The sequence below is a fragment of the Eupeodes corollae genome, chromosome 3 (genome assembly GCF_945859685.1).
Source record: "Eupeodes corollae chromosome 3, idEupCoro1.1, whole genome shotgun sequence".
Classification (NCBI taxonomy): Eukaryota; Metazoa; Arthropoda; class Insecta; order Diptera; family Syrphidae; genus Eupeodes; species Eupeodes corollae.
Window position 1 is genome coordinate 23,600,720 of NC_079149.1, and position 229,234 is coordinate 23,829,953.

At 31.5% G+C, this 229,234-nt stretch overlaps 7 protein-coding genes, 2 long non-coding RNA genes, 1 other non-coding gene and 1 pseudogene across 12 annotated transcripts; 5 read left to right on the forward strand and 6 right to left on the reverse strand.

Annotated features, from left to right (window-relative positions):
• Positions 1-3,996: 3,996 nt before the first annotated feature.
• On the reverse strand, positions 3,997-18,074 carry LOC129952653 (ejaculatory bulb-specific protein 3-like). The gene is made up of 3 exons (XM_056065398.1): positions 17,824-18,074; positions 9,132-9,338; positions 3,997-4,270 (listed from the first exon to the last, which is right to left on the reverse strand). The coding sequence occupies exons 2-3, from the start codon at positions 9,319-9,321 to the stop codon at positions 4,101-4,103; spliced, it is 360 nt and encodes a 119-aa protein (XP_055921373.1). The 5' UTR covers positions 9,322-9,338; positions 17,824-18,074; the 3' UTR covers positions 3,997-4,100.
• A 12,381-nt stretch (positions 18,075-30,455) lies between these two features.
• On the reverse strand, positions 30,456-30,969 carry LOC129952651 (60S ribosomal protein L35a-like; annotated as a pseudogene).
• A 14,046-nt stretch (positions 30,970-45,015) lies between these two features.
• LOC129952650 (rho GTPase-activating protein 17-like) lies at positions 45,016-121,863 on the reverse strand. 3 transcript variants are annotated; one of them, XM_056065396.1, is made up of 9 exons: positions 121,294-121,848; positions 68,359-68,566; positions 59,832-59,944; positions 54,358-54,579; positions 54,246-54,259; positions 53,328-53,504; positions 53,108-53,272; positions 50,377-50,667; positions 45,016-45,292 (listed from the first exon to the last, which is right to left on the reverse strand). In XM_056065396.1, the coding sequence occupies exons 2-9, from the start codon at positions 68,451-68,453 to the stop codon at positions 45,284-45,286; spliced, it is 1,086 nt and encodes a 361-aa protein (XP_055921371.1). In that variant the 5' UTR covers positions 68,454-68,566; positions 121,294-121,848; the 3' UTR covers positions 45,016-45,283. The 3 variants fall into 3 exon arrangements, with proteins under 3 accessions (XP_055921371.1, XP_055921369.1, XP_055921370.1); XM_056065394.1 differs by lacking the exon at positions 45,016-45,292 and adding an exon at positions 45,519-45,675 and having other exon boundaries at positions 121,294-121,863; XM_056065395.1 differs by lacking the exon at positions 45,016-45,292 and adding an exon at positions 45,520-45,675 and having other exon boundaries at positions 53,328-53,474; positions 121,294-121,853.
• On the forward strand, positions 90,837-91,576 carry LOC129952652 (diptericin A-like). Its single transcript, XM_056065397.1, has 2 exons — positions 90,837-91,031; positions 91,112-91,576. The coding sequence occupies exons 1-2, from the start codon at positions 90,921-90,923 to the stop codon at positions 91,367-91,369; spliced, it is 369 nt and encodes a 122-aa protein (XP_055921372.1). The 5' UTR covers positions 90,837-90,920; the 3' UTR covers positions 91,370-91,576.
• Positions 121,864-154,689: 32,826 nt separating the features above from the next.
• LOC129950376 (uncharacterized) lies at positions 154,690-163,574 on the reverse strand. The gene is made up of 5 exons (XM_056062318.1): positions 163,415-163,574; positions 161,862-162,249; positions 155,153-155,479; positions 154,857-155,104; positions 154,690-154,795 (listed from the first exon to the last, which is right to left on the reverse strand). Exons 2-5 carry the CDS (start codon positions 162,241-162,243, stop codon positions 154,781-154,783), a joined length of 972 nt encoding a protein of 323 aa, XP_055918293.1. The 5' UTR covers positions 162,244-162,249; positions 163,415-163,574; the 3' UTR covers positions 154,690-154,780.
• Positions 155,723-155,794, reverse strand: Trnah-gug (transfer RNA histidin (anticodon GUG)). Its single transcript has one exon. It is a non-coding gene; the product is annotated as a tRNA-His (tRNA).
• Positions 163,575-163,996: 422 nt separating the features above from the next.
• LOC129951265 (uncharacterized) lies at positions 163,997-171,210 on the forward strand. Its single transcript, XR_008782161.1, has 2 exons — positions 163,997-164,298; positions 171,018-171,210. It is a non-coding gene; the product is annotated as an uncharacterized LOC129951265 (long non-coding RNA).
• Positions 171,211-194,833: 23,623 nt separating this feature from the next.
• Positions 194,834-200,947, forward strand: LOC129951264 (uncharacterized). The gene is made up of 2 exons (XR_008782160.1): positions 194,834-195,592; positions 200,194-200,947. It is a non-coding gene; the product is annotated as an uncharacterized LOC129951264 (long non-coding RNA).
• Positions 200,948-205,122: 4,175 nt separating this feature from the next.
• On the reverse strand, positions 205,123-211,893 carry LOC129948834 (integrator complex subunit 1). The gene is made up of 3 exons (XM_056059920.1): positions 210,423-211,893; positions 209,382-210,361; positions 205,123-209,317 (listed from the first exon to the last, which is right to left on the reverse strand). The coding sequence occupies exons 1-3, from the start codon at positions 211,741-211,743 to the stop codon at positions 205,286-205,288; spliced, it is 6,333 nt and encodes a 2,110-aa protein (XP_055915895.1). The 5' UTR covers positions 211,744-211,893; the 3' UTR covers positions 205,123-205,285.
• A 3,779-nt stretch (positions 211,894-215,672) lies between these two features.
• On the forward strand, positions 215,673-218,238 carry LOC129951041 (glucose 1,6-bisphosphate synthase). Its single transcript, XM_056063033.1, has 2 exons — positions 215,673-215,898; positions 216,059-218,238. The coding sequence occupies exon 2, from the start codon at positions 216,075-216,077 to the stop codon at positions 217,902-217,904; it is 1,830 nt and encodes a 609-aa protein (XP_055919008.1). The 5' UTR covers positions 215,673-215,898; positions 216,059-216,074; the 3' UTR covers positions 217,905-218,238.
• Positions 218,239-222,629: 4,391 nt separating this feature from the next.
• On the forward strand, positions 222,630-224,711 carry LOC129949736 (phosphorylated adapter RNA export protein). Its single transcript, XM_056061364.1, has 5 exons — positions 222,630-222,779; positions 222,846-223,563; positions 223,632-223,723; positions 223,788-224,058; positions 224,130-224,711. The coding sequence occupies exons 1-5, from the start codon at positions 222,726-222,728 to the stop codon at positions 224,321-224,323; spliced, it is 1,329 nt and encodes a 442-aa protein (XP_055917339.1). The 5' UTR covers positions 222,630-222,725; the 3' UTR covers positions 224,324-224,711.
• Positions 224,712-229,234: the final 4,523 nt, after the last annotated feature.

Genomic DNA, 229,234 nt, shown 5'->3' on the forward strand with positions numbered 1-229,234 from the left:
AAGTTAACTGTGTATACACTGACTTTTCTAAAGCTTTTGACCAACTTAGCCACGGAATTATTTTATTTAAACAAAAAAGCTCTTGGTTTTCCACCAATTTTCTTAGATTGGATCAAATCATACCTTGAAAACAGATCCTACGAGGTAAAATTTAGAAATTGTCATTCAGAACCTTTTGTTGCTCAATCTGGTGTACCCCAAGGAAGCCATCTAGGCCCTTTTCTATTCATCATTTCTATTAACGACGTATCGTCATGTCTACGCTCAAGTGAACTTCTAATTTTTGCTGACGATATGAAGATTTTCAAAATAATAAAGTCCACCCATGATCGTATTCTTTTACAAGCCGACATTGATAGTTTCACATTTTGGTGTTGCAAAAATAGCCTTTTACTCAACCCTTTAAAATGCCAGACTATAACTTTCACTAAAAAACTAATCAGTAACGTATTTGACTACTGTATATCACAGCAAAAACTCTGTCGCTTCTCCACATTTAAAGATTTAGCTGTTTATTTCTGTTCGAACTTAGAGTTTACACATCACATTAATTTTATTGTTAATAAAGCAAGTTCTATGCTTGGTTTTATAAAACGCTGGGGAAAGGAGTTCAATGATTCCTATGTTACTCTTTCTTTGTACAATTGCCATTTTCGTCTTCATCTTTAATATGCTTTGCAGGTATGGTCTACCTATTACAAAATTCACAAAAAACGTATTGAATCAATTCAACATAATTTTATTCCCTTTGCCCTAAGAGTCTTCCTTGGGATGATCCTTGTGATCTGCCTCCCTATTAACATCGTATTCTGCTTCTTCAAATGCAATGATTTTTATTTACGACATTTTTTGTCATATGACCGTTTGACAAGAAATATAGCATCTAGAAACTGAGTAAGGTTCCTAACATAGCTATAATATCGGCACTCTTTGATTCCGTCCAACATATGCCCTAAGTTTTATTTTGCAACTTCTACATGCAGTCCTACACATTAAATACTTAGTATCGTAAAGAGCGCTAGGACTAAAAGAATCAGTGTTGATTTTCAAGACCCAGCTGATATTTTTGCGGCAAATACCGACTTCTGAAATATTTCCTTGAAACTTTCTAAAGTTTTAAAGTCATCTTTCATGCCAGAATGGATTGAGAAGATGGCATTTGAAAGACTTTGATACCACTATCTTTACTGACGGGTCAAAGATGTAGTTTGGAGTTGGGTCGGGAATGTTACCGCAGGTGGAACAGTGTGCCGGAATATATGGCCTACCTATATCAAAAACCGTTCTATCGAACTTTTGTGCAGACAAGGAAGGAAAAACAAAGACGAATTTTCATTTCTCAACGCGATGTGTTGTCAATATAAATGCGTCATCTCTTCATCCGCAAAATGCAAAATAATTACACAAAATTTGTGTGTAAAATAAGAACAATTTCAAGTCAATTGTTTTGAAGATACTCAGCCCTATTTTGAGATTCGTTTTCGATCGAAAGTTATTGGAATTCGAGAAGATTTTATTTTGAGATTCGATCCATTCGAAAGTTTGCTGATTCAATCGAAAGTTCGTTTTTAAACAAAAAAAAACTAAGCAAACTTTGACTTTCGAATGATTCGAATCAAATGTCATTTTTGTGTTGTTCAGATATTTTCTGGTGAATAGCTAAAGAAACATGTAAGTTTTAACCATTTTTATACGATATTTAAACAAAATTGGTTATTTTGACGACTTTTATTTTATAAGGGGCACAGTCACATTCTAACTGTACCAATAGGAAGCAAAAAGAAGTCCTGATAAGGTTGATATAGGAGAACCTGGAGGTAGCAAAGGGTTTTTCTGTAAACCGTGTAGATGCTGACCGGTTGTGGAAAGATGCTGCCGTAAAGCTCCATAGCCATGGGCCTTTGTCTAACGACGGTGCTACATGGAAAAAGGTTTGTAAATAAAATAAGTGAAGTAAAGGTAATAAATGATTTCAAAAATAAAACCAAAAAGAAGTTGGTTGAAAACGAAACAAAAAGCAAGCAGTCCGTTTTCAGCGATAATAATTTATTTCTATTATCAGAATTTGAAGAAGCTATCGTTAGAATTACCTCGCTAACTCAGTCTGTGAGTGGAATCAAGGCCAAGTTATTTAGACTTAATTAAACTCGTATTGAGGAGTCAAATGTGGCAGAAGCGACATCAAAATCAATCAATAACATATCAACGAGCTCTATTAATAAAAATGAAGAACATTTGGTGGAGAAACAGCGATTTATACAAACAAAGAAGGACACTCCGGTTCAACTGCTTCAAAAGCAAAACGAAGTCTTTGAAAAGTTTTTTGCTGATAGGTGTTCTAAGCTGGACAACATAAAATACGAGTTCCATCTTATGAATGAAAATCTGCAGAAGACCCAAGATAGACAAAAACAAATAAGCGAATTAAATCGTCGACACAATCTCGCCTTGGAAAACATAATGCTGCAGAAATTATATTTGAAAAAAAACTTATAGAGATGAAACTTGTGAAGGTCTCTGAAAAACTCTAAGTTGCATATTTCTTTTTTTTGAAATTTACACAAACAAAGAAGTACCGATTGCTGTTATTAGTGATTTAATTTTATTTATTAATTTTTGTAACCATTAACTGTAATACAAAATACAGAAATCGAAATCGAAATTCTTCCACGAACGTTTCGAGTTCCATTGATGTAACTATTTTCATTTTCTGTGTCCACGTTACCGACTGCATTAGAGCGATCTTCAAGAACTAAATTTTCGGCATTATCAACAACTTTTAAATGAATGCAGATGTTGTGCAACGTTGACTATTTGAGCAACCTTTTCGAAGATTAATGTAAGTGCCTTGCCTTGAGACAACACCTGAATCGGTTTTTCAGTAAGCTGATCGCTTTTTCATTAATATTTTGTGCCCTGAAATGTTGAATGTTGTATTTTCTTTCGCAAATCCACTATCAGGTAAACAATATGGCTTCATCACCGACGGTTATAACGGGTATCCTGCGTCGCCTGTGTTTCTTTACTATGAAAGTTTTTCCAAAAATATATCATCGCTCGCACCCAGCAGCCAGGAATTGGTTTGTCCGCCTCCGGTATACTGTCACATGAGATAGCTTCGTGCGCAAGATACTTTCTACGCTAAGGAATCATGTGTTGCACCAGGGTGAATTGCATCTATATACCTTATCGTCATTGCATGGTCGCAGAATTTACGAAATGCAAATCAAATTGATGTGTATCCAAATAAACTTAATTAAAAGCCCTACAATTAAAACATTCAAACTATAAAATCCCTTCCTGTTATAGAATAGATGCCTTATTTCTAGTGGAGGGGCTTTTATGGCAACATGCGTTCCATCAACGCAATCGATTACTCCTAGAAATCCAAATTTTTGGTAAAAATGATCCCGCATTATTTTCTTTTCTTCTCCGTTGAGTTCAAAATGTATGCATTTTGAGCAAAGTTTAGCTTCTAATGCAGATAAAACTTTTTGAATGGGACAGTTTTATACTTGAATCATTCCAATACCAAAATTGGTAGCCACCTCCGGCTTTTAGCAAAATATTATTTTGCTTTATGCTTTTGAAATATGTAGGATTCATTTTCCGAACATTTTTATCAAAAAATAAATAGTCTGCAAAAGAAGTCAGGTTGATCACACTAAATCAAATCAAAATGTCAAATCATTTCTGTTCATTTTCTGCAATGAATATTTTTCATTCGAAATTCAAAATAAACAAAATTCATTCGAACGAATAGACCACTCGAATCAACGTTTCGTTCGAATCTCAAAATAAGCCTGACTTATTTAAGCGTGTTATGTTGCTTTTTTATTAAAAGCTGTTTATTACTTGTCAATATATACAAAATATGACAGATTCAAAAATGACAACTGTCTAGGCATCGGTGTGTTAAGAATAAGGCTTCTTACTAATACTCAATTTTCTTTTCATAATTCTTAATACACTCCTTTTTCATTAAATAAAAACAACTTCTTTTTATGATCAAGATCTAAACAAAAAACAATTTATTTATATTTTTTTTACAAAATTTACAAACAGAATTTGTATACAAATTTGAAGCTTTAATTAATTATTTACAAATGGTGCTTTGCCCTGTAGACACCCTTTGGGTCGTATTTCTTCAACAAACTATCAAAGTCAGCTGGAAGATTCTTACGGAAATGTGAAACTACCTTATCGGCATTCTTCTTTTGGGTTTCAGTACACTTGGAGCAATCACTAGCCAAAGCATCAGGAAGAAGTTCTAGAAAAATGAAATAAATACAAAAATTGAAATTAATATCATTATTTATACAATTATTTTCAACACAAATAATACATTTACACAAAATAGTTCATTAATATGAATTTCTGTCAAACTCCCTTAAAACATCCTCATTCATCATGATGAGCAAATAATATGATTTAAAAAAGCCACATACGAAAATTTTAATTGAAAAATATGTTTTCATATCACAAAAAGTCCTTGATATTATTTTTATGTTTGTTTTAACAGAGATAAATAAATAAACATGCAACTTCAATTAGTATTTATTATAGGTCTGTATTAAAATAAATTAAGTTCTTTTTTAAATGAAAAGAATATCGTAAAACCTAAAATTTAATACTCGAAAGTAATTTATACAAAAAATATCAGTAAATAAATTTTAAAAAATACATAAAATAAAAAAAAATACATAACACCACAAGAGCGCCGAAATGTAGATTTATATAAAAATGTAAATAAATATGCTTTCGACCGGACGCAATAAATTATTAGTTTTTTCTCGTTAATAGCTTTGAGTCTTTTAATATTTATTTTTATTTTTGGATTTTTATATATTTGCCTTGGGAAGTTGGATTTTAAACTAAAAAAAAGACATACAAATATTAAGAAATATATGTGTTCATATAAAAGCCGAGTGTTATCAATTTTTTTAATAAACCAAACAGTACTATCTACTTTAACTTTAAGGATTATTTTACATAGTTTTTTTATGTTGAATGGAATGTTAATCAATTGATGTGGAAAATCAAAGGGTTTCGGAAATTGAGAGAAGTAAAGTCCAAAAAATCCAATCGAACTTTAAACAATAAAGTGTGTAATGTAATTTGAGGATTCTGAATCAGTTAAGTTGACTTGAGATGATTTGTTTTAATGGACTTTGTTGCTATTTCAAAATAAATACTTCTTATTTTCTGCTTTGCTAAGTCCTGGCAGGGGAAAAAATTATATCTTATGCCTCAATTGTCAAAAAAAGGATATCTTAAGTCAACATGAGATATTCTAGATTGAGTTTTGAGTAATTAAAAAATAGTTTAAGCGAATTGAAGATAATTTTTCTTTAAGACTTTGTTAGAATTATGAAACAAATCCGACGAATGGTTTTTGAATCTATTTGGAGCGAAGCGGAAATATCAAAATTGACATTTGACTTACTTTGCAGCCTAATTGTTGGATTCTATAATCAGTTGTAATCATCAGTTGACTTCCGATATTTTCTCACTTAAAAACTGAAGTATCAATTTTTAGTCGAATTAAGATGAAATTTCTCATGAAAATATTGAAACGTTAGTAAACATCTTGTGTTGAGATAAGATATTCGAATGATTTGTAATTTTTTTTGTTAAAAGTAAAGGGTTTTTGAGGCTACGAAAGCAATGTTTTTGAACGAAGAAATAATTTACTACAAATCACTTTAGATTAATTTAATCGCTGAGCTCTGATTAGAAAAAAAACCTTAATCTGAAGCTAAGTTGATAAGATGATCTTACAATGTTTGTTCTGACTGTCAAAAATCTTCAAATAGCATCTTAGTTTTTGAAAATTGCCAATTTTCTATGAAGTTAAATAATGTCTGTTTAAACAGTTGGTTGATTTCGTCCAAATATTAGTCAATTTTTGTATCCTCCAATTTTTAATTGTCTGTTTACACGGATGGAAGACTTTAGAAAACAAAAGAATTGGTAGACTTTTTGGAAGACAATTTTCTTGACAGATGACAGAGAAAATGAGGGTTATATTTTATTTAACTTCCCATCCCGTCTGTAGATCTGTCTTGCTTAAAAGTTTGTAAGTTTTCGTGTTGGGTTAAAAAAGTTGAATTATTTTTAAAAATGCCCAACAAGTTTTTCATATTATTATTCGAAAACAATTTTTACCAATGGATAGATGAATTAAATTAATTTGAGAGATATCAAGAACCGAACATTTCTGTAGATTTTATTTTTGTACGAAAAAAGGTCTTTTGGATTTTTATAAAATAACTATGGAATATCAAAAACAATATTTTCTGTAAAATAAAAAAGTTTGAAGAAAATATTTCTAAATTTTGGAAAGCTATTTAAGTCGAAAGTAAATTTTTACCAGGTTAGGTTTTTATTGTTTGTAAAAAAACTGTCAATTAGATTTTTCTTAAAATTTTACTGAATGTTGACAACAAAATTTTTTAAAAGATGAAAGTAATTTAAAGCCAATATTTGAAAGTTTTGAAAAGATATTTGAGTCGAAATTCAATTTTTACCAACTTTTGTTAAATTTGCTGTAGGTTTTTAGTTTATTGTGAAAAAAATATCAATTTGTTTTTTCTCAAAATTGTTCCCAATGTTCAAAACAATAGTTCTTAAAATATAATACTAGTTTGAAGTCATAACCTCAAATTTTTGTAAAGATATTTGTTTCGAATACAAATTCTACCAGATGTTAAAAACATTATTTTTCGGTGCACAAAATTATTTTGGAGATGAAATCATTTTTATTCGTAAAATTTTCGAGGTGACAACATTTTTTTTCAATTATTTTGATTATAAAAAAACCGTTAATTGAATTTTTTCGAAAAATATATTAGTTTCGTATCACATTACAATACATAATATTAAATTTAATTCAAGTCTCTTGCATCATTGGTTCGTGAGATATTTAGGGTCAACTTAAATGCTATGGTAAAAAAACCACCCACTCAGTTTTCTTGAAAGCCTTGTTTGCATCTTTCTGCAATCTTATCTGTATAAGAAAATTTATTTGAAGTCGAAATCTTTACTGGTTCTTAAGCTTTGGACGACGAAAATAACGTTGCGAATGTACGTACACACTCACGAACAGACATCTTTCTAAAAATCTTTTATTTCGACTCTAGGGACCTTAAAACGTCGAGAAATGTCAACATTTTCAATTCGACAAATTGGAACTATTACAATAGCTTTCTATGGGTAGTTCAAACAAATTTGTTAGCAGAATCCTTCTTCTACGTTCTTTAAAGAACTTTTCAATGTTGGAAAGAAAAAGTTGTTTTTTATCGATATATTCAACAAGTTAACACAACTCATTAGCTCTTAAAAGTTTGAACAATAGTCTTTCAATGGAATTATACAAAATTAAAGTCAATACATTAATTTCTTCTCAAAACATTCAAAAATAAACTTATGTAATCATTTTTAAAGGTGTTTTATGTAAAAACAATCAATTGATTTTTTGAAACCCTTACAAACATCAAAAACAAATATTTTTTACAAATTGAAATAAATATGATCAGTATCCATATTTTTTCAGAAGACTTTTTCATTACATTTTAATTATTTTTCTTTTTTTTTTGTGATTTTTTTCTTAAAAATATAACAGATGTCAAAAACGTCCCCATATGTATAAAATTAGACTTAAGGCACAGATAATAAATAAATAAATAAATAAATTTATTATCTGTGCTTAAGGTATTAACATTTATTTTCTTAAAGTGTTTGAGCTGACAAATTATTTCATAGAAAAAAACTGTCAAATAATATGGTTTTAAACGTCGATAACATTAGTTGTTCATAAGATTGTTTTTTTTTGTTAAGAACTATTATGATAAACAAAGTGTGTACCGAATTTGTTTGAAAGCCTTTTCTACACATTGCGTTGTTAATATTTTGAAAACAAGATTTGTCTGAAGTCGATATCTCTACTGTTTTTTAAGATATGTTGAACTATAAAGGTATTAGATTCTAGAGACTTTAAATCGTCGATAAATCTCAAAGTTCTTAATTCGACAGAAAGTCAAAACTATTAAAACAAGTCCTACGTTTCCTTCGTTTTTGATTGGTCGTTTCTGCATTTAAAACCGAATCTCAAATATTCATTTTTTTTAAATAAGCAAATTCGTATAAAATTGATTGAGCCACTTAAAAATATAAGGTCAATTATTGCGTCAACACAATTGTTTAAATACCAATATGCGGTTTTGAAATTACTTGCAAATATCACAAGTACCTTATTCGAAATACTTATACTCGTAAGTATCACTATCACAAAAATGTTCTTATTTTTTTAAATTTATCTCAATAATTTTAATCTTTCCTATTTTTTTAAACCTACATAAAAGCTGCCCCAAAGGCAAGAAGGAAATAATAAATTTAAGCAGATAATTTATGCAGTCACTGAAAATTGTTTTTTCTGTCCGTAAGCATTTTAAACAAAAGACATTCTTTTGTGATATAACTTTTGCATTTTATCAATTTGGCTGGCGTACCATTTTGCAGAGCGCCATCGGGCGCATTGTTTTATTTTCTTCAACTTATATGAATATTAAAATCATAATAAATCACAATAAGTATGTCCAATGAAATTTTCATGCATCTACAATCTACACACAACACACAACCGAAGAATTGTCCTTGACAAACACGAACGAATTAATTATTTTACTCTGTTGCAGTTGCAAAATGTCCTCCAATATTTTTATGTCCTCATCCTACATACCTATACGAGTATGTTTGTATATTGTTTCGAAAGGATAAGAAAATATAAAACATGACGTATCTATATTAAATTTATTTCAACCTCATAAATATTCATTATGTAGGCATAGGTCGAGTCCAATAAATTTTGTATATTATCCTTCCTTATTAAATATTTTAACTTTTGGTCATTCCAGGAAAGAAAAACAATTAATATCGATCTTGATGTGACTTCCCTGCAGCAAAAATTATATAAGAAGAGATGGAGAAACCCTTTTGAAAAGCCATAACAAGGCGAAGTAAAATTTCCACTTGAAAATATCGGTCGAACCAAAAATTTAAAATCACATTTTTAATATAAAATTTAAGATCTGATCTAATATTAATTTCTAAAATGCAAGTTTTTAACTTACTTTTCAATTCACGTCCTTCGTTTGTGCATGGTCCCTTGTCGTTCAAACATTTAATGTAGTTGGCCAGGACTCGTTTGTTATTCAAAACCATGTCCAAATCAAAGTTATCGAACTTGGTAGTGTAAGTACTTGCAGCTGAGGCAATTGCTAGGGCACAAGCCAAAATGCACAATCCAAGGGTGAATTTCATTTTTGAGCTTTAAGTTTCTGAAAGAAAATAAAACAAAAGATGTAAAAATTAATTCAAAATTCTTAGTTTTTGAAATAAAAAATAAGTATTTATATTAAAATTAGTCAAAACCAAAGAGTGTGCTTATTTTTAGTTAATATGCAAGGTGTGCCATCTAGTGGTTTAGTTTTAAGTGAAATTTAATCTTGACACTGACAGCTGTTTTCTGTTCGAAATTTGAGAGAATGTCAGCGGAATTAAATAAGTCACTACGCTATTATAAATTGAAATATTTGCGAAGGCTAAGCATTGGAGTTTTTGACAAGAAATTTTAGCTGCCAAAACCATATTGCTCAAATAAAAAATTTCATAGCGCCCAAAATAATTTTATTAACATTTTGTTGTTATACGATTTGGGAAATATTAGCAAACCTTTGGACGTTGAACCTTTATTGGGTCTTATGAAATTGCAAATAAAAACTTTCCAATAAAATATCGACAAGATATCAAAAATGTCATATCGCCCAAAAAAAATGTTTCAGAAAAAAACGCCAAAATGCCAATGTCCAAAATCAATGTCATATTGCTCAAATCGATTTTTTAATTATCATAACGCCCAAATTACTCATTGACATATCGTCTAAAAGATGTTATGTGGTTATCAAAATTTGGGCATTCTGACAAAATTATCGCTCAAAGGCAAAAATGAAACGAAAGTCAGATCGCCCAAATCTTCGAAACCTCAAGAAAGCGAGAGAAATATGTTTGGCTTTATTTCACTATCGAAAAGCTAAGGTTAATTTTCAAAGTGAAATAAAAAGAAATTGTTTGTTTACAGTATGACGTAAAAACAGACAAATATTTATGGAGGTATGCTGCCCCCCTGCAACCCGTTGCTGAGGTTAACTATATGATTTGGGAAAGTGCGAAATTTTGTGCATGCAGGGTTTCTTTGAATACGAATTCTTTAAATGCAAAGTAAATTTGTTTACACCCAACTTCGCGCCTAATTTAAACACTATAGTGAGCCCAAGCAGGGGGGTAGCAGCCCCTCGCATACATACCTCACTGCTTATACGCGTCTCAAAACCCAACCACATTGGCAGTATAACTGAGCTTTGTGACTTTTTCTTAGTTATATTTTTAATGACTTTTCTCTTTTTAGACTTTATGTCATTTCATTGGGTGATGAGACATAAGAAACATGCCCAACCCTTACGTCATAAGACCCAAATTCAAAATTAAAAATTATTTTGGGCAAAATAACAACTAACAATTTGGCCGTTCTTTTATTTAAAACTTATTTGGGCCATTTGTCATTTGTTTTGTGTGTTTTTGGGTTATTTTTTAAACTTTTTGGGTTTTGTGACCAAATTTGCGCTTTTTGACATTAAAAAATGGGCGTAATGGTTTTGTGTGAAATTTACAAAAGTTTATTTAAACAAGTTCAGAAAAATGTTGCGAATTTAGGCATCATCAAGATTCCCAATGTCATAGGTTGCACACAGTCCTAAATGTGGCTGTTGTAGCCAAGAGTGTGAGACTCAATTCATTTTGAAGTTTGTATTTTACCTTAATTGACAACGATTTGGAAACGTTAGCAAACAAAATTTCCACACTCAGGGGTTCGAAAAACATGCACGTAGAGTGGTGACTTCATTGGAATAAAGGCTGGCAATAACATTTCTGTCAAGCGTGCCAAACTAACCGTTTGATGTTTTGCACACCAAATTCCTCAATAGTGTTATTAGAAATCTTAGAAATGTCAATTGACTGCCTCGGACCTGAGATTTGACTACTTTGTGACTAGCCGGTAAATGCTAATATAATGAGAACAATTTAATAACAATTCAAGCACTTGAGGCCAATATCATCCAAGAAGTATGTGAACTAAAGCCTGAAACTATCAAAAAGTTCATGGACAATTAATGTTAAAGAATGCGCTACTGTGAAAAAAATCTTTGGTAGCCACTTAAACACTTTTGTGTTCCATTAGTAACTTACAACTCTCAACTATTTCTGTGTTCGAGTAATGTTGTCAGAGATGGAAGGGACCTACAGTTTATATGCCGAATCCGAACGGCTAATTTGAGAGAGCACTTTTTCATGACAAGAGTTACTCTTGGAGGATTTGTCAATTCCTCACAAGAGGCAGTACCCGTGAAAAAAGTAAGTGTCACAGGCAGGGATTGAACCCAAGACCCCTTGTATGACTAACCATCACGCTACGGGTACTACATTGCTGGAAAATATATAAAGCCTTAGACAGTTACACAAATTAATTTAATTCTACTAAAATGTTTAAAATAAACTTGTATTTGGCCCACCCTTTCAGCACCTTCACTCTCCAATGTTTCTTTGGTTGCTCTATTTTCTTGTTTTGTAAATTTAAAGTTGCATAATAAATATGAACACTAACAAATTCAAAAAACAAGAAACAGGTCATTTTGTACGAAGCAAGTTGTTTTCATTTTTTATTTCAAAACTTGTTTCCACACGATTGGACAGAGAGTTCCATCCAGAGAGCTCCATCAAGCCCCATCAAACAGCCGGCTGTATAAAGTATTATGGTGGTACCATGTCGTCCTCTATAAAGTTATAATTACTTTCAGACTTTCTGATTGAATTTTGATACTTTGTCTTTTGTTTTTCATATTCAGCTGATGCTGGTGCTTATTGCTCGTTATTTTCAAGGAGCCGAATAAGAAACAACATGAGAGTTAGCTATTTTTACTGGCCTAGGAAATTTCTTGCAAAATGCGAGAAACATGAAATTTTGCAAGTCATTAGATCCGCGTTATAATACAACTTTTGATGAGTTTCTGACGAGGACTCTTAAGTGAAATAAATTTATTGTGAAACAATAAATTTTTAATTTAAAAATTAGAATAGCAATTTTATTTCTTGGAGGTGATTTATTAATAAAGAAAAGTAATTTTTAAATAGATTGAAAAATGAGTCAATGTGACTGAGATGTTTTAATATTTCCGTCATAGTCATCATCTATGTTCTTAACTACACTTAAATTTATAACTTTTTCGTCGATAAAAGAACTGTATAAAGTATTGACTGATTGTTAATTAAAGTTGCTAGGCTTTCTTGAAATCCATCAGCTAAAAGGTGGTAATTGTCAGTTACGTAACAAAATATCCATGCACAGCTTTTTAATGTATATGTTATAAAACCAACATTTCTGTCAAATTGCTCAACATTCCCTTTCAATATAAAATCTAGTTAACATTTTAATGCATTTGTGTCACTCCAGTAACATGTTTTAATTGTAAGACTTAAACTTAGTTCATTCTATCAAAAAAGGTTTTACATGCTTAGAGTTGGGTAATATCTTAAGGAAATCGCGTCTACATGGGAATCAGAAGTATGGAAAAGACAATAGAGCTTATATACATTTGTTCAATTCAAAGTCAAGTAACAAGTGACACAATTCTTTCTAAAAAAAAGACAAGTTGTGTGAGAAATGACACCACTCATATTTGTAATCATTTTTCATTTCAATATCCCTCAAGTTCGGTGTTTCTATGTGTTAAAATCATACTTAGTCACTTACGTAACGAAAACCTGTCACATTTTCCTTACAATTTTCAAACTTAAAATTTGACATAGTTTAAAATCATGCAACACATCCCACTTTACCCACAAGTAAAATACCCAAAGGCTCTCAGGTATAAATCATGGTGTTGTAAACCAAATATCCTGAGATAAATTTACCACCATGGTGATGATGTTTAAGAGACTTGAATGTACTTATATGGTGTTTTTGGAGTGTATATGGGTTATAGTCTGGGTATATGGCAGAAAATGAACTGAAACAATGAATACAAGTCAGTATACCCATTGCGGATATGCTGATGCATTATACTTTACTGAAGCATCAGCATGAGAAATTTCAGACTACATAACATAATCAGTAAGAGCGATACGGACGAAGGCTTATCCTTCACTTAAATCAAGGCATTGCAAAATTCTCTATGGAAAGTGTTGCAAAAGGGAACTTTCATTAGATTTACCAAAAAGGGAATTAGAGCTGGAAAATGCATTGCAAGTCTTTGTGTGGAAGAGATCCTGATTTGTTCGTTTTAACCATCAACAATGCGGAATTTTTGATTTGAATCTTAATGATGACATTTCATTTCTTGATGTTCTCTGGTCTATAAGACAAAAGACACATTTGGAATGGTTTTCAAAACCAAAACTGTATTCGTGTTCACGTTCGCATTAAGACGTGTTAAAATCAAATGAGCTCTAAAGAAAATTTTTGACATATTTTGAAGAGATGGCATTTTCATTAAAAAGAAAGAAATAAGTGGAGATTCGATGAAATCTTTGAATTTGAATATGATATGATAATAGAGCAGTGAAGCCTCGTCTTCTGTTGACATTTTTCAACTGATAAATCAAAAATAATTGACAAACCTAAGTCAAAACTAAGGGAATCAAAATATTTTCGAATTTTGCAGTTATTTTTAAAAATGGTCGTATCTAACAAAAGACATTTTCAAGCTTAGAATTTCTTCTTTTGAGATCTTTTTATAAAAAGATTTAGAAATTCGTCAAACTTAACGCTTTTTTAGGAAAAAGCATGAAAGTAAAATTTTGTAATACTATCATTTGTAATTCACCTTCCTACAAAACCGAATTTTGGTGTAGAGCTACAATTGGATGTCCGAGACACTTCCTAAAAAGCCTTCTTAAATTTTATGGCAATTAAAATTTTAAGGGGGTTAAAGTTAAATTGAGTTAAGTTAACTTTTTGGCAACTTCCATGAAACTGCAACTGAAACATGAAAAAATGTGGGAGAGTAGAAAGATCTAGGATTTACACAATTGTAATAAACATAAATTGGATATGGTATTTGAGATACCAAAGCAAATATCCAAGTCTTCCTGCCCTGTGTTGACGAAAAAATACAGTTTGGACCGTTATAACTAAAAAACTAATTGACTTTAAAAACACTTTGGGATTTATTAAACGAAATGCAAATAACATTTAGGGATGGTGGTATTTCCCTGATGTCAGCAATTTTTGCGTTATTTACAAAATAGTTAACTGAATCCCTTACAACACCCCCCAACCCCACTGTGACAGGACTTTTTAGAGTGTGCTAAAGATATAAATTTAGTTCTTACCCAAAATTTAAATTTTAGACTTTTTACTATGTAACTATCTAATTTTACGGGCTCCCGGTATAATGTGTGTGAAAATCAACTATCGTACATAAAGTTTGGTTTAATTTTACGGGACGGCATTGAATGTGGACCACACCTAGACGTCAAGTTTTTTTCTGCATTTCATTTGACATTTTTCAAATTTAACCATGGAAGGATTCACAATCGAACAATGATTTAAAGTTATTCAAGCTTCCAAATCCAAATGCATATCGTGCACTTTGTGATTTTTCCGGTCAATTTAATCGTTCAAATGTACGTATAATCGAAAAAATCGTGCAAAAATTTGATCAAACCGGGTCTGTAGGAGATGTGAAAATATCAATGCATGCTCGAACTGCTCGGAATGCAGAAAATATTGCTACTATTCGCCTAAAGAACCGTCCACCTCAACTCGTCGTAGCGGTCATGCCTTACAATTTCACCTGCCACGCTTGTCATATGCACAAAGACTTGCATTTACACAATTACAATGTGTTATTATTGACTCAAGAACTAAAACCTCTTGACCATTTCAAGATTTGTCAATGGTCATAATATTTGCAAGAAATGGCAACAGTGGAAAATCAATTTTCGAAAAATATCATCTTCAGTGATAAGGCACATTTGCAATTCTGTGAATTTGTCAATACGCAGAATTGCCGCATTGGGATGAATGGTAGTCAAAGAGTGATTGTCAAAAAACCAATGCACCCACGAAAAGTGACTGTTTGCGTTGGGTGCTATATGGGCTTGCAGCATCATCGGTTCGTATATTTTCCAAAATGAGGCCTGTCGGGCCATTGAATGGTGTTCGCTATCGTACGATGAAAATACACTTTGTATGGCCCAAATTGTAAGATATGGATGTGTACGATACGTGGTTTCAACAGAACGGTGCCACTTGCGACACAGGAAACGAAAAAATGGCTCTTTTGTGCGACAAATTAAATTCCCGTGTTATCCCATCGGTGACGATATCAATTAGCCGCCAAGATCATATGATTTAACATCGTTGGACTTTTTTTAAGTTTATTTGACAAAAAAATATGTTAGTTCCCAACAATTTAAGAGCTAAAGGATAAGATAATTCGACATATTAACGATACAGAACCTCAAATATTCCTCAGCGTCATCAAAAATTTGGACCATCTGATGGATTTGAGCCTTCGAGGTCACTTCAGTTCCATACAAAATTGAGCACTACCAATATTATCGAAAAAAAAATAAATGATAATATTTTCCTAAAAGATTTGTTTTTTATTAAAAATCAAAATCGGCCCTTAAAATTTAATCACCCTTTATTTCTAAGAATGATTCTATCATTTTAGTTTTTTGGTTGGATTTATGATTAAAAAAGTGTATCTCTTAACTTGACAGTTCAAAAAATAAAAAAAAAATTTAAGCTTACTTCGAATGTGTTATTAAAAGTTTCTATGAATTTTAGTTTAAAGTCTATAATTGTTTCTACAAAGAATTCTTATTTCCTTCCGCAGATGGTCACCTTATGTGAAAGTGTCAACAATTCAAAAAGATTTTAATACTTGTGAAGAAACGAACAATAATATCACTATTATTCTTAACCCATGTCACGAATATAGTTTTCACAGTAAAAAGACCAAAAAAAAAAGGCAGGGCACTACAAGTTAAAGTAAGAAAAAGAACTTCTCTTCTTAAAAGATAAAAGAAAAGAAAACCTTTATTCTATGTTCAAATTGTCAGAAACCAAGCTGCAAGGTTTGAATATACAAAGTGAATAGAAAAACAAGTTCCAGAAGTGAGTGTGGTTTTATAACCTTGAACTTGATCACATTATCTAGGTTACGTATTCGTATATAGATTTAAAAAAATACATACAAATTGAGGAATTTAAAGTTCTTCTACGATCTTTAAGATTTTGTTTTTGTTTCTCATTAGTATAAAATGTATACAAGGCAATCTTTTACTTATTATTTTAAAATTATACTTTCACTCAAATCCATACTTTCCATTAGGAAATTGAAGTTAATAAATTTTTGCTGAAAAACTCAATTTTCTCAAAATTTTCAGATCTAAGCAAGTAAGCATCTTGAATAATTTGTTCATCTTTGGTTTCAAGAATATTTAATAACTTTTTCTCTTGAATTTCTTATTTCTTAAATCTGACGGAAGTCTTAAAAGTGAACCTTTTTTCTAAGAAATCGAAAGGTTAAAAGAGGAAGAATAAAACATAAACACACATAAATAAAACCCCAAAATAAATAAAAAATAAGATGAAGGACATTCCAAGAAGTATCACAAGCTCATAATCTATCACTAAGTTTATAAATCACTTTTCTTCATTTTTAATCTGACAAGTACAAGGTTATTTAAGGTTAAATGTTCAATTTCAATTTAAAAGACAACAACAACAAAAAACTCAACCCACAAGTTATTAACATATTTATATACCAAACTCAACTCAACTAAAGTCTATTTTAAACCATAAACAAATTGATATAGTTAACTATTCTATTTTTTTTTTCATTTTGTCCGGTCATCTGCCTGAGAATTTTGAATTTTGGATTCAATTCATTATCATAATTATGTCGATTAACTTTAAGCAAGTATGCTTATTTTATTGAAATCGATTTATCAGAAACAGTTATGGAAAATAAGCGTGAATTCCCAAAAACAAATTATAATCAAAACATTATCTCTTGGTTAAATGTTAAATTTATACAAATTAGTTCAAAATATATTCTTGTTTTAATTTTTTAAATCTTTTAGGTAGTCAAACTTATTCGAAACAATTTGTTTATCGGGGGAAATTTCCAAACTGTCCCCAACAACGGCTTGACCACTGACGACATTTGTATATGTAGGTACAAAATATTAAAGTTAGCCAATCGATGTTAACCTTGAAACACTAATTTATTATTGTTTAACTTTAACTGTGGAAAGCGGTCTCCATCGCCATAGTGAAAATAATATGAATTTAGTTCACTTACACTTTATAAAGAGTCACAAATTTTGTAATAAATAAATTCAAATCACATAAACACGAGTTGGATTTTCCGTTTCATATATATATGAAAACCGCCTTATTTGAAATGAAGAAGTATTGAGGAAAGGTTCAATAACCGCCAACCTTAATCAATTCTACGTGATACACAAGTTCGAAGAAAGTACCTATTTAAAACCTAACCTTAACTAAAATCGAATTGAAAATGACAAATCAAATAATTGATATCCAAATATTTGACAAAGACACAATTGTTAACACAACAACAACAACAAAAGACACAAAATTTCTTAACACCACCGAAGAAAAAGAAAAAAGTTAAATAAAACTTTTCTTAAAAAAATTACATCGAAAACGAAAAAATCACAACAACTTACTTGAGTTTCGGCTTAAAAGGCGAATAAGATGTTCCTGATGCGAAAGCAACAACAACTATAATTAAATTCTGGTCACGTTAAAGTGAAGATACGAGTATTTCTGGAATCTGGACGTAGCGTACGTAGGAACAACGTAATCCAAAGTTAGCGAAAACAGAAACTTAAAAAACGAGAGGAAGATTTATATTCTACCACTCTGGTGCTGCTGCCGGTTTGTACGACGGTGGATAGTTGGACAATGACAATATCACTTAACACCCTCGAGACTTTATATAGATTGGTTAAGAGTGTCTCGTAATTTGTTGTTGTAGCTTTGTGGTTAAAGTAAAGTTGTTTGGTGATGATTATGAGCAGCAGCAACAACACCAGTAGCTACTTCTAGTTAAGGCTTGTGGTTGGATCAAGACAACATGCATTAAGTTAGGTCTCAAAAACTCTCTATAGTTTAGGTAGTGATGTTGGTAAAATTAGAGACCAATAGTTGAGATCATTTTTTTTTTCATTTTTTGGGACTTTGATATTTAACAATATCAATTTGGTTTGATTAAATTATTAGCATGACGTTTAAAAAATTATAAATTTCTGAGAATATTTTTAGTCAATTTGACAGAACAGGAACATTTATTGTAAACAAAATTCTTGACCAAAATTCAATTCAATTTTGATTTCACTTTTTTTTGTATTTGAATAGTTCGACAGAAAATACTTCATTAAGAAGTCGAACCATACTGATTCTAATCTCAGGGTTTGGAAAGTAAATATAAGTAATTTGTGTAAGAAATATTGGTTATGTTTTTAAGCATACTGAGTAAAGGTATCATAGATCTTAAAACTTCATACTTCAGATATTTGTTAGTTATTATTGACACCACTTAAAAATATAGAAAAAGACTAAAAGCGTACAAGAAGTTAATGGGTCTATCTTTCAATACTTGAAACTTACCTACACACAAAAATAATAATAAACAAACTTGAACTTTTTTGAGATATTATGAGACAAGATATTGTTTTCCAAATTTTCATTATTTTGATAAGTGATTTTGATCGTTGATCATAAATATCTCCAAAAAAAATTAGTATACAAAATTTTAAGAAAAGATTTTAAAACTTGATACAATTCCTTGCAAGGATAGTTCAAAACTTTTATGTTATCATTTTTTTAAGATTCAATCTGGTCAAAAAATAAGTAGAAGAATTGTTATTGTCCTAAAAGCTGATATCAAAAGCAAACTTTATATTTGCATAATGTATTTTATCAAACAATTTTTGCATTAGACATCAAAAAAATAAAACGAATTTCAATATTTCTGAAAGATCTTTGGCTTTCATCAAAATCAAGAAAATGTTATCTAACTTTAATTACAATTCCTGCGAAGTTTCTCCTGATGTGAATTCGGCTAAAATAATTTTAAGTAAATGACAATTAAAATGGACGAATTTGATAGGTTTCACAGGTGTAGTGAAATTGATAGCTTAAAAGCTATCATAACAAAAATGTGATGTGTAGTTACAAGACGATTTTACAAACGACTGGATCATTTTCTCAGTTACGTTTTATCGATAAAAAAACATTCTGGTGACCGACAAAGGTTTGAAAATAAACCATAAAAAATTAAGAATGGTATTGAAAAAAAAACTTTTTTGATACTTTTATTTAGAATTTTTATAGGCATCACTTCAACCATTTCAACAATTAATTTTAAAAATTCTAATCTGAAATTACACAGACAGAAAGCTCGGTGATAGTCAATTTGATTATGGAATATGTGATAGTCACTTATCACTTTACCAGATTCTTATTCTTTTTCTAAAACTTCATATGAAACAAAAAAATCTTAAAACTCATTTTATTTGCTTTTTTCAATCATTCAAAATCTAAACTTGAGGAGTAATATTTATCAAGGTAAAAACTATCATCCATAAAATTTGGCTATTTATTGTTTCAAAATTAAAAAAAAAATAGAATTTTCTGTTACGTCTTCTAAGCTTTTAGTGCAATTGTTTTAAATTAGTAGTTTTTGGACTATTGTTGGCTTATTACAAAAAAAAATAATACATTAACGTCGAAATTAAAAAAATGATTCAAAGAAACCATTTAAAGAATTTTCATTACCTTTGACGAAGGCAACATAATTTCACCGACTATTAATACGCAAGTAATTTCTTTTGTTTTACAATAATTATTAAAAATAGTTCAATCCAGACTATAGTGCTCTCTTAAATCCCGTTTTTTCTTGTTGTTGTTGTTGTTGTTATTATTTTTTTGTTTTGTTTTACTGTTGATGATGATTTTTTGATTTGCGGTGATGTTTTTGGATTACGTGTTAATTTTTGTAGTATAAAAGTATTAAATTCGAATCAGGTTGTTTATGTTAAAGTTGACAATTTTACTATGTAGATGAACTTTAACATAACATAAAATGGCTTAATTAAAAAAATAAATAAGTACCTAGTTTTGAGAATATAATTTAATATGGGAGCAATAAAAAAAGGTTATAAAGACTAATTAACTAGACAATCGCTTTGAAAACAATAAAACAACAATTATAGTCAATTCGTTAATTCCAATTTTAGACAGACTATAGATTTTATCGAAATCTAAGTTTTGGGAATATTTTGGAGAAATTTATTTGCATCGAAGTACAATTTTATTTTCCAATAACACATTTTATTTCAACAATGGAATCTAAAATGAATTTTCGAACGAGATACAAGAACTACAAAAGGGGATTGCTCATTTTATAAGGGACATCCGGCCCATAGTGTACACCAATGAATTTGGTATCAAATTAAAGGTTGTTCTTAGCCGGATATATCTGCAAAAATATTTTGTCGATAACTCATGGGAGATCCGAAATATTTGAGATTGAAGTTCGAAATGTCCAACCATTAAAAATCAGCACTTTTTTGACATAAATGCTAATATCTTTGGATATAGAAAAGGTAGGAAAATCAAAAAGGTATTCAAATAAAGGTGTCAAAAATATCTTTCAAACAAAACTAAAATTACATTTCTATGATTTATATATTTTGAGTTATTTTTAATCAAACCTTTGAATAACAGCATTTTTTAGGCAATCTTTTGTACAATAATACCTTTTAAAATTCAATGATGATATTATTTGTTTTGGCATCAATAAGTGGATTAGTTCACAACCTTTATTTTCATATATAATTGTTTAGGGTTTCTTCAACAATTTATTCATTTTGCCAATAATAATTCAAAAATATGCTCCCGAAATACAAACAAAATCCTATACCTAACACTATAATGTTAGAAGAGTAGCATGTGAGCGGTATAAGCTTAACATACAGGAAAGAGTTAACCACTCAGGCTATTAAATATCTGCCAATAAGTTTTTTTCCGTTATATTTTTTGGTTTGATGCAGTTGATATTTGGTTTTTTGATGTGATTTCTTCTTAAAATATGTTTTTTCACAAAAATGGATTACGATTCAACTTTTAATGAAAATCCAAGTAACGTAAATAGTTCCCAAGTGCAAAGAATCGAACCTAGCTCAGGTGTGGGAAATCGAAGACAGGTATGCGTTAATTGCCAAAGGTCAATTCTACGTTTTAGATCGCATATGCTTTCATCAAATAATGAGAGACAAGTTGGAATAAGGAACATCGTAATTGAATGGGTAAAATTAATAAAAATAGAAGACTCGTTATTTTGTAAAATAGCTTTTATTTTTATGCATTTTCTTAAAGGTGCATAATTCAGATCGAATTGGCCATAGATGTTGGGTGCGCGTTGACAGAATTTCTGGTCATGCTCCAATGATTGTAAATGCAGCGCAACCCGAATGCTCGATCACCTTACCACATCTCACAGGGGCTTCAGACTCACAAAATCATTGCTTTGTACCTGACTGTTCTTCCTCCGAGAGACTGATGGTTCCAACATGGCTTAGAATTAAGTTATTTATTGATTTTAATTATTATGTTCCCAAAAATTGCAGAATATGCAGATTTTATTTACAAAATGATTTATGGCATGAGATTTTGTCAAATAATTCTATCAACCAAGCCTTCACGTCTGACCATATTGAGGATTTTGCTACTTTTGTTAAAGAAAAACACAGCTTGTTTAACTTTAACAATATTGAAGCAATGTCGGATGACTTTGTTCATTTTTGGCTTGGGCTGTCTTAACACCAATTTTTCAATCTTGACACCTTTATTTAAATACCTTTTTGATTTTCCTAGCTTTTCCTTATACAAAGATATTAGCATTTATGTCGAAAAAGTGCTGATTTTTAATGGTTGGACGTTTCGAACTTCAATCTCAAATATCTTGGATCTCCCATAAGTTATCGACAAAATATTTTTGCAGATATATCCGGCTTAGAACAACCTTTAATTTGATACTAAATTCATTGGTGTACACTCCGGGCCGAAAATGAGCATACCCCTTTAGCTATTTTTGTGTTTGATTTTTTTAAGTTCAATAAATGGATATCCACCTTTATTGAAAAAATGATAAACAAATACTAAAAAATAGTCAATTTATTTTAGTTTCCTTAGTTTTTACATTTGTCACTTTAAAAACATTTCGGGCTTAACATCGTCCCTAACTTTTTAATATGTTCTTCTATTTATTGAAAGCAGTTCTAATCTTCCAACAGAATGTTTCTATGTTTTTTAAAATCGCAAACTTCGATAACCCGTGCTCTTAGCTTTTATTAGTGCCTGTCATACTTAAAGTCTTGTATTCAATCTCTAGACCCTAATTTATAAAAAATGACAGATGAAAATTCTAAAAATTTGCCACACTTGTCTGACAAATCCGTATTCTACAACAAACTGACAAGTGACAAATCTGTCAGAAAATACTATGACAAATATATCATAGCCATTTTGTTATTGTCATATATTTTTGTAGTGACAATGTCAAAATGCAATCTTGAAATGTGTCATTATCGAAAAACGATAAAATATAGAACAAAACTTTTGCATTTTGTTTCAATTTCATAGTTTCTAGATCAATTTGTTCGATGTTAAAAGTAACAGAACGCTAGTCCTCTTTCAATTTTAAAATGTGTTTTTTTTTTTTAAACCGTGTTTTATTATTAAAAAGTGTAGTGGACGATGTTGTAAAGCTTCTCATCTATTTTTGCCGTGCAAACATGCCCTGCCATTTATTAACATTTGACTCCATAATTGATTGATAAACTTCATGGAAATGGGCTATTTCATTCCATTTTTTGAATGGAGAGCTTTTTGTTTCCAAAAGTCTGACCATTTTTGTAAAGACTTATTTTACATCTTTTCATCACCAATTGCAAATAATCATAGTTGGCTTTCAGATTTTGTATGTATATACCAGATTCCAAATACTTTGACGAAAAATCTCTGTAACGTTTCAAACAAATTAAAAAACACATATTCAAAAGTATCGAAAACAACGCCATCGTAGTTATTGGGTGCACCCAATTAATAAGAGAAGAGATGAAGTGGGAACATTCGCCTCTTTAATGAAAGAATTACGGGCAGACGAAAAAAAATTCTTTAATTACTTTCGAATTTCAATTTCATCCTTTGACGAGATTCATAACCTATAAAAACAGTATTCAACGACAAAACACTAAAATGAAAAAGAGGCTATGATAAGACCCACGCTTAAAAGGTTTCGTGTTAAGTTAACAGTTGAATTATTCTTTAATATTTTAAAATTACCAACAATATTTTTCATATAAATAAATAGTTTAGTTTGAAAATCTTGTGTTGTTAAAAAGACTTTTAGTCGAAAACAAATTGTTATCAATTTTGGTCACATTTCTTAATTTTTTATAAATTGGATAAATGCAATGAATTTGGGAGATATCAAGAACCGAACATCAATTTTAACACAATTTGCGTACAATTATTTGAAGATCTTATTTTTTTTATGAAAAAACGGTCTGTTGGATTAAAAAGAAAATACTTCTGAATATCAAAAACAATATTTTCTGTGAAACAGAAAAAAAGCTTAAAGATAATATTTTTAATTTTTGAAAAGATATTACAGTCGAAAATTTATTTATGTCAACTTTTGTTAATTTTTAGGAAGTTATTGTAATGGGTACGATTTGTCAAATTGAAAATTTTGACATTTCTCGACGTTTCAAGGTTCCTAGAGTTGAAATAAAAGATTTTTAGAAAGATGTCTGTGCGTGCGTGTGTACGTACGTTTGTACGTCCGTACGTCCGTACGTTCGCGACGTTTTTTTCGTCGTCCATAGCTCAAGAACCAGAAGAGATATCGATTTCAAATAAATTTTGTTATACAGATAACAGGGCAGAAAGGGCTCTCAAGAAAATTGCGTTGGTGGTTTTTTTTACAATAGCAGTTTGAAAAAAGGTGAAAATTTTGGTTAACCCTAAATATCTTACGAACCAAAAACGCTAGAAACTTGAATTAAATTTTATATAATATATAGTAACGTGATTTCAAAGAAGTATATTTTTTGAAAAAATTCCATTTAACGGTTTTTTATTAATCAAAAAACTGAAAAAAAATTTGTCACCTCCAAAATTTTACGACTCAAATATGATTTCATCTCCAAAATAATTTTGTGCAACGAAGAATAATGTTTTTTGACATCTGATGAAATTTTGAAAAACATCGAATGACAGTTTTTGTACAAAAAATTAAAAACCTTAACAAAATAAACATACAAATTGGTAAAAATTGATTTCGACTCAAATATCTTTTCAAATATTTGAAATATTGGCTTCAAACTACATTCAACATTCGATAAAATTTTGAAAAAAAATCGAATTGACAGTAAAATTTTCGAAGCGACAAATTTTTTCCAGTTTTTTTTTATTTATAAAAAAATCGTTAATTGGATTTTTTCCAAAAATATAATTATATTGTATCACGTTACAATATATTATATAAAATTTAATTCAAGTCTCTACCAAATCCTTCAGAAACAATTGGATTTTGAAAAAAATGCTAATTTTCGCCATAGCATAGGAGTGGTATGTAGTAATTAAATTAATGCGTACATTTTATTTAAATTACTCAAACCATTAAAATTAACAGAAATGACACTCATTAACTGATAGTTCTGAAGTGCTTAATTTTTTCGTTGGAGATGAAGCTTTTGATCAACGTAAACACCTTCTACGACCATTTGGAGGGTCAAACCTATCAATCGAAAAATGAATTTTCATTTCATTTTTTTAATTGGAATTTCAAATAATAAGTGGCATATTTTTCACCGACCAATTAACGTTAAACCAGATTTTGCTATCGGTATTGTTAAAGCTTGTGTTGTATTGCATAATTTTAAAAAAAACAGGGATGAAATATTATTGGACGATACTACAACAATTACAGTATTGGGTGACTTATAACCAGAACAATCATAACGTGGAGGTTTATTGGCAAACAATATTCGACAGAAATTATGCAACTATTTTGTAGGCGTTGGAAAGGTCCCATGGCAAATGTCAAAAGTGTATTAGAAAAATTGTGTTTTTTTTGTTTACTTAAATACTCAATTATAATACTAGTAAGCAAATAAACCCAAATTACTTATATTTATACTTTATAATATAAATACTCACCAAATGCATTTTTGTCTTTATTTTGTAATTAATTGAAATGAGACTTCAATTTAATGCAAACTTCTTCTAACCCGTTTCTTGTATCATTCCTATCTTTATAAAGTTCTAGTGATTTATCCCATAGCACAGGTCGACAAGAGAAATAAATTATTCTGTGTCAATATCATCAGTCATTAATAAAATATAATATTATGCTCAAGGTATTCACCCTTTTTATTTCACCTTAAAGTAGAACTTTCAATTGTATCTCGGCAAAAGGTCCAAGTATTCTCCCATGGAAGTACTTTACAAATATCATCAATAAATAAAGCAAAAAGTAATGGACTTAAAATTCAGCCTTGGGGAACACCTTTCGATGTTTACTGCTGCATTTTATAAAATAAGAAAGTTAAAGTACATCATCAAGAATTTCTGGGAGACTCCTAGCGTTGAGAGCTTGTATATCAGAGCTAGTCTATTTATCTCTGTCGAATGCTGCTTTAATGTCGACAAAGCAAGGGTATATTTTTTCTTTTTTCAATTGACTTTCTAGCAATACTTGTAAACGTAAAAATACGGTGCGTTGAAAACACGCCCAAAAACCGGCTTGAAACTTGCTTAGAAGGTTTCTGTCTTCGATCTACTCGTATTTTGTAAGACTTCCATAGAATATTGAAGTAAGAATCTTTCTTAAACTGTTTATAACAGAAACTCCTGTGTAATTTCCTGCTAGATTTTTATTTCAGCTTGTGTAAATTGGAAACGTAACTGCTTTGTTTATATTTTGTGTACAATTGCCTGTCGCAAAAGTATTGAACTTTGAAGCCCTACACACAGACTTATATACCTATTACTGCTGAATCACAAGTATCATGCCATCCACCTTTAAGCGATTTGAGGATACACCCTTTCCGATTATGTTATAACTTTTCCAAAAAACAGATTGTCTTAAATATGCGTTTATAAAAGCATTCGAACAAAAATTAAAGTAACAGAAAAAGGACTTGTTGACAGTTTAATGTGAATTAAACACAATTTTTACGAGGACATTATTTTTATTTTCAGTCTACTGGAACTAATGTCCATCTAATTTAATAGCAGACGACTATGGCATCAGCAAAAAGAAGAAATAGAAACAAAGATAACAAAAAAAGGTTAAAACGACATTTTTTTGGCCCAAAAACCAGAAGTCCAAGATATTTAACAATGATTGTCCTTATATCCGATATATATTTGTACTAATGCCTTAATGGCTCTTAGACTAATTGAAATATATGTAGTTACACAATGTAAACATATCTGTGTTTGTGTATATGACCAGCTTTTATTATTGTTGGTAAATTGTTTTATATCAAGAATAGAGCCATTTATGTATCTTTAGGTTTCATAATCCAATTCCATAATGTTTAATGTTCAACTCTGTGCTACCATTGCGAGTTAATTCTTCGAAAAGCCAACAAAAAGTATTTTTATATCGCTTTATTGAACAATAATTATTATTTTGTTTTATTTATTTGAAGCGTTATATTGACTTTTTCATATTAGTTCTTTTATTCTTTCGAAGTTAATCAATATTGACATAAAAAGTTAAAATTTCGTTCAATATGTTTCCACGCACAAATTCCAATTAGAAGTAGATTGGATTCCGTTTTTATAAATTTCATATAGAATTAGTTGTAGTAGTTGAAAGTTATAGAGTTCAGGAGTGAGATATAAAAATGAATTTTTATTTTTACGAAAAAAATTGAACTGAATTGGTATTCAAATCATATTTTTTTTTAAATAAAAATAATTACATTCCTATTCCTCGAAAATAGAGAAAGTAGAGAATCGGTTGTTCAAAATAATTTTTGTTGTAGTATTAACACTTGAGTTCTTTGGAGTATTTGAATACCAAAAACTATTTTTGTTTCAAATTAAAGTATTTTTTGGTAATTTTGGGAGGCGGGTAGAAAAATGCAAAACCCCTTGAAGTTTGCATATCTATCAAATAAATTCAAATTTTATTAACAATTATATAGGTTGTATGCTTGTGTCTTCTAAATCTAAGGGATTTTCATTGACTCTCATTGCGATAGGAAAAAAATTATCTTTAATGAAAAATTAACATAAAACGCGTATACATAAGTACCTGTAAAAAAGGTATTTTGAAATTGTACTTTGTGAAAATATTATGGTAAAATATAAACTTATTAAAATTTAAAAAATAAAAGTACAAAATTAAGTTTTCAACCATATGCACTTCGTCTCACATGGATAGTGACAAACTTGTTTGGATTGGGATCATGACGAAATCTAGAATGCCAAAAATCTCGGTTGCCGAAAATCTCGAAAATAAAAAAAAAAATTATCTAGAACGCAAAAATCTGGAATCCACAAAAATCCAAAATTAACAAAAATCTCAAAAGACTCTATCTAGAAAAAAATCTCGAAAAAAATAAAAATTCGAGATTTTTTTTTTGTATTTTTAACAGTTAAAACTCAATAAAACATAAATACACATCGTGAATTTTAAACATTTTTTTTTTATATTATACGCGCACTCAAGGGGATATGAATACCCTTATCATGATAAATCACAGTGCGAGCAATTAAGAAGGGAGGATAGGATTAGAAAGGAGATACCGATGCACATTGGTTTTGAATGTCTGCATATTGTAATGAGTGGGAAACATTGAGTCTGGTAAAGCATTCCACATTCGTGTGGTGCGACTGAAGAAAGAATCTCTGTACTTTACAGTACGTCCGAAATTAGGCTCAAGGGTAAACTGATGAGCATTTCTAGAGGAACGGGTATTACGGTTGAATTGTTTGAGGGGCAACTGGCTATTTCATTAGAGCATTGTTTATGAAAGTAGCGATAAAATAATGACAGGCATGAAACCTTACGACGGTGCTCGAGAGATACAAAAGTTTCAGTTAGACAACGGTCACCTATCATCTTTAGAGCTCTCTTTTGAATTCTGTCTAGGAGACTCAAGTAGGTTATAGGAGCACCTGCCCAGATATGGGAATTGTACTCGAATTTCGGACGAATATAGGCTTTATAGATTATAGCCAGATCAGTTGGAGTAAAAAACTTCTTGTACCTTCGGAGAAAACCTAAACACTTAGCAGCATTTTTGGCGATGTCAAATATGTGATCACTCCACAACAAGTGGTTTGTAATGCACATACCTAAGACCTCGATGCAAGTACCACTCATGGATAGTGGCATAGGGAAAAGGTTACGCTTTTGTGACAGTAGACAGCATTGAGTTTTCGAAGCATTAAATTCTACACGGTTTTTGATTCCCCATTGGACAATGCTGTCAAGATCAGAATTTAATGAGCTCATCATACGCTGCCGTTGGTAGTCCACATCCGAAGAACAAGGATGAGAATCTAGAAACGAATATGAAAAGCTGAGGGTACTGTCATCAGCGAAACAATTAAGTGGGTTAGAAGTTTCTGACAAAAGATCATTTATAAAAATAAGGAAAAGTGTCGGAGACAAAACGGAGCCCTGAGGCACACCAGCGTTTATTTTGTGGATATCAGATTTGAACCCGTCCAAGACTGCTTGAATTGAACGGTCCGAAAGGTAATTTCTAACCCAACGAAGAAGGGATTCATCAAAACCAAATGCACGCATTTTCGATAAGAGAGCTTCGTGCCAAACATGCCTTTGAAATATCAATCTCAAAAATAAAAAAAAACATACATTCTGGATTTTTGCATTCGAGATTTTTTTTTCTAGATTTTGGCATTTCGAGATTTTATTTTCTAGATTTTTGTTTTCGAGATTTTTTCCATTCTAGATTTTTGTTTTCAAGATTTTCGTATTCGAGATTTTTACTTTCTAGATAATTAATTTCTAGATATCGTGGTAGACCCTTCTATAAAAACCCAATTGTGGAATGTATGATGTTTGTATTGAATTTGTATTGGAAAAAAATCTGCATTTAGTTGATGAATACAAGTTCTATGCAGGTCTTTCCGAAAAAGGTCATAAAACTTTCTGTTTTTTTTGTCACATGAATAGGGACAAGATTTAAATTTACCTGTAAGACCCTTTAAAGTAAATAAAATAACAAAGAATCGTATGGTTCAGGTAAATAATGGTTTCATTAAATGGATTTAAATAATCTGTAGTAATGTGTTCTAGTTTGAAGTCATAATTTTAAATTGATGAAAAATGCTTGAGTCGAAAATCAATTTTTACAAACTCTTAGTAATGTTTTTTTTAGGTTTTTATTTTCTATAGAACAAAAACTGTCGATTCGATTTTTCTCAATATTTTAACAGATGTCAAAAACGTTATCCTTCGTTGCAAAACATTATTAACTTCCCAGAGGATGTTATTGTAATGGGTCCGATTTGTAGAATTGAAAATTTTGACTTTTCGAAATAATAAAAGAATGTTAGACAGATGTTTGTGAGTGCGTGTATACGAACGTTCGTACGTCCACACGTTCACAAGGTTTTTTTTTCGTAGTCCATAGTTCAAGAACCAGAGAAGATATCGACTTCAAATCAATTATGTTATAAAGATAATAGGGCAGAAAGATTTAGAAAGGGTTCTCAAAAAATTGCGTGGGTGCTTTTTTTTAACATAGGAGTTTAAAAAAAGAAGGTGAACATTTTGGTTACCCCTAAATATCTCACGAACAAAAAACTAAAGAGACTTGAATTACATTTTATATAATATATTGCAACGTGGTACCAAGCAAATATATTTTTGGAAAAAAAATCAATTTAAGTTTTCTTTTATAAATCAAAAAAAACTGAAACAAAAATTTGGCACCTCGAAAATCTTACGAAATAAAAATTTGTCAATGTTGAGAAAATCAAATCGACAATTTTTTTTTATAAAAAATAAAAACCTAAACGAACATTACTCAAAGTTGGTTAAAATTGAATTTCGAATTTCTTGAGCCTCAAACTTATTATATCTTATAAAAAATATTGTTTTCGAGATTCGATAAAATTCTGAGAAAAATCGAAGGGACAATTTAAATAAAACTAAAAACCTACAAAAAAAACTTAATACTAAAACTTGCTAAAAATGTACCCAAATAGCTTTTGAAAAAATTTAAGTTTTATTTATTTATAAAATGTTTTTTTTAAGTTTAAATTACAACAACTTAAATCCTTGAAAGGTACAACATAATGCGGATACGGTGTCCCATAGCGTGACCAGGAAAAGATTTCTGTTGAAGCATGCACGAACGGAGCCAGTGTTACCGTGTAGTCGGGTAAATTTGCCCCAAATAGCGCGCAACCTGGTCTTGCTTTCAGGGTGCTGTGTTACGCACTTCTTGGTCTGTTCTTTGTATATATAAACACAACGTTTGCCAACGTAGAATTTACCGTGTTCCTTACGGCATTCTTCAATCTTGAGGATTGACTGGTTTTCGTGTTGATTCCTCAAACCACGTTTGTATCCAGTGAAGACAGCTTTGACAAAAAGACGTCCCTGTCGCTTTAGGAAACGAACATGTTTTTCATTTTTATCAGCGACCTTTTCAGCATTTGCTGGTGCTGGTTTTGGTGCCCTGGCAGGGGCTGCTGCGGGTATAGCTGCGGCGTCAACCATTGTTACCGGAAACTTGACAAATGGAGAAAAATTAAAAAAAATAGTTGGTTTCAAACTTATTTTATCTCACAAAAATATTCTTTTCGACATTCAGTAATTTTTTTATAAAAATCCAACTGTCCGTTTTTACATAGAAAAAATAAAATATTCTCGATATCTCGTGAATAATCGAAGATATTGATTGACTTCAAATTAATTTCATTCATCCAATTTGTATATCTTTATATAAAAAATAAAAACTTTAAATAAATGCTACAAAAGTTGTTGAAAATTGGTTAACGACTTAAAAATCTCAATAACAAAAATAAATTTTGAAATCAAACTATTTCATCATATGCAAAATATTGTTATTAATTTTATTTATTAGAATAATTCAATTGACAACTTTTATAACAAAACACGAAACCTACAAACCTTTTAATCATGACAAATCGACAGAAAGTGTTGGAAGTTATCAGTGCGGGTCGCATCCCAGTTTCTTTTTTGGGAGATAATATCGTATTTGGTTGGAAAAATATTCCATTTTTATCTATATTTTCCCAAAAGCTTACAAGTTTTGTATCACGTTACAATACATAATTTAAAATTGAAAATATCTTAAAATTAAGGAATTTACAGCACGTATTAGTGAAGCTCTCCACCAAAGTTCAGCTTTGGAAATTTTTTCGAAGTGAACATCTAATTTTATAATTTATTATTCGAAAATCTTTCAAGATAAAAAATATCAATAAGAGAAGAAAACACAAAAGTTTCACTGTTTTCTTATTTTTGGACATCTATCTTTCAACGCTCGAAACTCGGAAACTTTTATTATTTAGAAGGCCAATATTATAATCAATCAACTACCGGATTTAACACAATGACAAAATTACGGAACTATAAATATTTTTTAATTTTGTTTTTAATATTTATGGAAATCAGTTGTTTAATGCTTATAAATATACATTTAATATTTATTTTTAAACCGTGTTTAAGGCATCGGATTTCGAAATTAAATTCGAAAAATGTTAATAAGTTCTTATATTTTGCAAGTTAACGTGTGAAACTGAATCTTTTCACATCATTTAATTGTCCCAATATCTCAAATTTTTCCATCAGCTTTACTACTGCTTTATAACGTGCTAAAAGTTCTTAAGATTTTAAAACTATGACTGAAAAATTTTGAACATTTTTACTGTAAATGTGAACACTTTTGTTGAAGTTTTTATTTGAAAAATATAAAAATATGACACCATCAAAATAGCTAGCTTTTTCAATTAAACCTGTTATTGAACATATAGAAAATTAAATTTGTTAAATTTACTTAATTTATCGAAATACAATTCCAAACGAAATTTGTTTAAGAATTTCATATTGACATATTATTGTTATAAGAACCTCTATTTCGTTCTTAACGAATGGTTTGGTAATTAAAAATATTCCAACATTATAATCTATCCCTAACTCTTAAATCACCCGTTTAATTGCTTTGTTGTTATTGTTGACCTATAAATTGACATCTATAACTTTAACTTTTCAAACAAGGCTCAAGTATAATCACACAAAACACAAAATAAACATTTTACAACTTCCCTTTCTCGGAAATAATAAAATTATAATTCCTTCATCCATCATAAACCCCCAAAAAGCCTATACCTATAGTCCAAACCTATATACCTATGCCTATGCCTATAATATCATTACATATAACTTTTATGTCAAAGTTTGAGTTACATCAAAAGTTGATTGGAACACTTCCAACAAGTCAAGCAATTATGAAGGAGCTTGCAAATAGGTATTGGTGTAGGTATAAGCGAAGCTATTAATCTAATCTCTTAAACAAGTCTTAAAACTTATAGGTATCTATCTATCTACCCATATGCAAGAGATCAAAAGTGAGTGCTTTTGCCAAACTTTGTTTTTGTTTTTGTTTTTATTTTTATGAGCCGACAGAAGACTATAATAAAAATAAATTATGAACTCATTAAGGCACTTTTGCTCTTACATAGTGAGTTTTTGTCATGGCTCTGTTTACATAAGCTACCTACGTATCTACATATCTTTGCAATTAACTTATAGCCTCTTGTTTAATTACTTATTGTCTTCTACATGGGTACCTATATATTTCACCAACAAATTGGCAAGAAGATGTAATTATAATAAATCTACGTGAATCATCACATCGACTTAGTTTGCTTAAAATTAAATTTCCATAAAATATCAATTTGTTTCTCATCAAAATTGAATTTAAAAATAAACAATAAATTGGTTATAAAAATAAAACTGAAAATTTCCACCTCGCTGTTACAAAAGATAGAAGATGGATATTATAGAAGGACAAAAACTTAAAGACAACTTGTCTGGTTTATCCAACTTCATAGAAGAAAAAGAAGAAGACGAAAAAACCTGTCTCTGGTCTGGTTTGGTCAATATTAATGACACCGACCAACTGACATTATGAAGTCAATTTTATTCGTTGTGGCATTTACATGGCCGTAGTTGGTTGGATTGTCTCTTCCAGAAATTCTAAATAAATAAACTTGCCCTATTTGGATAGCCAAAGGTCCCTACAGCCAGGAAGGTAGGTACTTTGCCAAAACGGGATTTATTCATCCTCAAGGTCCATTTTTTTCTTTCAGCAAACCAAGATGACGATGAACGATGACTAAAAGTTAACAACCTTTGAGTGTTCAACCTTTGTATATAGCGTCGAATATACTCGGTGTAAATACCTGCAGGGTTTTCCCATCCCATCGGAGCTTTATTGACAGCCACATAAACTAAGTTAGCATTCATTGATAGCTCGAAGCTAGCAATAACATCATGTTATATGTTTGTACAATTACGACTTTAGTTGCTATTTCACCAAAAATGGTCTTCTGGGGTTTAACATTTCAGATGGTGTACATTTTGTTTGCTGTAGGTATTGTAGAGGTCCTTTTCGGAAATTGTGGAATTACGAGTATATGCTTTTTCAGGAAAAACACTAAAACACTCCAGAGGGAATTTTGTATTACTATACGTGTTGTATAGAGAAGTCCACATAAACCTCTCAACCGAATTTCGCAAATTAATTGCTGTTCCGCTCTATTCAAGCATTTAAAACGCATTTCATTCTGATATAATGTCACAGTCACAGAGTAGATTATGAGGCTTTTGTCGTTTTCCAACAGGACAGAATTTTTAAAGGCATATCAATGGGTTTTTTTTTTTGTTTGCAGTAATTCTTTGTAATAGATTAAGATTTGTCTGAGAACAAATTTACGTTAACACAACGTGTAATAAATAAAATTGGACATTTTCTTTAACGTGTTTATAAAACGTAAGATTTACTTTTTCAATAAATATGTAAAAAGAACTCATATAGTGCACACAAATATTTACAGAGCACAAAATCAGAATTCAAAACGTTGTATAGTAGTAGTATAAAATAGAAATAGTAAAAAGAACTTTGTAAAAAGTACAAAACACTCAACACAAAGTTAACATAACTAATTAAAATGCTAAAACACTTTGAGTACAAAGTACAGAATGTTAAAAGAAAAGTACAGAATAGCACAAAGTATGTACGAATAACACAGAAGAAAGTACAAAGAACCAAATAAAAGGTTAAAGGTGTATAGAGTTAAAAGCCCTGAATGTATAATGTATACAAAATACTTAGCGCAACAAACAAATTATAAGGTTCAAAGTAATCCGTACAAAACACAAAATTTTCAGCTTAGAGTACAAAGTATAAATTACAAGTACAGGGTGTTTCAATGAGATGTAATATTTTGATGTTTATTAAGGCAAGTCATTTTTAAAGAGAAATCACGGGATGTTTACTGTGGTGCCGTGAAATAAAGCCAAGTGAAATAAGGCCGAGTTTCAAGAATTGGCCTTGTTTCACTTTTGTAAAGTGCAATAAAGTAATTTTTTAATGTTGGTCTTATATTCCTTTAACAATGGATAACGATATCAAAATAACTGTCACGGCTTGGTTGCATAATATTTTAAATAACCAATTTACTCGTTTTTTGGCTGTAGAACGTTCGATTACTTTACGATTTCTCTTCTTGAATCCATTGTAGAGTATTTGGGTAGACACAATATTTCATTAGTCCCAACAAAATGAAGGTATATAAGATATTCGATTGTTTTGTTGATTGTGTACAGGGCTGGCCCCAGCCAATCGTGCGCCCTGAACTATATTTCTGGTCAAAATGCAATTGGTAGTATTTGTTTCCACAAAATATGCCCCTAGCAATGCGCCCCCAGAAATATATGACCTGTGCATGTGCCTATTTGTCCACATTAATTACTTTTAATTCTGGCCATAAAAATCGTTTATACTAATTAGGTAGCTTAATCCATTGATAAGTTAATCAGAAAAATATTTTGTTTCTATAAAAGTTTGCTTTTGTAGAACTGGTTTGAATTTTCCATTGCATAATGATCATTAAAAAAATACAGAACCATGTGTTAATTTCGAACGAACTCAAAATTTTCTCAAAGGATTTGTATTATTCTTTTGCTGAGAAAAAAGTATGAACAAATTTAAGGAGAAGTCAAGAAATCTATGGGTCATGAACATTTTGCTTGGAACATTAGTTGAAAAATACTTTCAACAAATCAGGAAATAAAACCTTCCTGAAAACTTTACTCAAAGTAGTCAATAAAACCCTTAATCATTATGAGTCAAAAATTAAGAGATAAACTTCTCTCAAATTATAAGTGAAACTGCACTCGATCAATGTGGAACTAGAGAACTAAAAAAAATAAGTGTCACCACGAATATTTTACGAACAAAATTTTAATTTTGTGCAACAAAAAAAAAAAAACGTTTTTGACATCTAATAAGATTTTGAGACAAATTGAATTGACAGTTTTCTTACAAAAAAATAAAACCTAAACAAAAAAATTAATACAAGTTGGTAAAAATTGATTTTCGACTCAAATATCTTTTTAAAAATTTGAAATTTCGTTTCCAGCTAATTTCTTCTTATAAGAAATATTGTTTTCAACACTCTAAACAATTTTGAGAAAAATCGAATTGACAGTATTCTTACAAAAAAAAAATAAACCAAAAACAAAAATTAATAAATGTTGGTAAAAATTTACTTTCGACTCAAATAGCTTTTCAAAATTAAACAAAAAAAAAACTCTTCAAACTTTTTTATTGCATACAAATAATTATTTTCGACGTTCAGTAGTTTTTTTTATAAAAATCCAACAGTCCGTTTTTCCATACAAAAAATAAATTCTACAAGAAATAGCACGCAAATTTGGTAAAAATTGATGTTCGGTTCTTTATATCTCTCAAATAAATTTCATTCATCCAATTTGTTAAAATTTAAGAAATGCTACTAAAATTGGTAAAAAATTGTTTTCGACTAAAAACTTATGTATGTAACACAACTAGATTTTCAAACTAAACTATTTCTTTATACAAAAAATATTGTTGGAAATTCTGAAATTTTTGAGAATAATTTAACTAACAACTTTCTTAAACCAACCCTACAAACTTTTAAACAAGAGAAATCCGAGCCACTTTTTCATTATTTATATACAAATTAAATTTGTGTATTAGTGTTTTCCAATTTCCACATACAAAAGTATTACTCTAAGCTGAAAACTGTAGCAAGATCAATATTTGAATCAGAAATCAAGCCCTATTCTCCAAAGTGCTGCACAAATTCATCAACTTTTACCCAATAGAGGATGCAGAGAGGGTCATTTGAGTCATAAAGCTTATACATTTAAGTTGTATAGAAGTTAAGATTAGTAATTTAACGATATTCACAAAGAAACGGTTTGCTTCTAAAAATAAACTAACGTTTTTACAAAATTCAAAATTTGGAAAAACTTTAGCAATGCCTTAAATAATTTTCATAAAAATACTTTAAAAAAAGCCAGAAAATTCTTCATGTCAGATTCTGTTGCTTTCCAACGAAAAACTATCACATTTTTTTGTAAACTTTCTCATTATCTGGGGTTTTGCATACATATTTTTGTAGCGTTCTTCGCTTTTATAGAAACGTTAACAATAATAGGATATATTAATTTTTGTAAAATATACGTTTCATCCAAGGGTTATAGGTTGCGGGGAAGGGGAACAATTTAAAAGGGTAAATATTATTTTATCAAAAAGATTAGAAAAACCAAATGGAAACAGTGATATATGCTCATGCTACTATTTCTCATTACATTTTTTTATTCCTAAATGCTTAGTTTAGAAATGCAATGAGAAAATGTGAAATTCATATTTTATTTGACCGAATGAAATTAATTCTTAAAAATATTGGCCATTATTTTTTTTTTCAAAACAATATTTAAACAGTTTTTCAAGTATTTTCAAAATTGATTTAACCAATGATAAATATCTTGATGATTTAAAAATATTTATTTGAGGCCTCAATTAGCTTTGTGTCTTTTTGATAAAGAAGAAAAACTTAGTTTAAAAAAAAAAATTGAAGAACATTTTCAACAAAACAAAGGTTAAATTTAGGTTAATTTATTGACATTTTATGAAAATCGTAGAAATAAACCCAAACACATTTGTCTAAATTTTGTTTGGTTATTCTGAAAGAACAAAGTTCTAATCACATCACCAGCCAAAAAATCACCCCAAACGGTGAAACATTGTGGATGGAAAGACTATTCATCAATCATCCTTGGATTTTCAGAGCCCGAAATATAATCGTTCTGTAAGAAAAAGATTCAGAAAATTTGAATGCGTAATTTTCAACAATTTTGAATTGAATTTTAAGAATTTTTATTTTTATTTTTTTTTATTGAATGCTACATTCCATTTTTAGTAATGGTGTAGTTTTTATTTATCAAATGTCAAATGATGAAAGCTTCAAAAGTGACAGCTGCCAAAATAGTGGTCTTTTGACTGTAGGTGTTTTCTTCTTATTTCAATGATACAAAATCACACTGACATGAATTTAATTTTGTATAGTGTCGTTAAAATCCATATACCTACCATAAAAGTTAATGACAGTGATTTGCTTTAAAATTAAAATCTATTTAAAAATAATAGAAACTCATGACATCAGTCGTAGATAATAAAAAATAAAATAACTGTAAATAAAAGAAAGAAACTTAAATGCTTCTATAATTTTAACAATAGGAATGACCTTTTAGTTTAATTGTTTTTTCTCATTTTTTATTGGTACTGGAAGAATTAATTTAGCTAAGTATTTTATTGTGTATCTGAAATAAAAGCATCAATGCAATGGTGGGATTTCGTTTCGGAACACTTGTTAATTGTGTCTCTAAAATGCGACTCTAAAGTATAAACACCCTCAACATTAATCGAGTGGTCTTACTTGAATATAGTGTGAGAAAGTACAACCAAGAAAATCCTCACTATGTTTTTAATGTGAGAATATCCAGCTGGATTTTATCCTTTTTAATAATTTCCTTACTCATTTAGTAAAGAACACTTTAAGTTTCATCATTTCAACGTTTTATTATAATATTAATGAATTATTAAAATCCCAAAAACCTGAGATGTTTATTCATAGCTTTTTTTGATTTATTATTTGATTGACAAGTGTATCGGTATGATTATTATTCTTACTTTGATCAATGACTCGAAGTTTATTATAAACTTACACTTCATTGATGAATATTGTATAATTTGCAATTAATTAAAACAAACACTTTGATTTTCTCAACTGAAATGATATTTAATGGTTTTTTGGTGTGTAAACACAATTCACAGGTTGTTGTTCGTTTATTTCATCAAATCGAAGGATGTTCAAACTAATTACAGATTTGTATTTGTTTATTCAAAAAGGCTGAAGTTAATAAAACACATTTCAGACAGGTAGGAGTAACTATGGAGATATTGTTTCACTAATTAATGGCCAACCATCAGCGCGTAGTCGTCAATATTGGCCTTTTGATTTCGTGTTATTAGGATGAGTAATTTTTAATATATATTTTTTTTTAAATACAATAAATTAGTTAACAGTACGATGAAAGACAAAGCACAAAGAACAATTATAATTGCACAATTACAGCTTTTTTGTGAATCAACTTTACATTATATACATTTTGGTATTTTAAAAAAATGAAAATTACAGTGAATGAGGAGTTCGTCATATGTACGCAAGAACATAATATTTGTATTACTTGATGTTATACCATGTGACAATGGCTTCATCTAATTTTCAGAAAAAACCATACGTTTCATAGGTAATTCATTACAGAAAATTTAAAAAATGACATCAATATTCATTTTTAATGCGACAAATAGAAACTGTATGTCAAGTATTGCATTCGTAAAAACTTTCTAACTCCAGATTTTAACACTTGTAAAGAAGTCGAAGAAGTGGATCCCCAGATTCCGTCCATCCGTCTGTCTGTCCACGTCCCTACAGCCAAGCCATTGGTTCAATTGAGTTCAAACTTGGTTAGGTTAGGTTTTTTATTTTAATTTTCAATAAATTTTTCCAAAGTACCGTTTTTTGTTTTTATTTTTTTTTCAAGAACTAATTAACCGATTTCAATAATATTTGCACTGTCTTACAATATTTCCTGATCAAAAGTGTAAACATTTTTTTTTTCAAAAATCGATGTCGCGTAAATGGGCCAAATATTTTCTAACAAAAATTAAATATAGAACGTAAAATTCATAAGCCCCAAAAAAAATACATCCTTAAAAAATTCATAAACTGAAATCGAAAAATGTTATGTGTTATGTACCTAACAACATAAATTAAGAAGAAACCCTCTAACGTTTCCCCAAAAAAAAAATAAAAAATTAATTTTTGTATAAATTAAATCCCATTTAAATTTTTGAAGACAAACTTATTTTATTATTAAATTCTTATGTTTTTAAATATAGTTTGATACTATTTGTAGAGTCCATTGCTTTAGGAGCAAGGTCGTGCGGTCTAGTCGTGAACTGTTTTTGTATAAGACATTCTAAAAACTGGTCTGGGATGTGACATATTTTTTAAGTTTTGTATTTCTTTTAAAAAACTGTCATTTGGATTTTTCAAGAAAAATTACGTTATGTTAACAACAACATTTTGCAAAGCATTAAATAATTTGAAATTCAATACCTTCATTTATTCTTGAGATATTGGTCAGTTTTTAAAAATAAATGTAGTTTTATTTCATGTACAAATAAAACGGGCAATTGGATTTTTTTAAAACTGTTACCAACAATTTTATATTTAAAATAAAATAAGGTTCGAGTAAAAGTTGTTAACTATTACCAGAATATTCGGGTCGAAAAAGCATTTTTGCAAAACTTTAATAAAATTTTGTTTAATTTTGTTATTACTTGTTAAACAAGTGTAGTGTTAGACATTCTATATAGTCTACCTACGATCAAAGTGATTGGAGTGAAAATTCTTCATTTCCAAATTCTGTTTCGTTAAAATTCTGTATTTTAAAGTTCTGTGTTTTAAAATACTGCAAAAAAAATAAATTATTAAACTAGACGAAGTACCTGAAAATTAAGCTGTGATATAAATGTCTTTCTCGTCTAGTTTAATAATTTTTTTTTTCGCTTGTTTTATTTTATATTGTATTTGTTATTTATTTTAAATTTGTGTCAGTGCTGTCGGAAGGAAGCAATACGGAGTTTTTAACAATTATAATGTGATTTAATATAAGTATTGAATAAAGAACAAAAATCCCCTGAAGAAGTAAGGAATTCTTACGAAACGTTGGGTAAAAGAATGGAATATAGTTTTTTTATTTATTCGCATTCCAAAAACAAAAAGACCAAAAGAGCCTAATAAAACATAATAAATAAGTATTAAAAAAGAATTGGTCAAACACATACAACCAAAAGTTTGTTATTTGATTTTGTTTTAGAACAAATAAATGAAACTTTGCTATAAGGTGATGGAATAAGACTTAATTATGTACAAATTTATGAATGTCTTCAAATCTCAAAATTATTCAAATCAATGTTAGATTCAAATTCAAAATTCATTCATTTTACGTTTTAAATTTCTGTGTCAGTACTACCTTATCGACTTTTCATACTCTTAGCGCCATCTTTTGAAATATTTATATATAAGGTTTGAATATTAACTTATGGATTCACTCACGTTATTTCAATTTCGAAGGGTATATCATTTTTTGATAACTAAAATTGTTGTACATACAAAGTAAATACACAACATTAAACAACTTGGACTGCAAATCAAAATAAGCCTTCCAAATCAATCGTTCCGTAACTGTTAGGTTAACTGTGGTTATCCGGGAGAACAAATAGGAACAGAACTCTTTAATTCAGGAGTCTATTTAAAAGTGTTTAACCAATTTAAAATACAACTTTGAAATTAATTTGTATTTTAAAAAGTTGCGAAGTAAATCTAAGATTGTGTTTATTAAAATCAAAAATGCATTATAATGGTACCGTCAATAGAACCACCTACATAAGGAAATCCTCCTAGGGAATACATTTTTGAGGATATGCCTGAAAATTTGTGTGTGTACGATTATATTAACCTATTTACATATTTCAATTGCTTTAATGACAACATTCCTAGATTCCAAAAGTTTTCTAAATATGCCATATTTAAGTGCTAAAACAACAGTTTATGGGGTTTTTGTTGCATTTTACACAAAAATGTAAAAAATTGTTTTAAAACGTAGCTTTTTTTTCCAAAATAAAATAAATTTTCTTGTATCCATTTCTATTTATGCTAATAACGCTAAGAAATTTAAAAATCCAGAAAATGAGAGAGGATCTGATATGAAGAAATGTGAGGCTTTATTTGACGAAGTTTTTTAGAGCTCAATTTTTTGGAAGTCTATCATTACTATCGCTATCAGTCTGCTTACTCGTATTTTGATCTTAAAGGAGTCAATAAAACTTAAACATTTTTGAGAGAAAAATGTGTGGTTCTTGAATTTAAGGAATTAGGTACATAATTTCTCTAAGAAATTAAATTGAAACAAATTAAGATAAAAAAATAAGTTGGAAAGAAACTTTTGTGTGGCACTCACAAGTTATACGTTTCAGAATCTCTTTTCACTTCAAATCTCAAGAGATTCAAAGCTTGTATATTAATAGATATGATCCGTTTATTATGTTTTTCAATAAACATTAGTTTAAAAAAAGTGAAATTTTGCTGTTTTTGGGACATTTATATTATTGAAATTCGTGTTTAAATATTAATTCTAGAGCATCCAAAACAAATTCACTTCAAAAGTAGATTTATTTAATTTTTTAAGATCTTTTTAGAGCCTTTGTAGGCAACAGAAAACTGTTAAAAAATGTTTCCTATATTTTAAGATTTAAAAATGAAATAAATTTTTCTCAAGAATTTAAATGCCATTTTATTTGTCAAAAACTCTAGATTTCCGATAATCATTTAAATTTTTTTTTATTTTTGGTAAGCACTAAATTAAGACCTTATAAATATATGTACACTTTATATTTAAATTTCGTCAAAAAATGTTGACCCCTTTAGGAGATATCAAGTTTTGTAAACAAAATTAATACCTTTTTAAAAATAAAAAAATACATTTTTGATCATAAAAAATCATCATCAATTTGATCATCAAAAAGAGCTTGCACAGAAAGAGAAGATTATTGAATTCGGCCCATTAGTTCTTGAAAAAATTTAAGAACAAAATAAAGGTTTTTGACGGGTACCCTTCTGGAGCAATACCTACCAAAATATGTTTTTCTTGTAGAAAGAAGCCAAATTAAGAACACAAAATTTAGAGAACGTTTTAGAAAAATCAAACCAACAAATTTGTATGCTGTTCTTTTTCTTATTGATAAAATGGCTGAAAACTTTACTTTCAATCAACACAATTGTTTGAGCTGTAGGAGCCAGGAAAGACAGACAGACGGCTCTAGTTCGAAATTGTTTACTAATGCAAAGTGGCCATATAGTTCCTATATGTCGCAAGTAAAAATCTCTTCAATGTTCACTACTTATGTGTCAACAAAATTTAATAATAAAATTGAAGGTTAGTTTAAAGATTTAAAGGCATCTTAATATAAAATTGATGATCTCTTATTTAAGGTTTCTCCTTAAGATCCTAAAAATTTGCTGTTTTTCTTAGAAACAATTTTTATGAAAATAATTAAAGGCATGACTAAAGCTTTTTCAAATTCTCAATCGAGTCAAAACAAAAATTTTAGTAGTTTTTGACAGCAAACCACTTTTTAGTGAATGATATTAAATAACTAATAAATCTATCGACGAAATCTTTACTTATACAACTTAACTTTATGGCTCATATGACCCCTGGATCGTCAGTTGGTCAAAAGTTGATGAATTTGTGCCGTATTTTAGGAATAGGCTGAATTTCCGATTCATATTATTTTCTTAGTCCAGTCCTCAGTTGAAAGTAGTACTTTTAGCAACAAGGTTTAAGGAAGTTAAATACAAATGTTGTTTTCATATACAACAAATAAATATGTAATTCAAAATATGCAAATGGTGTAAGAAAGAAATTCATCAATGATAATACTGTTTTGTTTATTCCGTGAATATATTCAACACCCTGATATTGGGCTCCATTCTTAGCTCAATGTAGTGTAAGCAAAAGTTGTTGAAAGAAAGCTACGATGTTATAAAATCATACATTTTTAAAACTGTGATGAATCAACTCTAAAATTCAAGTTCTTCGGCACATTCTTCTTTGTCTTTAACAACTTCTTAAAACAAACTAACTTACTTTTTAAAGTTTTTTCAAATTCTAATTTGCAAAGTTTATTGTTTGTTGAAACAAAAAGAACAAATACTGTGCAAAATAACAACTTTTTCACATTTCAGGGTCTTGGGCTCTGTTTCAGCAAACACTTTGCACTTTTAATTCGCAAAATACGTTTTACCAAACGCAACAAAATTATTGTACTGAAAAGTTTCCTCTTTTATTTTACCAAACTCAAATTTACAAAATGAAAAGTGAAAAGTTTTTTGTTGAAATAGGCCCCAGATTTAAAATCTTTTCTCATCTTTGTGAGCATGTTTTTGATTTAACAAAAAGTAAAACAAACAATTATTCAAATCCAATCAAACATTCTCACTTCTACCTTAAAGAAGAACTTTCATCTTGTGTGAATGATGGAATTCCATAACTTAGCTTACTTTTTCTTAACCTGGCTGATCATTTTCTCCATTATAAACTCATTGCTAGCTTTCTGCATTTGTTTTATTTGAGTAAAAAACCGAATACAAATATTATATAATATCTAGTATTCCAAGAATATAATTCAGGCAAGGAACAGTTGTTTTGCTCAAAGTACTTAGTGCGTCGTCGACGTGTAAAGTTCAAAAATGATATTGCCAAAAATCACAGCCAGCACGAAGCAGACACTTCTTCAAATTCTGTAAAAGAACACAAGCTTACCCAGACGTATTTATGAAAAGTTATTGTTTTAGTCAATAGACGATTTGAACTTAAAAATAAAGACTAAAATCTTAATGTTTAGAAGACTTTCCAAAACAAGACAATAAAAATGAGAGATCTTTGAGCTATTTTTGCGATCTATAACTGGTGGATTTGTTAGATTAGTTTCTGCGGCCGTCGTTTCTAGAACAAGTACTTGACACAAAGCTTGAAACACCACATGTCTTTAAAAGGAATAGATTTGTATACTCAGCTGGGGCTAGAGCTTTCATTTAGCTTAAAAAGAGTGCAAAATTTCTGCATTATTGCACTTCAGATTTTCTACTGTTGGTTGTCCAGATTTTGTTTACCTCAAAAACTTAATTGAAATTTTAAAATTATTTTTGGATGCTGAATTAAACATGATTCTCGTTTAATTCAGTATCCGTTTAAACTTTCTCAGGAACCTGTTATAGCTGCAACCATTCAAATACTCTCTAAGATCTTTTATTCATATTTGGCTTTCAAAAAACTTTAAAATAAATGACTTAAATATTGGGCAACTAAAAGAACATCGAAAAATATTAAGAAAATACATTTTCTTGCTTTATAAAATTTATTCAGTATAAATACATAGTATAATGTATTCTTAATTGTATATAATTTAAAAAAAAATAATAATAATTAAAAAAATATATAAAAATATAATATTTCCAAAAATCCAAAACATAAAAAAACATTACTAAAATAAAAATATGTTGAGATACAATGCTATGCAATTAACAACCAAAATTTAATTTATATAAAAATTAAATAGTTATAAACAATATATTTTATATCACTCAATTTGAATTCACGTATCTTTTTCTGTTTGTCATAATTTTAAATATTGATTTTTTTTTCATAACACTTAAATAATTTTTTCTTAAATTAAATCATATTTGTTTTATTTAAATTTAAATATATTATGTACATCTAATTCATTCATTGTCACAACGAACAAAATTCGTAGAATTCCCATCAACAAACCTAAAACGGTTGATGAGCTCTTAACTCCGCTGTGAATTAGAAAAAGATTGTATTTTGAATTTGTTTTATTATAATATAAATAAATATTTAAGAAAATAAATGTTTTTGCTGTGAGTGATATTTGTTTATGATGAATAATGACGATGTGTTTTTGTATGAATTAATATTTAAATTTTCTTCTTGAATTTTTGTAATATTGTGTTTCTTTCAGGCAAGAAATTATTAACTTAATATTTAACCTCCTTTACTTGTTTTGTTTTTGTTTTTTTTTTCTTTTTTTATAATTTTTGTTTTGTTAAAAACGTTGATAGTGTTTTTTCTTATTTTGATTATTATTGTTTGTGTGGACTGTAAAAGTTTTTCTCAACCTATCACAAAATTTACGTAGAATATCATCTTTTTGTATTGGGGCCTGTAATTAAAGGGATTAAAATAGTTAGCTTGGTGGTCAGACAATTTTGTAAAAAGTGTGGATTGTGGAATGTGGATTTTGTGGACTGTACTGTACATGTAAAATAAGATTGAGAAAACTTTAATCGAAGTGAGGACGAAGGCAGCTAGGAAAGTTGTGTTGTGCTCAATTATAATATCGGTGAAGGAAAAATGGAGGAGTTGAGGAAAAGTGGATTTTTGTTTTAAAGTTTTATGTATAAAAATTGAAATCTATAAAAATGTTCTTTGACATTTAATTTTTGTAAGATGAGGCGTGTGACTTGGATTTAATGAATTTAATAAAATTGATACGACACAATTTTAAAAATTAATTTAATGTTTTTGTGAGGAAATAAATAATTTAATATAAATTTGAAAGTTGTTTCAACTAAATGCATTTTTACTGTTCTCAAATAACACAAATCATAATTATAAAATCAAAAAAAAGTTAAAAACAAAAATTAAATAAAAAACTTTGTTCAAATTAAACCAATTTCTTATTACACCTGTCTCAGTGACAATTCTTGACTTTCTTTCAAAAATCCAAGTCACATTTTTATGATTTAGCAAACTTATTAGTTTTTGTTTGATTTTTTTTTTTTCAAATATATAGATGCTAAACTTTTGACTTTCATTAAACATTATTAACTATATTACACTATGGAAATACAAGATATAAAATAAATCTTTTTCTTAACATCTACTGAAAATATTAGTATGAAATGAAAGATGAAGAATTTAAGTTTTTAACATAAGTGTTTCTTATAAGTATTTACAAGTATATTAAAAATTAAGTTTCCTAATTTACATAATTCAAACCAATTTTAAAACCATTTTTAAAAAAAATTATACTAGTATTTTTTTGAAAAATATGTATATTCAAGTTGCTTAAACCTGGTAACTATAATAATGCTTATCCATTCAAAAGGCTCATAACTTAATTGCTTAAAACTATTCATATTTTCATCAATAAACGTGTGTATAGTAAATACTGATTAGTACAAAATTATCATATCCTATAACTAACTTAATCCCTGTCAGAAGTATTGCATATGAGAAAAGCCATCTAGTGAATTCTTTCAACTGTTTCCGACAAAGAAGAAATTTGCTGAAGAGCTTCATGTACACGTCCTTAACACTCCATATAAATTCTTCATATTTTGGACAGGAGCAAAAAATTTTCGGGGCTTATATACACTTTTTTTTAAATTACCCAAAAAGTAAAGTTTTTTTGTAAAATAGTTATAGTTAAGCGTAACAACACAAAATTTATTAAAACCTTTTTTTAACAGTTTTAAGTAATAACGTTTCAAATTTCGTTTTTTTCGTCAAGATGGTTTTGTATACCTTTAATATACCAGAGACGATTTATTACCTTTAGGAGTTAAAATTACTTAGTATCTCATACAATGTTAGAGAAGACCTAAAACGTGGAACAGGCGTTTCATCTGACAATTTGCTATGGTCTAGAATGAGGAGAAGTTTTGGGGATTGTCTGATATGTACTGTACTGTACTAAAGTATACATATAATTGCATTCTGATGTGCTAATAGGCAGCACTTATGGCATTTGTTGTATTACGAAGTGTACAAAATAAACGTGACTGCTGTAGCCAAGAGTATGAAACTCAATTCACGAACTCGCAATCGAGTTCAACAGATCAACATTTCGCTCAAAATCCTGACAAGAGGTCAGTACAAGGATAATGATTCGCTTTTAATGCCAGAATTCATCAGCAACTGCGCTTCATTGGTAGTAAGGTCTTTTCGACCAAAACTGCTACACCCAAATAAGTAAGTAATTCATTTATTTACATTATTTTACAAAATTGTATACAATGTTTAAATTAAGATGCTATGCCTATGCCGTCAGCCAAGTTGACAAAAAAAATTAAGAATATTTAAATTTTGTGTATGTTTTGAATTTAATAGAATTCTGTTATTAATAACAATCTATACTCCCAAATATCTTTCAAAAATGAACTCAATGTTTTGCAATCACCCTCGTTAAGGATGTTTATGGTCTCTTGATTATTTTTCCCGAAAAAGCAGCGTCTTTATGTTTTGAATATTGGATAGATACCAATGAAATGCAGACAATCTTCTTTTAATACAGAATCGGTTAAAACTACCATTATAAGAACTTTCATTTAGTTGACAACTTCAAATCTTGCTTTAAAGATAAGGGATATCTCTTCATAACTCAGTGAATACTTGAAATAATTTCTGGCACCAAGATTATAGCTGAGCTGACTGTAGATTATTCTACTGAATGAGTCTTGAGCTTCTTTTACCAGTGTCCTCATTATGTCCTCGTTTTTCTCTATGATGGTTCACATGGTTTACTTTGCTGAAATCATTATCCAATCTCACTCCACACTCATTGCCAACAAATTGCCATCTTGCAAACCACCAGTGCTTGTTTCTTTTCGAAATTCTTGTGCTCTGATGGTTGCTGCAGACTTTAATGATGTTGTCAGCTTGAGACTTCAGAGTGCTTGTAATAAGTTTTGGAGTTCTTTTTCTAAATATATGGCATAACTAGGCGTATTCAGAGGTAGGTTGAAAAGATTCTTTATAAAATTCCTATAACATTTTTCGATTTCTTCATATTCTACCGATCCCCAAACATGAGCAGCATAGAAGAGAGTAGATTTCACTACTGAATTAAATATTTTGTATTTTGTAGATAAATTAATTTGTTTGTTAGAGAAGATATTTTTCCATGTTAAATTTTGCAAACTTTGTGAGCAATCACAACGAAATGGTTTATTTGCCCACAATGATGTATGTATTGGGGGATATATGCCACTCTGCAACCCTCCAACTTGAGCTTACTTTAGAATTTGGTGTAGGTGAGAAGTTGGGCGTATGCAAATTTTCTTTACGTTTAAGGAATCTTTGTATCGCAAGAAACTATGCAATGCACACAACCTCGCACCTACCCCAAATCCTATAGTGAGTTAAAGTAGTAGTAGAGGCAAAACGCTTTCTTGACATTCAGAGCTTATGGGCAGTCTGACAAGTTTTTAGTTTATTACTTGCTTTTGGGCGCTAAATTTAAAACTCAAAATGTCGTAGTGCCCAAAATTATCAAAAATTTCATTAGAATATCAACATTTTGAAACTCACGACATCTTTTGCGCGATATATTAATTATTAATTTTGGCGTTATGATATTTCAAATTGATTTGACAACTTTGTGACAAAAGAGTCTTTTTCGGGACGATATGAGATTTTTAATATCTTGGCGTTATTATCTTCCCATAGGAAGTTATTGTGATCTGTCCGATTCGTAGAATTGAAAATGATGATTTTTAAAGAGATGTCTGTGAGTGCGAGTGTAGGTACATAGCTCAAGAACTAGTAGAGATATCGACTTAAAAGAATTGTTATTAAATTTTGAGAAATATCGAATTAACAATTACAAAAACTTGTTAAAACAAATGTTTCGACTCAAATATCTTTTTAAAAATCTTCAAACTAATATTTTTAATCACAGAAAATTATTGTTTCTAAAGCATTCAGTAGTTTTTTTACAAAGATCGAATAGTCAGTTTTTTCATAACAAATTTAAATTTACAAAAAATAGTACACAAAATTATTAAAAACTTGTGTTCGGTTCTTGATGTCTCGTAAACAATAGAAAACATTAACTACAAATTAATTTCATTCATCCTATTTGTATTTGTTTATATAAGAAATAAAAACTTTTAAAAAATGCTACTAAAATTGGTAAAAATTGGTTTTCGGCCATAATTCTCTTTAAAGAAAATAGATTTTGAAATCAAAATGTTTCATCATATGCAAAATATCGTTGGTAATTTTTGAGAATGAATGAATTGACAACTTTTTTCACAAAACACGAAAACCTACACTTTTAAACAAGACAAAGCGACAGACGGGATGGGAAGTTATCAGTGTGGGTGGCTTCCTAGTTTTATTTTAGTGTGTAGTAAAACCAAACGCTTTATTTTTTTGTTTTTCAATATCATAAGACCCAAAAATGTTTGAACTTCTAAGGATCCTGTAATGTTGCCCAAATCTTACAACAACAAAATGTTGTTTGAGTTATTTTTAGCGATAAGAAATTTAAAATTTTTCCAATTCGGTCTTGGGTGAAAAGACCTTACGCTGACTGTTTTTTTGTTTAATGTTATTAAGCACTTAAATATCGAGTTTACATTAATTTTTAAATTTGAAACAAAAATATTAATACATAAATGAATTGATAAATATTATTTTCTTATTTCTACTGCTAAAGTTGTTTTGTAAATTGAAAAAATTAACCTAATTTTTTACAAACAATTGTAAACTCTAAACCATAGTTTGTGGGACTCACTCGTTTACTTTTTAAGATATCTTATATATTTTATATGACATTTTTATTTTAAATTGTTCAGTATTGAGAAATTAAAAATGCCAGAAGATATATCGGAACCCAAGATTATTAAGGAGATTGAGAGATTTAAATATTTTCTACAATAATGAATAATATTAAGGCATTTAAAATATTTTCAAAATTAAGATTTAATTAAAATAGTTTTAAGAATTCTACAAAAAAAAACGTATTTCTATATGAACTTAAAAAGCGAATGTATGCGTTGATAATGATAAGTAGATTAAGTTTAAAGTTTAATAAAAAATTATAATAATTTCATTAAAAATTAAGCTACTATACCTGTGGCTGTGGCACTGCTCCTCTAAGCATTCCTGCAATAAATTCAGCAGTATTGGCAAATTTCATTGTAATACGATTAATAATATTCAAAACTGGATTTTGTGTATTTAAATAATATGTTGTCGTAACTGCTGGTTGTTGATGATTATTCTGATGGTTCTGGTGATTCCATGTCTGTGTCTGTGATGGCAATGGCACAGAAGCCGAACTAGATCCTGATCCAGATACATTATTGCTATGTGCTGGCTTTGATGAACTTCCAGAATTTGGTGAATTATTACCATTATTGGACTAGGAATTTTTAAAAATAATGTTTTAAAATTATATCAAGGTTTTACCTTAATATTTTAAAAATAAACACACACAAAAATACGAAACATCAAATGCAAAATTGTAAAACTTGAAGTCCAATTTTCAAGATTAAGTAGACTTTTTGATTTTTTGAAATTTTCTATATACTGAAATGGAAATGTGAAAGTTTATTTTGAAGAGTTTTCAAGGTAAACGAAAGTAATGTTTAACAATGGACTTGACAAAATATTTGTTTGAATATGAAGTTAAATAGAATCAAAAGTAAATAGAAAATGTTTTATTTTTGTTTGTGCAACACAAGAGGGTAGAAAAATTACTTAACAAATTTGCAGATGTAATGAAATGAAAGATAATGATAATTTTTACAAATAGACTTTATTTTTACAATTATTTAAATGAATATAATACTTGAAAATAGAAAAAGGTAAAGAAACAATGGCAGAATAATAACATTAATTTATTTTAAAATTTACAAAATAGAAATATATTACAAACAATATAATTTTGAAGAAAATAACCAAGAAAAATTAAATTTACAATAAAAAGAAAGAAGTTAAAGATTTTGAATGGTGTATCGAATATGAGTAAAAAATAGAAAAAAATAGAAAATATCTTTAAAATGCTAAAATGTTTACATATAAAAATAAAAATATGTTGGATCTCATTTAGAAGAAATGTTTTTAATAAACAGAATGTGCTAGAAATATCGTAAAATCTTTCGTCGCTTGAGAAGCTGAGTGACATTAGTCAAAGCTTTAGTAGTTTTTTTTATTAAAATCGCATTACGGACTCCAGAAATGATTAAAATTCCTTGCAGACAAAACTATTTTTTTTTTTTCAAGTTCAAGGCAACAAACTTATTTCTTATTTAATAAAATGAGGAACCAATTTTGAATAAGGATAAAATATTGACTTATGTCATTATGCTTTATAAGCGAATATTCTTCTTTTAAATTTTGATACCGTAGACATGGCTTTTTAGAGAAGAAATTTAACTCTAAAATTAAAGGTGAAGCAACGCTAGCCGTGTCAACTAGTAGCAATACTTGGGATAAACATTGAAAATACATAAAAAGATGAGAAATCAATACAAGTTTATGTATGGGAGTATGTATATGTAACGATACAAATAATATGAAAGATAATATAGGTCTTAACTCCTGAAAGTATGCATCATTTCAAGAAAAAATAGCTAATCAAGCATACAATCTACTACAAAATAGATATAGGCTTTAATTATGATCGTTTCCGGTTATAAAAGAAAATTGCATACAATTTGGCACTGATCATATTTTAAATTTGAATTTTTTCTCTTTTAAAACGTTAACTTTTTTGAAAAAAATAAAAAAGGGTTTTTTGGGAAAATAACATAACTTTAATAGAATAAATCGAAAACATACAAGCGTTAATATAAAATTATCAAGCCAAATTTGTTTCTTTGTGGGTATTTGTTATTTTTTTTTAAGTTTTAGGGAACCAAAATTAGGTATTTTTTGTGCTACGTATGCTTTGAAATGTTGCAATAAGATCTTAAAAACTTGTATTTAAGCGAGGAAAAGTGATTTTGAGATCGAAAGATGCGTTCAAGATACATGTTTGCAATTTCGTATAAGACGGAGAATTTTCAAAAACAAATATCTTGAATCACTTGAATATTTAATTTCGAAAATGAATTTATCAGTTTTAAAAATACAAAAATTTGAATAACAAAATTCATCAACTGTCTTTTGTAATTTAAAAATATGGTAACTCTAAAGAAAAATTGTAATAGTTTTGATTTAACTCACTAGAGATGTAAGATTTGAAGTTTAAAGCAGTTTTTTAAGAATATTTTGTCGTATTAAAGATGGAAAAATGGGAAAAATGTATTTGGCAACAGGAAGCAATCTGTCTTTGAAATAAGACATTTTGTTTGAAAACTACAACAAGAATGGTTAAAAGACTAACGAATCTCAAAATCTACAAAACTAAACTATCAATTGAAATATTTTATATTTTTTACATAAACAAAAAACTTTGCACTCAATTAATCAGGTCCAAAAATTTTTAACCAACACCGATAAATATTATTTGATATGGCAGTTCAAAAATGTGCGAGCATCCAAAAATCATTTCGTTGCTGACGCTTTACAATTATTTTAATTTCAATTTTTACGAGTACTTATTTACAAAATAAAATGTTTTCGAATTCAGTTTGATTTCTTTCAAAATGGACGGAATCGAAGTAGGAGGGGAGGAGGTGGGGAAAAGAAAACCAATTCCCTTAACCTTGAAATATTGGCTGAACAAAATGTCTAATTTTCAATTCTTTTATAGCAAAAATTGTTGGCAATATAGCTGCCCTTAAACGAGGTCTACGAATTGTTTCAACAACTTGTCTTTTGTTTGCATTTGATGTTTCATCCATTTCAATTATTACAGGTCTCCTAGATGGCGCTGAAGTCACACTTGGCAGTGCTGCTGGTTGCTGTGGCTTTTGTGTTGTTGATTGTGGCTGCTGGGATGGAGGTTTTTGTGGCTTTGAAGGTTGTAGCGCTGCTGCAACTGGTGGAGCCTGACTACTACTTGGTTTCATTTCAGGTTTCTAAAAAGAAATCAATTAGAAGATCGAAGTCGCTATTTTATATATTAGAACTTACTTCATAACCATATCCGCCTTCGTCTTCGTCATTGCCAAAACGATTTAGAATTTCTGGTAAATTCTTTTCGTCATTATTTGTGGTGGCACTTGGTTTTAGTTCATCAGCTTGAACTCCTCCTTGTCCTGCACCCTGACGTGTTGGACGCTGCGTAATATTTATGCTGTATGATGAGCCCTTTTTTTGTGAAATTCATATTTTTTGGAAAATGTTAAATACTTAGTAATTTGCCAATTGGGGAGATTAGATTTGTTAAAAATTTTGTCACATAGATAATATGTCAATGTAAATTCTATGTTTTTTCTAGAGCTACAAAATGATCTAAACTTATTCCTGTAAAAAGATTACACATGCGATACAAAAGCCACAGAAGTATTATCTATCTACAATTAAAACGATTTCTATATAGCAACAATAAAATGTGATTTATTACAAAAGAATAATGTGTAATTTATTTAAAAACTCAAGTAATAGCATAAGAATTTAAGTATTTACATAAAAATATAAAACAACGTTTAAACTAATTAACCATAGTCCAAGGAAAAAATAAAGTATTTTCATTAAAAAAGGAAATCATTTTGAAAGCTTAGCCAAAAAGCCAAAAATATCAAATATTAAATATAAATAATTTTACAAATTTACCAACGAATAAAAAAATAAGCTTTACAATTAAAAAGAAGAAAAAATAATATTAACAACAACAATAACAACAACTCATCCAAAAAATGGAATATTAGCCAAGATACGCGACAGAGGGCGCAATAGTAGAGGTCCACTATCAGGCATTGACATAAATCTCAATGATAATGGTTGATTGGAAAAATTATTATTAAAAAATGACGATGATGGTGGACGAGTCGTAGTCGTAGTCGTTGACGTAGAAGATTTTTGATTTTTCTTTTCAATTTGAGAATTTACCTGTGCTTGTTCTCCTGTGAATAAAATATAAAATTTGGAATTTTAAAATATGTCAAAACATTTAATTTAAATATTTATTAAATTAGGATTAAATTAAACAAGAACCACTAACCTGCTTCCGATTCAATTCCACCTCCAATTGCATTGAATTTTTGATCACGTAAATATTCTTCAAAACGATTGTTGTACTCTCCTGTGGGATCCCATTTCTCTCGCAGAGCTTTGTAGTATTGAGGATAGTCAAAGTATAAGGCTGTGATGACTTTAAGGGCTATTTCCTTTTGACTCGGTTGACACCGACCACATTTTGTACGAAGGGCTTCGGGCAGAATTCCTTTGGGGATTTCAAAAGGGTTAATTAGATTTTGTTTTAAATTGCTCAGGAATGTTATACTTCTATACTTAAAGGTATGTTTATATTAGTTTAAAACAAATTTTGTCTTTTATTAAAAGTTGGAAATGCTTTTCCTTCGTCAAAATAAGTACATTTATATTTTTAACATTAAGAGTCTACAATACAATCTTTATTTTTTTGTATGTTTTTTAAATGAAATCTTAATTACAACTTGACGTTGGTCTTTAAAAAATACTAACGAAAAATTTTAAGTGAAAATTACTTAATATCAGCTTAAAGATTAAAACGACTTTCAACAAGTTTTCAATCAACTTCGTCTAGGTGGTTCCCAAACTTTTTTTTAACATTTCACACTTAAAATCTGTAAGACAATAGAAGATTTCCCAAATAAGAAAATCTTGTTCGAATTCTTCTTGATGATCGATAGTTCATCATGTTTGCTAATGAATGAATCCCAGTTTTTCAGTTTTGATTGAATACAGAGTTAAAATCAGATCTAGTTACCACTGATTTCATAATTAACTCACGAACAAGTTCTTCAGTGGGGGTTTTATCAAAACCCCATGAGTGGTATTAAAATTTGGAATCACTGAGAAGTTATTGAATCAGTTGTTAAAAGAAAGTTAATAGATTTTGGCATTTTGGTTGACAGCCACACAGCTGTTGTTTTTTGTTGTTGTTTTTAAAATTATACAAAACGAATAATTGAATTAATATTGATACCAGAATCCAACTTTTTCTCGAAATAAATTAAAATAATTTTGTCACGATCAGATAACTCTTTTTCTTCTTAAAACAATTAAACTTATAATTTCGTATTAACATCCATCGCTTTAGTCTTAGACTCCTAAAAATCATTAATTTTTTAACAAAAAGAAGTATTTCAGTATCTGTCAAAATTCAGAGTTGACTCACTAAATTTGAAGGGTTTAACCTTTAACTTTGATGGTATCACACTTAAAAAACTGGACAATTCAAAATTGAAAACATTTTTTTAAAATCATAAATTTTTGTTGCGAGTATTCAAAAAGTTGAATATTGGAGCAAAGTGGTCCAAATATAAACGATAAATTTATAAATTTTTAAAATGTTACATTTCTTACTGTTTCAAAGTCCTTATAATCTAATACTTTGGAACGTTTGCACACGTTCCATAGGATATCTTTTTCAGTTTGGAATATCTCCAGAAACTAGTAAGTTCTTCGAATGAGACTTGTCTCACAAATAATTACATAAAAATGTTTAAAAATTATTTAAAAAGTAGTTAAGTTGATGTTTTTTCTTATTGTTTATAGTTCGCAAAACGGGTTCTTGGCATTTAATACAATTTTGAGAATTATCCAATTAAAACTTTCTTTCAGAAAAAAGAAATATTGGCAAAATAGCTTACACTTCAATTACACTGGTCAACAAGACAATGTAGGCAATCAAACGTTTTATGAAAATTTTGATGGCCTGAACCGACTTCTAAGATACAACCTTCAATAATTCGAAGAAAATTCATATAATGAACGAAGAATTGAAGTTCATTACCATTTTTTGACAGCATAAATTGATGGTACTCTTTGTTAATAAAAAACTTTCTTTTGTCGAAAAACATTTACGATATTGGAGTTTATTCTTAGATTCATTACTCCTAATTAACTATTATTGCCTTCTTCATTTTTTAAATATTTTTTATTTTTACAAGGATTCATTTTTTTTATAAACTATTTAACAAAAGTTTTTCAAAAGAAACGTATTTTTTGCTATAAATTGTCAAATTCTATTGAAAGATGGTTACGATGTCGAAGGATTAAAAAACCACTTCAAAATCAGGTATTTTCAAAATTGAGATGAATCAACTCGTTAACCCCAAAGTTAAATATTCAAGTTCTATGGTGAATTCGTCGAAATTAAAAAAAAAAAACATCCTATGTCCATTCTTTTGTTATCTGATATTAACTTCTTCATTCTCAAAACGGTTCATATATTTTTATATTAACTTTCGAAAACCGGTTAAAAATTATTTAAAAATTGAAAAGCTTTTCAAAATAAAATGTTTATTGTTTGGTGAAACAAAAAGAAAAACTACTTTTCAAAATAACAAAACGTTTTACTTTTCATAAAAGACTTTACACTTTGCAATTTGGGTTTGGTTAAACGTAAGTTTGAAAAAAAAATCAGCACTTGAAATTAACTCTGAAACCAAGTATTCAGAAACCTTAGGGAGATATAAGAAGGTTTCTTGAAAGCATCAGATAAATTCAAACGACGACCCATAACCCATCTCATAACTAAAAAGAAATTATAAAAACTTAGTGAGATAAATAAAAGATTTAAAAGGAAACTAGAAGCCAAAGATTTTGACCTTGTAAAATTGTCATACAATTTATTGTTAAGTGTAATGTTGAGCTTTAACTTAGCCTTAAGAACCCCGTTTTTGGTTATGATAAGCATTTTTGAAGTCATATTTTTACTAACGGTGAAATTCGAATTCTGTAAATTTCAAACCTTTAAAATTAAAGAAGCATTGTTTTGTCTTTGCAGCAAAACCAGTGAATTGATTGTCAACCGGTGTTATTGATTGTAAGGTTTTCAGAATTTCTTTTATAATGATTTGACTTATTGTGAAAAATGTTGTGATTTTTTTTATAATAAGTCGCCTTTTAATGCCATAGACTCAAGGCAAGTGTTATGAAATGAAGAAAGGTTTTAAAATTAGGTGTCGGTGCACAATTAATTGAAAATACATCAATGAAAAGGAAAGTAAAATTGTAGTAAGGCATTCCACATTCGAGAAGTACGGCTAAGAAACACATTACTTAACAGTACGACATTGTTTGAGCTTGAATTTAATCTGAAAAGCATTTTCTTATTCCCTTTTATATATTTGTTGGGAGAGTATATTTATGGAACTCTATACTATGGCGCAAAATTTTAAACAGTTCTCATTTAATCAATGAAGCCGACTCTAGTTAAAGAAGTTATTTATTTGAAGAGTCTTGTTAAAATTTATATTAATTTTAAACACTCTAGTCTGCTAACTAATTAATTATTTAACGTGACTAAGGGTATTTGTATGGTTTTTATGGGCTGTGGTAGAGGTCCCCGTTTTAAATCCTTAATTCTTTCCAATTTAGATGGCGAGTGATTTTGCGAGAGAAAATGAACTGCCGCGAAGTGATTGTCATTGTTGATTTACAAGCTCAAAATAATCTTCTCATCTTCAATCAAAAAATAGAGTACGTTATAAATGTTCAAAAAGTTGATCCTATAAGTTTAGTAAAAAAATGAACTTTACTATTTAAAAAATAATAAATAACAGTCTATAGAGTACCAGGGCCTAGTGGCTAATAGCTCTGAACCATTCTAGTATGCAAATCATGACGGGGACAGAGGAAATTTAATATCAGATATTTTCTATGCTCAAAGAAAATTTTAGTTTTAACTTAATTTTCACTTGGGAAAATTTTCAAAATTCGGAAAGAGTATTTTTCTTACTTCTATACATATTTCGAGTCTAGAAACTTTTGTTTCTTGGTAAATTTTGTATGTTATATTCAAAATACTTTATTAAAAAAATTAATATAAGTTCCTATTTTTATTTTGACTGTCAAAAGATAAATTTAGTCGAAAAAAAGACAAATAATAATATACGCAACACTTTAAAGAGTTTTTCAATACCATGCTTTATTTGAAATAACCCCCTTTTTTGTGACATACGATAAATAAAAACTACACTATTACTAAAAATGAAACTATGAATAATTCAGAAATGTGTTGAAAAAGTTAAAGTTCTTTACAAAAATGGTGAACGTTTTAAAGTAGAAGTTCGTAGCTTTGTATGAAAAGTGTCTTATTTCTGACATCGGTGATCCTAATTGTCCCCCAAGGTCATCAGACATTTTTTTTTTGTTTTTGGGCCTAGCCGCAACAGAAAAGGTCTTTTCAAATGCTTTAGCATCGCTTAAAGACACCAAGGATTTAATTCAAGAAGCCTTAAATCTTTAAATTAGTCATGGAAAACTGTATGCAAAAGATATGGTGCTGCAACGGTAGCCGTATTGGGTATTTAGTATCTCATTTGAATACTCTCTTTTATAAACACATTACTTTTATATCTAATATCAATTACATATTAATATTCAGAAAATGTAACCAATCTCTAGAGAATTATGAAAACTACATCTACATATTTACAATGTAGAATCTTCTAAGAGAATATGTACTTTTAAATTCCAGTAATAAATTTCTATAAAAATAACCATCAATCATTTGTTATTATGATCAAACGTAACTGATGCAAAATTATTCTAACTTGTTTTGTAAATTTGCTTTAAGTAAACTTACCTTGTTGTAATAATTCTATTTCTCATTACAACGGACACTTATAAGTGACAGTCAGCTTTATAATATAAACTAAATAATTTATATCTAATTGTTGATAATTATCTACAATTTATCTTTTTGAAAGATAAGCAATTCTTGTAACAGATACAATAAGTGGCGGTAGTCCCAAGACTCATCGGAGCACGGCGGAGCCCGGAAACAATTTTACTCAACTCAAGCACTCAACTTATCAAATAAACAACATGATTTTAGAGAGTTGTTTCAATATTTTATTCAATCATATTCAAAGAATTACACGTCTAGAGAGGTTTTATTTTGGAGTTGAAAGAGAATTAAGAAAACGTTCTCCTTGAATTAATCTCTCAACATTAAGACCAAAAACTTGTATAACTATCAAAAAATAACATTCCTGAGAGAACCTAAAGCCCAACTTCAAATTTTAAAGTTATCTATAACTTAGTTATCTACAACTTTCAACATTCATAAGACTTTTTCATGTTGACCCTCTGTTCACGGGGGCATGCCATCGCTCAAAACACCAGATTAAACCGCCCAAAGATACAAAACATGGCTATAATTGAAAATTAATTCCCATCATCGCGTGTTTGGCGCCTAAGAAGTTAAACCTTTAGCTTTGAATGGCATTCATCAGAATCTATATAAATTCAACAATAACAATTTGATAGAAAGCAAAAATATTAATATATCACAATTGAAAAAAAACTTTAAAATTCAGAAGGCTATTATGATGGTTAAAGGTCATTTACCTAACTTATCATCATATTTTTAATGCGTGAACTTAAATATTTTACCAAACTATTGAAAAATTGATGACAAATTTATTATTGAAAGAGGTTAAACATCATTATAAGCAGTTTTAGATAAATTATCATACTCACTTTTAAGTGCTTTGCCTTCGGGAGCACAGGGCTTCTTATTTAATAAACATTCCACGTAGTTTGTCACTAGCCTCGGACTTGCCAAAATTGTATCAATATCTAAACGTTCGTATCTAGAATAAAAAAGTAGAAAAAATACAAAAAATAATGTAAGCAAAAATGTGTTATGATTTGTGAGAAGATACATCAATCATTTTCTTTAGTATCTCGAAGATATTGTTGTTTTTTTTATGTAAAAACAAAAGTTAGACGACTTCCCGAATATTATAACGACGACGCGACGCACCGCCTTAAATTAGCATTTATGTTAATTTACAACGAAGTCTTCTTTTTATTTGTTGTGACTTCTTCTTCATGTCTTTTATTTTGATTTAATGACCCACAATCGATTTGGTCGGTTTATTTTGTAATTCCATATGTTTCAACACTACACTCGGTCAAGGTCAAGGAATAATAATAAATAAAAAGACTGTGGAACTTAGATTGGAAAAAATAAACACAAAATTAAATGAATGAAGCAAAAATATTTGAAGTTGGTTTTCTTCGATTTATTGATCATAAAAATCATTCGTGCGGCACCGGCATTATATTTAATAGTTACTATCTCAATTCAAAAATCAGATACCTATGGTGCCAATTTATCTTAGACAAGTGCGGGGAGAAGTTTATTTTTTTTTATAAAGAAGTTGTTGAGGATTATTAGAACCTTAATAATCCATTGTAGATGTTTTGTATTGAATTGATGAAGATGTTTGCTTTCAGATAGAAGAACATGAATCATTTATAAAATAAAACTTGGTAGTAAGTAATGTTGGATGTATTTTATAAAGTGAGTGGTTGTAGGTGGTTTGTGAAAATAATTAAGAAGTTAAGACCGCGTTACGCTTGAGCTGAGGCGGAAGATATGCGTGGTTTTATTTATTTTCGTTTCTTTAACCATCAATTTTTTCTTAGAATGAACCAAGTGAGAAGTAGCAACTTTACTGATGGAGGAATTAGATACACATTGACAATTGAGGAGTCGTTATTTTTATATATTTAAAAACTATTAACATGTGTTTTTAAAACATCTGCAGAGCAAGTCATTGCATATTTTTTGTCTAAAGTGCAAACAAATATTGGTTTTCGTCTTAATAGTTAAAATTTAACTTACATTTCTAGCTTCGTAAATTGTATTTAAAGTTTAAAATTAAAGTTTTAATATAAGTGTAATGGAAATTTATTAAAGCCCTCAAAAACCAGGATAGAAAAACACCCTTTTTACTTTCTTAATATAGAAACCATATTGAAAGTATTGCATTAGTAAAACATTTTAAACTTGTGATTTAATTAAAATTGACATTACGATGGTAATAAAGTCGTCTCTCTGTGTCCTTCTGTCCACGCACCTAGAGTCCAAACCATTAAGTCGATTGAGTTAAAACAATTGACATAAGGTTTCAAGTAGATTCGCGATAGGCGTATTTTTCATACATACAAAATTTTTACTCAAATATCGCAAAATTCGATTGTTTTAAAAAAAATTAAAAAACTGTTTTTTTTTTCGTTTTTTGTTTTTTCTTAGCTTGGTTCCTTTCCCATAGAACCGTTACTAACTTGCCATAGAAAGTTATTGTAATGGGTCCGATTTCTCAAATTTAAAATGTTTACATTTCTCGAAATTTCTAGGTCCCTAGAGTCGAAATAAAAGATTTATTGAAAGATGTCTGTACGTACGTTTGTACGTTCGCGACGTTTTTTTCGTCGTCCATAGCTCAAGAATCTGAAGAGATATCGACTTCAAATAAATGTTGTCATACAGATTATAATGTAGAAAGATGCAGAAAGGAATCTCAAGAAAATTGAGTGGGTGGTTTTGGTTAACCCCAAATATCTCACGAACCAATGATGCTAGAGACTTGAATTAAATTATATATTTTATATTGTAACGTGATACCAAACCAGTATATTTTTGGAAAAAATCAAACAGTTTTTTAATAAATCAAAAAAAAAATAAAAAAATGTGTCACCTCGAAAATATTACGAACAAAAACTGACTTTATTTTAAAATTATTTTGTTCAATGAAAAACAACGCTTTTGACATCTGGTAAAATTTTAAGAAAATCGAATGGGCAGTTTTTTTATAAAAATAAAAACTTAACAAAAATATTACTCAAAGTTGGTAAAATGGATTTTCGGCACAAATATCTTTTCAAAAATTTGAGATAATGGCTTCAAATTAATTTTATAAATAAAAGTTGGTAAACATTGGTAAAAATTGATTTTCGGCTCAAATATCTTTTCAAAACTTTGAGATAAGTGCTTTAAACTGCCTTTATCATTTAAAAAATATTTTTGTCAATATTCATAAAAAATTTTGAGAAGAATCTAATACAGTTTTTTTACAAAAAATAAAAACCTACAAAAAAAAACAATACCTAAACTTGGTATAAATTTACTTTCGACTTAAATAGATTTTCAAAAATTAAAAATATCGTCTTCAAACTTTTTTATTTCATTGAAAATATTGTTTTCGATATTCAGTAGTTTTTTTTATAAAAATCCAACAGTCCGTTTTTTCATAAAAAAATAAAATCGACAAGAAATCGGACGCAAATTTCGTAAAAATTATGTTCGGTTCTTGATATCTCTCAAATTAATTTCATTCATCCAATTTGTAAAAATTTAAGAAATGCTAGTAAAATTGGTAAACATTTTTTTTCGACTAAAACTAAATTTTCAAACTTAACTATTTCCTTATTTGAAAAATATTGTTGGTAATTATAAAATGTTTAAGAATAATTCAACTTTTTTAACCCAACACGAAAACCTACAAACTTTACGCAAGACAAATCAACAGACGGGATGGGAAGTTATCAGTGTGGGTCGCATTTCAGGCTCTTTTTTTCTTTCTTAAGTCTTCTCAAGAATTATTTAACTGATTCGAATATTCATTTTCTGTACAAGCTCTTAAAACGTCGCAATTATATTTCAGGATTAAAATTGTCATTGTTTTTATTTTTGATTTTTAAAAAATACTAAATTTTTGTTTGAAATTTGATATCTCGAAAATGGGTCGTTATAAATGGGAGATTATAAACAAGTTTAGAAGATGATTTTAAAATATCTGCAGGTGTATGTAGGTTTAAAAATAAAGTTGTCCTCATACAAATTTCTTGGTCGAAAAGCAAAAAATCTATATTTTTTTGAAAAGGGCCTGAAGTTTCCTTCCCTTCAAATGTATCATTACTTTTTTTTCTAATGTACCGATTGTCTTAACAATATTATTTACTTAATTATTTTTTTAATTTAAACTGTGATATCTCAGAAACGGTTCAAAATTAGTGAACGAAATTGAAATAAAGAATTGTATACCAAAAATATTAACAAATCGTAAAATGTTACATGTAAAAAATTAATTTAACAAAATTACTATTTTCGAAAAGAATTAATAAATTGTGGTTTTTTGAGATGTTATTTAAGTTTTTGAAAGTAAGTTTATTTTGCAATTAAATTTCCAAATCATAAAATAAAGATATTTTTTATAAGCAAATTCTTACTTATAGTTACTTAGTTAATATTGTAAAGTAGCTATTTTCCATAAAATTTGGCAATTTATAACTTTTTTTTTTATTTTTTAGAGTTTTCTTATTTATCAATGAAATTTAAAATTTTAATTTTAATACTTTAACAAATAATTCCATATGCACTTTCAACAATACATCTTAAATATATCATATTTTTGTGGTTTGAAAAAAATCAAAACGAAAATACTAATGAGAAAGATGATTCCTTCGTGAGTCTCCGAAAATGTCAGTCAAAAATTTTATAAAGTCTCGTCTTTGCATTGTCTTGGATGTCGCTTATATAGTTTCATCTTATTTCGCATTAGCGTCACAAAACGAGACATATATTTGTCTAGCTCCTTGTCAAGCTCTTAATCAAAATGTAGACAACTGTCCAAAAAATTACTTCTTAACAATAGAATTTTTAATAGAATTCAACTTTTGTCATTGCATTTATGTATCCAAGTAGTAAAACTTAAAGCAGTACAAAATAAAGATTTCTTATCACATAACACCTGCACCAAATGGGTTCAGGTCATATTTGTTTAACAAGGTCAAATAACATACTTTCAGTAAATTGTTTTAAATTAACTTTATAAAGCTATGCTGATACAACAACAGTTGTTAAGTTGCACTTAGTAACTCTATTAGCATCGAAAATAAAACAATTAAGTGAGTTTATGGTTGATCATATCTATGGTCTTAGGTTGAAGTTTCAGGCAAAATGTGGGAGGAACATTTTTGGTCTATAAAAATAGTATTGAATAAAAATGAAATCAAAAATTTGAGTGCATTTTGTTTTGGAATTAAATTTGTTTTAACACCTTCATTATTTGGTCTGACCATGAAAATATCAGAAATGAAACCGTGACAAAAATATTTTTTTTTGTTTTGAATCGAAATTAGCGGTGATTAGCACAAAAAAATTATGTTAAGTATTTTGTTTAGTTTTTTTAATTAACTTTTAGTACTTAAAATGCTATACATTTATACATTTCAACGAAATATTCAAATTCTCTATTTTATAATACCAGAACTTGTGATTTAAATTAACAAAAGAATCAAAACAAATTTAGAAGTAAACCTATGAAAAAATCGATATAATTGCAATTAATTAAAAGAAATGAAATTCAGAATTTGAAAATGATAAGGTGACGAGAGTTAAAAATTGGGATTTTCATAAAAACGCAAAAGCAAGCAAGACTCAATTTTTCGAAGATAAGACTGATAGGGATTTTATTATTTTGATAAAACCAAAATGTGTCGTACACTACCGGTCAAAAGTTTGAGACCACCTTCAAAGGGTTGCTTTATTTGAACCTGGCGCTTGGGTTTATGAATGAATGCAGGATTTTTTACTGCGATTATGACCCTTATTGAAGAAGGCTATTCGCAAAGAGAAATCACCACAAAACTGAGAAATTCAAAAGAGCAGTTCACAGGACCATACAGCGTAACTTTAGTACCGGCGGTCTTAAGGATAAACCGAGGTTATGACGACCTAGAGTTACGATGAAAACCGAAGATGTGCATATAATCACCATAAGCAAGTGTTCTAGGAAGAAAATGGCACCAGAAATAGACGCAAAGATCAATGAAATCCGGGAAGAACAATTATCTGTATCAACGATACAACGAAGGCTAAGGCATGCTGGCTTTTTTGGGCGTGTTGCAGTGCGGAAACCACTTCTACGACCCCAAAACAAGATCAAACGGTTGGAATGGGCCAAAACCCATAAGGATTGGACAGATAAAGACTTCAACAGAGTCTTATGGAGCGATGAGTCCAAGTTCGAGATATTTGGCTCAAATCGGAGAGTGCACGTCAGGCGCAGTGCTGAACAAAAGATGCTACTAGACTTTTTGGTCCCAACTTTAAAGCATGGAGGCGGTTCAGTATGGGAATAGATTGACTGAAATGTCCGGAATCACCACATTATATCAGAATCTGCTCTTTGGGAAACTTTACAATATTCCACAAGAAGATTTCCCAGAATTGTAAAAAAAATTATTGAATTTAAACTAGGGTTTTTTTGATAAAAACTCATTAATTGTTTCTTTAAATAAATAATTTACGTTAAGTACAAAACTACGAGTAGTTTATATTTTTCTATCATTTACAACTAGACATGCTCTTCACTTTTTTCACGTATTAACTTTTTTCTTAAATCTTCAGTTTAGGTTTCAAAACACGATATTTCTCAAATTTCAGAGGTGGTGGCAAACTTTTGACCGGTAGTGTATCTACAACTATATCAAATTGAATTTTTCATCAGAATGGATGTTAGAAGACTTGAAATTTTACTTGCGACATATACGAACTTTATGGCAAATTTGACATTCTTAAAAAAATTCTAACTCGAGATTTAAATCAAACATGACAGAGATTTGAAATTGGGTCTCCCGTCTTTTTGTCCTACCTTTTGGTCGATTGAATTTAAATTTGTAAATAAAGGTTTTAAGCCGTTTTTTTAATAACAATTCGTTGTCAAAAACCGAAAGTTCAAATTTTCATAAAAACGAACCGATAAATTTGTTGTATTGCTTTTAAGTTTTCTCAAGAACTAATAAATCGATTTCAATACTTTTTTTGATTTTAAAAAAATATTTAAATTTGTTTCGACTTTTTGGATCATGAACAAATTCGTACGACCCAGTCATACATTTTATTTATTTTATAAAACAAAAAATTGAAATTGCATAATTTATAGTCTAGGGAGCTTCGAAAGAGTTACTTACTGAATTTTTTAAAAAGGTTTGTTAATATATACGGCCTTAACTTTTTAGCAATATAATTTACTGGTGTTAAAAAATTAAGTTCTGTTCTATCCAAAATACTCGTTTTGTAGGGTTTTCAGATCTTGTAATTCTACAGAAAAAATTTAATTTCTCATACATTTAAAAGAAAATTGATGCAACAAATAGAGGGGTATTGAAAAAAATTTTATAAAATGTGTGAACATCTTTACTTTTGGAATACCAATGTAAAAAAGAAAAACAATGAGGAGTACCGATTTAGATGTATTTTGTTTTCTATTTGGTTTGATATCTATAGGCTTAATGGTTCATAAGACAAAACGTTCCAAAATTAAATTTTGTATGAAATTATGCTAAAAGAAACAGCTTTTGCGATAGCAAATTCTAGGTGGCACAGCTTACCAACATGCGCAGCCACAAAACTCATATGGCCTTTACTGGACCTAAAGCGCTCTAAAGACTTGTTATCTCAAAGCAGACTTCATATTAGCTCCCTAATAGGTGCCCTTACGGGACATTGTCTTATAGGCAGACACGCAATACGACTTGGCGTAGCCTCAAATGACTTCTGTAGGAGCTGTATGGACGAAGAAGAAGATAAAACAATCTCTCATCTCCTATGCACTTGCCCTGCTCTTTCACTCAGACGCAAATTTCATCAAAGGGACTACTCTTTTGATAATCCCAGTGAACTAGCTAAAAAGGATATCAAATATCTTCTTCGCTTTATAAAAAGCTCAAAATGGTTCGACTAGTTAGAAATAATTCTCTAGATTCATGTGGTATCACAACGGGCCTTTCTCTTGGCCTAAGTATGTGGATTTTTAATCCGCAACCACGTTAACCTAACCTAACCTATGAAATTAGAAGTTAAAAAACTTGTTTTTTTCTTTTGAATCTGATATAACACTTTTTTGATTATGCTCTAACAATTTTGTTAATGAACCTTAGATAATGATTATCGATTAAATGTATGCATAAATTATGAAATTCCTAAACTTGTAAATTAATTACATTTTATCGTAATGCAAAAATTGTATACTTGTTAGGTAAGAAATAATTCAGTTTAAATATCAAATATACATACCAACTGAATTAAAATGTTTTCATAAATAATTGCTTTTGACTTCATTCATAATTTTTTGATACCTTCAATAACAATATGGTTAAGAACTATACCCGGGAAATTCTGCTCAAAAATATAAGATTAGCCACTACTAAGCATCGGCAAATCCAACAGGCACAACAATCTAAATTGTTACATCAGGCTTTGCCACCGTTTAGGATCATCATTATAGTAAGCCTGACCGCTAGCTAACGCTTTGATAGTTAAAAAAAAACTATGTTTTATGTTGATTTAAAGCTAAATTACGTTTTCGAAATTCTTAGGGCCCGCTTAATGACACATAAATATCGTAAATTCGGTTAGAAACCAATTGAAAGCAAGATCCACCTTAAGCCTGGTTGTGGTTTAGCCATAAGCATTGTATTCCTTAAAAAGATCTATATTTTAAACCCGATTTTCTTAGGAATTTTACATAAGACTCATCATTCAAATACGATTAAGGTTAAGATCCAAGATAAATATTGTGTTTCTAAGAAAATTTGCTTGATAAATTTTCTTGTTTACGATAAAAAAATTACTTTTTGTTTATCTCTTGAAATGGATATATTATTCAAATTTAAAATCTAATAAAGTATATAATTTTATTTTCAAGTCATTGATAAATTGTTATAAATTAAGAAAACACAACACTGTTTTGTGTTCAAATTCATACTATCAATCGTGCCGATATTAAAACAAAAATTATTTATTCGCATACAAATTTTGCATAAATATAAGCAACAAAAACAAAATAGACCCTTAAATTGAATAATAATCGGACCTCCAATATATAATTATAATGACAGGAAACAAAATCAACAAATTGAATGTATTTTGTTTCCATCGCTTAAAATTTATGATCTACATAAATAAATTGTTGATTGCCTCTTCATATCTGCATGACGACAAAATTCATAAGAAAAAGTTGCAAACAAGTCAAGGATTTGTTAAAAATTGAAGACAACAAATTAATCCATGTATTTAATACAATTCAATATAAAAACTAAGCTCTTGAACTAGTTTTTTCACTTTATTCAAAAACCAATAAACAAAACTTCATTCACCACAGAAATGTTAAAAGTTATAAATAAATATAAAACAAAATAATTAAAAACTTACCTCTTTGTGTATAAAGTATTACTGATATCATCTTGTGCTTGAGTAAAGTCAACAATAACAAATAACACGCTACACGCAATTGCTACCGCCTGCATTATTTTATGTCTTTCTCTCTCTCGTCAAATTAACAAGAACCTTATAATATCCAATTTTAAACGTCCACTTAACGTCTTCTTTTGTTCATTTAAAATTAAAATCTCCCCAGAATCTGCAAAGAAATAAAGAAAGAAGATAATTTATTTAAGTATCTACGTGCGTTAAATTAAATTAAAAAATTAATTGCAAAAAAATCACTGGGGCGTATGAGTAATTTTTGTTTTCTTTGTATGAGATTTTTGTTCAGTGTCAATGCCAATTCGTGTATCTTGTTAAAGATTTAATGAATTTCAGATAAAAAAGGTAAAGTGTTTTGATAAGTTCATGGTTGGAAGAAATTATAATTATAAGGGGGTGCCCTTTAGGAAGAATTATTATTATTTTTGAAGACAAAAACACACTGAATAGTTAATGGAGCTACTCAGTCACGCCTCACACACCCAACAATTACAAATGTTCATTTAAGTTGTTATTAGCGAATGATAGACAATAATTATTATAGTTTCCATCTTAATGCCTGTTAAAATAATAACTTTGAGAATTTGAATAAACTCGACTCGTATAATTTTTAGCCGGCGTTTTGTCTCGAATGATAAATTTATTATTTCAATTTTAATAAGATTTTATCTTAATCAAACAATTTTGCATCAAGAACACATAAAGAAATATATTTTTCAAGGTTGGGGAAATCCTAGAATATGCAAGACGCAATTTAATTAAGTTAAAAAAAAAGATATGCAGATAGAAATATAGTATAAGCCATCTTCGGAATATTGATGAAGTTGATTAATGTATTTGTATTGTAAGTTTTTAAGCTTTCTTGTTTTGCCTGGATAGAAGCCTGCGATGGTTGTTGTAATATAACCTTGTGATTATCTTTATATATGTTTAATTGCAGGTGTGAAGCTTATATTATTGTAAACTTTAAATTGCATGCTGATGAATTACAACTTATTTATTATTATTTATCTAAATAAAAATACACTGTACTTCGTGAAAAATGAATGTAATTTATAAGTTGAGCCATAAATTTGACAAGCACGCCGCCGATGTTAACTCTGATTAATGTTTCTGTTAAATCACCATCAGGCTTCTGTTGGTAAGTAAGTTCGTATGCCGTCATTTATTAACAAAAACAAAATATATATGTGTAGAGGGTGGCACCTGCATTTTTATTTGAAAGCTTATTGTGATTTGGGGACTCATATCGATCAAAGTCAATGCATCGAATGCTGGAGGCATTTTTATTGCATATTTAACGCAATGCTTGAGATATACAAAAACATGCTTAAATGCCTAAAAACTGACTAATTTTTTCGGTGATTTTCCAAAATTTTTTAATATAATTAAATTAGCCTTAAATTAATGCAATTCGTTTGCCTTCTAAACTTTTTTTAGTGTCTTTCTAATTTTATGTGTGAAACTGAGTTGCTTCTTTGCCCTTGAGCATTATTTTGTTTTGAACTGTCAGTTAAATTTAAATTTCTTAAAACAAATCACACAAGGAGAAATAAAATATGTTATATATGTTATATTGAATACATGCATGTAGGGCTTTTCTCTTGCTCTGTTGGTTTTACATAAAATTATTTTTAAATAATCATATTTATGCAATGAAATTAAATAACGATGATGCAAAATTCAACTTTAATTTGCTTCTATTGTACAAAATCTTATTATTGACTCACAAAAGAACATCATAATGAGAAATTCTCAAATCATTTTGTTTGTCCAAAATCTACGAACTTAACAAGATATACCTTTATAATAGATTTACTAGCCTATTTCAAATTATACACCATGTTAAGGTCACACAACATATGCTTTCGTGGATTCCTTAGAATTTTTGTGAAAGAAATATAATATAAATAATTGACAACATTCTGCCAATAGATTTAAAATAAAATAAGTGGCGCATTTTTTGACTTCGAAACATCTCAAAAACAATTTATATGATTTTATCAGTTATGGAATAAAGGTACGAACATTTTTTGTACATAGTTGTTAAATATTTGATGTTGAAACTGAAAGGGGCTTGCATGGTAGTCACAATGAGAACTTCCCATTGTTGTTCGTAAACACTTAACAATGATTTTTTTATTATAAAACTTTTAGCTGCTTAAACCAATTTAATAGTATTTTCTTAAACAGTCTTCTGGCTTATTTTAAATATGTTACCTTTATCTAAAGTATAATTTTGCGTATTATAAAATTGTTATCATGTTTATGTTGGGAAAATATTTAAGTTAAGTTGTAAATTCTCTTGTTTTACGCATTACAAATAAATTTGGTTGAACTATAATATCTCAGAAACCAATGATCTATTGTCTCATTTAATTAAATTTTAATGGAGATACTATTTTTTTTGTTAGTATCTCAAGAACTAGTGGTATCGACTTTCAACTGTTCGTTATACACATTATAACATCGAAAGATGCAGAAAAGACTTTCAGTGGTTATTTAACCCCTATTTTACTTTATACTATATATGTAATGTGAAGAGATACTATTTTTGTACGGTTTTGAAAAATATGTAAACATAGTTTTTTTTATAAAACAAGATAACTGAAAAAACAATATTTGTCACCTCGTACATTTTACAAATGGAAAATGAATATTTATATACGATAAAATATAACGTTTGTGATATCTGGTAAAAATTTGAGAAAAATCGAAATACTTTTATTAAAATATTATTAAAAGTTATTAAAAAATTGATATAAGATCTTGCCTTCAAAAAAGTTTTATCTCACAGGAACAATTGAATTTCACATTTGATAATTTGTTTTAGAAGAATTAATCAGATTTTTCAAAAACTCATTTTTAAAAATTGATAGACTGATTCGAGAATTCTATGCAACGTAAGATAATATTCTTATACAAATCAAATTGCTATTTTTATATAAGAAGTAAAATCTTTCAAAAAAATTATGCTAATATTAAATTGATGAAATTGGCACTCCAATATAAATCTAAGCGGGAACGAAAAACAGATATTGAAATCAAATTCACAATTTTTTTAACAAAACACAAAAACAACAAAGAACTTATATGAAAAGGATTTTTAACACAGGTAAAACAAAGAAAGATATTGACTTAAAATTGTTTTATCTCAGACAAAATATTGTTGTTAATATTTTTTAAAGTTTAACGAAATCGAAAGGCGGGCATGGAAGGGCTGTTTACATCAGTGTGAGTCGCATTCCAGTCTGATTTTTACTTGTGACAAGTTTTGCATTCGTAAAAATTTTGAACTCAAATTGATATCAAACAGGACATTATGCTGGTAGATAAGTCGAAAAGGGTGGTCCGTCCGTCTGTCTGTGTGTGTGTCTGTCCATCTGCCCTGGCCCCTACAGCAAAAAGCATTGTTTCGATTAACTAAAAATTTGTTTTAAATGTTCGCTAATTTTTTTCTCAATTGTATTGCTCCAGAAGGGTACCCCCATGGAACCTTTATTTTGTTTCTGATTTTCTTAAGAACGAATCAACCGATTTCATTTAAACATTTATTTTTAAATTCCCATAGGAAGTTATTGTAATGGGTCCGATTTGTCAAATTGAAAATTTTTACATTTCTTGACGTTTCACGGTCCCTAGAGTCGAAATAAAAGATTTTTAGAAAGATATCTGTGCGTGCGTGTGTACGTACAATTGTACGTCCGTACGTTCGCGATGTTTTTTTCGTCTTCCATAGCTCAAGAACCAGAAGAGATATCAACTTCATATGAATTTTGTTATACAGATAATAAGGCAGAAAGATGCAGAAAGGGCTCTCAAGAAAATTGCGTGGGTGGTTTTTTACCATAGCAGTTTGAAAAAAAGGAATTTTGGTTAACCCTAAATATCTTACGAACCAAAAACGCCTGAGACTTGAATTAAATTTTATATAATATATTGTAACGTGATATCAAACAAGTATATTTTTTGAAAAAAATTCAAGGTTTTTTTTATAAATCAAAAAAACTGAAAAAAAATTTGTCACCTCCAAAATCTTACGACTAAATATGATTTCATTTCCAAAACAATTTTGTGCAACGAAGAATAATGTTTTTGACATCTCATAAAATTTTGAAAAAAATCGAATTGACAGTTTTTTTTTATAAAAAATAAAAATCTAAAAAAAAAACATTGCTCAAAGTTAGTAAAAATTGAATAACGACTCAAATATCTTTTCAAAAACCTGAAATTTAGGCTTAAAACTTATTTTGAATTATAAGAAATATTGTTTTTAACATTTTGAAAAATCTTGAGAAAAATTGAATTGACAGTTTTTTTACAAAAAATAAAAATCTAAAAAAAATGAATAAAAGTTGGTAAAAATTGATTTTCGACTCAAATATCTTTTCAAAACTTTGAGATATTGGCTTTAATTTACTTTTATCTTTCAAAAACTATTGTTGTCAACATTCAGTAACATTTGAAAAGAACCGAATTGACAGTTTTTTAACAAAAAATTGAAAACCGAAAAAAAATTAACAAAGTTTTTATCTTTCAAAAAATATTGTTGTTAACATTCAGTAAAATTTTGAAATAAATCTAATTGACAGTTTTTGTACAGTAAATTAAAAACCTAAAAAACATTAAACAAAAGTTTTAAAAAATATTGTTTTTAACATTCAGTAAAATTTTGAAAAAAATCGAATTGACAGTTTTTTTTACAAAAAATAAAACTCTAAAAAAAAAACAATACTAAAACTTTGGTAAAAATTTACTTCCGACTCAAATAGCTTTTAAAAAATTAAAAATATTGGCTTCAAACTTATTTTATTTCACAGAAAATATTGTTTTCGATATTCAGTAATTTTTATATAAAAATCCAACAGTCCGTTTTTTCATCAAAAAATAAATATACATAAAATAGTACGCAAATTTGGTAAAAATTTATACGATTACATATAGACAAACTTTTAAGCAAGACAAATCGACAGACGGGATGGGAAGTTATCAGTGTGGGTCACATCCCAGCCTCTTTTTTTGTATGGAATTGGATGTTTGATTAAAGATATCAAGTTATTTAATAATATTAAACAAAATTTAAAATGCAGTTGAAAACAAGTATTTTCCAAAATGGAGTAAATGAAACATATCGGCACTAGAAACTTAATCTTAAATGTACTTTTAAATCCAGGAAATCAATGAATTCAAGTTTTCTTAAGACTTAATATGGAATCAAATGAAGACTCATAACTAATGATAATTTTCAGAAATTAAAAAAGGTTTTAAAATGACTTAAGCTGTATCTAGAAAACAAAGATTTGTACGCTGTTCAATTTTTATACAACTTTTTGATAAGGTCTGTATTCAGTTTTGCCTTACTAAGCCTTAAAAACACCTTTTTTATATTTAACAATTTTTAAGAGGCATATTTTTTTATTTCACGCAACTAAATCCCTTAAAAAAGCTTAGTTTTGCCGACCACTGATGTTTAAAAAAAAACCTTCAAACATTTTGATAACTATAAAAATTAAGTTTTTGATTTATGGTAACATTAGAAAAGAAATCTAATTGACAGTTTCTTAGGTAAAATAAAAGCCTTCAAAAAATCAATTACAATTTAGTAAAACATGGTTTTTGGCTTAAACTTCTTATAAACAAAAGAAGATATTGACATAATTTATCTTACACAAAATTTGGTAGCTTAAATTTAGTAAAAGTTTCTTAAAAAAATACAGTTAACAGTGTTTTTAAATAAATTAAAGTTGCAGCATCTTTTTCAATTATTTTATTCTATGGTTTGCTACTTCCATCTCTAAAATGATGTTCAGTTCAACCTTAAAACCTTTAATTTTAAATTCTATCTCATAATTTCCCTTCCTAGGTAACAATATCGTGCACGCCTTTGCTGTAAATTAATAAAATCCAAGAATTTTAATATATCTGGCTGTGGTTTGTCAGAATGTTTTCAGTAAACAGTTTTTTGTAAAATTTATTTTTAATATTAATTAATTTTGTCTATGTTTTAGCCTCAAGCTATTAACAATATAATGTCAGACTTTATTTATTATTTTTATATTAACAACTCATTTCTTCTATTTAGCACATAAATGTTTGAATATTTAAAATATTTACCACACAAAAGTACAATAGAATATTTAAATAAAAAAACCACAAACAATAACAAAATTCTTTTATGATTGTTTTAAGTTTATGCTTTTCAAACGCACCATTAAATACAAATTTATCATTAAAAATACGTATAAATAATATATTTTATTTAAACTGGAATTATATCTATCAATATAACATATATATGTATGTATATGTCAATCAAAGAATGATTTTGTTATCTTTTATAAATGTAGATTGAATGCATTGCGGAAAAAATACTACAAGGTCAAATTTGTGACTCTAATGGAGTTGAGTTTAATTTAATCTTCACGAACCTGATAATTAAACAATGACAAGTTTTTTTTTATTTTTTTGCTCAATAGATTTTTATTATTATTATTTTATTATTGTTTTGCTAAAATCCTTTTAATTTATTCATGAATTTATTGTTAAAAACAAAATAAATAATGACAAAAAAAGAACCAAAACTCGACTATGATAATTTTCTATTTAAATTTAAAAACATAAATAAATTAACTTTCTTTATTTCAATATAATTAGAACTAATCATTCAGAATTTGAGTTTGACAAATTTAATTGATTGTTTTGAAGCATTTAGGGTTTATTCCATGGAATAAGCAAATAAAACATATAATGTCAACTTCAAATCTTATTGTGTTGTTTAATTAAATATTCAAAACGAATACACATTTTAATGCATCCTCACTAGGTGAAGGCAATGACTATAATAGTTAACTTGTCGGGGCTTATGTTTATTATTCTTTTTACACATAAACATCTAATGAGTATGCATAGGCCATAAATGAGTTCGATGGAGGTTCAAATGTAAAGTTCCTTGGAACTCATGTCATAAAATTGAGGGGGATAAACATTTATTTGTAATATTGTTAAAATATGACTTGGGTCTTGGCCGAGTTGTATTTTCATTGTTATGGCGCTGATTTAAAAACCATTTGTATGTTTGTTCTGAACACTGTTAACTTTTTATTTGAAAAAAATGGATGTAAACTTAGTAATTATTCTCGCTACAGTATCTTGTTTACTCAGGGAATAGTCCAATTCAATTTGATGTTGTTGGTTCTTTCAAATCCCATTGCTTTTCTGAAAGTATTTTTAACAAGAGGTTTCATTTTAAATAGAGCGCTTTTTGGACATCAGTCAGTTTTGACTTTTAAGAAGCAAACCTATGATATAACTTAAAATAAAACAATAAACTCTTCGAAATAGTTTAATTGGGAACATTTAGCGCTCACAGTTCACAAAACCACAGCAATTTTGTATCGTCCTGAAGTGAAACAAGTACAAGCATTTTAGTTGTTGCGAGAAATTAATTATACGAAAACAATGTTCAAGAATAATCAAGCTGATCACGAGCAATGTCGACACTTAGATAGTTGGGTGCTTAAAATTCAGGTCGAGCAGAAAACGCTCTTGACTTGCTTCTTACATCTGACCCTGAGTACACTATTAGTGTTCTATTTTTTTTAGGCACATCTAACCATTGTGTTATATCAGCAAATTTCGCATTCAAAACTTACCAGTTAAAGATAAATCTCCTAAGAGAACCGTTTGGCAATATGAGATAATTTACTGGAACGGTCTCAAAAAATGTTTTAGGATCTTTAACTGGTCACTATGGTTCTTCGATAGTAACGTTCACGTCAGCGATGATACGATCTCAAGCTTGATTCTCCTGGGAATGGGAACTTTTATATTGAATAGGGTTAAAAGCAGAACTAAAGAAAACGCATAATTCAGTGCGAGCTGTAAAGAGGTTAGTAGAGCCAAAAAAGTAAGTTTCCGTTGGAATAACTCCAATCCTACTGAGCAAAGCTGGAAAAAGTTCAAGCAAGTGAGGAAGGAATGCAATGCCCATATTCGAAGGACAACATTTTTGCATGACCAAAAATTACGGCAAAAATACAGCAATCTTCCAAAAGCATTACAAATTTTTGGTCATTCGTAAAAAACATGAGTAAATAATTCTTCCTCTTCCTCTGTGCCTCCGCTCGTTGTCAATGAGACGCCATTTGTTAGGCAGTTCGCCGCCAATGCTACACTCCCGGTGAGTGTTAAGCCTCCGCCTGTACTTGAACGAGTTAGTGATCCTACGGGACCAATCTTTTTTCGAACTCAAACTGTAGTAGTTATCCTAAAAGATCTTAGCACACATAAATCCGCTGGTCCTTGCTAATGTTCAGTCCTCTCATTCCGAGTGGATGGAAAACAGCATTTGTCCAGCACATCCTCAAAAAAGGCGAAACTACAGCACCCTTTATATAAGGACCGATTGAATTTACACCCCTTCTTTCCAAAGTCAGGGAAACGTTGATTAATTATCAGCTAAAGAAAATAAAATAGCCGACAGTACTGATATTCCAAAAGCATTTGATAGGGTTTGGTGTTAGGTGTTAGTCTCTTATCTTAAATGTGTACTTTTTCTTAATGAAAGCAATATCTTTTCGGATCGTTTAAAACAAGCATTATGTTTCGAGTTTAAAAACCATAAAACAAATTACTGTTGTGCCACAGGGTTGTGTTCTATCTCCAACACTCTTTTTGATTTGTATTAATGATATCCTGTCTAAGCCTTATTACATTCGATATTCTCATCTAGATATTCTTGGTATGTGGGTCAACATCCATCTTTTGTGGGACGATCATTTAGACGATGTTGCCAAAAATTCCAAAAAGCGATGCAAGAAATATTTCTCCCTTTTGGTCTAGCTGTTATCTATAAAACTAATGCACTTAAAAAGCTTGAGTATAACTCCCATCTCTGAGCTGTTGCTCGTGCAACTTACTTAAGCCCGTTGGACAGTATTGAGCGTAAAGCATTTAAACTGATAGGTGATAATATTATCATTGGTTCATTTACGTTGCTTCAACATCGTATTAACGTTTCTTGTCTCAACCTTATTACCGATTATTTTAACGGTTTCAGCATTTATCCCCTTAAACAGTTCAACTGTTATACTCGCACTTCTGGGATTGCTCATCAGAATACCCTCGAGCCCAATTGCGGTCATTCTGTCAAGTTCAGATATTCGTTCCTTAGCCGAACTACGCGAATGTGGATTGCTTTACCACACTTTATCTTATTTATTTATAAATGAAACTGGTATAAATGTATGTTTTCCCGAAACAGTTTTCAAGTTTTAAGTATATTTTTCATAACTTTGTATTTTACTTTTCGAAAGAGTTTTTATGTAGCTACAAGCATTTAATGTTGTATAGTATTTATTAATCCTTTTCTTTACGCCTTTTAAAAAAACTAATAGTTCAAATCAAGAGCTGCCTTTTTTAATGGAAAGTTAAGAATAAAAACTGTCAGAAACATACTTCTTCGGAGTTGTATGATATTATGACGTACAATGTTTTCTTCAATCAGTATTTTGGTAAAAAAAATTTCTAATTTTCCAATATTTTGAAATACAGAAGTAAAGGCATACATCATTCTGACCAAACACTGTCATACAGGATTTTGATCATTCAAAATTCTAAGAAATATAGTTTTGGCTCACTTCACTTCAATTTGGTTTTATTTTAACTAAATTTAATGAAAAAAGTCAGTATCTACTACAAAACTATTCGTTTCCGAAGAAGTTCTTGATACCTCCTTTCGGAAGTACGTGATGTTTATGCCAATGAGCTAACTGTATTGACGCCTTTAAACTGATTTCTTAGAATTTCTATCAGAATTTATTTATTAATGTGTCCAAAATGTTAAAAATATTTGTGACTCAAGTCTTGAAGTATATAGCCTTAAGAAAAACAAAAAAAACCGTTCCCATAAAATATCACATGACGCAAAACAAATACCAAATATTACGTAGAAGAAAACCCCATTAATGTTGATTTTGTTTAACTTTATAATATCTTGATTTAACCTTTGAAAATTCCAAATATCATAAAACAACAATAGCTTCTAGTTCTAAATTTTCATACTATAGACTGTCAAAAACAACAATAATAACAATAAACATAATATTAATGTTTTCAATCAGGAATTTTGAATAACTAAATAAATTTTATATATTTATCGTGTTGATATAGTAAAATTGTATGGTGTTCAATAAATCACAAATTTAATGAATGCCATGCGCCTAAATGATGAATTATTAAGCGCCAAGCTAGTTTTATTTTTCGGGAAGTTCGATTAAGTATTTATTTAAAAAAAAAAATATTATCCCCAGGCTTTTTTTGCAAAAACAAAATATTTTTTTAATGTTGTCAAAAACAAGTTACAAATATTTCAAATTGACGAATGGGTTGAGCTATTGCAAAAAAAAAATTATATGCATAGTTGAAGCTTCCTGATATATAACTTAGACAGATGAAAGATTAACAAGATATTGATGCTATAATTAAGTGAAGAAAACACAAATTAACCATCCATAATTTAATTTGCATAAATTCCAACTATCATTGGCTTCACATTCTGGTACATGATTTATAGTATTTTATTTTTCATAAAGTACAATAAAATATTTGAAAATAATTTTAAACTGTCATGTTGCATTATTTTCATGGTTTCTGTTTTCACAAGGAAATAAACTTAATATAACAAATAATATTTACTAAATTCTTTGGGTAAGGTCATTACAAAATTCACACGTGTTATTTGATCATATTCACACGTTTTCCGTTTATGTATTTTACATATTTTAAGTTTTCCTCAATTGACTAAAATAACATTTTAAGTTCATTGAAAATCATATCAGTTTTTAATGTTAGATTATGTTTATGGAAATTTTATTACAGCTATAAAACCTCCATTCTTTAGAATAATTCACATTTAATTTAAGGTTAATGTTAGCTCTTTATGGAATTTGAAATCAGGTCTATTATAAGGGCACCATTTGAGCGGTCGATGACTCTTAGCAAAATATTTCCGGCTCAAGATTTTCTTCCACTTTTTCGATATTATACCTTCATCGAAACAGGATTTTTGAAACCACTTGTTAGTAAGATGTGATCCATAAAGAAGGATAATGCCTTTTTCGCCAAATTATCATAAGCGCCATAAGAATATTCTAAGGCGGACAGCGACCACTCGATCTTGCTACCATAGTAATCTTGGTAAGCTAAAAATGTTGGACTTGATTTTCAATATCAGCGGAATTGTTTGAGTTCCAACATGCGGGATACAATTAACCAAATTCGTAGTTCTTAATTACATTTTTGTGATCGTATTTATATTGATAGTAATTTTAAAGCAAATTTTAAAATCTTCGAAAATAGGTTTCATCACAATGAACTTAAGATTGTATTTACCTTTTCTATTTTAAATGAATCAAAATATTCTAATATTGATGATTTTAAAAATGAGGATTACGTATCAATAAATAATTATTTAGAAACTATTACTTGGTAGCCAATTTTCAAGGACACGAATCTTCATTAAGCTTTTCCTATGCTTCGAAACATTTAAAAATTCTAAGAAGATTGTTTGGTATAACAGTGTGTTCTATGAAAAGCGTAGCATTTTTGTTTCTTTTCTTGAGCAATTTGAACAGGTAAGGATACAGCACGAATTTTCTAGATAATTTATTTATCTGAAGTCTTTTGGTCATTTTTTAATACTAAACGCAGGTCACTTGAAATTCAACTAAAATTTCATACAGAAATGTCGCCTCAGATAATTTGAGTTTCATTTGCAATAGTTTCGCTTCATTTTTCCAGTCAAATTTTAAAATTAAATTGTGGTATTTTGAAAAACTCAACTTTAGTTGTTTTTATCATTATTATCAGTAGACAACTAGCTGTTTTATCCTCTGAATTTAATGAGAATTTCCTAGATGCATAGAACAACATTTTACCAATTCTATTAAAGACTTGTAGATTAAAACTTGCGGTTCCATTATATTTTATATTTGTCTTTGAATCAAGGTGTATATTTGGAAAGGTGGAAATTATTCATTTACCCCTCTGCATAAATGCGTTTCCTAAAAGTGCTGTTGAGAACTACACACCTTATGCAAAACTTTAGTTGATCTATAAAGTTTCCGAAACAATATTGAAAAGCAAATTGTATTTTTTAGTCAAAAATTATCACGGTTTTATGATCGGATGGAACACAACTAACTTATTGCTTTTTACAAACTATTGCCTTCATCATATACAAACACATTTTTAAATCGACACCATCTACACTGATTTTTCGAAGGCTTTTGTTTTCTTTGTGTGCTTTTCAGTTGTATTAAAAAGGACAAAAAAAATATGTTAAAATCGGTAAGAAGCCATCAAAATAAATAATGAATTTTTCAGATGTACCTCAAGGTAATCACCTTTGACTATTACTGTTCATTCTTTTTATTAATGACTTGCTGGAAGAAATCGTTATCAAAAGCGGATAATGTCCAAGTCGACCTAAACTAAATTCTTCAATGGTGTTAGTTCAATGGACTTTTTTTTAACCCTTTGTGTTTTTTGAAGAATATTGGAGTGTTTTTTGACTCAAAAACATATTTTTCACTTCACATCGACCATACTCGATGTTCGGTTGTACGAGTATAGTTAGAAATGTCTTATACACTTAAAACTATTTACACGAGTATTGTAAGACCGTTGCTGGAGTATAGTAGCGTTATAAGTGAGTCAAATATCCTTCGTATTTTTTTTTTTATAATAAGCGAACACTAAAAGGGCTTTGTATACCTTTAATATGTCAAAGACACAGTGTGAGCATTAGGAAAAGAGGGAAAGGTTGGTGTACATTGGTTTTAAATTTCTGAACTTTGCAAGACAGGGAAAGATATAACGTGGCAAGGCGTTCCACATTCACGTAGTACGGCTAAAAAATTTATCTCGGTACTTCATAGTACGGCTGAAGTTGGGCTCAAGGGTAGGGTAAACTCATGGGCATTCCTAGAAGCACGGGTATTACGGTTAAATTGTTTAAGAGGAGGAATGCAACTGGCTATTTCACTAGAGCATAGCCCGTTAAAATATCGGTAAAATAAGTGAGGCAAGAAACCTTGCGTCGATGTTCGGGTGACGTAAACGAGTTCATAATGTTGATGTCACCAATCATTTTACACAGCTTTCTTTGCATACTGTCCAAGTGGCATAAGTTACTGGAGCACCAGCTCACAGATGAGAGTTATATTCAAGTTTCGGACGTATAAAGGTTTTGTAGATTGTAGCCACATCAGACGGAGAGACAAATTTCTTGCAACGTCTAAAAAAATCTAGACATCTTGCGGCATTTTTGGCAACATCGCGTATATGGTAGCTCCACAAAAGGTGGTTGCTGATGCACATTTCAAGGATGTCGGGATTTTCCATTTTGTTGATGCAAGTGCCACTCATAGATAATGGCAAAGAGGGTTTAAATTCCACACGATTTTTTATTCCCCATTGTACAATGCTGTGTAGGTCGGAATTTAATGAGCTAATCATAGCTCATTGCAGTTTCACATCCAAAGAGGAGGGTTGTGAGTCTGGAAACGAATATGAAAAGCTAAGAGTACTATCGTCAGCGAAACAATGTATTGGATTACAAGTAGAAGGCAGGAGATCATTTATAAAAATAAGGAAGAGGGTAGGAGACAAAACGGAGCCCTGGGGCACACCAGCATTTATTTTATGAGCTTCAGGCTTGAATCTGTGCAAAACAACTTGTGCTGAACGGTTCCAATGAAAATTTCTAATCCAACGAAGAAGAGATTCGTCGATACCGAAAGAACGCATTTTTGTTAAGAGAGCAAGATGCCAGACTTTATCAAATGCCTTTGAAATATCAAGTATAATAATCTTACTTTCTCTAAAACGATGTTAAGATTTGTTCCACTGTTCGGTGAGATAAACCATGAAATCACCAGTAGACCTATTGCTACGATAGCCGTATTGCCGGTCATTAACAAGCTTTCGTTTCTCAAGATATTTCTTAAGCTGATAATTAATCAGCGTTTCCATGACCTTAGAAAGAAGGGACGTTAGTGCTATCGGTCATTAATCTGTGGGGAAGAAAATTCGCTTTTTTTCGAATTGGCTAAACAAATGCAGTTTTCCAACTACTCGGAACGTGCCCAGAAGAAAAGGATAGATGGAAAAGCTTGCGCAGTGGTTTTGCTAGCGTGGAGGAACAACTTTTCAGAATAATAGCGATGATACCATCTGGGCCATCTGGATTTATGAAAGTACGAGAAAAGATTGGTCCCATAGAATCATTTACGTGTTCAAGAATTAGGGGGGTCGTGACACTATCTGGTAAGGTATAATTTTCGGCGAACTGCTTGCAAATAAGTTGGCTTTATCAAAGAGCTAACTAAAGGAGTGTCATTGACAACAAGCGTAGGAACCGAGGAAGAGGAAGAATTCCTCATGTTTTTTACAAATGACCAAAAATTCTTACTGCCTTTGGGACATTGCAGTATTTTTCGCCGTAATTTTTGGTCATGTACAAATTGGTAATTCGAATAAAGGCGTTGCAGGCCTTTCTGGTTTGCTTAAACTTTTTCCGGTTTTCATATGAAAGTAGATAAGTTCTTATTGAACTATATATGTATATATAATTTGAGAAGAAAATTAATTTCAATACTCTTTGCTTACGATGTCCCCAATTTTATTATTGATCTCAAGGCGGTCTAATCAATATTTACTTTATATACACCTGCTTACAGTTTGCAACAAAAAACTTTTGATTTTGTATATGTTCCATATCATAGTACAAGTTATTCATTATGATCTATTTTAATATGAAAACAAATTAAATCAAAACATATGTTTTAGCAAATTTCTACTAACTATGACGTTTATTTTTATCAGCGGAAAAAATCGCCGAATAACACACCAACATGAAAACTATAAAATATTTGTTCTGAATAGAGTGGTATTTTGTGAAACACACTCGGATTTTCAATTGATAAAAAAGTATCTTTACTTTTTAAGTTTCTTTATCAACTGAGAACTAAAATGTTTTTCCTTCGACCCACTGACTTAATACATTCTTTTTTTAATGTTTTGACACTGATATTTCATGTAATTGGTTCAAGCATGTATTTATAAGGAAAGTTCAAAGTTATCAAGTTCAAATTTGAAAACCCTTTATAAAATACATTGTTTTTTTATTTATTTTTGGTTCATTTAATTGATCCAAACCCTAAAGCCTTGTTTAAAAATCAAAGCTAAATTAATTATTTTTAAATTTCCAGTTGACAAGAAAAGAATTTAATTGTAACATTTTTTGGTGAGAAGGAAGGACAAATTTGTTTCAACATTGATTGACATATTCTAAGCTGACAATATTCAGATTTAATTTATGTTAATGATAACTTTCCTTTTTTTGTAAGCATTTTGGTGCGAGGTCTTTCGATATTTCATTCAAATTTGATCTATTTCGCTTTAAGGGATTTACTTAAATGTAGCATAACATTGAAATTTCATTCTTCACTTCACATTTGAGAAATATTTATAACATGACCTTAAAAGTTAATATATTTCATTGAAATTTTATTTAACAAAATAATTATTCTTTCTAGAGTGGTTTTATAGAATAATTTAATTTGAAAAATTTATCAAAAAACATCAGCTTTTCTGTAATTTTTGCAAGATTTGAGTTTAAAAATAAATTTTGAAAAACTTAGACAATGAAGCCAAGAAACATACAAAAATTATTTTTAATTTATTAAATTGAATAAAAATACAAATACTTAGTTCAAAATGTTTAATGTTTCATGAGAAAAGTGTTGAAATAAAGTGTTTGAACCGTATAATACTTAGTATTTAAAGAATTAAAAAAAAAAACTAAGTCATTCTGGGGTTAACATCTTTAAACTCAATGCTTGGTTATTTTTACTAACAACAACCTGATAGGTTGTTATCAGTGTGGCTTTACAGCAGGAAACTCTACTACCGATCAAATATTCTGCAGATCCTAGGAAAACACAATGTCTCTCTCAATCCCGATCCCTTCATCGATTTTGATACCCTATACCAAAGCATCTACAGGAATGAACTGTATAAAGCCATGTCTTGTTTTGGAATCCCTGCCAAACTCATCCGTTTGTGCAGCATAATCACGGAAAATTTGTGCTGCTCCAACTTAACAGAAACTTTCGATGCTAAAAAAGGCTTTATGCGCTCTCATGTGATATGTTTAACATCGTACTTGAAAGAATAGAGCAGAGCTCCCATGTCAACACTAGAGGCATTGTCTTTTAGAAGCCTGACCAATTACTGGCATATGTTGACGACATTGATATGATCAGAATAACTCAGCTTGATGTCAAAGAGGCTTTTATGAGTGTTGAAGCAGACATCAACAACACCAACATCTCGATCAAAACGTTATCATCGACATACGTAATTTTGAGCTAGTTAAAGAATTTGTTTACTTAGGCTCCCCTATGAATGCAGAAAATAATACTTGCCGTGAGATCAAACGAGGAATAACTCTTGCTATCCGATGTTTATTTGGACCAACAAAGCAATTTAGTAGCAAAACCCATCTCGAGCGACAAAAGTGTCGCTTAAACACAAGGATAAAATGTCTAACTACCGACATAGCTAGGTTACGTAGAGCGCATGGAAACCAATACTCCGGACCGAAAAATCTTCGAATCCACGACCACAGAACAGCGCAGTAGAGAAAAACAGCAGATCAGGTGGTGAGCACAAATTGAAAGGGTTTAGTTTACACAAGACTGTAGGGCAACCTTAAGTAAGAAAGTACGTAACGAATTGTTATAGAAAACTTTAAGGAAGGAATAAAATGGAATAACCTATAAATTTGTCGACGTCTCAAATTTCTTAGAATATTACATATTTTTTAAAAGTAAATTTACTTTCGTTTAAAACTTACAAAATTTCTTACCAAGCCAGGCGTTTAATTTAATTTCACACTAAACCAGCACCTATACTCGTACTACACCATAAATCAGATAAAGTTGCTTCCGAAAAAATTAATGAGTTCTTTTAGCATAAATTTTACTAAAATTGAATATTCATGAATAAAATGTTAGAACTTGCTTCATGTTTGTTTTCTATAGTAAGATTTAAAAGAATAAGAAATAGATTTCTTGCTTGCCAAATATTCATTACCCTTAGGAATGATTTTATTTGATTTTAAATAAGCTCTAAGACCATGAAGTTATTTTCTAATAAAAGGCCGACTAATTATGTAAATTTGTTTGTATAGTGTTCTTTGATCTTTTGATAATATGACTTAAATACCTATTTAAGTTATAGTTCTTCCTAGAACATACATTTACTATACTATTGCATTATAAGAAACATGTTCCATCAGTTTATAATTAATTGATTAATTAGCTAATTTAGAAGATAAATATAAATCAAAATTAATTTCCGTGCAAAACAAAAATGATTAACCATTCTCTTTTGATTTTGACACTTAAATTAAGTTTTTCATCGAATTATGTCAAATCAATCAAGCTTCTTAAATTAAATTTGCTGAAAACCGAAAAAAGTTGAAGTATTTGTCTACCATGAAAAAGTTCCAATAGTTCTATCATCACTTTTCCGGTCATGCAGAAAACCACTCAATCAAAATAGTCCTTAACTTGTCTTCAAGTGTCATTCTAGGCACATCACTTAATTTTTTTAATTTTTCAAATAAAACAAACCTTAAATTAAAAACAAAATAAAAATACTAAACTTCCTCATTGGTTAGCAAATGTTGTATAAGTGTTTTGAATTCATCGCAGCCCCATTAACACAATTAACCAAAAATCAAAACTGGTCAACAGCCTCTTAAAGCTCTGATCGTAACTGGTTTGGAATATTAGATTTTTTGGGTTTGACCTTGTTGTGAATTTGCGTGGAAGTCAAACAAACATTTGTACATAATACCGACAGAATTCCACCTGTCAAATGTTGACTCTTTTCTGTCCATCTCAATGACTGTTGGCAGTATTTTTTTTTTGAAACTCTACTTTTGCCCCGAACTTGAGTGGTTTTTTGAATTTTGGCAAAATTTACTTATTTATACCAATCACATATAAAAATAAGTCTTTATTTATTTTTCTCTTGGCAAAATTTTGAAAACAAAACAAAAATGGAGGTCTTTAAAAGTGTAAATAAACACTTTGGATTTTGGACTATTGCAATGGAAATTGCGTATTCTTTCGAAATAATGCATACTAAACCACCATTGAATTCCGGAAGATAGACAAGACACGAATTAAATCACCTAAATTGTAAGCCCTGGGGGGATGAGTCAATTGGAATAATATTAAATTATTTGATTTACCAGAAACGATTGTGTGAAGAAGTAGTAAAAGTTATTGACTTAGTATTGTATGCTTGGAATGACAAAAACAAAGGTGGTAAACATTTCTGCAGGTAACGAATATTATTTACACAAACAAAATATTTTTCTTGGGAATATTGTGCGCAAAAACCAAAACACAAAAGCCAACAATAACAGAAGATATTTTTTGTTGTTTTTCTTTAAGCACTCGCATGTTTTGCATAAGAATAAGAAATAAAGTTAAGGTGAAATTTTAACAACGGAATTTGATGGAAAATTTTTCAACTTTCAGGCGAATGATCCTCAAATTGTTTTTACATTCTTAAGTTTGAAATATTACCCATATCCATCACCAAGCAATAGCAATATTTAAAGGCGCAAATTTTGGTTGAACTCACACGTGTAAACTAGTATTTTGGGCTAACCGGTAGGAAATAGGTATCAACTCAGTCCTATTTTTGAGATATTACAAAACTCCATAAACCCTCACAATATCAAAGGTATCAAATTAAAATTCTCAAACACACAATTAACATCTTGGATACGAATTATAAAAGAAAGAGTCAAAAAAGCTTATAAAACTCTCTACTCCTGCGAAAAAGGCATTGTTAATAAAGGCAGCTTACAACTCCGAATTACGCATTGGTTATACACATCAGTAATCAGACCAATTTCATAGGCGATTGCTTTTAGAAAAAGCTATTAACTGCGACAAACTAAATAAACTAAATAAACACTGCCGTTCTTACTTACTTACTTAAGTTGGCGCTACAGTCCTGTGTGAACTAGGGCCTCATCCAACAAACTTCTCCATCTAACTCGGTCCCTAGCTAGATGTCTCCAGTTTCGCGCTCCAAGTTGGGTGAGGTCACCTTCCACTTGTGCGCGACACCTGATCCGCGGTCTTTCCCTACTGCGCTGTCCTGTGGGTGCGGATTCGAAGACTTTCCGGGCCGGAGCATTGGTTTACATGGGCTCTACGTGACCCAGCCATCTTAGTCGTTAGACTTTTACTCTTCTGGCTAAGTCTACTTCGCTGTACGTAGATCACACGAAAAACTTTTCTCTCGAAGCGACCCAAGGTGCTTTCATCCGCTTTTGTCATGGTCCATGCTTCTGCACCGTATAGCAGGACGGGGATGATAAGGGTCTTATAAAGCAACACTTTGGTCCCTCGAGAGAGGACTTTACCACCCAATTGCTTTCTTAGTCCAAAGAAACAGCGGTTAGCACAAGTTATTCTGCGTTTGATCTCAGTCTATCGATTGTGACGTTTTGACCAAAACGTCGGTGTTGTATGTCCTTTCTAGACGACAGCATATACTTTGTTTTGCCCTCATTTTTGCCGCCTCTGCCTCAATAGTCACAAAAGCCCCATTGACATCACGCTGAGTTCTTCCGATTATGTCAATGTCATCAGCATATGCCAGTAATTGGATACAAAACACTACCGTTCAGCTTTCCTATTTATAACCGGATCAGATCTGCTGCACTGGATACTATACTGTATCCAGCACCAATTGGTACTGTTGCCTCAAAGCTTCATAGCAGAGGGTCAAAAACAACAATGGCGATTCCGTAATCAGAATCAATTCCAAAGCCCACAGACTACACCATCCTAAAACTACAATTCGACATTAACTTCCAGATTTCTATACCTTCTAGATCTTTCTGGGAGGATAGGGCATTTCTGAAAGACGATTCAATATACTTTTATACAGATGCGTCGAAAACAAATGAAGGCGTTGGTGGTGTGGAGTCTGAACAACTGAAATTAAGTCTGTCATTCAGCCTTAGCAATTATTGTAGCGTGTTCTAGGTGGAACTTTTGGCAATAAAAAACCTCTTGTCCTGGCTTAAAGAAAACGTAATATCAATATCTGTTATCCCTATTGTCTCATATAGTCAGGCCGCTTTCAAATCTCTCAACTCTGCTCCTTCAAATTCAATAACAGGCAATAACTGCCGATCATTTTTAATGGATGTAACACAATAGTTTAACATTCACCTCTTCTGGGTGCCGGGCCATGAACAAAAAAAAAATCAAAAAATCAAATGGGGTGGCGCAACAGTCCGTTATGAACCAGGGCCTAGTGACTTACAACTCTCAACCATTCCTGTGTGCGAGTACTGTTGTCAGGAATGGAAGGGACCTACAATTTAAGGCCGAATCCGAACGGCTAATTTGAGAAAGCACTTTTTCATGACAAGAATTACTCTTGAAGGATTTGTCAATTCCTCGCAAGAGGCAGTACCCGCGAAAATTATTTTTTTTTTTTTTTTTTTTTTTTTTTTTTTTTTTTTTTAAATTAAGGTGGCACAGGCAGGGATTAAACCCAAGACCCCTTGCATGACAGTCCAACGCACTAACCATCATGCCGGGCCATGAACACATTCCAGAAAATTGTAAAGCAGATTAACTTGCCAGAAATGGTACACTACAATCCATTATATCACGTTAAGCTAATGTTGGCGTACTATTAGCAATGCAAGACGCTATAAAAAAAGGTAGAATAACAGCACCACCTTTCAGGTCACGAAAAATAGCAGATCGCAGCTCGACAATTGGTTTCATTATCGGACACTGTCTAACAGTAAAGCACACCACGTGGATAACCATATCCTTAAATGACTTTTATAGAAGCTGTATGGATGAGGGAGACAAGGAAACAGTTTTTCACCTCCTCTATGAAAACCCTGCTCTAGCTTAAAAACGGAAAACCTACCTGGGAGAATTCTTTTGTGACGATCCAAACGATCTCAATAACATAACGTTTCGTAAAGGACTTAAATCGGTTTCATTAAACTCAGAAGAAAGCTTCAAGATTTATGTGGTATGACAATGCGCTAATAAACTAAATAAACTGACCTAAGTGTGTCATCCTCCATCCCTGCCAACATTACTCGCACACAGGGATGGTTGAGAGTTTAACTCACTAGGCCCTAGTTCTCAAAGGACTGTTGCGTAACATAATTTATTTATAAGTGTGTCCTACTCCATTCCGCATAGCCAGTTTAACCTAACCTAACCACATGTGACAGTTTTTTTTTAAACAATCAAATAGTAATAAAAAAGTAAAAACAAATAAAACATTTTTCACCTCAAAAATGTACTAAAAGAAAATGGTAATTTTCTCAAATAATTGAATACTAAGAATTACGTTTTTGAAATATGGCAAAACTTTTAGAAAAATCCAGCTTAAAGTTTTTTCTCCAAATTATTAAAAACTTATAAATACAAATCTATTCAAAATTAGTAAGCAGTTGATTTTCGACCTTAAGTTCTTATGAACAAAGAACGGTATTGACTTCAAACTTTTTTCATCTAATTCAAAGTAATTTTATAAATATTAGGTAGAATTTTGAAACAAGATCGATTGACAGTGTTTTTTTTACAGAAAATAAAGCCTCAATACAAATACTTATAAATTGCGGAAAGCAGCTTAAACATTTATTTTTGATTGCATACTTTTTGAAATCCTTTGAATTACAATTTGACCTTCAAAAAAATAAATTTAAAAATGTTTAGCAACTATTTTACAAAATACTTTTCACTTTTTACTTTGCAAACAAATAATTTTCTGCAAAATAAAGTGCAAAGTGTGTTTCACAAAATTGTGCAAAGTGCAATGGCCCATTGTGGCTAAGAAGAGACGTTTGCATTATTATTATTTTTCGACAACTTTTAAAACAACCTCTTTTTTTCAAAATCCTAAAAATAATTTGCAAAGTTTATTATTTTGTGAAACAAAAAGATCAAATATTTTGCAAAATAACAAACGTTTTTAACTTTTACAAAAGGCTTTGCACTTTGCAAATTTGAGTTTTGTGAAAAGTAATTTGCAAAGTAAAAGTACAGAGTTGCAAAGTAAACAATTAAAAAAGTTTTTTTTTATGTTATTCTAAAATGGTCCAATCGTCTTTTAAAAGGGATTTACATATTATACACTTTTTTATTTCACTCTATTTAAAAAAATGTGACTTTTTCCAGCAGAAAAATCCCCAGATGCTGTATATTTTCAGATTGACATGCCTTATAAAGCTTATCAATATTTTGTAGAATTGTTTGCAGCTATAAATACAAACTGGAACATAGTCTGTCTTATCAGTTCACTTCAAAAGTACTAAGCAGAATATTATTACAGAGCAAAAATATTAAACTTCATTATCATCAATCAAAATGAGCGGACAAATTACTATTTCATTCTTCCTCTGTTTGGGTTTTGTTGTTGCATTAGCTTTGGCTTATCCAACAGAAGAATTTTCAAACTTTGACGATAATCTAAATCAAGTAATTTAGCTTAGAAATATCAGATTTTGTTATATTGGAACTTAAACTAAATTTTCTTTTTCTACAATGTTTTTGGATAGGAATTTGAAGACACTACGAGACAAACTTTGAATTTACACAGAGCAAGACGTCAATTCAATATGGATGGTACTACTATTGCTGGTTCAAGAGGTCAGGGATTTGATATAAATGCAAATACTCGTTTTCCAATTTGGAGCAGTTCAAATGGAAGGAATTCGTTCGATGGAACAGCTGGATATTCACAACATGTTGGTGGTCCATATGGAAATAGTCGTCCTGATTATCGAGGTGGTGTTATTTTCACACATCGCTTTTAAGGATGTAAATAGCTTAGTTTTAAGAGCCGATAAATTATTTATGAGATATGTATGTACATGTTTTTAATAAAAAGTAAAGTTTTAATAATTCAGTAGATTTTTACTTTCCATTGAAAAATTTATTGAAAATTTTCCTATTGTTATGTATGTTCTCGACTAACTTGACTTGAAGTTATTTTAAAGTATTAATTACCAATATTCTATCCATTTTTTAATTCACTTTTATTTGTATTTATTGATTCTCGATTTCGATCAAAACGGTTATTACTTTAAAGGTATTCCAAATTTTAGAATTTTTGATATATTTTACAATGTCTTACTCAGATCAGTTGACTTCTATCATTGAATAATTACAAATTGTAATTATTCAATGCTTCTATGATTTAGATATTTTTGTTTTTTTTTTTGTTTAATAAATAAAAAAAAAGAACTTGCTAAGAGAATTGGAAATTTTCAGTAAATTTTATAAAAAGATAATAAAACGAAAAAAATAGAAAGAAGCTTAAAAAATATATCACATCTTCAAAAAATAGACAAACAAATCTGATGATACGTTTATGTGGAAGAAGCCACATTTTTATTAAAAATAACTTCAAAATTTAAGCAATCAAAAATGGATTTTTATTGAGATATTCAAAATGTTCATTAATTTAAAAGTATTTTTGTAAGTACTTAGTTTCACCTGTATAGAGTTACTCAAATTTAATTTACTATGACTCAAGGTTGCCTTAACTTAAGATTTCATTATTTGATAATACAGCATTTTGAGACACAGTAATTTAAATTTACAGTATTTTGAAATACAGAACATTAACCATGACCTATATACCTGATTTTTATGAACAAAAGATTAGGGTAATTAAACTCAAATGTCAAAAACGTAACTTTTGTAAGTATAACAATATTCTGAAGGCTATGTTCTTATTACGAAAAGTAAATCGAACATCTGATTTCAGGTTAACGTCAGAGAAATACAATAGGAGGTTAAATTTAGATGGGTGGATTTAGTGCACATGATTATCGAAATTTGTGATTTCAAATTAGCCGTCCGGATTTTGCTTAAAACTGTAGGTTTCCTCCATCCCTGGCAACAGTACTCGCACACAGGAATGGTTGAAAGTTGTAAGTCACTAGGCCCTAGTTCTCAACGGACTGTTGCACTACCTAAATTATTTTGTTTTTAACTTAATTTGTCACGTTTTTTAACTTAATTTTAAATTCTTTAAACAAACTGCTATTGGGGATTTGTTTGAAAGTTATTTTTGCACATCTTGATGTTTTTGCCTGTGAAATAAAATGTATTTGCAGTAGATATTAAAGCTGGAGAAAAAAAGTAAAATTTCATCATACAATTTTTTGAGATAAATTTTAGGACTTAATTGCTTCAAATGTACATCTGAAAATATCTGTTATTCTTAGTTCATTTCAAAGCTTCAGCATTTAAAAAAACAATATCAAAAAAATCCTTGTTCTTTACCTTTTTTATTGATTGTTTTTTATTATTTTCTTGTTAATGACGCAGAAGTTATATACCTATGTCTTCTTATATTTTTCCACTTTTATTAGTTTCTTTTTTAAGAAACACAAAGTTTCCTATTCAGCTAAAATATACGCAATCATTTTTGATTAGTTCTTAATTAAGACGTTATTTTTTAATCAAACACCTTTTGGTCTATGTTTTCATGAATAATGAATAAGCTTAATATCAGAACACAATAGGTTTCTTGTACCTCTTTTGAACTTCTGTAATAAGATTAATCATTGAGCCATTTTCTACTCATGTTTATATCCATACATCAGTAGTTATGAAGAACATATGTACACAATTTTTGTCATGATATATAAAATTCAAAATAATTGAATACAATACTTTGGCTTTCTCACATTTTAATTAAATTTATATATAAAAAACGCAAACAAGTACAAGTACAGTATAGAACTATAGAGTATATACCTGCCTAACAACCATCATCAGAAATTGTTAAACAATTGTGCTTTAGGCCATTTCTCATATTTTATTAATGGCTTAACCGCTTTCAGTAACTTCTCAACTGTTGTAAATGAAATACAAATAAATATTAAATTCCCATAATATCAAATTCACAAGCAATTTGCGTGCTACTATTTTCTATAATAAAGCAAAAATAAAAACTTCGAGTACTTGTAAATTCAATTACAAAATTCCTTACCTTAGAATTATATCTAAATCTATTGTTATTATGTATTGATGTTATAATGTTTTTTTTTTTTGTTTATAGGAAAATAATTTAAGTTGTTTTGAATTTCAAATATATTTTTTACTGTCCAAAATTTGAAATAATGATTATTAAACCGTTTAGAATGATTTTATTTTTGTGAAGTACATTAATTAATTAAACCTTGTAGATAAAAAAAATAGGAGAACTCAAAATAAAATGCAAAATTTTGAATGCACTATGGAAGTAGAAGCCTTCCATTTATAAGAATTGAGTAATGTTTATACTATAAGTTATTTCCTTTGGTAACTTACTTTAAACAGCTAACTTACTTTAAACGGCTCAAAAAACTTAACATGATATTAAAATTGATCTCTAAATCTTACGAAACCTAAAAATTCTTCAACATTTTAAAGTGCCACAAAGTTCAAAGCGTTATGTCGTAACATAATGACGGTAAATTTGAAATATCACTAGGTAACTTCCCATAGAAAGTTATTGTAATGGGTCCGATTTGTCAAATTGAAAATTTTGACATTTCTCGACGTTTCAAGGTCCCTAGTCTGTGCGTGCGTGTGTATGTACGTTCGTACGTCAGTACGTTCGCGACGTTTTTTTCGTCGTCCATAGCTCAAAAACCAGAAGAGATATCGATTTCAAATAAATTTTGTTATACAGATAATAAGGCAGTAAGATGCAGAAAGATACGCTCTCAAGAAAATTGCGTGGGTGGTTTTTAAACCATAGCAGTTTGAAAAAAAAGGTGAAAATTTTGGTTAACCCTAAATATCTTACGAACCAAAAACGCTAGAGACTTGAATTAAATTTTATATACTATATTGTATTGTGATATCAAAGAAGTATATTTTTTGAAAAAAAAAATCAATTTAACTGTTTTTTTTATAAATCAAAAAACCTGAAAAAAAAATTTGTCAATTCAAAAATTTTCCGACTAAAATATGATTTCATCTCCAAAATAATGTTGTGCAACGAAGAATAATGTTTTCAACATTCTGAAAAATTTTGGAGAAAAATCGAATTGACAGTTTTTTTATAAAAAATAAAAATTTAAAAAAAAAACATTAATCAAAGTTGGTAAAAATTGAATATCGATTCAAATATCTTTTCAAAAACTTGAAATTATGGCTTCAAACTTATTTTTTCTATAAGAAATATTGTTTTCAATAATCTGAAAAATTTTGAAGAAAATCGAATTGACAGTTCTTTTACAAAAAATAAAAAGCTAAAAAAAATTAAAAAAATTTGGTAAAAATTGATTTTTGACTCAAATATCTTTTCAAAACTTTGAGATACTAGCTTGTAACTAATTTTACTTATAAGAAATACTGTTTTCAACATTAGAATATATTTTGAGAAAAATCGAATTGACAGTTTTTTTTATAAAAAATAAAAACCTTAAAAAAATGTATAGAAGTTGGTAAAAATTGATTTTCGACTCAAATATCTTTTTAAAAATTTGAGATATTGGCTTTAAACTACTTTTATCTTTCAAAAAACATTGTTTTCAACATTCAGTAAAATTTTGAAAAAAATCAAATTGACATTTTTTTACAAATAATTAAAAACCAAAAAAAAAATTAACAAAAGTTGGTAAAAAATGATTTTTGACTCAAATATCTTTTCAAAAATTTGAAACATTCGCTTTAAACTAATTTAATCTTATAAGAAATATTGTTTTCAACATTCGATAAAGTTTTGAAAAAAAATCGAATTCACAGTTTTCTTACAAAAAATAAAACTCTAAAAAAAAAAAAAACAATACTAAAAGCTTGGTAAAAATTTAATTTCGACTCAAATAGCTTTTCAAAAATTAAAAATATTGGCTTCAAACTAATTTTACTTTAGAGAAAATATTGTTTTCGATATTCAGTAATTTTTATATAAAAATCCAGCAGTCCGTTTTTTCATAAAAAATAAAATCAAAAATAGTACGCAAATTTGGCAAAAATTGATACGAGTACATAAAGACAAACTTTCAAGCAAGACACATCGTCAGACGGGATGGGAAGTCATCAGTGTGGGTCGCATCTCAGCCTCTTTTTCTTTTATCTTTTTGTTTACAACGCATAATTTATATATTTTATTGTTGATAAACAATTAGTTTGTATATTTTTATATTTCAATATTATGATTTGTTCAAAATGTTTCTATTCATTCTCTCAATGTTCATTAAACAATAAAGAAATCTGTCTTAAAACTTTAAACCCATCTCTTACTATAAATCGTAAATAGGAAAGAGCACACAATTCCAAAATTTTCATTCCAGAAAAACTATAATCTCAAAAGTATAAAACCAATAATCGGGTTTCCCGAAATCTAATATGGTCAAATTTGTTTTTCATTTTATGAAATGTATAGGAATAATATTTCGGAATTCTATGTTTCTGGATTCTAGATTTTTGGAATTCTGTTTTTATTTTAGGATTATGAGCTTTCGAGATTTTCGTTTTCTGGATTTCTGTTTTTGGAATTTGCACAACAACCACTTAACAAAACAATTTGTTTACTAGATATACATTTTTCGTCATTTTGCATACTTTGTATTACAAGTTTGCATGATATTTACTGTAAAAATTAAATTGTCTTATGTCACAAAAATTATAATGTATTCTTATACTTTTTTATTATTAATGTTATGGTGATTTTATCTAACAACTAGTTAGACTTTTTTCAAATCGTGTTGCCTTCATAAGTATGAAAACTTTCACGAAGTAAAAATATATTATTGCTACTACATACTATAATTAATGTCTAACACAATATTTTACGTAGAAATAAAATAAGAAAGAATCTAACTTTAACTTATTTTGTTGTGTTCTGTGTTCTTGTCGGCTGTTTTGATTTTTTCACAATAAAGAAGATTTATTATTCAGTCTAAGTTTATTGTGTGAAACATCATTTTAAAGATTTACTACAATATTCCAAGAATCAAGTTTTTTCTTAATACAATATTTTTGTTTTAATTTATTGCTATAATACCATCAAATTGATCAATTCTAAAATATTCATTAATAATCCTGAAAATGTGTTGTTGTATGAAATTATTGATTATTCTTTTAATTATTCTTCTAAAATATGATAATTATGTGGTGAGAAAACACTTTAGAATTATAACCAAAAGTCTATAAAATAACATATTAAAAACAACTTAAAGGAAACTTGTTTCAATATACGTTTTGAGTTATTATCATATTAGATATGGTTTCTTTAAAGAACCTTAACTTTTTGGAACTGTTAAGAATATTATCCATTTAAAGAAAAAGAAAATGGTAAAAATGTTTTTTAAACAACTGATTTTCAAATAAACTTAATATATATAGATTTTAAATATGTTTCGGTAGAAAAAAAATGTTCATATCATTTCAAAACTCGAATTCAACAGTTAAAACCGTAATTCTGCAGGTTATGAAGAAGAATTTGTCAACAAGTAATAAAAGTTTGATAAACATCTGTCAACAACTGAAGAAAAACTAACTGAAGATTTTGTTACACTAAGGCGTAGCGAAAGAGATCTTATTTTGAGAAAATTTCCTGATGAAATTATTGCCTACAATGTGATGTGAAACAAAATAAATATTGATGATGATGTCCCAGAAACTTTTTCTCAAATCAAGACAAACATAGATTTTAAGAATGGTAGTAAAAACATTCAATCTATGGAAACAAGTCACGATTGGAAATTGACAAAGAAACTAGCAGATATCAAACCTTTAGAATCAAAATTCATTTTTTTAATTACAAATTATGAAAATAAATACGCATAAAGCAGGTCTGGTTGTTAAAGCATTTATACAAAATTATGAGGTAAATTTCGAAGAAACTTTTGTGCCTGTTGTAAAATTTACACGACATTTTTATGTCGAAAAACTGCGAACATAAACCATTAAAATATATCGATGTGAAGCGATCATGAGAGCACTGCAAGCCAACTTGCGGATATTTTTTACAAAGTCCTTTGGATCTTTGCGATTTCAATTTCTAAGGAAACAATGAAATCTTTTGGAATGAGAGGGAGTGTTATAAGTACCGTATTAAGAAACACTCCAGTATAATTAATGTACTCGTACAAAGCTTTTAAATATATATGTTTTTGTAAAAACTGTCTTAGAATTATTTCAAACTCGAGTTCAACAAATGAAGACGTATTTTTAAAATTCATAAACATTTGGATTCAACACTCTTTTCCATTTCTTCCATAGCTCTGACCTCTTAACTTACTAAGATCCGGAACTTTCTAAGCTGTAATTCTAATTAAATTGCGTATTCTTGTTACTTCTAAAAGCTTAAAAAAACTTTTTAAAAAAAAAACGCATAAAATTTGCAAAATCTCATCGATTCTTTATTTGAAACGTTAGATTGGTCCATGACATTTACTTTTTTAAGATAATTTCATTTAAATGTTGACCAGTTGGTGGTCCATTCGGAAAGTCCAATTTTGGGTAACTTCTTCGAGCATTTCGGCCGGAATAGCCCGAATTTCTTCGGAAATGTTGTCTTCCAAAGCTGGAATAGTTACTGGCTTATTTGTGTAGACTTTAGACTTGACGTAGCCCCACAAAAAATAGTCTAAAGGCGTCAAATCGCATGATCTTGGTTGCCAACTTACCGGTCCATTCCTTGAGATGAATTGTTCTCCGAAGTTTTCCCTCAAAATGGCCTGTAGCGCCATATTGTTGAAACCACATGTCAACCAAGTTCAGTTCTTCCATTTTTGGCAACAAAAAGTTTGTTAGCATTGAACGATAGCGATCGCCATTCACCGTAACGTTGCGTCCAACAGCATCTTTGAAAAAATACGGTCCAATGATTCCACCAGCGTACAAACCACACCAAACAGTGCATTTTTCGGGATGCATGGGCAGTTCTTGAACGGCTTCTGGTTGCTCTTCACTCCAAATGCGGCAATTTTGCTTATTTATGTAGCCATTCAACCAGAAATGAGCCTCATCGCTTAACAAAATTTGTCGATAAAAAAGCGGATTTTCTGCCAACTTTTCTAGGGCCCATTCACTGAAAATTCGACATTGTGGCAGATCGTTCGGCTTCAGTTCTTGCACGATGATGAAATGTCAAAGCATACTGAGCATCTTTCTCTTTGACACCATGTCTGAAATCCCGCGTGATCTGTCAAATACTAATGCATGAAAATCCTAACCTCAAAAAAATCACCCTTTATAAGAAAATAAACCAAAAACAAACTTTTTGTAAACCAACAAATGTAATCCCATAGCAAGACGGTTTTCTTCTAAATCTGAAATCCAATTCTTAAAGCAATTTTTTAAGAAAATTTTGTCAAATCAGGACTGGCAATTCTTAACACACAGAAATTTGTCTAGATTTAAAAATAATTCGAACATTCCAATTACCATTACACGAAGCGTCATACTAGAGACGGAAGTGTGGTGTAAAAAATGGTCTATTACTCATCCAACATCAAAGTAGATATTTTGATTAAAAACCTAAATTGTTTTCACACGAAACACATTTGATCTAGTTAAGCCCTAAACAGGTTTCCCAAAACTAACTCATGTGTATATACGTTTTTCTTAAATTGTGTGTTCTTTTAAAATAGAACAACGAAGATTTTAAAAAGTGTACTCGGGCGTATACGCACTTTTCTTGTGAAAAAAATAATAAAAATTCTTTGCTTGTTGTGCCTGCACGTTCCATTGGTTTTTATTTGATGTCGTTTACATCAAGGCCAGAATAATGTGTTCCGATGATGATGTGCTCATCTCTTTACATTTCAAATACCTACTGTAAGACCACAGTATTTAATTAATTAAAATTACATCTAATTTAATTCAATACACTACCTACATTTATACCTGTTTTTTACAGTCACATTAAATTACGTCATATGTAAACTTACTTAGTTATAAAATATTAATTTTATTTGTGTTTGACATATTTTAATTTTAAATAATTAATTCACTACGCTACACTAAAAAAAAACGTGTGAATAAAAACAATGAATTTAATTCTTAAACCGACTTGCTATATGTAAGATTATTATAAATTGTAATGAACCTTTCCCAATAGAAAAAATATGCAATTATTCATTTAAATATCTTAAACTTGTTAAGTTCTTCCTTAATTACAGATGGTGTGCATGTTTTTGCTGTAGCGAAAGAAAAGGGAGATTCAAAACAGAATGCTGCATATTTAACAGCTAACAGTATCACGTAAATAAAATATTGAATATATTAAAATTAAATATTACTTATTTTATTTTATTTATGAACCTCCTACCTGCATAACCAAGTCTGTTTTATAATTTATTAATATTCTTAAAAACAAATTTTAAAGGATGTACGAGTATGATAGGGATGATGGTTAGTGCGAAAGACTGTCATACCAGAGGTCTTGGGTTCGATCACTGCCTGTGCCATCTTAAGCTTTTTTTTCGGGTACTGACTTTTGTGAAGAAACGACAAATCCTCCAAGAGTAATTCTTGTCATGAAAAAGTGATTTCTCAAGTTAGCCTCTCGGATTTGGCTTAAAACTATAGGTCCCCTCCATCCCTGACAACAGTACTCACACACAAAAATGGTTAAGGATTGTAAGTTACAAGGCGCTAGCTCTCAACGGACTGTTGCGCCACATAATTTGGTTTTTTATGATCAGAGAATTTAACCCTTACTTAAGTTTTTCAATTATTATGTATATTCTTCTTTAATCGTATCCATTGTAGAGAAACTTCTTAAGCTTGGTTTGAAACAAGTTTTAATGACAAAATTTAAGCTTAAATGTTTAAATTTAAATTTGTAATTTATTCACGAAAAAGAGATATATCTGAAACACCCTGTTAAAATAGATAAAAGTATAAACGAAAAACAACCGACCGGAAGGTATTGCGTTTATAATACTTTCCTGTCAATGGAAATTTTTATTCACGTATTACTTGGATGCTCTGAAGCGCAGAGATCAACCGGAATAACCAGAAAAAAGGTAGGATAGAGACAGGTTCTTAAAGTGTGAACTTAATGGGACTTTTGTTTTAATTGCTGAGTTACACTATTCAGGCTTCCTTGTTCCAGGTTTTCTGTGTTAATTATCAAATAACAAAAATAACAGTATGATTCTCAGGACCGTGGTTTTAAGAAAAAAGCTGTTTAAGAACTATCAATTTTTGCAGGTGTTCATATCATCAGTGATTGCACATTGCAAGTTGTAGTTGCATCGCTGGCATTCTCAATTAATCTCGTTTTTATCTCAAAAATACAAACATAAACCTTGCGAAAACTTTAAAGAAAAGAATAATAAACGCATCCAACATTATCAGAATACCAAGGTACGTTAAAGGTACGTCTAACAAGCTTGCGAAACTTGTATCTCATTATTTTTCCAACAACGCAATGGTAGATCTTTTGGCTGACACCTGATATACCTCCCAACTTTATACTACCATAAGTCTGCAATTGCAACTTTGCAGCTCTATAAGTATTTGTATGCATTTGTCGAAATATTCATGTTCAATAATAATTATTTGCATCTATGTACGGTGGTGAAAAAAGAATTGGCACAAGAAAAATGTCAACGGTATTAATTAAAAATCTGCAAGCAAAAGCTATCAATTTTCCACAGGCAATATTCTATATAGAATTCAAAGCCTCAACATGAAGTGGCCATGAAATGTGGTTTTTGTTCTGAATATTGTTGTCAAATGGACACAGTAGAACAAGTACTAAGAGTATTTCAAATAAAATTTAAATTGAAGCAATTTTATAGCAGTCATAGTTTTGTGATGCTTTTATTTATTTCTTATTTTTTTTATTTTTTAAAATAAACAAAATATTAAGCTCCTACAAAAATAAACTTAATAATATTTTTTTACTGGTATAAACTTTTACAATTTGTATAATTTGTTACTTTACATCAATGAACATTAAAAGTATTTATGTATTTATTTTATATCGACCAATACAAATTCTTTTAGTGGTGAATGTCAAGCAAATGAGTTTTAGTTTCTGTATTAAAAATATTGAGAATGGTAGTTTATACTAATAAACAGGAACAATAATAAACCGCTTTTATTTGAAGCTTTAAATGGACACATTTTATTTTACAGACCCTTTACAGGCTCCTTTAAAGATATTTTATACCAGTCAGCTTATGTACATGATATCATACGTTTTGTAATCTTTATATTTATTTCTTATAATTATGTTTTATCTATAATGATGTATGAAATACGCTTTTAAAATTGTAGGTAAAATAGGGAACTATTTGTGTATACCAGTTAAGAGGTATTCGCAAAAACATTCAATTATATCCCTATATTTAGAACCGACTTTGATAATTTTTGAGTAGTAAATGAGCCGTACATTGTACTGATTTAATACATACATATAAGTTTCTTAAAATTACTTCAAATTAAACCATTAAGCGTTAAAGTATTCAAAAAGTATTACTTTTTTGCGGATTTTTTGTTTTATTTAAAATGTTCTTTTTTATACCAATCAGGCAGAGATACAAAATATCACCAATTACAATTTCTCTCACTAGTAAATGTAATAAAAATGAACCTTACTTTCTTATAACCAATATTTAAAAAAATAAGAGAATTAGACTAATTTCTACCAATAAATAAGAGCATTTGAAGTGATTTTTTAATTTTTATACCATTCAAGTACAATTTAAAAAGTATAACCAACAAATTTAATTAATTTATGAGTATCATAAAACTTTGTCTTATTTTTTAATATTTAAACTTAAGTAAATGTTTTTAAAGTTCGACCAATTAATTTCAAAAAACCAGAACGTTTATAATCAGTATCTAGTTTTTATACCATTCAAGCTGATTTTATTAAAATTAAAGTAATTTTCTTTATTTAAAGGAAAAGAAATTAAATAACTGCATACACGGAAGTAAGTGCAACACAAAAATTGCTTAGACCATTTTCTGTATTAAATTTTGTCCTATTACTTGCAGGTACTTCCCCACTGTTAAGTCGCGGCGCCTGCTATGTTGCATATATCTAAATGCTCAGTTTAATTTAGTAGTTTCACTGAAAGTTGAATTAGTCTGATACGATGCCATGAGTAGAAATATTTTGTAAAGTGGTCTTGTTAGCCCGTGCCACTTTGCTGGAAACTTTTCAAAAGATTTTGTGGTTCTATTCTGTTAATATGGTTTTGGTTTTCTCTATGAGGTGAATATTATTTTGATGTTGGTTGGTGGAAACGCCTTTTAACCATCAGATGTTGGTGGTGCTGGTGGAATGGATAACCCAATTAGTAGTTATCTTTTTCTTTTTTTCTTTTTTTTTTATTGGAACTTAAAGCAAGTGGATGATTGAAGGTTTTTAGCCATTCATTTGGTTGGCATTTATTTATGCTGGTGCTATGGGACTCTGTGTGGTTATGTTGATGTGATGTGTCTGTTTTCCATAAATTGGTGTCATTAAATTTAGTATACAAAAGTTTCGAATGAAACAAGCGTTACACCAGCTGATCAATGTCAACAATGTATTGACAACAAAATATACATATATATAGAAATAGAAACTGTTTTATGGTTATGGTCAGATTGAATTTGAAAAAATTAAAAATTTGTTAACCTTGTAACTTGATTTTGTTTCCACGAATGGAAAAACTTGATTTTAATTATTAAAATATTTAATTAATAATAATAAAAAAAAATATATTTTTATATTTATTTTGAATTTGATTTGATTTCTCAAGAAGAAAACGAATGAACCATTTTTGTTTGGGGTGTTTTTCATTTTAATGTATTTCCTAGAATTTAGTTTAAAAGCATGTAGAATTTTAAATAAATAGATTAAGAACTTTAAACTAGTTTAAGTTTGAATGAATTCACGTTTTTGTTTTTTGATAAAACCAATTTAAACAGAAAGTAAAGTGGGTATGGTATATTTTAGGCCAAAACAATCATAAAATTTTATGTTTAAAACAAGGTAAACATTTTCTAAAATTTGTTGTTTATTTATAATATAAGAAAAACAGTAGACAGTATTATTGAATTAAAAGTAATTTATATTCTATAATAAAATAATGCAAAACAGCTACCTTTTTAGTTTAGTGATAGATAGAAACAACTATCGATATTATACACCATTTAAAAACCATCAAAGTCTTATGACCTAGAATAACCAAGCGTTCCTCCGTTTACATGCTAAAAAATTTTAAAAGGTAGGGGGTCTGAAACTTAAATATGCACAATTTTTGTATGAGAAAATTGAAAAGATACACCATGCTTAATTTTAACGAGGTAATAATCTTTAAAGTCAAGACATAAGCCATCAATCTCGACGTATCGCAGAATATCTGAATTTGTGATTTAAATTTCACTCAGGACACTTTTAGAGCTTTGGATGGCCTTTAAAAAATTAATTTAATTAAAAGATTCATTTAGGTGGCTGGAAAAACTTCGTAAAATCATTCTTTAAAATTTGGAATGCCCTTCAGAATTTTATCATTCTGCAACAGTAAAAAATGAGTAATGATATTTGTTTGCAATATTTCAATTAACTAATATTCTTCTAAATACTTTTGTCTTTGTAGCGTAGCAAGTTTGCTGGGTACAATTGTGCCCTTTTAATTGTTACAAAAATCAGTATTAGATGGTTATGTAAGCAAATTCCAATAAATGGTTTCATTCGGCATAGCCCACAATTTGGGGAACTGTCACTTTTGAAATATTGTAAAATTCGACAAGCAAAAACTACGTCATTAGCAAAAATTTGACATTACAAGTATCAACCCCACATTTAATAGGTTAAAATACACTACAGAAATTGTATACATTTTGCAGCCACAGCTTGTAGGACTTAAGAATCTTTGGGTCACCGTACAGCGGGTATTAGTGAAACTTATTTAATAATTGTCGGTTTTATGAAGACAGTAATATATGCGTTGCTCAATAAAAAATTAGCTTATAGTAACCCGGGAAACACAGGTTTCTTGATCTTTAAAATGAGTCATTATTCAAACGACATAACATCTATATATATTATATTATAATAAAAACCTAAACAAAATTATTAAAAGTTGGTAAAAATTGATTTTCGACTCAAATATCTTTTCAAAACTTTGAGATATTGGCTTTAATTTACTTTTATCTTTCAAGAAGTATTGTTGTTAACATTCAGTAAAATTTTGAAAAAAATCGAATTGACAGCTTTTCAAAAATTAAAAATATTGGCTTCAAACTTACTTTATTTCACAGAAAATATTGTTTTCGATATTCAGTAATTTTTATATAAAATTCCAACAGTCCGTTTTTTCATAAAAAATAAAATCTACAAAAAATAGTACGCAAATTTGGTACAAATTGATACGAGTGCATATAGACAAACTTTTAAGCAAGACAAATCTACAGACGGGAGGGTAAGTTATCAGTGTGGGTGGCATCCCAGCCTCTTTTTTTGCATTTAAACTAAAGTTTGAAAGGCTTCTTAAGTAAGCTAAAGCAAGAACTCAAGCCAGTTGATCCTCAGGAATGTCGTATTTTTACTAAAAGTAATTGAAATTATCTGTTAAATCACCTCGTTACGTTAATAAGCAAGGTCACATTTGGGGCTCGATAAATCTAAGAATGCTTTGTTGAAAAGCATCTCCGTCGAAAAGGTGCCACTTTTTGAGATGCAGCTTTTTGCGCTAGTGAATGAAGTGATTGGACCTTACTTATTCAATAATGAAACTGGTGAAACTATTTTGGAAAAAGATAAAGGCTACTGACCAATGATTTATGTTATTTACAGCATGAATTTGAAGATATTGAATCATTAATTCTCAATAAAACGATGCTACAGAAAACACTTACAATGAAACAACCGCAATTTACCAAGAACAATTTTTTTTTATGGTGTTATTACTCAAAAAAGTTATCAAAATTTTCCTACGAAATCTAGTGATCTAACACCTTTAGATGTTTTTCTTTTAAATCAAGTAAAAGATATTTTGAAAGCGTAAACTGGTAAGTTATTTATAATTGCAGTAATTTGAAAATGGCTCTTGCTATGTTTCGGAATGATGATGCTATTGCTAGTTTTGTTCCTTTAAAAAATTCTAAAATTCGTTAGTTTTTAAATACTAAAATAAAAACAATTGGAATTCCTTCTACTATTTCTTACAAAGGTATTTTTTCTGAAACTTAGAAGATATTTGTAATAACTTTGCTTTATTTTTCCAATTGAACTATTCTGATTTGGGTTTAGATTATAATGAAACACTTAGTTTCAATTCTAACATTAATGTTGGTGACCTTTCTTTATCGACAGTTGATATATTAAATACTTTATCGTCACTTGATAACAATATTCGGACAATATCCGACCTTTAGTTTTGAAATTTTTATAAATATAACCTATAAAACCCACATTGCTTTATTTTTAATTTGTCCTTAAAACAAGGAGTATTTTTAGATACATGAAAACATTCTCTGGTAACTCCTTTGCATAAATCAGGATCTAAAGCATCTCTAGAAAATTATTGACCTATTGCTAAGCTTCAGCTAATTCCCAATTTATTTGAAGCAATTGTTAAAATTAAACTTTATAGTTTAGTTCAAAACCATATTTCATCAGCATGACTTTATGAGTGGTAGGTTTACTGCAACAAATTCAGCAATTTTTACAAATTACTATCTTGGTTGTTTAGAAAATCGTACTCAAAAGGATGTAATCTACACCGATTTTTCCAAGGCGTTTGATGTTCCCTTAAACAAATTTGAATTGCTTGGCTTCCACTCGAATCTCCTTAAATGGATCAGAAGCTATTTGGTTGAACGAAGACAATATATTAAAATTGGCGATGTTCTTTCCAATGAAACATACAATTTTCCGGTGTACCACAAGGTAGTCATCTTGATCCACTCCTTTTCATTTTATTTATCAATGATTTACTGAATTGTATTAAAAGTTCAAGATGTCTTTTATATGCTGATGATCTCAAGATTTTTAGTTTTTCATGAGATGTTATTAAATTCAATTGGATATTTATAATATTACCAAGAGGTGTTTCATAAATGGTTTAAATTTTAATGTAAAAAAGTGTAGTATTGTTACGTTTTCTAAAATAAAAGATCCGATATGTTTTGATTACAAAATTGAGATTAAGTTCTTAATGAAGGAAACAAATCAAAAGGTTCTTGGTGTGATTTTTGACTGGAATATAAGTTTTTCTTTCCAAATTGATAATGTTATTTCAAAATTAACGCATTTTGGGATTTATTCTTATACAATCAATGCTTCACAATCATGTCAAGTTGCAATTCTTGAACTTATCATGAAAATTGGTCATAGCAATTTTCATAAAAAGAAAAGCTGCACCACATTCTTGTCGGCCATTTTGCTAATATTATTTTCCATGGTTAATTGCATATCTTCCATCTTACAAAGAAATGAAGGGGTTGGTGGAGATGTGTACTCTGAACGACTACTATTAAGTCTCTCATTCCGCCTTCTCAATCATTATAGCGGAACCTATGGCGATAAAAAAAATGTCTTGTCTTGGCTTAAAGAAAACGTGATATCAATATCTGATATCCATTATTTTTAGATAGTCAGACCCCTATTAAATCTTTAGACTTTTTCTCTACAAACTCTATAATAGTTCAAAACTATCGATCATCTCTATTGGAGATGGAAAAATAGTTTAATATTCACCTTTGCTAGATGCCAGATCATAGAGACATTCGAGAAAATTGTAAGGCAGAATAACTCGCCAGAAATGGTACAGTATAACCCATTGTAGCACTTTTGACTAATGCTGGCTTACGAATTGCTGAATGTAAACTATTGCTGATGCAAGACGCTATAAAGAAGGCAAGTATCAAGTGAAATAACATTACCACGTGGCAGGTCACGAAAAACACTAATTGGCTATCAAGGTACTAACTATCTCTAATCAGATCGCATAAATGTAAGCTCGATAATCGTTGTCATAACCGGGCACTGTCTGTATAGATCAGGAAGAGGAGGAAACGCATGACCTATGCAGGTGAATTGTTCGTTAATTGTGGTATCACAATGGATCAGTAAATTGCCTAAATATGTTCTACTTCATCACGAATAGCCACTTTAACATAACATCCATAAATTTCTCTTAAGCAAAACCTATTGTTTTCAATATTAAAATGGAATTTCTCATTTAAAAAATCCTTTATAAAAAGTGGGCCCATAAAACATGTACATGGAAGTTGAGAGGAGTAGGCTAAAATTTTGAACCGCCTAAGAACTTGCTGTGATTTCTTTGACCTTCCACATGCCTACTTATTTTTAATCAAGAATATTAAATATATGTATATAGATATTTTACAAGCACTTAAGATGGAATGTCATTAAACTTTATTATATGTACACCCTTTTGCAAAAATCTCTAGAAGCGCAAAGAGTCATGAACATAGCTATTATCTATCTCTTGTCCATAAACTTGGCAAACTAAAGTAACTCTAAACCATCAGTAGGTAGTCAGTAGGTGTCTATCTACATGTATTCAAATATTACACCTCTCTACTAATCGCGTCTTCGCGATGAATATAAAAATCGATTTACCTTAATTATAGATTCAGCTCTATACGATAGCTAGCTATACATAATAAGTTGCATAGACCATTCATTGATGCCGGTGGCATGGCAGCATGGTGCTTCGGAGGTGACCGGTGGTGGTGTGAAAGTCGGCCTGTTTGTTGTTATCTTTATAATTTTTTCTTTTTTTTTATAAATAAAAACTCAGTGCTAATGTTACGATATACTATATTTTAAATTCACATCATCATCATCATCGTCTTCGCCGTTGTCGTCGCCGTCTTGATTTCAAGGTCAGAGTTTGAGATGGTCGAATATATGAGTAGATATGTTTTTTGAGTTCAAATCAAATTATAGATTTCAGAGATTTTATATTTATTTTAGATTAAAAAGTATCTATACATCAGACTTGTATCTTTTGGTGTTAAATTTAAATGTGTGTATAAAAGTTGAATGAGGTTTGAATGGCCTTAATCATATGCCCACTAATGATAATTTAAATAATCGTTTCTTTTCTTTTCTTGTTTTATTTTTTGGTTTAAAAAATAATTTTAAAAATTGATCTTATTGTTAAAGCTACCAAATATGCACAACTACAATACCACAAGATAATACAATACTTGATTTCGTTTTATTTTTCAAATCTAAGAAACTGGGGCAAAATATAAAATTAACGAACAAATTATGTGTGTTAGTATCTGAAGATTGTTAAATTTGTTTAATGAATTTAGTCATGACCCAAGATAATTTTAGAAAATTTAAATTTTAAATTTATAAAAATGTAAAGTCAATAGATAACGTTGCTACTTAATATGCACCTCTTGACCCTTCCTTGGGAACGATAAAGAGGTATTTAAGAAAAACCTTTTATGATAATGTATCTCATATGTGCTGGGAAAGATTGTAACGATAGACATTATATTTTAGATGTTAGACAAGTTACCTATCACAAATAAAATGATTGTCGTTGACAACTATCAGAAATTCTCAAGAGCAGAACTTTCACAAACTTGAGAGCATTTTTATGTTAACTAGTTCTTCATCACCAAACAGTTCTCAGCTTATTTGTTCTTATCCATCTCAAACCATTTTATTGTGTTTTTAATTATTAAATAATGTGAGCAAATTAACATAAATTTCGAATTTCTATTTATTTAAATGATAGGATATAACTAATGTGTGTCATTGATTAAATGACAAAATGGGCTGGTTCTAGGTCGTCTTTTGGTGTCTAGACATAATTAATTTTTCAAAATAAATAAATCTTTAATAGTTGACTAAGACAAAAAAAAGCATACCTAACAAAGAATAAACCTATTTGATTTGTTAGATTTTTGTTTTTAATAATAAATAACATACATTTATTTATATTGAAATGGTTGAAATTTGAATTAACATAATTCGTGAAATGAATATAATTTAATTTTTAAATTTCAATGAAACAAACATTTTAAATCCAATGAAATATAACGTAGATAAGTAGAAAAAATATATATTAACCGCTAAACACAAAAGAAACTTTTGAATGATTGTGAGTGGCACTTTGATTAATGCATGCCTTTAGATCTAAGGTTTTTTATTTCATTCTTAGTTGACAATTCTTTATTTTTTTTCACTAACACTATCAAAGCATAGACCAAAATATTTGTTTTTCTTGATTTAAAAGACACCTGCTTGATTGTCGCCGATTAGGTTTTTCTAAATAAGCTTTGTTCTTAATGGAAGTTGAGTTAGTTTTAAGAAAAAAATGTATTTAAAATAATCTGTGAAATAAAAAACAAGATCAGGGACTGTATCCAAGAGATCGCTGATGAATATAAAAAAAGAAAGCTGGAGACCAAGTTGAACCTTGAGGTACACCAGCGTTAATTTTATATGAATATCAGTTGTTAACCTAATGTGAATTTCCTTGAACGTTTTGAAAGGTTTAAATAGCTATTCTGAATCCGAAGAATTTATTGATACCAAATGCAAACCTTTAATAAAGGGTTTTTATTTTTATAGGATATTATATAGGATATTTAAAAAAAAAACAGTGTTTTATAGGAAAACTCAATGGATGTTTATTTTATTGTAAGGAGGGAGGCATATCGTTTACCATGGAAAACGATACTAAGCAAGCTGCCACCGAGGCTTCAGTTGCAGCCCCATATCCTTTTTATGAAATTTTGCACATTTAATTTTGAATGTTCTCGATAACTAAACGAAATGCATTTTAAAGCTGGAGTATTGACATATACTTCTATCTCAATAGCAACATAGTAACATAACAACATTCAGTTTCATTCAAGCTAAAAACTAAATAACCAACTGAAAAGATAGAGTACTAGAGCTCAGCTCTCCCAGAATAAAGTCAAAAACCAGTAACAAAGAAGCCTTTCAAACAGGACTAAAAAAGTAGGGTCGAATATCAATGCAAAAATACAAACTTATGGCGGAAAACAGGAATTGGTTTGATAGCGATTGGCTCCGGACTGGAAAAAAAGCGTTCTCGTTCTTAAAGTTATTAAGAAAATTCAACACTACTTTATTCAGACAAAAGTACTGAAGAATGCATTTATTCTTTCAATCTGAATTACAAACAAAAAACAGTTTCGTGAAGAGAAAGTACACGCTATTATAGCAAGTAGGAGAAAATAGAGAGAAACGTACTATCAAAGCACACTTTCACTCTCTGTTCAACCTTGAAAGAACGGCACCTTCATTTCCATACTGAAAAAAATTGTGTAAAAGATCAAGATATAGACCAGCCCTTAACAAAAATAGAGCTTAAAACAATCCTCAATGAAATGAAGGAATTCAAAGACCCGGGGAAGATCTCATACTACATGAGTTTTATAAGTACTGCACTAAAAAGTTTGCTAACTATTTCTTACAACTTTTCGACAATCTCTATGAGAACGAAGAAATATTCCGCCAAATTTTGAGGCTGCTGTTCTTCTACCAGTTTTCAAAAAAGGTGACAGATACTTGGATGAAAACTGTAGAGAAATTTCACCGCTGAATTCTCATACATGACTCAAGCAGGATAAGCTATTTTGATATAAGCGCTGGATTTGGCAAAATATGATCAATTTTTAAAGCCAGAGGAGAGCTTTCGCCGTTAAACTATATGCATCAAACCGACCAGATCTCCAGATCTCTCATTCAATGCAATCTTTATAATATGAACGCCCGAGAAGATATAATGCACTTCATAGGAGTTTGCCCAAGACTTATGGAGCTGAGAAAACTGTATCTTGGGAAGCCATTTCTACAGAGAATGAAGTTCTTCAAATAATCTGCTTTGTATGCATTTGTAAAAGCTGAGCTAAGTTATAGAAAAGAATTTTAACTAAGATAAATACTCGATATTCTATTTATTTTATTTATTGATTTAAGACTTTCATAGTTTTCATAGGCACTTTTTTGGTCATTATAGGATGTTAAGGAATGGATTTTAAATATTAATTCAAGTCTAACTCCAGGTTAATCCTATTTAATTAAAAAATTTCTTTAGTTGAGCCTCTTTAGATTATTTACAATTTGTCTCTTTTAAAGGGACTTTCTTATATGACTGGAAGTTTTCGTTTATAAATCAGGTTAATAACTTAAAATTGAGAATTATCGTGCAATCACCAAACTTTCTGCTATACCGAAGCTTTTTGACTTGATTGTAAAAAACAAAAATAATTTCCATGTTAAAGAATTTATTTCTCCATTTCAACATGGATTTTTGAGTGGTAGATCTACTACGACTAATTTTTCGCTTTTTATTCCACATTTGTCAAATGCCTTGGGGTCTGGTTTTCAGGTTTATATAATTTATACTGATTTTCGGATAGTATTTGTATACCACTTCTTGTTCTAAAACTCAATAGATTCGGGTTTCATTCAACTTTGCTCAATTGGATTTCAAGCTATTGGGTTAATAAAACACAAGTTGTGAACATTTTAACTCCCTGTCAACAAAAACAATATATGTACCATCTGGTGTTCCACAAGGGAGCAATCTTGGTCCATTGTTGTTTTTGATTTTCATAACTAAATTACCATTATACTTGAATTTTACAAATGGTCTATTATTTTTGGATGATTTTAAAATATTTGCAGCGGTTAAAAGTATCAATGATTGTGTATTAATACAGAATGATATTGATACTATAAACAATTGGTTTAAAAGTAATCATCTTTCGCTTAACATCAATAAATGTAGTTATATGTCTTTTTCTCGATAATTATAATATTTCAAACTTGTCGTCTTATGTAGAGTTTTGGAGATAAGGGACCTCGGTGTAATATTCAATGACAAATTAAATTTCTCTGGGAATATGGATTATGTTATTGCTAAAGTGAATTCAATGTTGGGCTTTCTTAAACAAAATTATGCCGAATATTTTTGAATCCATATGCAATAAAATCAGTCTATATGTCTCTTGTACGTCCTTATTTGGAATATGCTTCAGTTGTATGGGATCTTCATTATACAGTTTCAAAAAATCGTATTGAGAAAGTTCAAAACTCTTTAACAAAATTTATAATTCGACAACTTAAATGGATATTTGGTTCAATGCCTTGTTATTCTACAAGATGTGCTTTAATTGGTCTGAACTCTTTAAAAAATCGGCGAATTGTTAACTGTGTAATGTTTGTTCATGATACATTGCCTTACCACATAAAATGCTCCGATTTACTTAATCTATTAAATCTGTATGTTCCTCAAAGATTTAACTATGGTTTAAATGAACTAATTTCAAGACGCATGCAATCATTAATGCATTTGAATTATACATTTTATTTATTTATATAAGCTTAGAAATTAATTTTATTAAACTTTATTTAAATTATAAAAGTATTAATTAAAATGTAGTTAAAAGTAATCTATAAGAGTTAACTCGATAGATAAAGCAAATGAATAAATAATTTATAAGCATCTAATGCACAATTATAATGAAGAATGTTTTCATAAAATTGTGAATCTGGCAGACAGCTTTTGCTATGTCATAAAATATTTTAAAAAACTTAAAAATGTTAACAATGTATAGGATACTAAATTGAAATAATATATTTTCTTATCTATCACATAGCAATTAAGAAGTCTCAAAGATTTTGATGGGCTATTGTGATCACTTCTTCGAAAAATAATACTTATTTCCTTTTGCAAAACTGTGAACTGTGAACAGTGATTACAAAATTGTAACAACTATGTTGAATTTAAACTACTTTAATGCCTTCAGTGCGTTAGTGAAACGTGTTTGGTTCCATTTTTAGTATGAAAATAGTTTTGACTTATAAAATGTCAAAAGATGACAGCTTCAAAAAAGAAAAGCGCCTAACATAGCTCGCTATTCAAAATGAAACCTCTTAATGGAAACATTTTCGATAACAACACACTTTCGATGAAAACCTACCTTTATCTACAATAATAGCACTGTTGGATCAAAAACTACTGTTCTTTAAGACTGAAATCTAATTTTGTCAAAAAGCTGTTATGGAGGCTTCTCTCCAAAGTAACCATATTTCAATGTTGTACACTAATGCGTATACGTACTTTTTTATTTTGAAAACTTTTTCACTGACTTGGATTTTGTCAAACGATAATAGTCCAAAGTGGTAGGCGTCTAAAAGAGGATTGATTTAATCTAAAAAACAATGTGATGGGATTTAACAAGCCTTGTATTACCTTATATTTTAAATACTTCTTTTTTAAGAAAAAAAATCAATATTTTCTTAATTTTAGCACCCAAAAAAATACTAAACACAATTAAGAAATATAAAAAACTCATCGTGCAACCTACTAAATATTATATTTGTTTTTATTAAACATTAATGCACAGATTAAATAAAGAATATTAAATAGAATTTAATCTGGTATATCTGGTTCCTGCAATGCATAAATTATATCACAGAATAGTACAAACATTAAGTTTTTAAATTGATAGTGGGAGAGGCAGTTTGGTTTAAGAAACACATTTAATGTGAAAGGCTTAATTCAGTCGTACTTATTTGATTATAAAATCTTGAAACAGCTTAGATTTTTGAAATTTAAAATAAGCTATTCACATAAACATAAAGTAGTATGGGTTTTATAATGGATTGACTTTGACTTTATGAAAATGGGATCTTCTAAGTTCTTAAAATTAAGTTTGACAACTGAGAGCACACATTTTTCAATATTGAAGATTGAATTCTTTTTCATTTTTATATCGACAAAATGAAGCGAAGAAAGTTATTTAATTATTGACGCAGTGGATTCGTAATATATTCTTTAAAAAAAAATTGATTTTCAAAATTGAGTTTTTCAGACCCAATGAAAGCCAAATAAAGGTCAGCTTATTAATTGCATACGTCAGAAAAATCACCATTAATGCGATTTCATTGAACAAATTTTGTCAAAACATCATTTTTCAATGTTAAACTGAAATTTGATACGAAATACAATCAACAGTATAGATCACAAAACACCTACGCAGTTTTTATTCTAAGCTGGTTTTATTATTTCTTTTTTTTATTTCTGTCATCTTCATAATAATAAAATGACCCTATGATTTATTGTGATCATAAAAAGGGTATTCCCCAGTTGACCATATTAAAATATATAATTTAAGTGCCGAATTTTAATTAATTTATCATCATAAAGTTAAGAGAAATATTTTTATATTTAATGATTAACGATTGGTTGGTGAGAGATTAAAAATTTAAAAAAATATATTCATCGTATAAAGAACATTTTATGATTTGATAAAGTATCCGGCAGGAAAATAAATATCCTAACCCGAAAAACTTGACTTAAGAAAACAAATTTTTTTAAAGATTAATTTTCTTAGTTTTAGTATATTTTTATAACGTCAATAATGGTGGTATAACACGTCACTGGTTTTAATAAACCACAAAAATAAAAACAATTTTTCAGTATCTAAAATTAATTAAATTTGTTTACGGTTTAATTTAATAAATATCAGCTATATAAATGATTAATGATGAATATTTTTTGGACTTTCCAAAAAATCTCTTTTTTAAACATTTTCTTACGTTGTTTCTTAAGAACCATAAATAAAAACATGTTCTTATGAATAAATAACAATGCATTTTTACTCTTTTTCGTTATTTAAAACAAAATAAAGTAAAATTTATCTAAATGTTTAGTTTACTAATTTATAATTTGAAAAACACATCATTTTTAATTATTAAACAGCGATTAGCAAATATTACTTCCATATAATTATTAAAAGACATTGAATGATTGACCGATAAATAATTGGTCTAAATTTTACCTAAGATAGTTTCGTGTTTTAAGAGGAAATATTTTTTAAATAACATGAACACGAGACGTAGGCATATTAAAGTTCTGAGTTTTTATCCAAATAAACTAATTGCGTTCAAATAATATACATTTTTTTAGAACTATATTAGATTACAACTTTTATGAATAGAAACTCAAAATCGATGATTGGATATTCAATCCCGATTAAGAGAAGAAATTACTAGGTTTATAAATTTAGAAGCAAGTTTGTATTTATTTGAGAGGAATATTTACATTGAAAATACCAACTTAAAGTAAATAACACTGCTCCTTCTTCAAAGGCTTTTACCGTGGTCAGTTTAATCGCCTAGTACAACCCATGAAATCCATCATTAGTTAAAATGACTTGTTTATAATTTCAGGGGTTCCAACACACCAGTTTTGTCTTTGTGAAGTTTAAGGAAAAGGTTAAATATATGATTTTCATTAAAGACTAATTTGAGGAAGACGATAAACACATGAGTTTCATAACCGGCTATTTAATGAAGACATCACTTTTTTCCATTGACTTCCCTCAAAAACGTCTTGATTTTACAGGCTTAAGTATCTGTTTACATATTCCATTGAAGCAGAGATAAAATCAATGTTTGCTGATGGTTTTGTTTGTTTAAGCCACGTGGGCTGTTTTCAATGTCAAAATAATGTTATGTCATGAGACATTATTTTGGCGCCATTTCTACCGCAAATAATAAATAATAAATACGACTTATTCTTGTAGTGTTCAAAGACCTTACAAAATTATCTATGAATATTAATAAGGATTTTATGAGTTCATTTCTGAAATCAAACTTTCGAATTTGTTGTTGTACATTTTGAGCCTTAAAAAACAGTAAACAATGTTCACAGTCGTTGATAAAATGTGTTGTAAATATCTCTAGAATTTGAACATCGCATTTTAAATAAAAAACAAGTTTACAGAAATATGAAAATGATGGTTGTAAGGAGTATTTGCGTTTCTCCATTTTAATAGTTTTAAATGAAATGTACTCCAATATTTGTAGTTGTTCCGTTTTAAAAATTAAATAGTCACAAAAAATTAAAAATTCAAATATAAAATAAATAGATTTCTTTATTAAATGCATTTTAAAGCGTGGTTTTATGCCCTCTTCTGCAGCACCATATCCTTTTTATGAAATTAAAAATAACCAATTCTCACATTTATATCTATATGTGCTCGATAATTTCCCGAATTTCTACTTTAAGGTCTTAAATATATTGTTGAGCAATGGCAAAGATATTATTTTTCGCATGACCTAAAGGTAAACGATCGTGGGACAAGTACGACTCACACTGATAATTTCCCATTGGTATCAGCTTAAAGTCATCAAATGGTATTTTTTAAAGATAAGCAATTCAAAACTTAAGTTTAAGCTGTTTAATGTAAAGATCTACTCGGGGAGTTATATCAGGGGTGGAACCGTCTGTGTAAGATTATTTAACTCAATTCAATTCGGTTGAACAATTTCAGATTCAAATTGTCAAAGTTCGTTGTTGCCTTGGTGAAATTTTTAAATTGATTCTTATTAAATATCTAAATAAAAGTTTCAAATTGGCTGATTTTGATTGAAATTCTTACTTTTCTTACTTTTTTCGATTAACAAAGTGAACTAAGAAAATTTTCCAGCCATTTGTGTAAGCGTCTGGTACCTCTATTTGGAATAAACATATTTGTTTGAAAACGACTATCACATTTTTTTGTGACAGGTTTTTAGGTATCAATTTTACTATCACCTTATGTAGATCAAACTCGATGATTTTTATTATCATTTATCAACAATCACCTTAGCCGATTCCATCCCAATTTGTTTTTATTTTAGAAAAACACTCCCTTTAAATATTATAAAACATCATCAACAATATTTCTATGCCATGAAACAACTTGGAAGCCTTTTATTCTCAAATTTCTTAGCTTAAAATATAATTTTTTAATACTTTTAATAGTTTTTCAAAATATTAATTACACATTTTTTATAAAATGAAGACTTAAAAAAGTTTTGGTTTTAGTTATCAGGATACTTAAGTTTAAATCATTTTTTAACAGTTGTTAGTTGTTATTTGAAGGTTTTCGTGTTTTTTACAATTTTAACCAACAATAAATAAATTGTAAATTTGTGAAAAATCAAATAATTTTGAAATAAATACAATATTTTTTGGAGATATTCAAGACGAAAATAATTTTTTTAAAAAAGTTGTATTATTTTTGGAAAGTTTTTATTTTTGTTAAGAAAACTGTCGATTGTTTTTTTAACTTCCAATTGGAAGTTATTGTAATGGGTCTGATTGGTAAAATTGAAAATTTTGACATTTCTTGAAGTTTCAAAGTCCCTATAGTCGAAATAAAAGATTAACGTTCGTACGTCCGCACGTTCGCCACGTTTTTTTCGTTTTTTCATAAGTCAAGAACCAGTAGAGATATCGACTTCAAATAAGTTTTGTTATACAGATAATATTGCAAAAAGATGCAAAAACGGCTCTCAAGAAAATTGTGCATGTGGTTTTTTTACCATAGCATTTAAAAAAAGGTGAACATTTTGGTTAACCCTAAATATCCAATGAACAAATTAGGCTAAAGACTTGAATTAAATTTTATATAATATATTGTAACGTTATACAAAACAAGTATATTTTTGAAAAAAATCCAATAAACAGTTTTTTTTTATAAATCAAAAGAACTGAGAAAATTTTACGAATAAAATATGATTTCATGTTCAAAACAATTTTGTGCAACGAAGAATGATGTTTTTGTCATCTGATAAAATTTTTAGAAATATCAAGATATATTTAAACTACTTTTATTTTTCAAAAAATATTGTTGTCAACATTCAGTAATTTTTTTTTAAAAATTGAATTGACAGTTATTTTTACAAAAAAGTATAACCCAAAAAAAAATTATTACTAAGACTTGGTAAAAATTTACTTTCGACTCAAATAAAAAATATTCGCTTCAAACTTATTTATTTCACAGAAAATATTATTTGCGATATTTAATAAAATAAAATGTACAAAAAAATGAACGCAAATTTTTTAAAAATTTATACATATACACAAACTTTTAAGCAAGACAAATTGGCTGACAGTGTGGGAAGTTATCAGTGTAGGTCGCATCTCAGTCTCTTTTTTTTATTTATCAAATAGTAGTTTTGACATCCTTTATAAGGTTAAACTACTTTGCAGCCATTATCTTTACATTCTGATAGGATATTCGAAAATTAAATTTGTACCAATTTTTGTAAAAATGTTACCAGGTATTTATTCTTTATTATAAAAAATTATTTTTAAATTAATATCATTTCTTGTTCGAAAAATATTCGTGGTGAAAAATATTTTGTTAATTTTTTTGGATTTATAAAGAAAAACGTTCCTTAATTTTTTAGTTTTATTTATTAAAGATACAATTTTGGGAAAATATAATACGTTACATAATTGAAAATACAGTAATTAATTCGTGAGATATTTGGGGTCAGCAACATTTTAAATTTTAAATTACTCTAGTAAAAAAACATCCACTTAATTTTTTGAAAGTCCTTTCTGCAATTTTCTGCTTAATTATTTGTATAACAAAGTTAAGAAGTTGGTATATTTACTAATTCTTGAGATATGAACACATGCACACACAGGCATAGCTCTGACGAAGCCGAGTGCTTTCGGTTCAGCAGGACTGTTTCCGATAGGCACCAATAAGATAGGGTGAGGCAGGTGAACCAATTTCGGTGGCTTTAAATTGAGAATGTCATTTAAAGTTTTCTAGGGCATTTGGTATTGGCCGGCTTACATAGGTTTAAGGATTAGGTTAGGGACAGTCAGGGTAGCAATAAAACTGTTCTAGTTTTTAAGCAGTTTTCAGGTAGTTTTAAGTATTTTTAAGTAGTATCATTGGTTTTGGTTAGTTTTATAATGGGTTTCGGTTTGTTTTTTTTTATTTAGTTTTAAGTTCTATATAAAATAAGAAATAATGATAAGGATACCAAGTTTTTTTTTAATTTTCTTGGTTTTAGATCAAGTTTTTGTTATTTAGTATTAAAATTGTTCTTAGGCTGAAAGGCAGTAGATATAGGATAATGGATTTACTGGATGTACGCTGGTTTTTTAAAAATATTTGTCTAACTCTAAGACAGCTCTAAGATTTTGATAAAATAAAATTAAAAAAAAAAAAACAGAAATCGCTCTTAAAATCTTGTTTGTTGATTTCAATCACCTCGCAACGTCGAGAAATGTCAACATTTTCAATTTGAAAAATCAGACCGATTACAATAACTTGGGAAGTTAAAACTATAAAACTATCGTTATTAAAAAATAGCGTACATATCTTCGTTTCATAAAATATTTTAATCAAATTAACTTCAATACTTTTTCAAAATATTTTCAAAATTAAGTAAGATCAAAAATTTAGTTATAATTTTGACTTTAAAAAAACTTCACTTTGACATCAAAAATAAAAACAATATCAGGTAATAAGGTTTGGCTACTGTTACAAATTCAACTTTTTCCATTGTTGAGTATTGACCTAATCTTTAACTTAAATCAAAAGATCTCGTATCGCACCTCTTTGAGAAATAACAAGATCAGCAAACTTTTCCTTCAAAACTGAAATACATTTTAAAGTACATTTCTTAAGTGCGTTTTTGAAGTTTGTTTTCATTACATAAGTTTTCATTAATGGCATAGTTTTTACTTGAAAAGTAATACAAAATTGAAGTTGAAAAAGTGACACTTAAACAATTAGCAGGTTAATCAAAATAAAACCTCTTATTGTAAAACCCTATATTATATAATTTTGCAAAATGGTTTACTGCTTTACATCCTGTTTCCTACTAACAGTTATACAGTTTTCAGTTTGTATCCATTTGCAATTAGAAATATATATAACTTATCATACAAAAAAGACAATGTTTCAGTTTTTTAAAATGTGAAAAATAATGATTACTAATTTTTGTATTTTAACATTTAAATTCGCTTTGAATTGAAAATGGAAATAATTCTGGTGGTCAATGGAAAATTATTAATATATGATTTTAAAGCTAAAAAAAACACAATTTATTGTTAAAAAACAGCACTAATACGTTTTCCTTACACTTTAAAGGATGCAAGCATGTTAAGCATGAAACTATGAATTAGATTAGATTTAACATAATTTTAATTCTGTTGGAAAAAGGAATCTAACAGCAGGAGGGAAGGGGGATTACATGGAATACATTCAGCCTAAGTGATCTGGAATATGTTTTCCATATTTTTCAGAATTATGATTTTGCTTAGGACCTTTTCAAATGTTACTATGTCTTATTTTATTTCTTTTCAATTCCATTCGTTTGAAAAATTTCACCGGACTATTCGCGGACAGTATAATCTGCCATATGTAACCCTTAATCATGTGAAACTGTTATTTACATATATTCTCATTTCCGGTTGAAGTATATTTTAAATTTCATTCAGGATATGACAACAATTGAATAAAGATAAATATGTTTTCTTTAATATAAATTGATATCACTTGTGTACATAAAAATACAGCAAAATCCACTTGGAATATAAATAATCAAAAAAGAACGTTATGAAATTTACAAAACCAAATCAAAAACAATAATTTCCGGTTGAGGCGCGAAAGTTTTTTTGTTTTCTTTTTTTTTTGCATTAAATCCAGATAATTTATTTGAACAATACCAATTCAAACAAAGAAAGCGAAAATTGATAAAAATATAATTTATTAAACATTTCACGTCCTAAACTGTTTTGTTTTTCAAATAGGAAGAAATATATTGTCCAGTAATAAAACGTACACAGTCCAGTTAAATAAAATACTACAACAATTTAATATTATAAATACTATCAACTCACATTACATTACTCATATCGTTTGAATGTGCCACAAAAAGAGATCTTATAAACGGTACTTGAAGTTTAATTTATTTATAATAAAATTATTATATTTTACTTACATGTGGACAATAATGACGTCTACTCTGAGCTTTTGGTGTATGATTATACTTTCTTCAAATGCAAATTGCAAAATTTTTGTCCACAGATAAATTTGTTTGTTAATCACGATTTGTTTATGTTTGATTGATTAATCAAATTGGTTGAGTATAATAAAATTGCCAAATAATAGTAATTTATATGAACATGTATCTCACACAATTATTTCTTTTTTTTTGAATATCTTTTTGACCACAGAAAAAAACAAACTTGTTTTCCACGATTTCACTTGTTTTTTTAAATTATTTTTTGAGATCGAAAATCATTGAATAAAATTACAAAATAGCAAATAACACTTTCCACAACTTCAACCGAAAATTTTATACAAAACTGAAAATAAAAATATTTCAAATTCTTCGACGAGATAAACAAATAAAAAGAGCGACGATCGTTTACTATATTTTACCACAACCGATGGTGAAATCTAACTGAAAGTTCGTCACACTTGGAAGACGTCTTTATTGGTAATACTTGTAGAGTCTAGAGTTAAGTTAAAACAGTGAATGGTAGCAGCTACGACTACGAGTGTATCTTGTGACCATCGGACTTCAGTGGAAGAAAAACAACGTCATTTGCGTTTTTGGAAGCTAAGCCAAGCTTATGGGTCTAAGCAAGTATTTCCAGACACTGAATATAGCCTTAAACAAGCTTAGTATTTTACTCTTGTATAAATTTTGATAGAAAAAATGACTAAATGAATTGTGGATGTTAATTCTCACTTTATTCATTTCAGATTTCTCTCTCAATCTCGTTTTGGACTGATGTTTTTTCTTTTTTTGAAGTTTTGTTTTGGTTCCTCGATTCGCGTGAGAGTTTGTAGCTATATTTCATGATATAGTAAATATCTGCATTAAATTATAATATATAGAGATGTAAAGTTGTAAGCTTTGAAATTCGAAAGCCGGTGGTATTTTATTTCATTATGGGCGATTGTACTATACACTTGAGACCGTAAACGATACGTGAGTAAAAGTTTTGTTTTTTATTATTTTTGTTAAGGTAAATAATAGCTTGGAGGTGACTGTAACTGTGTATTAAGATCTGAACTGTATTGTTTTTGATACAACGTGAGTTGGGCTGCTGTAGCTATAGTGATAAATCACGTGCTGGGAGATTTTTCGTGATTGATTTTAGAATGTAATAAATTATTACAATTTATTAATTGGGACTATATTTTTGAAGGTTTGAATATGGTGGACATGCGAGTTATTGGATCAAACCTTTTTTCTTTTTTGAATGTGTAACTTGAGTATGAATAAGTTCATGTATAAAATTTTGCTATATAGTCTATAGATACTAATAAATTGAAAATTTACAAGTTCAACTAAAAAAACTTTGACGCGACACGACTAGAGTTAAGAAAATGTTATTTATTAGTAACTTAATACTTGTAGCTAGAGACGAGTATCACACGATCAGTTTTCAGTCGTAGGAAGTTCTAATATATTGTTCTTTATATATTAAATACTTGTTTACACGATTTTACATAAGAAGGAGAGTTCAAACTGGTCCGTTTTTACAGAATAACTATGGAAATTTTGCACTGCTCCATACATTTTGGTAACAACTTAACCGAACCTTTCGGAATCAAAAAAGGCTTTAGACGTCACCATCGACAGACGTAACTTTGAGGTAGTTAAGGATTTCGTCTACCTAGGTTTCGCTATGAACGCAGAAAACAACACCAGCGCTAAGATCAAACGAAGAATAACTTTTTCCAACCACTGTTTGTTTGGATTAAGAAAGCAATTCATTTGCAAAGCCCTCTTTTGAGGGACCATAGTGCCGCTATATAAGACCCTCATCATCCTCGTCCTGCTATACGGTGCAGAAGCATGGACTATGAAAAAGGGGATGAAAGCACCTTGGGTTATTTTTAGAGAAAAGTTTTGTGTGATCTTCACCCCGTATGGATAGAAAGGGAGTGTAGGAGAAGATGGAACGACGGGCTGTACAGCGACGTACGTTTAGCCAGAAGAATTAAAGTCAAACGAATGAGATGGCTTGGTCATGTAGAGCGAAAGGAAACCAATACTTCGGCCCGAAAAGTCTTCCAATCAAAGCACAGCGCAATATGGAAAGACTGCGGATCAGCTGGCGTACACAAGTGGAAAGCGACCTCAACGAACTGGGAGTGCACAACTGGAGACATCTAGCTAGAGACCAATCTAGATGGAGAAGTTTGTTCACTAGTTCACACACGACTGTAGAGGAATCTTAAGTAAGTAAGTAAGGAAATTCCTACGTCTAGAAATTGACTTTAATTAATTTTTGGTCTGGATGAACATCAAGAATTAACATACTTATAGCCATTAAGCAATGCAATTTGACCAATTAACAACAAACGGTTAAGCATTTTAGAAATGAAAACAGGACACAACACACATGACAAATTTGAATGATGTTCTCGACAAGTGGTAAAATGAATACACCTTTAAGTCCTATCGAAAATACTACCCATTTGGTCTCAAATATTTCGACAGAAAACAATTCGAACTTTAAATTAATTGTATACTTGACAAAGTTTTTTTTTTTTTTAAACATATATTTTTAATTTTTTGCACGAATGGAGTTTTATCATCTTTTCAAATTTTTCCAATTCGAAGTTATTTAATGTAAGCAAAATTATCTGTACATAATTTCATAAAAAATTAAATAAACTACAAAAAAAGGTCATATTAATAACGTTTGTCAGGCGAACCTTGTCAGTTTGTGTTAAATTTGAATAAACATATTTTTTCCGATTTCAATTACTTTGGAACGCGCCAATCAAAATACAGAAAAGTGAATGTAATACTATAAAAAAGAGGCTGGAATGCGACCCACACTGAAAACTTCCCACCCCGTCCGTCGATTTGTCTTGCCTAAAAGTGTGAAGGTTTTCGTATTTTGTTAAAAAGTTATCAGTTGAATTATTCTTAAAAATTTAAAAATAAATAACAATATTTTGCATATAATGAAACAGTTTTATTTCAAAATCTAGTTTCGTTAACGAGATTTTTAGTTAAAAACCAATTTTTACCAACTTCAGTAGCATTGGAATAAACTTGAAGTCAATATCTTCTATTATTCACGAGATATCGAAAACCAATCATCAATTTTTAAAAAATTTGCGTACTATTTTGTGTAGATTTCATTTTTTGTATGAATGTTGAAAACAATATTTTCTGTGAGATAAAATTAGTTTGAAACTAATATTTTTCAGTTTTAAAAAGATATTTGAGACGAAAGTAAATTAGTATTGTTTTTTTTTCGGGTTTTTATTTTTTGTAAGAAAACTGTTAATTGAATTTTTCCCAAAATTTTACCAGATGTCAAAAACGTTATTCTTCGTTGCACGAACATATTTTGGAGATATGTAAAATCATTTTTTATTTGTTAAATATTGGAGGTAACAAATTTTCTTTTTTCTCAGTTTTTCTTTTTTTGATTCATTAAAAACAGTTAATTTGATTTTTTTCTTAAAATATGGATGACCGAAAAAACTTCGTGACGTACGGACGAACCGACTTACGAACATACGTACACAGCCATGCACCGACACGTCTCTAAAAATCGTTTATTTTGTTAATGTTAAAATTTTCAACTCGAAAAATCGGATCAATTACAATGACTTCCGATGGGAAGTTAGTAAAATGGTCTTAAAATATGTTTGAATACAATTTCTCAGGATTCTGTGAACATAAAAAATGAGCCAAAGAATTAAAAGAGACGTTTTCGTTTCGAAAATTTATTACAAATTGATTTTGTTTTCTTTAAAACTTCAGAATGATACCACGGTTTAGCAAAGAAAAGCATAACATGGGTTAATTTAAAAAACAAACTGTTTTAACATTCGATATTTTATTTTTTTATTTATTTATTTATTTATTTAAGTAGCAATATAAATTATTTCTTTTACATTTAGTAAGAACATGCTTTTTTTTAGAGATTTAGGATTAACATTTTCCTTTTCAACTATAGATTTAAAGTAACATATCATAATAATAAGTTGTAAATGAATTTTAATATTAATTATTCAAGGGAAAGCTACAATTAAAACCCTTATTCAACTCTTAAAAACTAATATTGCAAAACTCCCACGTTAAGTTTATGCATTCTACATTCTTAAATACATTTTTTTTGCAAATTCGTTTAGCCCAATTTCAAAGATTCTATCGAAAACATATAATTTAGTACAAAATACATAATATGAATATATAAATTTATGGTGGAGATAAACATTTAATCCGCTCATTATCAGAATTTGTGTGTCAAATTTTCGATAAGGGAGTCCAAAAGATTGACATTGCTTTGTTCATGAAGCCTGTAAGTTGAATAGCACCATGGTAAATCAAGCATCATTTTAAGAACTTTGTTTTGACATGATTGAAGCTTAAGTTTGTGAGTTTTGGCACAATCGCACCAAACAGGAGCACCGTATAGGAGGATAGATTGGAAAATTGATTTGTACATTAAAATTTTATTTTATTTGCTAAGTTTAGAACTTCTACATATTAATGAGTACAAAATTCTTTTATATAGATTTATCTGGTTAATAGTTGTAGATATACACTGCCAATCACTAGGATGAGGCCACATATTTTTCAACCGATTTTCGGTCCGATACCTGTTGGAATTTGTTTAACCCAGAAAATTTTACTACATGAGAGTGGGTAAATATTTTCTTAAAACAAAGTGATACAATTATAGGTTTAATTAGAAAAGACCGTTGGAATTTCCCTACAATAATAAATGAGCTACCTAAAAAGGATATAAAAAAGTGAGTCACTAGGATGGGGCCATTGCGAATATTTCGTTGTAGAAGTTCAGATCAGTAATTTTTTTCAAAATTTGGGTTACAATATCTAAGAACGTTTTACAAATAACTATTTTTATTAAATTTCAACTACAAATGGGTTCCGGAAAGACGTTGACAGTAGCAGAAAGGGGACAAATCGATGCTTTCAAGGAAGTGGGGCTCTCAAGCCGAGAAATAGCAAGGAAGCTGAACAGAAGTAAGATAGTTGTAAACAACTATCTTGCTGATCCTCAAAACTATGGAAAAAACCAAAAAGGACGCACAGCCCAAGCAACAACATCCCGAGAAAAGCGGTTAATTTTACGTATTGCTTCAAATTCTACTCAATCAGCTACTAAAATAAGGTCCAAAAGCGGAGTATCAGCCAGTATTTCGACAGTCCGAAGGATAATAAGAAAAGATGGTACTATCCAGAGAAGAAAACTCAAAAAGAAACCTGTTCTAAAGCAAGTACACAAGGAGCTGCGAATAAACTTTGCAACAGAACATGTCTCTTGGAGCAGTCAATGGAAACGCGTCGTCTTTTCGGATGAAAAAAAGTTTAGCCGCGATGGTTACAACTTTTATTTCCATGATTTAAGAAAAGAGGAACTAATTTTGGGAAGACATCACAGCCGTACATCAGGTGTTATGGTGTGGGGAGCTATCACCTACTATGACAAAATCGAATTGGAGTTTCTTTCTCTAGCAATGAACGGAAATAGCTACAAATACTTGTTGGAACGCTCATTTCCGAAGATGAAAAATATTTTTGGACCTCTGCCTTGGATTTTCCAACAAGACAATGCCCCCATCCACACTTTCAGGGTTGTCAAAAGCTGGATTTTATCAGAAAACGTAGAGCTTTTGCCATGGCCACCCTATTCACCGGACTTGAACATAATCGAAAACGTATGGGCATGGCTATCTCGAAAAGTTTATGAAGGCGGTAGACAATTTGAAGACAAGGACTCCTTAATTGAAGCTATCCGTGATGCCTGGGACGAGATTTCACTTGACTATTTAATTAAACTTTATGATTCCATTCCAAACCGTCTAATAGAGGTCATATCGAAAAATGGGGGGCATAATCATTATTATTTGAGAAAAACTTAATAAATAAATGTTTGAAAACCAAAAACTGTAAACATTTCTTTCATTTTTTTGATATTTTATAAGATTTTTCATCCAAGTGACGCACTTTTTCATACTGTTTTTAAGTAGCTCTTTAATTAATGTAGGGAAATTCCAACTGTTTTTTCTATTTAACCCCTTAATTTATTACTTTTTTTAAAGAAAATATCTACCTACTCTAATGTAGTAAATTTTTATTGGTACGAAATTTCCAGCAGGTATAAAGAACGAAAATCGGTTGAAAAATATGTGGCCTCATCCTAGTGATTGGCAGTGTATGTTTGTGAAAATTGAATTTTTTGTCTATATAACCCCAAGATATCGACAATGTTCGGACCAGTCAATATTAACAGAGCCCATTCGAAGTTGTACATTATTTGGGAGAAAACAAGATTTTCGACGCCTTGTAAACCAAACAGCTTGCGTTTTCAAAGGATATACTTTAATCTTCCATTTAAAAAAGTATTTTTCTATTGAAGAAACACTCACTCGCAACGTATTGCAGACGTCCCGAAAGTAAGTGCCCGATGTAAAAATAGCAATGTCATCAGCAAACATTGCAATACCAATATTATTTCCAAGATTTGGTAAATCGGAGACAAATATATTAAAGAGGATGGGACCAAGTACTGTGCCTTGAGGAATTCCATATGGAATATTATGTACTGAAGATAAATTGTCTTGTACTTTTACTAAAAAAATTTTCCCACTTAAAAAGCTTTGAATAATTTTTACTGTCGCCATTGGAAAGTTAAATTTAACAAGTTTGTGAATTAATGCGTCGTGCCAGACCGTATCGAATGGTGCTATGGAAGGGTCTGAAACCAAAATGATAATCAGGCAGAATATTATTCGCAATGAGATTATCAAGATTTGTATTGATTATTTTTTCAAGTAACTTGCTTATAGAGCTCAGTAAGCTTATAGGTCTATAGCTGGCAGCATCATCTCTTAGTTTACCAGGCTTTGCAACTGGTATCACCATGGCAGTTTTCCAGCAATCTGGAAAGTAACTTAATTTAAGACAAGCATTGAAAATTGAAGTTAGGTATCGTAAGCCTGAGAGGGGGACAGATTTCAAAAGGATATTGCTTATACCGTCAATGCCAGGGCACTTTTTATTTTTTAAACTTTGAATCAATTTTCTTACCTTACTAGGATAAACAGAATTCAAATCAGTTTGTTCGACATAAAATAATTGTATTTAATACATCAGTAGAAGTACTGTCGTCACTAAAACGAGCAGTTATTTCATGATTCCTTGAAAATTTTGAAGCTAATAGGTTTGCTTTATCTTTTGCCGTTATTAGCAATTCGTTATTCGATTTGAGAGGTGGAATACTTGAACCTCTTTTCTTTATAACCTTGGCAACTTTCCAAAAAGGTTTACTTGATTTTTCGAAGGAGGAAAGGAGATTATTCCAACGAGAGTTTCTGTAATTTTTAATTTCATTTGCTATTGCTGTGTTTAAAATTTTTGTACTTTTTAGGAAGCTATCATAACGATAGCGAAGCCATTTCCTTCTTTCCAAGTTTCTAAGTCTTATTAAAAGTAAAATATTGCTAGGCAGTCGAGCTGAATGATAATCTTTTACAAGGCACTTAGGTATTGCAAAGTCAGCAGCCCTATTTAACAGGGAAACAAAATTACTGCACATTGAATCAATTTGAGTTGTGCTGTTTACCGCGGTAGTAGAAATGTTATTGCAGCTTCTGTTAATAAAGGATGAAAATAAGTCCCAATTTATAGCCTAATCTGATTTGGTTAATTTGTGGTCGGAGACTCATATTCATATTTCCAGGGAGATGGTCAGACCCTAGTTTATTAAAAGTTAATGGCTTGGAACAGTAAGTTGGTATATTTGTAATAAAAAAGTCTAAAGTAGAAGGACTTTTAGATTTAGATGTAGGAACATATGTATAATTGGGTGGGTATAGTAAAGAAAAATTTGGATGTGTCTCGTTGACATCATACAATACGTTGCCCCAGCAATTTGTCCTGAGACAATTCCATAGTCGATAGCGACAGTTTAAGTCACCACCAAAAATGACTTTCTTTCGGCTTCTAAATATCATTTGTAAATTCGATATTGTTCCGCTTAAAATAAAATATATTCACATAATATAAAAGTTCAACAAGTTTACATAAGTTAGGTAAAACATGAATGTAATTGTATATGATTTTATACAGGGTGTTTCATTATGAAATTAATCTTATGTTATGTGGGTTTATAAAGTAAAATGTGCTACATTTATTCCTTCAAAAGTTATTCGAGACTGAAGAAAATACAAACATTTTGTATTTATTCTTCGTTTTTGACATAATTTGTCACATTATGTTAAATAAATTGACATTCTCATCGTCAATAAAATCACTTAGCAAGTGAAATCAATTCTTCAAAAGAACTAACTTCTGAAATCTTAAACAATTTTAAAAAAAAGTTCATGTTGTGTTAAAGTTTATTTTAAGTTTACAGAAATAAACAAGTAAGAATTGATTGAGTCTTTTTAAAAATTAGAGCGAAGTAGAACCCTCCCGTAAAGTCCTTTGGGGTGTGATAAGACGGTAAAAGACAGCTTTGAAAACCTTACCTCTTCTGGAAGCATGGCGTAGAACAGAACACCCTGAGTCTTGGGTTGAACAACTGCATATTGTCGGCCAAGAACTGGGATTGGTTGAGAAACATTTTGAAACATTTTGGCAAATATTGCAGCCAGGCCGACGAAATAAGTAAGTAAGTAAGTATTGGGTGTATTTTAACCGACAGTAAAAAGTTATTACTACACCAATTGAAAAAAAATCAAAAAATAATGCAAAGGTTTATGAAACTTGGTTACAGAAACACATTTTAAGTTATTAGATACATTAATGGCAATAAAAGAAGAAAGATAAAATAACTCGAGAAGCAGAAGCTTCAACATAACACCACAAACTTAATGAATAATTCAGTGATACCACACACCTCCCACTAGCTCCGATTGGGAGAATTTTTAAAGTTTTTTTTTTTTTGAAAACATCCAGAAAAATAATATGATGGCACCCACAAGCAATAAGCTTAAGAATTTAACACCAATGGAATAAATAGGACTAAATCAACAAAAGCTAGAATAATTTTTAAATTCTTTAACTCTTTCCCGTTTTAACTAAATTATTGTTTATTTTCAGTCATTCAATATAAAATTTGCTTGAAGTAAGAAAAGCCTTGTGTGTCTTTATAAATTCCTAAATTTTTTTTGTTTTCATATTGCCAATTTTTATTTTGTATGGTTAAATTTTTATTTCTGAAATACAAATTGTCTTACATTTAAGAAAACAACAAATAAATAAAAAATTCACGACTTTAAATCGATTCTAAAGTAAACACGATCGTTGTTTGAATAAGTGATGATATGACATGGGTGGGTGCGTTCATTATAGTCAATGTCAATTCGATGATAGAAGCTTAATAGTTTTAATTTTTCCTTTTAGAAATCAGCAAATGCAAATAGGAAAAATGTATCATCAATAACTTGTCACCGATCGTCGTTTATATGGTAAGATTGATATTAAATCACGTAAGGCTATAATATTGTTATAAGCCTTGAATTGATAATTAGTTGAAAATTAATGATACCTGTTTATAAAGAAAAAGTTTCTTCTTCACATTAAACATAAATGTTGTATTTAGAAAACATGCGTAATCTTTATGAATTATACTTTTCAGATCTAAAAAGCCGATATTTCTTATAAGGCTTGAATCTCTAAGTTGAATAACCTTTTACGATTTCGGAGGTACCAGATAAAGTGGTTTAAGTGACCGGAAAGAGGTGTTTTTGCAGAAAAGATAAACAAGAGATAAAGTGATACGAACATTTAAAAAATCGTCACAAAACTAAACTACTTGCAGAGGTATTTAATGATAAATGATATTTTGTACTAACAACTAAATGTAGCTCATTTTGTTAACATCCAAGTTAAAAATTCTCACAGAAATAATTGTCTGCACGCTTACCGTGTTAAAATTAAAGTTAAATTAGTGTATTTTTGTAATTACATTCAGTATTAATCTATATGTTTTTTTTTTGGAAATATGTAATTATATTTATTTTTAGCAATAAATTTAATATTTTGCTAATTTCTTAATGACATTTATGAGATTTTAATGTTCCTAAAAGCAATTCATTGTGATGGTTCTTAATTTGAAGGTAATTTAATGGAACTTGCTTTATGCATAGAAAAGATAAAGTTTTACATCCCAGAAGAATCTTAATGTGGTAAGTAAGTAAAATCATAAAATTAATGTTTTGTTTTTAATTTTTTGCTTGCTTTTTTTCTAACAAATTATACAAAAGTAATAAAATCTTTTTTTGAAACCACAGTTGTTGTTAAATCTTAATTATGGCTATTAAAATATTAGTTTGAAGACGCCTTATGATATTTAATTATACAAAAAAAAAATTAAAATGTGTTGGTTTAATTCTTTGAAATTTCATGTTCTATTGCAAAGAAGATGTTCTCACAATTAAAACGTTTGAAACAGGAAACATAAAATAAAATCCATAATGCTATTTCAGGTACTCGTTTTGTATTACGCAAGAACGTATTTTTGGACAAGTATGGTATCATGATAATATGATTACGACTTCATCAGCCCTCATTTTAAAATAAATTTGTTTCAAGACCAATTTGTTATTCTCATTTATTTAATGAGTGTCATAATTTTGTTGCTTTACAATTTCATTGTGCGAAGATATAAAAGGACAACGTTTTAAATGATCTCTTTTTAACTTCCCATAGGAAGTTATTGTAATGGGTCCGATTTGTCAAATTGAAAATTTTGACATTTCTCGACGTTTCAAGGTCCCTAGAGTCGAAATAAAAGATTTTTAGAAAGATGTCTGTGCGTGCGTGTGTACGTACGTTTGTACGTCCGTACGTCCGTACGTCCGTACGTTCGCGACGTTTTTTTCGTCGTCCATAGCTCAAGAACCAGAAGAGATATCGACTTCAAATAAATTTTGTTATACAGATAATAAGGCAGAAAGATGCAGAAAGGGCTCTCAAGAAAATTGCGTGGGTGGTTTTTTTACTATAGCAGTTTGAAAAAATGGTGAAAATTTTGGTTAACCCTAAATATCTTACGAACCAAAAATGCTAGAGACTTGAATTAAATTTTATAAAATAGATTGTAACGTGATACCAAACAGGTATATTTTTTGAAAAAAATCAATATAACGGTTTTTTTTTAAATCAATAAAACTGAAAAAAAAAATTTGTCACATCCAAAATTTTACGACCGAAATATGATTTTACCTCTAAAACAATTTTGTGCAACGAAGAATAATGCTTTTGACATCTGATAAAATTTTGAGAAAAATCTAATTGACAGTTTTTTTATAAAAAATAAAAATCTAAAAAAAAACATTACTCAAAGTTCGTAAAAATTGAATATCGATTCAAATATCTTTTCAAGAACTTGAAATTAAGGCTTCAATTTTATTTTATCTTATAAGAAATATTGTTTTCAACATTCTGAAAAATTTTGAGAAAAATCGAATTGACAGTTTTTTTTACAAAAAATAAAAACCTAAAAAAAAAATTTATAAAAGTTGGTAAAAATTGATTTTCAACTCAAATATCTTTTCAAAACTTTGAGATATTGGCTTTATTTTACTTTTATCTTTCAAAAAACTTTGTTGTCAACATACAATTAAAGTTTGAAAAAAATCGAATTGACAGTTTTTTTTACAAAATATAAAAACCTAAAAAAAATAATTTATAAAAGTTGGTAAAAATTGATTTTTGACTCAAATATATTTTCAAAACTTTGAGATATTGGCTTTAATTATCTTTTATCTTTCAAAAAATCTTGTTGTTAACATACAATTAAAGTTTGAAAAAAATCCAATTGACAGTTTTTTTTACAAAATATAAAAACCTAAACAAAAAATTTATAAAAGTTGGTAAAAATTGATTTTCGACTCAAATATCTTTTCAAAACTTTGAGATATTGGCTTTTATTTACTTTTATCTTTCAAAAAACTTTGTTGTCAACATACAATTAAAGTTTGAAAAAAATCGAATTGACAGTTTTTTTACAAAAAATAAAAACCTAAAAAAAATGTATAAAAGTTGGTAAAAATTGATTTTCGACTCAAATATCTTTTCAAAACATTGAGATATTGGCTTTAATTATCTTTTATCTTTCAAAAAATCTTGTTGTCAACATTCAGTTAAAGTTTGAAAAAATCGAATTGATAGTTTTTTTTACAAAAAATAAAAACCTAAAAAAAATAATTTATAAAAGTTGGTAAAAATTGATTTTCGACTCAAATATCTCTTTGAAAATTTTAAGTATTGGCTTTAAAGTAATTTTATCTCATAAGAAATATTGTTGGTAAAATTTTTTAAAAATCGAATTGACAGTTTTTTTTACAAAAAATAAAACTCTAAAATAAAAACAATACTTGGAAAAAATTTACTTTCGGCTCAAATAGCTTTTCAAAACTTAAAAATATTGGCTTGAAACTTATTTTATTTCACAGAAAATATTGTTTTCGATATTCAGTAATTTCAATATAAAAATCCAACAGTCCGTTTTTTCATATAAAAAATAAAATCTACAAAAAGAGTACGCAAATTTGGTAAAAATTGATACGAGTACATAAAGACAAACTTTTAAGCAAGACAAATCGACAGACGCGATGGGAAGTTATCAGTGTGGGTCGCATCCCAGCCTCTTTTTTATTATCAAATTAATTCAGAAAAATAATTAATTCCATTAAAAAAAGATTTTATTATTTCAATGAAAAACTTCTATACTTGGATTTAACATAATTCATCTAGTTTTTTTCCATCAATAAAAGCTCGCTTTTTGGACAGCTGTCATCTCTTTACATTTGACATTTAAAAGTTGCACACCAAATTAAATACTGAAAATATTGCAGTCATAAGTTCTCAGTTTTTTAAGAAACGTTTTCTGATTTTAATAATCATAATTTAGTAATCATAATTACTCACCGATATCTTTTGATTTAACATTTTAATAAAACCACTTGCTTGGTCTAGGTCATTGCTGAACAATCAATTAAAGACCTTAAAGCTAGATGTTATCATATAGGACATTGTATTCGTTGTCGTGGTTTGAGAATCCGAAAACTCTGCCAAGCTTAGCTCTTAGTTTTTTTACGAATCTTGGATATAATAGACAAATAGACAAAATCAACATTTATAGTATCCATAGACTTTTCGGAATAATTGTTTGAGTAATAATATTGATTTCATTGTTAAATGATCAGTACATTTTTGGTTTATTGAATTATTTACAAGTGTGTTGTACGTCTTTATTATTTGTTCAACAAATTTTTCACAATTTTTTCAAATTTTTTTATTGAAGAATATTGTAAGCAATCTTTTCGATTTCTTGAGATTGTGAATACCTCTTAAATGACATATTGGAAGAAATCAGCTGATTTTATTATTGAGTGCAATACTAGGCCTTAAGAAGATTTATTTGTAATTTTGAACTATTTTTTTAAAAAGTTTTTAAAAGTTATAAAAGTTTAAACCATAAAAAGGTACATCAACACCATTTTACCATTTTTGTCATTTTAAAATGATAAAAATAATTAATTTAGAACTGTCTAAGTGAATTAATTTGAAGTAGGTATATAATAAAATATTTAAAAATTAAATCTAAGGTCATTGGGTTTATTAAAATAATACTACCTCACATGCTTCCCACCCTTACGCTTATTTTCAATACAATCATTACGACAAGCTTTTTTCCTCATACCTGAAAAGTTGCAAAAGTAATTCCTGTGATCAAGAAACCTGCTACTCGCTTAACATCTCCCGAATACAGACCAATATCGGTTCTTCCATTTATTTCACAAGTCTTAGAAAAAAATTGTACATAGACAGATCTCGAGTTTTAAAAAAAAAATAACAATCCGGTTTAAAATAAATAATGGTTGTGTGTCTGCTATCATTAAAGTAACTGATGATCTAAGATGTGCTATTAACCATGATCAAGTATCATTTTTTTGGTTTACTTGACTTCTCAAAAACCTTTGATACCGTTAATCACAGTGGTCTTATTTTCAAAATGAAAAGGCTGTTTCAATTCAAAGATTCAGCATTCGCTTTAATGTTTTTAAACCTTTCTGGGAGAAAACAAGCTGTCGTTGTAGATAAACATGCTTTAGGGTTGATACTAGGGCCATTGGTATTTTGCATGTGTATTAATTACCTTCCAACCCAGATGCATTATTCGTCCATTGATTTGTATGTAGACGATTTCCAGATTCGTCTAAGATGTAAATTGGGCATTATTGAAAACAGTGCTTACCTACTTATTGAAGACTTATATAGAATTTATTGTTAGTCAGAGGAGAATAACTTGAGGTTGAACCCAACAAAATCTAAATGTATGGTGATTTATAAACATAAGCTCGATCTCAGTTAATTTCCACCCATAAAAATTGACAACCAGGTAGTCGAGTATGTTGATCAAGTAAAGAACCTTAGTATATGGTTTAATTCCACATTTATTTGAGATTGTAACTTACAACACATTATAGTAAAATTTACGGATGTCTTTCCTTCACACAGAAGCATACACCACAAAATATTAGACTTTACTTAGCAAAAGCTTTAATTAATTTTGCAGTCATAGCTCAGAATCTAAAAGAAACCTAAATGTTGCCTTCAACAACATAATTTGATACGTGTTAAATCTTAAGTGTTATGATCATGTTTCCGTGTATAAGAACAATTTACTTGGTTTTACCTTAACGCATATCTAAGTTACAATATTTAAAAGACTTTGAATGGCATCGTAGCAAAGAAGGAGCCATCTTATCTTTATAACAAAATTGTGTTCTCTACTTCCATCCTATCTTTTGTACCTATTCAAACAATATTCACTTGCTCTGCCTCTCATCGCCAAGTCTTTGTTTGTGCCGTCAGACTATGGAACCACCTACCCCTAATTAATCGCGTTATCTTTGAGTATTTGGCTAAAAATTCTTTACTTAATTTTTTTTTTTTGTTTATTTCCTAAAACTTTATCTTTTTAAACCTTATTAATGTTATTAAAAATTTTAAAAAGGTTGAAATGTAATTTAACTAATTCTAAAAATTGTACACGCTTGTTAAAGTTTAATTATAATATATAATAATTTTAACTTTTGCTTCTATAGACTTATTATAGTCTACTGTAAAAGTACACCACAAGGTTCTATTTTTGGTCCTCTACTTTTATGGTTTCTATACATGAACCCCTAATTTATTCTTGAACATATTTTTATGCACGATTATGGATAGAGCTCATAAGCAGGGTTGTCAATTCCAGTGGTTCTACCAACGATTTTCAATTCCATTTGACGACACCCTAACTGCTTTGTTCTGATATTTTGTATTGCAAGTTTTTAAGTACAAGAAATATGGGAACAACTTAAGATATTTATTGAATTATGAGATTTGAAATTTCGTAGTTCATGCAATTAAAAATTGTCGATTTCTTAACGATTTATGTTTTGCTTTGGGAGATTCCACCATTTTTAAGTTTAAAAATTTAACGTCCAAGGACTCATAATACGCACAAAACTTAAAACAACAAAATGTTTATAGAATTGTTTTGGGTGTTATAACATTTTCAATTTGGGCTAAATATTCATTATTTACTTCCTGTGTACTTTTGTGTGAGAATTTATTTTTTCTAAAGGGCAAAAGCAGCTTTAAGTATATTTCAAAAAACTTTGCAAGAACGTATGCATGATTAACTCACCTATAAATTGTTATTAGACATTAAAACATTTATCAAGTAAAACTTACAAAACATTACTACTAAATAATTACAGTAAAGATCCAAGCATTTTACTCTCTTTCTATTTCCCTATATCCATGTATAAAATATAAAGTCAATCATAATATTAAGAACTTTTCTAAAATTTTATAAGAAACTTACAAGAAGCTAGTGATTGTGAAAAGTTATTGTCGTACATATTGTAATTGCCTCATTAGCGATAATATTTTACACAAAGAACATTTTATACCATAGATATATACCTCGACTCTTTATCCACCTATTTTGTTATAAATTTCAAGTCTTTAATTTGTTTTGTATGCTAGAAAGTCTTCAGTAGCTTACCAAATGATTAATAGCTTTTGTTAACATACAAAAGGAAATCAAACTATGCCTATCTTAAAATTCAGATATATTGAGGCTAGTTATATTTCAATTACACTTCAAAAAAGTTCATTAAACTTCTTAAGTTCTTTAACTTCTTCTGTTCGTCTTCATCTTATTCTATTCAAAAGATTTATTCTCATTTTTATGAAACACCAAAGCACCATTGTTATCAAATTTAAGAGACAAAGTATTTTTTGACATTGTTGTAACATTTGTAAAAAAAATCATTTACCTATGTAGATTGTTCAGGAAAGTGTAAAAGTGTAAATTGTTTAAAAAAAAACAATTTGCAGTAAAAGTAACAACCACAAATTCTAACAGTGAAATTGTTTATTTAGGACATTTGCCATAAGGCATACAAATGTTCTAAAAGCGATATAATTACACTTTTCCCTAATTAAACATTTAAATTCGCTGAAGACATAAATTATACAACATTAAGGCTTTCATAGATTTTTTGTATATGAATCTTTTATATTGTTGATGTAATTGGACTTTCCACAAAGTAACTCACCAGAAAAAATGTAATGTATTCAATTTTGTTGTTTGTACAAAGAAAGAACTTTCAAGCCTAATTCCAAGAAAAGATGATTAAAAACTTTGTATTTTAGTTAATTAAAAGATAAATCAGAAAGATAGATTAGTAGATTAGAACTGAAAACTGTAATTAAGAACTTAACTATACTAGTAAAATTTGTATTTAGACACAGTTTAGTTCCTTATGAACATCGTTTTTTTTTGTATATTGGTTAGAGCTTTTTTAATTCTTTGAGGTCTTTGTTCACAAATTTCTTCAAAAAGCCGAAAAAGAGAGAGGAACACCAATTTCTCAGAATAAGAAAGAGTGAGCGTGGGAAGCAAGCGGTCGACGATGTTGAGAGTTTCAAAAGCAGAAAAGAAGTTTGGAAATTGTAAGAGCAGTTGAAACGACATTCACAAGTCCATAAACCTCGAACCTAACTGCAAATATGATAGTGGAAACATTAAAGTAGAACCGCAGTCAATTCAGAGGATATGCGGGAAAACCACTTCTGCGGATTGTATCACTGTGACGACGTACCAAATGTCGGTGTCAATCAGGATGATCAATTTAATGTAGACGACGAAAGCTAACAATCCTGTCTTCTCGACTAAGACTAAGTGAATATTGCCAGATCCAAGCTGAAGTATAACAAAGCCGGTGAAGCAGATAGCTTGGATGCCGAGTTTTTCAAAGGTTAGATTTATTTTGATTTTGAGTATGCACCAACTTATCTTTTAAATATGGTCGGAAGAAAACATGTTCGACGAATCGAACCTCAGTATTATTTTCCCGAAACTGAACAACTGCATCAACTATAGATAAATCAGTCTTCTTAATATGACTTACAAAATCTTCTCCGCTATAAGATGTAAAGCCCATTGTCAGCAAACCTGTCGTTTTAAACCAGGAAAGTCCACAATCAATCAAATATTTACATTACTTCAGAACCTGAAAAAACCGAGAGCTCACCATAGCTTGGAAGAATCTACAGAACTGTATAGAGCCAAGTCTCCGTTTGTGCAGGATGACCATTGACCATGGCTCCAAAAAGGTTGAAAACAACTTAAAAGAACCTTTCGATTTAAAAAACGCTTTGTATAAGGTAATGCACTGTCATGCGATTTCTTTAACACCTTCTTGAAAGAATAGTGCAGAGCTTCCACGTCAATACCAAATGCACTATCTTTCAAAAGTCTGTCCAATTACTAGCATATGAACTAGAACTCAATGTGATAAATGTGGGACTTTTACGAGAATTGAGGCGGAGGACGCGGCAAAATGGGTTTAGCGGTTAATGAAGACAAAGCAAAGTACATATCGTCATACAGAAAGGAGCTACAATACCCGCGACGTCAAAACGTCACCTTGGCACACGTAACTTTGAGGTAATTAAGAACTTTAACTTTTAGGCTTAAGTCAACTCGAGGGTGTGAAGAACCGTTTTGGAAAAACACTCAATCTGGAATTTTTCTATGAAACCATATGCTCTGAAATAGCTGTGATTTCTTCTGCTGTCAAAACTGTGGACGAAGATCGCCACCACCCTGCATTAGACACAGCGCTTAATTTAAACATGGCTTCACAACATATGCTATCTAATAACAACAAACTAGAATTCAACGTTAGGAAAGTGTAATTTTGAAAACCTTTTTAACTTATTGTGTACGATCAATTGGGATCGCTTATTTGTAACTTAAATATCGACGATATGTGTAACATTTTTCATTTAACTCTTTTTGACTGTTTCCACAAAACGATTTCATTTAAAAAGACTCAAAATAACTTGAGTTTTCCAATATGGTTTGATCCTCACGTTAAAAAACTTAAAAAACAAAAAATAATCCTGATAGTTTTTGAAAATTCGTTAATCCTAAGAAGAAATCATGTTTGCAAACTACTTCAAAGATGCTTTTGTAGATTATAATACTATTAGATTTCCTACCACATCTACCACTGTTATAAATTTCGCCCACTAAAATTCTATTAATTTCATTATAAGTGAAGATACTGTTCTTAACAGTATCCTAAAACTTGACGAATGTTTTAGTCCTGGTACTTTTTAAAGAAATTTGCTGCGTATTTAGCACACCCTTTATGTGTTCTTTTCAACACATCCTTAAGTGACTCGCTGTTTCCTTTTATCTGGAAGAACTCCTTCATAATACCAGTATGTTCAGATGTTTTTGAAAAACGTGAACAAGTAGATTGTATCTTTACTGATTTCAGCAAGGCCTTTGACAAATTGTGTCATAAAACATTATTTTTAAAATTATCACAGCAAGGTTTTAACGACTGTTTCATAAAATTGGATCTCCTCATATTTGCAAACATAGACGTTATAACGTTAAATTTCGAAATGAGTGTTGAAGTTCATTTATTGTGAATTCTGGTGTCCCCCAGGGTAGTCACCTTTGTCCTATTCTATTTGTTTTATTTATAAATGACTTGTTTTTGATCATACAAAACTCGTCTGTCTTAATATATGCTGATGGCATTAAAATGAAAAAAATTAACTCTCTGTTTTTAATGTTGACAAATGTAAAACCATGAGTTTTACACACAAAAAAGTTATAATCGTTTTTAGTTACATGTTTGATTCTTGTCCTTTAAGTGGAGTATATGTATTTTCTGACTTGGGTGCTGTCTTAGATCCTAAACTAAGATTTAATGAACATATTAACCTCATAGTTAAAAAAGCAAATAGAGTTCTGGGTTTTATTAAGATATTTGGGCGTGATTTCCGTTATTTCATTTGTGAGACTAGTCCTGGAATATGCTTATACAAATGGAACCTTACTTCGCCGTACACGTCACAAGACTCGAAGCTATTTAGAAAAGATTTTTTCGTTTTTGTCTAAAATCGCTTCCTTGGTTTCATGATATTCATACATTACCGCCGTATTCACAAAGCCTTTCTCTCATAAATCTTCCTTCTTTGACAAATCAGTTTTGTTTTATTGTTGGAATAATAAACTTGAAAATTTCATCACCATCAGTTCTTGGTAGTTTAAACTGTAAAAACACATTAAAGTATGGTGTACATAGCCCCTTAAATAAATTAATTGAAATCTATAATAAATTTCTCTATTATATTTATTCACCAAATGATAATATAAAAAGTATAAATTGCAAATTAATATTTTTCAACAGTCTAGTTTAAGTTTTTAGATTTTAAGTATATGTTAAGAATTGTTAACGTTATTATTTAACGAATTATAAATAAATAAAATGATAACGGTCCAACACCTGAGTTACCTGGGTGACGTAGAATGCATGGAAACCAAAGCTACGGCCCCATGTCATCATTTGCCAAACTTCATTTATTTTAAATTCAATTAAGTATAGAATTATTCAAGAGCTAATCTAGAATATAGAAACATATCATTTAATAATTATATTACTTCATAAACAAACAAACATATAATCTAATAGTAACTTGTATAGAGGAATAAATAAATTAAACCAAAATTCGTTTATAAATGCATAAATAAGGACTACTAACGACCTTTACCTTACGATGTAACATTAAACTTTTTAGGAGTTGGCATAATACTTGAAAATATCTTTATGTATTTCCTTAGAGACATAATTTTACTTATTGTTGATTTTGAAAGGCATCGACTTTCTGCACACACATTTGTTTCCATAAAAAGTAATATACATATATACAAAAATACTATACTAATTATGGTTATTTATTAGACTCAACCCAGTTATAAAAATATAAGGAGTTTAACTTAAAGATCAATTCACCGCAAATATAAATTCTATTTAGTTACCTTCAACTTAAACATATCAAAAGAGTCATTCTTTTCTTAATTTGGTAAATAAAGTAAACTTCCGCAAACCAAAAAAAGCTCATATTTGGACACTAAACTATTTAAAAATCCAGATGAGGACCAAATTAAATATCCGCTACTTGAATAATATAATATCAATAAACTCAAATTTATTTGTCACGGATTAAAATCAATTGATTACTTGTTTTTATTTTTTCCCATTGACATTGCCATAAGTGTTAATGGAAGAAATCGTAAATTTAATAATATTGTTCGATAAGTTTGTCAACACTTTGTCATTATATTTTAATTGCTATTTAAAATTAAAAAAATGAGGAAGTAAAAGTTTATACCAAGTCAAGAGTTTCATATTTCTATTAGGGTGAAAAAGTGCTTATGACACTTCCGTTGAGTTGGGTGTAGGCAATTCAGAAAAACTATTATATTATAACCTGTCATGTTATTATAATAATAATTTAATGGTTAAAAGTGAAAGTAAAAATCTGTATTTTTTTTAAATTCGAAGAGAAGTAGAGAAAGAATGAGGTGCTAAGGAATTTGAATGTGCTTTACCTAGAAACGAATCTTTCTAAAAGTGAAGCTTGAACTCAAAATATTAAGTTACCAGTCAAGGACATAATAATTCTTCTGCGTCATTTCAACCTGTTAGAATCGTTAGTTGTCTGAGCAAAATTAAGCTTACAAAAATTGCAATTTTTTGTTTTATATTGAAATTTAACTTTTAATGCGCATTTTTGTTGTTAATTAAAATTTTTGTTTAAAAATTATTATGGAAATAGCTAAACAAAATTATAATCTGAATTCTCAGTAATTATGCAGTACAAATTAACACAATAAAAACAACTACACAAAACAATAAATTAAATGAAATGTTATTTTTTTGTTAACCAACTCGTAAAGTGTACATGAATTGGTAGAATTTTATTTTTATTATTTTGTATGAAATAAATTAATTGTTAACTCTTTCGCCAATAATTATTTTGATCTTCCTAAAAACATGTTTAGTACATGTTTTGTTCGATTTGAGAACAACTTTCAAATGACATATAGACCTGATCATTGCGCCCGACGTCCGACGCGACGACGTAAACAATATAATAACAAATTAAATTCTCCAGGAGTATTTATGAAGTTTTATTAAACCTATGTTATACTTATTCAAGTTTAACTTGAATCATATATTTATGTATATTTATTTGAAAGGATATTGTACACCAATAAACCGCATTTTAAATATTCGACTTTAATTTGACCTACTAGTCTGGAAAACTTAAACAATAAAATTTAACAATTAAGGCACGAATAAATTAAAAAATAATATAATATATTTTGATTCTCATATCTTCTATAATAAACAAGCTTTTTGCTAAAAAAAAAGTAATAGTTACAGAAAAACAACGTTAAATCAATAATTAAAGTAACCACCTTCATTTAAATGCTTTTCACATCATTTTTCATCAAACCCGAACATTTTTTTAATCAATGAGGCGTTATGTTAATTAAACATTATGTTCCCAATTTATTACGAATAACTTCTTTTTTATTTTACAAATAGATTAAGGTAAATTATAAATAAATAATCTATAAAAATGATGTTATATTCAAGAAAGCCAACTTTAAAAAATTTAATTTAAAACAATTGCTTTTAAAAAATTCATTATTTATGTAAAAAGAAATCAAAAATGACAAACAAGATATTTAATTTTTTAAATTACTATTTTTAAAAGAGGCTGGTATGCGACCCACACTAATAACTTCCCATCCCGTCTGTCTATTTGTCTTGCTTAAAAATTTGTATGTTTTCGTGTTGGGTTAAAAAAGTTGTTAGTTGAATTATTCTTACAAATTTTTAAATTGCCAACCATATTTTTCATATAAAGAAATAGTTAAGTTTAAAAATCTAGTTTTGTTAAATGGATTTTAAAAAATGAAAATCTAGTTTTGTTAAATGGATTTTTAGTCGAAAACAAATTTTTACCAACTTTCATTAATTTTTTTGCTTAGTATTTTATTTTTTGTCAAGAAACTGTCAATTCGATTTTTCTCAAAATTGTTCCGATAATTAAAAACAATATTTTTTGTTAGTAAAATTAAGCTGCAAGCCATAATCTCAAGGTTTTGAAAAGATATTTGATATATTTGATCCGAAAATCAGTTTTTACCAACTTTGAGTATTGTTTTTTTAGATTTTTATTTGTTATAAAAAAAACGTCAATCCGAATTTCTCAAAATTTTACCAAATGTTAAAAACGTTTTTCTTCGTTGCGAAAAATTGTTTTGCAGATAAAATCATTTTGTATTCGTAAAATTTTCGATGTGACAAATTTTGTCAGTTTTTTTTGAGTTATAAAAAAAACTTTAATTGGATATTTTGGAAAAACATACTTATTTGGTATCACGTTACAATTTATTATATACAATTTAATTCAAATCTCTAGAGTTATTGGTTCATGAGATATTAAGTGCTAACCAAAATGTTCCCATTCTTTTGTTACGGTAAGTTTTACCGCAACAAAAAACAGCTTTTGGCTGGTCGAAAAGGCGTTGGATGAGCCGAAGAAGTATGAGGCCAGGCGGACCCTTACTTAGACAACAACAACATATTTCTATTTTAACGTTGAAGTAGTAACGTAGATTTTCTTAACCATTTTTGTTAAAAATGGGGTTTTAATGCCGCGTTTTTAATTTAATTTAACTTAATGGTTGATACGAAATTCACACCTCGAACCTCGCGCATAATTAGTGATAATAGGAAAGAGACTTCTTCTCGATTTTTGTTTTTCTTTTATTTTCCTCGAAAAATAAGAATAGTTAGGAAGGGGTCTTAACTCGTCCATTACGTTTCGGAAAGTCTTGGAAACTCATCCACCACCTTGTCGAATTCGTGATTGTGTGTGTGAAAGCAAAGTTTCGCTGAGAGTCATCAACGGTGGCTTTCCTGATGAGCGTAAAGCTTCCAGGAATCCGCGATACCGTGACCGACAGTCACGAGAACGGATGCTTGTGTTGGATGAATGTGTGTGTGACTGGAATGGACGAGGGAGGAAGAAGGTAGTTTTGAATTAGCTTGGAGGGCACTCTAGTAAGAGCCTAACAAGCGACAGGATTAAACAGAGAGAAAAAGTGTTCGAAGAATTGTGTTAAGGAAAAAGAAAAGTCAAGAAGGAGGAAGAGAAATTGGAGGTTATTGAGGAAATCCAGACAAATAAAAAGAAAATTGGAGATTCGAGAATAGAGGATCGAGGTGTGAGGATTTTATCTGGTATGATAAGAAATCCACCCACGCAATTTTCTTGAGAGCCCTTTCTGCTTCTTTCTGCATTATTATCTGTATAAAAACATTTATTTCAAGTTGATATCCTTTCTGGTTCTTGAGCTATGGGCGACGAAAAAAACGGCGAACGTACGTACACACGCACTCACAGACATCTTTCAAAAATATTTTATTTCGACTCTAGGAATCTCGAAAGAGAATTGTCAAAATTTTCAATTTGACAAATCGGACTCATTACAATAACTTCTTAGGGGAAGTTTAAAATGGAAAACAAGGTGTTTGATTTTTTTAAATTACTATTTTAAAAAATCAACTGCCAAGTGCTTCTGAATAAAGCAACCTCAACCAAAGTTCTACGACGGAGTATTATACTAGAAATGGTTAACATGTTCCTGAGTCCTATAATGTCTGCATTTTATTTTACCTTTTTGGGCTTTGTAACCAATTTTGGGATTTATGACACTTAAGAATTTGGACGTTATGGTTTTGGGTGAAAAGATCTAACGTTTTGATTTGTCTTCTTTATAAGTTTTAGTAAAATTTCATTTATTCAAAAAATTAATAGGCCACAATAACTCTTTTATCGTATCTTTAACAATCTCCACATGACAGCGGCTATAAACCCCTTGTTGACATTACCATATTCGTTGTTAATTTCGAAAATTTGTGTGACATTTTTTTTAAGTAAGGTATCCCCATGATTCGAAAACGCAGCAGCAATGGAAAAGAATTTTCTATGGGCCACTTATAGAAGACAGTTCATAAGCCTATATTTTTAATTGACAAAACATTTAAATACACTTTTTTAAAATTCAAAAAAAAGTTTGAAAATATCTCCCTTCCGTTCCCCTTGCGTTCAACAGTTAAAGACGTGTAAACATAGAGCTTACTATCGATGAAATTCGCTTTATTTTAAAGTTTTTCTTTGATAAAGGAAAATCCTATAGAGAAAGGTTCCGTGAGATTAATTGTGTTTTTGGGGACGGCACTTTATCACTTCGAACCGCAAAGAAAGGGGTTTGAAAATTCAGAGCTGGTGAAAACTACACCATTTATAAGCCGGCTGTCGGAAGGCCGGTGATGCAGAATACCGATCAAATCACGAAAAACATCAAGTAAGACCGGCATGTGGCATATCGTGACATCACCCAGGAAATGGGAGTCAGTAACCAAACCATTTTAAACCATCTGCAGAATTTTGGATACAAAAAACAAGCTTGGTGATTGGGTGCCGCATGATTGGACGCAAAAAACATTCTGGATCAAATAAATGTCTGCGATATGCTGCTGAAACTGAACGAACTCGAACCATTTTTGAAACGGGTGGTGACTGGAGACGAAAAATGGATAAAACACAACAATATCAAGCAAAGCAGAAGGGATATATTTTCCAACCTTTTATATCCACAATTACTAATTTTTAGATTTTTTTTTTCGAAAATCACCCAAATATCAAGCATATGGAGCTTTAAGTCTGCAAAACTAAAAACTTCTTACCCTAACTGTCCAGAGTCGTTAATCATAAATGCATTGGACAAATATTGAATTTAGAAAAAAAAATGAAGATTTTTATCAAACTTTACATCACAAAGAAAGGTTTTCTTTCTTATCTATCGAAAATATAAACCAATTCACTAAAAAAATCTAACATTTAATTTTTGCAATTTAAGCCTTCCTTACTTAAGTCCTAAGTTGCAAGTACCATAATTGGCATTTGTATGAAATAATATCAACAGTATTCAACATTTCGAGTGGGAAGACAATTGTTAGGAAAATCACAATTCGCAAATTGCAAGGTAAACACCCATTTTTGTAAAAAGTTTGTCAACAAAATGTTAAAGGTTTTGTATGCGGAAACTTCATCAGAAAAATAAACAAACAAACAAAAATTGTCATAGGTCAAAAATGTTAACATCACACCTATAACTAGTTACTCCATAAAAGGCTTTCTAAGAATTTGACCTACAAGCAACCATTAAAAAAGTAAAAATTTCGCACTAAATTCAATTCAAAAACGTACATTGAACTTTGCCCACACTCTTTTCCTATTTACAAACAAAAATATATAACCGACTTAAATATACATATTTATTGTGTCGCCGAAGCAGAAATTAATACCTTTATTTCAAATGAATAACAGAAAAAAACTCACCTACTTATTTTACCAAAAATTAATGCAAAATTAAAACCTAACCTTGAAAATTATACTTTGGAATCAATAAGCACAAAATATCTCAAACAAAATAACAAATCATAAAAGATTCAAAGAAAAAAACTGAAAACCTTATCATGCAAGTTTCTTTGCCACTTCTCACATCTTTTATGTTAACCCACAGCATATTAACCATTATACCGCCCTGATATGTGGCATTTATTAAAAAACAAAACAAATTATTTATTTTAATGTCAATTGAATTCAGTATGTCGGCCAATGTTAAAATGTCCATTAAACGCCACTTAAATCACCAGCCATAAACAATTAGCCAGAAGAAAATTACTTACCTGGCTCTTTCAAACCAGCCGTCCTAGCGCACAGTAGCATCATCTTTCCCCCACAAGAATAAAGATGAATAGGGTAAGGTACACAACACAGTAATTTGTTTCCAAAGTTGGAAAAGCCTCATTGTTTGTTAAACCTTGCACATTGATATTACATTTTTTGTTTTAACATTCAATAATAAAAAATGTTAATTGTTTTGACGCGTACTTGGCCAACAGGGGTCTGGTTCGTCCGGCTTTTCATAAGAAGAATTACCCTTCCAGATAGCTTATACCTGCATAAGCGAGGTGTATTCATGGTCGGAATTATTCCATCACCATCTCCATCACAATACCGGCCCTCGAAATGGTAACCTGTCAATAACAATCATCATTGCTGTTGGATCTCAAACCAGTTGACATGTTGCGAATAATAAAAGACCAGTTTATAAATATGTATGGTTATGACAATGAGGCCCCCAGAGAGAAGCGAAGCACTAAAATTGAAACCACAATGTGGTTCAGTGATCCTAGACCCAATCTATACAAAAGCTTCCAAAAGGAATACAATGCGGACATACGAGTATATCGTAGCGTCGATACCACATCAAAAGTTCATAGGTACGAGTATAACAAGTAATTTCAATTTCCATGTAAGTACACGTGGAAGGAGTACTTATTCAAGTTGACAGCTAAAAGATATACGAGAAAATTAACCTCCTTCAAAGTTTCAAGGTTCTATCATATCAACAGAATCATGAATTATGTATGTTCTGGTATAGAAAACCTACAATAACCGCATCTTAATGAGACTTAATTTGCAACTAACGATAGTGTGTGCAGACATTAATCTTGGAAATACAAGTACATAGGTCCTGGATGCTGTTTTCATTGTCAGAAATAATTCTATGTAATTTATGAAGGGTAATAAATCGATATATTGTGCTAAATGTAGTCAAGGCAAGGTGACTATTAAGACTACAACAATAGTAAACATTGTTATCCTTGTTTGTGATGAGGAACAAGGAAAGCTTAAAATAAATCAATAGGTGCAGACCTTTAATTTCTTTGATTGCTAGTAACGATTTTTGCTAATTGAATAAATGCATTGTATATGGAAACCATAGTACTCCCTTGAGCAGAAACTTTTAGCGCAACCATATTCCGCATTATTGGCGTTGGTGTCGCAAAGTGGAGAGATTTATTCATGGAAAGCGAGATGTACCTTGTTATGTGTTAGTGTTTGTGTTGAGCTGAGGGTTTTTGAAATGAAGGTAATAATAATAAATTTAAAAAGAGGCTGGGATGCGACCCACACTGATAACTTCCCATCCCGTCTGTCGATTTGTCCTGCTTAAAAGTTTGTCTATATGTACTCGTATCAATTTTTACCAAATTTGCATACTATTTTTTATAGATTTTATTTTTTATGAAAAAACACACTGTTGGATTTTTATATAAAAATTACTAAATATCGAAAACAATATTTTCTGTGAAATAAAAAAAGTTTGAAGCCAATATTATCAATTTTTGAAAAGCTATTTGAATTGAAAGTAAATTTTTACCAAGTTTTAGTATTGTTTTTTTAGAGTTTTATTTTTTGTAAAAAAACTGTCAATTCGATTTTTTTCAAAATTTTATTGAATGTTGAAAACAATATTTCTTATAAGATAAAATTAAATTGAAGCCAATATTTCAAATTTTTGAAAAGATATTTGAGTCGAAAATCATTTTTTACCGACTTTTGTTAATTTCTTTTTTCGGTTTTTAATTTTTTGTAAAAAAAACCGTCAATTCGATTTTTTTCAAAATTTAACTAAATGTTGACAACAAGATTTTTAAAAGATAAAAGTAGATTAAAGCCAATAGCTCAAAATTTTGAAAAGACATTTGAGTCAAAATTCAATTTTTACCAACTTTTATACATTTTTTTAGGTTTTTATTTTTTGTAAGAAAACTGTCAATTCGATTTTTCTCAACATTTTTCAAAATGTTGAAAACAATATTTCTTATAAAATAAAATAAGTTTGAAGCTTAAATTTCAAGTTTTTGAAAAGATATTTGAATCAATATTCAATTTTTACGAACTTTGAGTAATGTTTTTTTTAGATTTTTATTTTTTATAAAAAAAAAACTGTCAATTCGATTTTTCTCAAAATTTTATCAGATATCATTAACATTATTTTTCGTTGCACAAAATTGTTTTAGAGATGAAATAATATTTCAGTCGTAAAATTTTGGAGGTGACACATTTTTTTTTCAGTTTTATTGATTTCTAAAAAAACCGTTATATTGATTTTTTTCAAAAAATGTACTTGTTTGGTATCACGTTACAATATATTATATAAAATTTAATTCAAGTCTCTAGCGTTTTTGGTTCGTAAGATATTTAAGGTTAACCAAAATGTTTACCTTTTTTTCAAACTGCTATGGTAAAAAAACCACCCACGCAATTTTCTTGAGAGCCCTTTCTGCATCTTTCTGCCTTATTATCTGTATAACAAAATTTATTTGAAGTTGATATCTCTTTTGGTTCTTGAGCTATGGAGGACGAAAAAAACGTCGCGAACGTACGGACATACGGACGTACGGACGTACGGACATACGAACGTACGTACACACGCACGCACAGACATCTTTCTAAAAATCTTTTATTTCGACTATAGGGACCTTGAAACGTCGAGAAATGTCAAAATTTTCAATTGGACAAATCGGACTCATTACAATAACTTCCCATGGGAAGTTAAAATTGATAAAATATTTGTAGGTTTTGGTGTTTTGTTTGATTTGAAAATCTATTTTTTAAAAAGATTTTTACCAATTTTAGCAGCATTTGAGTAATATTTTTTGCAGATTTTAATTTTTATGAAAAAAATTGAATGTTTTATTTTTACAAAAAATTACTGAATATCAAAAACAATATTTTCTGTGAGATAAAATTAGTTCGAAGACAATATTTTTTAATTTTTAAAATGATATTTGAGTCTAAAGTAAATTTGAACCCTGTTTTAGTATTGTTTTTTCAAGGTTTTTACTGTCAACCAATATTTTTTAAATTTAACTGAATGTCTTAAACAATATTTCTTATAAAATAACATTATTTTGAAGCTATAATCTCAAAGTTTCGAAAAGATATTTGAATAGAAAATCAATTTTTATCAACTTTTACAAATGTTTTGTTTAGGTTTTTATTTTTTGTAAAAAAAACTTTCAATTCGATTTTTCACAAAATTTTCTCAGATGTCAAAAACGTTATTTTTAGTTGCACAATATTGTTTTGAAGATAAATATACTTGTTTGGTAGCACGTCACAATACATAATTAAAAATTTAATTCCATTCGCTTGAGTTATAGCTTCTTTTTTTTAAATAAGTTTAAAAGAACCACCCACGCATTTTTTTTGAGAGGTCCTTTTTGCATCGTTCTGCATTATTATCTGTATAACAAAGTTCATTTGAAGTCGATATCGCTACTCGTTCTTAAGCTACGACGAACTTTCCGAACACGCACTCACAGACATCTCTCTAAACATATTTTATTTTGAAACATTGAAAAGTATCAAAATTTTCAATTCTACAAATCGGGCCGATTACAATAACTAACTATAGGAAGTTAAAAACAACGGCAATACTTTAAAACGGGTGCTTGTCTGGTTGACTTGGCGAAGCCCTTCTGCACCTTATGGTTATAGGGTTGGTTTCTAAAGTTAACCAGACTTGGCATAAGTAAACCACTGTTGTATATGCTTTACGACATGCTTAATGATAGACGGTTTATTGTCAATATAACATGTACCAAAATCTTTGATATTAAAAATGGTCTTAAGCAGGGAGCGGCTAACTCGGCGATCTTGTTCAGTATTTACACCAGGGATCTTATAGCAAGTCTGACTCAGGCAAAAGCGTACGCCGACGACCTAATTGAGTACATGACGGCCCACAAAAATTGAGGTTATCAAGACCTTTTTTCATGGTGACTTCGACAAGATTCAGCAATAAATATTGCAATGAGTGGAAGTTCAAAATCAACTTTCAGAGATTCGAAGCTATTCTGTTCAGGACTCCGCTGTATGGAGCCTCAAGGGATACGAGAAAGAACTGGACAAATCTAGTGATCGTTGGACCCAATTGACAGCCACTGAAGAATAAAAGTGTAGTAAAGTACCTTGGCATCTGGTTGGATCAATACTTGTATTTCGACAGACATATGAGAGCTAGGAGAGCCTTTACCCTGACAAAAAGTTTGTTTTTTAGCAGCCGCCTTGACAGCAGGGTCAAGGTGATTTGCTGCATGGCCCTTATCCACCCGATGATTGCCTATGGGTACCCGGTCTGGTTCAACGTTGCCCAATCTCAAATGGAAAAGATTCGGATGTTTGAGAGACAATGTATGCGACGTTGCCTTGGACTACACAGAACACCAGAGTCGAAGAACAGGTTCTATACAAAAGAGCCAACATAAACAGAATAGATAATTTCTTGCTGAAGCTTGGTAGGAGTCACATTGCGAAAGAGATATCGTCGACTAACAGCTTAATTTTTGGGGCTTACTACCCCACAATGAGTACTAGGAAAGTGGACGTTTAAGTGGTATCATTCCACCCGAATCTTTGCTCTATTTAGACAATCGATGGCTGATACAGGATAGGCAGGTGGTTCCGCTAATCTACAACGTCAGCCGTGGAAATGTAGAACTCCCTTACAGTCGAGACGTCCTCGTACTGGACGGAGCCGAGCCCCTTCGGTTCAGTAGGACTGTTTCCGATAGGGACCGAATAGAAAGGTTGAGGCAGGAGTACCACATTTATGGCTTCAAATTGAGAATGTCATTTAAAGTTGTCTACGGCGTTTTGTCTTGGCTGGCTAACATAGGTTTAAGGATTAGGTGGCACCAAAAAAAACAAACAAAAATAAAAATATAAAAAAAAAAAACAAACAAAAATAAAAATATAAAAAAAAAAAACAAACAAAATAAGGGTAACTGTGGCTGTTCTAGTTTTTAAGTAGTTTTAAGTAATTTTAAATAGTATAATTGGTTTTGGTTGGTTTCAAAAGCTTAAGTACTATAATATGTTTCGTTTTTTTTATTTCGTTTTAAGTTTTATACAAAATAAAAAATAATGATAAAAATACCAAGTTTTTTTTCTAATTTTCTTGGTTTTAAATTAAGTTATTGTTACTTAGTATTAGGTTTCTAGGCCGAAAGTCAGTAGTTATTAAATAATGGATTAACTTAAATCGCCCGTTAGGGCCAGTAAGATATTTGTTAAGTTTTTGAAATTTACACTACTTTTTTGATATTTTTTGTCTAGCTTTAAAATAGTTTTAAGATTTTGATAAAATACAAAAAAAAATTAAAAGAATTCCTATACTGGTTTGAAAGCCACAAGCCCAAAATTTCAATTGAAAATATTTTGTAAATAGTTTTTGAAAAAATTGAATGCAAACTCAAAAAATAAAAATACACCAATGTTTTTCTAAATTGTAAGAGTCTACTTTCTGACGAAATTCAAAATTGCTAAAACTACTACTAAGCCTCTACAGTGCTAGCTCCCAGAGTAATGGCATCTTAATATTGAGGTATTTATGGGTGTTGAAAAGAGACAAATTTCATATTAAATTGAACTGTCTCGAAACTTAACCTAATTTTCTAATTAAACTACATGTTTATAAGTGATCTACCTACCTATCTACTTATCTTAAACCGAGTGCTAAGTTTACGGATAATATCAGTATCACTGTCCGGATACTAGTAGGAATTCCTTAAATCATTAATGCATGTTTTAGCTTTAAGCTAAGAAACCAAACTTTGCAATTGTAAGCTTTTTTTGATGGTTGATGAAAAAAATAATACTGATCGTGTCTTAAAACAGTTGAGGGAAGTTAGGCGTTTTAAATGCTGCTCAAAAATATGCAATGAAAAATAGAAAAGTTGACGAAAGAATGAAACTTACTAAGCTTTATATGCGCTTCCTTCCTTATAAGATATGTATAAATATTTTCAAATAAGTTACAGTTGGTCAATTGACACTTTAAAACTTAAAATGCCACTGTGACCACCATAGCCCATAACAATAAAAACCAAACCCATCATCGTATATATATATATTTACAACATTTTGGTTATGGTCAGGTAAAAACCATATAAGCTGGGGATCGCTAAGGAGGCGTATACAATTTCATTCCTTTGCTGTAGATATTAATGATAATGGGCTAGTGAAATCACAAGTGCTGTAGCAGGTTTAACAATAAATTGTTTTGTTCAAATCTCAGTTCAATGTCAGGAAATAGGAAAACTTTCGAAGCACACACAGACATCCCTCTTAAGACAATGGATTTCAATTCTAGAGACATTGAAATATCAACTTTTTGAATTTGACCAATCGAGCAGGAAGTTCAAATGAAAGTCTAATAATTCAATCTAAAATTTAAATAATTAAACATCATTTTTTTAAATTTGAAACCGCACATTTATAGAATATTAGCTTCATAAATAACGTGGGGCCATTAATATCGCGGTTTCAAATTGACAGGACACCTGTCCAATTAAGCTGTCATTTAAAATGTTATAATATTAGTTGAATGTTTATTATTTATGATAACGAATGACCTGACAGTCGAACAAGGCGTAAAAACTTATCAAGCAGTTGGCGAAATTGTAAGGAAATTTGAAGAAATTTGACTCGTGACTAATGTCGAAAGTCCTGTGATTATCGTAATACACGCTTAGTCGAAAATATTGGTAATGCCAAAACAGGTGTTGCTGAATATCCATATTAATCGATTTCCCGACGTACAATACCTTTTAAGCAGTAGATTGAATATCATGACTAAGAAGATAAGTGGTTTTTAACAAGATCGGACAACAAAACATAAAACACGAACAATTAGGGATTTATTGCGTCCGAAGTTTCTTGGCTGCTTAGTTGTGCGTTTTTGGGACATCGGTTGTCACTAAGATTATGTGATTTGATGCCTTTAACTGTATGTCTTTAATCCAAGAACTCAAGACTCGAAAAAGTGGTTAAAACTACCTCAATCTAATCGCTTGCTTGGAACCTTATTCTTTGTTTTTTTTTAGCAAAACTAAAATGTATGCAAATCACTGAAAAATTTGACATTCTCACTCACGATTGTCTTGCGAAATAGGCTCCACATTTTCCTTCTAAGAAAAATTTTAGAAAAATCACAGCTAATTATTTAAATGCAAAATTCTTTATTTATACACAAATTCATAAAAGTTAACTAAAAACGGTTGACACTGCTTGGAAATGGAAATTCGCTGGTTTACAAAAGACTCTCCTGTTGGCAAAATGTTAATCTTTATTCCAAAAAGAGACAAACAATTTCATTTGGTAAATACCTTTCTTACCGTAAAACTTATTTCTCTTATTCCTTTGTCCCTTCGCCCTTCTCTTCCAAATAAGCTTTGCGATAGCTTCCTTGCGGATCGTATAATTTTTCTAAGCGTTCCCAATCTTGTGGTTTGTTGTCGATCAGGTAATGTGTCACCTTCTCCGACCCCGTCTTCTGTTTCTCTGTACATTTCATGCAATCGGTTGATACCGCGTCGGGGAGTATTTCTAATATATTCAAATGGCGATGTGATCGCTTAATCAAAAAAAATATATAAAGTCCCAGCAAAGAACTTTAACCTACCTTGTAACATTTTACCATCGGTTGTACAAGGACCTTCGCGAGCTAAGCAATTGACATAGTTCTTGAGAAGACGTTCACTCCCAAGAATTTCATCAATATCAATGTTATCGAATTTTGTATCGTAAGTTTCTCGAGCCGTGGTAGCTTCGGCAGCTGGATTTGGAGTTGGATGGGCTTGAATAAGTCCTGTTAACAGGAACAGACAAAAAATTATCACTCGGTTGAACATTTCGTCGTTTTTAAAAATTGATACTTTCAGAGCAGTGATGGAATCTAAAAGCCTCTTATATACTTTTGTCATATGGGGTGGAAAGCATGCGACATTAAATTATGATAATCGCAGTTCATTGTTGGAATTATAGAAAATTGAAATATTAATTTAACTAATATGAAATGATTGTCTAATTACGTTAAATTGTGTGCAGATAAATTCTCTATTGACATGACAATCGTGATAAATGTTATGTTCAAGAAAACCTTTAAATCAAGCTTGCTACTTTCATGCGTATTTCTATTGTTAATTTGTTTCTATTGCAAGTTGTGCTTCCAAAAAAAGTGAATCCTTCTTCCTGCCGTGACCAGGATTCGAACCTGGGTTACTACGGCCACAACGTAGGGTCCTAACCACTAGACGATCACGGCTGTTGAAGGCTGTTATAATATTCACATGTTACCACAATTTGTTTCTACCAAAACTAGAGCAAGTTTTTTTTGTTGTGGTTCGGTGCGTCTAATGCAAGAAGTGCGGTCAAGAAGTTGTCGAACTAGATTTTTTGTTACTCTATTTCTTTTCTATGAAAAGATTTTAATTTTATTTGGCTGTACTCTCAGAGCATGACTTGAATTAAAGCTGTAGTTGGTAGCATGTGCGGTACATGAATAATTGAGTCATGTTGGTAAAAGTTGGCAAATCAAATGGTCCATAAACTAAAATTGACCCAAAGGTTAGTTTTTTTCTATTTCTTGTTTATCATTCGAAATTTAAATCCGGAACAATGAAAATTGTTTGATTTTTTTAAGAAGTGCTGTGTAATAAAAATACGGCAAGTAATTGAATCTGAAGCAGTGGATTCAATTATTTTTGTCAGTGGAAATAACATAAGATATTCTCGTTGTTTTCTTTTATTTTGTTTCAAACAATGATGATTAATGTATATTTTCAAAAAAGAATAAATAAAAACATAGAATGTAAAGTTCTAAAAATAAACATAGTGTAGAATATAAGAATTGTTTAGATAAAATGTTTATGTAATGCACAATTACGGAGAAATAGAAATTTCTACATTTCCTCACAATAATAATTTTGCTCTTTAACATTTACATTATTTCAAACCACTTTCTCACCTGAGGTGGCGCTGCCGACTGAGGCGGACCTGGGCCTCAATTAACCTGCGTCTTCAGCCAGCTTGGTAACAAGTCGGCTGTCTCCAGTTTTGCACAAAAATTTCTTTGAGGTCATCTCCCACCTGCGTGCGCCACCTAAGTCACGGTCTTCCTGAGTATCGCTCTTCCTCTGCCGTTCCACGGGATCGGAATTAAAAACCTTTCGGGCTGGCGCGTTGATATTCGTTTGCTTTACATGACCCGGCCATCTAAGACACTTGGCTTTTATTCTTTATCAGGTCAGTGTCGCTGTACAGTTTCTCGTTTTATCGTCTCCCCCACTCGCCATCAAACCAAAAATCACCCGAAGGATTTTTCTCTGGAAGCATCAGGGTCCAAGCCTCAGCACCATAAATGAGAACCGAGAAGAGGAAGTCACATGACAATGCATCATCTTGTCAAAATCTTTTTTCATATCAAATGCATCGGTAAGATCTTTTCGAACCTTGATAGAGCAGCGTACATTCTCCATCATCATTTTGCACAAACAGACAATTTTCGCACGGATGCCAAAACTAGACATTGCTCTATAAAGCTCTTCCCTGTAAGTGGCTTTAAACTCTATAAAGAGATCGTGGGTATCAATTTGAAGTTCCTGGATTTTTTCTAAAATCTTCTGTAATGTAAATATTTGGTCAATGGTGGACTTTCCTGTGTTAAGTCACACTGATATGGACCGATGAAGTTTTTTGTTTTTGAAAAAACTTTAACTTCTAAATGCTTTCTCGTAAAAAAAGTTACAGAAGCTATTTTATAAAACATCTAGAAATATAAATTTTCTACAAAAAAAAACATAAATAACATTTTATGATCACAAAAGATTTTTGTAAGTTTTCCATCATTTGTTTTTAAATTCCGGCTTAAATTTCATCAACATGAGAATTTATTTAAATTTTTTAGAATTTCAAGTCCATTTTGAAAAATAGTCAATTAATTCATGTTATTAACCAATACAAAGTGGTGCGACTTGCCTTACCCATTTATTTAAACGTGGTGCTCATTTTCATCAACCACCTGGACAGAGTTTCAACTTCTCAAGAATTTAATGCTCTGTCTGACTCCATACAGAGAATTGTCTTCCTGTATCCTCACCTCACACTGAAATCGTTATCACGGGCAATTTCAATGTTCACCTTCGTATCTACGCCATTGGGGCCAGACAACACCCGAAGGAATGTGTGTTGAGATTTTTGCTGAGTTTAACCATCTTACTCAGCTTGTCAATGAGCCTACTCGTATATCAGATGTTAACGTATAAGAAACTACACTTAACTTATTTCTCACTACTGATCCTGATAAATACACAATCAGTGTGTAGGCACATCGGACCACAGTGTCATATCTTCTGATTTCTTGTGTCAAATAAATCCAGTTAAAGAAAGAGCTTCAAAGAGAACTGTTTGGCTGTACGAGAAAGCCAACTCAGTAGGCTTCCTCAGTAGTGACGTAGACTCCAGTGCGGATATGATTTCTAGTATGAATCATCTGGGACTGGAAACCTTTATCTGGAATAGGGTTAAAAGTATTAAACCCAAGGTTAAGTCATGGTTCGATTCAAGCTGCAGAGGTTATCAAGGAAAAAGAGGTGAGCTTTTAAAGCCAACGCAATTGAGGAACACCGGAAAAGGTTTAAGCAAGCCAGGAAGGCCTGCAACGCCTATATTCGAAGGACCAAATTTTTACATGACCAAAAATTACGGCGAAAAGTACTACAATGTCCCAAAGGCAGTAAGAATTCGTAAAAAATATGAGGAATTCTTCCTCTTCCTCGGTTCCTACGCTCGTTGTCAATGACACGAGATCTATTGATAAAGCCAACTTATTTGCAAGGCAGTTCGCGAAAACTCCACCTTTCCAGATGGTGTCATTACACCCCCAGTTCTTAAATGCGTAAATGATTCTATGGGACCAATCTTTTTTCGTACTCGAACTGTGGCGAGAGTTCTTAAAGATCTCAACTTTCACAAATCCGCTTGCCCAGATAGTATCCCCACTTTTATTCTGAAGAGTTGTTCTTCCATTCTAGAAAAACCACTGCGTTAGATTTTCCATCTGTTGGAAAACTGCATTTATTAAGCCAATCCCAAAAAAAAGCGAATTTTCTTCTCCCACAAATCACCGACCGATAGCACTTACGTCCCTTCTTTCTAAGGTCATGGAAAGGCTGATTAATTATCAGCTTAAGAAATATCTTGAAGAACGGAAGCTTCTTAATGATCGGCAATACGGCTTTCGTAGCAATAGGTCCACTGGTGATCTCATGATTCATCTCACCGAACAGTGGAAGTAAGATTATTGCACTTGATATTTCAAAGGTATTTGATAAAGTCTGACATCTTGCTCTCTTATCAAAAATGCGTGCTTTCGGTATCAACGAATCTCTTCTTCGTTGAATTATGAATGTTCTTTCCAACCGTTCAATACAATTTGTTTTGGACGAATTCAAGTCTGAAACTCATTAAATAAATGCTGGTGTGCCTCAGGGCTCCGTTTTGTGTCCGACACTCTTCCTCATTTGTATAAATGATCTCCTGTCTGCTACTTCTAACCCAATACCTTGTTTCGCTTACGATAGACTCTTAGCTTTTCATATTCGTTTCCAGACTCACAACCCTCCTCTTCGGATGTGGAACTGCAATGAGCTATGATAAGCTCATTAAATTCCGACCTATACAGCATTGTACAATAAAAAATCGTGTGGAATTTAAACCCTCTTTGCCCCTATCTATGAGTGGAACTTGCATCAACGAAATGGAAAATCTTGACATCCTTATAATGTACATCAGCAACCACCTTTTGTGGAACGACCGCAAGATGTCTTGGTTTTTTGAGACGTTGCAAGAAATTTGTCTCTCCGTCTGATCTGGCTACAATCTACAAAACCTTTATACGTCCGAAACTTGACTATAACTCTCATCTGTGAGCTCGTGCTCCAGTAACTTATTCAAGCCACTTGGACAGTATTCAAAGAAAAGCTGTTAAAATGATTGGTGACATCAACATTATGAACTCGTTTACGTCACCCGAACATCGACGCAAGGTTTCTTGCCTCACCCTATTTTACCGTTATTTTAACGGGCTATGCTCTAGTGAAATAGCCAGTTGCATTCCTCCTCTTAAACAATTTAACCGTAATATTCGTGCTTCTAGGAATGCCCATTAGTTTACCCTTGAGCCTAACTTCAGCCGTACTATGAAGTACAGAGATTCATTTTTTAGGCGTACTACTTGAATGTGGAACGCCTTGACACGCTATATCTTTCCCTGTCTTGCAAAGTTCAGATTTAAAACCAATGTACACCGACACCTCCTATCCAACCCTTCCCTCTTTTCCTAATGCTCACACTGTGCCTTTGGCATATTAAAGGTATATAAAACCCTTTTAGTGTTCGGTTATTACAAAAAAAAACATACGCTCAACTAAGAAACCACGCCCTTTTAGAAAACCACACTCTACATTTGTTTTTTGGATATACATAGTAGTGTTTGAATAACCACTAGTTTTTAAAAATCTATATAGTCAAAAAGTGTTCCATCTTTAATTTATATAATTAATTAATTAATGTTGCAATCATAAATTTTGATTAATTGTTAAGGCTATGCATGTGTCACTTTTATTGAATGTTTTGACATTGATATATTTGTCAAAGGTTAAGATGGTTAAACAGTGAACGTTCATAAATTTCATAAATAACAAAAAAAAAAGTTTTTAATTTGTAACTTTCCAAAAATAGGAGAGAACAGACTTATTATTTAAAACACATAATCTAGCAAAAATCCTAAATCCTAAAAAAAGATGCATTTTAAGAAACAAATTTTCAAAGTTTATTAAAGTCTAACTTCGAAACACACTGTAAAAATGGAACCTTATTTACACTAAACTATTAATTATTCAAAAACTCTAAAGTACTAAGTAGATATTTTTAAGTATGTACTTAAAATCAAATGACGGATTTAAAATTTTTATAATCATGACAAGTCATCTGATACCTGGTTAAGTCAATAAAGTGTTAAAAGTTTTTAGTGTTTTTGTCACTGACCTGGCTCAAGAAGATATTTATTACCTTAACCACCTTTAACCACAAAAAAAAAAGAAAACAAAACAAAACAAGAAAGTAATAATACCTGAAATATAAAGAATATTATTAATTCAAAACTGAAATTTAAGTTAATTTTATTCAAATTTTTTGTTTTGAATTCAAAAATCACGCCATCATATTAAACTCCACCTTCTACTGTCAATAAAGAACAACAACAAAAAGAAACAGTAAACACATAATAAACATCACAATTAATTACCCAACTTCTCGCTTAATTGACAACTTTGTAGGTAAAAAAGATCAAGTCCATGGTCATTGCGTTTTTTTTTGTCTTTCTGATTATCATATTAATGATAAGTTTTTATTAGGTTTACATTTGTGTTTTTGAATTTATGTCGAATAATAAAATCAAAGGCAAACTAACTGCTATCTTGCATAACTTTTTTCTTTAGTCAAATCGAACACCTCAATGGCACCAAGCACAACATCACGAATAGTTACTCAAGTCTCACCATATATCGTTTTGTATTGGATGTCAAAAGTAACATTCAAGCTCCAAAGCTAAGCAAGTCAAGACAATCTTATGATATGTGCCAATATAATTTATTGCCACAGGCGGAAGCGCAATCAGGTGTAAATAAAAATCACCCGATCTTCTACTGTGGTATGGACTTAAAGAGAGGTTTATTTGCCATATCGTATTAATAATTGACAATTTTGACACTTAAGAAAAAAAAATTAAAAAATTATGTTAACAGATTTGGCTGAGAAACTTAAGACGACCAGTGACGACGACGATGAAGGATAATTTATATTGAGAAGAAGTGAAAGCAGCATTGCGTGATGTTGCGCAAGAATATATGCAACAACTTTACAATATAAAAACAAATATTGTTTTTTTATATACAAATATTATGAAAAACTTGTTTATATTTATTTTTTTCTTTCGTTAAGTTATTTTTCCCTGTTTTTTGCACATTTTGAATTTGTCTCTTAATTTAAATTTGGATTTTTCTTTCTTTTTGTAACTTATACTAAAGAAGAGAGTGAAGACCATGGATATTCTAATCTTTCATTCTCTTCTTTAAATTGTCTAAAATTTGTAAACGTTTTTCAACTCAGCCTAATTTTTGTTTTTTCTTTGTTGATTTGTTCGATTTGAGGGTATAGAAGTAGTATTATATTTGTTTTTTTTTTTTAATTTTTATTTTATTTTATTTTAAATTTTTAACTAAATATTATCACATACAAGATAATTTAGAGATCTTGCAAAAAGAAAGAAATCTAAGCCTTAACTCCAAGTTGCTTAGCCTCGTTTTCGTACTTCTTGAAGTAAACACCATCGGGATCGTATTTTTCTTGAAGGGCCTTCCATTGTTCTGGTTTATTTTCAATGATGAATTTAAGTACACGTTCAGTTCCAGCACGTTGTTTGTCACTGCACTTGCTGCAACCAGTTTTCAATGCATCGGGAAGAACTCGCTTCAATTCACGACCGTCTGGGGTGCATTTACCAGATTCCATCAAACAATTGAAATAGTTCTTGAACAATCGGTCTGATTTCAAGATTTCCTCAATATCGATATTATCGTATTTGGTTGTGTATTTGTCTTCGCCAGCGACAATGGCGATGGTGAGGGCCAACATTGCAACAATAAGTACCTTCATGGTGATCTAAATAAATTAAAAACAAACAAATTAAACCAGAAAATTAGTATATTGAGGAGAAAAAAGGTTAAGGTATTATACAATATTGCATATAAGAAGCGAAATAGCGCTTGGCGACAAAAATGAGATGTGAAAGAAACATTTGTTTTTGTTTTAGATTTTTTAAATTTTTAGTTATATTCTAATAGCATTTTAATGAAAAATGTTGGTGTACCACAAGGTTGAGAGATGACACTACTACTTTTAAGAATTGAAATTTCCTATTAGTCCACGGGATTTCTTAAAAGCACAATTTTAATTGAGATTACAACAGGCTTATAGTTTTGAAGTTTTCTTTTTTTTTTACTTTTTGTAAAATAGTTGGCTTATATTCTAGACAACTTCTAATCATCAAAAATAACCAAAAATATTTAAACTGGGATGTAAAGTTGTTATTTAACTTCATGACTCATTTTGACAATCTTTAAATTTGGAGGAATATATTCTACAAAATTTTTAACTATTTGTTGATTAAATGTCTTAGAAATTTTCTGAATTACATTACTATTTATTTTAATATGCAACATTTAATTTAAAAAAAAAAATCAAAATTAACTCTTTACTTTACACTCTAATCACATAACACATAAATATTAAAAACCGCTCGTGTAACGATACTGAAGGCAATGTCGGTGCATTTCCTGGCAATTAGAACAAAACTATAAGCAATAACATGTTGCATGATTGAAAAATAAATAATAACTATATACAACTGTATAATCAAAGTGTGAATGCATATGCAATCAAGTCAAGTGCAATAATTTTAAAAGTTTCTTGGCAAACAACAACAACAAATAGAGACATATATTTATTTTTTATTTTTTTGTTTGTATAAATTTTCCTTGGAAACGTGAAATGAATCTCACAGTATTTTATTGATACTGATTTTTATATTCCTTATGTCATATATGTATATATTTCACACTTCACCCAGTTTCACTTAAATTTAGTAAAAAACAACAACAAAAAAAACGTATTTAATTCACTTAAAAATCGATTTTCATTTTCATTTTATGTTCAATTAAAAAAGCAAAACAAAAGAGTTGAGCAACGAACTTGATTTTCTTGTTACGATTCGTTTACGCAAACGATCCAAAAAAAAGTCACAAATAAAATTGAAAAATTAACTCACCAAATCTAAAATCACTTTTTGATTAAAAAAGGAAGGAGCTAAATTAACGGTATGTGTTTGCTATCGAGTATCGATAAACAGACTGTTGTTAAGACGCTGCCGGCAGTGTGCTTTTATAGTGAAAACTTTTCCAAAGAGTAACGCAGAGATGTGGTGACGCTGTTGTTTGTTGCCGCAAACCGTACAACAAGCCGCTCACATATTCATAGTTGTTGGAAAGCCCCCTTTTTGATACATGTTTGTCTTATGTTTGTTTGGGAGCTTAAGATTTGTGTTTTTTTTTATTTAGTCTTATTATTCAGCATAAGACTAAGACACTTAATATTGATGTTTTTGTTTAATTTCATTCTCACTGTGCTGGCGTATATTTCCATTCATTATAATCATTTAAATAATTGTTACCTGCATCATCATATTATCATCTTAGTCTTACTCTCTTTATTAGTGGTAATGTATTTTGTTTAAGCTCTATGGACCTAACGTCTTAATTAGCTTTGTATATTTAATCACACAAATATAGTTCAGTATGACAAACAGAGTGAAGATGAAAGGGTAAGCAGACGGATTATTTGAAGGGTAAAGGGATTTTTTTTTAAGTTCTTACTGTTTTGAAAAATAAAAGTAATTCTGAGAAATAGCATTAAAAGATTCAATTGGTTGTTAATTACTGATGAATGTTGAATTTTTATGGTTGATTTTTTGTTTATTTGCAAATTGATATGATTATTGAAGCTGTAAAATGTAATTTGTGATTGGTCACGAATGGTAGCAATTCGAAGAAAAACTACATGTTCGACGTATATTATTTAAATTTTGTGTATTTTTCTGAAGTAAGAATAATATTTTATGTAAATATAACAGAGTGGAAAAAAACATTACATCTGGTAAGTGAACATCAGCTCATTTTATTACGGATATGGATAGAAATTAAACTATTCTTAACCTTACAATAATTTTTGCGGACTCATAGTACAGAATAATTTTTCAAAAAATGTTCAAAAACTTTAATTTCACTTAAACCAGATTAATATTTAGTTTACTTAAAAAAGAAACGGTTCTTAAACGAATTATTTTATTCTTATTATTATGAGTAAATTTGAAATATTTGGCAATCCTTAACGACCTGTCGTATTCCCTAACAAGAAAATCTGAGTTTTGTTATTTTAAGTTTTAAAAGAAAACCGATTACATTTTTATTTCGATTATAAATACGTATTATAAGTATTCTTCCAAAATTTTGTCTTCTATAACAAATTTATCTACACTTCTATCTGGTCATGTTGTGCATAGGAATGTTGACTATTCCCGCTCGTGGTCTTATAAACTCTAAGATGTATAATGTCCTCTAATCCTTTCTTTGTTAAATTAAGCGCACAAAAATTAAAAAGTTTAATGGATTTACATGCATGTGGTCCGATTTGTCAAATTGAAAATTTTGACCTTTTCGACGTTTCAAGGTCCCTAGACACAAAATAAAAGATTTTTAGAAAGATGTCTGTGAGTGCGTGTGTACGTACGTTGGTTCGTCCTTTTCTTACCATAGCAGTTTAAAAAAAAGGTGCACATTTTGGCTGACTCGAAATATCTCATGAACCAATGATGCTAGAGACTTAAATTAATTATATAAGATATTGTAACGTGATACAAAAATCAGATGAAAATTGTTTTCATTTAATCATCAAAAAGATCAACAAAGCCGATGAGAATCACCACTTAATTGTTCTCAAATCAAACATAAACATCAACTTGGTCAAAATTATAAATCAGTGATACAAAACAGTGTATTTTTCACAAAAATCTAATAAACGGTTTTTTTGAAAATCGAAAAAACTGAAAACAAAAATTTTTGTCACCTGGAAAATTTTACGAATAAAAACTGATTTTATCCCCAAAACAATTTTACGCAACGAAAATAACGTTTTTAACATCTGGTAAAATATGAAGAAAAATCAAATTGACAGTTTTTTTCATAAAAAAAAATAAAAACCTAAAAACAAACATTACTAAAACTTGGTAAAAATTTGTTTTCGACTAAAAATCCATTTAACAAAACCAGATTTTCAAACTAAACTATTTCTTTATGTGAAAAATATTGTTGGCAATTTAAAAATTTGTAAGAATAATTCAACTGACAACTTTTTTAACCTAACACGAAAACCTACAAACTTTTAAGCAAGGCAAATCGCCAGACGGGATGGAAAGTTATCAGTGTAGGTCACATAGCAGTCTCTTTTGTGTACTTGTGGTTTGAAATTTAATCCAAAACCTGAATGAAATTAAGGATTAGGCTTTTGAAAGATGCTTAACCGAGTTCTAATATCCTAGACCCCCAAATGTATTGGTCTATTAAATCGATATTACTTCTCAGATTGCGAACTATTGGGAACTTTATGCAAAAATGAGTTAGATTTAACAGAAGCATATTTTGACATCACTGAATTGTTTTAAAACACAAATTAATTGTGCAAGTGATATCTTAATATGATAAATAGATCTATATATCGTCGTTCAATTAAAACTCCCTAAGTCCATTTTTTGTGTTTTGAGATATTTGCATTAAAAGTTTGAAATCAACATGCAAATTAATAGATTTTGGGAGTTTTAATTCTTTATAATTTAAAAATGGTGCATTGTTAAGCTTAAGGAGTTTTGAAAAAATAAAGATTTTGTCATTTACATGAACTTAGTGTATTTATTTCATTTTTGGGGAAAATGGACTAAGGGAGTTTCCATAGAACGACGACGATATATAAAAATAAAATTCTGGGATGGAATCTATTCCCTTTTTGTGTTAACTAATAAATCTGTGTTTTTGTAGTGTTTTGAAAATAAATCTGGGGTTTTGATAAGCCTTAGAGACAAATTTAACATTTACGCGTTTTTAATATTATGGAGACTATTTCAATTTCTCATAGAAGGATATGTATGCGTACATCACCATGAAAGTATTGCTAGGTACTAAATCTAGACTTATGGAAAAATAAGTAATTAAATATAAATTTTTGGAAAATAATAAATAATGAACTAAATATTTAACTAAATTAATATCATTTTTTTCACAACGTATAATTTGTAATGTTTTCAAATGACTCAAGCATACAAAACAATTTATAAAATTGTATATTACCAACGTGGATTCATAAATACGTTCAATACGCAATGAAAAATCCTTTATATCGAAACAATATTTTTTGTGAAATAAAAAAGTTTGAAGACAATATATTTAATTTTTGAAAAACTATTTGAGTCGATAGAAAATTTTTACCAACTTTTGTTAATTTTTTTTAGGTTTTTAGTTTTGTTGTAAAAAAAACTGTTAACTCAATATTTTTAAAAGTAAAGAGCAGTTTAAAGCCAATACCTGAAAGTTTTGAAAAGATATTTAAGTCGAAATTCAATTTTTACCAACTTTGAGTACTGTTTTTTTTAGGTTTTTATTTTGTTTAAATAAAACTGACAGTTAGATTTTTCTTTAAATTTTACCAGATGTTGAAAACAATATTTTTCTCTACACAAAATTGTTGTGACCCATTTTTTTTTCATTTTTGAATTTTTTCCAACAATATACTGGTTTTCTATCACATTATATTATCACATAATCAATTCAGCTTCAAATAAACAAATTAAAACAATTTTGTGATCTATGGTATCTCCAAATAAACACCTCAAAGTCGAAGAATATGGTCTTTAGGTCCCAACATCGTAGCATTAGAACCGACCGCAATTGGACCCTCAATAGTTCCAACTTAGAAGTGGTGAAATAATTTAAATATTTAGGCTACACATTAACTCATAACCTCAATTTTGGTGTTCACATAAAAGATAATACTTGTTGATCCTACGTCTAAATTCAAAGTGTTTGAAGCAACTATCAAAAGCTGTTTGTGTTATGGCAACCAAATCTATGGGTACAATCAAATAGAAGATATCGAATCTGTCCAAAGATATTTTTTCAAGAGTATCTTTAGACTCCCAACTAACACGCCCAATTATGCTATACATATCGAATCGGGACTTGCTCCAATATTTATTATGAATTTAAAAGAAAACGCTGGTTATATATTGAGGGTAATGCAAAGGCCGGCCAACAATTTGCAAAAGAGAGTCCTATCAGTGTGTTTTAGTTGCCGGTATACTTCATTTAAAGACTGGTATGATTTGGCCTCGGCACACAACTTTACTCTGTCTCTATCTGTTGATAGTTTAGATACGTGGAGAACCGCTCTCTACGACTGTATATCTACCATTGATGATCAATTTACAGTAAACTTAACCTTAGACTCGGGTCTTCTAATTACTTTAGTGATAAATTTACTGTAATGGAAATGAGCATCATATTTAAAGCACGCACGGAGATGTTAGAGCTTAATTTCAGACCGCACAGAACTGGTAAGAACCCAAACTGCACTTCGTGCAACCTTAATCAAGTTGTAAACATTTTCCACTTTGTTGCATTGTGCCCAATCTTGCAGGAAATTCGTCGGCTTTATTTTAACAAGAGTTTTCTGTGACTTGAAGAATGTCTAGGTGTTCTGAATGGAGATAACGGTTGGCGTCTACTCATTCAGTTTTTATTAGATTCAGTTTCATATAGAAACATGTACATTAATATATACTAGAATAATAATTCTATTACAATTTTGTTTTAGCTAAACTAAAAGCCTAAATCACCTTTGAAAAATTGCTAATCATTAAATTCCTTGAGATATCTTGCTTTTTTTTCGTTTTCGCCAACTAAAAGCCCAAAACGCATTTGAAATTGCAAATTCTTTATGATCTATGTAACCTTTCTTTTGTTTTAGCCAAACTAAAAGCCCTTAGAACATTCGAATCAATTGTTTAACACAATTAATAATTTTGTTTTAGCTAAACTAAAAGCCCGAATCAGATTTTGTTTATATTTTTTATACATTTATGTATCTATTAAATTAGCTACACCATTATAACGAATATTTTTTTCCCTCTGGCATTATTCTTTTTCTGTTTTCAATTGCTATTTTCTTTATATAACCAAATGTTTGTTCTTTCTCTCACAAAATTTTTAGTTTATAAAAATATACCGGCAGACGGCCCATGGGCCATGCTTGTAATCTTAAGTTTTAAGTTTGTAAATTTTTGAAATGAAAAAATAAAGATGATAATAATAATAATAATAATAATAATAATAATAATAATAATAATATAAAATTTAATTCAAGTCTCTAGCGTCATTGGTTCGTAAGATATTTAAGGTTAACCAAAATGTTCACCGTTTTTTAAACTGCTATGGTAAAAAAACCACCCAAGAAATTTTCTTGATAACCCTTTCTGCATTATTATCTACATAACAAAATTTATTTGAAGTCGATATTTCTTCTGGTTCTTGATCTTTGGGCGACGAAAAAAACGTCGCAAACGTATGCTTTCTAAAAATCTTTTATTTCGACTCTAGGGACCTTAAAACGTCGAGGAATGTCAAAACTTTCAATTCGATAAATCGGACTCATTACAATAATTTATGATTGATTCATTTTTCTGAGAGGAATGAGAATTTATGTAAATTGGATTTATTTATAAGAATAAAAAATAAATTATTTTTGTAAGGGCAATCTTGTGACAATATTTTCAAAACAATTCCTTTTATGTGCAAGAAATGTAAGCATAATTTATGCCTTTACTTACATACTTACTTACTTAAGGTGGCGCTACAGTCCGGGGCAGACCTGGGCCTCAAAAAAACAAGCGTCTCCAGCCAGCTCGGTCCCTAGCTAGCTGTCTCCAGTTTTGCACGCCAAGTTGGTTGAGGTCCTCTCCCACCTAGGTGCGCCACCTGAGTCGCGGTCTTCCTCTACTGCACCGTCCCTTGGGATTGGATTCGAAGACCTCCCGGGCTGGAGCGTTGATGTCCATCCGCTCTACATGACCTAGCCATCTAAGCCGTTGGACTTTAATTCTGCTAACTAGGTCAGTGTCGCTGTACAGCCCGTACAGTTCGTCGTTATATCTTCTCCTCCATTCTCCATCTATGCGTACGGGACCAAAAATCACCCCAAGAATTTTTCTCTCGAAGCATCCTAAGACGTTCTCATCTTTCTTTGACAGGGTCCAGGCCACATGCTCGAGAGAGGACTTTACTTCTCAATTGCCTTCTAAGTCCAAAGAAGCAGCGATTTGAAAGAGTTATTTTTCGTTTGATTTCAGCGCTGGTGGCGTTGTCTGCATTAATAGCGGTGCCTAGGTAGACAAGGTCCTTAACTACCTCAAGACGTCGTCGTTCAGTGTCCTTTTTTGATGACAGCATATACTTGGTCTTGCCCTCATTGACCAATAAACCCATCTTCTTCGCTTCCGTCGCAATGCTCAAAAACGCTCCACTGACATCACGCTTTGATCTTCCAATTATGTCAATATCATCTGCGTATCCGAGTAATTGGATGGACCTTTGGAAGATTGTGCCTCTAGTGTTGACGGTTGAGTTTTGCACAATTCTTTCCAGAACGATGTTGAAGAAGTCGCATGACAGTGCATCGCCTTGTCTAAAACCTTTTTTGACATCAAATGCATCGTGGAGATCTTTTCCGACCTTGATAGAGCTGCGTGCATTCTCCATCGTCATTCTCCACAAACGGATAAGTTTGACAGGGATGCCAGAACTAGAAATTGCTCGGTAGAGCTCTTCTGTCATACGCGGCTTTTAAATCGATAAAGAGACGGTGGCTATCGATTTGAAGCTCCTGAGTTTTTTCCAAGATCTGCCGTAGTGTGAAGTCGAAAGTGGACTTTCCTGGTCTGAAGCCACACTGATAAGGACCAATCAGGTTGTTGACGAATGGCTTTAGACGTTCACATAATACGGCAGGGAGGATTTTATACGCAATGTTAAGGAGACTGGAGTTCGGCAGCGATGCCGTCAGCTCCAGCAGCTTTGTTTGACTTAAGTTTAGATATAGCTATCTTCACTTCGTCAAGGTCGGGTAGGCGGAATTGTTGATCTGCGTCGCCGAGGTTGATTGGTTCTATCTCCTTTACAGAAGAAAAATCGGTTCGTCATCGCCGTTATATAATTTGGAGAAGTGATCTTTCCATAAATTTAAATTTATGCCTTTACGTCAATTTAACTAAGAAAGTTGAAATTTTAGCTTATACTTAAAACTTAAAAAATCACAATCACCATGAGAAGATGGCCTTAAATTGAAGCCTTTATTTTTAAGTTTAATAAAAAAACTAAAACCAAACAACAACATATTTAACATTATTGTTAAAGAAAACAAAACAAATTACTAATTACTAATTAAAATCAAATCATCAGAGAGTGATTGTGGACCTTTGATTACATTTCTTAGTATTTTTGTTTAAACATCTATAGTTCAATACTAAAGTCACGATTTGTTTAAATAATCATTCATAAATATATATAATTAACAAAAAATAACAAACCTTCACATCTATCTTTACTAATCACTTCACCTTTAACCGCATCTCATCATAATGTACTTCTACATATCAAACATTGAAAATCAATACTTAATTTTTTCAAAATCCAAATACGTCACCACACACCAACGTTGTTAATGATGTTCTGATTACTTTTTCTTTATTTTTTAATTTTACTTTCTTCTTCCAGGGACTTAATATTTTGCCAAAAGTGATTGACTGTTAAAAGGAACTTTTAAAATCCTAAAATCACAAAGAGGATTTTCAATTAAGGTTGAATAACATTTGCATTTGGACATCAAAAGAATATTGAGTGATTTAATTTTTGTTATTATTTACAATAAATGTACAAAACAAATGACGAATCACTTGATACGGCTTGAGCTAAGAACTTTGAACTTGAACACATTATAAACAAATCATAAGACTTCTACATTTACATTGCTCTTTAAAAAGATTCAAGCTTGAGTCATGTGCATTTATCCAATTCGTAAATACAAAATAAGATTTACTTTTCTTCAAGTACCTTACTATAATTTCCTTCCTCGTATCTCGTAGCTCTCTAACCTTGAAATATCCTAAGAACGAACTATGAATTTATAAACTGTCTATCAGCTGCTTGACTTTTAATTACACTATGCAACCTTTTTTGGAACATAAATTCATGACATGTTCAAACCAAAATTAAGTATTCAAACGATCAAACCATATCTTTTTGTTTTACCACCCGGCAAACACATAAGTGAAGAAATTAATCTTTATTTTTGTATTAATTTCCTGAGAAGTAATTTTTGTCTGTCAACAATCAATAAATTTCTTTTCTTTAATATTTTCGTAAGTACTTTAACTGTTATATATGCAGTTGAATGTCCCTCTTCTCTTGAATTGTATGTTAAATTGTCCCCAAATTATATACCAAACCTCCAGCGTTTACGAACATATCTATATTTAATGGATGTCATGACTTTTAGGCCAAAAGCCGCTTTGGTTGAGTTCATATTTCATATAAAGGGGCATACGGAACGGAACCAAACACGCATTGATTTTAATTCGCATAACAACTTGCGTGTACTTTGGAGTGCTTTACCTTTGTTAATCTTCGCCACGCATCGATGCAACAAATGACAATATTTATAGAATCGTATAATAATTTTCCATCGTCATCGTGGTAAGTAAAAATCTGCAAACCTCTGTTTATAGAAAGTGGGAGTCTTTTATTCATTTCGAATATTATGCGCTCGCGCTTCGTCCGTCGTCGTCGTCTTCATTTTAAGCTGAATTAAATTTCATATTATTAATGTTTTATTTTATTTTTGCATATAATATGCAAATCGACGTTTTTGTTTTGTAATCGAGCATCTTAAGTAATATGTTTTATTGCACATTAAAAATGTGAAATGCAGATGAAATTGAATGTTTTTTAAGGAGATTTTTAAGTGAGATCGAGAGTGAATTAATTGAATTACGTATGAATATTGAATATTATATGAAGTGAATGCATATTAATGAAAATTCAAGTCTTTTTAGGTGGTTGATGTTTTTGTTTTGAAGATTGTTTTTGTAACACAAGGGCGGGCGCATTGAATATAATGAAGTTTTTCTGTTTAACTAACTTGATCTTTAACCTCAAGGCTTTAAGTCGTATAGTCTCAATGGATATAAAGGTAAACAACAAGGCGTAACGTGCTTTTTTTTTATTAAACGTGAATTCAAGGAAATTATTTATTTTTCTTTCCTCGAAAGATTAAGGTGTTCATGCACTTTGCCCACTGCTATATATTAAAAACCATAAACCCCCCTTTCTCCGAAAAAAAGGAATACGTAAAAAAGGTTTGGTTATTACTTGAACAAATTTGTCCAGATAAATATTGGTTATCTAATAAAAGATTTAATTTTAAAAAGCCGGTATTTTGAAGCTGTCGTCTTCTCTCCTTTGTTAACTTCCTACAGGAAGTTGTTGTAATGGGTCTAATTTGTCGTACTGAAAATGCTGACATTTCTCGACGTTTCAAGGTCTCTAGAGTCGAAATAAAAGATTTTTAGAAAGATGTCTGTGCCTGCATGTGTACGTTCGTATGTATGTTCGCCACGTTTTTTCGTCGTCCATAGCTCAAAATCCAGAAGAGATATCTACTTCAAATAAATTTTGTTATGCAGATAATAAAGCAGAAAGATGCGGAAAGGGCTCTCAAGAAAATTGCGTGATTGTTTTTTTTACCATATCAGTTTACAAAAAAGGTGAAAATTTTGGTTAACCCTAAATATCTCACGAACCGATCATGCTAGAGACTTGAATTAAATTTTATATTATATATTGTAACGTGGCACCAAACCAGTATTTTTTTTTGCAAATAATCCAATTAAAGTTTTTTTTTATAAATCGAAAAAACTGAAACAAATTTTGTCACCTTGAAAATTTTACGGATAAAAAACGATTTCATCTTTTAAACAAAGAAAAATAAATGTTAGAATAATCAAATTGACATTTTTTTTATAAAAAATAAAAACTCAAAAGAAAATTTAACAAAAGTTGGTAAATATTGAATTTCGACTCAAATATCTTTTCAAAACTTTGAGATATTATCTTTTTTCAACATTCAGTAAAATTTTGAGAAAAAGCGAATTAACAGTTTTTTTACAAAAAATAAAAACTTTCGAGTTAAATAGCTTTTCAAAAATTAAAAACACTGTCTTCAAACTTTTTTTCATTTCACAGAAAATATTGTTTTTGATAATTAGAAGATTTTTTTTATAAAAATTCAACAGTCCGTTTTTTCATAAGAATATAAAATCTACAACAAATACTTACTTAAGGTGGCGCTACAGTCCTGTGTGAACTAGGGCCTCACCCAACAAACTTCTCCATCTAGCTCGGTCCCAAGTTGGGTGAGGTCACCTTCCACTTGTGCGCGCCACCTGGTCCGCGTTCTTCCTCTACTGCGTTGTCCTGTGGGTGCGGATTCGAAGACTTTCCGGGCCGGAGCATTGGTTTCCATGCGCTCTACATGACCCAGCCATCTTAGTCGTTGGACTTTTACTCTTCTGGCTAAGTCTACGTCGCTGTACAGCCCGTACAGTTCGTCGTTCCATCTTCTCCTCCACTCCCCTTCGATGCATACGGGACCGTAGATCACACGAAGAACTTTTCTCTCGAAGCGACCCAAGGAGCTTTCATCCGCTTTTGTCATGGTCCATGCTTCTGCACCGTATAGCAGGACGGGGATGATAAGGGTGTTATATAGCAACACTTTGGTCCCTCGAGAGAGGACTTTACCACTCAATTGCTTTCTTAGTCCAGCGCTGGTGTTGTTTTTTGCGTTTACAGCGGAGCCTAGATAGACAAAGTCTTTGACTACCTCAAAGTTACGTCTGTCGATTGTGACGTTTTGACCAAAACGTCGGTGTTGTATGTCCTTTCTAGACGACAGCATGTACTTTGTTTTGCCCTCATTAACCGTTAAACCCATTTTTGCCGCTTCTGCCTCAATACTCACAAAAGCCCCATTGACATCACGCTGAGTTCTTCCGATTATGTCAATGTCATCAGCATATGCCAGTAATTGGACAGACTTTTGAAAGATAGTGCCTCTAGTGTTGACGTGTGAGCTCTGCACTTGTCCAAAGCCTTTTTTGACATCAAAAGGTTCTGTTAAGTTTCCAACCTTTATGGAGCAGAGTGAATTCTCCATGGTCATCCTGCACAAACGGATGAGTTTGGCAGGGATGCCAAAACTAGACATGGATCTATACAGCTCGTCCCTGTAGGTGCTGTCATCTGCGGCCTTGAAATCGATGAAAAGATGGTGGGTGTCGATTTGGTGTTCATGAGTTTTTTCTAGGATCTGCCGTAATGTAAATATTTGATCAACTGTGGACTTTCCTGGTCTAAAACCACATTGATAAGGACCTATCAGTTTGTTGATGATGGGCTTTAGACGTTCACATATTTCGGCAGAGAAGATTTTATAGGCGTTGTTAAGTAGACTTATTCCTCTATAGTTGGTGAAGTTTAGAGGGTCTCCTTTTTTCAGGATCGGGCAAACAATACTGAGGTTCCATTCATCGGGCATGTTTTCTTCCGACCATATCTTACAGATAAGTTGGAGCATGCTCCTAACCAGCTTATCCCCAGCTGCTTTAAAGAACTCAGCATTCAAGCCATCTGATCCAGCGGCTTTATTAGACTTCAACTTAGATATGGCAATCTTTACTTCGTCTAAGTCGGGAGGACGGGATTGTTGGCTTTCGACGTCTATATCGAATGGGTCATCCTGCCTGACAGCGGAATTCAGTTCTTCATCGCCGTTATACAGTCTGCAAAGTGGTCCTTCCATATCCTCAGCATTGACTGCGGTTCCACTATGATGTTTCCACTTTCGTCTTTGCAGCCTTCGGTTCTAGGTTTATGTACCTGTGAATTTCGTTTCACTTGTTCATAAAACTTTCGAACCTCATTCCTGCTTTTATACCTCTCAACATCTTCGACCGCACGCTTCTCATGCCCTCTCTTTTTCCTTCTGAGAAGTCGGCGTTCCTCTCGCCTCTTCTGTTCATAGAGCTCACGAGCAGCTCTCGTCCTTTTATGCAGCGCCGCTTTGCGTGCCTGTTGTTTGACTGCATTTGCCCGCCGACATTCCTCATCAAACCAGGGGTTCCTTGTTGGTGGCTGTTTGAAACCTAGCACATCAGAGGCGGCTTCTCTGATTGCATCTTGGCAATGTTGCCACTGGTTTTCGATACATTGTGTTGGCGGCAGAGAACTTCGAGAGAGGTTACTTGTAACTCGGTCGGAAAAGGATTTGGCGATCTCTGGCGATTGTAGCCGTTCGACGTTGTATCTTCTCCCATGGGCCTTGGGTCTGGAAATCCGAAGTGCTACCTTGGCTACAACGAGGTAGTGGTCCGAGTCGATGTTAGCTCCTCGGAAAGTTCGTACATCCATGATGCTGGAAGCGTGTCTGGCGTCGATCGCAATATGGTCAATCTGGTTGACGGTAGATTGATCTGGAGAAGTCCAAGTTCCTTTGTGGATGTTGAGGTGTGGAAAACGCGTACTGGCTACCATGACGTTTCGCCCCGCAGCAAAATCGATGGGCCTGAATCCATTGTCGGAAGTGTTGTCGTGCAGGCTGTTCTTCCCGATTATTCCACCAAAGATGTCTTCCCTTCCTAGCTTGGCATTAAAATCGCCCAGGACTATTTTAATATCGTAGCTAGGGCACTGCTCATATGTTTTGTCTAAGAGCTCGAAAAACATATCTTTGGTGTTGTCGTCTTTCTCTTCTGTGGGGGCGTGCGCGCATATCAGGCTAATCTACAACAAATAGTACGCAAATTTGGTAAAAATTGATGTTCGGTTCTTGATATTTCTTAAATTACTTTCATTTATGCAATTTGTAAAAATTTAAGAAATTATACTAAAATTAGTACAAAATCGATTTCCACTAAAAATCTATTTAAATAAAACAAGATTTTCAAACTAAACTATTGTTGATATGAAAAATATTGTTGGTAATTTGAAACTTTGAAGAATAATTCCACTGACAACTTTTTTAACAAAACATGAAAACCCACAAACTCTTAAGCAAGACAAATCGACAGACTGGATGGGAAGTTATTAGTGTGGGTCGCATCCCAGCCTCTTTTTTTTGTAGATGAAGTTTTATTTCTTAAAGCATATTAGGGTTCTTTTCTTAACCAACTAACAATGCAAATTTTATTTATTAAAGAAGCTAAAAATGAGTGTTTAATTCTCTATAGATTTCTAGTTAGACCTATACTATTGAATATTTGTCGTACGCCAGCTGTCCACTATCTTTAACTTATAGTCTGTCAACATTTTGACTGTCATATTGATAATGAAAATAAAAAATCCTACAAAACCGGTAAGTATGAGTTCACTCACAAAAAAAACATAAATAAATTTAACCAAAAATTGTAATCTAGCGCGGTCAAAATATGAACGATATTGTTAACAAATTAACATATTTACGGCTACCAATTATAGATTTTCTCAGAAAACATTAAGATAAATTGCTACTTATATTTATGTTTGATATAGTTTTAATAAATTCAACTAATCCAGTTGTTTAAAAATTCAACAGTCAAGGTCAACATTTATAAAAGAAAAAGAAAATAACTAAATTAATATAAATACAAAGAAATAACAATTATTGAGAAACTTGAAATTTTGTTTATATCTTGTTTCATAAAATATGTTCAAACTTTTGTTTTTTTTTTAATAGTTTTATATCGACCTTATAATTGATGAGATAGAATTTTGGGCTTTTCTACATTGAGTCAGTTTTCTATGCTTATGAATTACGAAATTATGCATTTGCATTCCATCTTTGGAGTAATGTATAGGCGCCACTCTTAAGGCAGGTTTGTTTTTATTTATTCATTTCATTTCTTGAATTCGTACAAAATTCCCCGGACAACTTGGTATTGCATTCATTACACGACAATATCACTTACACAAGGAGAGACATATAGTGTAGTTGACATAACCCGAAAAGTCTATAATCGCCTGCCTTAGTTTCCTTTCGATAAGATTTGCATTTCATGTTTTAATATTTTGTTTATAAATAGGGTGTTTTTTTAAATTGATGAAAATGTTACTCTTTTTTCTCTACTCTTCTTAAGTTTGTTTTGAATTCGAAAACACACAAAATTGGCTTAATTTATCACCGATGAATTTGAAAAAAAAACACCCATATTACTGAGCTAATGCTTCGACAGTATTCAAAGAAGAGTCTTTGAATTAAATGGTGACTAATCAAAATGTTTCTTGCCTCACCTTTTTACCGTTACTTTTTCGGACTACGCGTTGGAAAAATAGCCAGCTGCATCCATTCACCTAAACAGTTGAATTGTTTACTCTTGGTTCTAGGAATATACATCAGTTTATCCTTGAAATCTTCAGAAGATTTGTTCTTTAGCCGTACTTTGGGAATGTAAAATGCGTTTTTAAAACAAACATCAGAAATCCAATCGATTAAAGTAATGTACGTATTTAAAAATTATATAAAAATAAATTCTTCTTTAAATTTAACTCAAAGAAAAACCAAAAACACCCTTTATTCCTTCAATTTGCAAGTTATTCCAGTTTAAATTCATGATATAAATTAAATTAATATTGACACGAAGATTATGTCTTACGTCAGGGGTAAACTTCATTTCAAGTAGCTTGAATTTGTATATATATGTATTTTTATTTATTGGTTAATCGGATCAATTTATATTTATATTGGAAATTTGGGTTAAAATGTATTCAAAATATTCCATAGAAATATTTATATTGAATATTCATATAGGTTCGATTATATTTATATTATATTTAAATGAATTTGAAACTTTAATAAATTAAATTGTTGGTTTTATGATACGAATAAATTGGTGCATTTAAATAAAATAACTTAAGTAAGGTTAGGTTTTTTAAATCATTTTTCCGTGAATTTAGTAAAGAAGAAAACCTGCACCACCTACGGTACGGCTTGTTTTTAATGCAGCCCACTATAGTTTCAACCCATTGTCCTTCCTTAAGAAAATGGTTCTAATATTGGAGAAATATGAATATTGCAAGGACAGCTACACACAGAGAGCGGTAAAGTAGTATAGCATACAATCTCTGTACTTAACAATCTTTAAAATCTGTTCAATGGTAAATTGATGAAGATTCCTAGAATCGAAAGTACACGGTTTAACTGTTGAATAACTATACTTGATAGTACGACTTAAGGGTACACTGGCACTGATGAGAATTCATGAAGGGCAAGTAATGTTTTCAATTGTTTAAGCCTGGGAATGCAATTTTCCATTTCGGTAGGATATAATGAATTTTTAGCTATATTTAACTTCTTTAATGCAAGCGCCACTAATGGATAGTGAAAAAGGTGTAAGACCACTCTTAAATGACAAAACTTAGTATTGAGATTTTGACGCTAGAGATTTTACACTATTTTTCATTTCTCTTCAAAAAAGCTGCCAACGTCTGAATTAAATGAATAATGCATTGCCATAAAAGATCCACTTTCGCAAAGCAGAGTTGTGAATTTAAAAATTGTCATATTTAATTGTAGGGCCTCACCCAACAAACTTTAAATAAGCAACAAGAATATTTCTATCGATTGTAACGAGCTTTGTTACCTTTTGTCAGGTGTGATCCTTTGAGCTTACAGACATGATAAATGATGGTTCATCTTTGACTAATTTTTGCTTCTTGCCTGTTAATGACTACGATGTTACTGAAAGTGTTCTAGGTGTTAAATCTATCTCTATTGGGACTGATGGCATCCATCCGGTTTTTCTTAAAGCCATTCTTCCGTACCCGTTAGCATGATGGTTAGTGCGTTGGACTGTCATGCCAGAGGTCTTGGGTTCGATCCCTGCCTATACCATCTAAAGTCTTTTCACGGGTACTGAGGAATTGACAAATTCTCCAAGAGTAACTCTTGTCATGAAAAAGTGCTTTCTCAAATTATCCGTTCGCATTCGGCATATAAACTGTAGGTCCACTCCATTCGGGACAACATTACTCAAACACAGGAATGGTTGAGAGTTGTAAGTCACTAGGCCCTAGTTCTTAAACAAAACATTCTTCCGTATATAGTCAAATTCATAACCTACATCTTTAATAACATATTTATGACCAGTACTTTCCCTTCTATTTGGAAGCAAGCGAAGATAATACCAGTTCCCAAAAATCGCGATGGACCTTCTTTCGAAGGTTTTTTAGAAGCTGATAAATAACCAGATACGAAGTTTTCTCACAAGTAATAAATTGATGTGTATCAATCTATCAAGCTTTCGCCCTAAGCACAGCTGTACTACAGCTTTAAAAGACGTCATTGAAAATATCAAAGAAGAATTATATAATGATAAAATGACTGTATTAATGCTTCTTGACTTTTCAAAGGCATTTGAAAAGTCAAGTCGTTCCTCTGCAGAGAGGTGTCCGTAAGTGCTCTATTTTGGGCCCTTTACTGTTCTCGATTTTTATCAATGATCTTCCGTCATGTCCACTGAACTCTTCTGTGCAAATGTATGCAGCCGAAGTAACATTTTTCAATTAGGAATGCTTGAGAATGGAGTGCATGAAGAATTTGAATACAATTATTATGTGGGCCCGCAAAATATGATCTTTGTTTAAATCAGAAAAAAATTAAATGCTTAGTTAGAAGACTTTCCGGGAGGGATTACTAGTTTTATACGCTCTACGTGACCTAGCTATCTCAGTAGTAGGTTTTCGTGTTGGACAATTTTTCCTTGTGGCTAAGTCTACGACGCTCTACAGCCTATTACTCCACTCAGCTTCTATGCATACAGTACCGTTGACCACGTGAAGAAATTTTCTTTCACAACTACCAAAGATGCATACATCCGCTCTTCTAAAAGTCCATGCTTCTGCATCGTGTAACAGGACGGAGATGATAAGGGTCTTATATAGCAACACCGCTAAACGCATTTTACTCACCTCTGAATCAATACTCACAAAAGCCCCATTCACGTCACACTGAGTTTTTCTGGTTATGTGAATGTCATCAGAATATGCCAGTAATTGAATAGACTTTTGAAAGATAGTGCTTAAAGTGTTGACGTGAGAGCTCTTAACTATTCTTTTAAGGAGGGTGTTATTTCAAGCAAATCTCATGACATCGCGCATCACCTTGTCTAAAGCCTTTTTTACGCCAAAAGGTTCTGTTAAGATGTTTCCAATCTTTATGGAGCAGCGCGAATTCTACGTGGTCATTCTGCACAAACGAACGAGTTTTCCATTGATGCCAAAACTAGACATAGCTCTATACAATTCGCCCCTGTAGATGCTGTCGTATTCGGCCTTGAAATCCATGAAGAGATGGTGGGTGTCAATTTTATGTTCTTGGTTTTTTTTTTCAAGGGTCTACCGTAATGTGAATATTTGATCGAATTTGGACTTCTCTGCTTTTCACTTTCTTCACATATTACGGCATAGAAGATTTTGTAAACGATGTTAAGTAGGGTGAATCCTCGATAGTTGGTGCAGTGTTAGTTTGTAACGTGTAAGTTTGGATGAGTCAAACCAACTCATCGAAAGCTTGAAGCTGTTCCACTTAACTATAGGCATAACTAGATACTTTAGTTGCAACCAAAATTGTTTCAAAAGTTACACACAAGATGTAACAATTATAAGAATTGTTTGGAGCCAATAACAAAAAAGAGGCTGGGATGCAACCCACACTTATAATTTCCTATCCCGTCTGTCGATTTGTCTTTCTTAAAAGCTTTATTTTTTTTTGTAAAAAAACTATGCATTCGATTTTTCTCAAAATTTTACTGAATGTTCACAGCAATATTTTTTAAAAGATTAAATTAGTTTAAAGCCAATATTTCAAAGTTTTAAAAAGGTATTTGAGTCGAAAATCAATTTAGCAACTTTTATTAATAATTAAATGCGATTTTTCTCAAAATTGTATCGAATATTGAAAACAATATTTCTTATAAGCTTAAATTAGTTGGAAGCCATTATCCCAAATTTTTAAAATAGTATATTTGTGTCGAAAATCAATTTTTAAAAATTTTTGTTAAATTTTCTTTTGAGTACTTATTTAAAAAAAAAAAACTGTCAATTTAAATTTTCTCAAAATTTTACCAGATGTTAAAAACGTTTATTTTTCGTTGTTTTGGAAATGAAATCGTTTTTAAACCGTAAAATTTTCGATGTGACAAAATTTGTTTCAGTTTTTTCGATATAAAAACATTAATTGATTTTTTTACAAAAAATTACGTTACAATATATAATATAAAATTTATTGCAAGTTTCTAGCGTCATAAGTTCGTGAGATATTTAGGGTTAACCAAAATGTTCACTTTTTTCAAACTGCTACTGTAAAAATAACACAAATTTCTTGAGAGCCCATCTACATCTTTCTGCATTATTATCTGTATAACAGAATGTATTTGAAGATGATATCTCTTCTGGCTCTTAAGCTATGGCAACGAAAAAACATCGGGAACGTACGGTCGTATGAACCTACGTACACAAGCACGTATAGACATTCTTCTAAAAATCTTTTATTTCGACTCTAGGGTCCCTAGAGAAGCGTCGAGAAATGTCAAAATTTTCAATTTGATAAATCGGACCCATTACAATAACTTCCTATGGAAAGTTAATAACTGTATGAAACGGATGTTTATGTTGTTGTGTCATTTGTGTTTTGGTTCTTGTTTATCATGTTACAGTCTGTATGAAAATTGCTACGGTATTTCCTTAATTTTTTTCAAAACATTCAAGATTAAAAATGTATTTTTCATTACTCAAACTATGTCACCTACGATCATAATTTGCTTTGATTAAATATTAATATCAGCGTTCTCTAAACGTTACTCGTAAAATTGTGATTATTTTAGCTAATCTTTGCTCTAATTCAGATGAAAGATATTGCATCTTAAATTCCATTTGAATTCATTGACAACAACTGGAAGTGAAGAAATATAAAGGTCTCTAGCTCATAAATATTTATAAACATTACATCTCAAGTCGATATATGCATTAAGAAAAGCATTACAAATAGAATTTATAATGTGCAAGCAATTTACACTTAATTTATGTACGCCCTTTAGTGATTAAGGCTTCACATTTAAGATAATTACCTGAAGTTGAAAAGGTGAAATGTTTAGAGCTTCATACGCAAGTACACACGTAAATAAAAATAATCACAATAACATAACAAGAGTGTGACTAAGTTTGATTGCTATTAACAACTTTATATCCTACATTGTAACTTTGTTTGTAATCAGGAAAATTGTTTCATGGGTAGAGGGGGGTTATCGAGGGATAATTTGCTTATATTTGAAATAAAAATACCTTTAACTTAATGCTTTATTCCTCATATGACTATTTGCTCTTCTCTGTTTTTGGTTTAAATTAAGTTCTTTAGAAAGCAACGATTTTCGACTAAATATATATATGAAAATTCTTCAAGACTTGCAAAAAGGATGAACATGATAGTTTTGAAATTTAGTATTTTCTCATAAAAATAAAAGGCATAAAAAAAATGTTTTTGAATCAGTATGCCAAACCTGGCTTCATAAATATTTTTTTAAATGCACCAATTTTAAAGGTAGAAGTATTTATATCGATAAACAACCAAAAGGATCGAAAGGCTGTGGGTATACGGTATACCCGCAGAGTTCTACAGATATGATACAGATAATCTTGTTGTATCTTTAACAGCAGTATTGAACCAGATTTTAGTCATGTCTTGATTTTCCCAATCCGCAAGAAGGAAAGCTTTGAAGTTCCGGAAAACTACAGAGAGTTTTTGAACTCATCATATAAGATATTTACATCGATTCTGCTCAGTCGTTTAAATGAGTGGATACATTCTAATAATCTACTTAGTGAGTTCCAAGCTGGTTTTAAATCGGGATACTCCACTTTCAATCACATTTTTGTATTCCGTTCGATTGTTTACTCGTTTCTTACGAGAAATAAGATACTATTTTCATTTTTCGTTGATTTCAAAGCTACTTTTGACACCCTGGATCGCAATTCCCATTTGCACTCTTCATTTCACTGACGACATTGTTCTGCTCGCGTGTATTCCGCAGTCCCTTCAGCTAATGATAAATAAGCTTGCTGACTTTCTAAAAGGTGGTATTGAGAGGTTGTGGAAAAGTGATGGTTTTTAAAAATGGCGGTGGAAGATCGGGTGCAATTAAGAAATGGCACTATAATGGTGAAAGAGTAGAGTTGGTGAAAGAATACAAATATCTAGGAGTCTGCTTTACTAAGAACTTGAGCATGAAAAAACATCTCACTGAAAAACTTGTTAAGGTGAAACCAGCTATAAACGTGGAATGGAAGCAATGCTTTATTAATAAGTAAATTACTCATATCAGTAAATTCAAAGTCTTGGAAGCTGTATCGGAATCAGTTATGTTTAATGCGGAGCAAGCTTGAGGAGGTCCGAAATATGAACAAGATGAAAAAGTACTCAGTTTGCATAAAACGGATTTTTCACCTTGCTTCGAGTACACCAAACTACATGATCTTGCTAGAAAGGGGCATATCGCCTTTATTTATAAAAAAAACTCAAGTTGCAGGTACATCCTCAAAGCTCGGGATGTGCCAAGTTATCGTCTCCTAAGTGGATGGTTTAAAGACTGGATAAAACTAGCTGAACAGGTGAAACACAATACACGGAGCAAGCCAAAACTCATTGCACCGCATGATTTACATTAGACTAGACTACGATCTCCGATAAAGAAACTACTTCCACGACAAATATACCATCGAACAAATTTTGGGCATGTTCCGGCTAAGACGAAAACGCCTTAATCTGAACTACATTCCTCACCGTGAGGACTTACCGATTTTATGCAACCTGTGCAACTTGAAAGAGAGCGAGGATATTTTTCATTTTGTTGGACAATGTGCGATATTGAGAGAAATAAGAAGACTTATCCTAGGCAATGACCTTCTTTCAAGTACTGAAATCAAAAGCCTTCTACAGGAAATGGATGTCACAAAGTTATATGCATATTGCAAACAGCACTTAAATATAGACATCAAATTTTAAATGAAACGTTTTAATTTAAAGCTGCACTTTCTTTTTTTAATTTATATAAAGCCTTACTTTTAGTTGTCAATCAGACAGACGGCAATGCCATGCATCATATTGATTGTATTAACCAAATTTAAATAAAATCAAAATCTAATCTTATCTTATCATAATAAAAATAGTAATAAATAATAAGTAATAAATTCGAAGACACCAAGAGTTATGAAAAACATCTTTCATATTTTGCGTTCTTGAAAACTTTCGTGTGAAACTTTCTACGTAACGCTTGACATTCTTGTTTTCTGATTCTTGCGCTTCTTCGCCGAGCTTTATAATTAGAAAAATAATTGCTGATTTAATTTCAGGCATATTTTACCATGAACAGAGCTGAACAAACAAATTAGCGGCATCAATGCAATATTGTTTAAATTGATCCATTTGAATGGGAAATCGATTCGATATCGTTAAAAAGTTACGTTAATAGGCGTATGATGTCTTCATTTATATTTTCAATTTCCGACGAAATAGCAGATTTTTGATCGACGAGTAGTGTTGCCATCGTTCGTACTTCCATAGCCTGGTTTTGGATTGTCTACTTCTTCAACTTTTCTCTTATTTTCGCCTCCACGAGATTGTCCTAAGCAGCTTATAAGAGATATGAAGTGAACATTAAAAAAAACTTATCCATTCATGTAAGGACTATAACCCAAAGCAGCATTTTATAATTAACTTGGGTACTTTTAGTTATAAGCTCAACCAACGTTTCAGTCTGTTCCACACAAATGTCGAATCTGTGCTTCTTTATTGCTGCAGCACCTGGAAAGTTACTTCAACCATTACAAGGAAGCTGCAAACCTTCGTGAATAGATGTCTTTTCAACATCATCGTAGGGATTTTCTTGCCAAACTGAATGAGGCCCTTCATAGAACGACAGGTCAGGAAACTTTATACTCTATTATACGAAGGCGTAAGTGGCAAAGGATTTTACATCCGCTTCGAAAAGGTAACGACTACATTGCAGGCCAAGCAATGCAGTGGAATCCGCTAAGAGAAGAAGGAAGAAGAGTTGGACGACCGAGAAGCACTTGGCACAGGACAGTCAAGGAGGAATCAGCGTCACTAGGAAAGAGTTGGAGGGATTTGGAATATATATGCGGGAACCGAATACGATGGCGCGTAGGCGTAGTAGAGGCTCTATGCCCCTTAAAAGGTCCCCAATGGACTTCAGTAAGTAAAGTAACGTTGCAGTCAAATAAGATATTTGATTTTCAATATAAACAAATTCTCTAAAAGTTACAGCACTTTTCTCGTCAACAAAATGAGACCGTTTTGGTCTACAGAACCTTGTGGATGAAAGAATTTTGCCATAAATTAATTTTATTTCGTGACTGTAATAAGCTAGCTAATGTACACATACCTTAATGTAAAATAGTTAAGATTAAGAATGCAAGCATAATGTTAAGATTAAGAACGCAAACATAATGTATTCCTACACCTGAAAGAAGAAACTACTTTCTTGCTCTTGTCTGGATTAAGATCATTCTATTCTCGACCGCTGTTAAGATAAGATAACCTCATATAATAAATTTGTATTTTATAATTAAATTATTAGTGTTTTATTTCATTAACAATTAACATAATTGTTACATGGTGTCAAAAGTGGGATACATACAAAAAAAAAACACTCAATAACAACAGCAACTACCGGAGGAGTATTAAACAAACAAAAGAAAAAGTATCGCGTCGCTGTAGGTACGTGTATTTTTTTTGTTACTTGGAAATCAACTTCTAGAATCAATGACGTCATCTGACCGCGTGCCTGCTGAGCTAGATTGCTCACATTTGGGGAAACAGTGGCCAAGCTGGAAACGTACATTTCTAATGTACATGATGGCCACAGGAAAAAACGAGGAAAGCGAAACAAAAAAAATTGCAACATTCCTATGGCTTATAGGTCCAGCTGCAATGGAAATTTATACCACGTTGTTCCCAAATGATGGCACAACTGATGGAATACTGGGAAATCAAAATGCTGTGGCTCCAGGAAACGAACAAGCAGGCGAAGGCGATAATCAAGCAGAAGAGCGACAGTCACGCACACTTGAGGAAATCATAATTGCTTTCGACCGCTACTGCATTCCAAAAAAAAATGTAACAATGGAGACATTCAAGTTCAACCAAATATTGCAGAAAGAGAAGCAGTCATTCACTGACTTCGAAACTGAAATCAGGAAACAAATTCAGTTCTGCGAATTTGGTTGTGCTTGTGGTGTCTCCTACGAAGAAAAAATGATAAAGGACAGAATCATCATCGGGGTCTATGACAAAAAGCTGCAGCTTAAGCTCCTGGATGGGAGGGATGAATCACTGCAAAACGTGATTTCAGTTTGCAAGGCGTTCGAGGCAGCAAATGCTAACAAAGTCTTGCTTGATAGAGGTGCCATCGCTCAAAAGGCATACAGTGTGGAACAACAACAAATCAGCGCTATAAATCGACGATGCTACAACTGTGGGGACGACTTCACTCCTTCACATCTTAGAAGCTGCAAAGCAAACGGGGTAACTTGTCGATGTTGTGGAAAGCAGGGGCACTATCAAAGGTTGTGCAAATCAAAAGGAAAACAAGGGGAGCAAACTGGATATCATAAGGAAAACAAAAAGCCAGACAACTACAATAAAGGAAAGCCTTCGGTTCACTCTTTGCAATACTGGGGTGACTCATCAGGTAAATTACAAAGCAATGTTTTTGATAGTTCTTATTATTTAAATGAAAAATGTCACTATAGAATAAATTCGAATATCTTTGGAAAAAAAGAGCAATGGAAAAAAACATTCTTGATAGGGAATGAACACATCACCTTTAAACTTGACACTGGATCTGATGTCAATTGTATACCGGTTTATTTAACAAAAAAACTTGACATTGAATTAAAGTATAAAAACGAACTTAATAATTTGCTAATCTCTGATTACAATGGTAATAAAATTAATGTATTTGACATAGTAAAGCTTTCGTGTTATGATTTGGAAAAAAAAACTGAACACTCTTCTCACTTCTATGTCGTTGATGATAGTCATGAGCCATTGCTAGGCTTGGAATCGTGTAGGGAGTTTGGGTTGGTAAAACGAATTGATGTTGACGCTGTCATGTCTTCATCACTGGCATGCACTGAATTCATAAAAACTAATGGGGATGTTTTTGGTAGTGTTGGTAAGTTTCCGGGAACCAATTCAATTAAATTGAAAGAAAATTCTAGGCCATCGTTACACTATAAGAAAAGAATACCACTTAGTCTACTAGATAAACTTAAAGCAGAAATTGAAAATATGTTGCGGGAAGGTATAATTTCTGTAGTAAATTATCCAACTGAATGGGTAAATAATCTTCAAATAGTAGAGAAACCAAATGGGAAGCTTCGGATATGCCTTGATCCAAAACCACTTAATAAATGTATTCAGCGCGAACATTTTCTAATTCCTACAATCGATGACTTCACGTCCAGGCTGGCAGGAAAACGTGTGTTTTCTGTATTGGATCTTTCTAATGGATTTTGGCATATGCAATTGGATGAAGTTAGTGCTGATCTTACAACCTTTATGACCCCATTTGGGAGATATAAGTTCAATCGTGCACCATTCGGACTTAATAATGTTCCTGAAATGTTCCAATGCAAAATGGTTCAAATATTTGGGGACATCCCAGGAACTATGATTTATTTTGATGATATAGGCATAGCTGCTGAAAATGAAAGTGAGCATGACAAAATAATGGGAATGGTACTAGAACGTGCGAGGGCTAATGGAATTAAGTTTAATCGAGAAAAAATTCAGTACAGGGCAAACCAAATTAAGTTTATGGGACATATTTTGTCATATGGGAAAATTCAACCGGAAATCAAGCATCTCGATGCAATTTTAAATATGGAAAAACCTAAATGTAAGCAAGACATTATGCGATTATTGGGTCTTTTTAAATACTTAGCAAAATTTATTCCTAATCTATCAAAGCTTACTGCCAAGTTACGTGAACTTACTTATAACAACGTTGAGTTTAAGCTTACAGCTGAACATGAGGAAGAAATAAATAAGCTATTGGGGATTATAACTTCTGATCCCGTCTTAGCAATTTATGATGCAAAGAATCCTGTCGTGATACAAACAGATGCGTCCAAGGATGGATTGGGTTGTGTCTTGATGCAACTAGGGCATCCTGTCGCATTTGCATCTCGCACATTGAGTACCAGTGAACAGAAATGGTCACAAATAGAGAAGGAGCTTTTAGCTATACTATTTGCTTGTACAAAGTTCCATTTTTTTGTTTATGGACGTGAATTTACAGTTCAAAGTGACCATAAACCACTAGAAACATTAGTCCGTAGAGACATTGATGGTGTATCACCACGATTGCAACGTATGTTTATGGCACTCTTGAAATACCCTAAAATGGAAGTAGTTTACAAACCTGGCAAAGAAATGCTGGTAGCAGACTGTTTATCGCGTGCACAACTAAGTTGCTGTGGGGAAATCGAAAACTTAATGGGAATAATTCACACTGTAACTAAGTCTGCATGCCTATCGATGGCAAACTATGACCTTTACAGTTCTGTTTTAAAACGTGATGAAGAATATTCGAAAATAGTCGGATTTATTCAGAATGGTTGGCCAAATTTCCATCATCTTAGTAAGTTAGGGCAAGAACTTCATAAATATAAGTCAGAACTACATTTTGAAAATGGATTACTGTTTCGTAACAATCGTTTAGTAATTCCAACTGAATTACAGAACAAAATTGCGAAGTGGATACACGCTCCACATTTGGGGATAGAAAAAACACTTGCTCGAGCAAGAGCGCACTATTTCTGGCCAAACATGAGTGTTCACTTAAAGCAAATTGTAGAATCTTGTCAAATTTGTGAAAAATTTACGCGAAACATTCAAAAGGAAAAACTATTACAAGATGATCAACCTGAATATCCACTTCAAATCATTGCTATGGATTTATTTGAGTATGCGGGAAAAGACTTTCTGGCCATTATTGACGCATATTCATGCTTTGTAATAGTAGAAAATCTTAGTAACAAAACTTCAAGTCATATAATCGAGAAACTAAAGATTAATTTCAATAAAATAGGATACCCAACTATTATTCGTTGTGATAATAGTCCTTTTGCCTCCGGGGACTTTGAAAAATTTGCAGACAGTCACAACATAATCATGAGATTTTCAAGTCCACGGTATGCGCAAAGCAATGGGTTAGCAGAAAAGGGTGTAGCAATAGCAAAGAATATTCTTAAAAGGTGCTATGAAGCACAAGAAACAAAACATTTTCAGTATAGGTTGCTTGAGTACAATACCACGCCTGTGGCAAGCATTGGACTTGCCCCAGTTCAATTAATTTTTGGCAGAATGGTTAAAACAAGAATGCCGATCTCTAGTTCCTTACTTCACAGAAATCACATAGATGAGAAGTTTGTTCAGACCAAATTTAAAGAAAAAAGGCAAAAGCAGAAATATTATTATGACAGAAGTGCAAAATCACTTCCAGTGCTTGAGTTGGGTGATCGTGTGATTTTTAAAAAAAATTCAAAAGAATGGTATTATGGAACAATAGTTGATCATGTAAATAATCGCTCATATATTATAAAAGATAGCTTTGATAATTATTTTAGGCGTAATAGACGCTTCATTGCTAAAACTAAAAATAATAATTTTAATGTTAGTGATATGATGTATGAAGAAAACATCAAACAAAATGTAACAAATCCAGATATTTTTAAAGAAATTCAAATTGTTCCTGAAGATAGAAATAATAAAAGAAATTCTCAATCTCTAAATAAGACTAAACAAATTGAATGTAATGTGGATGATTCACAACTACCAGTTTCATTTAATAATACAAGTACATCATCAGATAATGAGTATGAAACAGCTGATAGTAGTGAATCAGAATCAAACGAAAAATGTGGTTTTGAGACACCTGAAATTGCTGTAAATAAAGATAATATACCAGTAATGGGTAATGAACAATACAGAACTAGTAGTGGAAGAACTGTACGTCCACCGCAAAGATACGGCTGGGACTGAAACCTTATATAGGTACATACATAATTTCAAAAAAAAAAAAAAAAAAAAATTATTAAAGAAAAAAGCGTGTAATAAGCTAGCTAATGTACACATACCTTAATGTAAAATAGTTAAGATTAAGAATGCAAGCATAATGTTAAGATTAAGAACGCAAACATAATGTATTCCTACACCTGAAAGAAGAAACTACTTTCTTGCTCTTGTCTGGATTAAGATCATTCTATTCTCGACCGCTGTTAAGATAAGATAACCTCATATAATAAATTTGTATTTTATAATTAAATTATTAGTGTTTTATTTCATTAACAATTAACATAATTGTTACAGTGACTCTGGGTCACCCGATACTAACTTAATTGAAACGAAAAAGCATTACATCCTTCTTATACAATTTTTTGTTTCTAAATCACACATTTCCGATAACTTCAAGAATTGAATTGATTTTAGAGCACTGCATTGGTAAAATCTAACCCAAGATTTTTTCTTCTCAATTTGCGAACTTCAAAATGTGTTTGCAACATTTGCACTATTTTTATAAAGACATTTTTTACTTTCAATGCATTTTTGAAAAGTGTAATATTCCTTTTTTCAATAATAGCGTAGGTTTTACTTTAATACTTTCAAAACAACAGATGACAGCTTTAAAATTGACAAATGCCCACATTAAATTTTAATTAATCCATTTAAAGAAATCTTTGACAGTTAAAACTTCTCAGTTAATGTCTATGAACATTTTATTTTTCTGAACTGACATTCATAAAAAATTTATGGAAAAAAGGGACATACAGACTTTATAAAATGCCCTTAAAACGAACTAATGGAAACTTCAGGTTTCTGTAGAAGTAAATTATGAATTTCAGTAATAATTTGGCAGCACTTTGTTTTCAAAAAAATAAATAAGTATGTCAACAAACAATTTCTTCTTATTGTTTCAGATAATTATTGTTATAGTCTTAAAATAAATGTAATCATGTCTTTAGTTTTGAAATCTTAAAAAACATGTTTAATTACTAATTTTATTTTTTAAGGTCTTCTCTTTTTCTTACATCTACTGTGCGAACAACATTTGTCATTCTTTTAAGAACTGAACATCACTGACAAACTGGATATAAGACTTGTCTAACATCTTATTGCATCCCTGAAAATATTCTAAGTCTTAAATTAATATTTTCAGGGATGCAAAAAGTTCAATTAAACAAATATACGCCTACTAAACTCATTCCTAACATACATTTATAAAGGTCTTGAATTTATAATTTATAGTAAGTATGAACGTAAGTGTACGTTACAATAATTTCTCTTACGTGAATTTAATAATTAGATTGTTCTTGATCTTTCAATAAGTTTTGTTTACTTTATATTTAGTGTCAATCATCAAGTGAACTTGCTATAATTATTTTTAAACTATACAAACTAAATACGAAAATATAGTAACAATAAATAAATAAAACACATATTATATGAACCTAACCAGAACTCATCAATTGAAATAGTTTGTGTTTTTTTTTAATTATTCAAACAAACAACTACCGACCGGTAGCACCGTTTAATTATTTATCAATTAAAATATGAATTTATATACATATTTATATTTATGTCTATATGTACATACAAGTAGCAGAGTGTTACTAATCGTGATTCCTAATTTAGATACTTACTATATATTATAAAAAGCTGCTCGATTTGCATTACTTATGCAAACAATAAAAGTAAAATTCATTGAATTGTAAGGCAAGGCACTTACTCATACTATTTATCTATTTAGAATTACTTAGCACTTAATGCTCGAACTCAAAACAATTTGTATCTATAATACGTATCTAATAATGAGGAGGATTAGAGATGTTCATATATGTTTAGTACTACATATATAGTCAAGTGTGTATTCTTGTGTGAAATGTGTTTAGAACACAGGGTGTTCTTGCTTTTAGAGGATACAAACAGAAAGGGTATTACTGTGTTAAACTCATTTAGACAATTTTTCTTACAACAACTTTACGTCAGGCTTACGAATTTGGTTGAACAAAACATTATGACAAGTTCCTACCAAGGTAGCTTTTATTCAAACCTTTCAACTATTAATCAATTTTTTGTGTAAAGTACTGCGGCCAGGCGATTTATTATTCTCTACATACTTTTTTGTTGACCTGAAAGCTGCATTTGACACATTCAATAGGCACTCGTTGATCTAGAAGCTTTTAGTAATAGGTTTAGCAACCAAATTCATAAAATTCTATGAGGAGATCCTTCATATTGTATTTGTCCGAGATGGCTCAAACAAATTAAGATATGTATGTCAAATAGGCGTTCCTGAAGGCTGTGTTTTAAGTCCGTTGGTATTTTCCTTTTTTATACATGACGTTGAAAATTGCATCCCAGGAGATATAATGATAAATGATGTTAATTTTGCTTATAATGTTGACAACACCCCCCCCCCCCCCCTACGAACAAAAATCGGACAATGATTTACGTGTATGTACATGGAATGTGCGTACACTTAACCGGCCACGAAAAGCAGAGCAGCTTGCCGATGACCTAAACGAACTCAAAGCTGATGTGACAGCCCTCCAGGATGTGGTTTTGCTGTCAAAGGGAAACTAGGGCAAAGAGTTTTAAGGTTTCGGGAAGTAAGCGAAAGAGTGACGACAATCCGCATTGAGGCCAAATTTTACCACCTGAGCTGAGCACATAACCCGACGGAAGAGAAGGATGACAATACCAAAGAAGAATTCTACGAGCTCCTCGCCAAAACATATGAGCAATGTCCCAAAAACGGCGTTAAATTTTCCTGGGAGATTTGAACTACGAAATTGGTAAAAAAGGAAGCTTTGGTAGATTAATCGGAAGACTTATCGACCAGCTAGCCGGAAAAAACACATGGTATTGAGTAGCACCAGATTCCCTCGCCCAGATATCCACAAAAGTACTTGGCTGTTCCCCGATGACGGAAGACACTCCTCTAGCATACTTGGCATTTGTACTTACAGATCAGCCAACATAGATTCCCTGCACTACCTAGTTTGTGTTAAACTGCGAGTACGAATATCCATCTCCATCAGGAGAAGATTTAACGTTGAAAGGCTGCAGCAGCAGGATAACGCCAATGAATTTGCCGACCGAGTATCCCTAGATCTTGCGAGAAACCCTACAATGAACGAGATGTGTCCAGAGACTAAGTGGCAGCTTTGTAAAAAATCCATCAGGAGTGCTGCAGAAGAGGTGCTAGGTTTCTCACAGCCATTACCAAGGAACCACTGGTTTGACTCCAAATGTGCTCAGACAAACAAAGAAAAAACGGAGGCATACAGATTGTGGCAGCAAAGGAGGACACGATCTACCCGCGAGCTCTTTGTCGACAAAAGAAAGAAAAAAGCCCATGAGCAGCGTGAAGTCGTAGAGATCTAGGAATGTTTTAACAGAAAACAAGTGCTGAGCTGTAATAGAAGAGTCGAAAAGAAAACAACGGAATTCACTAGCCGCCCTGGAGCCTGCCAAAATAAGGAGGGGAACACAGTAGTCGAGACGCTGTCAATCCTAAAAATCTGGAGAGATCATTTAAACCAGCTGCTTAATGGTGATAAAGTCAACGAACGTCAGATCTGGTAAGGAGCATGCACCAGCTTGTTACTAAAATTTGGTCGGAAGGAAGCATGCCTGACGAGTGGAATTTAAGCACCATCAGGTGACCGCCTTATCTGCGGCAACTACAGAATCATTAGACTTTTAAACATCGCATACAAGATCTTGTCAAGCGTATTATGTGAACGTCTGAAGCCATTTACTCACGAACTAATTTGCACTAACCAGTGTGGATTCAGGCCTGGAAAATATACCATCGACCAAATTTTCACTCTACGCCAAATCCTTGAAAATACCCAAGGACATAACATCAAAGCACAACATCTTTGCTTTGATTTTAAAGCAGCTTATAACAGTGTGTTTGGTATCTCTACCAAACTGATAAGACTTATCAGGTTGACGTTGGAAAATGATTGTTGCTGCGTTTGGAATTGGAAGAAAATCAACCGAAACCTTCGAAACAACCAGAGCACTTCGACAAGGCGATGCGCTGTCATGTAGCTGCTTCAATATTTTTCTTGAAAGAGTGGTGCGCAACACCAACACCAACATTTATATTTTTATTTTGAGTAAACTTGAAGTCCAGATTTAAAATGTATCTTTAATTTGTAAATACAAAAAGGAAAAAAACTTAAACATTGATTTATTTTCTGTTTGGACTCAACAGGTTGTTTAAATTTCTTTACCATTTTTGTAGTGAATTTTAGCAAAATTCAAATTTTGCTTGCATAGTTCTAACTTGTCAAATATCAAAAGATGACAGCTTTAAAATTGACAGATGCCCAAAAAGCATGCTATTCAAAATAGAACTGCATATTTCAATTCTGATTTCAATTTCTGATTTCTTTGAAAGAAAAACGAAAAGTTAACACCCTGTGTTGTGTATAATTTTATTACAAAATTTGTACCTTGGCTTTATTATCACGGAACTTTAAACAACCAAGTCATGGTAAGTATGTAGAATGTTTTATTTCAAATACAACTGTTTGTTTAAATTGAGGATTTAACGTTGTTCAGCTTGAACGAACCTTAATGAAACGAGGTTTATTTATTTAAGTAATTTACGATGGGTTGATCTAAATTCAGTTAAAATACACCAGATATTTAAAAAAAAATGTCTAACAAATAATTTATTTACATAAATTTACAATTTATTGATTTCTTGTAATTATTGAAAAAATTTAGTTTGCTTATAATTTAAGTAATATAAATAATATAATTTAAAAGTAGTTTTCCTCTGTTAAGTTAAATTTGTATAACTTTTAATACAAGCATAAGTTAGAGTTTACTTTTTTCGATGAAAATCGACCCTAACTTCTAGCTTTTACATTTCATTCAAAATTTAAAAACCATCGATCGTAAGCCCAACAGTTAATATTTTATGTAAATATTTTAATTTTACGTTTAAGGATGAGTCAAATTTCAATATGATTTAATTTGCAAGAAATTAAAAAAAGGCTTCGATATACTAAGTGAAAAAGCTCACATATAATTAACTTGCACAATAATATCGAAGTGAGGGTAACAACATTCGATTACCTCTATGTTTATTTTCTGAGTAAGTCACTTTGTATAAATTGCAAAACAAATAATTACCATTTCATTGCCATCATATTTGTCTTGAGATGATTACGTACATTATGTAGGTAATAATACATTTATGCATGTGTTTATTTTTATTTTTTCGTTGACTGTCTAGAAATTGAAATTAAAAATTCATGTTGTTTAATTATTGTATTGACTTTCGATGTTTGTAAAATAAATATTTTTCATAACTCTCTGGTCCAAATATAACAGACAAAAAATGTTTGAAGAAATCGAAAGGTAATAATCAAAGCCTACTCAACTCGCCGCCAAAAAACAGATACGAGAAAATTACTTTAATTTTGTTTATAATTTGTTTTACTTTTGACAACAGCTTAAAGATAAAACATCTATTATTTTGAGATAACAATCACTAATAAGCTTAAGCTGCTTCAAGAGGCTGAATTGCCTTAATGAAAAATTTGAAGGTGGTGTCATCTTCTAGAATTCTAAATATTAGATTTTTTAGTTTTAAGTATCAAAAAGACTGCTGCTATTTCCAAATACCAAGTACAATTTTATCAATCACTTCATTTTAGTCTAGCACAGTCCCTGATTCACAGCATGTTCTGTTCATTCTTTTGAATTTTTTAAATATTAATATGACCTATATAACTTCTTCTCAAATAAACCATTATTTAACTTCAACTTTCTTGAGAAATCTTTCTGACCATTTTAAGCATACTAAATAAATACAATAGAAACCTGTACGTGCAACACACCATATCGTGTAGCTTGGAATAGGCTTTTGAGAACATTGCCTGTTTTCTTCTCTATTGTCTTCTGATTCTTGCTTTCAATTGAAATTATTGCAAAATCTTATTTAAATTCAAAAATGTTCAATTGTTTATTTTGTAGTTGGTTAAAATAAACATTGTAATGATTTTACTATTGTCTTTTTTGTCTCAGTATACCTATAAACCTAATTATAAACAATTTTCATTGCGCGCAAAAACAAAATTAACACAAAAATGTTCGCAACTCAGCTCTTTTGTATTTATACTTCTTGTTTGTTTGTCTTCTCTCATTTAATCGAATATAAATCATAATTCTATACTTTAATTTAAGCAGTTTCTTATTATTCTTAAATGGATTAGGAATATTTTATTATTTTGTAGTAATGGAAATTTTATGCAATAGTAATTATAATTTCAGGGTTGAATTAAATTTCATTTGTAGGTATATATTATAAGAATAATAATGGGTAAATATATTGTTATTGTTATTGCTTTCTTTTAATTAAAACAAATACAACAACAATTTATAGTAATATAAAGTTATTTAAAATGCGGAACCAAACCCCCAAAACAAAATGAAAACCAGTTGATGGTTTTTTTCGGGGAATCTTTGTCTGGGACGTTAAAAAACAAGTTTGATTTACAAATAATATGAGGCATGGTTTCAATAGAAAATAGACTTTCAGTTTCTTAGCTTTTAAAAAACAAATGATTCTGTTATTTTTTTTTGTCAAGGAAGTTTAATAAGATGAGTCAAAAACTACAAAAAAAAATGACGATTTTTATTGACGATCTATAAAGTCGTATTAACATATTTGTGACTTCGCTAAAACATCTCTAAACTGGGGGAATAGTTCAAGAATATTTTCTGCCATTATGGTTCGTAAATAATAGTAAACAAGCTATATGGTTAATTTTAGTAACATCTTAACGAGTTAAGCGTAAAGTACCTGTATTCAAAGTTACATAACCCTTTAGAATACATTTTTAGTGCTTAGAAGCATTTTAACTTTACGCTTCCTTTATGTAGCTTTTATAAAAACGACTGTTATTGTTTTTCAATTTTAAACTTATTTTACCACGTTTGTATAAATAATTTAATCAAAATCATATTCCTTTTTGTTTTTAACATTCAAAAATAAAAAGAAGCAAAATACGCTCAAAAAGGGGGCTCGATCTTAATAAAAGTAATGCTAATTTTATAATTGAATAACTTATATTTTTTTGTTTTATAGCTTTGTGGTTTATTTTTATCGTCTAATGCTAAAAAGGTTGTTTTTTAAACTGCATAGGGTATCCATCATATTATAAAATTGAGCTCACTAAAAAACTAATCAAACAGTTTTCCAGACAATGTCTGTTATTTTTGTTTAATTTATTTAGGATTGAAGATAAACCAAAAATTTTGTTTAATAAATGAAAAGGATATTGAACATACCCTAGTGTGCGGTCGAAGATGTTGAGAGTTTTAAAAGGAGGAATGAAGTTCGAAAGTTTTAAGAACAGGTAAAACCCGAGCTCTTTAAAACAGCTGGAGATAAGTTGGTTAGAAGCATGTACCAACTTATATGTAAGATATGGTCGGAAGAAAGCATGCCCGATGAATGGAACCTTAGTATTGTTTGCTCGATTTTTAAAAAAGGAGGCCCTCTAAACTTTTTCCATCTTTTCATCGACTTCAAGGCCGCATATGACAGCATATACAGGGACGAACTGTATAGAGCCATGGCTAGTTTGTGCAGGATGACCATGGAGAATTCACGCTGCTCCATAAAGGCTGAAAACAAGTTAACAAAACCTTTCGATGTCAAAAAAGGTTTTAGACAAAGTGATGCGATTTTTTTAACATCGTACTTGAAAGAATAGTGCAGAGCTCACACCTCAACCCTAAAGGCACTATCTTTCAAAAGTCTATCCAATTACTAGCATATGCTGATGACATTGACATAATTGGAACAACTCAGCGTGATGTCAATGAGGCTTTTGTGAGTATTTTGGCAGAGGCGCCAAAAATGGATTAAACAACTCAGCGTGATGTCAATGAGGCTTTTGAATTCAAAGCAAAGTACATGCTTTCGTCAAGAAAGGATCTACAACACCGACGTCTTGGTCAAAACGTCACCATCGACAGACGTAACTTTGAGGTAGTCAAGGACTTCGTCTACTTAGGCTCCGCTGTAAACGCAGAAAACAACACCAGCGCTGAGATCAAACGCAGAGTAACTCTTGCTAACCGCTGTTTCTTTGGGCTAAGAATGCAATTGAGGGGTAAAGTCCTCTCTCGAGGAACCTAAGTGTCGCTATATAAGACCCTTATCATCCCCGTCCTTCTAGTTCACACAGGACTGTAGCGCCACCTTAAGTAAGTAAGTAATTCAAAAATGTCAATTGCTATACCTAAATCAGTCTAAAGATCAATGTTCAACGATATCTTCTGTAAAATCCTCTACTATTTTTCTAAGGCTCACACTTCAAACATGTTAAGGGTACTTATGTTTCTTCCTTCGAAAACATATTACTATTGTTGTTGAAAATTAAAATGGCCGGGCATTTGAAGACCATAACTTGAACGATGACAAAATTCCCTAAAGTCTTCTATTACAATGACAGGTGATCACGTGTTTTTATTCAACTGAAAGCTGAACTTTATTTCTATATGATTTATTTATTTTCTGCACAATTCCACATTTTATGTTTTATGTAAAAGGATTCCTTGTCAAATTTATAAAGGAATAAGTTATATTTATTTAAAATGCAAAAATAGAAGTCCAGGTGGACTTGTAGTTTGTCTGAGAATGGAGACAACTAAGTTTTTAGTAGTTTCTTCACGATCAACTGAAAGTATAGGTTGTCCAAGTAAAGTTTTGAGTTTGAAATGTTTGACACTTGAAAAACTAACTTGTTGCCTTAATCAAAATGAACATTGAAAGAATACGGTCGAATGCAAATGAAGTCCCTTATGTTGTCTGAACTTCCCATTGTTTTTGATTAACTTCCCAGTCAAATGTTCATTAAAGTTGCCTTAATATGGAAACTTGTCGTAACTTCAAGTCCTTATGTCGCTTAAACATGTTCATTGTTTTTCACGCTTAATTGCAAAGCCCAAGCTTTATAGTGAAACAAATTTATTATTACATTCAATTAACATTATTGTTTAGCTTTTCTTAAGATTCCAAAAAATGAATTCCAAAAAATGAATGGACAAAAAATGACCACTAATATTTGATCTAATGCTATTTTAAATTGCTAACCGGGTATGATTATCTGAACTCATTTCAAAAGAACTTAACTTTTTAAAGTATGGTTTAAGATACAATCTTTTTACAAACATACGGAAGAATTTAAAGGGTGTTCCTATTTTGACTACCTGGCAACCATATGTTCAAAATATTCTTGTTTGTCCGATTCGTCACTTTATTGAAATTGAAAATTTAGATCACGTCGCAGTCGTTTTGCCAATTAAAGATGAAAATGGGGTTTTTTGTTTGTTGTATCGGAAATCGCATTAATTTAATTTTAAGTAGGTACATAATAAACTTTACGTACCTACTAATCTCTTAGTAAATGAACTTCACTATAGGTAGTAAATAAACTGATGCTATGTTTACTTACTCAATCTATAAACTTTATAATTTACTTCCTTCTAAAACAAAAGAAAACAATTTTAATAATAATAATAGCTGTTAAGTATAGGATAAAGGTCACTAAATCATTTAATTGCAAACAAATAAAGACGCAGAACATCCACCGTCGTAATAAAAATGACTAAAGAAACAAACTACTTGAATAATCTTTATTATTTTGTTGTTGTTTTTTAAATCTTGTTTAATATTCACAGGGGGGCGTCTCTGTTAAACAATTACAACAGTAGCCATAGCCATCATATCAGTTGAATTAAATTTGCTTACTGACGGAATGAATTGGATTGGATTTATTAGTGGTGGAAGATTGATCGGAGCATTGCACGGATAGTACTCTTTTTCTCTAGATCTTAACCAGCAACCTTAAGTGATGGAGCTATAATTGTTGTTTACATTTTTTTGTTTTTTTTTTCTAGATGATGCGGACACGCGGCCTTGACCATGCACATTCATACATGTACACTTGCACTTAACACGGTTGCTGGATTAATGTGACTGGATTGGATGTTCTCAAATTACAACTTTTAAAATTATTATTGTTATTAATATGTTCCGACTTTCAGACATGAAGACTTACCTATCTTGAAGTAAATATGAAAAAATTGCGTGTAGAGTGATCAAGCTTATTCTTGGCTTACTAAAGGTGGTAGTTATTTAATGCGTGATAGTGAAAACCTTTGAACTGAAATGGAAAATACCATTGTGTCCTTGAAGCTCAAACTCAATAAACCTTAAGTAGATATTCTACAGCTATGGCCAAAACAATTGGAACAAAACTTAATTTTTGATAATTATGTCCTTACTACATGTTTAAGTAAAAATATCTAAATTTTAATCATTTACTTTGAATAATAAATATTTTGTTGACGTTTCTTAATATGTATGTTATTTTCAAAGTAGTATTGGTTTTCTGGCTTTATTAAAGGTTTAGCAACAAAAATAGAAACACAATCTATTTACAAACATTTCATTTTTAAAAAACTATTATTTCGACAAAAAATGTTTGTTATTGGATAGATTATAATACAGGGTTATCCATTTTGCGGTTACAAAAGTAAACGTAAATATAAGATATATAAAATAATTTGTATGACCATAACGCGAATTGCATGGATTCTTTTGAGGTAATTTTCGACCACTTTTTGACACATATTGGGCAGTATCTCAGTCATAACTTAGCGAATGTTAGTTTTTAAGTGATCAATAGTTTAAGGTGCATCTGTATAAACAGGGTCGTGTAGCCCCACAAACGAAATTCAGCCAGCGGTGTCAAATCGCATGATCTTGGTGGCCAGTTAATATCGCCACGACGGGAAATTACTCAGCCATTAAATATCTCTGGTAATGGCATAATCGCTCGAGTTGTCTGCCATGTGGCACCATTTTGGTGGCACATTCTCTTAGTCGCATTCTTCAATAAAAGGCAAAAAAAGTCGGGTATCTTATGACCATAAAAATCCGAATTAATGGTGGCAGTCGTTCCAGTAAGTAAAGTAAGGTCCAATCACACCCCCGGACCAAAGAGCCCATCAAACTGTGACTTTTTTGTGGATGTAATGGCCAATCTTTAATTACTTGAGGATTCGCAGAACCCCAAATAGGACAGTTTCGTTTAATAGCATATGTGAGCTGGACTTTAAATGGATGTAGGTGTAGATCCAAATACAAAGTAAGTCATAATGTGCCGTAAGACAGTCCTAATTCCTGAGAACGACGAGGAATCGACACATTCGGGTCTTCGGCAACAGTTTTACTTACAGCATTGATGATGCACAGTCCTTAATATCTGTAACTAATTCAGTCTCTTCAAACTTTTTCATAATTTTACTAATTACTTGCGTAGTTAGACGATTATGTAAACCATAATCCCCTCCTAAAGCACGATAAGTGTCTGTGGCAGAATCACCATTATTGTAATAGGTTTTAACAACATAGTTTGACAGATATCGAAATCCAGCCCTATACTTTTGGAACGTACATTTTGACCAAGCCAACTAGTTAGTAGGTAACGTGTCATAAACTTCACATTCGGAACTTTACTTCACCATCAAACTATTTAAAATATACCTACATAAAACTTCTCAGGCAAAGTACAAGTCCATCTCGACTCGTATATTGTAAATTAAATAAATATATTACTTAATCGTTTACCAATTTGATAAGGAACATATGTATAATGTATATGTACATAAAACGTAAAATGCAATTGTGCAGAATATAAATAAATCACAAAGTAATAAAGCTCAGCTTTTAGTTGAATAAAAAACATGATCAATTGTCATCTTGTCATAAGTAGACTTGACTTAATAGTTAGGGACATTTTTCTTGACTAACTTTCGAGTCAACTTTCCAATAAAAAATTGGTCCGGTTCAGACGAAATAAGGGACTTGGAAACTAGGCAATTCCAGTATCTGATTGGCCAGCTGCCAAAAAATTACCCTCCAATTAAGGCAACTTTAATGGAAAGTTGACTGGAAAGTTAGTCACGAAAAACCTCCCTAACTTTTAAGTCAAGTCTACATCTTCTTAATAAATACAAAAATTGCTAGCGGAATAAGGGGAGATTTAGTTTTAGGGACCGATGTTGATTTTAAATAAAATTAATTAGGATATTACTAACATTTATTTTTATTTATGATAATTTAGTACGGTTTCATTATGTGAGCAATAAAATATAAGCCAAATGGCAGCCACCACCTCGATGGCACAACTTCATCCGATTGTCCAAATTTTGTTTTACTCCATTAATGTGCCGAATTATCTAACCCGTTAGGTCTTGAATTGTTGCTGGCTTATCGACATACACATTTCTTTAAAATTACCCCAAAGAAAGAAGTCCAACGATGCCAAATCATATGATTTTGGCGGCCAATTAACATCTCGACCACTTGTGATAACAGGGCCATTGAATTTGTCGCGCAAAAAAAGCTGTGTGGCAAGTGGTACCTTCCCGTTGAAAAAACATATCGTCCACATCCATATCTTCCAATTCGGGTCATAAAAAGTTAGTTATCATCTCACGACAGCTAACACCATTCATAGTAACTGCATGACCGGCCTCCTTTTGGAAAAAATTCGGCCCGATGATGCCCCAGCCAACAAACCGCACCGAAAAATTACTCTTTGTGGATGCATTATTTTTTCGACAATCACTCTTATATTATATGTAATTCGCTGCATTTCTGCTTATTCAAAAATCCATTGAGGTAAAAATGTGTCTCATCACTTCAGATGATATTTTTTCGGAAATTGATCATGGACGGTTGCCATTTCTCGCCACCATTCTGACCATTGACTACGCTTGAAACAGTCAAAACGCTTCAGTTTTTGAGTCAATTGTACCTTGTTACCGTGTAAATGCAAGACTTTAAGCAAAATGTTCATCAACGACGCGACGAGCTACAGAGGTGCAATTGTTTGGCACAATGACGAGTAGAGGAGGACGGCTCTTCAACCACACCATCGCGAACAGAAGCAGTATTTCACTGCACCTGTTGCTTTGTCACAATTCTAAAGAATGAATGACTTATACTTCAAATTTGTATAATCTTAAAACGATTTTTATAAGATTTTCCTTAAAACCTCTAATTCTTCTTAAAATATTTCGAACGGCGTTCTTTTTGATTGAACTAAGCAATGCGTTAGACATTTTTTCATCTCTCTCTTTGACTAAGTTCACTTTTAAAAATGAAAAGAAATTAGGAAATTATTCTTAGCTATCGGTCTTCCTCTGACTTTTCAACTGAGATTAAAAAACAAATTTTAACAACGTTACTTAATGCAGAAACAGAAGCCAATCATGTTTATGATTCAAAGTCTTTTTATCAGTTTGTCAACTTAAAAGAAACTTCAAATGATCTACAAACAATTTCTAACATATGTATGTACGTCGAACAATATTAATATTATTAATGACTATTCTATTAAAGATTCTGCATGTCTCTCGGTCCCTTACCTCTTCAAACACTAGACTCTATTTAATCAAATCAAGCTAACGATACATTTTCATTTGAGTCTCTGTGCCTAATTTAAAAAAAAAATGTCCTGCATCTTTATCTTCCCCCTTCTCACTTGTTTCACCCTATTTAAAGACGGCAATTCACGACACAATTTCAATATAATAATAACACTAAATTGGGTTCAAGAGGAATTTCGAAAAGTATGCAAGACCTCCTTTGTAACCCCTGTTCACAATAAAGATCCCAAGGCAAGTATTAAAAAGTATCGCCAATTCCCAAACTATCCCACATTCCAAAAATATTTTAACGATTGACAGCATTGATTTCAGAAATTTAAGTGCACAACTACAAACGTTGCAAAATTTGAGTTACTAGTGTATTCAATAAGCTTCCTTCTCTTGGCTTCGAAACGGTTTTGTTGAAATTAATTTTGTCTTCCTTAGGAAAAACCGTGTAAGATGTTCGCTTTGGGTGAGCCCTTTTTTACCCTTTTCTTGCGTACCTCTGGGGTACCCCAAAGTAGCCGCTTAGGTCCTATCCTTTTTATCCTCACCATAAACGATATAGGATGATCACTACATACTTTCATATCTCAATTGACGCTGAAAACGCCAAGAACGTTGGTGAACGATACTTACCTAAATCAATTAGACCTCGACTCTCAAAAGTTTATCAGTCTGGTGGCAAGATCTATTGATCCTTCGTCCATATCAAGTTCACCTTCAAATTATTAATCTCAAAACTCTGTTGAAAAACATCTAAATCTTCTTTATCCATAGCCTTCTTTCGGGCCCTATTTAGAATCCAAATCCTAACAACTCCATCTTTTTAAACATGAACTTTCGCAAATTAAGGAATTATCATCTCATTTATCTTCCAACCATCCGTACCTCTCATGGTTCAAATTAAATTATTCCTCGCATTCAATGGAATGCCAATTTGAACGACAACATTTTCGTATTTAATGTATGCACTTCCTGGTCAAGACATCATCTCCAAAACATTCCCTTTAACCAACCTCTCCAACAGCCATAGGATACTTAATTTGTAAGTCATCCATGTATTTAGAGTTAAGACGAATAAATGGAGGTGCTTCCAAATTCAAATTTTAAGCAGGAAAAAACCCTTACCTTCTAAAATAGGTTCCTATAAAGAATTTTTCAGCATTTCATTATTGTACTTTGATTTAATACATTTTTTCAAGACGTTTAGTTATATGGTTATACATAAAATACAAATTAAAAACAATCTTACAATAAAAAGAGAAAATACTCAGTCCCACAACGATTCGACATACGACGACGCACGTCCCGAACGTACGTAGTTAATCTAACAGCCATGCTGTAGCTTTAAAGTTTGAATGGCTTTCTTGATTTGGGTGCAGGTGTTCAAACGCGACGTGATACCCAAAGAAAATGCCACCCTCAGAATTTCCTTAGCGTACTCCTGCAGCAGAACAGTCATTTCAACAAGATTATCGACAGCCGTAGCTGCGACAGTTGAATTCTCATCTCGCAAACATTGGATGTAGGCATTAACCGCACAGCGATTGACATCAGGTCGTCCCGGATGATGCTTCAAATGACGGATGAGCAGAATGTAGGCGTTCGAACGGATTTGTGCACTATGGGAAAAGATCAACTCGAGCAGGCGGTCGAAGAGTTCACCGAGGAAGGAGTATCGCTTCGAGGTGAGACTCTCGATTTCTTGCAGAGGTCCTAGGATCGTTTCCTCGACACTCGAATGTCGCACCAGATTAATGAGGTTCATGAAGTGCGGGGAAATTTGGAGTTGTCGGCTTTGGGGGCCGGCTAGGGCAAAAGAGGCGGCTCCTCGGGACTCGATGTCAAGTTGTGTGGCGACAGGTTGTGCAGTGGCTGTTGAGGAGGTTGAGGGTTCATCGGGAATTTCGATGGTAGCAACCTGAGGCTTAACATCACTCTCTTCCAAATCGAACTCCTGCTTCACTTCGTCCTCCTTCAGTTCACTGCCCGAGGTTTTGTGCTTTAACAATGACAGACCCTGGACAAGTTGATGCAGATGGGCTAAGTGGCCGTTTTTGGCCGCCAGCTCCTGAAGAATTCCCGTATATTGTTCGATGAAACTGAGAGCACTCGATGGGTTTGTGTTGATGTAGGCCTGCAGCAGTTCCACCAGCTTCACCAGGATATGATAGGCCTCCTTGGCGCGGCTGTGATGCTTGAAGAATGTGAAATAGCAATCCAAAGCCGACTGAAGACCCAACTTGTAGGCATCGTCAAACAACATCGGTTGCAGCAGCTCCAGAATCCGGATGACCTGTATGAATCTCTGGATATGATGCTCGTCACGGAGGATCCTTAGGCCCATGTGAGCTTTGCCATGGAGGAGCGACGAGAGAACACCCAATTGGCGAAGGAATAACGCTGGATGGGAGGCTGCCAACTTCCTTAGCAACAGCTCAGTATCAGTGGACAGCGCTTCGTAGTCCTTCTTCGATTGCAAATTCCCCAAACATGTTATCAGATAGTTGGTTACCTTGTCGGCCTTGCAGCCTTTCAAACCCTGCAGGTTTGAATTGTAGACATCCTGGCGTTCATCGTCCTGGAGGAATTTGATGGGTGGATTCATGAGGTACATCTGCTGGATGAACTTCAGTTTTAAGGCCTCCGGACACGGGTAGTCTATGACGAAGGCGATCAGAGCCTGGAGATGGACATAACGCGGTTCCCCTATCACCTTCAGCAGAAGATTCATACGGGAACTCAGTCTCTCGGCGTAAGCATCGGTGCCGTTCAATTCCATTTCTCTCACACCCTCTTGGAGCATGTACTCCGTGAAAACCTTTCCCTCCTCAATGCCCAACTCCAAGATGATTTCCGCTTGGTCATGCTTCGAAACGGCCTTGTCCCGCCCTTGCCACAGTTTGGGGTTGTTGATCAACGCTTCGATGAAGTTCAACACCGAGTTGCAATCAAACTTGTCCCGGTACTTCTCGAGGAGGTAGCTCACCGTCTCGTAGAGGGTTTCCCAGTTCGCCTGATGACACAGCAGCGAAAGCAAATAGAATCGAAAGTCGTCACGATTCCTCGAGAACATCACTTCGATTTGGAGCTCCTTATCGGCGGTTATCAGCTCAGCATCGACTTCCGACAGCCAATCCACCAGAATCCCCCGTCTGTCATAATCAATGGTAGTCGCATCACTGGTCTTCGGTAAGCACTGCAAAGTGGTGATGATTCCATCGACCAGGTGGGATGTCTTCTTGCAGTCAATCATATCGTTGACGAACTTCCTTCCCTCCGCCTCGAGTTCTGTGACACTGGCCTTGTGCATGAGCTGCAGGAAGTTCTCCTTCTCGGTGTACTTCTGTTCGGGGGCGGCATGGATCTTCTTCGCAAAAGACTGCTTCTTGACTTGGAGAATTTGCAGGAGCGTTGCATTGTTGAGGTTCGGCTGCAGACTCAAATTGTGAATAATCTTGTCCACTACGTGCAACATGAAGTCGTAGTCCTGCAGCTGGGCTGGGATGTAAGTGAGGAGCGCTCGGAAGAATGTGCAGGCGTGGGACTTCTGGAATATGTTCTGAAAGAAGCATGGTCCTCGCGGGGACTCCACTAGACGCATTAAATGCACCAAAGCCTTGTTGGAGGCATGAATCTGCATGTCTCGACGGGCCTTGGGAGTGGCTCCGTCACGTTCCAGGAGCTGATGGATGAGCTTTCTAAAGCGATATGTGTTCAACTTGGTCAAGTTCGGCGCTCGCAGCACCATTTCAACAATTTCCTCGATTTCCTTGGAACCCTTCGACGAACTGGAGGATGAAGATTTCTCCGCTGGAATCGGGGCAATCACTTGGAACTGGTCCAAATTCACAGATTCCATTGTGTTGACCTGGGTCTTGGGTGGATCGGGCACGGTTTGAGAGTGAGAATGCAACTCCAAGGCCTGCACCGTAATGTGTCCATTTTTCGCCCCTCGAGCCTGCTGAATCTCAATCAACTGAGCCAGATAGGCTTTGTTCAGGATGGCATTCTTCACCGCGTCAAATTGCTCAATTACCGCACGATCCAACAACGCCAACAGTTTTGACATGGAACTGATGGGAGTGCCAAAGTTCTGTACGAATAAAACTATCTGGTCGGGAGTCAAATCGTACATAGCTGCCTCGACGAGAGTCTCCACGGGACTCCGAATCATCTTGAGCTTCAACCAATCCGGCAGTAACTGCACCGCTTCATTTGTCTCTGGGAGATAAGCCTGCGGAACCGGGCGTCCTTGGGGGAACCAGTAGTCCAGAATGGGTATGGAATCGGGCAGAGTGATTGATGAATGTGTGAGCAGGATGACAAAGGCATGGATGATGTTCAGATGCAGCGGGAGCTGTACTCCATCGTCAAAGTGCACCATCAACAAATCTGGATACTCGGTCCATTCGTAAGGCTCCCGGTGCTCTCTCAGCTTGATGATGTAGTTGTTGAACATGACGAAAATGCAGTTCAGTGTCTGCAGACGACACTCGTCCAACGCGTCCGACACCTTCCCAGCCAAAGGTGAATCCGGCTGAATGGGGATTATGTGCTGGAACATGGTGCTCCGCTCCACAATCAGCTGAGCCATGTCCATGACGTGGTCCAGCATATCGGTCACTGGATCGTGCAACGTGTGGGCAGCTATGAACTGAATATACACCATGATCAGTTCGGGATTGTTCTCGATCTGACAGGCAGCTCGCAGTTGGGGAATTATCGAGGCTCGAGCGTGGATGAAATGTGGAACCTGCGGCAGGGAGCACAGCAGCCAATCCTCTTCCTCGTCGGTGGTATTAAACACCTTCAGGATCATCTTGATGCCACTCAAAGCCGACACTCTCGACTGCTTCACCGTCGAAGCCAGACGCCGGAAGATGTAATCCAGAACCTCACACACCGTCTGCTTCTCTGAATTGGGGTCCTTCACAAGCTGCCTCAGGTAGTTCAGGAGCTCAGCATCACGGCTATTTTCTTCACTTATTGTCGCCGAATTCGAGAGCAGGAACTCACAGAGACACTGCACCGGCAAATGGTTGAAGTCACCTTCACTATTCTGGACGAGATCCGAGAGCCATGGCATCGATTGGGTAGTTCCCTGCCTCTGAATGATGTCCAGGAGCAAATCCGGCTTGCGGCTTCGACACAGCAAATGGCCGAGCTTCAGAGTCTTGTTTAAATGCCTCAACTGTTCCAGCACAACTGGAGGAACCCTTCTAGCGGCTCCCATGGGATCCATTAGCATAACTTGGGATATAAGAATCGCGTTCTCCTCCGTGATGATGGCCTGCGACGTTTGAGCTGCAAGATGAGTCTCGAATTCAATGATCTGGTCACGTTCCAGGGTCATGAGCTGAAACGAGAAAAAAGAAACAAGATGAATCATCTTGATTTTGGCCACAAAATTCTCAACCAACCTGAAGCTCCTCCTTGGCGACTGCGGTTTCATTCAATTGATTCGTGATGCACATCTCCATGAGCATCTTCATCGTGGGATAGTGCTCCCAACAGAAGGCTCCAAAAGTCGAGGGATTATGGGCGGAAATCATCAGCATTATGATCCATGCCTTCCAATACAGAACTGTGATGGCCAATTTCGGAGGTTCATAGTTCTCTGGGAGCTTGATCTTCTCCGGATGATGGTACTCGGCCATGCTGAAGAGGAAGTCAATGATATCGAACTTATTTGCCTCCACAGCTGGACAATCCATGCTCCGCAGCGCTGAAGCCCTCTTAATCGCCAACACAATGACCTCAATCGTGTCTGGAATGGTGAATGGGATCTCTTTGGTTATCCCAATGAGGATGATTCTCAGAAGAGAATCCTCATGAATTGGCGTTTCTGAAACCATTCGAAGGAGGGTCACTCGTTCCGGCTCCGGAGGCCATTGGTCGCACTTCGAGTACTGTTCAGGACTTTCGAGCAGGAGAATTTTATGCAAAGCTTGACTGTAGTCCAGCCCGGGCAGCTTAAAGATGACCTGCACCGATTCGTACATCCAGGAGAGGGCGTCCAGCTGGATTTGGGACATTTGAGCATAGAAATTCAGGAGGATGGGATTACTCTTCATATCGCGTCCATTTCGGAGGGACACATTAGCCTCCCGGACCTGTGGCGAGACTGTGAGCAACATGCAGAGGCAGGTTAGATCCACCATCGAGTGGAAGATGCGATCCTTGTATTCGGATTGCTGAATGAGAGGTGTGAGGTCCTGGCGGCTGGTGAGGAAGGCTTTGCAGAACTCCACGATGTTGATGTCGTATCTCAGGGTGCGGACAAGCTCCCGCAGGAAGACTCGCAACGTCCGCAAGCAATCCTCTCGCTGCATCAGGAATTCCTTGTAGATTTCTGCGAGATGTCGAGCCGATTGCTCCGGCTTAGTCTGGAACATGGCAGCTACAAGAGAGAGAGACACACACAAAAATAAACAATTTCCAAGGTTCCACACGCTACTTACCCAACATTCCCATGTTATTGGGATTCCTGGCGTTGGACAGCTCATTCTGGACGACGTACTTCAGAGTTATGGGCAGAATGTCGGGTTGCAATTGGATCATCTCCTTCAGACACATCATGTAGACATTGATCAGCGGTTTGGTCTTCAATCGCATCTTGACCAAAGTGGCCAAGACCTCGTGGTCCTTCTGCGTATGTCCTGTGATGTTGAAACAAATATAAGTCAATAGTTCCTGGGCTGGTTTCATGAGCTTCCCATTATGGATCCACAGCTCCAGTCGAGTTATGCACAGCGAACGAACCTCCCCGAACCCAGAGGTGGTGCAGAGGAATTTTAAGAAGTTGCGGGTGTAGCAATCCTGTTGCTGGCGCTTATTCAGTTGCTCCTTGATGGCGTCCATCACGTATTTTTCGACAATGTGTCCACTTGATGCGTAGCGGTTTTGGAGGGTGCAGTCGAGCTTGAGATCGCAGCCTTTGAGGGAGTCCCCGTGCATCGAGTTGTCGTTGGAGTCGTCGTCGATTGAGATGGTGGCGTCTCGCTGGGTCATCGCCGTCAATTCGGGTTGGAGCATGTTTTTGGGGGGAACTCGCGTCTTGAACGCCAGACAGATGTTGTCGATGAAGGGTGCGCAGTATTCGTTGTCGGACCACACCCGTTCGTTGGCGGCATCATCGATGTATGTCTTGAGGAACATCTCGGGCCAGTGCCGTTTGTCATGGTAACCGCGAGCGAGTAGATTGCAGGCGACAATGTGTGCCAGAGGATGGGCGCGACTCTTGAACGTATGCTGGCTCTCTCGTTTGAGGATTGAGATGAGGGCCGAAGTGACAATGTCATTGCAGAACAACGACGGACGCAGTTTTGCCAGATAGAGCAGGGCCAGAGTGAGGACATTATCGTTCTTCGTCCGCTGCGACGAGAGCAGTTTTATGGCGCCACACACGTAACTCACCACAGAATCGGAATCCTGTTGATCGAGAGCAGCGTAGACGGTCTCCACCAAATCGACCGGTTCGCATTCGATAGCAAGCTGCTCCCATGGTTCCAACACAGAACTTGAACTGCTGCTTCCCTCGCCCGAGAGACGCGGCACATTTCCAATGGTTCCACTTAACTTTGGCTTCTTTGGGACATTTCCCAACGATGTGGACGGTTCGCGCTTGCGATCCGAGACTCCTTTGACCGCAGACATAACCTTATTCTTGTCATCGCGACCACTTGTACCTTTTGTGCCCAAAGCAAACAATTCACTTCCCATGTGTGGTGCTCCGATCTTGGGCTTTGGTCCCCTGGACCCACCAAGTTTATTGCGGTCCATGGGTGAAGGCGGATGAGGTAATTTGTTTTAATTATTTTTCTTCTTTTCTGTAAAAATTATTTTCACTTTTTTCTTCTGAGAATGAAAACAAAACTCAAAAAAGCAAAGAACTTGTCGTCGTCGCAAGAAAACAAAAGCAAATGAAGAAAATTGACATTAATTTTGTAATTATTTGACATATCGCTTGAGAAATCTAGTACAATTTTTTTGTTGAGGTGGGCGTTTTTGTTTAGGGTTGTTCGATTGTAATTTTTTGTTTTAGGTCGAGTACCCATGTTGATTAATTTTTGGAAATAGTGATTTTGATTATGATTTTTTAAGTGCCGATATTGATTTAGAATAAAACACAACTGATTTTGAAAACAATTGTCATTTTTTTTATTAGAATAATATTGGTAAGATTCAATTATTTACGGGACAAAATATCAGCCACCTCCATCTGTCGGTCCATATTTTCGATGACGCTGAGGCATGAGGTTTTATGCGGTTAATATGCCAAACTATCACATCCCTTATCTTTTAAATTGTTGCTGGCTTATGGACGTACACCTTTTCTTTCAAATAATCCCAAAGAAGAAAGAAGTTCAATGGTGTCAAATCACATGATCCTGGTGGACAATTGACATCACCACCATGGGAGATAATACCACCATTGAATTTGCCGCACAAAAGAATTATTCTTTCGTTAGCTGGGTGGCAAGTGGCATCGTCATGTTAAAACACATCGGTATCTTCCAATTCAGGCCATACAAAGTTCATTATCATCTCACCATACCGAACACCATTCACAGTAAAGGACTATTCAAATGAGAGCGACCAACGACCGGCGAATGAACGAAAATTCGTCCATTGTGACATTTTTTCATATGGAACTTGATTATTCCTCTCAAATGACGTTTAACTTTGACAGTTCACTTGATTAGTTTAGATACTAAGAAAGATTTTGAGGTTTTCCACCCGAAAAATTAATTAGTTGCAGTGTGGATGGATGTACTCGAATAGAGTTTGACAGTTCGTAACAACTAGATTGCAATTCGTGGCTACCAATTCTTAAATTTCACTGATTTTAGCAATTAAATTGCAAATTTTAGTATCTTTACATGTATTTAATTAAGTTTTCTATGGTTTTGTCTTGTTTTTGTGAAGGATTTCGACTTATTTAATGGTTTAAATCCCATTTGTTTTTTGTATCCCCATACACCACTCAAAACAATCACTCTTTGTGGGTGCATTGGTTTTTCGACAATCACTCTTGGATAATCATTCACCAAAACGCAATTGTGCTTTTTGACGAATCCACTGAGGTCAAAATGTGTTATCTCCAACAGACCCTGTTTGCTCACATTTTTGCACCATTTTCCGATTGTACGTACATTTAAACGATTAAATTGACACAAATTGCATGATATGCATTTTTATTTGAACGTCCCTTTTCAAAATAAGTCTGAATAGCTTGAACGCGTTGCTCGATTGTGTATATTTCCATTGGGAAATTGAAATAATCTGAAATTGAGAAATGTCGAATGAAGGACAGAAAAAAACTTGAAGTTTAGATGTTGTTCACATTCACCGTCAGCCCTTTTATACCACCCTTTATAATTCTTCGTTTCACAAGATGGGACGAAACAACAATTTCTTAAAGGAAACTTTTGGTGAGAGCATTATCTGTATCTCACGTTGGCCTCGAAGATCATGCGAATTAACACCACTGGACCATCCAATCCAGCGGCGGATACCACTTCTCCAAAATCATATTTAAAACATTATGGCTCTCCTTTAACTTTATAATAAAACTAAATACTAGCGTTTTATTTCTTCTTTTAAACCACACGACTATAAAATCACCCTTTATTCTTATGACATTTATAATTTATGAAATTGTGATAACCCCGAACCGCTTGAAACCACAGAGCTAAACGTAGCTCATGTGGGGCAAGTCAATTCCGTTATAACCAGAAAAAATCTTTTGTACGCCATCAATACTTTTTCTCCATATAAAACCCCAGGCCTGGATGGCATACTGCCAGTTATGCTTCAAAAGTTGCTAGATGATTTTTGGGTTATTTTCCCATCCAGAGAAGATTGGGAGGATGACATCGTGCCGATAGGTTTCTTTACTGACGGCTCAAAGATGGAGTGCGGAGTTGGTTCTGGGATCTTTTCTGAGTTCCTAAAAATGTAGCTTAATCCTTTAGGCTTCCTGACTTTGCAAGCATTTTTCAGGCTGAACTGCTGGCAATAAGGGAGGCATGTAAGATACTTAAACAAATCTCAAACCAAAAACCGAAATACGGCTATCTTCACAGAGAGTCAGGCAGCTGTCAAAGCCATTAACTCGGCCACATCCTCATCTAAATTGGTCCAGCAATGTTGCGATAAGCTTGTGAGCCTGAATATTAACCTTGGTGTCACCCTGATCTGGGTTCCGGGCCATAGTGGTATCGTGGGAAATGAACGGCATGACGAGCTAGCCAGGCAAGGATCGGCCCTTCATAGCTCACTTGCGGAAATGGTTAACATTCCTCTTGGTCCTATGAAGGGTTAATCTTTTCTATCTACCAAACTGAATCAAACAGAATGTGGAGCAATTTACCCAAATGCATTATATCTGGGAAGATATGGCCCACCTATAATAAGGCCAAGGCAAGACATAGCCAGGATTGTTGCGGTTTGTACCGGACACTGGCCTATAGGAGTTCATGCAGAGAAGTTGGGTATCTCTTACAACACCTTTTGCCGTAGATGTAGTGACCAAAGAGAAAGTGAAACGATAATCCATTTCCTCTGCAAATGTCCTGCCTTGGCAAACACTAGAATGAAATGCTTTTGAAAAGCATCCTTTCACGAACTTGAAGAGCTATCTGAGACAAAGATTAGAGACCTTATCTTTTTTCTAAATGCGACAAAAGGGTCTAACATAATCGCTATGAAGCATCTCTATCAATCTATCCCTTTCAATCAAAGGCCAAACGAATTTTTGGTATCAAAACGGCGCACTACAGCGCTAATTGGATCTCAGGCTAGGTTGCCTTGAGATCGCCATTTCTACCTACCTACCTATAGTTGGTTTTTTAGTAAAAGGTTTCATTTTGAATAGCCAGCTATTTTCAGGAGTTGTCACATTTGAAGCTGTCATCTTTTGACATTCGACAAGTAAAACTAATCAAAATCTAAAAATTAATCGATAAGTGTTTTAAAAATGTATTTAAATTTGTCAACTTCATTACAAATTTGATGAAAATTCGGCAGTTACAGTTTGATTTTTTTACCTGAAAAGTGTTCTGGCCTTGTTATTTCCTGATTTTACTTATTAAGGCTATTTATTTAAGAAGTCTATGCTACAGTCGACTCAAAAACCTAACAGATGATTGGAATTCGTGAAGTTATTGAAGAAATAGAGCGGTAAATGTGCGAGTTGGCCATGGAAATGAAAAGGATATCGGGTTCAACCCTTGGCTTTTTGACTGTTTTTCTGACATACTTTCCCTCAAAGAAATAAACATGAATTGATTTCTTTTAAAATAAATACTCGTTTTTTAATTTCAAAATGAAAACTGTACACAAATTTAAAGGGTCATCAATTTTCAAATACAGATAGAATATAGCTTCAGTTTGCATATAGTCTTAAGTAAACCATCCGGAACGTTCCCTCCAACATCTTGTCAAAATAACAAAATTCAGGACCAAAAATAAAAAAAAATCTCTAAAATTTAAAGTCAACTAATAAATCTTCATATCTAAATTTAGAGATACTAAAAAATTACTTATTTATTGTGTCTAGTGAAATACAACTAAAAAAACCTGTTCTGGTCACCTTATTTAAATTAGAAAGTATGCTTTTCCTTATCACTTGCACATTTTTGCAAGCAAATTCGTTATCTTCCTCTCTCTCTTATAGTTTTACAAACAAAAAGTGACATTTCGCTGAAATTCCGATGCGAAAACAAATTCAATTCGATTCCGAGGAAAGGCACAAATACAATTTTCAATTTCATTATCATTTCAAATATCAAATTTCATTCATCACAAAACCCTGCTGCTGACACCGCCGTTCCTGAGCTGAATTATTCATTTTAAATCAACAGAATTAAGTAATTAATATAAATACCCAATAGTTCTAGAATTGCGCACAGATTTGTCTCAATCTTAGCCCAAGTGAGTAACATAATTTTGTGTATTTCTGCTTCCGATTGCGTCAATATTTCTTATCTCCTGACCTCTTGGAACTGACAATAAACATTAGAATGAACCTATCGATTTTTATTTCAAGATTACAAAATATTAATCGCGCTGTTTTGTCCAAATCTCTTTTTAGAAGAATAACCTTAACTATGAGCGGTGTTGTGGATGAGTGTCTTCAAAAGCAAATCGATCTCTGGCTAAAATGGGATCGAAACGACAAGACCCGCAAGGAAATCCAATCCTTGGTCGACGCCAAGAACTACAACGAACTTAACCGGCGCCTTCTTAATAGATTGGCCTTTGGAACTGCCGGCTTACGTGGCCCCATGCGAGCTGGTTTCAACTCTATGAATGACTTGGTTATCATTCAGACTGCTCAGGGATTGAGTGAGTATATTCTGAAGGAGTTCCCCAATGTGGAGGACCACAAGCGGGGCGTTGTCTTCGGCTACGATGGGCGGTATAATAGTAAGCGTTTTGCTGAGTTATCTGCGTGTGTCTTGATTAGCCGGGGAATCAAGGTTTGGTTGTTTAGCAAGATGGTTCCGACACCTTTTGTGCCGTTCACAGTGCTCCAACACAAGTGCCTTGCTGGTGTGGTTGTGACTGCTTCCCACAACCCCAAAGAAGACAATGGGTACAAAGTTTACTGGGCAAATGGTCCTCAAATCATACCTCCACACGATAAGGGCATCCAGAAATGCATCGAAGCTAATTTGGTGCCTCTGGAGTCATCTTGGGAAACATCGATTTTGAATGAGAATCCAATGTTGGAGGATCCTTTTGAAGACATGTTCCGATTGTACTATGATGCCCTGTTGGCGAATATCCCTTTAGAGTTCCTGAAATCAAACGAGGAGAGTGATGTGAGATTTGTCTACACAGCGATGCATGGAGTAGGCTTTCCTTTTATAGAACGAGCTTTCGAGGCTGCGAAGCTGAAGCCTGTTTTGGCTGTTGCCGAACAGCGGGATCCTGACCCAGAGTTCCCCACTGTGAAGTTCCCTAATCCAGAGGAGGGAAAGTCCAGCCTGGAGTTGTCGATTAAGAAAGCCGATGCAGAAGGAGCCACCATCATCCTAGCCAATGACCCAGACGCCGACCGTCTGGCATGTGCTGAAAAAGATGCCACCACCGGAAAGTGGAAGGTGTTCAATGGAAATGAGTTGGGTGCTCTCATCGGCTGGTGGGCATTGAAGAACTTCCAAACTCTTGATCCCAATTTGGATGCCTCAAAGTGTTATATGATGGCGAGTACAGTGAGTTCAAAGATTCTGCGTTCTATGGGAGCCATTGAGGGCTACAAATTCGAGGAGACCCTCACCGGCTTCAAGTGGATGGGCAATCGGACGATTGAGCTGATGGAAGCTGGTAACAAAGTTCTGTTCGCCTTCGAAGAAGCCATCGGGTTCATGGTGTCCACAGCAGTTCTCGACAAAGATGGCGTCAGTGCTGCTGCTCATCTCGCCACCATGGTTTGCTATCTCAAGCGCACCGAGGGAATCACCCTCACTGAGAAATTGAAGAACATCTATGAAAAGTATGGCTTCCACAGTACCAAGTGCTCCTACCTCTTCTGCTACGATCCACCGACCATCAAGCGAATCTTCGCTCGCATCCGCAGCTTCGACAACGGCAAGCCAGCCACTTACCCACAATCTATTCTGGATGGCGAATTCAAGATCAAACACATCCGTGACCTGACCAACGGCGTGGATACCTCAGAAGCTGATGGCAAAGCTAAATTGCCAGTAAGTTCAAGTTCCGAGATGATAACGTTCACTTTCGAGAATGGACTTGTGGTCACTCTGCGAACGAGTGGAACCGAACCAAAGATCAAGTATTACGCAGAGATGTGTGCCAAACCCGAGGAAAAGGACTGGGCGGAGTTGGGAAGACGATTGGATCGTATGGTTGAAGCTATTGTCGAGGAGTTCCTACAGCCTAAGCTAAATGATTTGACACCGAAGTCGGATTGAGGTGGTTGCTTGGAATTTTTGATGTCCATCAGTGCCCAGAAGACGCATAAAACTTAACAAGCATGTACCTATCTTTGTACTTAAGTTTTATTTTTTTGAAATACCATTCCTCAAAGTTGTGATGATGTATTGTACTATCCCAAAAAAGTCCCTACTGCCCTCCTGTCCCATTCCTTGATTTTTGTTTATGTTGAGATGATTTTTGTGCTTTTGTTTATATTATTGAACTTGTAAAAGCTTTTGAATTATTTGTATTGTTTTTTAATTTTATTTATAAAAACAAATTAGATTAAAATGTTGTGTGAAATAAAGTTTGATTTTTATTATAATTAAATTGTTTGTTGTTTTTTTTTAATTAATAATATTTTAATAATTTTATCTTAGGATGCCGGAAGAAAATGCTCGAATAAATATTGAACGGGAAGTGGGCAACCATAGTTTTTGAGAAGTGCCTTAAGTCGCATACCTACAGAAAATTATGAAGAATAAAAACGTACGTTACATACTACTCAAGACATACATGTAGACCTTGAGCGACTAAGGATATTTAAGTTGATAACAACACAAGACATAAGGACAGAGGAGAAAGAACAACAGACAGAAAGAACACATGACAACAGCACGCGGTAGGTTTCATAGAATAGACCCGAAGATAAGCAAGGAAAAGAGGTTTTGGCGATCTATAACATTGGATTCAGAGTCAGAGAACTTATCATAAGACAGGTTCAGGCAACATTAGGCACTTCATTTGCAATCAACTGCATTCTCTGAACGTAAATTTTGACAACGCAGCTAGTTAGTTTTTCAACTGTCATAATCTCCAAATATGGAACTTTACTTCACTAAGCTCTACCTTCAGTTCATTGTAGAAAAACTATACTTACTTACTTAGGTCCTCAGACCTGTTAAGTCCGTTGGGAACCCTTTAAGGGGCATAGAGCCTCTACTACGTCTACGCGCCATCGTGTACGGTTTCCGGAGATGTGTTTCAGCTCCCTCCAAATCTTGCCTAGTGACGTCTCCTCAACTGTCCTGCGCAATGTGCTTCTCGGTCGTCCAGCTCTTCTTCTTTTTTGTGTGAGTGGATTCGACTGCATTGCTTGGCCTGCAATGCAGTCGTTACCTTTTCGAAGCTTATGTCCAATTAATTGTCACTTACGTCTTCGTATTATAGATTTTATTCTGACCTGTCCTTCAATGAAGGACCTCATTTGAAATACGGTTTGGTCAGAAAATCATTTGAAATACGGTTTGGCCAGAAAATCCTTAGAATGTTACGAAGACATCTATTTAAGAAGGATTGCAGCCTTCCAATTGCTGCACCCATAAAGAAGCACAGATTCGACATTTGTGCGAAGTAGTCGTAGCTTTGTTCTTAAGCTGATAGAGTTATACCTCCAAGTTTTTGACAGTATACCAAACACCGCTTTCGCTTTGCCAATGCGGCAGATGACGTCTTCTTCGGTTCCGCCTTCGATGGAAACGTTGCTCACAAGGTATTGAAAGCTCTCCACTTTTTCCACCGGTTGCGACAAAATATATATTTGAGGGGATGGTCGGGTTCCGAGGCGACAGAATACAGTCCTGTCTGACTCCACTTCGGATTTCAAAATCATCTGACAACCTACCATCGTAGAGAAAATGACACTTGGATCCATACAATGTTGCTTTAATAATAGCAATTAGTTTTTCTAGGATGCCTCCGGTAGTCCGGATGAAGCACTTCGCTTGAGGCGCTGCTTGTAAAAGCTCTGCTGGAATTCCATCAAGCCCTACCGCTTTGTTGTTCTTAAGTGCTTTAATTGCGGCAACGATATCATCTTTACTTGGAGGTGCGGTGCGGATTCGTTTCTTTAGGCGCTTTAGAAGGTATCCGATGCACGTTGTTTGCAAACACTCGGTTTAAAACCGAGGAAAAGTGTTCTTTCCACCTTCTGACTTGCTCATCCACCGAACTTATCACAGTACCGTCTACTCCTTTCAGCAGATGTTGTTTTGAGCTGTGTGTACCGGTCAGCTCTTTAGTTTTTCTGTAAACGGTCCTGCTGTCGCACCTGTTTGCAGCATCTTCTGCTTCTTGCGCCAATGCGTTGATGTAGTTACGCTTGTCGCGGCACACACTGCGGTGAACCTCTCTCTTTCTCATGCGATACGAGGACTCCAGCTCGTTTCTCGCAGCAGTTAGTCGAGCACTAAACTGTTGATCGTTGATCCTTGCCCAAGATTCTTATGTTCAGTTGCGAAGAGTGCTAGTATCCGTAACCTATCCTGAAGAGTCAGGAAACTTCGCCCTTGCAATTTTTGCTAACTTATGTATATTGGGATACATAAATCATTGCCCGGAGGCTACCACGAGAAGGTAAAGCAAGAACTTCGACATGGCAAGAAAGTTGCATTGCTGGCCTAAACCAAGTTTTAGGCAATCACCAACTTCCCAATCTGTCAAGCCGCAGGCACCCAAAAACAAAAACTACAAAAACATTATTGTCTACAAAACACTCCTCAGGCAAGTTACAAATCCATTACGATTTGTATTTTGTATTACAGAGAAATATTACTTATTTCTCTTCCAATTTGACAAGAAACCCTTTTGCACAAAAGATTAAATGGAATTGTGCAAAAAAATTAATAATTCATGCAGTCATAAAGTTCAGCTTTCAGTTGAATTAAAAAACATTTTCAATTGTCATTGTGACACAAGATCACTTGACTTGATACTTAACGAGATTTTTCTTGACTAACCTTCCAGTCAAATTTCCAATAAAGTTGCTTTAATTGGAAGGCAATTTTTTGGCAGCTGGCCAATCAGATACTAGAAACTTGCCTTACTTTCAAGTCCCTTATGTCGCCTGAACCTGCCCATACTATTTACACAATATTGGAACAATTACCTTGTTTACTACCTCTTGATCCGAGGTTGACGTCTTTTTACCTCATTTGACCCGAATCGGAATCTCACCTTATAACTTCACTACTAAGTCTGGTTTTTGAAATATATCTTAAAAAAAAAAAAACAAAGAAAAACACCATGCCGTGTTTTGAAAAGTACAAATTTGTATCTTCGGCAGCTTTAATCATTTTTGTATCTCAATGTTTCGTAATATACTAAGCTTTTGCTAAGGGTTAGGACAGGGAAAGATATAGCGAGACAAGGCGTTCCACATTCTCGTAGTACGGCTAAATAGAGAACTAATGTACTTCATAGTACTGCCGAAGTTGAGCTCAAGGGTAAACTGATTAGCATTCCTAAAAGCGCGAGTATAACGGTTAAAGATAACCAATTTTCCATCAACCGTATAAACATCGAGTTATATCTGTCAAAAGTGACAGAAAAAAGTTGCCAGTCAATCGATGATAAGTTTTCTATCAACAAATTGGCCAACTTCTTGCAATAGTTTGTACTCGTCTAAACCAATTGTTTGTATTTTAAAATAATTGGACGATTGTCCATTAATTGGATGTTGGATAATGTTATTTTCAAACAACATCATCCAATTTTTAACTGGCAGAAAGTTTACAGGATTTCGAAAGAATTTAAAAAATACGAAAATTGAAAAACCTTTGAAAAAATAACAAAAGAGAAAACAAGAAAAGAAAAAATAGGGTCGTTCTTGTTTACTTTATTTTCCTTTATATATTTTATAAAGGTTTTCGCACAAACTGTTGTTTTCACTTTTAAAATACACATATTTCATATTCCTTGTCATCTGTTGAGAAAATTGTCTTATTTGGATAAAATCAACCAACCGTATACACGGAAGATGTTCATTTAGTAGAAAATTGGGCACTTGTCACCTAATTTGATGATATTGGTACACTTTTGGCAGTTCGGTTAATATTGGAAGAAGTTCCAATCGTTTATACTTAGCTATTACGCTTACCCGAAGTTACAACAATACAATGATAAAAAAAAATGTATTCGTGTTCCATGCGCTATGAAAAAAAAAATCAATTTTATAAGGAAATCTGAATTTACCCATGGAAAACCATTGTGTCAGTTCAGTAGGGTGGTTGATTCTGCCGTACCAATACAAATCAAATTACAATTTTGATTTAAGAAGGAAGTCGATTTTAGTTGACGGTGCAAACACTAACACAATTGTCTACACAAAAAACTTTTCGGACAAGCTACAAAAATATTACTTATTCATTTTCCAATTCGACAATTAAGCATTTAACATAAAGCATTGAATGGAGTTGCGTCTTAAATAAATAAATCACAGAGTAATAAAGTTTAGCTTTTACTTAATTGAAAAATCATGATAAGCTGTCATTTTGACATATGTGGACTTGACTCGATTGTTAGGGAGATTTTCCTTGACTAGCTTTCCATTCAACTTTCCAATAAAATTGCCTTAATTGCCGTAGGGTAGATCTGTCAAAATTGATGTTTTATTATCGTCGAAGCCTTTTCATTGGGTTGTTTAGTCGCTGCGATTGTTTCTGTTCCTAACCTTGGCTTAATTCACATTCAGAAGGAGTTCCTCTTCTATTTGGATTTAGAAGAAGTAAACCACTTAACTGCTATTCCGAAAAGAGTGATTCCAGTGACCTTTCACTCGAATAAATTTGATAGAGATATTTGTTCAGATTCTTGAAACTCAGTCCCCTCGTGTAAAAGAGAACTTTTAAATTTCTAAATTTGATCGAAAATTTCCCCAAAAATGATTCCCTCTATAAAAATAACACCTCATCTAACACTGCACATAAATTCCCTCTCCTATTTCCGAATAAATCCGAAAGCGTCAAAGTGTCAAATATCGCAAAATCAGTAGTTTTTTTTTTGTTTTTCAAGTTTTTGTGTTCTTGCTTCTTGCAAAAATGATGGACCAAGAAAGTTTGAAGCCATTCGATGATGATTTAGAAGATGGAGAAGTAAGTTTATACAAAATCACAAAAATCCACTCACTCATTTCTAACTGACAACACAATTTTTAAAAGCTATCGGACAGCGATGAAGGCTACACACCGCTTCCAAGACCGGGAACCACTAGCACCAGCAGTGAACCTATCGACAGTATTCCCCCACAAATAACACCAAATGTGCCAGTCAAAATGGAAGAAGCTATCGAAGATAGTCCTTCTGACTTTGGGCCAACCACTTCATCGTCATCGGATTCAGATGATTGCCTTAAACTCGGTGGCGTCGGGGATAATGCTAAAGACTCAAAGAAATCTCGAAAGAAGAAGACAAAGCGCACCGTTCTGTTGCGTGTCAAGGCTGCCAATGACCTCCAGGATAAGAAGGGTCGCTTCAAAAAATACGACATTTGGGCATCTAGTTTGCAAGAGGAAACCTTAACAGAAAATATGCGAGGCATTGGGGTCAGGCATGATATACGCTCCGATAGGAATGTAGAGAACTACGATTATACCCTGAAGTATCGACTTAACGGAGAGAATTCCCTCAAACGAAGACTGTCCACTTCGAGTGACGAGCACTCGGAGAATGACTTTCACCAGCAAGCCAAACGTTCTCGTGCCGGAGGTGTTAAAAGTCGTCTGGGACAAAGATCACATCGACCATCTGAGAGTAGTTCGGAATACAACGAACCACGACACATTGTAGATCTAGAGGAACCTGTGGTGGGAAGGCCACCTCTCGAAATCGCCAGAGAAATGGCTAACAAGTTGTTCGAGGAGAAGGATGAGTTGTTAGGTGCGAAAATCTAAGAGAGACCTTGAGACAATTGTAATCCAATTAAATTTTGTATTTCTTGTTTTCAGTGAGGATAGTTGAGGTCATCGGCCCCGACCTGGCCGTTGAAATGTTCAAAGAAACACAACGAATTGAGCGCGATGGTGGGATGATGATTTTGGTAAGTGTAGACGCATAATATAGTCTCCTCGTCTAGATGGGTTTTTAATCGTTTCCAATGATAGAACGGCAAACGACGTCGCACACCAGGTGGGGTGTTCTTTTTCTTGCTGAAAAATCACGACCGCATCACTCCAGACGAGATGAAACTCATTTTCTACGATGAGCGGCAAGCGGCAAATAGAACCCAGAAAGAGATTCAAGCGTTAAAACGCCATCGCAAAGTGGAAGAGCTAAAGAAACGACTCAGTGCCAAAGAGAAAAATCTTCCAGTTTTAGTTTCTCGCAAAGAAGTCTATCTTGGTTCGGAACTAAAAGCAGAACTCAAATCAACCTGTAAGTCACTAGTACCTCCATCAAGGTGTGCCTTTGTTCTTATTTTGATTTCTTTGTTTATTTTTTTAAAGTGTCGAATCCGCCACCATCACCGGTAGGTCATGAGAATAGCCCCGATTACAAGTCACATGCCATTAACGAAGTGTGTGGCGAACCAAGTCCCGAGAAACCATCAACATCGAAGGACATTCCCACAGATCCGGAACTCCTGACCTATGACGATGACTTTCTCGATGTCAATTGTGGTGACATGGACTTTTTCTAAAAACAAACAAAACACGAAATACCAAATCAATCTCGTAGGTAGAACCATGTAAATGAATTAATATTGTATTCTTGAATTGCAAGAACGAAGCTCTTGCTTTAAGGTTTTTAGTTTTTAAACGAAAATTGTATTAAAAAAATAGTAAACAAGTAAACGACGCATTGCACTTTTTATAAACTTCTTAGCTAAATATAAATTAAGAAGCTTTAAATTTTATATTAAAATATATTTAAAAAAAATAAATAAAACTATTGGCGACTTGTTAAGATATAAATGGTAAAAAGATGCATATAACTATACTTAAAGTAAAGTAAAGAAAATTTAATATTATTTGTAAAAAAATAAATAAAAAACAATAAAACATAAAAAGCGCGATTCGATGTAAAAGAAAAAAGATGTTTTAGTTAATTTTTTTAAAGAAAATAACAGATTTTTAAGATTTTCCTAAAGTTGCCAAGAAAATGAAGACTGGCAATCTTATTTCGTTAGGGTTAGCGGCAACCCTGGGAAAGTTGCAAGCAACAAAATTTATTGAACACAAATATTTTTGTATTGAAACAGCTTCATTTAATGATTTTAAATGCTACAAGTGTCATTTTAATTAACTTTTTAGACTTTTTTGAAAGTGAGTGTGAAAAAATGACAGTTCTTTGAAAAAAGAAGATTCGAAAACAACCATTATTTTTTGTATTCTAATTTTGATAAGTTGTTTCCTTTCTTATTTATTTTTGACACATTTTCTATGACAGAAATGTCAAATCTGACAGTCAATTGGTATGATTTTTTTGTTTTTGAAGAAGGGAAACTTTTAAAATGTTTGCAAGTTTTACGTTAACCATCACAATCGTCAAATTCAAAAAAGTATTCATTTGGGATCATAGATTCGGAAAACATTTCAACATTAATTTACAAATATTGGGCAGGTTCAGACAACATAAGGGACTTCATTTGCAGTCAACTACTTTCTATGACCGTACATTTTGACCAAGGCAACAAGTTTGTCGGTAAAGTGTCACATTCGGAACTTTACTTCACCCTAAACCTCTAGTTTCAGTTGATCGTTTAGAGACTATTTAAAATATGAATAAAACTTCTCAGGAAAAGTACAAGTCCATCTCGACTCGTTTATTGTACATTAAATAATTTACCAATTTGATAAGGAACATTTTTACATAAAAGATACAATAGAATTACGTATGAAGAATATAAATAAATCACAAAGTAATAAAGCTCAGCTTTTAGTTGAATAAAAAAACATGATCAACTGTCATCTTGACATTTCTGGACTAACTTTCAAATCAATTTTCCAATGAAATTGGGCAGGTTCACACGACTTAAAGGACTTGAAAGTTAGGCATGTTTCTATTATCTGATTGGAAGACAATTTTTGGCAGCTGGTCAATCAAACTTGACTTACTTGTCAGATGGACTAATCCTTCAAATAAATGCAAAAATTGCTAGTGGAATAAGGGGAGCTTTAATTTTTAATTATTATTTAAAATACTATCATTTCTTTTTATTTATGATAATATTGGTATGGTTCCATTATGTGTGCAACAAAATATAGGCCAAATGGCAGCCACCACCTCGATGGCACAACTTCATCCGATTGTCCAAATTGTGTATGATGATGCTGAGACATAATTAAGGTTTTATGCCGTTAATGGCTGCGTTCAATCTCAGACAGTTAGGGTATCCAGATACCTTTTTGTTAGGGTTTTACGTCTAAAATAACAGCTGATCAAAAACCGCTGAGATGTCAAAAAAGGTATCTGACAGATCAGCTGATTCAACACATGGTTGAATTTCAAGAAACTTGAAAATGGATTTCAATTTCAGCTTTTTGTACTTGTTGGTAAACAAAAAGATACAAAATGTTAGTTGAAGTTGTATTTTAGGATTTTCTGTACATAACAGACGATGAAGAAGCTATATGCCTCCTAATTTTAGAAGGTAATTATGATCTCTTTTTGTAAACTTCAAAATTGACATATTTTCTTCTCGTTTTGTAGATGACCAATTTGCTAGGTCTTACCTCCGGTCTAGTGTTCAGCATTCTAAAGTTGAAGAACTTCACTCTGTTCTATTAAATGGTTTATCTAACACAAATTTTGACTTCAAAGCTTAAATGTTTCTCTGCTTTTTGTGAACAGCTAAAAGTTGTTTTTATTTTTTGACAGTTATGTCAATACCGCTATCCAACTCGTTCAACAAGGTATCTTAAAATCCACCTATCCAAGACACACTATCCTACACGAGATTGAACGCAGTCAATGTCATAACTAACGCTACTTGTTCTTCTATAGCCTAAGCGGAAATACAATGAAACTTCTGACACTTGATTTCTGTCGTAAGTGTTTATTTTGTAAAACGTTATTTTAATTTCTCAATGTCATAGTTGACGATATAAGAGACCTGATTGTAAGGAAAGTTTCTAATATGTAATATAATAATAAGTTAGTCTAGTTAAATCTCCCTTACTATGAAGTCAAGTCTACTTCTGTCAAAATATCAGTTGATCATGTTTTTAAAATCAATTGAAGACAGAACTTCTTAACTCTGCAATTTATTTTACACAATTTTATTGAAAGTTTTATTGAAAAGTATTCTTGCCATTTTAGAAAAGGAATATGAACCTTTTCTTTTCAATACAAAGTACAACTTTTGATAGACGTGTAACCTGTGTAAGGAGTTTTTCTGCAGGAAAGAGATAGTCAAGTGAAGTTCTTAATTTGAAATTAATGACACCTGCAAAAATCAACTAGTTGCCTTATGTTGTGTGAAGATTCTGTGACATCTAGAATGACTTTTTTTGTGCGGAACAAACGTAATTTTAATATAAAGCCTGCAAATGTCGTTTTTCATTTGGCTCTTTTCAAAATGTGTGAAAAATTAGAGAAATTTGATTCAGCTTTTGAAATAAGCATCGAAATCGGTAGCACTCACTTTTGTATCTTAATTTTGCTCAGTTTTTTATTGAAATAAAAACAAAAAATTTATTTTGAATAATTTTGATTTTGAAATTAATAACTTTGAAAATCTACTGCAAATTCATATCTATGTTCAAAATGACAATCGTCAGAATGAAAAAAGTATTCATTTAAGAACCCAGATCCTCTCTCTGATCAATTGCAGTATTGTTCATTTAAATATGGACTGCCAGGAACTGACAGTTAATGTCATCACTTACGCCATTATTAGGTTAAGCGGAGATATTGTAAAACTTCTGACACTTAATTTCTACAGTATGTGTTTTAATTCTGTACACATCTACTTTGATTTTTTAAGATCTAGTTATGTCCATAGCATCCAAATAAAAACGAGATAAATAATAAAAAAGGCTTTGTTGCAAGAAAATAGTTCAAAGAGTTTTCCGGTGAGGAGCGTTGTTGTAAATATTTGGGCAGCTGTCACTTTTGACAATGTTAACTTACAATTATACAAATTCAGTACAAAAATATCGAACATTATGTCATAATGTCCTCAAAATTAAAGTAAATAATTTTTCGTGAAGCACCATCTCAGTCGGCAATATTAATAGAGGTATAAAGCAGAAACATTGAGCTTGGACAAGTCAATGATGTGAAGAATGAAAACCACTTTTGTCCCGTCAACAACTGAGAATATAGTTGTTTTGTTTGTTGATTGAGCCATAGACTTCAGAATAAGACTTTACTCAAACGACAGTACAACGGTTGATCGTATCCTCACTGAATGGGAAATGAAAAGAAAAACCATAAGTCTTTCTTAACAAGCATAATTTTCGTATGGTTGGTAGTTTTACACAAAAGTTTGCGTAAGCACCCTAATACATTTCGTTAAATACTCTATAATTAAATCAGCTGTCAAAATGACAGTAAACCATGCTTTTTCATTCAACTGAAAGTTGAACTTTATTTTTCTATGATTTTCTTATTTTCTGACCAATTTTATTTAAGGTTTTGTGGAAAAGGGTTCCTTATTAAATTCGAAAAGATATAAGTAATATATTCTTAAAAAAATACAAATGTTGATTGACATGTAGCATTGTATATACATAGTTTAGTCCCTTATGTTGTCTGTACCTGCGTATTTTCACTCACAAAAATAAAAAAAAAGTAAATTTTTAAAAGATGCCAAAAAGAGGCTGGGATGTGACCCACACTGATAACTTCCTAAGTATCAACAACAGTAATTTCTGTGAAATTAAAAAAAGTTTGAAAAGGTATTTGAGTCGAAAGTAAATTTTACCAAGTTTTAGTATTGTTTTTTTGTTAGGTTTCAATTTTTTGTAAAAAACCTGTTAATTAGATTTTTCCAAAATTTTACTGAATGTTGACAACTATATTTTTTAAAAGATAAAAGTAGTTTAAAGCCAATATCTTAAAGTTTAAAAATGATATTTGAGTCGAAACTCAATTATTACCAACTTTCTGCATCTTTCGTCCTTATTATCTTTTTAACAAAATTTATTTGAAGTTCATATTTCTTCTCGTTCTTGAGCTATGGACAGCAAAAAACGTCGCAAACGTACACACGCACGCACAGACATCTTTCTAAAAATATTTTATTTCGACTCTAGGGACCTTGAAACGTCGAGAATGTCAAAATGTTTATTTTGACAAATCGGAACTATTATAATAACTATGGGAAGTGATTAAGTTAGTTTAAAGCTAATTGGAAAAAAAATTGTGGATTTCATATTTAAACAATTGAGAAATTCTAGTAATTAAAAGTCACAATGCAGTTCGCTTAAATTTATCCTTAATGATATTTTATGACCAGAACTGCATACTATTAAAGTGGATAACGTTTATTTTCAATAAGATGGCGCTAAAACTCGCACAAGGACAACAAAATCACATTATTAGAAGAGAAGTTTTCTGACCGTGTTATTTCCCGAAGAGGTGATCACAATTATCTACAGACACA

Excerpts from the sequence above, each read along its gene's own strand:
- LOC129950376 (XM_056062318.1), bottom strand. The coding sequence starts at position 162,243 with ATGAAGGTACTTATTGTTGCAATGTTGGCCCTCACCATCGCCATTGTC. Across the intron at positions 155,480-161,861 it reads GCAACTTGGAGTTAAGGCTT|TTAATGTCGCATGCTTTCCA; the intron begins AGATTTCTTTCT and ends GATTATCATAAT. Across the intron at positions 155,105-155,152 it reads CGATGGTAAAATGTTACAAG|CGATCACATCGCCATTTGAA; the intron begins GTAGGTTAAAGT and ends TTTTTGATTAAG.
- LOC129952652 (XM_056065397.1), top strand. The coding sequence starts at position 90,921 with ATGAGCGGACAAATTACTATTTCATTCTTCCTCTGTTTGGGTTTTGTT. Across the intron at positions 91,032-91,111 it reads TTGACGATAATCTAAATCAA|GAATTTGAAGACACTACGAG; the intron begins GTAATTTAGCTT and ends GTTTTTGGATAG.
- LOC129952653 (XM_056065398.1), bottom strand. The coding sequence starts at position 9,321 with ATGAAATTCACCCTTGGATTGTGCATTTTGGCTTGTGCCCTAGCAATT. Across the intron at positions 4,271-9,131 it reads CGAAGGACGTGAATTGAAAA|AACTTCTTCCTGATGCTTTG; the intron begins GTAAGTTAAAAA and ends TCATTTTTCTAG.
- LOC129951041 (XM_056063033.1), top strand. The coding sequence starts at position 216,075 with ATGAGCGGTGTTGTGGATGAGTGTCTTCAAAAGCAAATCGATCTCTGG.
- LOC129948834 (XM_056059920.1), bottom strand. The coding sequence starts at position 211,743 with ATGGACCGCAATAAACTTGGTGGGTCCAGGGGACCAAAGCCCAAGATC. Across the intron at positions 210,362-210,422 it reads CAATAACATGGGAATGTTGG|CTGCCATGTTCCAGACTAAG; the intron begins GTAAGTAGCGTG and ends TCTCTCTTGTAG. Across the intron at positions 209,318-209,381 it reads TCGCCAAGGAGGAGCTTCAG|CTCATGACCCTGGAACGTGA; the intron begins GTTGGTTGAGAA and ends TTCTCGTTTCAG.
- LOC129952650 (XM_056065394.1), bottom strand. The coding sequence starts at position 68,453 with ATGCAGGCGGTAGCAATTGCGTGTAGCGTGTTATTTGTTATTGTTGAC. Across the intron at positions 50,668-53,107 it reads CAGCGCCATCTAGGAGACCT|TCCAATAATGGTAATAATTC; the intron begins GTAATAATTGAA and ends AAAAATTCCTAG. Across the intron at positions 45,676-50,376 it reads GAGCAGTGCCACAGCCACAG|GCCCCAATACAAAAAGATGA; the intron begins GTATAGTAGCTT and ends CTTTAATTACAG.
- LOC129949736 (XM_056061364.1), top strand. The coding sequence starts at position 222,726 with ATGATGGACCAAGAAAGTTTGAAGCCATTCGATGATGATTTAGAAGAT. Across the intron at positions 222,780-222,845 it reads ATGATTTAGAAGATGGAGAA|CTATCGGACAGCGATGAAGG; the intron begins GTAAGTTTATAC and ends AATTTTTAAAAG. Across the intron at positions 224,059-224,129 it reads AGCAGAACTCAAATCAACCT|TGTCGAATCCGCCACCATCA; the intron begins GTAAGTCACTAG and ends ATTTTTTTAAAG.